This window comes from Ranitomeya imitator, chromosome 2 (assembly GCF_032444005.1).
Source record: "Ranitomeya imitator isolate aRanImi1 chromosome 2, aRanImi1.pri, whole genome shotgun sequence".
In the NCBI taxonomy this organism is placed as follows: Eukaryota; Metazoa; Chordata; class Amphibia; order Anura; family Dendrobatidae; genus Ranitomeya; species Ranitomeya imitator.
Window position 1 is genome coordinate 654,905,204 of NC_091283.1, and position 257,428 is coordinate 655,162,631.

Genomic DNA, 257,428 nt, shown 5'->3' on the forward strand with positions numbered 1-257,428 from the left:
TCTGGTTTTCTAATTTTGTAGGGAGTTTTATAAATATATATGTATAAAAAGAAAGTATATAATGTTTTTCCTCCTTAGTTCCTATTGGAATTGAGTGGGTTAATAGAGGATCTACACATTTGTTTATTGTTGACTAAGGTCCCTGTTTCTATTCACTATATCAATAAATTCACTTTGGTATTTATCACTCCATGAAGAGATTTTATATTTATATTGTTTTAGGGCTTAATTAGTTATATTTATTATTTTCAATTTCATATAATCTGGTTATTTCTAGATTAGGGGTTGTGTCTAGTTGTAGTTATGTTTTTTCTTTTTTGTGTGTATTTATTGTCATTTTTGGTTAGGTCTTAATTACTATGTATAGTAGCATTAGCTTACTGTATGGGAATTGCAGCTATAATTCTATTATATATTTTTCCCCTTGTTCTCTTTGTCCGTTACCTTTTTCCTTCACCAGCCCTCCTAATCTGTAGTGGAGTTCAAGTGCTTATAGCGTTATGTTATATGATCTCTCTCCTTCTAGTGATATGTATTTTCTAGATTGGTGGTATATGTGCTTTAAGGTCACTATCAGCACTTGCCTTAATCCTCAATACTTTCGGTTACTTACGGCCAGGTCTTCCTTTCTTTTTCCCTCCCCTCGGCGGTGAGCGCTTCCCGCACCGCCGGCATGTGCGTCCCCATGGCGACGCGTCCTGTTCGTCGCGTGTGCCGCGCCTCTCTCTCTGACGCTTCGGAGGGAGGCGTGGACGGGTGACGTGAGACGCCGATCTGTGTGGACGTCACATCCTGTTTTAGGTAACGGAAGCGCCGCGCTTATGCCGCTGTCACCTATGATCTCAAAGGTGTATATATAGGACCTCTTTATGTCTCCCATTCATACTACTTCTCCCCTACGAAGAAGCTATACGCGAAACGCGCGTCGGGTTCCTCGGGTTCTGAGCCACACAGCCAGGTTATGTATTGCCTCTACCTTTAATCTCTCCTGTATAGTTAGCACTTTGCACTTATGCACTAATCAGTCAGCTGGTTGCTCTGGCTAATATTTAGAGCAAATCCCCTTTATATACATGAAAACTCTTTATTACTTGGCACTTTATTAATTGCCTTTTTGCACAACTCTACGTTCCCATTATGGATTAATTGAGTGGCTACATAATGTAGTTTTCATTAGGACTCCCTATATAGTAGTAGAGCTTTATTGTCTATTAGCACGTTGCACTTATACATTAACTATTTAGCTGCTTACATATGGGGCATTTTTTTGATTACTATTTCGTTATCATGGATATGTATTTGAAGTGCACTTATTATTTCTTATATGGAAACATTTTCCTTTGTCACTTGGCACTTTATTATTATTAGCCTTTTTGCGCAATAATTTTTACTTGTTGTCTATTAAGGACTAGCTAATTATATATTCATTTTGTGCGTATTTTTGTGCAGTTATTGGGTCATACTGTAGTGCAGCTTTATACTCTGTTCCTTGGTTTGGGTATATATTATGTATTACTTTCTTATTGATGAATTATTTAACAATAATTAAAATAAAAAATTCCCTTACCTTGGAATAGAATATTGTGATTGTTGGAGTGGATTAAATACGTAATTTTTACTATTTATGTATTTTTAACATTTTGAGTGCAATACTCTGTGGTTTCTGTGGCTCTCTTTGTGTTGTTCCCCTTATTATTATTTATTATTATTATTTTTTGTATTGTATGTTTATATGTAATAAACTTCTGTTTTAATTTTCTACTTTGGCATTGCTTCCGTTTTTTGTTGTAGGTTTAGTTCCTTTGGGGGTCTAGTTTCCAAAATTGGGTCATTTGTGGGGGATCTCCAATGTTTAGGCACACAAGGGCTCTCCAAACGTGTCATGGTGTCCGCTAATGATTGGAGCTAATTTTCCATTTAAAAAGCCAAATGGCGTGCCTTCCCTTCCGAGCCCTGCCATGCGCCCAAACAGTGGTTTACCCCCACATATGGGGTATCAGCGTACTCAGGACAAACTGGACAACAACATTTGGGGTCCAATTTCTCCTAATACCCTTGGCAAAATAGGAAATTCCAGGCTAAAAAATCATTTTTGAGGAAAGAAAAGTTATTTTTTATTTTCATAGCTCTGCGTTCTAAACTTCTGTGAAGCACCTGGGGGTTTAAAGTGCTCAATATGCATCTAGATAAGTTCCTTGGGGGGTCTAGTTTCCAAAATGGGGTCACTTGTGGGGGAGCTCCAATGTTTAGGCACACAGGGGCTCTCCAAAGGCGACATGGTGTCCGCTAACAATTGGAGCTAATTTTCCATTCAAAAAGTCAAATGGCGCACCTTCCCTTCCGAGCCCTGCCGTGTGCCCAAACAGTGGTTTACCCCCACATATGAGGTATCAGCGTACTCAGGCCAAATTGGACAACAACTTTCGTGGTTCAGTTTCTCCTTTTACCATTGTGAAATCAAAAAAATTGTTGCTAAAAGATAATTTTTGTGACTAAAAAGTTAAATGTTCATTTTTTCCTTCCATGTTGCTTCTGCTGCTGTGAAGCACCTGAAGGGTTAATAAACTTCTTGAATGTGGTTTTGTGCACCTTGAGGGGTGCAGTTTTTAGAATGGTGTCACTTTTGGGTATATTCAGCAATATAGACCCCGTAAACTGACTTCAAATGTGAGGTGGTCCCTAAAAAAAATGGTTTTGTAAATTTCGTTGTAAAAATGAGAAATCGCTGGTCAAATTTTAACCCTTATAACTTCCTAGCAAAAAAAATATTTTGTTTCCAAAATTGTGCTGATGTAAAGTATACATGTGGGAAATGTTATTTATTAACTATTTTGTGTCACATAACTCTCTGGTTTAACAGAATAAACATTCAAATTGTGAAAATTGCGAAATTTTCAAAATTTTCGCCAAATTTCCGTTTTTATCACAAATAAACGCATAATTTATTGACCTAAATTTACCACTAACATGAAGCCCAATATGTCACGAAAAACAATCTCAGAACCGCTAGGATCCGTTGAAGCGTTCCTGAGTTATTACCTTATAAAGGGACACTGGTCAGAATTGCAAAAAACGGCCAGGTCATTAAGGTCAAAATAGGCTGGGTCATGAAGAGGTTAAAGCAAACCTGTCAGCAGTTTTGGCCGATATAAGATACGGCTACTGCCTTTCAGGGCTTATCTACAGCATTCTATAACGGGGGGGTCGGTTCGGTCCGATACGTGTGGCAGGTCCAGGTCCGGCACCTCCCATCTTCTTGTGATGCCGCCCTCCTGTTACTTCATTGCTCCCCAGCATCGTGCTCCTTCGCAGGCGTATTTATCTGCCCTGTTGAGGGCAGAGTAAAGTACTGCAGTGCACAGGCACTCTGACCTTTCTCGGCGGCATCACAAAAAGATGGGAGGACCCGAACCTGCAACATCCATCGGACCGGACCACACCGAACCGCCCCCCAGGTGAGTCTAATAAGAGTTATTTTTCTTATCTTTCAAGTCAGTCCAGGGGCTTATCTACAGCATTATAGAATGCTGTAGATAAGCCCTGAAAGGCAGTGGCTGCATCTTATATCGGCCAAAACTGCTGACAGGTTCCCTTTAATGCAAATGTTCTGGGAATGCAAGTAAACTGGGCTCATATTGGAAAAGCATGTTAGCTCTAATAAAAAGGGTGTTTGGAGTGCAACTTTAGGCAGACCCAAAGGTGTGTGTGCTGGGCTATCTGGGAGAGTCAATGGACTTTGAATCCCCCTAGACGTTGGGTTATCGCGAACATTATACCAGGCACACTAACTAATTGCATCACATTGGTTGGATGTCCAACCTCTGTCGGTCAATGCACTAAAAAACAGGATAAATTATAACATTTGGATGGAAAAGGGGTTATTTATATAAAACGAAAAGCAATAAGAAAATGTGAAAATATATGGGGACTATGGTTAAATACGCCGGGCCTACCATCTGGAGCTCTGGTGAGAGATAGGATATGGCAGCTAGTGGTTCCAGGATAGAGGGCTACAATATTTCTGGGTTTTGGATATAAAGGTAGTTAGTGGACATAGTAAATAGAAGCGACTAATGTGTGTCAGTCAAGTTTGGTTATATTGGATGTAATGCAGAATGAATATAGTTTGGTGTGTTATTGGAAGGAAGGCTGTTGTTTGTTTTTGTGTTTTATAAATATAAATCAATAAAATGGAGTTAGCGATATATGGAAAGTCATTGATACAATTAACTACATAACAGTAATGTAAAGGCTTAATCTGTAATTATGAACAAGTTCTTATTATTCTTGTTATATATGCGGTTTTATCAGTAAAAATGATCCGATTAAAAAAAAAGGAATTGAATATTACATACCAAGCCTTAGGTGTCAAACAGTGTTGACACAAACTATCAGAAGACATTTGAGCGACAATGTGGTCGTGCCAGAAAACGGTAATTAGACCTACCGGTAATTGTATTTCCAGGAATCCATCCTGACAGCACCATGGAAGACGTCCTTCTTATCCACAGTGGGACAGGAAACCGCTAGTTTAAAAGGACCCTCCCCCTACCACCCATCAGTGATTTTTCAAAGTAACACATCTGGATGGATGAAAAAAAGAGAATTACATTAGTATGGAGTGATTACAGTAGGGAGGGAAACTGATAGTGCTGTCAGGATGGATTCCTGGAAATGCAATTACCGGTAGGTAGTGTTGAGCATTCCGATACTGCAAATATCGGGTATCGGCCGATATTCGCTGTATCGGAATTCCGATGCTGAGTTCCGATACTTTTAAGATATCGAAGTTCCTATAGTGCAATGATGCACTATAATGGAGTAAGGGCGGTGACTGCGTGTCTGTGTGTGCGGGCGGGGTCTGTGCGGGCCTACCGGGGGTCTGTACGGGCTTGCCGGGGGTCTGTGCGACCTGCCAGGGGTCTGTGCAGGCATCGTCCATTGGGACTACAAGTCCCATCGGGCTATGCCTGCTAAAATGGCAGTGATTGACACATCAGCGAATGATGGGACAGTAGAAGTCCCATCATCCGGCTAATGTGTTGAATGTAAAAAAACAAAAACAAAACCATACATACTCCATACAACATGCATACTACATACAACATTATTATTATTATTCATTTTTATAGCGCCATTTATTCCATGGCGCTTTACATGTGAATGGGGCAACTATATAGTTACATAGTTAGTAAGGTTGAAGGAAGACTATAAGTCCATCTAGTTCAACCCATAGCCTAACCTAACATGCCCTAACATGTTGATCCAGAGGAAGGCAAAAAAAAAACCCCATGTGGCAAATAGTAAGCTCCACTTTGGGGAAAAAAATTCCTTCCCGACTCCACATACGGCAATCAGACTAGTTCCCTGGATCAACGTCCTATCAAGGAATCTAGTATATATATATATATACCCTGCAACATTATACTTTTCAAGAAAGGTATCCAATCACCTCTTAAATTTAAGTAATCAATCACTCATTACAACACCATACGGCAGAGAGTTCCATAGTCTCACTGCTCTTACAGTAAAGAATCTGCGTCTGTTATTATGCTTAAACCTTCTTTCCTCCAGACGTAGAGGATGCCCCCTTGTCCCTGTTTCAGGTCTATGATTAAAAAGATCATCAGAAAGGTCTTTGTACTGTCCCCTCATATATTTATACATTAACATAAGATCACCCCTTAGTCTTCGTTTTTCCAAACTAAATAGCCCCAAGTGTAATAACCTATCTTGGTATTGCAGACCCCTCAGTCCCCTAATAACCTTGGTCGCTCTTCTCTGCATCTGCTCCAGTTCAGCTATGTCTTTCTTGTACACCGGAGACCAGAACTGTGCACAGTATTCTAAGTGTGGTCGAACTAGTGACTTGTATAGAGGTAAAATTATGTTCTCCTCATGAGCATCTATGCCTCTTTTAATGCATCCCATTATTTTATTTGCCTCTGTAGCAGCTGCCTGACACTGGCCACTGAATATAAGTTTGTCATCCACCCATACACCCAGGTCTTTTTCATTGACGGTTTTGCCCAGAGTTTCAGAATTAAGCACATAATTGTACATCTTATTACTTCTACCCAAGTGCATGACCTTACATTTATCCCCATTAAAGCTCATTTGCCATTTATCAGCCCAAGCTTCTAGTTTACATAAATCATCCTGTAATATAAAATTGTCCTCCCATTTATTGATTACCCTGCAGAGTTTAGTGTCATCTGCAAATATTGAAATTCTACTCTGAATGCCCCCTACAAGGTTATTAATAAATATGTTAAAAAGAAGAGGGCCCAATACTGACCCCTGTGGTACCCCACTGCTAACCGCTACCCAGTCCGAGCGTGCTCCATTAATAACCACCCTTTGTTTCCTTTCCCTGAGCCAGCTTTCAACCCACTTACACATATTTCCCCTATCCCCATTATTCTCATTTTATGTATCAACCTTTTGTGTGTCACCGTATCAAAAGCTTTTGAAAAGTCCATATACACTACATCCACTGGGTTCCCTTGGTCCAGTCCGGAACTTACCTCTTCATAGAAACTGATCAAATTAGTCTGACATGAACGGTCCCTAGTAAACCCGTGCTGATACTGGGTCATGAGTTTATTCCTCTTCAGATACTCCAGTATAGCATCCCTTAGAATGTCCTCCAGGATTTTACCCACAGTAGAGGTTAAGCTTACTGGCCTATAATTACCGAGTTCAGTTTTTGTCCCCTTTTTGAATATTGGCACCACATTTGCTATACGCCAGTCCTGTGGTACAGACCATGTTATTATGGAGTCTTTAAAGATTAAAAATAATGGTCTATCAATGACTGTACTTAATTCCTGCAGTACTCGGGGGTGTATCCCATCCGGGCCCGGAGATTTGTCAATTTTAGTGATTTTTAGACGCAGCGGCACTTCCTGCTGGGTTAAGCAGGTGACATTTAATTGGGAATTTTTATAACTAGTCATTTTGTCTGCCATGGGATTTTGTTTTGTAAATACTGATGAAAAAAAGTCATTTAGCATATTGGCTTTTTCCTCATCCTCATCCACCATTTCACCCAGACTATTTTTAAGGGGGCCAACACTATCATTTTTTAGTTTCTTACTATTTATGTAGTTAAAGAATATTTTGGGATTATTTTTACTCTCTCTGGCAATGAGTCTCTCTGTCTCAATCTTTGCTACCTTGATTATTTGCTTTTTACAGAATTTATTAAATTTTTTTGTATTTATTTAATGTCTCCTCACTACCTACTTACTTTAATTCTCTAAATGCCTTCTTTTTGTCACTTATTGTGCCCCTTACAGCTCTATTTAGCCATATTGGTTTGCTCCTATTTCTAGTATGTTTATTCCCATACGGTATATACGGTTATGAACAGGTGATTCAGAACCACAATGGACCTAGTGGTTAAGAGCACACAAAGTGACCTGATAGTTACTAACATAGGACGAGCTCTGAGACGTGGGAACTCTGCTGACCGCAATCCCTAATCCTATCATACCACACTAGAGGTAGCCGTGGATTGCGCCTAACGCTCCCTATGCAACTCGGCACAGCCTGAGAAACTAGCTAGCCCTGAAGACAGAAAAAAAAGCCTACCTCGCCTCAGAGAAATTTCCCAAAGGAAAAGGCAGCCCCCCACATATAATGACTGTGAGTTAAGATGAAAATACAAACACAGAGATGAAATAGATTTTAGCAAAGTGAGGCCCGACTTACTGAACAGACCGAGGATAGGAAAGATAGCTTTGCGGTCAGCACAAAAACCTACAAACAACCACGCAGAGGGGGCAAAAAGACCCTCCGCACCGACTAACGGTACGGAGGTACTCCCTCTGCGTCTCAGAGCTTCCAGCAAGCAAGAAAAACCAATATAGCAAGCTGGACAGAAAATATAGCAAACAAAAGTAACACAAGCAAAACTTAGCTTATGCAGGGAAGACAGGCCACAAGAACGATCCAGGAGAGAGCAAGACCAATACTGGAACATTGACTGGAGGCCAGGAACAAAGAACTAGGTGGAGTTAAATAGAGCAGCACCTAACGACTTAACCTCGTCACCTGAGGAAGGAACCTCAGAAGCCGCAGCCCCACTCACATCCACCAGAGGAAGCTCATAGACAGAACCAGCCGAAGTACCACTTGTGACCACAGGAGGGAGCTTGACCACAGAATTCACAACAGTACTCCCCCCCTTGAGGAGGGGTCACCGAACCCTCACCAGAGCCCCCAGGCCGACCAGGATGAGCCAAATGAAAGGCACGAACCAGATCGGCAGCATGAACATCAGAGGCAAAGACCCAGGAATTATCTTCCTGACCATAACCCTTCCACTTAACCAGGTACTGGAGTTTCCGTCTCGAAATACGAGAATCCAAAATCTTCTCCACTATATACTCCAACTCCCCCTCAACCAAAACCGGGGCAGGAGGATCAACGGATGGAACCACAGGTGCCACGTATCTCCGCAACAATGACCTATGGAATACGTTATGGATGGAAAAAGAAGCTGGAAGGGTCAAACGAAAAGACACAGGATTAAGAACCTCAGAAATCCTATACGGACCAATGAAACGAGGCTTAAACTTAGGAGAGGAAACTTTCATAGGAATATAACGAGATGACAACCAAACCAAATCCCCAACACGAAGTCGGGGACCCACACAGCGCCTGCGGTTAGCGAAACGTTGAGCCTTCTCCTGAGACAATGTCAAATTGTCCACCACATGAGTCCAAATCTGCTGCAACCTATCCACCACAGTATCCACACCAGGACAGTCAGAAGACTCAACCTGCCCTGAAGAGAAACGAGGATGGAAACCAGAATTGCAGAAAAACGGCGAAACCAAAGTAGCCGAGCTGGCCCGATTATTAAGGGCGAACTCAGCCAAAGGCAAAAGGACACCAAATCATCCTGATTGGCAGAAACAAAACATCTCAGATATGTTTCCAAGGTCTGATTGGTTCGTTCAGTCTGGCCATTTGTCTGAGGATGGAAAGCCGAGGAAAAAGACAAATCAATGCCCATCCTAGCACAAAAGGCTCGCCAAAACCTCGAAACAAACTGGGAACCTCTGTCAGAAACGATGTTCTCCGGAATGCCATGTAAACGAACCACATGCTGGAAGAACAATGGCACCAAATCAGAGGGACAAGGGTACCAAATGGACCATCGTAGAGAAGCGATCACAAACAACCCAAATGACCGACATTTTTTGATAGACGGGGAGATCCGAAATAAAATCCATAGAGATATGTGTCCATGGCCTCTTCGGGACTGGCAAGGGCAAAAGCAACCCACTGGCACGAGAACAGCAGGGCTTAGCCCGAGCACAAATCCCACAGGACTGCACAAACGAACGCACATCCCGTGACAGAGATGGCCACCAAAAGGATCTAGCCACCAAATCTCTGGTACCAAAGATTCCAGGATGACCAGCCAACACCGAACAATGAACCTCAGAGATAACTCTACTCATCCATTTATCAGGGACAAACAGTTTCTCCGCTGGGCAACGGTCAGGTCTATTAGCCTGAAATTTTTGCAGCACCCGCCGCAAATCAGGGGAGATGGCAGACAAAATTACCCCCTCTTTGAGAATACCCGCCGGCTCAGACAAACCCGGAGAGTCGGGCACAAAACTCCTAGACAGGGCATCTGCCTTCACATTTTTAGAGCCCGGAAGGTACGAAACCAAAAAGTCAAAACAGGAGAAAAACAGCGACCAACGAGCCTGTCTAGGATTCAACCGTTTGGCAGACTCGAGATAAGTCAAGTTCTTGTGATCAGTCAAGACCACCACGCGATGTTTAGCTCCCTCAAGCCAATGACGCCACTCCTCGAATGCCCACTTCATGGCCAGCAACTCACGATTGCCAACATCATAATTACGCTCAGCAGGCGAAAACTTCCTGGAAAAGAAGGCGCATGGTTTCATCACCGAGCCATCAGAACTTCTTTGCGACAAAACAGCCCCTGCTCCAATCTCAGAAGCATCAACCTCGACCTGGAACGGGAGCGAAACATCTGGTTGGCACAACACAGGGACAGAAGAAAAACGACGCTTCAACTCTTGAAAAGCTTCCACAGCAGCAGAAGACCAATTGACCACATCAGCACCCTTCTTGGTTAAATCAGTCAACGGTTTAGCAATACTAGAAAATTATTGATGAAGCGACGATAAAAATTAGCAAAGCCCAGGAACTTTTGCAGACTCTTCAGAGATGTCGGCTGAGTCCAATCATAAATGGCCTGAACTTTAACAGGGTCCATCTCGATAGTAGAAGGGGAAAAAATGAAACCCAAAAATGAAACCTTCTGAACACCAAAGAGACACTTTGACCCCTTCACAAACAAAGAATTCGCACGCAGGACCTGGAACACCATTCTGTCCTGCTTCACGTGAGACTCCTAATCATCCGAGAAGACCAAAATATCATCCAAGTATACAATCAGGAATTTATCCAGGTACTCTCGGAAGATGTCATGCATAAAGGACTGAAACACTGATGGAGCATTAGAAAGCCCGAATGGCATAACCAGGCACTCAAAATGGCCCTCGGGCGTATTAAATGCTGTTTTCCATTCATCGCCCTGTTTAATATGCACAAGATTATACGCACCACGAAGATCTATCTTGGTGAACCAACTAGCCCCCTTAATCCGAGCAAACAAATCAGACAGCAGCGGCAAGGGGTACTGAAATTTGACCGTGATTTTATTTAGAAGGCGGTAATCAATACAAGGTCTCAGCAAACCATCCTTCTTGGCCACAAAAAAGAACCCTGCTCCCAATGGCGACGATGACGGGCGAATATGACCCTTCTCCAAGGATTCCTTTACGTAACTCCGCATAGCGGCGTGCTCAGGCACAGACAAATTAAACAGTCGACCTTTAGGAAACTTACTACCAGGAATCAAATCGATAGCACAATCACAATCCCTATGCGGAGGTAGGGCACTGGACTTGGGCTCATCAAATACATCCCGGTAATCCGACAAGAACTCTGGGACCTCAGAAGGGGTGGATGATGAAATAGACAGAAATGGAACATCACCATGTACCCCCTGACAACCCCAGCTGGACACAGACATTGATTTCCAATCCTATACTGGGTTATGGACTTGTAGCCATGGCAACCCCAACACGACCACATCATGCAGATTCTGCAACACCAAAAAGCGAATATCCTCCTGATGCGCAGGAGCCATGCACATGGTCAGCTGGGTCCAGTACTGAGGCTTATTCTTGGCCAAAGGCGTAGCATCAATTCCTCTCAATGGAATAGGATACTGCAAGGGCTCCAAGAAAAACCCACAGTGCCTAGCATACTCCAAGTCCATCAAATTCAGGGCAGCGCCTGAATCCACAAATGCCATGACAGAATAGGATGACAAAGAGCAGATCAAAGTAACGGACAAAAGAAATTTCGACTGTACCGTACCAATGGTGGCAGACCTAGCGAACCGCTTAGTGCGCTTAGGACAATCGGAGATAGCATGAGTGGAATCACCACAGTAAAAACACAGCCCATTCTGACGTCTGTGTTCTTGCCGTTCAGCTCTGGTCAAAGTCCTATCGCACTGCATAGGCTCAGGTCCATGCTCAGATAATACCGCCAAATGGTGCACAGTTTTACGCTCACGCAAGCGTCGACCGATCTGAATGGCCAAAGACATAGACTCATTCAGACCAGCAGGCATAGGAAATCCCACCATGACATCCTTAAGGGCTTCAGAGAGACCTTTTCTGAAAATTGCTGCCAGCGCACATTCATTCCATTGAGTGAGCACAGACCACTTCCTAAACTTCTGACAATATATCTCTACCTCATCCTGACCCTGACACAGAGCCAGCAAATTTTTCTCTGCCTGATCCACTGAATTAGGTTCATCATACAGCAATCCGAGCGCCAGAAAAAACGCATCAATATTACATAATGCAGGATCTTCTTGCGCAAGGGAAAATGCCCAGTCTTGAGGGTCGCCACGTAATAAAGAAACAATGATCTTAACTTGTTGAACTGGGTCACCAGAGGAGCGGGGTTTCAAAGCCAGAAACAGTTTACAATTATTCTTAAAGCTCAGAAACTTAGCTCTATCTCCAGAAAACAAATCAGGAATAGGAATTCTTGGTTCTAACATAGAATTCTGAACCACAAAGTCTTGAATATTTTGTACTCTTGCAGTGAGATGATCCACACAAGAAGACAGATCTTTAATGTCCATCACTACACCTGCGTCCTTAACCACCCAAATGTCTAGGGGAAAAGAAAGACAAAACACAGTACAGAGAAAAAAAAAATGGTCTCAGAACTTCTCTTTTCCCTCTATTGAGAAGCATTAGTACTTTGAGCCTCCAGTACTGTTATGAACAGGTGATTCAGAACCACAATGGACCTAGTGGTTAAGAGCACACAAAGTGACCTGATAGTTACTAACATAGGACGAGCTCTGAGACGTGGGAACTCTGCTGACCGCAATCCCTAATCCTATCATACCACACTAGAGGTAGCCGTGGATTGCGCCTAACGCTCCCTATGCAACTCGGCACAGCCTGAGAAACTAGCTAGCCCTGAAGACAGAAAAATAAGCCTACCTCGCCTCAGAGAAATTTCCCAAAGGAAAAGGCAGCCCCCCACATATAATGACTGTGAGTTAAGATGAAAATACAAACACAGAGATGAAATAGATTTTAGCAAAGTGAGGCCCGACTTACTGAATAGACCGAGGATAGGAAAGATAGCTTTGCGGTCAGCACAAAAACCTACAAACAACCACGCAGAGGGGCAAAAAGACCCTCCGCACCGACTAACGGTACAGAGGTACTCCCTCTGCGTCTCAGAGCTTCCAGCAAGCAAGAAAAACCAATATAGCAAGCTGGACAGAAAATATAGCAAACAGAAGTAACACAAGCAAAACTTAGCTTATGCAGGGCAGACAGGCCACAAGAACGATCCAGGAGAGAGCAAGACCAATACTGGAACATTGACTGGAGGCCAGGAACAAAGAACTAGGTGGAGTTAAATAGAGCAGCACCTAACGACTTAACCTCGTCACCTGAGGAAGGAACCTCAGAAGCCGCAGCCCCACTCACATCCACCAGAGGAAGCTCATAGACAGAACCAGCCGAAGTACCACTCATGACCACAGGAGGGAGCTTGACCACAGAATTCACAACAATATACTGTGCACAGGTCCTACCCAGGATGCTAATAAACGTCTCCTATTTTCTTTGTGTATTTTTGTGTCTCAGGATATCGTCTGTTGTGAATTCTGTTGTCGAGCTCCCTCCTGTGGTCGTGAATGGTACTTCGGTGAGTTCTGTCCGTGGGCTCCCTCTGGTGGCTGTGAGTGGAGCTGCTGCTTCTGAGGTTCCTTACACAGGTGACGTGGTTTATCCTTTGGTTGGCTGCTCTATTTAACTCCACTTAGATCGTTACTCCATGCCAGCTGTCAATGTTTCTGCATTGGTTCAGTTCGCTCTTGGATCTTTCTGGTGACCTGTCTACTCCAGCAGAAGCTAAGTTCCTGATAGTATCTAATTCGTTCATTGTTTTCTTGTCCAGCTGGATATCATGATTTTGTCTTGCTAGCTGGAAGCTCTGGGATGCAGAGTGGCATCTCCGCACCATTAGTCGGTGCGGAGGTCTTTTTTGCACACTCTGCGTGGTCTTTTGTAGTTTTTTGTGCTGATCGCAAAGCTACCTTTCCTATCCTCTGTCTATTTAGTAAGTCTGGCCTCCCTTTGCTGAAACCTGTTTCATTTCTGCGTTTGTGACTTTCATCTTTACTCACAGTCAATATATGTGGGGGCTGCCTTTTCTTTTGGGGAATTTCTCTGAGGCAAGGTAGGCTTTATTTTCTATCTCTAGGGCTAGCTAGCTCTTAGGCTGTGACGAGGCGCCTAGGGAGCGTCAGGAGCGCTCCACGGCTATTTCTAGTGTGTGTGATAGGATTAGGGATTGCGGTCAGCAGAGCTCCCACATCCCAGAGCTTGTCCTGTGTGAGTTTTAACTATCAGGTCATTCCGGGTGCTCCTAACCACCAGGTCATAACAATCATCCCAGATAATTGCACCAAGATCATCTCTCATCCGTTGGAAATTTGCCCTCCTGAAGTTTAGTGTCCTTGTAACCCCTCTATTACACATCTTTTTAAAGGATACATGAAAACTTATTATTTTGTGATCACTATTCCCCAAGTGACCCCCAACCCTTATATTTGCTATGCGGTCTGGCCTGTTGGTTAATATTAGGTCTAGCAGTGCCCCCCTTCTTGTTGGGTCCTGAACCAGTTGTGAAAGGTAATTGTCTCTCAGAGTTGTCAAAAAACGATTACCTTTGCTGGAACTGCAGATTTTGTTCCCCAATCTATTTCAGGGTAGTTGAAGTCCCCCATAATAATGACTTCTCCTTGAGTCGCAGCTTCATCTATTTGCTTTACGAGGATATTCTCTATTGCTTCCATTATTTTTGGAGATTTCTGAACAGACTATAGCCCTGCAAGTTTACAGCCCAGTCATGGCTCTCGTCCAGCCAAGTTTCAGATATCCCCACCATGTCATAATTATGCTCCAACAACATTAGTTCTAATTCGTCCATTTTGTTGGCGAGACTTTAGGCATTAGTATACATGCACTTGATGTTCCTCTCTGTACCTCTATTCTTTCTTAAATGATTAACTGTTCTAACCCCACCCCCCATGCCACCGCCACCCCCAACTTCCTTATTTGTGCCCAGGTCTCTGTCTGCACTATCTTCCCCTCCTATAAATTGAATACCCTCCCCCCAATCCATAGTTTAAACACTCCTCCAACCTTCTAGCCATTTTCTCCCCCAGCACAGCTGCACCTTCCCCATTGAGGTGCAGCCCGTCCCTAGCGTAGAGCCTGTAGCCAACTGAGAAGTTGGCCCAGTTCTGCAGGAACCCAAACCCCTCCTTCCTACACCAATTCTTGAGCCACTTATTAACCTCCCTAATCTCCCGTTGTCTCTCTGGCGTGGCACGTGGTACAGGCAGTATTTCGGAAAATACCACGTTGGAGGTCCTTGCTTTCAGCTTGCAGCCTAATTCCCTGAAATCATCTTTAAGGACCTTCCACCTACCTCTAACTTTGTCATTTGTGCCAATGTGCACCATGACCACTGGGTCCTCACCAGCCCCTCCCAGTAATCTGTCCACCCGATCAGCGATGTGTCGGACTCGAGCACCAGGTAGGCAGCACACCGTTCGACGATCCCTGTCTTTGTGACAGATTGCCCTATCTGTTCCCCTAATAATTGAGTCCCCCATTACCAGCACCTGTCTGGCCTGCCCTGCTCTCCTATTTCCCTCCTTACTGGAGCAGTCACTCCTCCGGCTTTCAGAGGACATGCCTGGCTGCAGCAGCGCTACCCCTGTACTGGCACCCCCCTCATCTGCCAACTTAGCAAACTAATTGGGGTGTGCCAGATCAGGACTAGCCTCCCTGGCACTCTTCCCTCTACCCCGCTTCCTAACTGTCACCCAGCTTGCTACTTCACCATCCTGCAGCTCCATCCTACCATCCCCCGCCTCATCTATCCCATTGAGCGTCTGCTCAGTGAGCAGATGACTCCTCTCCATATAGTCTATGGATCTCAGTGTTGCCAGCTGCACACTTAGATTCAGAATCTGGGTTTCCAAATGCACAATGTGCTCACATCTCGCACAGCAGTATGCACCCTCGACCGGCTGATCAAGGACTGCATACATATATAGACAAGTACAATAAACATGAGTAAAACAAGGCACACACAAATACAGGAGGAGAGAGGACCCTGCCCACGAGGGCTCACAGTCTACAGGGGATGGGTGAGGATACACTAGGTGAGGGTAGAGCTGGTCATGTGGCAGTTCAGTAGACTGGGGATCACTGCAGGTTGTAGGCTTGTCGGAAGAGGTGGGTCTTCAGGTTCCTTTTGAAGGTTTCCGTGGTAGGTGAGAGCCTGATGTGTTGGGGTAGAGAGTTTCAGAGTATAGGGGAAGCACGGGAGAAGTCTTGGATGCGATTGTGGGAGGAAGAGATGAGAGAGGAGTAGAGTAGGAGATCATGAGATGATCGAAGGTTGCATGTAGGTAGGCAACGGGAGACCATGTCACAGATGTATGGAGGAGTCAGATTGTGAATGGCTTTGTATGTCATTGTTAGTGTTTTGAACTGTAGCCTCTGAGCAATAGGAAGCCCAGTGAAGGGCCTGGCAGAGAGGAGAGGCTGAGGAATAACAGGGAGACAGGTGGATTAGTCGGGCAGCAGAGTTTAGGATGGATTGGAGAGGTGCCAGAGTGCTAGAGGGGAGGCCAGAGAGTAGGAGGTTTCAGTATTCGAGGCGGGAGATGATAAGGGCATGTACTAGTGTTTTTGTGGTTTCATGGTCAAGGAATGTACGGATCCGGGAAATGTTTTTGAGTTGGAATCGGCAAGAGGAGGCAAGGGCTTGGATATGTGGCTTGAAAGAGAGGGCAGACTCAAGGATCACCCCGAGGCACCGAGCGTGCGGAACTGGGGAAAGTGAGCAGCCATTGACATTGATGGATAGGTCGGGTGGAGGGGTAGAGTGAGGTGGGGGAAAGATGATGAATTCTGTTTTGTCCATGTTCAGTTTCAGAAAACGAGCAGAAAAGAAGGATGAAATAGCAGACAAACATTGTGGGAGTTTGGTCAGTAAAGAAGTGAGGTCGGGTTCAGCTAGGTAGATCTGTGTGTCATCAGCGTAGAGATGATATTGTAAACCGTGGGATTCTATGAGCTGTCCCAGGCCAAAGGTGTAGATGGAGAAGAGTAGGGGTCCTAGAACTGAGCCTTGGGGAACACCGACAGACAGGGGGCGAGATGAGGAGGTGCTGTGGAAGAGGGAGACACTGAATGTCCGGTCTGTTAGATATGATGAGATCCAGGATAGGGCCAAGTCTGTGATGCCAAGAGATGAGAGGATCTGTAACAGGAGGGAGTGGTCCACAGTGTTGAAGGCAGAAGACAGGTCCAGGAGGAGGAGGACAGAGTAGTGTCACTTGCTCTTGGCGGTTAGTAGGTCATTGGTCACTTTAGTTAGGGCAGTTTCAGTTGAGTGATGTGTTCGGAAGCCAGATTGTAACCGGTCAAAGAGGGAGCAGGAGGAGAGGTGGAGGACAGTTCAAGATGGACATGCTGTTCCAGTAGTTTTGAGGCATAAGGGAGAAGGGATATCGGGCGATAGCTGGACACAGAGGATGGGTCGAGGGAGGGTTTTTTGAGGATAGGTGTGATTGATGCATGTTTGAAGGATGAGGGGAAGACACCATTTGTAAGTGAGAGGTTGAAGAGTTGTGTTAGGGTTGGGATGAAGACTTTTGCAAGGGTAGGGATGAGGTGGGATGGGAGCGGGTCAAGAGTGCAAGTGGTGAGATGTGATCTTGATAGAAGGATGGAGAGCTGATCATCTGTCATGGTGGAGAAGCTGGCTTTGGAACAGGGCTGAGAAGTCAAGAGGAGGGGCATTGGGGCTGCGGGCCAAAGCTTTGTCTGATGTTATCTATCTTCTGCTTAAAGAAAGAGGCAAATTCTTCAGCTGAAATGAGAGGAGAGGGAGGAGATGCTGGGGGACGGAGTAGAGAATTGAAAGTGTTGAAGAGCTGTTTAGGGTTGTGAGACAGGGAGGATATGAGAGATGAGAAGTAAGTTTGTTTTGCGGCAGTGAGCGCGGACTTGAAGCTGGCGAGGGACTGCTTGTATGCAGTGAAGTGCTCAGCAGAATGAGATCTCTTCCATCGCCGCTCAGCGATCCTGAAAGCCCGTCTCAGTTCTTTGGCCAGGCTGGTTAGCCAGGGCTGCCTGTTGATTCTACGAGTTTTGCTATGCATGAGTGGGGCAGTCAAATCGAGTATTGCTGTTATAAAAAGAGGCAGCAGCATCTGTGTCATGAAAGGAAGCTATGTCTGTAAGACGGAGAAGGGATTCAGAGAGTGATTGTAAATTGAGGTGTTTGAGATTTCTGCGAGGGTGAGTGAGTTTGTGGAGTGGAGGTTGCGCACTAGGAGGGGAGAGAGAAGAAAATGTCAGTAGGTTGTGGTCAGACAGGGGGAGGGGTGAGTAAGTGAGATTAGTAAGGGAACAGAGGCGGGTGAAGATGAGGTCCAATGTGTGGCCATCTTTATGGGTGGCTGCAGATGACCATTGAGTGAGACCAAAGGAGACAGTGAGCGATAGAAGTTTAGAGGCGGCTGAGGTGGAAGTGTCAATGGGGATATTGAAGTCACCCATGATGATGGTGGTGATGTCGGCTGAGAGGAAATAAAGTAGCCAGGTGGTGAAGTGGTCAAGAAAGGTGGAGATGGCTGGTTCTGGGGGGTGGTAGATGACAGCCAGCTGTAGATTGGAGGGGGAGTAGATGCGGACGGAGTGCACCTCGAACAAGGGAAGTAATTAAAAATCTGTAATTTAAAAGATGGGATTTCAAAGATGGTCAGACACAACATACATACATACATCATACTACATACATACTACATATACAACATACTACATACATACATACATACAACATACTACATACATACAACATACATACAACATACATCTGAGACAACTTTTGGGAGAAAAGCTGGATCAAGTCTCAAGACCAGCCTGTCATTGAACACCTGCAAATAAGGATCCTGATAGGGCTTGAAGCTCTGCTAGCCTCTTTGCTGATGGAATTGCCACTAAAAAAATGCAGTTTTGAGTGGAAGTCTACTAATTTCCAGGCCCTCAAAGATCATACGGGTCTCTGCATACAGTCATGGCCAAAAGTATTGACACCCCTGCAATTCTGTCAGATAATACTAATTTTCTTCCTGAAGTTGATTGCAAACACAAATTATTTGGTATTATTATCTTCATTTAATTTGTCTTAAATGAAAAAAAAACACAAAAAGAATTGTCCTAAAGCCAAATTGGATATAATTCCACACCAAACATAAAAAGGGGGTGGACAAAAGTATTGGCACTGTTCGAAAAATCATGTGATGCTTCTCTAATTTGTGTAATTAACAGCACCTGTAACTTACCTGTGGCACCTAACAGGTGTTGGCAATAACTAAATCACACTTGCAGCCAGTTGACATGGATTAAAGTTGACTCAACCTCTGTCCTGTGTCCTGGTGTGTACTACATTGAGCATGTAGAAAATAAAGAAGTCCAAAGAACTGTCTGAGGACTTGAGAAACCAAATTGTGAGGAAGCATGAGCAATCTCAAGGCTACAAGTCCATCTCCAAAGACCTGGATGTTCCTGTGTCTACCGTGCGCAGTGTCATCAAGAAGTTTAAAGCCCATGGCAATGTGGCTAACCTCCCTAGATGTGGACGGAAAAGAAAAATTGATAAGAGATTTCAATGCAAGATTGTGCCGATGTTGGATAAAGAACCTCGACTAACATCCAAACAAGTTCAAGCTGCCCTCCAGTCCAAGGGTACAACAGTGTCAACCTGTACTATCCGTCGGCATCTGAATGAAAAGGGGCTGTATGATAGGAGACCCAGGAAGACCCCACTTCTTTCCCCGAGACAAAGTCAAGCTGGAGTTTACCAAAACTTACCTGAAAAAAGCCTAAAATGTTTTGGAAAAATGTTCTCTGGTCAGATGAGAAAAGTAGAGCTTTTTGGGCAAAGGCATCAACATAGAGTTTACAGGAGAAAAAAAGAGGCATTCAAAGAAAAGAACACGGTCCCTACAGCCAAACATGGCGGAGGTTCCCTGATGTTTTGGGGTTGCTTTGCTGCCTCTGGCACTGGACTGCTTGATCGTGTGCATGGCATTATGAAGTCTGAAGACTACCAACAAATTTTGCAGCATGATGTAGGGCCCAGTGTGGAAAAGCTGGGTCTCCCTCAGAGGTCATGGGTCTTCCAGCAGGACAATGACCCAAAACACACTTCAAAAAGCACTAGAAAATGGTTTGAGAGAAAGCACTGGAGACTTCTAAGGTGGCCAGCAATGAGTCCAGACCTGAATCCCATAGAACACCTGTGGAGAGATCTAAAAATAGTAGTTTGGAGAAGGCACCCTTCAAATATCAGGGACCTGGAGCAGTTTGCCAAAGAAGAATGGTCTAAAATTTCAGCAGAGCTTTGTAAGAAACTCATTGATAGTTACCGGAAGCGGTTGGTCGCAGTTATTTTGGCTAAAGGTTGTGCAACCAAGTATTAGGCTGAGGGTGCCAATACTTTTGTCTGGCCCATTTTTGGAGTTTTGTGTGAAATGATCAATGTTTTGCTTTTTGCTTCATTCTCTTTTGTGTTTTTTCATTTAAGACAAATTAAATGAAGATAAAAATACCAAATAATTTGTGTTTGCAATCATTTTCAGGAAGAAAATGAGTATTATCTGACAGAATTGCAGGGGTGTCAATACTTTTGGCCATGACTGTAGCTCGGTAAGGACTAGATAAAGGTCCCAAGGCGGGACATTTTTTCTTATTAAGGGTTTTAATCTCTGAACCGCCCTGGAGAATCGGCTTATCCAAGGGTGTGATGACAGGGAAGAGTCATATAATACACTGAGGGCTGCCACCTAAACCCTTAGAGTACTAGGCCTAAGGCCTTTCCTAAACCCTGATTGCGAAAAGTCGAGAATCTTGGGAATATCAGGGTGGACAGTATCAACTGTCACCTCTCCACAGTAACTGCAGAATCTTTTCCATATTTTCTTATAAATTGTGGAAGTCACTGGCTTTCTACTTGCTTGTAGAGTAGAGATAACCTCATCCGACAGACCTTGAGCTTTTAGGACCTGCCGCTCAGGATCCAGGCTAATAACTGAAGGGTTCCTGGTTTCTGGTGCAGAACCGGACCCTGGTGGAGTAGGTCTCTTCTTCTTGGTAGTAGAATGAGTTCCCCTTCTGACAACTTCTTTAGTAAGGGGAACCACCTCCTCTTCGGCCAGATGGGTACCACGAGAATGACCCTGGCTCTGGAATCAGTGCAAGGGGAGGGAATGCATACAACAGACCCCTGCTCGAAGGTTGTGAAGGGGCATTGATACCCGCTGGGCCTCCCAGAGGGTTCAGGGAGTAGAAGGTTCCGACTTTTACATTCTGTGTGACCGCAAATAGGTGCACATCTGGTCTTCCCCAGCGCTGGCAGTACTCGTTGAACACTTCCTTGTTCAATTCCCATTTTGCTGCAATCACCTTCTTCCTGCTCAGGAAGTCTGCGACCTGGTTTCTGGTATCCTCCAGGTGTACCGCTGAGATAGAGAACTGACTTCTCTGCCCATCTGAAGATCCGTTCTGCTAGACATTGTAGTGCTAAATGTCTTGGACCGCCCTGATGATGAAGGAAGGCTACAGTCTTCGTATTGTCTGACAGTTCCTTCACTTGTTTGTTTTTCACTAAGGACTGGGCAGAAAATAGGACATTGCAAACTGCGTGTAGTTCTCTGTAGTTTGAGGATTCTCTGCTGTCCTTCAAAATCCACTGTCCCTAGAAGTATCTTCCTTGGACATGTCCTTCCCAACCTTGCTGACTTGCGTCCGTCATGACTGAAACCTCCATAGATTGAAGCCACAAAACACCGGCCCGGAGATTCCTGGGAATAGTCCACCAATACAGGGATCTCTTGACTCGAAGGGATAGTCTTATTTCTCTGTCTAGTGAGCTCTGCTTTCTGTCCCAGGATGCGAGGACCGCCTGCTGTAACTGTCGAGAATGAAACTGGCTCCAGTTCATACATGGAATGCAGGGTGTCATTAGACCCAGGATCTTGATCGCATCCCTGATAGAGACCCGGCTCCTTGAAAATTGACAAATCTTATTCACTATGCCAGTTAGTTTCTCTTCTGGTAAAAAGAACATTCTTACTTCCGAGTCCTACATAACCCCAAAAAATGTTATTCTTGGATGGGTACTAGATCTAACTTTGACCAGTTCACGATCCACCCCAATGTCTGCAGTGTGGAGATCAAAGACTGACAGTTGATCCTGAGCTGACCTACAGAGTCTGCTACTATCAAAAAATCATCTAGGTAAGGGACAACCGTGATGCTCTGATTTCTCAGATAGTCAACCACTTCCATTAGCTAGGCCAAAAGGGAGGCAGCGAAATTGATAGTGATAGATCCTGCCCTCCTTTTCTACTGCAAATCTGAGGAACTTTTGGTGATCTGAGTAACATGGTAATATGCACTCTAAGTCTAAAGTGCACATTACCACCCCCTTTCCTAAGAGGGGAATTGTGGATCTTATCGACTCCATTTTGAACCTCTTGTATTTTAACCATTTGTTTAAGTGTCTGAGGTTTATTATCGTTCTGGATTCCCCAGATGTTTTTTTTTTTACCGAGGCCTGAGTAATGTCCCCTGTCTTCTTCTCGAGGGGGTACTGGAACAATTGCTGCTACCTCTAGGAGATCCTGAATGTCCGACCACATAGGGGAGGCTGAAACGAGACGGGAGCTGGATATGAGGAATCTTTCTGGAGGTAAAGAGTCAAACTCTATTCTGTATCCCTCAGAAATCACTTGCAGGACCAAGGACTTGTGGTAATCTCCTGCCGTCCCTCCAGGAACTCGATTAGACGCCCCCCTACTCTGGTGGCATCATTTCCTTTGGAAGCCTGAACCTGAGAAGATGGAATCTTTATTCATGACTCTGCTGTCCCCCCCTTTGGGATAGCTCCATCTTCCCTGCTTCCATTTCCCCCTGTAGCCTGTTTTCTGACTATAACAGGGTCTATGAAATGGCTGATATCTTTTGCGTTTTTCCTACTGAAACCCCTTTTTTTTATCTGAGGCTCTCTTTAACCCCTTTCTGACCTCGGACGGGATAGTACGTCAGATCCCCTGCTTTGATGCAGGGCTCCGCGGTGAGCCCGCATCAAAGCCAGGACATGTCAGCTGTTTTGAACAGCTGACATGTGCCCGTAATAGGCGCGGGCAGAATCGCGATCTGCCCGCACCTATTAACTAGTTAAATGCCGCTGTCAAAAGCAGACAGCGGCATTTAACTACCGCTTCCGGCCGGGCGGCCGGAAATGACGTCATCGCCGACCCCCGTCACATGATCGGGGGTCGGCGATGCGTCAGGATGGTAACCATAGAGGTCCTAGAGACCTCTATGGTTACTGATCACCGGTGGCTGTGAGCGCCACCCTGTGGTCGGCGCTCACAACACACCTCCATTTCTGCTACATAGCAGCGATCAGCAGATCGCTGCTATGTAGCAGAGGCGATCGAGTTGTGCCTGCTTCTAGCCTCCCATGGAGGCTATTGAAGCATGGCAAAAGTAAAAAAAAAAAGTTAAAAAAATGTGAAAAAAATAAAAAAAATATAAAAGTTTAAATCACCCCCCTTTCGCCCCAATCAAAATAAATCAATAAAAAAAATCAAATCTACACATATTTGGTATCGCCGCGCTCAGAATCGCCCGATCAATAAAAAAAAAAAAGCATTAACCTGATCGCTAAACGGCGTAGCGATAAAAAAATTTGAAACGCCAGAATTACGTTTTTTAGGTCGCCGCGACATTGCATTAAAATGCAATAACAGGCGATCAAAAGAACGTATCTGCACTAAAATGCTATCATTAAAAACGTCATCTCGGCACGCACAAAATAAGCCCTCACCCGACCCCAGATCACAAAAAATGGAGACGCTACGAGTATTGGAAAATGGCGCAATTTTTTTTTTTTTTTTATCAAAGTTTGGAATTTTTTTTCACCACTTAAATAAAAAATAACCTAGTCATGTTAGGTGTCTATGAACTCGTACTGACCTGGTGAATCATAATGGCAGGTCAGTTTTAGCATTTAGTGAACCTAGCAAAAAAGCCAAACAAAAAACAAGTGTGAGATTGCACTTTTTTTTTGCAATTTCACCGCACTTGGAATTTTTTTCCCGTTTTCTAGTACACGACATGCTAAAACCAATGATGTCGTTCAAAAGTACAACTCGTCCCGCAAAAAAATAAGCCCTCACATGGCGAAATTGACGGAAAAATAAAAAAGTTATGGCTCTGGGAAAGAGGGGAGTGAAAAACGAACACGGAAAAACGAAAAATCCCAAGGTCATGAAGGGGTTAAAATATCATCGAGGATGGGCCCAAAGACCCTTCCCCCTGAAAAAGGGATAGAGCAAAGGTTATTCTTTGCATGCATATCCCCCGACCAGTTTTTTAGCCATATAGCCCTATAGTATTTCTCTGAGGAGGAGACGCAGCCCGCCTGTCGCTGGCTTCGACCCAGAAGTAACGCGCACTGCAGCCGTAACTTGCAGCGCCTGACCCGAGATGTTCCGTAAACCTCTTCCCTCCGGGGACCTCGTGAAGAAGCAGCAGCATCTACAGACACAGCCCAGACTCCAGTACATCGCCTAGGGTCAAGAGCCCCGTCAGGAGGAAGCGACCCACACTCCAGGAGCAGTACTACACTGGGTATGCTGATGGACCCTCAGGGCGGGTGTCAGCCTGCAGAAGTCTTGAGGTGGGAAGGGAGAGGCCAAGCCCATACTCGAAAGGAAACTATATTCCGTAATTGGCAGGAGATAAAGTGTCTGGCCACTGATGAAATATTACAATTCGAGTTTTTAGTTTTTAGATGTACATCCCACATAAGTATTTTTACAAATAGAGCATTCCATTTTATATATGACATTAGATGAATTACAATATATAAATTGTTTAACGTTAAATGCTGTAGGATTGTCATTATTACTGAAGCTTTTACTATGTTCCGCTTGCTTACACGTTCTGCAATTAGAGTCTCCACTAGGGTTGAGCGACCTTGACTTTTTTAGGGTCGAGCCGGGTTTCGCGAAACCCGACTATCTCAAAAGTCGAGTGAAATCGGCCGATTATGGCGAAAAGTCGAGGATCGACCGAAACACGAAACCCAATGCAAAGCCAATGGGAATTTTTTTCTCTCTCTCTCTCGTCCGTCCCTGAACTGAAAAGCTGGTGTTACACAGTACAAATCGCTACAGCGCACAAGCGACAACATGGCGATAGGCGTCCACGCCCCTAAGACCTATGTCATCACTCTGCCTACGCCCCTTCATTGGCTGAAAAAAAATGGCGCCAAGCGCGTCATACGAAACGCGACTTTGGCGCGAAAGTCGCGTACCGCATGGCCGACCCCACACAGGGATCGGGTCGGGTTTCATGAAACCCGACTTTGCCAAAAGTCGGCGACTTTTGAAAATGAACGATCCGTTTCGCTCAACCCTAGTCTCCACATTTAAAGAAACCTTTACAATCCAGCCATGTTTTGTGTGTTTTTTTAGGGAATAATGTACTGGGAGAAATTATATTTCCAAACGAGGGTGCTTTCCTCGCAATTACATTGCACCCTGATTATAAAATCGAAAGTAATGTTTCATCTTCATATTAGAAAGGTAGAAATTTGGTAATAATATCTCTAATTTTATAAAATTGAGGACTGTATTGAAAACAGACATACAACTTTTGCCTAAATTCTTGACAATTCTCCATTTTAATTTTTTCAGATATTAATTTCTGTAGAAAGATTTTCCTCACCTCTACAATTCCTTTTTATCCTAGTAAGTTCACCAACAGGGATTGATTTAATTGCATGCCTTGGATAACTACTAGTGACATCAAGTATGGTATTTAATTAAGTCTGGTATGGCAGATACATCCCCCCCACCAAATAATGAATTGTAATACCATTAATATCTTAACTAGTGATGAGCGAGTATACTCGTTGCTCGGGTTTTCCCAAGCACACTCGGGTGATCTCCGAGTATTTGTTAGTGTTCGGAGATTTAGTTTTCCTTGCCACAGCTGCATAATTTGTGGCTACTAGACAGCTTGATTACATGAGGTGATTCCCTAGCAACTAGGCAACCCCCCCATGTACTCAGGCTGGTTAGCAGCTGTAAGTCATGCAGCTAAGTCAACAAAAACTAAATCTCTGAGCAGTCACAAATACTCAGACCACCTGAGCGTGCTCGGGAAAACCAGAGCAACGAGTACACTCGCTCATCACTAATCTTAACCCTTAAATGTCTGAGGAAAGGCTCAATAGTTTAAATAATCAGGGGTGAAATGGGGCACCACTAACAGGTAACGTTAACAATATTGAAAGAATCTCACAGATTTCTGTTAATTCAGACCGACTAATGGCAATGAAAGACAGAATCCACTGAAGCATCCTGCTTTCCAAACCTAGATGAGTCAATATTTCCTCGAGGGAAGTCCAGTTAACCCTGTGAAAAGCTTTCTTAGCATCTGTTGATAAAAGCATTAAATATTGTTGAAAAAACGTTAGCACTACTGTGGTTGGTGCACAAGTAGGTTCCCAAACCATAATGTGATATAAAGTAAACTGTGCAAACACCAGATGATGACATGAAAACAATTTATTGCAGTCCAGTTAGAGTAGTAGAAGAAATGCATACAGATGTTTTGGTTTTAAATGACCTTCTTCAATGTACTACAATGTAAACAGAAATAATCAATAAGGAAAATAAAGTATATACATCCATAGAGTATGGGTCAGAATTCAGCTTACAATGTAACTTTACAAAAGTAATCCAACATCAATCAAAATTTTGGTTATGTATGGCAAAATGTGAGTAATCACTTGAACAACGCATCACACTAGGACATTGAGCTCCAGGTAAACGGAATGGAAGGATGAGTAAATAAAAGAAAAAACTTACCAGACTGCTGAATGTTTAAATTTTTAGATAGGGTTGGCCTGTGAGGGTGAAACCGCAATACTTAAGAGTGACCTGTTGAATATACTAGCGGTAAATAGGATAAAGTCCTACCCTACGAGACCAATACCCCAGTTCCGGACTTTTTTGTAGCCAACGCAGGAGACCCTCAAGAAGAAAAGGACCAGATGAGGGAACCGACATAAGAAGGAATATGGACCTTACACAAGTGACCCGGTCCCAGGTACTTGTCCTCTAGTCATTAACCCCTTTCCGACATCGGGTGTAATAGTACGCCAATGTCAGACTTCCTCCCTTGATGTGGGCTCTGGCAGTGAGCCCACATTTTTTCCAGCACGTCAGCTGTTTTGAACTGATGACATGTGCCTCTAACAGCTGCAGGTGGAATCATGATCCACCCGTGGCTGTTAACTAGTTAACTGCAGCTGTCAAACTGTGACAGTGGCATTTAACGCGTACTTCTGTAAAGCGCGCCGGAAATCCCGCGCATCAGTGACCCCATGATTGTGGGTCACCGATGGGTTGGCATGACAACCAGAGGTCTCCAGCAGATCTCTATGGTTGTCAATGCCGGATTGCTATGAGCGCTGCCCGGTGGTCGGCGCTCATAACAAGTTATCAATTCTGCTACATACAGTCAATCTGATCATCGCAAGTATCTAGCAGAGCTGATCGAGTTATGGCAGCTTCTAGGCTCCCATGGAGACTATTAAAGCATGCCAAAAGTTATTTATTTATTTTTTTTTAAATATTAAAAAAATAAAATACAAAAGTTCAAATCACCCCCTTTTGCCCCATTCAAAATAAAATACTAAAAAAAAAAATCAAGCATACACATATTTGGTATCGCCACGTTCAGAATCGCCCAATCGATCAATGTAAAAAAAAATGAACCCGATCGCTAAACGGCGTACCCCCCAAAAAAAGTCAAAACCCCAGAATTATGTTTTTTTGGTCGCTGCAACATTGCATTAAGATGCACCAAAATTGTATCTTTAAAAATGTCAGCTCAGTGCGCAAAAAATAATCCCGCTCCCAACCCCAGATCACAAAAAATGGAGGCGTTACGGGTATCGGAATATGGCGCAATTTTTTTTTTTAAACAAATTTTGGATTTTTTTTCACCACTTAACCCCTTCCCGACCTGTGACAGCGTATGAGTCATGAAAGTCGGTGCCAATCCGACCTGTGACGCATATGCTGTGTCACAGAAAGATCGCGTCCCTGCAGATCCGGTGAAAGGGTTAACTCCCATTTCACCCGATCTGCAGGGACAGGGGGAGTGGTAGTTTAGCCCAGGGGGGCTTCACCCCCCCATGGCTACGATCGCTCTGATTGGCTGTTGAAAGTGAAACTGCCAATCAGAGCGATTTGTAATATTTCACCTAAAAAACTGGTGAAATATTACAATCCAGCCATGGCCGATGCTGCAATATCATCGGCCATGGCTGGAAACACTTATGTGCACCCACCCCACCGATCGCCCCCCCCAGCCCCCCGATCTGTGGTCCGCTCCCCTCCGTCCTGTGCTCCGCTCCCCCGTCCTCCTGTCCGCTCCCCCCGTGCTCCAATCAAACCCCCCCGCACTGCGATCCCCCCCCGTGCTCCGATCCACCCCCCATGCTCCAATCCAACCCCGTGTTCCGATCCACCCCCCCGTGCTCCGACGCCCCCCCGTGCCCTGATCTCCCCCCCCCCCCCCCCTTATACTTACCTAGCCTCCCGGGGTCCGTCCGTCTTCTTTCCTGGGCGCCGCCATCTTCCAAAATGGCGGGCGCATGTGCAGTGCGCCCGCCGAATCTGCCGGCCGGCAGATTAGTTCCAAAGTGAGTTTTGATCACTGAGATATAACCTATCTCAGTGATCAAAATAAAAAAAATAGTAAATGACCCCCCCCCCCCCTTTGTCACCCCCATAGGTAGGGACAATAAAAAAAAATAAAGAATTTTTTTTTTTTTTTGTTCCACTAATGTTGGGGTAAGAACTAGGGTTAGGGTTAGGGGTAGGGTTAGGGGTAGGGTTCAGGATGTGCACACGTATTCTGGTCCTCTGCGGATTTTTCCGCAGAGGATTTGATAAATCCGCAGGGCTAAACCGCTGTGGATTTATCACGGATTTACCACGGTTTTTCTGCGCATTTCACTGCGGTTTTACAACTGCGATTTTCTATTGGAGCAGTTGTAAAACCGCTGCGGAATCCGCAGAAAGAAGTGACATGCTGCGGAATGTAAACCGCTGCGTTTCCGTGCAGTTTTTCCGCAGCATGTGTACAGCGATTTTTGTTTCCTATAGGTTTACATTGAACTGTAAACTCATGGGAAACTGCTGCGGATCCGCAGCGTTTTCCGCAGCGTGTGCACATACCTTTAGAATTAGGCTATGTGCACACGGTGCGGATTTGGCTGCGGATTCGCAGCAGTGTTCCATGAGGTTTACAGTACCATGTAAACATATGGAAAACCAAATCCGCTGTGCCCATGGTGCAGAAAATACCACGCGGAAACGCTGCGTTGTATTTTCCGCAGCATGTCAATTCTCTGTGCGGATTCCACAGCGTTTTACACCTGTTCCTCAATAGGAATCCGCAGGTGAAATCCGCACAAAAAACACTGGCAATCCGCGGTAAATCCACAGGTAAAACGCAGTGCCTTTTACCCGCGGATTTTTCAAAAATGGTGCTGAAAAATCTCATACGAATCCGCAATGTGGGCACATAGCCTTAGGGTTAGGGTTGGAATTAGGGTTGTGGTTAGGGTTAGGGGTGTGTTGGGGTTAGGGTTGTGGTTTGGGGTGTGTTGGGGTTAGGGTTGTGGTTAGGGGTGTGTTGGGGTTAGGGTTGTGATTAGGGTTACGGCTACAGTTGGGATAAGGGTTAGGGGTGTGTTGGAGTTAGAATTGAGGGGTTTCCACTGTTTAGGCACATCAGGGGGTCTCCAAACGCAACATGGCACCACCATTGATTCCAGCCAATCTTGTATTCAAAAAGTCAAATGGTGCTCCCTCACTTCCGAGCCCCGACGTGTGCCCAAACAGTGGTTTACCCCCACACATGGGGTACCAGCATACTCAGGACAAACTGCGCAACAATTATTGGGGTCCAATTTCTCCTGTAACCCTTGGGAAAATAAAAAATTCTGGGCTAAAAAATTATTTTTGAGGAAAGAAAACGTATTTATTATTTTCACGGCTCTGCGTTATAAACTTCTGCAAAGCACTTGGGGGTTGAAAGTGCTCACCACATATCTAGATAAGTTCCTTTGGGGGTCTAGTTTCCAAAATGGGGTCACTTGTGGGGGGTTTCTACTGTTAAGGCACACCAGGGGCTCTGCAAACGCAACGTGACGCCCGCAGACCATACCATCAAAGTCTGCATTTCAAAAGTCACTACTTCCCTTCTGAGCCCCGACGTGTGCCCAAACAGTGGTTTACCCCCACACATGGGGTATCAGCGTACTCAGGAGAAACTGGACAACAACTTTTGTGGTCCAATATCTCCTGTAACCCTTGGGAAAATAAAAAATTCTGGGCTAAAATATTATTTTTGAGGAAAGAAAACGCATTTATTATTTTCACGGCTCTGCGTTATAAACTTCTGTGAAGCACTTGGGGGTTGAAAGTGCTCACCTCACATCTAGATAAGTTCCTTGGGGGGTCTAGTTTCCAAAATGGGGTCACTTGTGGGGGGTTTCTACTGTTTAGCCACATCAGGGGCTCTGCAAACGCAACGTGACGCCCGCAGAGCATTCCATCAAAGTCTGCATTTCAAAACGTCACTACTTCACTTCCGAGCCCCAGCATGTGCCTAAACAGTGGTTTACCCCCACATATGGTGTATCAGCATACTCAGGAGAAACTGGACAACAACTTTTGGGGTCAAATTGAAAAAATTGAGGCGAAAAGAAATTTTTTGTGTAAAAAAAAGTACTTTTTCATTTTTACGGATCAATTTGTGAAGCACCTGGGGGTTTAAAGGGCTCACTAGGCATCTAGATAAGTTCCTTGGGGGGTCCAGTTTCCAAAATGGGGTCACTTGTGGGGGAGCTCCAATGTTTAGGCACACAACCAGAGAGTTGTGTGACACAAAATAGTTAATAAATAACATTTCCCACATGTCAACTTTACATCAGCACAATTTTGGAAACAAAATTTTTTTTTTGCTAGGAAGTTATAAGGGTTAAAATTTGACCAGCGATTTCTCATTTTTACAATGAAATTTACAAAACCATTTTTTTTAGGGACCACCTCACATTTGAAGTCAGTTTGAGGGGTCTATATGGCTGAAAATACCCAAAAGTGATACCATTCTAAAAACTGCACCCCTCAAGGTGCTCAAAACCACATTCAAGAAGTTTATTAACCCTTCAGGTGCTTCACAGCAGCAGAAGCAACATGGAAGGAAAAAATGAACATTTAACTTTTTAGTCACAAAAATGATCTTTCAGCAACAATTTTTTTATTTTCCCAATGGTAAAAGGAGAAACTGAACCACGAAAGTTGTTGTCCAATTTGTCCTGAGTACGCTGATACCTCATATGTGGGGGTAAACCACTGTTTGGGCGCACGGCAGGGCTTGGAAGGGAAGGAGCGCCATTTGACTTTTTGAATGAAAAATTGGCTGCACTCTTTAGCGGACACCATGTCACGTTTGGAGAGCACCCGTGTGCCTAAAAATTGGAGCTCCCCCACAAGTGACCCCATTTTGGAAACTAGACGCCCCAAGGAACTTATCTAGATGCCTAGTGAGCCCTTTAAACCCCCAGGTGCTTCACAAATTGATCCGTAAAAATGAAAAAGTACTTTTTTTTCACAAAAAAATTCTTTTAGCCTCAATTTTTTCATTTTCACATGGACAACAGGATAAAATGGATCCTAAAATTTGTTGGGGAATTTCTCCTGAGTACACCGATACCTCACATGTGGGGGTAAACCACTGTTTGGGCACATGGTAAGGCTCGGAAGGGAAGGAGCGCCATTTGACTTTTTGAATGAAAAATTATCTCCATCGTTAGCGGACACCATGTCGCGTTTGGAGAGCTCCTGTGTGCCTAAACATTGGAGCTCCCCCACAAGTGACCCCATTTTGGAAACTAGAACCCCCAAGGAACTTATATAGATGCATATTGAGCACTTTAAACCCCCAGGTGCTTCACAGAAGTTTATAACGCAGAGCCATGAAAATAAAAAATAATTTTTCTTTCCTCAAAAATGATTTTTTAGCCTGGAATTTCCTATTTTGCCAAGGGTAATAGGAGAAATTGGACCCCAAATGTTGTTGTACAGTTTGTCCTGAGTATGCTGATACCCCATATGTGGGGGTAAACCACTGTTTGGGCGCACGGCAGGGCTCGGAAGGGAAGGCACGCCATTTGGCTTTTTAAATGGAAAATTAGCTCCAATCATTAGCAGACACCATGTCACGTTTGGAGAGCCCCTGTGTGCCTAAACATTGGAGATCCCCCACAAATGACCCCATTTTGGAAACTAGACCCCCAAAGGAACTAATCTAGATGTGTGGTGAGCACTTTGAACCCCCAACTGCTTCACAGAAGTTTATAAGGCAGAGCGGTGAAAATAATAAATACGTTTTCTTTCCTCAAAAATAATTATTTAGCCCAGAATGTTTTAATTTTCCCAAGGGTAACAGGAGAAATTTGACCCCAATATTTGTTGTCCAGTTTCTCCTGAGTACGGTGATACCCCATATGTGGGGGTAAACTACTGTTTGGGCACATGCCGGGGCTCGGAAGTGAAGTAGTGACGTTTTGAAATGCAGACTTTGATGGAATGCTCTGCGGGCGTCACGTTGCGTTTGCAGAGACCCTGATGTGGCTAAACAGTAGAAACCCCCCACAAGTGACCCCATTTTGGAAACTAGACCCCGAAAGGAACTTATCTAGATATGTGGTGAGCACTTTGAACCCCCAAGTGCTTCACAGACGTTTACAACGCAGAGCCGTGAAAATAAAAAATCATTTTTCTTTCCTCAAAAATGATGTTTTAGCAAGCAATTTTTTATTTTCACAAGGGTAACAGGAGAAATTGGACCCCAGTAATTGTTGCGCAGTTTGTCCTGAGTACACTGATACCCCATATGTGGGGGTAAACCACTGTTTGGGCACACGTCGGGGCTCGGAAGTGAGGGAGCACCATTTGACTTTTTGAATACAAGATTGGCTGGAATCAATGGTGGCGCCATGTTGCGTTTGGAGACCCCTGATGTGCCTAAACAGTGGAAACCCCTCAATTCTACCTCCAACACTAACCCCAACACACCCCTAACCCTAATCCCAACTGTAGCTATAACCCTAACCACAACTCTAATTCCAACCCTAAGGCTATGTGCCCACGTTGCGGATTCGTGTGAGATTTTTCCGCACCATTTTTGAAAAATCCGCAGGTAAAAGGCACTGCATTTTACCTGCGGATTCACCGCAGATTTCCAGTGTTTTTCGTGCAGATTTCACCTGCGTATTCCTATTGAGGAACAGGTGAAAAAACGCTGCGGAATCCGCACAAAGATTTAACATGCTGCAGAAAATACAACGCAGGGTTTCCGCGCGGTATTTTCCGCATTATGGGCACAGCGGATTTGGTTTTCCATAGGTTTACATGGTACTGTAAACGTGATGGAACACTGCTGCGAATCCGCAGCGGCCAATCCGCTGCGGATCCGCAGCCAAATCCGCACCGTGTGCACATAGCCTAATTCTAAAGGTATGTGCACACGCTGCGGAAAACGCTGCGGATCCGCAGCAATTTCCCATGAGTTTACAGTTCAATGTAAACCTATGGGAAACAAAAATCGCTGTACACATGCTGCAGAAAAACTGCACGGAAACGCAGCGGTTTACATTCCGCAGCATGTCACTTCTTTCTGCGGATTCCGGAGCGGTTTTACAACTGCTCCAATAGAAAACCGCAGTTGTGAAACCGCAGTGAAATGCGCAGAAAAACCGCGGTAAATCCGCAGCAGTTTAGCACTGCGGAAAATCCGCAGAGGACCAGAATACATGTGCACATATCGAAACCCTAACCCGAACTCTAGTTCTAACCCCAACCTTAGTGGAGAAAAAAAAAATTATTTTATTACTGTCCCCATCTATGGGGGTGACAAAGGGGGGGGGGGGTCATTTACTTTTTTTTAATTTTGATCACTGTGATAGGTTATATCTCAGTGATCAAAATGCACTTTGGAACGAATCTGCCGGCTGGCAGATTCGGCGGGCGGGCGCACTGCGCATGCGCCCGCCATTTTGGAAGATGGCGGCGCCCATGGAGAAGACGGACGGACCCCGGGAGGAGCGGTAAGTATGATAAGGTGGGGGGGAGCTTGGGAAGGGGGGGGGGATCGGAGCATGGGGGGGTGGATCGGAGCGCGCGGGGGGGTGTGGATCGGAGCATGAGGGGGTGGATCGGAGCATGGGGGGTTGGATCGGAGTGCAGGGGGGTTGGATCGGAGCATGGGGGGTGGGATTGGAGCACGGGGGGAGCGGAGCACAGGACAAAGGGGCGCGGGGCAGTGTGCAGGACTGATCGGCGGCTTGGGGAGGCGAACATCAGTGTTTCCAGCCATGGCCGATGATATTGCAGCATCGGCCATGGCTGGATTGTAATATTTCACCAGTTATAATAGGTGAAATATTACAAATCGCTCTGATTGGCTGTTGAAAGTGAAACTGACAATCAGAGCGATCGTAGCCACGGGGGTGGCTGTACTACCACTCCCCCTGTCCCTGCAGATCGAGTGAAATTGGAGTTAACCCTTTCACCCGATCTGCAGGGACGCGATCTTTCCATGACGCCTATGTGGCGTCAAAGGTCGGGAATGGGGTTAAAGGGACTGTCACCTGAATTTGGAGGGAACAATCTTCAGCCATAGGGGCGGGGTTTTTGGGTGTTTGATTCACCCTTTCCTTACCCGCTGGCTGCATGCTGGCTGCAATATTGAAGTTCATTCTCTGTCCTCCATAGTACACGCCTGCGCAAGGCAAGATTGCCTTGTGCAGGCATGTACTACGGAGGACAGAGAATAAACTTCAATCCAATATTGCAGCCAACATGCAGCCAGCGGGTAAGGAAAGGGTGAATCAAACACCCGAAAACCCTGCCCCTATGGCTGAAAATTGTTCCCTCCAAATTCAGGTGACAGAGTCCCTTTAAGGGGTTAATCTCTCTTCTAGGTGCCTCGGCGTTGCTGAATATTATTACAAAAAGGACTCTTATTGTCCAAGGTACAGGTGCAATATCTTTAATCTAGAGATGGATCTTCAGCGTTTTTATCACCGCCTCAGATTAAAAGTACAATTTTCTGAAGCACTGTGTGCAGACACACCATATGTAGATAACGCTAATAATACCAAACTACTCACAGCTGCTAGCCTTGGTCTGCGGACCATTAGTAACTATAGATCATCCCATGCATTAGAGACATTTATCAATTTTGTTGACAATTCCTTCCAGAACCTTTGAAGTGATATTGATAGGGGCAAGCTACACTATCCCTCAAACCTGACTCCCCTAGCTCAACAAGCCCTTAGGTCACTCCAAGACGATAGTAACTTAACGATAAAACTGAGAGACAAGGGTGGAGCCATAGTAGTGATTGATAAAGCCGATTACTTACTAGAGGTACACTGACAACTGTGACCCAACATTTCATATCCAGAAGTTAATTGCTAACGTACTGACTAGGTTTACTGAAAGACGGGTACTGGATATTAAAACCTGTGAATTTCTAACTAAGACATATCCCATTACACCTGTGTTGTACACACTTCCGAAGATTCACAATAATCTGGAACATCCATCCGGTAGACCTATTGTAGCCTCTACAGACTCCATCATCTCACCTCTCTCAATCTACTTAGAGAAGATTCTCACTACACTTATTCAACAAACACCTAATTTCCTTTTGGATACTGGAACTTTCCTTAATACCAACAGTAGTTTTGGGACTATCCCGAAGGTGGCCATCTTAGCATCCTTCGATGTGAAGGACCTGTACACATCAATACCACACTCACAGAGCATACACTAAGTACATCGGCTACTTACCTCCCTATGCCAACTGCTACATGACAATTTGAGGAACTAAGGATCTACACCAATGATCTTGGTGTGGAAGAGATTCATTGATGATATCTTCTGCATTTGGGGTGGTACACCTGAGTCCCTTGATTTATTCTTAAGAGTTCCTCAACTGGTCTTGGTTTCATGATAATGCATGATAACCAACAGGTCAATATCTTGGACACAATGGTATTGAAGGATCAAGATGGGAATCTCACTACTGATTTATACACTAAACCCACTGATCGCAGTAGCTTGTTACATTATCAAAGCTTCCACGCCGTAACTATGAAAAATTCCATCCCTAAATCCCAGTTTCAGAGGGTAAAAGAATGGTTTCTGATCAAACTCTGTATAAAAAGAATAGGGGAAATGAGATAGAAATTTAGGGACAGAGGCTACCCCACCCACATGCTAGATGAATCCTCTGTACCAGCAGTCTCTGCACGTCTGAAAGCTATGGACCGAATCCCATTTGTATACTCCTACCATTCATTTGCATACATCCTACATAGAACCATTAGGAAGCACTAGAATATTTTACAAGTATCTCATCCATGGGGCACAGTTAGCCAGGATGACTAGTGGTTGATGCCGCATTCTGCCGAGACCTCACGTCATTCAACATACAGATAGGTGATAATCTTCTGAACACTTATACTACCTATGGTCCTTACCTATATTCAGCATAATTAACCGGTGCACTACCTCACAGGTTCCTTTTACACCCCCACCTGATTGCACGCTGTATGTCCAGGATAGGCATCCTTACCTCTAATTCCACGGGTAGGACTTTATTTATCCTATTTACTGCTAGTATATTCAACAGGTCACTCTTAAGTATTGCGGTTTCACCCTCACAGGCCAACCCTCGCTGAACAGTGTACTCCTATCTAAAAAGTTAAACACTCAGCAGTCAGGTAGGTTTTTCCTCTTTTTCACCCATCCTTCCATTCCCTTTTATATTGAAGCTGTTGATGTTTACATTGTAGCACACCGAAGGTGGTCATTTAAAACCAAAACGTCTGTATGTATTTTTTCTACTACACCAAGTGGACTGCATTAAACTTATTTCACTTCATTATATGGTGTGTGCCAAGTTTCCTTTATACGATAAAAGTGTTAAAGGTGTGTTGGTTGATTTAGCTTTAAGAATTAGGTTAATGTCCTTAGTAGCATTATTGTACCTCTATGACCTGCCATAAAGCCAGCCTGATTATGGTGAACACCACTCAGTAGAAAAGGGGAGTGTCTAAACCAGTATTTCCCGAACTCCAGTCCTCACGGACCCCAACAGGTCATGTTTTCAGAATTTCCATAGTGCTGCACAAGTGAGAGAACTCCTGATACTTCCATCACCTGTGCAATACTAAGGAAATACTGAAAACATGACCTGTTGGGGTCCGTGAGGACTGGAGTTTGGGAAACACTGGTCTAAATGGTAGAAGAGTGGTTGCACGTCTCCGTCTTCATTCTCCTCGCCATCTTTACCGTAAGTATCATGAACTGTTCTTAGAAACTATTTACATAAAGCTATAATCCACCACCTCCACCAGATAATGACATTTCCATCTGTGTGCCGGTTTAAACCTGCAATTTTCCTCTACATCAGCCCTCCTTATTCCATGGCTTCTGGTGTATCCTGCCTTGCTAGGTTGTCTGATGTCCAGCATAGCCTGTTGATTAGCCTGTAGATCAGAGGACTAAGAACACAGCTGTGTTCGAAACGCGTTCAGTGCAGTGAGAGCTGCTGTGTGATTCCTTTGTTATACCACTTGTTATTGGAGTCCACATTTTAATTTTTTTCATGACAATAAAGCTATTTTGGATTTTATCAGAGACTATTTCTCTTTCCTGGAGCTGGATCTCTCTTGTTACTTTTGATTCCTTGACGTTGTTGGCTGCACGCTTGATCCTTGCTCGGATTTCTTCTTGGAATTTGGACTCCATTTGGGTGAGCTGAAGATTTTTTCCCTTTTTTACAGATCAGAAAGGCACCAATTCTCAGAACTGGGCAGATTCCATTATTTAAGCATTCCAAGATCTTACATTTTTTTCTTCCACTGCTCCTACACAATACTGATGTTAACATGCCATTCTACTTCAAGGTGGATGCCTCTGCTGTTGGGGAAGTTTTCTAACAAAAGCAAGAAATTATCCCTGTGGATTGGTTTCCAAGAAATTCTCTCCTTCCAAACGGAATTATTCCATTGTTACCATGAGTTCTTAGACATACAATTAGTTCTCGAGGAATGGCAACATATCTCCACACCAAACTACTGTCTCCTTCCCCATTAGCCTGTAGACTGTAGGCCTGTGATGGCAGTGTCCTCTCCCGCTCTATACCAGCCTGTCACAATTAGTTTGTGTTTATACATATTTTATGCTGTATGTATATGAACCCTTTTCACATGTTCAGCATCCTGGAATCAGTGGTGCCTTAAAAGTAAATAATCTAATTTAAGGTGCTAAATTTCAAGTGATCTTCTGTATCAACCACAAAAATCTAGAATATCCTGACCCCTTAATGACCAGGCCAAATTTTTAAAATCTGACCAGTGTCACTTTATGTGGATATAACTCTGGAACATTTCAACAGATCCCACTGATTTTGATATTTTTTGTGTGTGACATATTGTATTTCATAATAGTGGTAACATTTGTTTAATATGACTTTTGTAAATGATAAGGCGTTTATTTGTGAAAATATCAGAAATTTGGTAAAAATTTTGAAAATTTAGCAATTTTCAAACTTAATTCTTATGCCCTTAAATCACAACATTCTATTACACAAAATAGTTAATTATAATATTTCCCACATGTCTACTTTACATCTGCATCAGTTTTAAACTTCTTGTTGCTGTTAGTCACCATGATGAAATGCATGCTTGGCTTTTTTTTTTTTTTATGGAGTTCGCAAAATGGAATAAACAATGTTCCAGTTTTATAGAGTGGGTCGTTCCAGATGCGGCGATCCCAATGTGTACTTTTTTTTGTTTTATCACAGACACTGCGCTTGCAGTGGCAAAACTAATTTTCATGATTTGTGTGCACTGTCACTACCATCGGGAACTCACTGGGGTCCGATGGTGACCCCCTTGTAACAACTTAAATACTGCTCTCATGATTAACAGTGGTATTTAAGGGGTTAATCGGCTTTGATCAGTTGCAAAACTGACCGTCACATACAGCGGAGTACCGTGGTAATCGCCGCTGCTCAGTGGCGCTATACTCTTATTCCCCAGCGCTGTTAAAAAGCAGCGCTGAGGAATAAGTGCCCTTAACAACTGCCGTTAAAAGGCGTATTAAAAAACCCCTTCATGACCCAGCCTATTTTGACCATAATGACCTGACCAGAGTTCCTTTATGAGGTAATAACTCAGGAACGCTTCAACGGATCCTAGCGATTCGGAGATTGCTTTTTCGTGACATATTGGGCCTCATGTTAGTGGTAAATTTAGGCCAATCATTTTTGCGTCTATTTGTGGAAAAAAAAAAATCGGAAATTTGGCAAAAATTTTGAAAATTTTACAATTTTCAAATTTGGAATTTTTATTCTGTTAAACCAGAGAGTTATGTCACACAAAACTGTTAATAAATAACATTTCCCACATGTCTACTTTACATCAGCACAATTTGGGGAAAAAAATATAATTTTTAGTTAGGACGTTATAAGGTTTCAATGTCATTTTTCCAGCAAAATTTACAAAACCATTCTTTTAGGTACCACCACACATTTGAAGTCCCTTTGAGGGGCCTATATGGCAGAAACACCCAAAAGTGACACCATTCCAAAAACTGCACCCCTCAAGGTGCTCAAAACTACATTCAAGAAGATTATTAACCCTTCAGGTGCTTCACAGGAACTAAAGCAACGTGGAGGAAAAAAATGGACATTTTAATTTTTCCAACAAAAATTTTCTTTTAGCCTCAATTTTTTTATTTTCACATGGGCAACAGGAGAAAATGGATCCTAAAATTTGTTGGGCAATTTCTCCTGAGTACATCGATGCCTCATATGTGGTCATAAACCCGTTTGGTCGCATGGCAGGGCCTCGGAAGGGAAGGAGCTCGCTCTGACTTTTTGAATGGAAAATTAGCTCCAATCATTAGCGGACACTTCGTGTATGGGGAGCCCCTGTGTGCCTAAACATTGGAGCTCCCCCACGAGTGACCCCATTTTGGAAACTATACCCCCCAAGGAACTTATCTAGATGTGTGGTGAGAACTTTGAACTCCCAGGTGTTTCACTAAACTTTATAGCGCCTGGGTATGAAAAAACAAAATCATATTTCTTCCACAAACATGATCTTTTAGTCCCCAATTTGTTATTTTCCCAAGGGTATCAGGAGAATTTTGACTCCAAAAGTTGTTGTCCAATTTGTCCTAAGTATGCCGATACCCCATATTTGGGAGAAAACTACCGTATGGGCACACGTCGAGGATCGGAAGGGAAGTAGTGACGTTTTGGAACTCATTTTGTTGGAATGGTCTGCGGGCTTCATGTTGCGTTTGGAGAGCCACTCATGCGCCTTAACAATGGAAACCCCCACAAGTGACCCCATTTTGGAAACTACACCCCCCAAGGAACTTATCTAGATGTGTGGTGAGAACTTTGAACCCCCAGGTGTTTCACAACTTTATAGCGCCCAAGGCGTAAAAAAAAAAATAAAAATCATTTTTTCCCCAAAACATGATCTTTTAGTCCCCAATTTTTTTTCTCAAGGGTAACAAATTGGATCCCAAAAGTTGTTGTCCAATTTGTCCGGAGTACACTGATACCCCATATGTGGGAGAAAACTACTGTATGGGCACATATCAAGGATCAGAAGGGTAGTGACGATTTGGAACTCAAGATTTCGATGGAATGGTATGCGCGCGTCATGTCGCGTTTGGAGAGCCCCTGATGTGCCTAAACAGTGGAAACCTCCCTATTCTAAGTCCAACCCTAACCCCAACCACAACCCTATGCCTAATCCCAACCCTAATTTTATCCCCAACCCTAACTTTAGCCCAACTCTAACCCTAATGGGTAAACTGGGGCGGAGGGGGCGATCACCAGGCCAGAGGGGAGGGAGAGGAGGTCTGGGTTGGTGGAATCGGACAGCAGAGGTAGTGGAGGTCAGCGGAGGGGAGTACCGTATGTCGGTGGCAGGGCAGCATGCAGGCACGTCGCTTTTCAGCTTACAGGGACTGGATGAAGCTGGAGAGTGAGGCAGCCATACTTTACTCCGCCCCTTCACATCTGATTGGAGAGATAGTGTCACATGGACTCTAGCTCCAAATCAGATCGGGTGGGGGGAGGTGACAAATAGGTCACCAGAAGCGATCGTAGCTATGTGCTCAAGTATAAGTCCCCCTGTACCTGCAGGTCAGGTGACATTTCAGAAAACCCGTTCAACCGACCTGCAGGAACACAATCCCGCCATGACGCCACATAGGCCTCACAGGTCGGATTGGCGTTAAGGGATCGAGTCAGCCCACAGGCTGAATTCTTGCCACTAGACACATGGTTTGACTTTTTTCACCTATTGTCCTTCATAGGAAAAAACACAGGGCCATATCCAGATCATTTGGTCCTTGTGATGCCACTTTAGAGGTGGCCTCACATGTAATTGAACCTAAATGTTTTCTTGCCATCATATCAACTTCCAATTCTCCACTTACAAAACATTTTCTAATTTCTAAGGCAATCCATACCAGAGAGTCTTCTTTTGGGCACATTCTTCACTCATCATTAGTCAACAGGGGCTGGCTGGCAAATTTTGAACTGGGGGAGCACACAGCAGTGGCCCAGAAACAGCAATGCATCGTTATTGTGTTTACAGTATGAAATTCACCATTGAAGTAGGCTCAATACAGTATATCAGCCTCATCCTCACCAAAGATCTGTCTGAATCCGGAGATACCATGATGCCAGTGCTCACTGGGCGCCGACCACCACATGTCATAACACCGCAAGAGAGCTCTGGGACCACAAGTGCTGACACTTTAATTTATCGGGGACAAACATTTAGTTCAAGAAGGGGTTGTCCTAGTATTGGACAACCCCTTTAATGACTTATCTTGTATACTGGGTGTGAATCTTAGTATCTGCATCTTAAGGGGGCATGGTAAAAGTCCATAAAAAAAAAATAGCCCATCCATGAGTTTTAGGCCAGTTTAGAAAAAAAATTAATAGGTTGACAAACCTGCACCATAACTAGAAGTACAATTCTATCACTGGCCCTATGAAACAGAGAGCAAGTAACTTACCTCCCTGATTAATATCACTTTTTAATTGGTTAAACTCTATATTATGAACCTTCATGAACTAAGTACAAACCACACAGACCACATTTTTGATTCTTTTTTTCTTTTTATTGCAAAAGAAACAAAAAGGGAAAGCGAGACCGCTCCCGCAGAGAAAAATATTATCCAGGCTCTTTTTATACAATCTAGTCCCGGGTTAGGGAAGGGAGCAGCCGGCGCACACATTGCTCCATGTGTGTGCGCACACCAGCTTCTGTATATATTTATATATATTTCTGTATATATGCACAAACGGCTGCCCAGTGTGTGTGGAATTAATGCATTGCTGACTGCACTTCTGCAGACATCTTCTCAAGAGAGGGAGTGGGTACAAAACGAAAGCAACAAACCAAAATCTTAAGTTAAAAAATAAAAAAAATATATTAACTCAATTACAATTTAGCAAAAAGCAGCCGTCCCTCTCTCATACTCACACACTCTACCCCAAGCACCCAGAGAAATAAATCTTACTCACAAATTTAATGCTCAACAGGGGAAGGCATTAAATAGTAAAAAAAAAATCATTGTCAAAACATGAAGGGGAAAAACCAATCTGAGCTGCCTGCTCACTCCTCAGGTGTCTTTTCCATTAAACTGTCTGGCGAAGAGCTATTCTGTACTAAGGAGGCAAAACAAAACTGAGAAAAAACAATCAAATAAAAAAATACAAAGTCTTCCTTTTCTCTATGACAATGGAGATCCAGTCCTAAAGGTCTTGATTTCAGCCCTAGAAGTGACTGACCCCATCAAGGCTGCCACAGCTGTTTAAATACCCGTTTCAGATATAGCCCACGTCTTTGCACCATGTGATGACCCCACCACAGGCATATGAGGGCGGGATGTTAAATCGCCAATTATTGCTCCTTGTTTCAGTCGGAATGAGAGGGAGGCCAGGGAGCTGGAGACCGATGAGGAGGTGGTGATTGACATCGTGCATCCTCCAACACAATAGCATCCCCCTGCATCAAACCTCCAGCACGCACACCATCCTAGCTGATCCTTTGGATAAGCTTGTCATCTGACATACAGTACAAGGTGCTCACAGACAGGTCCGAGATGAAGCCCTCACAGGCTCCCCGTGTCACTTGTTTGCAGCCTCGAAGATCAATAAGTGCCAGGTTGGGTGCTCTTCGCAAGTACAGTAAGGACTCATCAGTTACGCCTTTACAACCTGGAAAGGAAGAAAGTATACAGTTACATAGGTTGAAAAAGACCTAGGTCCATCAAGTTCACCCTTTCCCCACCAATTACACATTTTGTCCCTAAACTATCTATAACCCGCAATGTTATGTGTATGGAGGAAATCATCCAGCCCTTGTATAAAAGCTGTTATAGTGTCTGCCATTACTGCCTCTTGTGGTCGGGCATAACACAGTCTAACTGCTCTAACTGTAAAGAACCCTTTCCTGTTTAGCTGCAGGAATCACCTTTCTTCCACCACTAGTGATGCCCTCTGGTCCTTACTATAGGCCTTGGAAGGATCAGGTAAAAGGCAAGCAGTTTGTGCTATGGTAATCTGGTTCCTAAGGACAACACTCTAAGAGGACTGGACTTGCAAAAGTTAGTGCAAATAACATATAAAGTCCTTAAAGTGGCCTAACAAGAGATTTGTAAATGTGTGACTTCTATTTCCACATTCCCACTCCGTACACACATACAATGCGAGGAAGGAAAAGTTTTCCTAGTAAAACTGTGCTCCAAATATGCAGGTAATATCATATCATTTAAGCTAATCATGAGCTGTCCTGTACTCCCCATCTTTGGGTCCACAGACATGTCTTCACTGCAGCACAGAAGTTACATGAGCTCAGCGCCTCTTAGTAGGGGGCATTCCAGCTAAACTGGCAGAGCGCACTGACTGACTGCAGCATGTCAACAGCCAATGCCAGCAGCAGCAGAAACTTGCCAGTGGTCATGGGAACAGAGGACAGCACATTTTTTGGTTTTATTTCAATTAAACTGAAAGCTGTGCCTGGGCATCAAGATTAATTGAAAGGGGACAATCCCTTTAGGCCATGTTCACACAATCCTTTTTTTCATGCGGAATTGCCGCGATTTTCCCGCTGCGGGTCCGCAGCTGTTTTCCATGCAGGGTACATTACATTGTACCCTATGGAAAACAGGAACTGCTGTGCCCACAATGCGGAAAATAAAAAAAAAGCCGCGCTGAATAGCTGCGGGAAAAAAGTACCACCATGTCACTTCTTTTTTCGGAGCCGCAGCGGTTCTGCACCCATTGACCTCCATTGTGAGGTCAAACCCGCAGTAAAACCCGCAGATGAAAAAAATATCTGCGGGTTTTACTGCGGTTTGTGGTGCAGAACCGCTGCAGCAGGAAGTGCGGGGAAGCGGGCGGAAGTGCGTGGGCAGAGTGTGGCTGCCCCCCCGTGCTCCGATCCCGTCCCCCCCGTGCTCCAATCCCACCGCCCCGTGCTCCGATGCCCCCCCCAGTGCTCCGATGCCCCCCCCGTGCCCTAATCTCCCCCCCTTATACTTACCCGGCGTCCCGGTGTCCGTCCGTCTTCTCCCTGGGCGCCGCCATCTTGCAAAATGGCGGGCGCATGCGCAGTGCGCCCGCCGAATCTGCCGGCCGGCAGATTCGTTCCAAAGTGCATTTTGATCACTGAGATATAATCTATCTCAGTGATCAAAATTAAAAAAAATAGTAAATGCCCCCCCCCCCCTTGTCACCCCCATAGGTAGGGACAATAAAAAAAAATTAAGAATTTTTTTTTTTTCCACTAAGGTTAGAATAGGGTTAGGGGTAGGGTATTTTCAGCCATTTTAACCCTAAAAAACTTCCTAGAAAACACACAGACTCTGCATAGAAAACTGCATAAAAAAAAAGGATCAAAAAACGCATCAAAAAAGGACCAAAAAAAGGACCTGCGTTTTCTGCCAAGAGCTGCAGTTTTTTAAAAAACAGTCCTGAAAAAAAAAGGATGGAAATCAGGAACGTGTGAACATACCCTTAAAGTTCATTATCACACCAAGGTCTAAAGGTACTTTCACACATAACGATATTGTTAACGATATCGTTGCTTTTTGTGACGTAGCAACGATATCGTTAAGGAAATCGTTATGTGTGACAGCGACCAACGATCAGGCCCCTGCTGGGAGATCGTTGGTCGCTGAATAAAGTCCAGAACTTTATTTTGTCGCTGGACTCCTGACATCGCTGGATCGGCGTGTGTGACACCGATCCAGCGATGTCTTCACTGGTAACCAGGGTAAACATCGGGTAACTAAGCGCAGGGCCGCGCTTAGTAACCCGATGTTTACCCTGGTTACCATCCTAAAAGTAAAAAAAAAAAAAAAAAAAAACACTACATACTTACCTACAGCCGTCTGTCCTCCAGCGCTGTGCTCTGCTCTCCTCCTGTACTGGCTGTGAGCGTCGGTCAGCCGGAAAGCAGAGCGGTGACGTCACCGCTCTGCTTTCCGGCCGCTGTGCTCAAAGACAGTACAGGAGGAGAGCAGAGCACAGCGCTGGAGGACAGACAGCTGTAGGTAAGTATGTAGTGTTTGTTTTTTTTTTACTTTTAGGATGGTAACCAGGGTAAACATCGGGTTACTAAGCGCGGCCCTGCGCTTAGTTACCCGATGTTTACCCTGGTTACTGGCATCGTTGGTCGCTGGAGAGCTGTCTGTGTGACAGCTCTCCAGCGACCAAACAGCGACGCTGCAGCGATCCGGATCGTTGTCGGTATCGCTGCAGCGTCGCTTAATGTGAAGGGGCCTTAAGTTCTGGAACTTAAACAATTGCCACAATTAAAATATAATGGGGTATTTCCATTCTCCAAAGGGGATGTCCATTACTAGGACAACCCCTTCTTAAACTAAATGGTCTGCCCCGATAAAATAAAGCCTAAAAACTCACCTCTTGTGCTGACGTCATTCCTGTGGTATTGGCACTTGCTCTCCCCAGGACTGTGATGCGGTGTTGTAACACATGATGCCGGTGCCCAATCGGCACTGGCGTTACTTTCTCCGCCCTCAGACAAACTGAACATTAAGAGGAAGCCAGGAATCAGCTGCAGCTGGACTTCCTCTTAATGTTCAGTTTGGCCGAAGGCGGAGACAGTAACGCCAGTGCTGATTGGGCGCTGGGCATCACATGCCATTCCACCACATCACAGTCCCGCGACCGCGAGTGCCGACACTGTGGGAACGGCACCGGAACGGAAGGTGAGTATGTACTTTATTTTCTCAAGGCCAAATATTTAGTTTAAAAAGTTGTTCTAGTGATGGACATCCCCTTTAAAGTAACAGTGTACAGCTAGCATTTAATGGTTGGGGGTGGTCTGACCTCTACAGGTTCTGAGAAGACCACCATGGTCCTGGCCACTTAACTGTACAGAAAAAAACCTGCAGATAACTATCCACCAGATCCTGAGAATGAGGAGGCCATAGCTAGCTTTTATATCACATACAAAAAAAAGGTTAACTTATCCATAGCTGTTTTTTGAAGCGTTTGCAATAATTCAGTGCCAAAAATTCAAATCTGAATATACCAGTAGGCTGTATGCTGGCAGGACCATCACACAACAGCTTGAGTTATTTATGTTATGAACGTTTCACCTAGAAGGACAGCATAACCTAGAATTAACCCCTTCGTGACGGAATGAATTTTGGCCTTAATGACCAGGCCAAATTTTTTAAATCTGACCATTGTCACTTTATGAGGTAATAACTCTGGAGCGCTTCAATGGATCCCGGTGATTCTGAGACTTTTTTTATGACATGTTGTACCTCATGACAGCTGTAAATTCTGTTTGATCTGAATTGCATATATTTATGAAAATATTGAAAATTTCTCAATTTTCAAAATTGTCATTTTTATGCCTTTAAATCAGATAGTTATACCACACAAAATAATTAAAACATTTTCCACATCAACTTTAAATCAGCACAATTATTGAAAAAAAAAATTGTTGGGAAGTTAAGGAATTAAAGTTGACCAGCGATTTCTAATATTTACACCAATATTTACATAACCATTTTTTTTTTAGGGACCACCTCACATTTGAATTGACTTTTGGAAAAATACCCAAAAGTGACACCATTCTAAAAACTGCACTCCTCAAGGTGCGCAAAACCACATTCAAGAAGTTTATTAACAAAAATGTAGCTTTTAGCTCCATTTTTTTTACTTTCACAAGGATAACAGGAGAAAATGGGCCCCAAAATTTGTTGTGCAATTTCTCCAATACCCATATGTGGGGGAAAACTACTGTTTGGCGCACAGCAGATCTAGGAAGCAAAACATCACAGTTTGACAATTTGAACACAAACATATCTGGAACTGAGAGTTGATGCCATGTCATGTTTGGGAGAGCCCCTGATCTGCCAAAACAGTGGGAACCTCCCACAAGTGACCCCATTTTGAAAACTACACCCCTCAAGGAATGTACCTACAGGTATAGTGAGGATTTTTAACCCAAAAGGTACTACACAGAATTTGATGACACTCAATATGACCCAATGTTATCATTTGTGTTGTGTGCAAGTGCTCGCTACTTGAGTTTGTATCGGGCTGCTCCAGTATGCACCAAGTATTGATGGTGCTCGTGCGAGCCTGATGCAAACTCGAGTAGCAAACACTATAGCGCCATTAATTCCACAGCCCTCTACATACATTATCGTCACATCAACATTTTATATATTTTTTACTTTTGAAAAAACCCTAACCCCTACCCTAACCCAACCCACTTCTAGCTCAACTCTAGCCCAACTCCAACCCTAACGCAAAGAATGAAAGAAACAAAATTATAAAATTTAAAAAAATGTAATCTGACAAAGGGGGTAACACAGGGGTAGGATAACATGCTAATTATTGGCTTTTTTATCACCGTGATAGGGTGAACCAATAGGAAAAATCCCGGGAGATCTTGGCGGGTGCACTGCACATGTGTCCTTTTTTTTTCCAGGAAAAGGAGGCATAGAGTGATGGGGGTATAGTTGAATTGTATTAAATAATGGGGTATTAAATTGTATAATTTAATTATATGTGCATCTGGTGTAATTGATATAGTGCAGTATTAGTTTGAGGGCTCATGCCCACAACCAATTTTCTTGGACGAGTACTATCCATAGTTTTCACTCATACCTACGATTTCTATGGGGCTGTCCGATTTTTTTTCCATGGCATGACATGTGACGTGTCAGATTTTGATTTTGGGAGACAGATCAAAATCAGCAATTAAAGTCTATGGGTCCATGAGTTAAAAAAAACACAAAACATTAGAGCACACTCAGATGTCATCTGAGTGCGGTTACTTACAAAAAGGAGAAACTTTTTTTTTTTCTCTTCACATCTAAAAAAAAAAAAAAAACTGATGCCACTGATCACACTCTGGTCAGAATAACTGACCATTTTTCTCAGATGTGGAGAAAACAGTTATGTCACCCTACCCTTGGGTTAAATTCAATCGTCCAAGTATCACGGTCTAAGCACAGACTGCAAAGTATGGACTGGTCACCATTAAGGAGCCAGCCAGACTGTCCTGAATTTGGGGAGCTTTCCTGCTGTCTTACTGGAGGGTAAGAGTATGTGCTGACTTCAGCTGTGCCTGATTTCTTAGAACACAGATACTGCTGAATGTAATGGAGGGTTGGGAACCATCAGATCCTCCTCTTCCATTCAGTCGATGCAGACACTGGAAATCTGGCCAGGACCCATTGATGTTTTGAGCCCGATATGAGAAAAACAAAGTACGAATGTTTTGTTGCTGCAAGGTGACATTCTCACAGGACCTCGAGTTCCTGGCAATAATGGTCATCTCTGCACAGACTGCACAGTGGAGAAGAGATCTAATGGCTAGTCATCAGAGACTAGGGGCAGGACAAGGTGTGTTGATGTGGCAAAACTGTGTACACTGTGGAGACATCACAGTGTATGTGGGGGTCATTGTTGAGACCATGAAAACGGTACTATACTGGATGAGAACACTAACTGGCTTCACTAGGAGCAATATTTCAGCGAGGGCGCATGTAGAGGAGCATGAGATTAGGGTACTGACTTGGTTGAAAATAAAAATTGCCACGCCACAGTAAACACAGGGTTACTCTGTGCATTATTGTCAGTGCCTGGACCATAAAATAGATGGCTGAATCCTGCCCAAGGCCTTAACCCCTTAACGACCGCCGATACGCCTTTTAACGGCGGCAGTTAAGGGTACTTAAACCACAGCGCCGTTAATTAAGAGCGCTGTGGAAAAAGTGAATAGCGCCCCCCAGAGTCCGATTTTCTCTGGGGACTCGGTTGCCGGTGGTAGCCAAGACCCCAGAGAACATGATTCATGGTATTTTTACCGACCCCCGAGTTGCGATCGCCGGTAATTAACAGTTTACCGGCGGTCGCAAAAAAACAAAATGCGATTTCCCATTTAACTTCTCTGTCCTCCGATGTGATCGCACATCAGAGGACAGAGAAATGGGGTCCCCGATAGCTCCCGATGGGTGCCATCTTTTTCCGGCCAAAAACTGGCATGCGCCCGCCAGCCGACACCCAGAAGATCTCTGGGGTCTCGGCTGCCGGGGGTAGCCGAGACCCCAAAGAACATGATTGGGGTCGGTTTTTACCGACCCCTGTTTTGCGATCGCCGATACTGTTTACCGGCGGCTGCAAAAAAACCCAAACCTGATGTGTTATTCTCTGATGTGATCGCACATCAGAGGACAGAGAAATAGGGGGATTCGGGGACCCTGTTATACTTACTGGTGTCCCTGGGTCCTCCTGCCCGCCGACTTCTTCATCCGGTAAGAAAATGGCGGGCGCATGCGCAGTGCGCCCGCCATGATCTGCCGGCCAGCAGCTAGAGGAGTTGGGGCTAAATTTAGGGTTAGGGCTACATTTAGGGTTCGGGTTGAGGCTAAATATAGGGTTAGGGCTAGGGTTGAGGCTAAATTTAGGGTTAGGGCTAAATTTAGGGTTAGGATTGGGGCTAAATTTAGGGTTAGGGTTGGAGCTAAATTTAGGGTTAGGGCTAGGGTTGGGGCTAAATTTAGGGTTAGGGCTAGGGTTAGGCTTTCACACTTGCGTTGGTACGGGGCCATCGCAATGCATCGGCCCGACGTACGTTGTGAAAAGTGTGCACAATGTGGGCAGCGGATGCAGTTTTTCAACACATCCGCTGCCCAGTCTATGTCCTGGGGAGGAGGGGGCGGAGTTACGGCCACGCATGCGCGGTCGGAAATGGTGGACGGGACGTACAAAAAAAGTTACATTGAACTTTTTTTGTGACGACGGTCCGCCAAAACACAACGGATCCAGTGCATGACGGACGCGATGTGGCCATCCGTCGGCAATACAAGTCTATGGGCAAAAAACGCATCCTGCGGGCACATTTCCAGGATATTTTTTTGTCCAAAACGACAGATGCCACACGACGCAAGTGTGAAGGTAGCCTTAGGGCTAGGGTTGGGGCTAAAGTTAGGGCTAGGGTTGGGATTAGGGTTTGGATTAGGGTTGGTATTAGGGTTAGGGTTGGCATTACGGTTATGTTTGGGATTAGGATTATGTTTGGGATTATAGGTTAGGGTTGGGATTAGGGTTGTATTGGGATTAGGTTTGAGGTTCGGGTTGAGATTAGGATTAGGGGTGTGTTGGATTTAGGGTTTTGATTAGGATTATGGTTAAGGTTGAGATTAGGGTTGTGTTAGGGTTGTGATTATCGTTAGAGTTGTGATTAGGATTATGGATCGGGTTGGGATTAGGGGTGTGTTGGGGTTAAGGTTGGAGTTAGAATTGGGGGGTTTCCACTGTTTAGGTACATCAGGGGGTCTCCAAACACGACAGCCAGTTTTGCGCTCAAAAAGTCAAACGGTGCTCCCTCCCTTCTGAGCTCTGCCGTGCGCCCAAACAGTGGTTTACCCCCACATATGGGGCATCAGCGTACTCGGGATAAATTGGACAACAACTTTTGGGGTCCAATTTCTCCTGTTACCCTCATGAAAATAAAAACTTGGGAGCTAAAAAATCTTTTTTGTGGAAAAAAAAATCTTTTATTTTCACAACTCTGCATTATAAACTTCTGTGAAGCACTTGGGCATTCAAAGTTCTCACCACACATCTAGATAAGTTCCTTGGGGGGTCTAGTTTCCAAAATGGGGTCACTTGTGGGGGGTTTCTACTGTTTAGGTACATCAGGGGCTCTGCAAACGCAACATAACGCCCACAGACCATTCGATCAAAGTCTGCATTCCATAACGGCGCTCCTTCCCTTCCGAGCTCTGCCGTGCGCCCAAACAGTGGTTTCCCCCCCCCCCCCACACACACACACACACATGGGGTACCAGCATACTCAGGACAAATTGGACAACAACCACATTTGGTGTCCAATTTCTCTTGTTACCCTTGTGAAAGTAAAAATTTGGGGGTGAAAAGATCATTTTTGTGGCAAAAATAGGATTTGGCTCTACATTATAAACTTCTGTGAAGCAGTTGGGGGTTCATAGTGCTCACCACACATCTAGATAAGTTCCTTTGGGGGTCTATTATGCAAAATGGGGTCACTTGTGGGGGGGTTTCTACTGTTTAGGTATATCAGGAGGTCTACAAATGCAACATGACGACCGCAGACCATTCCATCAAAGTCTGCATTCCAAACAGCGCTCATTCCCTTCCGAGCCCCGATGAGTGCCCAAACAGTGCCCCCCCCCCACCACATATGGGGTATCCGCATACTCTGGACAAACTGGTCAACAGATTTTGGGGTCCAATGTCTCCTGTTACCCTTGAGAAAATAAAAAATTACAGGCTAAAAAATCATTTTTGAGGAAAAAAAAAAGGATTTTTTATTTTCACGGCTCTACTTTATAAATTTCTGTGAAGCACTTGGGGGTTTAAAGTTCTCACCACACATCTAGATAAGTTCCTTAAGGGATCTAGTTTCCAAAATGGGGTCACTTGTGGGGGTTTCAGCTGTTTAGCCACATCAGGGGCTCTCCAAACGCGACATGGCGTCCGATCTCAATTCCAGCCAATTCTACATTGAAAAAGTAAAACGGCGCTCCTTCTCTTCCAAGCGGTGCGCCCAAACAGTTGTTTACCCCCACATATGGGTTATCGACGTACTCAGGAGAAATTGCATAACAACTTTTGTGGTCTAATTTCTCCTGTTACCCTTATGAAAATATGAATTTGTGGGCAAACAGATCATTTTTGTGTAAAAAATGCAATTTTTTTTATTTTCACGGCTCTATGTTTTAAACTTCTGTGAAGCACTTGGGGGTTCAAAGTGCTCACCACACAACTAGATAAGTTCCTTAAGGGGTCTAGTTTCCAAAATGGTGTCACTTGTGGAGCATTTCCACTGTTAGGCACATCAGGGGCTCTCTAAACGTGACATGGCGTCCGATCTCAATTCCAGCGAATTCTGCATTGAAAAAGTCAAACGGCGCTCCTTCACTTCCAAGCTCTGCGGTGCGCCCAAACAGTGGCTTACCCCCACATATGGGGTATCGGCGTAATTAGGAGAAATTTCACAACAAAATTTATGGTTAAATTTCTGTTTTTACACTTGAGAAAATAAAAAAAAAATGGTTCTGAAGTAAAATGTTTGCAAAAAAAGTTAAATGTTCATTTTTTCCTTCCACACGGTTTCAGTTCCTGTGAAGCACAAAGGGTTAATAAACTTCTTGAATGTGGTTTTGAGCACCTTGAGCGGCCCTGCGCTTAGTAACCCGATGTTTACCCTGGTTACCAGCGAAGACATCGCTGAATCGGCGTCACACACACCGATTCAGCGATGTCAGCGGGAGATCCAGCGACGAAACAAAGTTCTGGACTTTCTTCCCCGACCAGCGATATCACAGCAGGGGCCTGATCGCTGCTGCCTGTCACACTGGACGATATCGCTAGCCAGGACGCTGCAACGTCACGGATCGTTAGCGATATCGTCTAGTGTGACGGTACCTTAAGTCCGAGGTAACGGTCACAAGCTCTCAGTGCAAGTCTATGAAAGCCTCGACCTGGCTCGCATAGACTTACATTGAGTTGTGACCTCTGCTCCGCACAGCAAACAGTGGAGCAATCCAGCAGGTCACAACCTGCAGAAGACCAACTGGAGCTGTGCTAAGAAAAGATGGTAGTTCATAAGTATGAAACTAAGGGCAGGGTATTTATAATATCACCACTCGAGCACTACAATAATAATAATATAAAAAAGTTGTACTGGTGCTCTTTTTTTTTTTTTTAAACATAAATGTCACATAGTACAACTATGACTGGTGAAAGCGACAAAAAGAAGACCCAGGATCACAACTTACCTGCCAAGTGGATGTGCGTGAGAGAACCCCGTGTAGATGAGCCTACAGCCGTGAGAAGGTTGACAGACTGGTCAATCAACAAAGGGCAGTGGCTGAGGTCCAGCTTACATAGGTGAGGGCAATATCGTATGATAAGCCGAAGCGTGACATCGGAGATGTCCAGACCAGAAAGACGCAGATCTGTTAAGAAACGCAGCTTGCTTCGAGAGTCATGTCCTACAGACACCAAGAAATCAGAATTTTGGTAAACCATACGAGCAGGAGAGCAGGTAATTGGGCTCATGTGAGAAGGGCAGTAAGGCCAACAGTTACCTGGCTTCTCAGCTGGTGGGGCGAGCAAATCTCTTATCTGTGAGTCTTTAATTCCCACACCCCAGCGTAAATCCAGAGTTCTCAGGAGCGGACAGCTGGAGCTACTGAGAGCAGAGACGGCAGACCAGGAGCACCCGGCCAGGATAAGTTCTTTCAAGGCTGGGAGAAAACAGTTAATGAATACAGATCAGAGTCCGAGACATTCCAAAGAAAAGTTTTGAAGGAAAGATTTTCTTCAAAGGAAGATCCCCCTATCTCCTCTGAGACTACGTTGCCACAATGAGTATTTGATGTTGCGGAATCTCTGCATAATTTAACTAAATAAGATTATGGCTGTTTTTTTTATAGCATTTTTTTCACCTGCGTTTTTTGTCATGTGTTACAAAAACTGCTTAGTTTTTTACAAGATGTGGTATTTGACTTTGATAAAATTATTGCTCGAGTCATGTGCGGGATTACATGTATTTTAGTACATTATCACTGTGGAAACCCACTAAAAACACACAGGCATTTTTTCTCTGCAGATTGTCCTCATCTCATTAAAGTCTATGAAGAAAATCCACATACAAGATATTTTCTGCAAGAGAAATTGGCATGTTGTAGATTACAAGCACGCACTGCAGGTCAATTCCCCAACATAAAAAAGCACAGTGGGCATGAGGTTTCTGTAAGTCCCACCCACTTGTCTAGAACTGGAAGATGCAGGAACTTTGCCTTAACGCCTTTTAAACGTTGAATCAAGTGCAAATGATAAAAATCTCAAACCAATCCCCACCATGAAATACAGGGCAGAAACTGTAATAAAATGTATGCAGGTTCATTGGCTTAGTCACGTCCTTTATGGAATATGCGCAGCATGCAGAGAACAGAGGTCTGCTGCTCAACTGTTTATCTCCCATAGAAGTGAATGTAATGCCCCAGTCCCCTAAACATATGCCCTGCATGTAAATGTGGGACTTCCATCTTTCAGAAATGTAGGACGTATACCATGAATGTGCCATACACATCTCAGCTGAGAGTATCACTTTAACGCAAAATTAACAATCACTATTTGATGGCTATTTACAGTAGTAAATTAGAACTCACCCGGTAACCTGTTCACTAGCCATGTCAGCTGCTTCTTTGATACGTTTGTCCAACTAAGGTCAAGCTGCATAGGCTGCCTTTTTATGATACCACTAAGTGCCTGCGGCATAAGAGACTTGCAGCGGCTCATATCAATCCTGGACCAAAGGCGTTTATCACAACCCCTAAAAAAAAAATCAAAAAGCTTTCATCAATAAATGTTGTATGCAAAAAAAAAAAAAAGAAGAAGTTGGCTTCCGTCTGTGCTCTGAACCCTTGCTGAAGCAAGGTGTCTGCGGAACGTTATTTCAGACAGTCACTACAGAGACGTAGAACACACCAATATGACAGTACCATTATTACAATGCAAAAGCAATAGAATAGGGGGCTCATTAATTAGCAATAGCTTTTCAGTTTCCAGCTACAGACCTGTCACATTATTCCACTTTATACCCTTTCCAAAGTCAATATTTGAAATGATTAAGCCAATTTTATTTATTTATGAAGCCAATGTTTGTGTCATGGTGATAGTTAGCTGGGTACAGTTTTGAGATAGGGGATGAAAGATGAAGGTCAATAGGAAAAGTGTTGCACACAACTTAACCCCCCTAGTTTTCTCATTGCGTTTTTCTGACAGCCATATTTTTCAGGAGGTATAGATAAAAAAAAAAAAAAATTTGTCACCATTTTGATGTACATGTAATTTAGAGTTTTATGGCGACACTAGAATTTATTTTTATTTAACAAGGTTTAATATTTATTATAATGTGTATGATTAATCTACCAGTCAATAGTATAGTGACAATTTTAAAAAATAGTATCTTTAAATGTTTTACTACTTTAGAAAAAAAATTCCCTTAAGAACACTTTTTTTGGCGGTCATTTTTTTATACCTTTTCTCTTTTTCCAAAGATAGGGCTGTGGCCTGAGGACACACTGTAGTTTTCACTGGTGTATTTTTGTCTGCACACAAGTGATCACTTTTTATTCCATTTTTTGTAAAAGGATGAAGAAAAAGCAGTAACTTTTAAAAAAAATATTTAGAATAATTCACATTACGCTTATTCTGTAGCTAGATACTACTTTTGAACAATAAGGCTAAGTTCACACTGGGCATTTTCTGCAGCAAAACCTGATTTCTTGTCAGGAAAGAAGCTGTGGCAAAAACGCATTTTTCTGGTACGTTTTTTGGGCTAACTTGTGTCTCTTTGTAAACACTAAGTAAGTTGAGTTCCCCCAGAGCAAAAAAATAAATAAAAAATACTTCATGTAGAACCCATACCTCTAGGTCACAATCGGACTGGAAAAAAAAAAATCGTGCAACACTTGGACACACCGATGTGCTTTGAAAAGCCGGCAACTCAGCAGCTGTATACGGTAAAATCACAGCAGGACCCGATAGGAAAGAATATAAAGATTACATACAGTATATACACATAGAATGGATAGATAAAAAGATGTCGGTGTCATATACAATTAGTACAGTGTGTGCAGCTTACTGTACATATATTTAATTATTAAAAGATTATTTTTCTGAAAAAAATGTGGGCTCCTGCGTAATTTTCTTAACCAGAGGGAAAGCTGACAGCTGATGTTTGTAGCCTGGGAAAGAGGCAATACCCCTGGAGCTTTACAGGCTATTAATATCACCTCACAGCTGTATATGTAGCCATTACTGGCTATTAACCTTCGTCAGGCTGCATAATTTTACAACGTTAGGCTGCAGAGGTACAATTGTACCTTCATATAAATTTTATTGAAATTTGGCCAATATATTCTGGACCAAAACTGCAGAGATGTCATGAAACTCCAGCCCTCCACGGCTTTTCGAAAAAAAAAAAGTTATTGCAATTTTAAAACGGAATAGTTACAATTGTACCTACTCAGCTCGTCAAAGGTTAAATTGGGGACCCACCAAAAAAATAACGTAGAGTCCCCCTATAACTAATAACCAGCAAAGGCTAGGCAGACAGCTGTGGGCTGATATTAACAGCCTAGGAAGGGGCCATGGATATTGCCCACCTGCCCATTCTAAAAACATAGTAACATAGTTAGTAAGGCCGAAAAAAGACGTTTGTCCATCCAGTTCAGCCTATATTCCATCATAATAAATCCCCAGATCTACGTCCTTCTACAGAACCTAATTGTATGATACAATATTGTTCTGCACCAGGAAGACATCCAGGCCTCTCTTGAACCCCTCGACTGAGTTCGCCATCACCACCTCCTCAGGCAAGCAATTCCAGATTCTCACTGCCCTAACAGTAAAGAATCCTCTTCTATGTTGGTGGAAAAACCTTCTCTCCTCCAGACGCAAAGAATGCCCCCTTGTGCCCGTCACCTTCCTTGGTATAAACAGATCCTCAGCGAGATATTTGTATTGTCCCCTTATATACTTATACATGGTTATTAGATCGCCCCTCAGTCGTCTTTTTTCTAGACTAAATAATCCTAATTTCGCTAATCTATCTGGGTATTGTAGTTCTCCCATCCCCTTTATTAATTTTGTTGCCCTCCTTTGTACTCTCTCTAGTTCCATTATATCCTTCCTGAGCACCGGTGCCCAAAACTGGACACAGTACTCCATGTGCGGTCTAACTAGGGATTTGTACAGAGGAAGTATAATGCTCTCATCATGTGTATCCAAACCATCAGCTCTCAGCCGCCCCAGAAAAGGGGTATCTATAAGATGGGGGATTGATGTCACCTTTGTATTGTCAGGCAACATCAAGCCCACAGGTTAGTAACTGAGAGGCATCAATAAGACGCCCCCATTACTAACACCATAGTCATATGGTAAAAAAACACACCTAGAATAAAGTCCTTTAAGTGAAAGAAGGACAGACTCCTTTAATAAGTCTTAATTAAACCATACTTACAGCATTGCTCATTTTAGTGACACCATTGTCCCCTGCAAGAAAATTAAAATAAAAAAACCCAATATCCTTCACCTGTCCGTCGTTCTGTCCCATGCCGTGTCTGGGGGATAAACAGTTTTCAGCCTGGATGGTCGTATCTTGGCCACTTGTAAATGAGCTGCGGAGAGTGAAGCATCACTGACTAGAGGTAACATCATCGAGGTTACAAGTTCCCAGCCAGGCTGAACTGCGGTGACCTCTGTGAGATCCCCGGTAGCACCGTGACAAAGTCTCATGGTGCAGAGGTGAGTTCACCGCAGTGAAATCCTCCCAGTGAACTTGTCTCTGCACCATGAGACTTTTTCACGGTGCTAGCGAGGATCTCACTGACGTCACCGCAGCTCAGACTGGCTGGGAACGCAGCCTCAGTGACCTGTTGTAACCTCGATGGAGTCACTGCTAGTTACTGATGCTGCACTCGCAGCAGCTCATTCACTAGTGGTTCTCAGCCTGGACAGTTGCATCTTGGCACCGTCCAGGTTGAAAACGGTTTATCACCCAGACATGGAATACGGCATGGTTCAGAACAACGGACAATTGAGGGAGGGATATAGTGGTTTTTTATTTGTGTTTTCTTACAGGAGACAAGGGATTCAGAGGTACTATAGCACACTTCACAAAATAGATGCCATCATGAGAAAAGAAGATTATGTGGCAATACTGAAGCAACATCTCAAGACATCAGCCAGGAAGTTAAAGCTTGGGTGGAGAAGGGTTTTCTAAATGGACAATGACCCGAAGCATACTGCCAAAGTGGTAACAAAGTGGCTTAAGAATAACAAAGTCAATGTTTTGGAGTGGCCATCACAAAGCCCTGATCTCAATCCTATTGAAAATTTATGGGCAAAGCTGAAAAGGCAGGTGCGAGCAAGATGACCCACAAACTTGGATCGGTTGGACTATTTTTGTCAGGAGGAATGGGCCAAATTTCGACCAACTATTGTGAGAAGCTTGCGGAAGGATATCCCAAATGTCTGACCCAAGTCATTCAGTTTAAGGGCAATGGTAACAAATACGAATTAAATGTATGTAAACTTTTGACTTTGCAGGAAGTAATAAAAATGCCTAAAAACATTCTCGCTCTCTCATTATTCTGGCATTTGGTAAATAATAATTATGGTAATCCTAAATTACCTAAAATGGGAAAGGTTTATTAGGATTTCAAGTCAGATATTGAGAAAAACATGCTTTTACTTGGTGTATGTAAACTTCTAACTTCAACTGTATAGCATAAGCCATCACATAGCTGCCCCCCCTCCCCTATATTCAGTATGAGCCCACTACATACGGGAACACACTCCCATTACCGAGGCCCTCAACTCCGATCTATCAGTATTGAGTATGAGTGCCACTTATAGAAATTCCTGCACTTGCATACCTTGGCTACTATTAATGAGATTATTAATGGTTGTCGGAGGAATGTTCTGCCACTGAATGGACACGAAAATCATCAAGATCCACTGCTGGCAGCTCCCTTTGTAAATGCCAACCAATGATGTTCCCAATTGAGCACGTCTGGGACTAGTGCATTCAGCGTGACAGAGCCTTTTTTTTTTTCATTTAAGTACCGTAGCTGTACGAGGGCTTTTTTTAAATATATTTTTGAGGGATGAGTTGTATCTGTCAGTGGCACCATTTTGGAATACATATATTTTACTACCTAACGTTTATTAACTCTTTTTGGAGAGAGAAAGAAAACCCCCAGCAATTATGCAGTAGATTTTGTTTACGGTACATTTTAAATTTTCATGCAATTCACGTGCTACATAGTGCTCCTTCTGCAGGTCAGCCTGATTATGGCGACAGTAAATGTATGTAATTTATCTTTTCTTACATTTGTATATTAATGTTTTGTATATTAAAGGGAACCTGTTAGCCGATAGATGTTGCTCAAACCGTGGTCAGCATGTATCAGGCACTGTCTGTATGATCACAGCCAGGTATGTTGGTCTATGAAATGCTGCAGCGTTTCAGAGAAAAACATACTTGTAATCACCACCGGGGGTCCATAGGTGGGTCTTTGTCAGCTTCTTCCCGCCTGCTAACAGTGACTGACAAGTCTTGGCCTTTAAATGCACCATTTCAAAGAAAAATAAATAAATCCTTTATTTTTGCATTGCCATATTCTGAGAGCCTTATGTTCTATAACTTCCCATTAATGGAGCCGAGTGACCAGATGTACTTTTTAGTGATGAGCGAGCGTGCTCGGATAAGGTGTTGGGCTGACAAAGGGAATGATGCAATCTTTGCACCTTTGACAGCATGAGTACATCAGTCCAGCTCCTCCAGCGGATCACACAAGTACAAAACCTATACCGTGCAATCAGCTTGATGTATATCATGGAGCTAAAAGTGATATGCCCATGCCTGACATATCCACTGCATCGTGCACTTGGGGTTAATGACAAGTCATACTTGTAAAACACTCACCATTTGTACCAGGCCTTGCAAACTCTCATACAAATACAGAGCTCTTTCCGTGTTAGGTACTGGAAGACTGACAGCCACACATCTTTCTGCATGGACAGGTCATCTTTACGCTGCCCAGGTATCAGTCCATTCTCAGCTTCATCATCTTCATCCTCATCCTCATCTTCTTCGTCCTCATCAGGTGGCGGAGGAAGAGGTGGGCGAATGTGATGCCTGGGATTTGGTGTAATGGCTTGCAGTTTTGGGACAATAGAAGAGGAACTGAGTTCTTTTGGGGGTCGCTGAAGGGTAACAGTGAGGTAGGAGCTCCGATGCCAGGCACGATCAGCCTCTGAATGTTCTCGCCCGGTGGGGTGGTTTTCTTTTTCACGGGTTAGCTGTCGTCTCTTGACTTTATCTTCCCTGCTGGCATGTGATGCCTGTGGTGTGGTTGCTGGCGGCGTTGGAGGACCAGAAGATGGGGAAGGAGGCAGGAGGAGAAGGGGTGGTGATGGGGGACTCTGACCCAAAGGAGGCCTTAAAACTTTGGCTGATAAATGGGGGTCCTGATCACAGTTGTCCACAGCCTTTCGTTTCTGAATAATAGCAAGGAGAATAAAAGGATAATTACAAAGTACACCAGCAGTATATAACTTATATGGTATCACAGTGGCAGAGAGACATTACTCATGAGAATTTGTCCAATACAGTACAGAAATTGGATAACAATTGGGGTAAGTTCACACAGCGCGTTTTTGCAGCTTTTTTTTCTGCAGCAAAACATGATCATCTTGGCAGGAAAGAAGCTGCGTCAAAAACGCCGGTTTAGGTGTCTTTTTGGTGTGCTTTTTTTTTTCTTTGTCCATGCTAATGTCCTTGGATTTTCAGCAGCAGAAACGCAGCAAATAATGATACCTGCGTTTTTTTCAACACCCATTCAAGTCAATGGGTGAAAAAACGCAGCAAAAACGCTGAAAGAAGTGACATGCTCTATGTCCAAAAAACGCAGCAAAGCACAAAATACTGATCAAACAAAAAAACAATGTGTGTGCATGAGATTTCTGAAATCTCATAGGCTTTGCTGGTATTGTAAAAAGCAAGTGAAAACGCAGCAAAATCGCCCTGTGTAAACTTACCCTTAAACCCTTAAACAGGTTGTCCACTACATTAGCACTGATAACCTAGCCTTAGAATAGGTCATCAAAATCTCATAGGTTGGGGTCTGACCCCCAGCATTCCCACCAATCAGCTGTTATCAGTGTCGGCCAGAGGTACTCACTTAGGGAGCTGGCTGACTTCTGATAGTCGCTACCGCAGGGTACTGCACATCCACCTACTTTTGATATGAATAGGAGGTGGATGTGTAGTACCTGGCCTCGGCTACTGTCAGCAGATAGCCAGCTCAAGTGAGTACTTCTGGCCAGCGGTCGCCGCCAACAAGACTCCGACCGATCAGACATGATGACCTATCCTAAGGATAGATCATCAATGCTAAAGTAGTGGACAACCTGTTTAAAATGTTAGTATCTTATAGTTTTACAAGAAATGTTCATAAGAATATGGATAACTAAAAAACAAGTGAAATTCCTGTAAACAGGGGAACAGGTAATCTTGGCCACAATGTACAATAGTGACTGCCTTCAGTGCCTCAATAGTTATGCCTAGAACTGATTGATAGAAGTAAACAGGTGATAAAGTTGTCAAGTTGTCCACGATGTGTCAGTCTGCAGGACCTTCTACAAGGAGAAAGACTTGTAGGAACACTACAGGGAAACCAAAATCCATGATTGTAAGGAGGAAATAAAAGTCGTGAACGAGAGAAATCTAAAGGTTTTCAGTTTTTAATGCAAAATAAGAGAAAAAATAGGATATATGGAAATGGGTTTTGTACCTTTTCCATTTCTAAAATCTTGAACCCCTTAAGCTGCAGCTGGGGCAATGCATATGTGATATCAGGTGACAGGAGGTTACAGGATTTGGTTTGAAGGCTCAGATGTTTATCTTGACTATATCGTGCCACATATCACGAGGTTAAAGTGACCTATAATTTTTCCAAACTTCCGACAAGAAGAAGAAGCTTTCATTGGTGGGAGTCCAAGTACTCAGACCCTCACAGACTGCTAAAATAATGGGGCAGACGCGCTAGCCTGAGTGGTGTGACCATTAGCTTCTGTGCAACTCTGCTCAGAAAGAGAAGCTTATGTGGATCGTTAACCTATGGATATACACACATCTCAAAAGACCACTGAGGTACACTGGTGGGCACCAAGCAGTTCTAATAGTGCACAATGCACAGTATACTCACATGTGGCAAGCAAAAAAAATATATATAAATTTTCATATACTGGGCGATTGAAAACAGGATAGTACAAAAGTGAGGGCCTGTAGTTAAAGTAACATTAGTGGTAAATTGCAAATTGCTGAAAAATCAAAAACAAAAGTGGCGATATCAAAGGGAAGAAAACAATTTTGGGATTTTGGAATTTGCAAGCGTGCGGTGACGCTTTAAAAAAAAAAAAAAAAAAAAAAAAAAAAGTAAATGTGATCTGCATAGAAACTGTATTTTTCATTGGGTGAAACAAAAAGAAAGCACTTGGTTTTTATGCCATGGGAAAAGTCCAAAGGCTTTAGAAAAGACTGAACAGCATTTGAGTTGAACTGGCTGACTATTATGGTGCTACAGACCATGGTATGGTGAATGAAATTCTACCAGAACGCAGGATCGGCGGAAACAACAAGTCACTAATGTTGTGCTGGTCTGCACAATCACCAGATCTATTGCCCTGCAACTATAACATGTGGGGCTGCATCAAGGACTTCATGCATCTGAACGACCCAAGACAATGCATGACTGGAGTCCACATTCAACGATATTCTAGCAAGTGTATGGACAGAACTTGACTACCGCCTAGACATCCGCCACGTCACCAATGGAAGTCACATTTAACATCTGTATAGACAGAAATTGTGTAGATAGTGTGTCTATTCAGGTGAATAAATTTGTGCTCCGTTTTATCATTAGGATTACCGAGGTGATCATTTTGCCCCATTCTTTGTTAATCACCCAATGTATCTTTGACTACTGAAATTGGGCATATTTTTTGCTTTAAAGTGCACATATGCCGACCTCTCACCAAGTATATCCCAGCTGAGCGGTTCTGCCCCTTCATTTTAGCAAAAAATGCCAGTATACAACTTGTCAAAAATTGAAGGTGTAGATATGTCAATCTATGTGTCATTTAGAACAAATGAACCAAAGATAAATATAAAGTTCTAACTCTACACTTCATGGAGATCCCACCTTAGAACTTACATTGTGCAGCAAGACTTTTTCCTGATCTGTGCTCACCTAAAAAACAAAATAGAAGATGTATGCATGAACAAGGAATACCTGACTAAAAACAAATCGGTGAAAAGGTACAGGTTTGTTACAGCATAAAAGTTAAAACCAGAAAATAAAAGGTGTTCACAGAAGCATCAAGATCAAGTTATCTAGTACAGATGAGGACATTGCAGCAATGACATGATCTGATTTGCCAGCTGGAGGTGGCAATGTTGCCCACAAATGTACATGTACAAGAAATCAGTCACACAGCAAACATTTAAACCAAAGTACTGCTCTCTGTTATCAGCCATTCTGAATCAGTTTTCAATAGCAGCGCTCTCAAATAGGAGTACAGAACAGGAAGCCTAATGTGAATGGGGGGATACTATTCTATCCACATCTTTACAGCTCGTGAGGATATAAGTCACTGCATACACCATTACTAGGTTATCTAGTTACCGGAATTAGGGTTAGTGGTTTTTAAGCTCAAACACTCAGGATTGGATCACTTTTAAAAGGAGCAGCAACCAGGTAACAGATAAAGGGTTGATGAATCAAGACTGGTGTTTTACATGCCAGCCTTCATGAACGCTGGAGAAAGAAGTGTGCAGCTGCCGTACTCCACCACAAAACGCGTTCTCGGTGGGCCACTTCTGTGAATTATGATTCATTTCTCAGGAGTGCTCTGTGCTGCACCTCGCAATTTACCGGCGAAGCAACGCCTACTTTCAATAAGTAAGTGGAGCTGTCCAGGACGGTGTTTAAAGCCTTAATTGTCCCAAAGTTTTTGCATAATTACGAATTGTGCAAAAGATTTGTGACATCTCAAACAATTTTATGACAGAATTCTGGCAAAAACTGTTTGATGAATCGGCCCCAAAATGTTTTAGGACGTAGAGGTCAGTCCGCTCACCGTGTGCTTCCTCTGTTCGTTACATTTGGGGCATTCCCAGTAGTTGGGAAGCTCGTCACTCAGCAAGCCTTCACCGTCCATCTACGATACAGGACACAAAAGGTTAAAGCACAGGGTTCTTGGCCTGTTACTTCTAAATTATTAAAAGTGTTTAATTCCTTAGCAATTTTCCATTTTTGGGTTTTAAACACTCCCTAGAATTTAAGCGTTATTTCATTTAAGCTGATCTACCCCACTTTTAATGCTATATTTTGGCAAGGAGTTCTCTTTTCTGCTTCTATTTCACTGGGTGACCCTACAGGAGGATGCAGACGTGGCAGCCTATACCGTGTCATGGACAGAGCTGTCCAAAGCTCTCTCCCCTGAAATAACATGATACGACACCTGCTCTTGTCATTACCAGACAGCTCCCAATTCTACATTGTGTCCTATAGTGGCCTATCAGATGAAAGGGCATAATAGAACACGTCCACAGTATGCACCAGGAGGCGTTTCCCCTGCCCCTCACTACATGTATACAGCAGTCTGACAGTCATTATTAACCAATTACATTTTTTTTTTACATAAAACAAAATACTCTGCTGATAGATCTGCAAGTGTTTCTTCCTAATATACTTCCACAACAAATGGCGGTGCAAACAATGGAGGTTCACTTTTAGCCTGATAATGAGAATCTGATGATGAAGTGTCACCGAGCAGCAAACATTCATATGGCGGTTGTCTTTTCCAATATACTACACAGCAATGAAGGAGAAAAAAAATTTCTGCCAAGTCAAAGGGAACTCTAAAAAGTGGCGCGTGGCCAAACCCAAGAACCCACTGCTTCCATCTACTTCCACCCACATAACATATCAGTGACGACCCTTTCCCACCTTCCTGTAACTATCAAATTATTTCTTTTGCTTTTTTTAAATGGGCTGTCCCACCGTGGCACAGAAGTCTACAATCACTCTGTGTCTGCAGACTGCTGAATAGGGGCAGCATGCAATGTGTATGCTGTCATGATTCCCCAGCGGGCGGTCATGTGACCAAATGTCGAGATTTGCATACTCGTAGTCACGTGCCAACTCATCCAGCTTCTCTTTATTCATTTCTATGGTGAGAAGTCGAATGCATCTAGTCATCAGTCACAGAGACACAGAAGACTTTTGTATCAAGCCTGGGCTATGGCTTTTATAGATTGCCCCTCAGTGAAGAATGACTACTCACCTCTAGACAACCAGGATGGACGATCTCATTGCACATCGAGCATTCCATGAGCTTCTTCTCAAAGTCCCGGGAATCACTGGTCTGATCCACCTCTTCACATACGGCACAGGTAACAGAATGGGGCAGTCTGGGCTGGAGGACAGAGGAGGCCTCATCAGTGACCTCATTATTACAAACCCATGGGGGCTCAAATAAGTGCTTCCTACCATAATTCTATCAAGTGGCTGAAGTGTGAGGAACAGATTACACAAGGAAAGCGGAGGCCAAAATGCAGAAAGCAACGTTTATAAATGCCAGACCCTTCTAATACTTACCGCAAGGCACTGCCTTTGCATGCACGACTGCTTCATCCTGCCTGGACCTCCAAATTTCTTCATGTCCTTACAATAGTGGCAAGTCCCACACTCTGTCTGGAGACATGCTTGGCATTTCCGACACCTTACTCGTCGCCTCCTGGCACCAGAGGACGCAGTATGACCAGAGATGGCGGCCATTGGGCGAGGGGCAGAAGTGGCGTGTCGGGCTGCAGGTCGCATGATGTGAGGTTTGGTGAACTGGATCTTGGGTCGGAGGTGAACTTTATACTAAATGTAGGAGTTTAAAAGAAAAATAAAATGAATAAATAAAAATAATGCGGGAACTTGCAAAGAATTAAGAATTATGTCATGTCAAATTATTCTATTTTTAGAAATAAAGATGTAGTGGAGCAGATTTCTTTATATGATTAAATGAAGATAATCTATTGCATTACCTGCAGTTCTGAAAAAGCTGCAGATAATACTTCTTCATGTCACCATGGCTTCTGTCAAGTGATGAAATCAGCTCAGCTACAATTGTATACAAGGGGAATAGGTCTCCAGCAAGGCCTTTATATTAACATGACAACATCGTTCAGGACTCCATTGCTAGGAGTAACTTCAAATACACGATGTGCAAATGTGGTGGGCGAGTGCAGACCATGGTACTATACCATGCACGCCCCATAGGTGTCAGAATCCAAAAGACACCAGTCTGAGGGGTAGGGGGCGGAAAACTATTCATCTTGGCAATGTATTTAGGAGCAACTATTGTTTTCATTTTTATTTCATAAATCAATAATACAAGAGAAAATAAGAAACTTTGTAGCATCAGAGAAATCTGATTCTTTCTCTGGCAGAACTGATCATTCATTATCAAATGCCAAAACTGCCATCTCCTATGCAAAAGGGAAGGGTTAGGAGGAGTGCCCCCCTTCGACAATTTTGTAAATCAGTCCAGGCAGAGAAAGGTACAGGATCATTAATTATATATAGACACACACTTTTTTTTTTTTTTTAAGATTTCTCTGATAAGATATATTATAAAGTATCTTATTTGTAGGTGTGATAATTATTTATGTAATGAAAATTAAAAAGACGATTACTATTTAAGCATATTTTACAACTAATTGTTACATTTAAGCATCTATTAGATATTATCCCTGAAAACAAGCTGAAGGATGCCATCTCTGAAACAGTACTAAAGCCATGTTCACAAGCAGCGTTTTTGCTGCCTATTTTTTCCAGCCAAGATCCGCTCTCTCGGCGGTAATAAACTCTGCTCAAAAAGCCTGTTTGTTGCTTTTTTCTATTTTTATTTATTTATTTTTTTTTAATTTTTTTAGAGTTTTCAACATGCTTTTTTTTTTGGCTGCATTTTTGCATTTCTGATGGCGGATTACATGTATGTCTATTTTACATGTTTAATATAGATTTATTAACAAAAAATGCTTAAAGTAAATGTTGAGGAAAAAGTAGCGAAAAATGCTACTGCCTGATCGTTTTGTTTTCTATAATTTCTTGGTGCCTGGAAATCCCCTTTAAGCTGCCTAGTCTTTTCTCACAAGAGCAGTCTTTTCTTAATCTTGCCTGACATTGACCCATGGCAGCAGGGCAGGAGATCTTTCACTGAAAAATGTCTTTGCAGAGGTTCAACAAAGTACTGGTGGGGAGGGGGAGATTTTCTACAGTCATCTGTTGTGTGGCAGAAAACCATAATGTCTAAGGGGCAAGACTGCAGCGTTGATTCATTATGGCTGCTGAAATCTAATTAGACAGTGAATATTAAGGCTATGTGCACACGTTCAGGATTTCTCGCAGAAAATTCCTGAGAATTCCGGACATTTTCTGCAAGAAATCCACAAGAAAACCGCATGCGTTTTTGCCGCGTTTTTTTCCGAACACTTCCCAATGCATTTTGGAGTGGGAAATCCGCAAAAAAAAACCGGAAAATTAATGAACATGCTGCGGTTTTACCGTGATACGTTTTTTTCACGAAAAAAACGCATCATGTGCACAAAACATGCAGAATTCATTCTAAATGATGGGATGCTTATTGTATGCGGGTTTTTTTTGCGGTTTTATAGCGTTTTTATTGGGAAAAAACGCAAAAAAACCATACTATAGCGAAACCCATGACAAGAAAAACCACTACATCCTACTGGTGAGATCGGTCATAATGCTCAATCTATATGTAACTGCACACTTGTGATTTACTTCCTAAGGGCTCATACCCATCACCATGAAAAAAAAATGTTCCAATTTCGGTCCAGAAAAGTCTGAAGAGTGTCATGCGAGTACAATCCCGATTTTTCACATATAGCATCGGATTTATATCCAAAGGCAGTGCGATTGCTATCCGACTGCAATGCAATTTTAACATGAGCTTTTGCATAGAGCAATTCTGTCATTTACACATCGTTTTCAAAGGAAATATTCAATAAAACATATGGATAGAGAGAGACAGAGATAGAAAGAGAAAGATGAAAAGCCGGCAATTATGATTTAAAAAGAGAAAACATTGTAGTTCGTCAATAAATGGCTTCACTCAACCACTAACCATGAGTGGAGAAAATGTTTTGGCGTTATTCATATCCTCTGAAAAAAGGCCAAAAAAGCAAAAATTCTGCCGGGGTATGTAAACTTTTGAGCACAACTGTATACACATAGAATAGATATAAAGATGCCGTCACATACATGATTAGTGCAGTGTGTGTGCAGCTTACAGTACATGTATTTAACCCCTATCTGACCTCGGACGGGATAGTACGTCCGAGGTCAGATCCCCTGCTTTGATGCAGGGCTCCGCAGTGAGCCCGCATCAAAGCCGGGACATGTCAGCTGTTTTGAACAGCTGACATGTGCCCGTAATAGGCGCGGGCAGAATCGCGATCTGCCCGCACCTATTAACTAGTTAAATGCCGCTGTCAAACGCAGACAGCGGCATTTAACTACCGCTTCCAGCCGGGCGGCCGGAAATGACATCATCGCCGACCCCCGTCACATGATCGGGGGTCGGCGATGCTTGTACATTGTAACCATAGAGGTCCTAGAGACCTCTATGGTTACTGATCACCGGTGGCTGTGAGCGCCACCCTGTGGTCGGCGCTCACAGCACACCTCCATTTCTGCTACATAGCAGCGATCAGCAGATCGCTGCTATGTAGCAGAGCCGATCACGTTGTGCCTGCTTCTAGCCTCCCATGGAGGCTATTGAAGCATGGCAAAAGTAAAAAAAAAAAAGTAAAAAAAAAAAAAAATGTGAAAAAAATAAAAAAATATAAAAGTTTAAATCACCCCCCTTTCGCTCCAATCAAAATAAATCAATTAAAAAAAAATAAATCAAATCTACACATTTGGTATCACCGCGCTCAGAATCGCTCAATCAATAAAAAAAAAGCATTAACCTGATCGCTAAACGGCGTAGCAAGAAAAAAATCGAAACGCCAGAATTACGTTTTTTAGGTCGCCGCGACATTGCATTAAAATGCAATAACGGGCGATCAAAAGAACGTATCTGCACCAAAATGCTATAATTAAAAACTCGCAAAAAATAAGCCCTCAACCGACCCCAGATCACGAAAAATGGAGACGCTACGAGTATCGGAAAATGACGCAATTTTTTTTTTTTTTTTTACCAAAGTTTGGAATTTTTTTTCACCACTTAGATAAAAAATAACCTAGTCATGCTAGGTGTCTATGCACTCGTACTGACCTGGAGAATCATAATGTCAAGTCAGTTTTAGCATTTAGTGAACCTAGCAAAAAAGCCAAACAAAAAACAAGTGTGGGATTGCACTTTTTTTTGCAATTTCACCGCACTTGGAAATTTTTTCCCGTTTCCTAGTACACGACATGGTAAAACCAATGATGTCGTTCAAAAGTACAACTCGTCCCGCAAAAAATAAGCCCTCACATGGCGTAATTGACGGAAAAATAAAAAAGTTATGGCTCTGGGAAGGAGGGGAGTGAAAAACGAACACGGAAAAACGAAAAATCCCAAGGTCATGAAGGGGTTAATGATTATTTTTCTTAAAAAAAAAAAAAAAAAAAAAAAAGACGTGGGCTCCCACAATTTTCCAGAGCAGCAGAGGGACGACGGCTTGGGGCAGATATTTACAGCCTTGGACGGGGGTAATACCAATGAAGTTTCCGACTACTATCAGCTCACAACTGTATGCTTAACCTCCCCCCCCTCTTTCCCCCCCAAAAAAGACACAGGGTCCCCCCCTATAATTACCAGCAAAGGCTACAAATTTTCCCATAGCACTTGCGCTGTCAGAAAGGTAAAGAGAGTACACTGGCTGTGAACTGCCAGGACCTATCTGATGGCACCGCAAGCGTGTGAACTTTCCCACACTAGCGGTAACATCAGTGAGGTCATGTGTGTTCACCGTGAGACACTAAACAGCGGTAGCAGATGTTCCTCAGGGTCTCTGCTGGATGGCAGGCTGCATAGTCACATCATGCAACCATGCAGCCTGCCATTTAGATGTAGCAGAGCTAGACCCATCGCGGGACAAATGGATCATCATCTCAGCAGAGAGGTGAGGAATATGGTTGTTTATTTTAATTCTCTTACAGGAGACATTGGTCTTTAAAGACTCCATAAAAACAGGGTCTGTACCACAGGACTGGCGTATAGCAAATGTGGTGCCAATATTAAAAAAGGGGACAAAAACTGAACTCGGAAATTATAGGCCAGTAAGCTTAACCTCTACTGTGGGTAAAATCCTGGAGGGCATTCTAAGGGATGCTATACTGGAGTATCTGAAGAAGAATAACCTTATGAAACAATATCAGCACGGGTTTACTAGGGACCGTTCCTGTCAGACTAATCTGATCAATTTCTATGAAGAGGTAAGTTCCAGATTGGACCAAGGGAACCCAGTGGATGTAGTGTATATGGACTTTTCAAAACCTTTTGATACGGTGCCACACAAAAGGTTGATACATAAAATGAGAATAATGGGGATAGGAGAAAATATGTGTAAGTGGGTTAAGAGCTGGCTCAGGGATAGGAAACAAAGGGTGTTTATTAATGGAGCACACTCAGACTGGGTGCGGTTAGCAGTGGGGTACCAAAGGGGTCAGTATTGGGCCCTCCTTTTAACATATTTATTAATGACCTTGTAGAGGGCATACAGAGCAGAATTTCAATATTTGCAGATGACACTAAACTCTGCAGGGTAATCAATACAGAGGAGGACAATTTTATATTACAGGATGTAAACTAGAAGCTTGGGCTTATAAATGGCAAATGAGCTTTAATGGGGATAAATGTAAGGTCATGCACTTGGGTAGATGTAATAAGATGTAGAACTATGTGCTTAATTCTAAAACTCTGGGCAAAACCGTCAATGAAAAAGACCTGGGTGTATGGGTGGACGACAAACTCCTGTTCAGTGGCCAGTGTCAGGCAGCTGCTACAAAGGCAAATTAAATAATGGGATGCATTAAAAGAGGCATAGATGCTCATGAGGAGAACATAATTTTACCTCTATACAAGTCACTTGTGCGACCACACTTAGAATACTGTGCACAGTTCTGGTCTCCGGTGTATAAGAAAGACATAGCTGAACTGGAGCGGGTGCAGAGAAGAGCGACCAAGGTTATTAGAGGACTGGGGGGTCTGCAATACCAAGATAGGTTATTACACTTGGGGCTATTTAGTTTGGAAAAACGAAGACTAAGGGGTGATCTTATTTTAATGTATAAATATATGAGGGGACAGTACAAAGACCTTTCTGATGATCTTTGTAATCATAGACCTGAGACAGGGACAAGGGGGCATCCTCTGCATCTGGAGGAAAAAAGGTTTAAACATAATAACAGACGTGGATTCTTTACTGTAAGAGCAGTGAGACTATGGAACTCTCTGCCGTGTGACGCTGTAATGAGTGATTCATTACTAAAATTTAAGAGGCGACAAGATACATTTCTTGAAAAGTAGAATTTTACAGGTTATACAGGTTATATACACTAGATTCCTTGATAGGGCGTTGATCCAGGGAACTAGTCTGATTGCCATATGTGGAGTCGGGAAGGAATTTTTTTCCCCAACGTGGAACTTACGCTTTGCCACATGGGGTTTTTTTTTGCCTTCCACTGGATCAACATGTTAGGGCATGTTAGGTTAGGCTATGGGATGAACTAGATGGGCTTAAAGTCTTCATTCAACCTCAATAACTATGTTACTATGTTCAGTGGAATGGGCGATGAAGAGAGTATCGTTTAATTAAGATTGATTAAAGGAGTCTGTCTATTTCAATTAAAGGACTTTATTCTGTGTGAACGTTAATATACAATATGATCATGGGGTTAGTAATCGGGGAGTCTTAAACACCTCACCATTACCAACCTCTGGGCTTGATGTCACCTGACAATACAATGGTGACATCAACACCTAACCCCCCCTCCCCCCACACCCAACTATCACCTCTCCAGACAGTGCCAGAATTGGCATATTTTATAGATGCACTTTTTCTGGGGCAGCTAAGAGTTGATGTGTGTGTGTGTGTGTGTGTGTGTGTCTATTTATATCAGTCCACGGCTGTCTGTCACGCCCTTGTTGGTTATTAATTATAGGGGAACCCTGCGTAATTTTTGGGGGGTCCCCCATTTTAATAACCAGCAAAACCTAAGCATGCAGCTGTGGGCTGATATTAATAGCTTTGGATAATCCATGTATATTACCCCCTTCCCAGGCTATAAACATCAGCCCCCAGCCCTTCGCTTTCCTTCTTCTGGTTTGGAAACATATGGGGGAGCCCACGCCATTTTTCAGAAAAATAATCATTTATTAATACATGTAAAGTAAGCTGTACACACACTGTACTAAACATAAATGTGTCTGAAGTCTGCATATCTATTCTACGTGTATATACTGTATGTAATCTATTCTTTCGGGTCACTGATTTTACTGTACGCGGCAGATGTACAAGTGCATGCTACAAGTGTCGTGTGATTTTTTTTTTTTATCACACCCATTGATTTGCATTGGCGAGTCTTGTCCAATGTACGTGGCAATTTGCAGCATGCTGAAATTTTTTTCTCAGACCGATTTCAGCTTAAAAAAAAACAAAAAAAAAAACAAAACAAAAACAGATCTGTACCTCAGATTAATATTGGTCGGAGTGCAACACGATTTTTATTTTTTATTTTTGTCGGATTGCACTCGTTCATTTTTCTCACAGATTAGTATGAGCCCTCAGGGTAGAAGTTTATACCAATATGCTTAAAGTGAATCTGTCAGAAGGATTTTGCTACGTAAATTACAGGCATTGTCAGGTTGGCGTTGTTACACTGAATAAAATGATACCAGGTATGAAGAAATTCGCCTGGTAGTTCTTGTGTAATCCGTGTTAGAAGTTTTTAGTTAATCAGATGCCCGTGTTCGTTGGAGGGACTATGGGCAGTGTCTTCCTGCTCTAACACAGAGAAACCAAGGAAAGACCTGCCCACAGATCATCCCGGAGCATGGCATGTTCCTCAAAATAGAGAGAGACAGACTGTGCTTCAGGGTGGTTTGTGGGCAGGTCTTTCCTTGGTTTCTCTGTCTAAAGGTACCGTTACAGTTAACGATTTAGCAACGATCACGACCAGCGATACGACCTGGCTGTGATCGTTGGTAAGTCATTGTGTGGTCGCTGGAAAGCTGTCACACAGACAGCTCTCCAGCGACCAACGATGCCGAAGTCCCCGGGTAACCAGGGTAAACATCGGGTTACTAAGCGCAGGGCCGCGCTTAGTAACCCGATGTTTACCTTGATTACCATTGTAAAAGTAAAAAAAAAAACAAAAAAAAACCACTACATACTTACATTCCTGTCGCGTCCCCCAGCGTCAGCTTCCCTGCACTGTGTAAACACCGACCGGAAAGCAGAGCGGTGACGTCACCGCTGTGCTCTGCTTTACGGCCGGCCGGCGCTGACACTGGGGGACGCAGGGAAGCTGATGCTGAAGGACGTGACAGGAATTTAAGTATGTAGTGTTTTTTTTTTTACTTTTACAATGGTAACCAGGGTAAACATCGGGTTACTAAACGCGGCCCTGCACTTAGTAACCCAATGTTTACCCTGGTTACCAGTGAAGACATCGCTGAATCGGCGTCACACACGTCGATTCAGCGATGTCAGCGGGTGATCCAGCGACGAAATAAAGTCCTGATCATTCCCCAGCGACCAACGATCTCCCAGCAGGGGCCTGATCGTTGGTCGCTGTCATACATAACGATTTTGTTAACAATATCGTTGCTACGTCACAAAAAGCAACGATATCGTTAACGATATCGTTATGTGTGACGGTACCTTTACACACTGCCCATAGTCCTGCCCCGGAGAACAGGCATCTCATTAAGGCTATTTTTAAAACTTCAGGTTTTTGCCATCAGGCACAATCCGTCGAATGTTGAAAAAAAACAGATCAATCGCAGATTGTGAAAAACTGATGCGACGGATTTTTCGCCAGAGACAAAAAACGTTACTTAGTACATTTTTCCCAGATGCCGGAAATGACATTTTTTCCGGCGAAAACCGGACGACACGTAAGGTCATACGGCGCTAATACAGGTCCTTCTCAAAAAATTAGCATATAGTGTTAAATTTCATTATTTACCATAATGTAATGATTACAATTAAACTTTCATATATTATAGATTCATTATCCACGAACTGAAATTTGTCAGGTCTTTTATTGTTTTAATACTGATGATTTTGGCATACAACTCCTGATAACCCAAAAAACCTGTCTCAATAAATTAGCATATTTCACCCATCCAATGAAATAAAAGTGTTTTTTAATAACAAACAAAAAAACCATCAAATAATAATGTTCAGTTATGCACTCAATACTTGGTCGGGAATCCTTTGGCAGAAATGACTGCTTCAATGCGGCGTGGCATGGAGGCAATCAGCCTGTGACACTGCTGAGATGTTATGGAGGCCCAGGATGCTTCAATAGCGGCCTTAAGCTCATCCAGAGTGTTGGGTCTTGCGTCTCTCAACTTTCTCTTCACAATATCCCACAGATTCTCTATGGGGTTCAGGTCAGGAGAGTTGGCAGGCCAATTGAGCACAGTAATACCATGGTCAGTAAACCATTTGCCAGTGGTTTTGGCACTGAGCAGGTGCCAGGTCGTGCTGAAAAATGAAATCTTCATCTCCATAAAGCATTTCAGCCGATGGAAGCATGAAGTGCTCCAAAATCTCCTGATAGCTAGCTGCATTGACCCTGCCCTTGATGAAACACAGTGGACCAACACCAGCAGCTGACATGGCACCCCACACCATCACTGACTGTGGGTACTTGACACTGGACTTCAGGCATTTTGGCATTTCCTTCTCCCCAGTCTTCCTCCAGACTCTGGCACCTTGATTTCCGAATGACATGCAAAATTTGCTTTCATCAGAAAAAAGTACTTGGGACCACTTAGCAACAGTCCAGTGCTGCTTCTCTGTAGCCCAGGTCAGGCGCCTCTGCCGCTGTTTATGGTTCAAAAGTGGCTTTACCTGGGGAATGCGGCACCTGTAGCCCATTTCCTTCACACGCCTGTGCACGGTGGCTCTGGATGTTTCCACACCAGACTCAGTCCACTGCTTCCTCAGGTTCCCCAAGGTCTGGAATCGGTCCTTCTCCACAATCTTCCTCAGGGTCCGGTCTCCTCTTCTCGTTGTACAGCGTTTTCTGCCACATTGTTTCCTTCCAACAGACTTACCATTGAGGTGCCTTGATACAGCACTCTGGGAACAGCCTATTTGTTGAGAAATTTCTTTCTGGGTCTTACCCTCTTGCTTGAGGGTGTCAATGATGGCCTTCTTGGCATCTGTCAGGTCGCTAGTCTTACCCATGATGGGGGTTTTGAGTAATGAACCAGGCAGGGAGTTTATAAAAGCCTCAGGTATCTTTTGCATGTGTTTAGAGTTAATTAGTTGATTCAGAAGATTAGGGTAATAGGTCGTTTAGAGAACCTTTTCTTGATATGCTAATTTATTGAGACAGGTTTTTTGGGTTATCAGGAGTTGTATGCCAAAATCATCAGTATTAAAACAATAAAAGACCTGACAAATTTCAGTTGGTGGATAATGAATCTATAATATATGAAAGTTTAATTGTAATCATTACATTATGGTAAATAATGAAATTTAACACTATATGCTAATTTTTTGAGAAGGACCTGTACAAGTCTATGGGAAAAAAATGATCCGGCGGCATATTTCGCCGGATCCAGTTTATTCAAAGTTTGACGGATTGAGCCTGAAGGCAAAAGTAGATCTGTGAAAGTAGCCTAAGGGAAAACTTTTAACACTGATTACACAAGAACCACAAGATGGATTTTTTCACACCAGGTATCATTTTAATCAGTTTAACACTGCAAACCTGACAGTGCCTGTTTACTTAGCAAAATCCTGACAGCTTCGCTTAAGGCTAGGTTCACACTACGTTAGTGCAGTCCATTCAACATATCCGTTAAACGGACTGCACTAACGCAAGTGTCGGCGCTTGCACAGCGCTAGCGCAGATGGAGCTTCTGCTAGCTCCATCTGCGCTAGCAGTGACGGACCCGGAAACACTGCAGCCTGCGTCTCGGGTCCATCACTCAAATGACGGCACATCGCTAGCGCACGCCCAGTGTGGGCGTGCGCTAGAGATGCGTCCGACATTGCAATCTATGGCGGCGTTAAAGGACGTTACACCGCATTATGCCGCGGTGTAACGTAGTCCGTTAAACGTAGAGCCATAGCGCAATGTGAACCAAGCCTTAAGCAGAAAACCGGACTGGATAGTATTGGTGTCTTAGCTAATACAGAGCTGTAATTAGGTGCGGAACTATAATACAACTGCAGTGGTTGCAATCACACCCCGGCATTGGAACCTAGAGGGCCCAAAATGTCCCTTTAACCCACATATCAAGACTATTACTATTAAAGACCTGCAATAGTTGGGGGCCCTGTTTGAATTGGAGCCCCCAAGCTTCAAGTTTCGCAACAGACTATAGGACTGTCAGAGTTGTAAGGGCCCTTGTACCGTACTTCATAAAGCATTGCTCAATATTGCAGTCATGTCATAGCACTGTGTACTTACATTAGCTCATTTTGTCCTTTAAACAAGCCAATTCTTCACTTTTTCATTAGGTGTATAATATCACGTGATAAAAAAAACTGACTAGCTGAATCCTTCTAAGCTCTATGCAAAAAACGGAGCTCTCTTTTCCCTGCATGACTCATCATAACTACACTGCTCAAAAAAATAAAGGGAAACTTAAACAACAGAATATGACTCCAAGTAAATCACACTTCTGTGAAATCAAACTGTCCACTTACGAAGCAACACTGTTTGACAATCAATTTCACATGCTGTTGTGCAAATGGAATAGACAACAGATGGAAATTATTGGCAATTATCAAGACACACTCAAAGGAGGGGTTCTGCAGGTGGGGACCACAGACCACTAGTGTTGAGCATTCCGATACCGCAAGTATCGGGTATCGGCCGATATTAGCGGTATCGGAATTCCGATACCGAGTTCCGATATTTTTGTGATATCGGGAATCGGTATCGGGATTTAGATTAATGTGTAAAATAAAGAATAAAAAATATTGATATACTTACCCTCGGACGGGCCCTGGTTGTCACCGCTGCAATCGCCATGTTTTCCTTCCTATGAATGAGCTTGTTAAGTATCTTTGATGACGTCGCGGCTTGTGATTGGACGCGTGAGCGGTCACATGACCGCTCAGCGACCAATCACAAGCCGCGACGTCATCGAAGGTCATTAAAGCGCTCATTCTTAGGAAGAAAAGCATGGCGATTGCAGCGGTGACAACCTGGGCCCGTCCGAGGGTAAGTATATCAATATTTTTTATTTTTATTCTTTATTTTATTTTACACATTAATATGGATCCCAGGGCTTGAAGGAGAGTTTCCTCTCCTTCAGACCCTGGGAACCATTACAGATACCTTCCGATATTTGTGTCCCATTGACTTGTATTGGTATCGGATATCGGTATCGGCGATATCCGATATTTTTCGGATATCGGCCAATACCATCCGATACCGATACTTTCAAATATCGGACGGTATCGCTCAACACTACAGACCACATCTCAGTACCAATGCTTTGTGGCTGATGTTTTGGTCACTTTTGAATGTTGGTTGTGCTTTCACACTCGTGGTAGCATGAGACGGACTCAACAACCCACACAAATGGCTCAGGTAGTGCAGCTCATCCAGGATGGCACATCAACGCGAGCTGTGGCAAGAAGGTTTGCTGTGTCTGTCAGCGTAGTGTCCAGAGGTTGGAGGTGCTACCAGGAGACAGGCCAGTACACCAGGAGACGTGGAGGGGGCAGTGGGAGGGCAATAACCCAGCAGCAGGGCCACTACCTCAGCCTTTGTGCAAGGAGGAACAGGAGGAGCACTGCCAGAACCCTGAAAAATGACCTCCAGCAAGGCCACAAATGTGCATGTGTCTGCACAAAGGGTTAGAAACCGACTCCATGAGGATGGTCCGAGTGCCACACGTCCACAGATGGGGGTTGTGCTCACAGCCCAACATCGTGCAGGAAACTTGGCATTTGCCACAGAACACCAGGATTGGCAAATTCGCCACTGGCGCACTGTGCTCTTCACAGATTAAAGCAGGTTCACACTGAGCACATGTGACAGACGTGACAGAGTCTGGAGATGCTGTGGCGAGCAATCTGCTGCCTGCAACATCCTTCAGCATGACCGGTTTTGGCTGTGAGTCAGCAATGGTGTGGGATGGCATTTCTTTGGAGGGCCCGTAGCCTTAGGCTACTTTCACACTTGTGTCGGTACGGGCCCGTCGCTATGCGTCGGGCCGACATACCGACGCACGTTGTGAAATAAATGAACAACGGGGGCAGCGGATGCAGTTTTTCAAGGCATCCGCTGCCCATTGTAATGTCCGGGGAGGAGGGGGCGGAGTTTCGGCTGTGCCGGATGCGACGTGTGGCCATACGTCGCTAATGCGAGTCTATGGAGAAAAAACGCATCCTGCGAGCAACTTTGCAGGATGCGTTTTTTTCCCCAAAAGGACGCATTGCGACGTACGTCACACAACGCAAGTGTGAAAGTAGCCTCACTGCCATTAGCTATCGAGATGAGATCCTCAGACCCATTGTGAGACCATATGCTGGTGCGGTTGGCCCTGGGTTCCTCCTAATGCAGGACAATACCAGAACTCATGCGGCTGGAGTATGTCAGCAGTTCCTGCAAGATGAAGTCATTGAAGCTATGGATTGGTCCGCCCTTTCCCCAGACCTGAATCCGATTGAGCACATCTGGGACATCATGTCTCACACCATCCACAGTCACGTTGCACCACACAATGTCCAGTAATTGGTGGATGCTTTAGTCCAGGTCTGGGATGAGATCCCTCAGGAGACCATCTGCCGCCTCATCAGGAGCATGCCCAGGCGTTGTATGGAGGTCATACAGGCACGTGGAGGCAACACACATTTCCTTGTCTTGGGGCATTTCCACTGAACTTGGATCAGCCTGTAACTTCATTTTCCACTTTGATTTTGAGCATCATTCCAACTCCAGACCTCTGTGGGATATTAGTTGTGATTTACGTTGATAATTTTTAGATTTTATTGTTCTCAACACTAGCAGAGCAGCTGGGTCAGGAGTTGAAAAAAAAGGTGGATTTGGGCTGCCAAGGACTTTGCAGTGCAATAGAATTGTAGTTCTAATGATGAGACATGCAGGCAAAAAAGAGACATCCTGTTTCTACATAGAGCTTAGAAAGATTCAGCTAGTCAGTTTTTAATCACATGACATCATATATCTAAAGGAAAAGAGAAGAATTAGCTGGGCAAAAGAGCAAAATTAGTAACTGTAAGTACACAGTGCTATATAATATGATGACCGCAATTTATTAAGACAAACAATACTTTTATTGACAACAAAGTATTCAATTCTTAGAGGTAGTGTGTCTAGGAATATGTCTGGCAAGCGTTTAAACAGATTTTTATAGTACTGACTGACAAACTCAAATAAAAATCTATGTTCACACCATGTTTTTGCTACATAGAGATGTACATTTTTTTATTTATTTATTGCTAACTGTAAGGCTATATTCACACTTTGCGGATTTTGCTGCGGATCCGCAGCGGATTTGACCGCTGCGGATCCGCAGCAGTTTCCAATGAGTTTACATTTCAATGTAAACCTATGGGAAACAAAAAACGCTGTGCACATGCTGCAGAAAAATCCGCGCGGAAACGCTGCGGATTACATTCCGCAGCATGTCACTTCTTTTCTGCGGATTTTCAGCTGCTCCAATAGAAAACTGCAGTTGAAAATCCGCAGAAGAAAACGCAGTAAAAACCGCGATAAATCCGCAGTGAAAACGCGCTGCGGTTTTCACTGCGGATTTTGGAATTCTGCTGCGGAAAAATCCGCAGTGGAATCTGCAAAGTGTGAACATAGCCTTAAAGTCCAAAATTGAAATGCAGGTGAGGTTTTCCAAAACCACTGGATGAAAAAGTATAGAGAAAGAGGCCACCTGCCAAACAGTGAAAAAAAAAAAATGTATTCCATGCCAAAAGCACACAATGTTTTGGTGTGGTGTGTGTATAGATACATACATACACACAAGATCACAGCAAAACTACAATAATGTAATAATGGAAATAATGGGATTTATTTATACCCCTAAAATCATAACAAAAATATAATCAGTAGCGTATAAAATAAATGTTGATTAAATGTTAAAACAATGCAAGCAATGAATGATATATGCTTTCATCCTATGAAATTATCTACAATATAATTGTCTAAGGGTCACTCCCATCTGTCTGTCTTTCTGTCTGTCACGGATATTTATTGGTCGCGGCCTCTGTCTGTCATGGAAATCGAAGTCGCTGATTGGTCGTGGCTGTTTTGCCGCGACCAATCAGCGACCGGCACAGTCCGGCGGAAAAATGGCCGCTCCTTCCTCCCCGCAGTCAGTGCCCACTCCATACTCCCCTCCAGTCAGCCCTCACACAGGGTTAATGCCAGCGTTAATGGACCGCGGTGTAACGCCCTCCATTAACGCAGCTATTAACCCTGTGTGACCAACTTTTTACTATTGATGATGCGTATGCAGCATCAATAGTAAAAAGATCTAATGTTACAAATAATATATATATAAAAAAAAAAGGGTTATTCTCACCCTCCGCCGTCGCGTCTTCTCCTCGGCAGTGCAAGCGGCAGGTTCCGGGGCCAAGGATGGTATGCGAGAAGGACCTGCCGTGACGTCACGATCATGTAACCGCGACGTCATCACAGGTCCTGCACTCATACCAACCCTGGGAACGGAAGCTGCCGCGTGCACCGCACACAGGTGCCAGGACTAAAAGGAGCCCTCGGATGGTGAGTATATGTTTATTTTTTATTTAAAGTCTTTTTCAACCTGTTACATAAGTGGCTGGGCAATATACTACGTGGCTGGGCAATATACTACGTGACTGGGCAATATACTACGTGACTGGGCAATATACTACGTGGCTGGGCAATATACTACGTGGCTGGGCAATATACTACGTGGCTGGGCAATATACTACGTGGCTGGGCAATATACTACGTGGCTGGGCAATATACTACGTGGCTGGGCAATATACTACGTGGCTGGGCAATATACTACGTGGCTGGGCAATATACTACGTGACTGGGCAATATACTACGTGACTGGGCAATATACTACGTGGCTGGGCAATATACTACGTGACTGGGCAATATACTACGTGACTGGGCAATATACTACGTGGCTGGGCAATATACTACGTGGCTGGGCAATATACTACGTGGCTGGGCAATATACTACGTGGCTGGGCAATATACTACGTGGCTGGGCAATATACTACGTGGCTGGGCAATATACTACGTGGCTGGGCAATATACTACGTGACTGGGCAATATACTACGTGGCTGGGCAATATACTACGTGGCTGGGCAATATACTACGTGGCTGGGCAATATACTACGTGACTGGGCAATATACTACGTGGCTGGGCAATATACTACGTGACTGGGCAATATACTACGTGACTGGGCAATATACTACGTGGCTGGGCAATATACTACGTGGCTGGGCAATATACTACGTGGCTGGGCAATATACTACGTGGCTGGGCAATATACTACGTGGCTGGGCAATATACTACGTGGCTGAGCAATATACTACGTGGCTGGGCAATATACTACGTGGCTGGGCAATATACTACGTGGCTGGGCAATATACTACGTGACTGGGCAATATACTACGTGACTGGGCAATATACTACGTGGCTGGGCAATATACTACGTGGCTGGGCAATATACTACGTGGCTGGGCAATATACTACGTGGCTGGGCAATATACTACGTGGCTGGGCAATATACTACGTGGCTGGGCAATATACTACGTGGCTGGGCAATATACTACGTGGCTGGGCAATATACTACGTGGCTGGGCAATATACTACGTGGCTGGGCAATATACTACGTGACTGGGCAATATCCTACGTAGCTGGGCAATATACTACGTGACTGGGCAATATACTACGTGACTGGGCAATATACTACGTGGCTGGGCAATATACTACGTGGACATGCATATTCTAGAATACCCGATGCGTTAGAATCGGGCCACCATCTAGTATTATATATAAGTGTATAAAGTGTGTGAGGCATAAACACATCGCAGGTACAGAACAGGACACGGCTGATAAGCATGAACATGGTGTGAACTTAGCCCTCCTGATATTTCTCACCCCATCCATCACCTGGCCGGAGGTAATGATTAAAGGTACCTTCACACATAACGATATTGTTAACGATATCGTTGCTATTTGTGACGTAGCAACGATATCGTTAATGAAATCGTTATGTGTGACAGCGACCAACGATCAGGCCCCTGCTGGGAGATCGTTGGTCGCTGAACAAAGTCCAGAACTTTATTTCGTCGCTGGAACTCCCGTGGACATCGCTGGATCGGCGTGTGTGACACCGATCCAGCGATGTCTTCACTGGTAACCAGGGTAAACATCGGGTAACTAAGCGCAGGGCCGCGCTTAGTAACCCGATGTTTACCCTGGTTACCATGCTAAAAGTAAAAAAAAAAAAAACACTAGATACTTACCTACCGCTGTCTGTCCTCCAGCGCTGCGCTCTGCTTCTCTGCTCTCCTCCTGTACTGGCTGTGAGCCGGAAAGCAGAGCGGTGACGTCACCGCTCTGCTTTCCGGCTCACAGCCAGTACAGGAGGAGAGCAGAGCACAGCGCTGGAGGACAGACAGCGGTAGGTAAGTATCTAGTGTTTGTTTTTTTTACTTTTAGCATGGTAACCAGGGTAAACATCGGGTTACTAAGCGCGGCCCTGCGCTTAGTTACCCGATGTTTACCCTGGTTACCGGCATAGTTGGTCGCTGGAGAGCGGTGTGTGTGACAGCTCTCCAGCGACCAAACAGCGACGCTGCAGCGATCCGGATCGTTGTCGGTATCGCTGCAGCGTCGCTAAGTGTGAAGGGGCCTTAAGGCACAATCAGCAGATGTGGCTGGGGCCCTGGATAGAAGAGTGCAGACCCTCCTCCCCAGGGTCCTCCCAGGGAGCTGCAGTGGTGTTTGTTGAGGTCCAAGGCTGGATTCACACAAGGGCACAGAAGAACAAGGAGCCAGGACCAGCCAATGTTACTCTAAGGGTATGTGCACATGGTGCAGATTTAGTGCAGAACTGCAGCAGAACTGCACTGTGATTACAGTACAATGTAAATCAATGTGAAAAAAAAAAGCTGTACATATGGTGTAGAAAAATCTGCGTAGAAACGCTGCAGATTTCAAAGAAGTGCATGTCACTTCATTTGTGCAGTTCTGCAGCGTTTCTGCACCCCTCCATTATAGAAATCCACAGTGGTAAAATCTGCACAAAAAACGCATAAAAAACGCACCTGCGGATTCTGCTAGGAGCTGCAGATTTAGTGCAGAAAATTCTGCACCACGTTTCCTACGTGTGCACATAGCCTTATGGTCTGGGCAGTTGCATTGCAGAGGATGACGAATGAATGGGGAAAGCCGCTGCACAATTTAACCAATTTCAGCCTGGAAATCCGCAACCCGTGTAAATTTAGGCTGGGGATTTTGTGTGCAGTTGGGTGGATGGGATTTTGTGAAATCTCATCTACGATGCTCCTACTGCAACACACTGCAGATTTTGTGCATGGATAATCTGCGGCATAGACAGCCCTTAAAGGGGTTGTGTGATGACAGAATATTGCAGGATAGGTTATCAATGTGAGACCGGTGGGGGTCAGACATCTGGCACCTCCTGCCGATCAACCGTACAAACAGCGTGACATAATCCTTCCAGCCTCTCATACTGTGTGATTTCAGGTTTCTGAGAGAAAACAAACGTTATTAGCCTGCGTGCAATAAAGCATTAAGACCACACCCAGGCCCATGCTGTGTGACATATAAGCACATAAGTTCCGCTTATATTAAGAGCAACGAATCACATTCACAAACATGTATGTCAAAGGTTAAGGGGCTCCTCAGAGCCAAAACCATGCCAGACACAACTGGGGAACGGACTTCCCAGCACACAGCAGACTTCCTGTCCAATAATCCCACAGCTAAACCCTAGCACCAGAATCTCTCCAGTCAGAAGTGGCTGATACCAGAGAACAGCAGCTTGCAATCCATTTATAGCAAGTGTGACCATCAAATACAATGTCCCAACTGTAAAAGCTGGTCTCTTTCCAGTATACATATCTGTGAAGGCTCATCAATGGCTTCTTTATATAATCAGCCCTATGTGGCAGAAATAATGCAGACATAGCAGAGCCGAACCTGTCATTCACCTCAGTCTGTGTGTTTACATAGGACTGCAAGTCACTCCCTTGCATCATCACTTAGCAAGTTATCTAGATGAACGTCAGTGACAAATTAAGCTCTGCTACATCTGCGCGCATTACATCTGTCCTATACACGTTTGATGGTTGTCCCAAAAGACAGAATCAGGCAGAACCTGGCACATACACGTATAGAGAGAAGACAATGGCGCATGCAGAGCGGACTTACCTGCTGCCTCTTGGGCCACTGGACAATGGGGACTCCAGTGAGGGCAAGTTCAGGTGGGTCCTGTGCGTGTTCCTCCAGAAGCTTCTATCACCCTCCAGGAACAGGGAGAAAGAAAAGGAGGGGCAGGTTACACAGTGGGTACGGACATGCCCCCGACAATGCCACCCTGCATCACACACTGACCAGGCGGGCGGGGGTCGCACACACCACTCACCCCGGGTCAGCACTGACCGGCAGCACATTTCCTGCCAGCTCAGTCCGTGGGAGGGAGCCGGGCTGCAGTGCTCATGCCGCCAGCCTCACACACCGGCTCCCGCCTCCGACCGTCTGGGCAGATCCCTCCCGGCCGGCTGCACTTGCCGCTTACACACTCTTCCCAGCAGTGCTTTGCAGGAGGCGGGGAGTAGGGCACACAAAAGAGGGGGAAGGGGCGGCCGAGCCCGAGGAGGGAAGCAGACGGAGGAGGTGGGGTGGGGAGAGGCCTCCTCATTGGCCGAGGACCAGACTCTCCTCCCTCTGCACAACTGTCCTGGCTTCCCGTCTCACCCCAGGGGGAGGAAATGCGGAGCCATCCTGCAGCACACATGCCCAGAGCTGTACAGGGGGCATCCTGCAGCACACACATGCCCAGAGCTGTACAGGGGGCATCCTGCAGCACACACATGCCCAGAGCTGGAGAGGGGGGATCCTGCAGCACACATGCCCAGAGCTGGAGAGGGGGGATCCTGCAGCACACATGCCCAGAGCTGTACAGGGGGCATCCTGCAGCACACATGCCCAGAGCTGTACAGGGGGCATCCTGCAGCACACATGCCCAGAGCAGGAGAGGGGGGATCCTGCAGCACACATGCCCAGAGCTGGAGAGGGGGCATCCTGCAGCACACATGCCCAGAGCTGTACAGGGGGCATCCTGCAGCACACATGCCCAGAGCTGGAGAGGGGGGATCCTGCAGCACACATGCCCAGAGCTGTACAGGGGGGATCCTGCAGCACACATGCCCAGAGCTGTACAGGGGGATCCTGCAGCACACATGCCCAGAGCAGGAGAGGGGGGATCCTGCAGCACACATGCCCAGAGCTGTACAGGGGGCATCCTGCAGCACACATGCCCAGAGCTGGAGAGGGGGGATCCTGCAGCACACATGCCCAGAGCTGGAGAGGGGGGATCCTGCAGCACACATGCCCAGAGCTGTACAGGGGGCATCCTGCAGCACACATGCCCAGAGCTGGAGAGGGGGGATCCTGCAGCACACATGCCCAGAGCTGGAGAGGGGGGATCCTGCAGCACACATGCCCAGAGCTGTACAGGGGGCATCCTGCAGCACACATGCCCAGAGCTGTACAGGGGGCATCCTGCAGCACACATGCCCAGAGCAGGAGAGGGGGGATCCTGCAGCACACATGCCCAGAGCTGGAGAGGGGGCATCCTGCAGCACACATGCCCAGAGCTGTACAGGGGGCATCCTGCAGCACACATGCCCAGAGCTGGAGAGGGGGGATCCTGCAGCACACATGCCCAGAGCTGTACAGGGGGGATCCTGCAGCACACATGCCCAGAGCTGTACAGGGGGATCCTGCAGCACACATGCCCAGAGCAGGAGAGGGGGGATCCTGCAGCACACATGCCCAGAGCTGTACAGGGGGCATCCTGCAGCACACATGCCCAGAGCTGGAGAGGGGGGATCCTGCAGCACACATGCCCAGAGCTGGAGAGGGGGGATCCTGCAGCACACATGCCCAGAGCTGTACAGGGGGCATCCTGCAGCACACATGCCCAGAGCTGTACAGGGGGGATCCTGCAGCACACATGCCCAGAGCTGGAGAGGGGGGAACCTGCAGCACACATGCCCAGAGCTGTACAGGGGGCATCCTGCAGCACACATGCCCAGAGCTGGAGAGGGGGGATCCTGCAGCACACATGCCCAGAGCTGTACAGGGGGGATCCTGCAGCACACATGCCCAGAGCTGGAGAGGGGGGATCCTGCAGCACACATGCCCAGAGCTGGAGAGGGGGGATCCTGCAGCACACATGCCCAGAGCTGGAGAGGGGGGAACCTGCAGCACACATGCCCAGAGCTGTACAGGGGGCATCCTGCAGCACACATGCCCAGAGCAGGAGAGGGGGGATCCTGCAGCACACATGCCCAGAGCTGGAGAGGGGGGATCCTGCAGCACACATGCCCAGAGCTGTACAGGGGGCATCCTGCAGCACACATGCCCAGAGCTGGAGAGGGGGGATCCTGCAGCACACATGCCCAGAGCTGTACAGGGGGCATCCTGCAGCACACATGCCCAGAGCTGGAGAGGGGGGATCCTGCAGCACACATGCCCAGAGCTGTACAGGGGGATCCTGCAGCACACATGCCCAGAGCTGGAGAGGGGGGATCCTGCAGCACACATGCCCAGAGCTGTACAGGGGGGATCCTGCAGCACACATGCCCAGAGCTGTACAGGGGGATCCTGCAGCACACATGCCCAGAGCTGGAGAGGGGGGATCCTGCAGCACACATGCCCAGAGCTGTACAGGGGGATCCTGCAGCACACATGCCCAGAGCTGTACAGGGGGGGCATCCTGCAGCACACATGCCCAGAGCTGGAGAGGGGGGATCCTGCAGCACACATGCCCAGAGCTGTACAGGGGGGATCCTGCAGCACACATGCCCAGAGCTGGAGAGGGGGGATCCTGCAGCACACATGCCCAGAGCTGGAGAGGGGGGATCCTGCAGCACACACATGCCCAGAGCTGTACAGGGGGGATCCTGCAGCACACATGCCCAGAGCTGGAGAGGGGGGATCCTGCAGCACACATGCCCAGAGCTGGAGAGGGGGGAACCTGCAGCACACATGCCCAGAGCTGGAGAGGGGGGATCCTGCAGCACACATGCCCAGAGCTGTACAGGGGGGCATCCTGCAGCACACATGCCCAGAGCTGTACAGGGGGGAACCTGCAGCACACATGCCCAGAGCTGTACAGGGGGGATCCTGCAGCACACATGCCCAGAGCTGGAGAGGGGGGATCCTGCAGCACACATGCCCAGAGCTGGAGAGGGGGGATCCTGCAGCACACATGCCCAGAGCTGGAGAGGGGGGATCCTGCAGCACACATGCCCAGAGCTGGAGAGGGGGGATCCTGCAGCACACATGCCCAGAGCTGGGGAGGGGGGATCGTGCAGCACACATGCCCAGAGCTGGAGAGGGGGGATCATGCAGCACACATGCCCAGAGCTGGAGAGGGGGGATCCTGCAGCACACATGCCCAGAGCTGGAGAGGGGGGATCCTGCAGCACACATGCCCAGAGCTGGAGAGGGGGGATCCTGCAGCACACATGCCCAGAGCTGGAGAGGGGGGATCCTGCAGCACACATGCCCAGAGCTGGAGAGGGGGGATCCTGCAGCACACATGCCCAGAGCTGGAGAGGGGGGATCCTGCAGCACACATGCCCAGAGCTGGAGAGGGGGGATCCTGCAGCACACATGCCCAGAGCTGGAGAGGGGGGATCCTGCAGCACACATGCCCAGAGCTGGAGAGGGGGGAACCTGCAGCACACATGCCCAGAGCTGGAGAGGGGGGATCCTGCAGCACACATGCCCAGAGCTGTACAGGGGGGCATCCTGCAGCACACATGCCCAGAGCTGGAGAGGGGGGATCCTGCAGCACACATGCCCAGAGCTGTACAGGGGGGATCCTGCAGCACACATGCCCAGAGCTGTACAGGGGGGCATCCTGCAGCACACATGCCCAGAGCTGGAGAGGGGGGAACCTGCAGCACACATGCCCAGAGCTGTACAGGGGGGCATCCTGCAGCACACATGCCCAGAGCTGGAGAGGGGGGATCCTGCAGCACACACATGCCCAGAGCTGTACAGGGGGGATCCTGCAGCACACATGCCCAGAGCTGGAGAGGGGGGATCCTGCAGCACACATGCCCAGAGCTGGAGAGGGGGGAACCTGCAGCACACATGCCCAGAGCTGGAGAGGGGGGATCCTGCAGCACACATGCCCAGAGCTGTACAGGGGGGCATCCTGCAGCACACATGCCCAGAGCTGTACAGGGGGGAACCTGCAGCACACATGCCCAGAGCTGTACAGGGGGGATCCTGCAGCACACATGCCCAGAGCTGGAGAGGGGGGATCCTGCAGCACACATGCCCAGAGCTGGAGAGGGGGGATCCTGCAGCACACATGCCCAGAGCTGGAGAGGGGGGATCCTGCAGCACACATGCCCAGAGCTGGAGAGGGGGGATCCTGCAGCACACATGCCCAGAGCTGTACAGGGGGGATCCTGCAGCACACATGCCCAGAGCTGTACAGGGGGGATCCTGCAGCACACATGCCCAGAGCTGGAGAGGGGGGATCCTGCAGCACACATGCCCAGAGCTGGAGAGGGGGGATCCTGCAGCACACATGCCCAGAGCTGGAGAGGGGGGATCCTGCAGCACACATGCCCAGAGCTGGAGAGGGGGGATCCTGCAGCACACATGCCCAGAGCTGGAGAGGGGGGATCCTGCAGCACACATGCCCAGAGCTGGAGAGGGGGGATCCTGCAGCACACACATGCCCAGAGCTGTACAGGGGGGATCCTGCAGCACACATGCCCAGAGCTGGAGAGGGGGGATCCTGCAGCACACATGCCCAGAGCTGGAGAGGGGGGATCCTGCAGCACACACATGCCCAGAGCTGTACAGGGGGGATCCTGCAGCACACATGCCCAGAGCTGGAGAGGGGGGATCCTGCAGCACACATGCCCAGAGCTGGAGAGGGGGGAACCTGCAGCACACATGCCCAGAGCTGGAGAGGGGGGATCCTGCAGCACACATGCCCAGAGCTGTACAGGGGGGATCCTGCAGCACACATGCCCAGAGCTGGAGAGGGGGGATCCTGCAGCACACATGCCCAGAGCTGGAGAGGGGGGATCCTGCAGCACACATGCCCAGAGCTGGAGAGGGGGGATCCTGCAGCACACATGCCCAGAGCTGGAGAGGGGGGATCCTGCAGCACACATGCCCAGAGCTGGGGAGGGGGGATCGTGCAGCACACATGCCCAGAGCTGGAGAGGGGGGATCCTGCAGCACACATGCCCAGAGCTGGAGAGGGGGGATCCTGCAGCACACATGCCCAGAGCTGGAGAGGGGGGATCCTGCAGCACACATGCCCAGAGCTGGAGAGGGGGGATCCTGCAGCACACATGCCCAGAGCTGGAGAGGGGGGATCCTGCAGCACACATGCCCAGAGCTGGAGAGGGGGGATCCTGCAGCACACATGCCCAGAGCTGGAGAGGGGGGATCCTGCAGCACACATGCCCAGAGCTGGAGAGGGGGGATCCTGCAGCACACATGCCCAGAGCTGGAGAGGGGGGATCCTGCAGCACACATGCCCAGAGCTGGAGAGGGGGGAACCTGCAGCACACATGCCCAGAGCTGGAGAGGGGGGATCCTGCAGCACACATGCCCAGAGCTGTACAGGGGGGCATCCTGCAGCACACATGCCCAGAGCTGGAGAGGGGGGATCCTGCAGCACACATGCCCAGAGCTGTACAGGGGGGATCCTGCAGCACACATGCCCAGAGCTGTACAGGGGGGCATCCTGCAGCACACATGCCCAGAGCTGGAGAGGGGGGAACCTGCAGCACACATGCCCAGAGCTGTACAGGGGGGCATCCTGCAGCACACATGCCCAGAGCTGGAGAGGGGGGATCCTGCAGCACACACATGCCCAGAGCTGTACAGGGGGGATCCTGCAGCACACATGCCCAGAGCTGGAGAGGGGGGATCCTGCAGCACACATGCCCAGAGCTGGAGAGGGGGGAACCTGCAGCACACATGCCCAGAGCTGGAGAGGGGGGATCCTGCAGCACACATGCCCAGAGCTGTACAGGGGGGCATCCTGCAGCACACATGCCCAGAGCTGTACAGGGGGGAACCTGCAGCACACATGCCCAGAGCTGTACAGGGGGGATCCTGCAGCACACATGCCCAGAGCTGGAGAGGGGGGATCCTGCAGCACACATGCCCAGAGCTGGAGAGGGGGGATCCTGCAGCACACATGCCCAGAGCTGGAGAGGGGGGATCCTGCAGCACACATGCCCAGAGCTGGAGAGGGGGGATCCTGCAGCACACATGCCCAGAGCTGTACAGGGGGGATCCTGCAGCACACATGCCCAGAGCTGTACAGGGGGGATCCTGCAGCACACATGCCCAGAGCTGGAGAGGGGGGATCCTGCAGCACACATGCCCAGAGCTGGAGAGGGGGGATCCTGCAGCACACATGCCCAGAGCTGGAGAGGGGGGATCCTGCAGCACACATGCCCAGAGCTGGAGAGGGGGGATCCTGCAGCACACATGCCCAGAGCTGGAGAGGGGGGATCCTGCAGCACACATGCCCAGAGCTGGAGAGGGGGGATCCTGCAGCACACATGCCCAGAGCTGGAGAGGGGGGAACCTGCAGCACACATGCCCAGAGCTGTACAGGGGGGCATCCTGCAGCACACATGCCCAGAGCTGGAGAGGGGGGATCCTGCAGCACACACATGCCCAGAGCTGTACAGGGGGGATCCTGCAGCACACATGCCCAGAGCTGGAGAGGGGGGATCCTGCAGCACACATGCCCAGAGCTGGAGAGGGGGGATCCTGCAGCACACATGCCCAGAGCTGGAGAGGGGGGATCCTGCAGCACACATGCCCAGAGCTGGAGAGGGGGGATCCTGCAGCACACATGCCCAGAGCTGGAGAGGGGGGATCCTGCAGCACACATGCCCAGAGCTGTACAGGGGGGATCCTGCAGCACACATGCCCAGAGCTGTACAGGGGGATCCTGCAGCACACATGCCCAGAGCTGGAGAGGGGGGATCCTGCAGCACACATGCCCAGAGCTGTACAGGGGGGATCCTGCAGCACACATGCCCAGAGCTGGAGAGGGGGGATCCTGCAGCACACATGCCCAGAGCTGTACAGGGGGATCCTGCAGCACACATGCCCAGAGCTGGAGAGGGGGGATCCTGCAGCACACATGCCCAGAGCTGGAGAGGGGGGATCCTGCAGCACACATGCCCAGAGCTGTACAGGGGGATCCTGCAGCACACATGCCCAGAGCTGGAGAGGGGGGATCCTGCAGCACACATGCCCAGAGCTGGAGAGGGGGGATCCTGCAGCACACATGCCCAGAGCTGGAGAGGGGGGATCCTGCAGCACACATGCCCAGAGCTGGGGAGGGGGGATCGTGCAGCACACATGCCCAGAGCTGGAGAGGGGGGATCCTGCAGCACACATGCCCAGAGCTGGAGAGGGGGGATCCTGCAGCACACATGCCCAGAGCTGGAGAGGGGGGATCCTGCAGCACACATGCCCAGAGCTGTACAGGGGGGATCCTGCAGCACACATGCCCAGAGCTGTACAGGGGGATCCTGCAGCACACATGCCCAGAGCTGGAGAGGGGGGATCCTGCAGCACACATGCCCAGAGCTGTACAGGGGGGATCCTGCAGCACACATGCCCAGAGCTGGAGAGGGGGGATCCTGCAGCACACATGCCCAGAGCTGTACAGGGGGATCCTGCAGCACACATGCCCAGAGCTGGAGAGGGGGGATCCTGCAGCACACATGCCCAGAGCTGGAGAGGGGGGATCCTGCAGCACACATGCCCAGAGCTGTACAGGGGGATCCTGCAGCACACATGCCCAGAGCTGGAGAGGGGGGATCCTGCAGCACACATGCCCAGAGCTGGAGAGGGGGGATCCTGCAGCACACATGCCCAGAGCTGGAGAGGGGGGATCCTGCAGCACACATGCCCAGAGCTGGGGAGGGGGGATCGTGCAGCACACATGCCCAGAGCTGGAGAGGGGGGATCCTGCAGCACACATGCCCAGAGCTGGAGAGGGGGGATCCTGCAGCACACATGCCCAGAGCTGGAGAGGGGGGATCCTGCAGCACACATGCCCAGAGCTGTACAGGGGGGATCCTGCAGCACACATGCCCAGAGCTGGAGAGGGGGGATCCTGCAGCACACATGCCCAGAGCTGGAGAGGGGGGATCCTGCAGCACACATGCCCAGAGCTGGAGAGGGGGGATCCTGCAGCACACATGCCCAGAGCTGGAGAGGGGGGATCCTGCAGCACACATGCCCAGAGCTGGAGAGGGGGGATCCTGCAGCACACATGCCCAGAGCTGGAGAGGGGGGATCCTGCAGCACACATGCCCAGAGCTGGAGAGGGGGGATCCTGCAGCACACATGCCCAGAGCTGGAGAGGGGGGATCCTGCAGCACACATGCCCAGAGCTGGAGAGGGGGGATCCTGCAGCACACATGCCCAGAGCTGGAGAGGGGGGATCCTGCAGCACACATGCCCAGAGCTGGAGAGGGGGGATCCTGCAGCACACATGCCCAGAGCTGGAGAGTGGGGATCCTGCAGCACACATGCCCAGAGCTGGAGAGGGGGGAACCTGCAGCACACATGCCCAGAGCTGTACAGGGGGGAACCTGCAGCACACATGCCCAGAGCTGGAGAGGGGGCATCCTGCAGCACACATGCCCAGAGCTCTAGAGGGGGCCATCCTGCAGCACACATGCCCAGAGCTGGAGAGGGGGGAACCTGCAGCACACATGCCCACAGCTGGAGAGGGGGGATCCTGCAGCACACACATGCCCAGAGCTGTACAGGGGGGATCCTGCAGCACACATGCCCAGAGCTGTACAGGGGGCATCCTGCAGCACACATGCCCAGAGCTGTACAGGGGGCATCCTGCAGCACACATGCCCAGAGCTGTACAGGGGGCATCCTGCAGCACACATGCCCAGAGCTGTACAGGGGGGATCCTGCAGCACACATGCCCAGAGCTGGAGAGGGGGGATCCTGCAGCACACACATGCCCAGAGCTGTACAGGGGGGATCCTGCAGCACACATGCCCAGAGCTGTACAGGGGGCATCCTGCAGCACACATGCCCAGAGCTGTACAGGGGGCATCCTGCAGCACACATGCCCAGAGCTGTACAGGGGGCATCCTGCAGCACACATGCCCAGAGCTGTACAGGGGGGATCCTGCAGCACACATGCCCAGAGCTGTACAGGGGGGATCCTGCAGCACACATGCCCAGAGCTGTACAGGGGGGATCCTGCAGCACACATGCCCAGAGCTGGAGAGGGGGGATCCTGCAGCACACATGCCCAGAGCTGTACAGGGGGGATCCTGCAGCACACATGCCCAGAGCTGTACAGGGGGATCCTGCAGCACACATGCCCAGAGCTGGAGAGGGGGGATCCTGCAGCACACATGCCCAGAGCTGGAGAGGGGGGATCCTGCAGCACACATGCCCAGAGCTGTACAGGGGGATCCTGCAGCACACATGCCCAGAGCTGGAGAGGGGGGATCCTGCAGCACACATGCCCAGAGCTGGAGAGGGGGGATCCTGCAGCACACATGCCCAGAGCTGGAGAGGGGGGATCCTGCAGCACACATGCCCAGAGCTGGGGAGGGGGGATCGTGCAGCACACATGCCCAGAGCTGGAGAGGGGGGATCCTGCAGCACACATGCCCAGAGCTGGAGAGGGGGGATCCTGCAGCACACATGCCCAGAGCTGGAGAGGGGGGATCCTGCAGCACACATGCCCAGAGCTGTACAGGGGGGATCCTGCAGCACACATGCCCAGAGCTGGAGAGGGGGGATCCTGCAGCACACATGCCCAGAGCTGGAGAGGGGGGATCCTGCAGCACACATGCCCAGAGCTGGAGAGGGGGGATCCTGCAGCACACATGCCCAGAGCTGGAGAGGGGGGATCCTGCAGCACACATGCCCAGAGCTGGAGAGGGGGGATCCTGCAGCACACATGCCCAGAGCTGGAGAGGGGGGATCCTGCAGCACACATGCCCAGAGCTGGAGAGGGGGGATCCTGCAGCACACATGCCCAGAGCTGGAGAGGGGGGATCCTGCAGCACACATGCCCAGAGCTGGAGAGGGGGGATCCTGCAGCACACATGCCCAGAGCTGGAGAGGGGGGATCCTGCAGCACACATGCCCAGAGCTGGAGAGGGGGGATCCTGCAGCACACATGCCCAGAGCTGGAGAGTGGGGATCCTGCAGCACACATGCCCAGAGCTGGAGAGGGGGGAACCTGCAGCACACATGCCCAGAGCTGTACAGGGGGGAACCTGCAGCACACATGCCCAGAGCTGGAGAGGGGGCATCCTGCAGCACACATGCCCAGAGCTCTAGAGGGGGCCATCCTGCAGCACACATGCCCAGAGCTGGAGAGGGGGGAACCTGCAGCACACATGCCCAGAGCTCTAGAGGGGGCCATCCTGCAGCACACATGCCCAGAGCTGGAGAGGGGGCATCCTGCAGCACACATGCCCAGAGCTCTAGAGGGGGCCATCCTGCAGCACACATGCCCACAGCTGGAGAGGGGGGATCCTGCAGCACACACATGCCCAGAGCTGTACAGGGGGGATCCTGCAGCACACATGCCCAGAGCTGTACAGGGGGCATCCTGCAGCACACATGCCCAGAGCTGTACAGGGGGCATCCTGCAGCACACATGCCCAGAGCTGTACAGGGGGCATCCTGCAGCACACATGCCCAGAGCTGTACAGGGGGGATCCTGCAGCACACATGCCCAGAGCTGGAGAGGGGGGATCCTGCAGCACACACATGCCCAGAGCTGTACAGGGGGGATCCTGCAGCACACATGCCCAGAGCTGTACAGGGGGCATCCTGCAGCACACATGCCCAGAGCTGTACAGGGGGCATCCTGCAGCACACATGCCCAGAGCTGTACAGGGGGCATCCTGCAGCACACATGCCCAGAGCTGTACAGGGGGGATCCTGCAGCACACATGCCCAGAGCTGTACAGGGGGGATCCTGCAGCACACATGCCCAGAGCTGTACAGGGGGGATCCTGCAGCACACATGCCCAGAGCTGGAGAGGGGGGATCCTGCAGCACACATGCCCAGAGCTGTACAGGGGGGATCCTGCAGCACACATGCCCAGAGCTGTACAGGGGGGATTCTGCAGCACACATGCCCAGAGCTGTACAGGGGGGATCCTGCAGCACACATGCCCAGAGCTGTACAGGGGGGATCCTGCAGCACACATGCCCAGAGCTGTACAGGGGGATCCTGCAGCACACATGCCCAGAGTTGGAGAGGGGGGGGATCCTGCAGCACACATGCCCAGAGCTGTACAGGGGGATCCTGCAGCACACATGCCCAGAGCTGTACAGGGGGCATCCTGCAGCACACATGCCCAGAGCTGTACAGGGGGGATCCTGCAGCACACATGCCCAGAGCTGTACAGGGGGGATCCTGCAGCACACATGCCCAGAGCTGGAGAGGGGGGATCCTGCAGCACACATGCCCAGAGCTGTACAGGGGGCATCCTGCAGCACACATGCCCAGAGCTGTACAGGGGGGATCCTGCAGCACACATGCCCAGAGCTGTACAGGGGGGATCCTGCAGCACACATGCCCAGAGCTGGAGAGGGGGGATCCTGCAGCACACATGCCCAGAGCTGTACAGGGGGCATCCTGCAGCACACATGCCCAGAGCTGTACAGGGGGGATCCTGCAGCACACATGCCCAGAGCTGTACAGGGGGGATCCTGCAGCACACATGCCCAGAGCTGGAGAGGGGGGATCCTGCAGAACACATGCCCAGAGCTGGAGAAGGGGGATCCTGCAGCACACATGCCCAGAGCTGTACAGGGGGGATCCTGCAGCACACATGCCCAGAGCTGTACAGGGGGATCCTGCAGCACACATGCCCAGAGCTGTACAGGGGGATCCTGCAGCACACATGCCCAGAGCTGTACAGGGGGCATCCTGCAGCACACATGCCCAGAGCTGGAGAGGGGGGATCCTGCAGCACACATGCCCAGAGCTGGAGAGGGGGGATCCTGCAGCACACATGCCCAGAGCTGTACAGGGGGATCCTGCAGCACAAATGCCCACAGCTGGAGAGGGGGTATCCTGCAGCACACATGCCCAGAGCTGTACAGGGGGGATCCTGCAGCACACATGCCCAGAGCTGTACAGGGGGATCCTGCAGCACACATGCCCAGAGCTGTACAGGGGGGATCCTGCAGCACACATGCCCAGAGCTGTACAGGGGGATCCTGCAGCACACATGCCCAGAGCTGTACAGGGGGCATCCTGCAGCACACATGCCCAGAGCTATGGGGGGAGGGGGGGGGGGGATCCTGCAGCACACAAGCCCAGAGCTATGGGGGGAGGGGGGGGATCCTGCAGCACACAAGCACAGAGCTATGGGGGGAGGGGGGGGGATCCTGCAGCACACAAGCCCAGAGCTATGGGGGGAGGGGGATCCTGCAGCACACAAGCCCAGAGCTATGGGGGGAGGGAGGGGGGGGGGAAACCTGCAGCACACAGGCCCAGAGCTATGGGGGGGGGGGGGAATCCTGCAGTACACATGCCCAGAGCTGTACAGGGGGGATCCTGCAGCACAGGGGTGTCAAACTGCATTCCTCGAGGGCTGCAAACAGGTCATGTTTTCAGGATTTCCTTGCACTGCACAGGTGATAATTTAATCACCAACTCATTATTTGTGTAGGTGATTAAATTATCACCTGTGCAGTACAAGGAAATTCTGAAAACATGACCTGTTTGCAGCCCTCCAGGAATGCAGTTTGACACCCCGGCTGCAGCACACATGCCCAGAGCTGTACAGGGGGATCTTGCAGCACACATGCCCAAGGCTGTAGCAGGGGGGATCTTGCAGCACACATGCCCAGAGCTGTACAGGGGGATCCTGCAGCACACATGCCCAGAGCTGGAGAGGGGGGAACCTGCAGCACACATGCCCAGAGCTGTACAAGGGGGGATCCTGCAGCACACATGCCCAGAACTGAAGAAGGGGATCCTGCAGCACACATGCCCAGAGCTGAAGAAGGGGGATCCTGCAGCACACATGCCCAGAGCTGTACAAGGGGGGATCCTGCAGCACACATGCCCAGAGCTGTAGCGGGGGGATCCTGATGCACACATGGCCAGAGCTGTAGAGGGGGCATTCTGCAACACACATGCCCAGAGCTATAGAGGGGGGATCCCACAGCACACATACCCAGAGCTCTAGAGGGGGCCATCCTGCAGCACACATGCCCAGAGCTGTAGAGGGTGGATCCTGCAGCACACATGCCCAGAGCTGTAGAGGGGGGATCCTGCAGCACACATGCCCAGAGCTGTACAGGGGGGATCCTGAAGCACACATGCCCAGAGCTGTACAGGGGGCATCCTGCAGCACACATGCCCAGAGCTGTAGAGGGGGGAACCTGCAGCACACATGCCCAGAGCTGTGGAGGGGGGATCCTGCAGCACACATGCCGTCACACCATCAACAGAACACTACAGAAAGCACATACCACTGTCATGGAGCAACAGTGTCCAGCATCGCACATCTAACATGATATTTATAATGGCTTTTCTTGTGCTGCACCAGTTCTCTGAAATGCTCTACCCCAGGCAATGCAGTCAATTCCCAGTATCTGTAGTTTTTAGCATGCTCTAAAAACATGTAGACTGGCCTATCACATCACCATTGTTATCTGTTCTCCCTTCCTCAGAATCTGGTCCTTTCTATTACCTTTTCCACACCCTCCATGCACTCAGCAGCCCTTGTTAATTGGACATTTACACATACTAGCTGGTGACCGATTCATGCAGCGTTACATTAATTCTTTCTATATGGTTGCAAAACACTCTTTTTCGGTATTCCTTTTTATCTCCTTTCATACTGCACCCACACACAAATGATATAACATTAGAAAGGTAAACTTGCCCCCTTCAGCAAGAAAATAGCCAAACAAACCACACATCTACAATGTGATTACAAAATACATTTTAAACATTAATTTTCATAAAACTGCAGTAAGGAAAAATGACCTGCAGGTGGCACTACACTACCCCAAAGCATACTACCACAAAGCTGAAACAAATCCTAACATTTGCCTTGGGGGCTTTCCAGCTTCCCGAACCCCTTCCCCCAGCCGATTTCAGGCAGGTACATATAAAATATTTGCTACATATTTGGAAGTAGAATAAAAGTTAAACTTTACCTGTTTAAGACTTCAGCTTTAAAGGGAACCTGGCACCCCCAAAATTGAAGAGGAGTTAAGCCCACCAGCATCAGGGGCTTTCTACAGCATTCTGTAATGCTGTAGATAAACCCCCAATGTAACCTGAAAGAAGAGATAAAGGGCTTAGATTATACTCACCCAGGGGCGGTCCCGCTGCGGTCCGGGACTGATTGGCGTCGCGGTCCGGGGCCTCCTATCTTCATAGGATGACGTCCTCTTCTTGTCTTCATGCTGCGGCTCCGGCGCAGGGGTACTTTGACCTGTTGAGGGCAGAGCAAAGTACTGCAGTGCGCAGGCGCCGGGAAAGGTCAGAGAGGCCCTGCAGTAGTTTGCTCTGCAAACTACTGCACTGCAGTAGTTTGCTCTGCCTTTAACAGGGCAGACAAGGTACACCTGCGCCGAAGCCGCAGCGTGAAGACAAGAAAAGGATTTCATCGTAAGAAGATGGGAGGACCGAACCGCGACACCCATCGGACCGGACCACCCCTGGGTGAGTATAATCTAACCTCTTTTTCTCATCTTTCAAGATACATAGGGGGCTTATCTACAACATTACAGAATGCTGTAGATAAGCCCCTGATGCTAGTGGGCTTAGCTCATCTTCGATTTTGGGGTGACAGGTTCACTTTAAAACTGAAGATATAAATGCAGCCTAAAAGGGACCAGACAGGTTTTGAATAGTGATGAGCGAGTCTACTCTTTGCTTGGGTTTTCTCGAGCACGCACAGGTGGGCTCCAAGTATTTGTAACTGCTCGGAGATTTAGTTTTTGTTGACACAGCTGCATGATTTACGGCTGCTAGCCAGCCTGAGAACATGTGGGGGTTGCTAGGGAATCCCCACATGTATTCAAGCAGTCTTTACCTTGTTTAACCAGGGCCCTCATTGTTCTCATGACTTATGCGTTTAGATTAATGTGTATGGGGCCTTAAGTTGGCTGAACCCGCCAATATGGACAGGGTTCGGCTGACAGTAATGTGTATGGGGACGTCGCCCGACTGCTGTCAACTGTGCGTGTCCAATGTCAGACTGCTGATCACATGGTTTGCTCCGAGATAAGCTGCTGGCTGACATGTCACTTGAGGGCTTTCTCTGGAAGGCACAGGAGCACCTGTGTATGGGAGCGTCGTCTCAGTGGGCTGAAGGTCAAACAATCGGCAGAAACATTCAGTTGACAGCCATCCAATGCGTATGGCCAGCCTTACCCTCTAACATCGTATTTTGTTTGGATAATAATTTTTATTTACAGTACAGACCAAAAGTTTGGCCACAGCTTCTCATTTAAAGATTTTTCTGTATTTTCATGACTATGAAAATTGTACATTCACACTGAAGGCAACAAAACTATGAATTAACACATGTGGAATTCTATACTTAACAAAAGTATGAAACAACTGAAATTATGTCTTATATTCTAGGTTCTTCAAAGTAGCCACCTTTTGCTTTGATGACTGCTTTGCACACTCTTGGCATTCTCTTGATGAGCTTCAAGAGGTAGTCACCGGAAATGGTTTTCACTTCACAGGTGTGCCCTGTCAGGTTTAATAAGTGGGATTTCTTGCCTTATAAATGGGGTTGAGACCATCAGTTGTGTTGTGCAGAAGTCTGATGGATACACAGCTGATAGTCCTACTGAATAACCTGTTAGAATTTGTATTATGGCAAGAAAAAAGCAGCTAAGTAAAGAAAAACGAGTGGCCATCATTACTTTAAGAAATGAAGGTCAGTCAGTCTGAAAAATTGGGAAAACTTTGAAAGTGTCCCCAAGTGCAGTGGCAAAAACCATCAAGCGCTACAAAGAAACTGGCTCACATGAGGACCACCCCAGAAAAGGAAGACCAAGAGTCACCTCTGCTTCTGAGGATAAGTTTATCCGAGTCACCAGCCTCAGAAATTGCAGGTTAACAGCAGCTCAGACTAGAGACCAGGTCAATGCCACACAGAGTTCTAGCAGCAGACACATATCTACAACAACTGTTAAGAGGAGACTTTGTGCAGCAGGCCTTCATGGTAAAATAGCTGCTAGGAAACCACTTCTAAAGACAGGCAACAAGCAGAAGAGATTTGTTTAGGCTAAAGAACACAAGGGATGGACATTAGACCAGTGGAAATCTGTGCTTTTGTCTGAGGAGTCCAAATTTGAGATCTTTGGTTTCAACCACTGTGTCTTTGTGCGATGCAGAAAAGGTGAACGGATGGATTCTACATGCCTGGTTCCCACCGTGATGCATGGAGGAGGAGGTGTGATGGTGTGGGGGTGCTTTGCTGGTGACACGGTTGGGGATTTATTCAAAACTGAAGGCATACTGAACCAGCATGGCTACCACAGCATCTTGCAGCGGCATGCTATTCCATCCGGTTTGCCTTTAGTTGGACCATCATTTATTTTTCAACATGATAATGACCCCAAACAACACCTCCAGGCTTTGTAAGGGCTATTTGACCAAGAAGAAGAGTGATGTGGTGCTACGCCAGATGACCTGGCCTCCACAGTCACCAGACCTGAACCCAATCAAGATGGTTTGGGGTGAGCTGGACCGCAGAGTGAAGGCAAAAGGGCCATCAAGTGATAAGCATCTTTGGGAACTCTTTCAAGATTGTTGGAAGACCATTCCTGGTGACTACCTCTTGAAGCTCATCAAGAGAATGCCAAGAGTGTGCAAAGCAGTCATCAAAACAAAAGGTGGCTACTTTGAAGAACCTAGAATATAAGACATAACAAAAAAGTTTGAAACAACTGAAATTAAGTATATAATTCCACATGTGTTAATTTAGTTTTGATGCGTTCAGTGTGAATGTACAATTTTCATAGTCATGAAAATACAGAAAAATCTTTAAATGAGAAGGTGTGTCCAAACTTTTGGTCTGTACTGTACATAGTGCCAACAAATTCCGCAGCACTTTACAATTAGTGGGGACATGTACAGACAATAAATTCAGTACAAGTTAAGACAATTTAAACAGTGACATTAGGGGTGAGGTCCCTGCTCGCAAGCTTACAATCTACAAGGAAATGGGGGGACACAATAGGTGAAAAGTGCTTGTTATTTCAGGTCTGGCAATTATAATAAATAGGGATTTTCATATAAAGCTGCATGATCCGGTCATCAGCCCGTGTGTTTAAGTGCAATAGTCAAGTATCAAGTGCAGTTATCATGTGCATGGAGGGTGTGGAGTCAGATGAATAGTAGGGTGCAGATTCAGAATAATATTTGGAAGGAGGGAACAGGGCAAAGTTAGTTTACTGAGTAGTTGATGTGGTAGGCTTGTTTGAAGAGATGGGTTTTTAAAGCACGCTTGAATAGGTCTGGGCTAGGTATCAGCCTGATCGTCTGGGGAAGTGCATTCCAGAGAGCTGGCGCAGCACGAGAGAAGTCTTGGAGACGGAGGTGCGAGGTTCGGATTACGGGGGATGTTAGTTTTAGATCATTTGTAGAAAGGAAGGCACGTGTAGGGCGATAGACAGAAGAGATATAAGGCGGTGCAGAATTGTGGAGAGCTTTGTGGGTGAGAGAGATGAGTTTATACTGGACCCTTTAGCGAATGGGTAGCCAGTGTAATAACTGGCACAAGATGGAGGCATTGGTGAAGCGGCTGGACAGAAATATGACTCTGGCTGCTGCATTCAAGTTGGATTGGAGAGGGGAAAGATTGGTAAGAGGGAGACCAATCAGGAGGGAGTTGCAGTAGTCCAGACGAGAAGGAATAAGAGCGACAGTAAAGGTACCTTCACACTGAACAACTTTCCAACGAGAACGACAACGATCCGTGACGTTGCAGCGTCCTGGATAGCGATCTCGTTGTGTTTGACACGCAGCAGCGATCAGGATCCTGCTGTGACATCGCTGGTCGTCGCTGAAAGTCCAGAACTTTATTTGGTCGTCAGGTCGGCGTGATTCGTCATGTTTGACAGCAAAAGCAACGACGCCTGCAATGTTTTTTCATGGAGCAACAACCAGCGAGAACGATAAGTACGTCACTGGATCGCTCCTGCATCGTTCTGCTGTTGCCGGTGTTTGACGTCTCCTAGGGACCTAAACAGCGATGCTGCAGCGATCGGCTCGTTGTCTATATCGCTGCCGCATCGCTTAATGTGACGGTACCTTAAGTCTTAGCAGATTCAAAGGTGAGGAAAGGTCGGATTCAGGAGATGTTTTTAAGATGCAGGTGAGAAGAGCGAGTGAGTGATCGGATGTAGGGAGTAAAGGAAGTTCGGTGTTGAATATGACCCCAAGACAGCGGGTATGCTGCTTGGGAGTTATGGTTGAACACTCCAGGGTAATTTCGATGTTGGGTAGAGTGAGGTTAGTAGAAGAGAGAAACACAAGAAGTTCCATTTTGGAGAGATTTAGTTTCAGATAGAGGGAGGACATGATGTTAGAGACAGCAGACAGACAATTCCTGGTATTATGAATTAGGGTAGGGGTGATGTCAGGGGAAGAAGTGTATAATTGGGTGTCATCAGCACAGAGATGATACTGGAACCCAAATCTGCTGATTCTTTGTCCAATAGGGGCCGTGTATAGAGAGACGAGGAGGGGGCCTAGGACTGAGCCCTGCGGAACCCCGATAGTAAGGGGACGAGGAGAGGAAGAGGAGCCGGCAAAAGATACAGTGAAGGAGCGGTCAGAGAGGTAGGAGGAAAACCAGGAGAGGGCTGTGTCCTTGAGGCCTATGGAGCGGATCATAGTGAGAAGGAGCTGGTGATCAAATGCGGCAGAGAGATCCAAGAGAATCAGCAGAGAGCAATGACCTTTGGATTTAGCTGTTATTACGGTAGATCATTAGAGACTTTAGTGAGGGCAGTTTCAGTGGAGTGTAAAGAGCGGAAACCAGAATGTAAGGGGTCGAGAAGAGAGTTATCCGAGAGATAGCGGATTAGACGGGAGTGGACCAAGCGTTTCAGGAATTTAGAGATGAAGGAAAGGTTAGAGACAGGTCTGTAGTCAGCAGGGCAGTTCTGGTCCAGGGATGGCCTTTTAAGTAGAGAGTTTATGATTGCATGTTTAAATGAGGAGGGAATGATACCTGAAGAGAGAGAGAGGTTAAATATTTTAGTCAGGTGAGTGGTGACCACTGGTGAGAGAGACTGCAGGAGATGTGAAGGAATGTGGTCACTGTTGCAGGTTGTAGGCCGAGCAGAAGCGAGGAGCTTGGAAACTTCTTCTGAAACAGGCTCAAAGATGTCTAGTGAACTTGAGGTGCGAAAGGGAAGGGGATCCAGGCACTGAGGAGATTGGGCTGAGATATCCTGATGGATGTGGTTGATTTTTTCTAGTAAATAAGTGGCCAGATCCTCACCACTGAGATTGGTGATGGGGGCCTGTACTTTAGGTTTCAGTAGGGAGTTTAAGGTTTCAAAAAGTCGTTTTGGGTTGTTGGATAGTGAGGTGATGAGGGTGGTGAAGTAGGATTGTTTGGCCAGATAAAGGGCAGAGTTAAGGTACCGTCACATAACGATATCGTTAACGATATCGTTGCTTTTTGTGACGTAGCAACGATATCGTTAACGAAATCGTTATGTGTGACAGCGACCAACGATCAGGCCCCTGCTGGGAGATCGTTGGTCGCTGGGGAAAGTCCAGGACTTTATTTCGTCGCTGGATCTCCCGCAGACATCGCTGAATCGGAGTGTGTGACGCCGATTCAGCAATGCCTTGACTGGTAACCAGGGTAAACATCAGGTTACTAAGCACAGGGCCGCGCTTAGTAACCCGATGTTTACTCTGGTTACAATTGTAAATGTAAAAAAACAGACGCTACATACTTACATTCCGGTGTCTGTCCCTCGCCTTCAGCTTCCCGCACTGACTGTGAGCGCTGGCCGGCGGTAAAGCACAGCGGTTACGTCTCCGCTGTGCTTTACGGCTGGCGCTCAGTCAGTGCGGGAAGCTGAAGGCGAGGGAGTGACCAGACACTGGAATGTAAGTATGTAGTGATTGTTTTTTTACATTTACAATAGTAACCAGGGTAAACATCGGGTTACTAAGCGCGGCCCTGTCCGAGCACCGGGTATTTGTCATGTTATGTGCATGACAGCGCAGCAACCACCGCTTCTGATCAGCGGTGAAACCATTCCCACCGTTCAGAGAGCCACGGTTCCCACGCTGTCAAAAGACAATGTGAGCACTCAGCTGTGATCGGAGGTATAATGTTTACCTCCGGCCACTGGTGTCAGCTGATGGGACTACTGATCCCATCATCCGACACCTGCTGCCGCTAATAACAGTGAGAGCAGGAGCAGCGGATGGGAGTATTCAGCAGCAGCTCCAGTGCTGGGAATAAATAATAATAATAATAATAATAAAAAAAAACAACACGGCATGGGTTCCCCTGTATTTTTGATAACCAGCCAGGCAAAACTCACAGCTGGGAGCTGCCACCCTCTCTCTCTCAGTGGTAGCGGGAATCTCACAGAGGTCACGGCAGTTCAACCCGGCTGGAGGTAACCTATGAGGTCACCACTGATCTCTGAGGCTGCACTCACAGCAGTTCAATCACCAGTGGTTCTCGGCCTGGACAGTCGCATCTTGGCACCGTCCAGGTTGAAAACGGTTTATCCCCCAGACATGGATTACTGCGTGGGACAAAATGACAGACAGGTATGGTATATTGTTGTTTTTTAACTTTAGTTTTATTACAGGAGAACGAGGACTTCAGTTGAATAGGTGTTTGGTGAGTATAACTGTATTTGTTATTTTTAAATAAAGTAAAAGTCTATTTTGTTTTAATTCTAATAAAGGAATTTATTCTGGCTGTGTCTTTTTTACCATACAACTATAGAATTAATAGAGCTGCTGATGAATACTCCCTTCCGCCGCTCCTCCTCTCACTGTTATTAGCGGCAACAGGTGTTGGATGATGGGATCAGTAGTCCCATCAGCTGACACCAGTGACCGGAGGTAAACGTTATACCACCTATCACAGCTGAGCACTCTGTCTATTGACAGCGTGGGAACCGCAGCTCTCTGACCGGCGGGGATGATTTCACCGCCGTTTAGAAGCGATGTTTGCAGCGCTGTCATGCACTTGACAGCATGGCAAAGACTGGATGTTTGTCCCCCCCATTCAAGTGAATGGGGTCTGGGTTAGGGTATTGTTCTGGTACCTGAACTTTTTGCAACTGTTCGTTCAAACCTAACATCGAGGGGTCCACCCATCTCTACATATGACCACCTGCTCCCCGCACCGCAGAATCCTGACAGTATGTGATGCATACCCTTTAAAGAAATTTAACACATTTGGGGGCAAGGTTTTTTTTTCTTCTATTTATAAATGATCATTTCTTTGGCTAGAAAACGTTTGGTAATTGGGTTTCACTAATAATATTGACAATTGCCTTATATAGCTTTTGTGTTCCACTGGCTAATGCTGGCTGCTCAGTGAGTTAACTGAGAATAAGCCAGTGAGCTGTTCAATCTTCCTGCTCTTCAATTGAATTCTGTAAGCCCTTGATTTATAAATGCTTAGAAAGCTCCTCCTATTAAGCCTCATTCAGGAATCAATGATTCTTCACATACGCAGAAAAAAGTTAGACATCAGTGTTTTCCCATGCAAGTTTTATCAGTGTGTCAGAAAAAAAACACAGAAAAACATGTAAACAACATATATAAAACATATGTGAAAAAAATGATGTCTGAATGAGGAGTTAAGCAAAAATATTTGTAAGTCCCTGATGCAGTGGTCATGCGGATATTCTGTGGCAGCCAGAGCACTGAGAACTACCTACTACCATCCTATGTGATTCTCTGGACTAGTAGGCTCCACAACACATGTCATGACTCATGACTAGAGTTGAGCAACCTTGACCTTTTTAGAGTCGAGCCGGGTTTCGCGAAACCCGACTATCTCAAAAGTCGGGTCGAGTGAAATCGGCCGATTATGACGTAAAGTCGGGATCGACCGAAACACGAAACCCAATGCAAGTCAATGGGGCAGCATAGTCGGCAGTGAGTGGGGGCCAGGAAAACACCTAGAGTGCCCATTTTAATGTCAAAACCATCCATTCTTCTTAATGAAGCTTGTCAAGCGTAATTTACCTTATAATAATTGGAAGGCATTTGAAATTGGGGGTCATTTGGCTAAAGTTGTGTGGGGTAGGGCTGGTTCAAGTAATTAGTGGGCCCAGTAAATCTGGACCACGTCACGGCAGTGGAGCAGGGAGAGGTAAGTATTTCAACTTTGCAAGTGCTGTGAACCTGAGCAAGCAGGGGGGGCCCACTCGTTGGCATTGGCACTGGCACAGGGCCCCTCAAAGTACAGCGGTGTGTTTGCACGGCGGGGGCGCCTCCCACCGGCAGCAACACTTTTGCGTACTATGAGAGGCCCTGTGCCAGTGACGTCGCCAACTAGTATTCCTCCCCCCACCTGATGAAGGAACCTGCACTTTCATCTGCACCTTCCTCTTTGTCCCCGTGTAAGGTGGTATGGTATGCGGGAAGAGCAACCTGACTTTCAGCAGGGTCACAATGTTGTTGTGTAGCGTGCACGGGGAATGTTGCGTTATGGGTCAATGTACCAGCAGACTCATCTATCACTGGCTGGGCAATGGGCAGGATGAGGAGGAAACACAGATATAGGCCCAAATAATAAAGTGGGCTAAATGCAGTTCAAAATTGGTAACACAGGAATAACCAGGGGGCATTGCAGTGGAGGACAACTGGAATGAGAGGCTGACACAGAGAGTAGGCCCAAATCAGTAAGTAGTCGAAATGCAGTTCAAAATTGGCAACCGTAGTAAACAGGCGGCACAGCTTTGTTCAGTGGAGGAGAACAGCAAGGAGTGGCAGACACCGATAGTAGGCCCCAACCCAACTAGTAGGCCAAATGCAGTCTAACATTAACAACTACTTAACGAGCGCCTGAACACGGAATTTCAGGACAGGAAACCAGGAGAACAGCAAGGAGCAGCAGACACTGTTAGTAGGCCCCAAACCAACTAGTACGCCAAATGCAGTTGTTCCATTTAACCACAATTTAACGAGAGCCTGAAGATAGAAGCTCAGGAAAGGCAACCTGGAGAACACCTTGGAGTGGAACACACCATCTCTCTCCACCCCATACCCATTTTGTAGGCCTAATGCAGTGTAGTTTTCTACAACTACTAAACGAGAGTCGGAAGACCGAAGCAATGGCAAGGCAACCTGGGGAACACCTTGGAGTGTAACACACCATCTCTCTCCACCCCATACCCATTTTGTAGGCCTAATGCTGTGTAGTTTTCTACAACTACTAAACGAGAGTCGGAAGACCGAAGCAATGGCAAGGCAACCTGGGGAACACCTTGGAGTGTAACACACCATCTCTCTCCACCCGATACCCATTTTGTAGGCCTAATGCAGTGTAGTTTTCTACAACTACTAAACGAGAGTCGGAAGATCGAAGCAATGGCGAGGCAACCTGGGGAACACCTTGGAGTGTAACACACCATCTCTCTCCACCCGATACCCATTTTGTAGGCCTAATGCAGTGTAGTTTTCTACAACTACTAAACGAGAGTCGGAAGATCGAAGCAATGGCGAGGAAACCTGGAGAACACCTTGGAGTGTAACACACCATCTCTCTCCACCCCATACCCATTTTGTAGGCCTAATGCAGCCTACTTTCCGACAACTACTAAACGAGAGCATGAAGATCGAAGCTCAGGAAAGGCAACCTGGGGAACACCTTGGAGAGTAACACACCCTCTCTCTACACCACAGAAGGGCTGATTCTTAGGAAGGAAGGCTGTCGGAAAGAAGCAGGGCGCGTCCGAGGGTGATTATATTCTTATTAGGTATATACTCACCCTCGGACGCGCCCTGCTTCTTTATTTGTAATGAATGTTTATTTGCAATGTGGTTTTGACTTACTCTATTTTTTTGGTAAATAATGATTTTATTATTTTCATTGTTTTGCATCTTCTTGGCAATAATATAAAGAAGACACGACAGGACAACACTCGGTGGATGCCATATCTGTTTTAAATTGAAAAAAACTTTCAGTTAACTACTTGCAGGAGAAAGTTATTGTAGCTGGTGGCCATTTTTAGTACTGTACCAGATTTTTGTTGTATGTGTTTGTTTTTAATGTTAAAATGTCTGCATTTGATATCTCTCCAGTATTTTCTTTTTTATAAGCAAAATACTTATTTTTATATTTTCTGATGTTGGTTCAAGGGGTACACGGGCAGCAGTAGACAGGTCAGTGGAGGCCTAGTGGAAGGAGGGACCGCAGACAGGCTTTGAAGCCCTAACATAATAAATTGGGCTGGCTGTAGGCAATTTAAAATTGGTTCCAGGGGAACACGGGCAGCAGTAGACAGGTCAGTGGAGGCCTAGTGGAAGGAGGGACCGCAGACAGGCTTCGAAGCCCTAACATAATAAATTGGCCTGGCTGTAGGCAATTTACAATTGGTTCCAGGGGAACACGGGCGGCAGTAGACAGGTCAGTGGAGGCCTAGTGGAAGGAGGGACCGCAGACAGGCTTCGAAGCCCTAACATAATAAATTGGGCTGGCTGTAGGCAATTTAAAATTGGTTCCAGGGGAACACGGGCAGCAGTAGACAGGTCAGTGGAGGCCTAGTGGAAGGAGGGACCGCAGACAGGCTTCGAAGCCCTAACATAATAAATTGGGCTGGCTGTAGGCAATTTAAAATTGGTTCCAGGGGAACCCGGGCAGCAGTAGACAGGTCAGTGGAGGCCTAGTGGAAGGAGGGACCGCAGACAGGCTTCGAAGCCCTAACATAATAAATTGGGCTGGCTGTAGGCAATTTAAAATTGGTTCCAGGGGAACCCGGGCAGCAGTAGACAGGTCAGTGGAGGCCTAGTGGAAGGAGGGACCGCAGACAGGCTTCGAAGCCCTAACATAATAAATTGGGCTGGCTGTAGGCAATTTAAAATTGGTTCCAGGGGAACCCGGGCAGCAGTAGACAGGTCAGTGGAGGCCTAGTGGAAGGAGGGACCGCAGACAGGCTTCGAAGTCCTAACATAATAAATTGGGCTGGCTGTAGGCAATTTAAAATTGGTTCCAGGGGAACCCAGGCAGCAGTAGACAGGTCAGTGGAGGCCTAGTGGAAGGAGTGACCGCAGACAGGCTTCGAAGGCCTAACATAAGAAAAATGTCAATACAATGGTATTGACAGTGCCAGGCATTGAAGGATGTCAGCGCATAGACTAAACATTGGTGGAGCTGTGAGAGAAAATTTTGCAAGTGGTAGAGCACTGTTTGACCTGGGGGGGGGGGGGGGGGGGTGGACTGTCTTGTGGCCAGCGGTACAGGCCCAGGGCCCCTCATATTACAACGGTGTGTCTGACGTTGGGTGCGCACCACCACCGCCAGACACTTTATTGTACTATGAGGGACCTAGTGGCAGTGCCGTCGACCAAAAGCGGGCACACCCACCTCTTCAGACAAACAGTACTCTCACGGGTGCTGGCGCCAAGTGGCGATACCACGGCCCCGTGTGGGGACTTTGGCCATTTAGGGAGGTGTTAACATGTCGGATGCTGGACAATCAGGTGCTGCAAATTACGAGATTGGAAAAGTCGTTCAGAATAGTCCACAGGCAAGACCTTTACATAGGAAAGCTAGGTGTCAGCCGGGCAAGGTGGGGCAAAAGAATTCGAAATCCAGTTGTGGTTCATTTTAATGAAGGTTAGATCATCTACATTTTGGGTAGCCAGACGAGTCCTTTTTTCTGTTAGTATTGAACCTGCAGCACTGAATACTCTTTCTGATAGGACACTAGCTGCCGGGCAAGCAAGCTCCTGCAATGCATATTCTGCCAATTCTGGCCAGGTGTCTAATTTTGATGCCCAGTAATCAAATGGGAATGACGGTTGAGGGAGAACGTCGATAAGGGATGAAAAATAGTTAGTAACCATACTGGACAAATGTTGTCTCCTGTCACTTTGAATTGATGCTGCAGTACCTGTCCTGTCTGCGGTCATAGCAAAATCACTCCACAACCTGGTCAGAAAACCCCTCTGGCCAACGACACTTCTGATTTCTGCCCCTCTAACACCTCTGGTCTGCTGGCCCCTGCAGCTCGTGTTAGAACGATCACGGGCGCTGTGTGCAGGGAATGCCAGAAGCAAACGGTCAAAAAGAGTTGATTGTTTGGTTGCTAATATTAGTTCCAAGTTCTCATGTGGCATTATATTTTGCAATTTGCCTTTATAGCGAGGATCAAGGAGGCAGGCCAACCAGTAATCGTCATCGTTTATCATTTTTGTTATGCGTGTGTCCCTTTTGAGGATACGTAAGGCATAATCCGCCATGTGGGCCAAAGTTCCAGTTCTCAAATCTGTGGTTGTGCTTGGTTGAGGGGCAGTTTCAGGCAAATCCACGTCACTTGTGTCCCTCCAAAAACCAGAACCCGGCCTTGCCGCGCCAACAATTTCCACTGGCCCCGGAAAAGCTTCCTCATTAAAAATATAATCATCCCCATCATCCTCCTCCTCCTCTTCGCCCGCTACCTCGTCCTGTACACTGCCCTGGCCAGACAATGGCTGACTGTCAAGGCTTTCCTCTTCCTCAAGCTGCAGACGCCTGATCCTTTATGTGCGTCAAACTTTGCATCAGCAGACGCATTAGGGGGATGCTCATGCTTATTATGGCGTTGTCTGCACTAACCAGCCGTGTGCATTCCTCAAAACACTGAAGGACTTGACACATGTCTTGAATCTTCGACCACTGCACACCTGACAACTCCATGTCTGCCATCCTACTGCCTGCCCGTGTATGTGTATCCTCCCACAAAAACATAACAGCCCGCCTCTGTTCACACAGTCTCTGAAGCATGTGCAGTGTTGAGTTCCACCTTGTTGCAACGTCTATGATTAGGCGATGCTGGGGAAGGTTCAAAGAACGCTGATAGGTCTGCATACGGCTGGAGTGTACGGGCAAACGGCGGATATGTGAGCAAAGTCCACGCACTTTGAGGAGCAGGTCGGATAACCCCGGATAACTTTTCAGGAAGCACTGCACCACCAGGTTTAAGGTGTGAGCCAGGCAAGGAATGTGTTTCAGTTGGGAAATGGAGATGGCAGCCATGAAATTCCTTCCGTTATCACTCACTACCTTGCCTGCCTCAAGATCTACAGTGCCCAGCCACGACTGCGTTTCTTTCTGCAAGAACTCGGACAGAACTTCAGCGGTGTGTCTGTTGTCGCCCAAACACTTCATAGCCAATACAGCCTGCTGACGTTTGCCAGTAGCTGCCCCATAATGGGAGACCTGGTGTGCAACAGTGGCAGCTGCGGATGGAGTGGTTGTGCGACTGCGGTCTGTGGACGAGGTCTCGCTTCTGCAGGAGGACGAGGAGGAGGAGGAGGGGGTGCGAATGGCTACAGCCAACTGTTTCCTAGACCGTGGGCTAGGCAGAACTGTCCCAAACTTGCTGTCTTCTGTGGACCCTGCATCCACCACATTTACCCAGTGTGCCGTGATGGACACGTAACGTCCCTGGCCATGCCTACTGGTCCATGCATCTGTTGTCAGGTGCACCTTTGTGCTCACAGATTGCCTGAGTGCATGGACGATGCGCTCTTTAACATGCTGGTGGAGGGCTGGGATGGCTTTTCTGGAAAAAAAGTGTCGACTGGGTAGCTCGTAGCGTGGTACAGCGTAGTCCATCAGGGCTTTGAAAGCTTCGCTTTCAACTAACCGGTAGGGCATCATCTCTAACTAGATTAGTCTAGCTATGTGGGCGTTCAAACCCTGTGTACGCGGATGCGAGGCTAAGTACTTCCTTTTTCTAACCATAGTCTCATGTAGAGTGAGCTGGACTGGAGAGCTGGAGATCGTGGAACTAGCGGGGGTGCCGGTGGACATGGCAGACTGAGAGACGGTGGGAGATGGTATTGTTGCCGCCGGTGCCCTAGATGCAGTGTTTCCTACTACGAAACTGGTGATTCCCTGACCCTGACTTCTTTGGCCTGGCAAAGAAACCTGCACAGATACTGCAGGTGGTGCAGAAAATGGTGGCCCTACACTGCCGGAAGGGATGTTGCGTTGATGACTAGCTTCATTGGCCGAGGGTGCTACAACCTTAAGGGACGTTTGGTAGTTAGTCCAAGCTTGCAAATGCATGGTGGTTAAATGTCTATGCATGCAACTTGTATTGAGACTTTTCAGATTCTGCCCTCTGCTTAAGGTAGTTGAACATTTTTGACAGATGACTTTGCGCTGATCAATTGGATGTTGTTTAAAAAAATGCCAGACTGCACTCTTTCTAGCATCGGATACCTTTTCAGGCATTGCAGACTGAGCTTTAACCGGATGGCCACGCTGTCCTCCAACAGGTTTTGACTTTGCCACGCGTTTTGGGCAAGATACGGGCCCGGCAGATGGAACCTGTTGCGATGTTGATGCCTGCTGCGGCCCCTCCTCCTCCGCTTCAGAACTGCTGCCGCCTGCACCCTGTTCCCTCAATGGCTGCCAATCGGGGTCAAGAACTGGGTCATCTATTACCTCTTCTTGTAGCTCGTGTGCAACTTCGTCTGTGTCACCTTGTCGGTCGGTGGTATAGCGTTCGTGATGGGGCAACATAGTCTCATCAGGGTCTGATTCTTGATCAGCACCCTGCGAGGGCAATGTTGTGGTCTGAGTCAAAGGACCAGCATAGTAGTCTGGCTGTGGCTGTGCATCAGTGCACTCCATGTCAGATTCAACTTGTAATGGGCATGGACTGTTAACTGCTTCACTTTCTAAGCCAGGGACGGTATGTGTAAAGAGCTCCATGGAGTAACCCGTTGTGTCGCCTGCTGCATTCTTCTCTGTTGTTGTTTTTGCTGAAGCGGACAAGGAAGCGACTTGTCCCTGACCATGAACATCCACTAACGACGCGCTGCTTTTACTTTTACCAGTTTCACGAGAGGAGGCAAAAGAGCTAGAGGCTGAGTCAGCAAGATAAGCCAAAACTTGCTCTTGCTGCTCCGGCTTTAAAAGCGGTTTTCCTACTCCCAGAAAAGGGAGCGTTCGAGGCCTTGTGTAGCCAGACGACGAACCTGGCTCCACAGCTCCAGACTTAGGTGCAATATTTTTTTTCCCACGACCACCTGATGCTCCACCACTACCACTACCCTCATTACCAGCTGACAATGAACGCCCCCGGCCACGACCTCTTCCACCAGACTTCCTCATTGTTTTAAAAACGTTACCAAACTAACGGTATTTGTTGCAGTCACACAACTTACACGGTGAGCTATAACTTCAGTATGATTTAGCTACCCCTTTACAGGTGGGTGAGACCACAACGAAAATCAGGCACAATGTTACACACACTGTTGTTGGTGGCAACAAATGAGAGAGATGCCACACACGCAGGACTGTCACTGAAGCGCAAATGTAAATATTAATCTCCCACTGATTTGTGTGTTTTTTTTAAAAAGGAGACTTTAGAAAAAAAAAAATGATTTTTTAAGGAAGAATTTATAAACCAAATAAAATGAAATGATTTTTTCAGGGAGAATTTAGAAAACAAATAAAACATAAAATAGCCTTTCTAGGGCCCAGTGAGTGAGAGAGGACGCACACAGGAGTCAGGAGTGGCACACAAGCCCAGAGGCCAATATTTATCTCCCACTGATTGATTTAGTGATTTTTTCAGGTAGATTTTGGAACCCAAATCAAGCAAAAAAATTAATAGGCTTTCTATGGCCCACAATTGGAGAGAGAGAGATGGCACACCCAGGAGTCAAGACTGGCACACAAGCAGAAAGGGCAATATTAATCTCCCACTGATTTGATTATTTTTTTTTTTTTTCAGGGAGACTTTAGAAAAAAAAATACAAAAAAATGAATTTTTCAGGAAGAATTTAGAAACAAAATAAAATAAAATGATTGTTTCAGGGAGAATTTAGAAAACAAATAAAAAAAAAATAGGCTTTGTAGGGCCCACTGAGTGAGAGAGGACGCACACAGGAGTCAGGAGTGGCACACAAGCCCAGATGCCAATATTTATCTCCCACTGATTGATTTATTGATTTTTTCAGGTAGAATTTAGAACCCAAATCAGCCAAAAAAATAAATAGGCTTTCTATGGCCCACTATTTGTGAGAGAGATGGCACGCTCAGGACTGGCACACAAGCCCAGAGGCCAATATTAATCTCCCACTGATTGATTTATTGATTTTTTTCAGGTAGATTTTGGAACCCAAATCAAGCAAAAAAATAAATAGGCTTTCTATGGCCCACTGAGAGATGGCACACACAGGAGTAAGGAGTGGCACACAAGCCCTGAGGCCAATATTTTTCTCCCACTGATTGATGTAGTGATTTTTTCAGGTAGATTTTAGAACCCAAATCAAGCAAAAAAATAAATAGGCTTTCTATGGCCCACTGAGTGAGAGATGACACAGACAGGGATGGCACTCTAGCAGAAATGCCAATCTTAATCTCCCACAAAAAAAAAAAAAAAAAAAAAAAGGAACTGTCCTTCAATTACTATCTCCCTGCAGTAATCTCAGCCAGGTATGGCAGGCAGCAATAAGGAGTGGACTGATGCACAAATTAAATAAAAAGTGTGGACAAACAAACAAGATAGCTGTGCAGAAAGGAAGGAACAAGAGGATTTGTGCTTTGAAAAAAGCAGTTGGTTTGCACAGCGGCGTACACACAGCAATGCAGCTATCAGGGAGCCTTCTAGGGCAGCCCAATGAGCTACAGCGCTGAGGGGGAGGAAAAAAAAAAAAAAAAAATGTAGCTTCCACTGTCCCTGCACACCGAAGGTGGTGTTGGGCAGTGGAAATCACTACAGCACAAGCGGTTTGGTGGTTAATGGACCCTGCCTAACGCTATCCCTGCTTCTGACGAAGCGGCAGCAACCTCTCCCTAGGCTCAGATCAGCAGCAGTAACATGGCGGTCGGCGGGAACGCCCCTTTATAGCCCCTGTGACGCCGCGGACAGCAAGCCAATCACTGCAATGCCCTTCTCTAAGATGGTGGGGACCAGGACCTATGTCATCACGCTGCCCACACTCTGCGTTTACCTTCATTGGCTGAGAAATGGCGCTTTTCGCGTCATTGAAACGCGACTTTGGTGCGAAAGTCGCGTACCGCATGGCCGACCCCGCACAGGGGTTGGATCGGGTTTCATGAAACCCGACTTTGTCAAAAGTCGGCGACTTTTGAAAATGTTCGACCCGTTTCGCTCAACCCTACTCATGACATCTCAAGGGCTTACTAATTAGGAGAGGCAAATAGGGGGCTGGCAAGTGGGAGGAAGATCTTAAGGTACCGTCACACTTAGCGACGCTGCAGCGATACCGACAACGATCCGGATCGCTGCAGCGTCGCTGTTTGGTCGCTGTAGAGCTGTCACACAGACCGCTCTCCAGCGACCAACGATGCCGGTAACCAGGGTAAACATCGGGTAACTAAGCGCAGGGCCACGCTTAGTAACCCAATGTTTACCCTGGTTACCATCCTAAAAGTAAAAAAAAACAAACACTACATACTTACCTACAGCCGTCTGTCCTCCAGCGCTGTGTTCTGCACTCCTCCTGTACTGACTGTGAGCACAGCGGCCGGAAAGCAGAGCGGTGACGTCACCGCTCTGCTTTCCGGCTGACCGACGCTCACAGCCAGTACAGGAGGAGAGCAGAGCACAGCGCTGGAGGACAGACAGCGGTAGGTAAGTATGTAGTGTTTGTTTTTTTTTACTTTTAGGATGGTAACCAGGGTAAACATCGGGTTACTAAGCGCGGCCCTGCGCTTAGTTACCCGATGTTTACCCTGGTTACCAGTGAAGACATCGCTGAATCGGTGTCACACACGCCGATCCAGCGATGTCCACGGGAGATCCAGCGACGAAATAAAGTTCTGGACTTTCTTCCCCGACCAGCGACAGCACAGCAGGGGCCTGATCGCTGCTGCCTGTCACACTGGACGATATCGCTAGCGAGGACGCTGCAACGTCACGGATCGCTAGCGATATCGTCTAGTGTGACGGTACCTTTAATGCTCTGGTTCGCCAGCCACAAAGTACAAGAAAGCAGGGCTAGTTCCCAAGATAAGCTTTTGCTGAGTTTTTGATTTTGTGGATTGTTTCAGCGCAAACACAAAGTCTTAAGTGCACACATTGAGCAAATGTGGCAGGAAAAACACACAGAAAATTGACATGCTGCAGATGATTTTCTGCACCAAATCTGCAAGTACTCAACGTGTACATGACACTTCAGGTTTCTCATTCACTTTGCAGGCATCAGGATCGCTTCAGGTTTGGTTAGCAAATTTGTATGGCAAAACCCCACCAAATCTGCAACGTGTGCACACAGCCTTATTGAGCCAATAGCTGCAGAAATGAAAAAAAAAAATCTACATCATGAAAAACTCCCCTAATACTCACTGTGGGAACGCAGCCCTCCACATAAAAATGGACACAATGATGACACCAGGACCATTTTTCCCCGTACGTGTTTAAACACAGACATTTAAATGAGGCCTTAGGCTATGTGAACACATCTTTTTCAGATAGACTGTCAGGAATCTGCTGAAAAAAATGCTTCAAAGCAGCTGCCAAAAAAAAAAAAAAAACATAATGCACAGCAATGTCAAAATGATCCTGCTGTGCACATGTCCAGTCCTTTGCTACTTCTTTTAACTGCTTTGTGGTTCGATACTGTTAAGCAGTTAACAGAAGCAATGTGGTCCAACATCGGGCTGCTTCCGCTAGGCACGTGCCACTGCAGCCCAAGATCCAAAGAAGAGCCACAGTAGGAAAGAGGCAAAGCCACTTCAGGGAACAGAGGGCCGCATTCATTCTTACAGGGACTCCGCACACAATGAGTGTTCAGACCAAGCACAGGCGTCCGGTCCACCATGGCAGGGCCAATACTTACATATACCTTCCCACAAGCTTCTCCTCCCTTCTCTTCTGTGATTGACAGCTCTAGCTTCATAAAGCCAGATGAGGGTGGAGGTAGCAGGAGAACAAGCAGGCGGGAAGGTGTATATAAATGATTCGCCCCGCCGTGGTGCACCGAGCGCCTGGACTTGGTCTGAACAGTCATTCTGTGCCGACAGATTGCTTTGAAGCTGCTTCACCTAGAAAAACTTGGCAGCTCTGGCAGAGGAACGAGAATGTTGTGTGCCCACTCCCTAGGGCTACGCGCCCATGATGAGCTTTTGGGGAGTTTTTGACACTGCACAATCTCTGCACCTATTTAAATTGGGTTACTTACATTTTTTTCGTTTTGTTTTGGGTGGTTTTTTTAACTTGCATTTTTGTGTTTTTTTACACTATTTTTGTCTCTTTTTGCTGAGCCAGGCTTTAAATAAAGCTGCTTTGTTTTTTTATACTTCCTGGTATTTGGCTTTGACAAAACTTTATTCACATACTTCGGTGCGGATTTTGCTGCTTTTTTCTATGCTAATTTTCAGCTGCTTTTCACAGTACCAGCAAAGCCTATGAGATTTCAGAAATCTCATGCACACACATTGGTTTTTTGTGTGATCAGGATTTTGTGCTTTGCTGCTTTTTTTGGACATAGAGCATGCCATTTCCAGTGTTTTTCACCCACTGACTTGAATGTGTGTTAAAAAAACACAGCAAAAACGCAGGTATTTGCTGCGTTTTTGCTACTGAAAAGTCAAGGACATTAGTATGGACAAAGAGAAAAAAAAAACACCAAAAAAAAAACAAAAAAACAAACTCACTAAAATGCACCTAAACCTGCATTTTTGCTGCAGCTTCTTTCCTGCCAAGAAGATCAGGTTTTGCTGCAGAATCCATATGCTTTTTTTTTTACATGCGGATTATCCACATTAATGCACGTCTAAGGCCTTTCTCCCAGATGCGTATAAATCATCGCTCTGCATGATTGTGTGGTAAATGAGGCAGTGCTCATCTGCGAGGTTTTCCTCAGCTCTAATCAGACTAAGGAAAAATCGCAGCATGGTGTGAGTGGCGCGGATATTGGAAAACACTCCTCAGCTCTAATCAGACTAAGGAAAAATCGCAGCATGGTGTGAGTGGCGCGGATATTGGAAAACACTCCTCAGCTCTAATCAGACTAAGGAAAAATCGCAGCATGGTGTGAGTGGCGCGGATATTGGAAAACACTCCTCAGCTCTAATCAGACTAAGGAAAAATCGCAGCATGGTGTGAGTGGCGCGGATATTGGAAAACACTCCTCAGCTCTAATCAGACTAAGGAAAAATCGCAGCATGGTGTGAGTGGCGCGGATATTGGAAAACACTTGCCAATTCAAGTCTGTAAAAAAAAAATATCGGACAGCACACAGACCATGCGTATGCCTCCTGATTTTTAAGGACATATCTCAAAAGGAAACAAAATTTCATCATCCTAGTACAGTAAATTCACAGCCAAACCCATCAGAGTGGATAGAATAGCGAGATGTCCTGTACATTTACAGTGGCTTGTGAAAGTATTCATCCCCTTGGCTTTTTATCTATTTTGTTACATTACAGCCAGAGTTTACATACTTTTGCAATCTGACTTGTGTGTGATGCATCAGTACTAAATAGTCTAAGGTGGTGAAGTGAGAAAAATATAGATATAAATTACATTTAGGGGATCAAACTAACTACAAATTGGCATGTGCATATGTATTCACCGCCTCTGTGATTAAGCCCGTAAAAATTTCTGGTGAAAGCAATTAGGGTATGTGCACACGTTCCGGAATTTTCACGTCTTTTGCGCATTTTTCCGCGATAAAAACGCTATAAAAATGCATAAAAAACACATGCATATGCATCCTATCATTTAGAATGCATTCCGCAATTTTTGTGCACCTGATGCGTTTTTTTCCCGCAAAAAAAAAAACAAAAAACCGCATTCCGGAAAAAGAAGCATCATGTTCATTATTTTTGCGGATTTTTTGCCGATTTCCCATTATAGTCATTGTCTGGGAAAAACCGCAAAAAAAAAAAACCGTGCAAAAAACACGAAAAATCCGCATGCAGAATTCCTGCGGAAAACCTCAGGTTTATCTCAGGAAAATTCTGCATGCATTCCGGACGTGTGCACATAGCCTTACCGTACCGTCATAAGTCACACACTTAGGGAAAGCAAGTCCCCCTGTGTGCAATCTAAGTGTCTGTCAGTATATACACACCTTTTCTGTGAAGCAACAGAGGCTGCAAAACCATTAACCCCTTAATGATTGAGCCAATTTTAACCTCTCTGACCAGGCCAATTTTTACAATTCTGACCACTGTCACTTTATGTGGTAATAACTCAAGGACGCTTCAACGGATCCCACCGTCCCCCATTCTAACTCCAACCCTAACCCCGAGGAATGGAAAAAAGAATTAAAAAGATACATATTTTTTCTAACTATGAGAGTGACAATTGGGGATTTGATTTTCTTTTATTTTGATCACTGTCATAGGGTCTATCACAGTAATCAAAAGGAACCAATAGGAAAAATTCCTTATTGTTGCTGGGTACCGGCTGGCAGATCTCAGCGGGCGCAGTGCGCATTTTTAATCATATCAGGGGACAGAGAAATTCATTTTAAATCTGACTTTTTTGTTTTTGGTGTAACAGCGATCATGTAAAAACCGTCGATGATCACATTCTCCAGGGTCTCAACTACAACTGGTAGCTGAGACCCTGGACATTTCCCGATGCTCAGGTGCGCTATACCCTGATTTCTCAGCGCCATTAAAAAGCTGAGCAATAAGTACCCTTAACTGCCACCATTACAAGGCATATCGGTGGTCAATAAGGCGTTAAGCAAGAGGCACCACTAACCAAACAACATCATGAACATCTGGTTCCTCCTCCTCTCACCTTCCCCTTACTGTTGGGGTTCCTCAAGGATCAGTCCTAGGCCCCCTCCTCTTCTCGTTGTATACTGCCCCTATTCGACAAACAATCAGTAGATTTGGTTTCCAGTACCATCTCTATGCTGACGACACCCAATTATACACCTCTTCTCCTGTTGTCACGCCGACCTTTTTAGAAAACACCAGGGATTGTCTTACCACTGTCTCTAACATCATGTCCTCCCTCTATCTGAAACTAAACCTGTCAAAAACTGAACTCCTCGTGTTTTCTCCCTCTACTAACCTACCTTTGCCTGACATTACCATCTCCGTGTGCGGTTCCACCATTACTCCAAAGCAACATGCCCGCTGCCTTGGGGTCATCCTTGATTCTGACCTTTCATTCACCCCCCACATTCGATCACTGGCTCGCTCTTCTTACCTGCATCTCAAAAACATTTCTAGAATTCGCCCTTTTCTTACTTTCGACTCTGCAAAAACTCTTACTGTTTCACTCATTCATTCTCGTCTGGACTATTGTAACTCTCTACTAATCGGCCTCCATCTTACCAAACTCTCCCCGCTCCAATCTGTCCTGAATGCTGCTGCCAGGATCATATTCCTCACCAACCGTTACACCGATGCCTCTACCTTGTGCCAGTCATTACACTGGCTACCCATCCACTCCAGAATCCAGTACAAAACTACTACCCTCATCCACAAAGCACTCCATGGCTCTGCACCACCCTACATCTCCTCTCTGGTCTCAGTCTACCACCCTACCCGTGCCCTCTGCTCCGCTGATGACCTCAGGTTAGCATCCTCAATAATCAGAACCTCCCACTCCCGTCTCCAAGACTTTACACGTGCTGCCCGATTCTTTGGAATGCACTACCTAGGTTAATACGATTAATCCCCAATCCCCACAGTTTTAAGCGTGCCCTAAAAACTCACTTGTTCAGACTGGCCTACCGCCTCAATGCATTAACCTAACGATCCCTGTGTGGCCTATTTATATATATTAAAAAAAAAAAAACAGGTTCCTCGCATCATGTTCTAATTCACTTTATGCAGTTAATAGCCCTCTGTGTCTGTACTGCTACATACTTAGGCAGCTAACTGGTTCATGCAGCTTTACATGAACACCCGAGCCTTACACTATGGCCGGTCCGAACAACTAAAGCAATTGTTACCATCCACCTCTCGTGTCTCCCCTTTTCCTCATAGTTTGTAAGCTTGCGAGCAGGGCCCTCATTCCTCCTGGTATCTGTTTTGAACTGTATTTCTGTTATGCTGTAATGTCTATTGTCTGTACAAGTCCCCTCTATAATTTGTAAAGCGCTGCGGAATATGTTGGCGCTATATAAATAAAAATTATTATTATTATTATTATGAAGACCAAGGAGATCTCCAAACAAATCAGGGCAAAGCACAAGTCAGAGTTGGGTTATAAAAAAACAAACAAATTACATTGGAGCTTCCTGGGAACATCTTTGGAAAAATTGTTGAACGAGGGACTGTCTTTTGCTTTAATTTCTGTCTTTATGCGTTTCAGTTATCAGTTTTTGATCTACAGCAGAACTGCATGGGATTTAAAAAAAAAAAAAAAATGGTGAAAAAGGGATAGTGTGGGGATGTGGTTCTTCAAATAAAGTTTTTTTTTTCTGTGTGTGTTTTTATTTTTGGTTACTGGGTTAGTAATAGGGGTGTCTAATAGACACTTCTCAATTACTAACCCCAGGGCTTGATGGCAGCTGCGATTTTTGACAAAATCAAAGGTGTCAACAACCCCATAAACGATGACCCCGATTGCCACCGCACTAGGGCAATCAGGAACAGCCAGGCAAACCTCCAGAATTGGGGCATTTCATGTGATGCGCCAATTCTGGGGCAGCTGCCGGCTTGTATTATTAGTATGGCAAGGGCCCAGTAACCAGGTACCTTGTCCACTACTAGGACAACCCCTTCTTAAGGTATGTGCACATGTTTCGGATTTGGCTGAGGATTTATCCGCACAGAATCCGCATCTCTTGGCAGAAAACGCATGCCAAAATGGTTGCGGATTTAATGCAGAATTGATGCGGATTTCACGCGGATTACTCGCGAATTTATTGCGGATTGTCTTGCGGATTTGCATTACTCAATGTATAGTCATGGGTGCAAAAATGCTGCGTTTCTGCTCAAAGAATTGACATGCTGCGGAAAATAAACCGCTGTGTTTCTGAGCGGAATTTTCCGCAGCATGTGCACTGCGGTTTTTGTTTTCCCATAGGTTTACATAGTACTGTACACCGCATGGAAAACTGCTGTGGATTTTTCCACAAAAATTATTTTTAGCCCCCAATTTTTTATTTTTCCCAAGGGTAAAAGGAGAATTTGGACGCCAAACGTTGTTGTGCAATTAGTCCGGAGTATGGCGATACCCCATATGTGGGGGGGAACCACTGTTTGGGCGCATGGCAGAGCTCGGAAGGGAAGGAGCAGCACCGTTTCACTTTTCAACGCAGAATTGGCTGGAATTGAGATCAGACGCCATGTTGCGCTTGCAGAGCCCCTGATGTACCTAAACAGTAGAAACCCCCCACAAGTGACACCATTTTGGAAACTAGACCACCTAAGGAACTTATCTAGATGTGTGGTGTGCATTTTGAACCCCCATTTGTTTCACTAAAGTTTATAATATAGAGCCGTGAAAATAAAAAAAATAATTTTTCCACAAAAATTATCTTCTCGCCCCAATTTTTTATTTTCCCAAGGGTATCCAGATAAATTGGACCCCAAAAGTTGTTGTGCAATTTGTCCTGAGTACGCCGATACTGATAGTCACTTTGAGGAGTCTATATGCACATCTCAAGGTACTCAAAACCACATTCAAGAAGTTTACTAACCCTTCAGGTATTTCACAGGAATTTTTGGAATGTTTAAAAAAAAAAAAATGAACATTTAACTTTTTTCATAAAAAATTTATTTCAGCTCAAATTTGTTTTATTTTACCAAGGGTAACAGGAGAAATTGGACCCCAAAAGTTGTTCTCCAATTTGTCCTGAGAACGCTGATACCACATATGTGGGGGGAACCACTGTTTGGGTGCATGGCAGAGCTCGGAAGGGAAGGAGCGCCATTTTGGAACACAGACTGATGGAATGGTCTGCGGGTGTCACGTTGCTTTTGCAGAGCCTCTGATGTACCTAAACAGTAGAAACCTCCCACAAGTGACCCCATATTGGAAACTAGACCCCCAAAGGAACTTATCTAGATGTGTTGTGAGAACTTTGCACCCCCAAGTGTTTCACTAAAGTTTATAACGCAGAGCCGTAAAAATAAAAAAAAATTTTCCCACAAAAATGATTTTTTAGCCCCCAAATTTTTATTTTCCCAAAGACAACAGGAGAAATTGGACAGCAAAAGTTGTTGTCCAACTTGTTCCGAGTACGCCGATACCCCATATGTGGGGGGTAAACCACTGTTTGGGCGCACGTCGGGGCTCGGAAGGGAAGAATTGGCGTTTTGGAATGCAGACTTTAATGGAATGGGTCTGCGGGCATCACATTGCGTTTGCAGAGCCCCTGATGTGCCTAAACATGCTGGAGATGGCAGCACGGTGGCGCAGTGGTTAGCACTGCAGCCTTGCAGCGTTGGGGTCCTGGGTTCTAATCCCACCCAGGACAACATCTGCAAAGAGTTTGTATGTTCTCTCCGTGTTTGCGTGGGTTTCCTCCAGGTGCTTCGGTTTTCTCCCACATTCCAAAGACATACTGATAGGGATTCTAGATTGTGAGCCCCATTGGGGACAGTGATGATAATGTGTGCAAAAACTGTTAAGTGCTACGGAATATGTTAGGCTAGGTTCACATTGCGTTTTTAGCAGTCCGTTTAGCGCATAGCGTTACGGACTGCGCTTACGCAATGTTCCAAAAGGGATCGCGTTTGCAGATACCGCTAGCGCAGATACCTGAAAATGGCATGCGCTAGAGATCAGTTAGCACATTGCCGTCAATGGGTGCGCTAACGAATCCGTTGCATGGCGTTAATTGTGACAATTTCGCCATGTAACGGAGTCCGCTAGCTTTAACCCATTAACACAATGTGAACCTAGCCTTAGCGCTATATAAAAATAAAGATTATTATTATATTATTAAACAGTAGAAACCCCCCAATTCTAACTCCAACCCTAACCACAACACACCCTTAGGGTACGTGTCCACCTTCAGGATGGCCGGCGGTTTGGTCGGAGCGGCAAACCTGCTCTGCGCTAAGCTCCTCCCCTTCTGTGACGCGATGATGCCGGATATGCAGCGATCTTAAAAGACATGCCGCATGTCCGGAGTCGCAGGGCCGCCGGATGCGTGTTACCACGCATAGTGGAGACGGGATTTCATAAAATCCCCTCCACTATGCTGGAACATCTGGACGCTGCGTGTTTGACGCTGCGGCCCCATGCAGCATCAAACACGCAGCGTTTCCTGAACATGGAAACATACCCTTAACCCTAATCCCAACCCTAACCACCCCTTAACCCAAACACACCCCTAACCCCAACACACCTAACCCTAATCCCAACCCTAACCATAACCACACCCCTAACCCCGACACACCCCTAACCAAACCGTAATCCAAACCCTAACCCCAACCCAAACTTTAGCTACAACCCTAATGGGAAAATGGAAATGAATACATTTTTTTATTTTTCCGTAACTAAGGCGGTGATAAAGGGGGGTTTGATTTACTATTTATAGCGTGTTTTTATAGCAGGTCTTTATGTTTGGCAGCTGTCACACACTAAAAGTCACTTTTTTGTGCAAAAAATAGTTTTTGCGTCACCACATTTTGAGTGCTATAATTTTTGATTGTGTGTTATTCCACTTTTTGTTCGGCAGTATGATGATAAAGTGTATTTTTTTTTTTTTTACAGTGTTCACTGAAGGGGTTAACTAGTGGGACAATTTATAGGTCGGGTCGTTACTAAATGTGTGTACTTTTAATGTTTTTTATTTGCATAAAGAAATGTATTTATTGGAACAATATATTTTTTTCTTTATTTAGGAATTTTTAAAAAAAAACATTTTTTATACAGTGTCATTTTTTTTTTTTTTTTTTTTAACTTTTTTACATTGTCCCAGGGGGGGACATCACTTTATATTGTCAGATCGCTGATCTGACACTTTGCACATCACTGTGTCAGATCAGCGATCTGACAGGCAATGCTGGAGGCTTGCCGGCGGCCTCTCTCAGCAAGCGCTCACAAGCCACCTCCCTGCAGTACCCGGAAGGACCCCAGTGGCCATCTTGGATCCAGCGCCTGCAGGGAGGAGACCCTCGGAACAACGCGATGTTCTGAGGGTCTCAGGAAAGCACGCAGGGATCCCCCTCCCTGCGCGATGCTTCACTATGCCACCGGAATGTTGCGATCATCTTTGATCGCAGTGTTCTGGGGGTTAATGTACCGGAAGCGGTCCATGACCGCGAGCATGGCTGATCCCATATGATGTACAATCCCGTCGATGGTCATATGGGCCCAGGTCACCTCGATGGGATAGTACGTCTAATGTCAAAGGGGTTTAAAAGGGGTTGTCCTAGTAATGTATAACCCCTTTAAATAAGGTGAAACAAGCTTTAGTGCCAAATGAAAGGCACTAATGGTGAAAAATGTATTTTATGTAGGGGGCTTGTGATATTGTATACAGTCATGGCCAAAAGTATTAACACCCATGCAATTCTGTCACATAATACTCAGTTTCTTCCTGAAAATGATTGCAATCACAAATTCTTTGGTATTATTATTTTCATTTAATTTGTCTTAAATGAAAAAAAAACACAAAAAGAATTGTCCTAAAGCCAAATTGGATAAAATTACACACCAAACATAAAAAAAGGGGTGGACAAAAGTATTGGCACCGTTCGAAAAATCATGTGATGCTTCCCTAATTTGTGTAATTAACAGCACCTGTAACTTACCTGTTGCACCTAACAGGTGTTGGCAATAACTAAATCACACTTGCAGCCAGTTGACATGGATTAAAGTTGACTCAACCTCTGTCCTGTGTCCTTGTGTGTACCACATTGAGCATGGAGAAAAGAAAGAAGACCAAAGAACTGTCTAAGGACTTGAGAAACCAAATTGTGAGGAAGCATGAGCAATCTCAAGGCTACAAGTCCATCTCCAGTCCATCTCCAAAGACCTGAATGTTCCTGTGTCTACTGTGCGCAGTGTCATCAAGAAGTTTAAAGCCCATGGCACTGTGGCTAACCTCCCTAGATGTGGACGGAAAAGAAAAATTGACAAGAGATTTCAACGCAAGATTGTGCGGATGTTGGATAAAAAACCCAGACTAACATCCAAACAAGTTCAAGCTGCCCTGCAGTCCAAGGGTACGACAGTGTCAACCCGTACTATCCGTCGGTGTCTGAATGAAAAGGGACTGTATGGTAGGAGACCCAGGAAGACCCCACTTCTTACCCCGAGACATAAAAAAGCCAGGCTGGAGTTTGCCAAAACTTACCTGAAAAAGCCTAAAACATTTTGGAAGAATGTTCTCTGGTCAGATGAGACAAAGGTAGAGCTTTTTGGGCAAAAGCATCAACATAGAGTTTATAGGAGAAAAAAAGAGGCATTCAAAGAAAAGAACACAGTCCCTACAGTCAAACATGGCGGAGGTTCCCTGATGTTTTGGGGTTGCTTTGCTGCCTCTGGCACTGGACTGCTTGACCGTGTGCATGGCTTATGAAGTCTGAAGACTACCAACACATTTTGCAGCATAATGTAGGGCCCAGTGTGAGAAAGCTGGGTCTCCCTCAGAGGTCATGGGTCTTCCAGCAGGACAATGACCCAAAACACACTTCAAAAAGCATTAGAAAATGGTTTGAGAGAAAGCACTGGAGACTTCTAAGGTGGCCAGCAATGAGTTCAGACCTGAATCCCATAAAACACCTGTGGAGAGATCTAAAAATGGCAGTTTGGAGAAGGCACCCTTCAAATATCAGGGACCTGGAGCAGTTTGCCAAAGAAGAATGGTCTAAAATTCCAGCAGAGCATTGTAAGAAACTCATTGATGGTTACCGGAAGTGGTTGGTAGCAGTTATTTTGGCTAAAGGTTGTGCAACCAAGTATTAGGCTGAGGGTGCCAATACTTTTGTCTGGCCCATTTTTGGAGTTTTGTGTGAAATGATCAATGTTTTGCTTTTTGTTTCATTCTCTTTTGTGTTTTTTCATTTAAGACAAATTAAATGAAGATAATAATACCAAAGAAGTTGTGATTGCAATCATTTTCAGGAAGAAACTGAGTATTATCTGACAGAATTGCAGGGGTGTTAATACTTTTGGCCATGACTGTATCTACAGGAGGTCTGATAACTTTACTTTAAAATATGGATCCGAGAAGGAACGGGTCGGGATCATAAATGCTCTCCATCAAGGTGACCCCAAAGTCTGGGCATTTGCTCTCCAGGCAGACTGTCGCTTTGGATGGGTGAGGAAATTTTTCAGGCTCTGGGTCATGTTTTCGACGACCCTGACCGCTTTTCCCTGGCCGAGTCTACGCTACGTCAGCTTCAACAGGGAGACCGGTCAGCAGAGCAGTATTGCTCAGTTTTGGAGTTGGTCCTCAGATACTAAGAGGAATGACCCCGTGCTCCGTAGTCAACTCTGTCAAGGACTATCTGTAGGGCAAAGGATGCCTTAGATCTGTATGAGACTTCGGTTTCCCTTGATGCAGCCATGTCTCTGGCTATTGTGGACCGCCATCTTTGCCAGAAGCATAGTTACTCCAATTTGCGAGGGGCCCGGCGTCAAGGGAACCTAGGCTTTAGTCAAATAAGGAACCCATGCAGTTGGATGGGACGACTCGTTCGCATTTTTTTTTTTCTTTTTAGCAAAGTTTTGAATTTTTTTTCACCACTTAGATAAAAAATAACCTAGACATGTTTGGTGTCTATGAACTCGTAATGACCTGGAAAATCATAATGGCAGGTCAGTTTTAGCATTAATTGAAGCTAGCAAAAAAGCCAATAAAAAAACAAGTGTGGGATTGCACTTTTTTTGCAATTTCACCACACTTGGAATTTTTTTTCCCGTTTTCTAGTACAAGACATGGTAAAACATGATGTCGTTCAAAAGTACAACTCGTCCCGCAAAAAATAAGCACTCACATTACCATATTGACAGAAAAATAAAAAAGTTATGGCTCTGGGAAGGAGGGGAGCGAAAAACGAAAACACAAAAACTAAAAAGGCTGCGGCGTGAAGGGGTTTTAAATGAATATTTGAAATTAAAAAAAAAAATGTAAACAATAAAAGTACACATATTTAGTATCGCCACGTCCGTAACGACCCAACCTATAAAACTGTCCCACTAGTTAACCCCTTCAGTGAACACCATTAAAGCCACAAAAAAAATCCTTATAACGCTGAACAAAAAGTGGAATAACACGCAATCAAAAAGATGGATATAAATAACCATGGTACCGCTGAAAACGTCATCTTGTCCCGCAAAAAACAAGCTGCCATACAGCGTTATCAGCAGAAAAATAAAAAAGTTATAGCTCTTAGGCTGGAGTCACACTCAGCGTAAGACAATACGGTCCGTATATTACGGCTGTAATACGCTGAAAAGTCCCCAAAATAGTGGTCCGTAGCTCCTCCGTAGGCAGGGTGTGTCAGCGTATTTTGCGCATGGCATTCTCCGTATGTAATCCGTATGGCATCCGTACTGTGTATTTTTCTCGCAGGCTTGCAAAACCGACATACGGCTATACAAGGGATCCATGTGTAAAAAACAAACAAACAAAAAACCTTTTTGCAGGCAGGAGCAGTGCTGCATTAGCAGAGCTCCTGGCTGAAAAATATTTTAACCCCTTCAGATGGATTTACATCGTGGAACGTTACAGATCTTCGGAAGGTATCTATATTGTTGGTTTATTATTTTTACTTTGTTACAGAGCGAGGGTCTTCAGAAGGATTGAACGTAGAATAAATTATTACAACAACCTTTGTTTTTATTTCATTAAAATAATTTTTATTAATGTGTGTGTTTTTTTTTAACCCTTTACTAGTATTGGATTAATAATGGATAGGTGTCATAATTGACGCCTCTCCATTATTAATTTGGCTTAATGTCACCTTACAATAGCAAGGTGGCATTAACCCTTCATTACCCCATATCCCACCTCTACACGGGAATGGGAAGAGAGTGGCCAAGTGCCAGAATAGGCGCATCTTCCAGATGTGCATTTCTGGGGTGGCTGGGGGCAGATGTTTTTAGCCGAGGGGGGCCAATAACCATGCACCCTCTCCAGGCTATTAATATCTGCCCTCAGTCACTGGCTTTACTACTCTGGCGGAGAAAATTGCGCCGGATCCCACGCCAATTTTTTCCGCCATGTAACCCTTTAATTTAATAGCTAGAACGGCCAAATTTTGCATATACACACTACTAACATTAGTAGTGTGGAATATGCAAAAAAAAAAAATGGGGATATGAGATGGTTTACTGTATGTAAACCATGTCTCATATCATGTCGGGTTTAGGAAGGAGATAGCAAAAGCCGGTAATTGAATTACCGGCTTTAAAGCTATCTAGCGCTGTATGAAATAATAATATAAATACATATATGTGCCTCACTGACATATATATATATATATATATATATCTATTCTATGTGTACACATTTATTCTACCTATTCTATTGTAAGCTGTCAGTGTGATTTTACTGTACACGGCACTGAATTGCCGGCTTTTCTCTCTAACACCGCTGCGTATTTCTCGCAAGTCACACTGCTGGTCCGTGTGTAATCCGTATTTTTGGGGCTTCCATAGACTTTCATTGGCGTTTTTTTGCGCAATACGGTGACAGACGCAGCATGCTGCGATTTTCTACGGCCGTAGAAAGCCGTATAATACTGATCAGTAAAATACGGCAGATAGGAGCAGGGGCATAGAGAATAATTGGGACGTTTGTTAGGCGAGTTTTATGGACGTATTTTATGCGCTCATACGTCCATAAAACTCGCTAGTGTGACTCCAGCCTTAGAATAAAGGGTTGCAAAATAATTATTTTTTTTATATAAAATAGTTTTTATTGTATAAAAGCGCGAAAACATGAAAAAATGATATAAATTAGGTATCGCTGTAATCGTACTGACCCGAAGAATAAAACTGCTTTATCAATTTTACCACACGCGGAACGGTGTAAAGGCCCCCGCAAAAGGAATTCATGAATTGCTGGTTTTTGTTCATTCTGCCTCCCAAAAATCGAAATAAAAAGCGATCAAAAAGTGTCATGTGCCCGAAAATGGTACCAATAAAAGCATCAACTTGTCCCGCAAAAAAAACAAGACCTCACATGACTCTGTGGACCAAAATATGGAAAAATTATAGCTCTCAAAATGTAGAGACGCAAAAACTATTTTTTGCAATAAAAAGCGTCTTTCAGTGTGTGACGGCTGCCAATCATAAAAATCTGCTATAAAAACCCGCTATAAATAGTAAATCAAACCCCCCTTTATGACCCCCTTAGTTAGGGAAAAATAATAAAATAAAAAAAGGTATTTATTTCCATTTTCCCATTAGGGCAAGGGTTGGGGTTACGATTGGGATTAGAGTTAGGGGTGTGCTAGGGTTAAGTTTGTGGTTAGGGTTGGGATTAGGGTTAGGTGTGTGTTAGGGTTGGTGTTAGAATTGGGGGTTTCCACTGTTTAGGCACATCAGGGGCTCTCCAAATGTGACATGGTGTCTGATCTCAATTCCAGCCAATTTTGCATTGAAAAGTCAAACGGCGCTCCTTCCCCTTCCGAGCTCTGCGATGTGCCCAAACAGTGGTTTGCAAATTGCACAACAACGTTTGGGGTCCAATTTCTCCTGTTACCCTTGGGAATATAAAAAAAATGGAGGGCGAAAATATGATTTTTTTTATTTTCACGTCTCTACATTATAAACTTCTGTGAAGCACTTGGGGGATCAAAGTGCGCACCACACATCTACATAAGTTCCTTAGGGGATCTAGTTTCCAAAATGGTGTCACTTGTGGGGGGTTTCTACTGTTTAGGCACATCAGGGGCTCTCCAAACGCGACATGGCATCCGATCTCAATTCCAGCTAATTTTACATTGAAAAGTCAAACGCTCTCCTTCCCTTTCGAGCTCTGCCATGAGCCAAAAAGTGGTTTACCCCCACATATGGGGTATCAGCGTACTCAGGACAAATTGCACAACAACTTTTGGGGTCCAGTTTCTCCTGTTACCCTTGGTAAAGTAAAAAAAATTGGATCTGACGTAAATTTTTTGTGAAAAAAGTTAAAAAGGTATTAACCCCTTCCCGACCCATGACGCCACGTAGGCGTCATGAAAGTCGGTGCCAATCCGACCCATGACGCCTATGTGGCGTCATGGAAAGATCGCGTCCCTGCAGATCGGGTGAAAGGGTTAACTCCCATTTCACCCGATCTGCAGGGACAGGGGGAGTGGTAGTTTAGCCCAGGGGGGGTGGCTTCACCCCCTCGTGGCTACGATCGCTCTGATTGGCTGTTGAAAGTGAAACTGCCAATCAGAGCGATTTGTAATATTTCACCTATTATAACTGGAGAAATATTACAATCCAGCCATGGCCGATGCTGAAATATCATCGGCCATGGCTGGAAATACTAATGTGCCCCCCCCCACCGATCGCCCCCCCAGCCCCCCGATCTGGCCGGTACACTGCTCCGGCTCCCCTCCGTCCAGTGCTCCCCCCCGTGCTCTTGTCAGCTCCCCCGGTGCTCCAATCACCCCCTTGTGCTCCAATCACCCCCCCTGCACTCCGATCCACCCCCCCGGTGCTCCGTTCCACCCCCCCCCCGTGCTCCATTCCAGCCCCCCCGTGCTCCATTCCACGCCCCCCGTGCTCCGTTCCACCCCTCCCGTGCTCCGATTCCCCCCTCCATGGTCCCCCCCACCCCATCATACTTACCGATCCAGCCGGGGTCCCGTCCGTCTTCTCCCTGGGCGCCGCCATCTTCCAAAATGGCGTGCGCATGCGCATACGCAATGCCGGCCGGCAGATTCGTTCCAAAGTGCATTTTGATCACTGAGATATAACCTATCACAGTGATCAAAATAAAAAAAATAATAAATGACCAACCCCCCCCCCCCCTTTGTCACCCCCATAGGTAGGGACAATAAAAAAATAAAAAAAATTTTTCCACTAATGTTAGAATAGGGTTAGGGTTAGGGGTAGGGTTAGGGGTATGGGTAGGGTTAGGGGTAGGGGTAGGGTTTCGGTATGTGCACACGTATTCTGGTCCTCTGCGGATTTTTCCGCTGCGGATTTGATAAATCCGCAGTGCTAAACCGCTGCGGATTTATGACGGATTTACCGCGTTTTTTTCTGCGCATTTCACTGCGGTTTTACAATTGCGATTTTCTATTGGAGCAGTTGTAAAAACCGCTGCGGAATCCGCACAAAGAAGTGACATGCTGCGGAATGTAAACCGCTGCGTTTCCGTGCAGTTTTTCCGCAGCATGTGTACAGCGATTTTTGTTTCCCGTAGGTTTACATTGAACTGTAAACTCATGGGAAACTGCTGCGGATCCGCAGCGTTTTCCGCAGCGTGTGCACATACCTTTAGAATTAGGCTATGTGCACACGGTGCGGATTTGGCTGCGGATTGGCCGCTGCGGATTCGCAGCAGTGTTCCATCAGGTTTACAGTACCATGTAAACATATGAAAAACCAAATCCGCTGTGCCCATGGTGTGGAAAATACCGCACGCAAACACTGCGTTGTATTTTCCGCAGCATGTCAATTCTTTGTGCGGATTCCGCAGCGTTTTACACCTGTTCCTCAATAGGAATCCGCAGGTGAAATCCGCACAAAAAAAACACTGGAAATCCGCGGAAAATCCGCAGGTAAAACGCAGTGCCTTTTACCCGCGGATTTTTCAAAAATGGTGCGGAAATATCTCACACGAATCCGCAACGTGGGCACATAGCCTTAGGGTTAGGGTTGGAATTAGGGTTGTGGTTAGGGGTGTGATTAGGGTTATGGCTACAGTTGGGATTAGGGTTAGGGGTGTGGGGGGGTTAGTGTTGGAGTTAGAATTGAGGGGTTACCACTGTTTAGGCACATCAGGGGTCTCCAAACGCAACATGGCGCCACCATTGATTCCAGCCAATCTCGTATTCAAAAAGTCAAATGGTGCTCCCTCACTTCCGAGCCCTGACGTGTGCCCAAACAGTGGTTTACCCCCACATATGGGGTACCAGCATACTCAGGATAAACTGCGCAACAATTACTGGGGTCCAATTTCTCCTGTTACCCTTGTGAATCTAAAAAAATGCTTGCTAAAACATTATTTTTGAGGAAAGAAAAATGATTTTTTATTTTCACGGCTCTGCGTTGTAAACGTCTGTGAAGCACTTGGGGGTTCAAAGTGCTCACCACATATCTAGATAAGTTCCTTGGGGGGTCTAGTTTCTAAAATGGGGTCACTTGTGGGGGTTTCTACTGTTTAGGCACATCAGGGGCTCTGCAAACGCAATGTGACGCCCGCAGACCATTCCATCAAAGTCTGCATTTCAAAAGTCACTACTTCCCTTCTGAGCCCCGACGTGTGCCCAAACAGTGGTTTACCCCCACTCATGGGGTATCAGCGTACTTAGGAGAAACTGGACAACAACTTTTGGGGTCCAATTTCTCCTGTAACCCTTGGGAAAATAAAAAATTCTGGGCTAAATAATTGTTTTTGAGGAAAGAAAACGTATTTATTATTTTCACGGCTCTGCATTATAAACTTCTATGAAGCACTTGGGGGTTCAAAGTGCTCACCACACATCTAGATAAGTTCCTTTGGGGGTCTAGTTTCCAAAATGGGGTCACTTGTGGGGGGGTTTCTACTGTTAAGCCACATCAGGGGCTCTGCAAACGCAACGTGACGCCCACAGAGCATTCCATCAAAGTCTGCATTTCAAAACGTCACTACTTCACTTCCGAGCCCCGGCATGTGCCCAAACAGTGATTTACCCCCACATATGGGGTATCAGCGTACTCAGGAGAAACTGGACAACAACTTTTGGGGTCAAATTTCTCCTGTTACCCTTGGGAAAATAAAAAATTGCAGGCTAAAAGATCATTTTTGAGAAAAAAAAATTTTTTTATTTTCATGGCTCTGCGTTATAAACTTCTGTGAAGCACTTGGGGGTTCAAAGTCCTCACCACACATCTAGATTAGTTCCTTTGGGGGTCTAGTTTCCAAAATGGGGTCACTTGTGGGGGAGCTCCAATGTTTAGGCACACAGGGGCTCTCCAAACGCGACATGGTGTCCGCTAACAATTGGAGCTAATTTTCCATTCAAAAAGTCAAATGGCGCGCCTTCCCTTCCGAGCCCTGCCGAGTGCCCAAACAGTGGTTTACCCCCGCATATGAGGTATCGACGTACTCGGGAGAAATTGCCCAACAAATTTTATGATCCATTTTATCCTACTGCCCATGTGAAAATGAAAAAATTGAGGCGAAAAGAAATTTTTTGTGAAAAAAAAAAAAAGTACTTTTTCATTTTACAGATCAATTTGTGAAGCACCTGGGGGTTCAAAGTGCTCACTAGGCATCTAGATAAGTTCCTTGGGGGGTCTAGTTTCCAAAATGGGGTCACTTGTGGGGGAGCGCCAATGTTTAGGCACACAGGAGCTATCCAAACGCGACATGGTGTCCGCTAACGATGGAAATAATTTTTCATTCAAAAAGTCAAATGGCGCTCCTTCCCTTCCGAGCCTTACCATGTGCCCAAACAGTGGTTTACCCCCACATGTGAGGTATTGGTGTACTCAGGAGAAATTGCCCAACACATTTTAGGATCCATTTTATCCTGTTGCCCATGTGAAAATGAAAACATTGAGGCTAAAATAATTTTGTGAAAAAAAAGTACTTTTTCATTTTTACGGATCAATTTGTGAAGCACCTGGGGGTTCAAAGTGCTCACTATGCATCTAGATAAGTTCCTTGGGGCGTCTAGTTTCCAAAATGGGGTCACTTGTGGGGGAGCTCCAATTTTTAGGCACACGGGGGCTCTCCAAACGTGACATGGTGTCCACTAAAGAGTGGAGCCAATTTTTGATTCAAAAAGTCAAATGGCGCTCCTTCCCTTCCAAGCCCTGCCGTGCGCCCAAACAGTGGTTTACCCCCACATATGAGGTATCAGCGTACTCAGGACAAATTGCACAACAACTTTCGTGGTTCAGTTTCTCCTTTTACCATTGGGAAAATAAAAAAATTGTTGCTAAAAGATAATTTTTGTGACTAAAAAGTTAAATGTTCATTTTTTCCTTCCATGTTGCTTCTGCTGCTGTGAAGCACCTGAAGGGTTAATAAACTTCTTGAATGTGGTTTTGAGTACCTTGAGGGGTGCAGTTTTTAGAATGGTGTCACTTTTGGGTGTTTTCAGCCATATAGACCCCTCAAACTGACTTCAAATGTGAGGTGGTCCCTAAAAAAAATGGTTTTGTAAATTTCGTTGTAAAAATGACAAATCGCTGGTCAAATTTTAACCCTTATAACTTCCTAACAAAAAAAAATTTTGTTTCCAAAATTGTGCTGATGTAAAGTAAACATGTGGGAAATGTTATTTATTAACTATTTTGTGTCACATATCTCTCTGGTTTAACAGAATAAAAATTCAAAATGTGAAAATTGCGAAATTTTCAAAATTTTTGCCAAATTTCCGTTTTTATCACAAATAAACGCAGAATTTATTGACCTAAATTTACCACTAACATGAAGCCCAATATGTCACGAAAAAACAATCTCAGAACCGCTAGGATCCGTTGAAGCGTTCCTGAGTTATTACCTCATAAAGGGACACTGGTCAGAATTGCAAAAAACGGCAAGGTCTTTAAGGTCAAAATAGGCTGGGTCATGAAGGGGTTAACCACTGAGGACTCTCAATTCTACATTTTTTTTTAAACATTCCAAAAATTCCTGTGAAGCACCTGAAGGGTTAATAAACTTCTTGAATGTGGTTTTGAGCACCTTGAGGGGTGCAGTTTTTAGAATGGTGTGACTTTTGGGTATTTTCTATCATATAGACCCCTCAAAGTGACTTCAAGTGTGAGGTGGTCCCTAAAAATAAAAACGGTGTTGTAAAAATTAGAAATCGCTGGTCAACTTTTAACTCTTATAACTCCCTAACAAAAAAAAAAAAAAAAATTTGTTCCAAAATTGTGCTGATGTAAAGTAGACATGTGGGAAATGTTGCTTATTAAAGTATTTTGTGTGACATATCTCTGTGATTTAAGGGCAGGAAAATTCAAACTACAATTATCATTTAGTATAATATGTCATGAGAAAACAAGAAAACAATGTCAGAATCACCGGGATCCATGGAAGCGTTCCAGAGTTATAACCTCATAAAAGGACAGTGATCAGAATTGTAAAAATTGGCCTGGTCATTAACATGCAAACCACCCTTGGGTGTAAAGGGGTTAAACTTCCTTATGCAATTCCACCATCTACAGTATTATTATCTCAGCGCTGTACTACCGCACAATTGATGCCCCACACTGATTTACTCTCATAGCAACCATGATTTCCAGGCAGGATTCATCCATTGTTTGCCATTTCTCCATTAACCTTAAACCTCACTCAAATATCATTTTTTATGCACAGGAAAAACGGATTGAGTATAATTAGCTCTTCATCAGTATGTCAGCGTTTGGTCAGTGTCATTTTTTTTCAATGGATGAGGGGGAAAAAAAGTTTCCTCCTCCTATCAGTCAGGGGAAAACAGCACACAGATGGCATCTGAGTAACGGCGGTCTGATTTTTTGTTTTTCACCAGTCTCAAAGACTTTCATTGCAGAGTTTGATCAGACACTGGGATTAACATCTGACATGTCTCTGATTTTTCAAGTTCTACTCTGTCTTAAAGGGAATATGTCACCTACTTTTTCGTATGTGGCCACCGGAATCAGGGGCTTATCTACAGCACGTAACCCTCCCCCCCCCCCACCCCCCGATGTAACCTGCAAGATAAGAAAAACAAGTTAGATTATACTCACCAAGAGGCGGTCTGGGTTCAGCACCTCCAATCTTCATACGATGACATCATCTTCGTTGCTTCTGCCGCGGCTCCTGCGCAGGCGTAATTTATCTGCCCTGTTGAGGGCAGAGGAAAGTACTGCAGTGCACAGGCACCGGGAAAGGCGCCAGTGCACTGCAGTACTTTGCAGATAAAGTACGCCTGCGCAGGAGCCGCGGCAGAAGCAAGGAAGAGGACGTCATCGTATGAAGATGGGAGGTGCTGAACCCAGACCGCCCCTTGGCGAGTATAATCTAACTTGTTTTTCTTATCTTTCAGGTTACATGGGGGCTTATCTACAGCATTACAGAATACTGTAGATAAGCCCCTGATGGCAGTGGCCGAAGCTTAAGGTACCGTCACACTAGACGATATCGCTAGCGATCCGTGACGTTGCAGCGTCCTCGCTAGCGATATCGTCCAGTGTGACAGGCAGCAGCGATCAGGCCCCTGCTGTGATGTCGCTGGTCGGGGAAGAAAGTCCAGAACTTTGTTTCGTCGCTGGATCTCCCGCTGACATCGCTGAATCGGCGTGTGTGACGCAGGGCCGCGCTTAGTAACCCGATGTTTACCCTGGTTACCATCGTTAAAGTAAAAAAAAACAAACACTACATACTTACCTACCGCTATCTGTCCCCGGCGCTGTGCTTCTCTGCTCTGGCTATGAGCACAGCGGCCGGAAAGCAGAGCGGTGATGTCATCGCTGTGCTTTCCGGCTGCCCGGCGCTCACAGCCAGAGCAGAGAAGCCCAGCGCCGGGGACAGACAGCGGTAGGTAAGTATGTAGTGGTTGTTTTTTTTACTTTAACGATGGTAACCAGGGTAAACATCGGGTTACTAAGCGCGGCCCTGCGCTTAGTAACCCGATGTTTACCCTGGTTACCGGGGACCTCGGGATCGTTGGTCGCTGGAGAGCGGTCTGTGTGACAGCTCTCCAGCGACCAAACAGCGACGCCGCAGCGATCCGGATCGTTGTCGGTATCGCTGCAGCGTCGCTTAGTGTGACAGTACCATTATATACGAAAAAGTAGGTGACAGATTTCCTTAAAAAACAAACAAAACACAACACTGACATGTAAACAGCCCTGTACACTAATCACAGGTACGAGTTCTATCAATGAGTAACTGCCATATCAATGTATAGAGGTGCGTTTACACCAGAGGACCGTACTTCAGATGTGCACGTTACAATCTAATATACAAAGCTGAATGTGTATGTATGTATGTATGTATGTATGTATGTATGTATGTATGTATGTATGTATGTATGCATGCATGCATGCATGCATGGGATTGGCATCTGCACCGTCGCAGCTACAGCCACAAAATTTTGCACAGTCACACGTCTGGACCCAGAGAGCGTCACAGGTGGCGCTATAGAGTTAAGTCCTCTTTTTCTCAGAAGAGGCAATTTGTATATTATAGGCTATGTTGCATATTATAGGCTATGTTGTGAGGCGAAATTTTACCCCCGCGCATTCCAATTCACCAAACAATTTTGCCCCTATCTACATAATGGGGAAAAAGTGAAAGGAAAAGTGTTGGAGGCAAATTGACAGCTGCCAGATGTGAACAAAGGGGACTTAAAGAGTGGGAGCGATGGCGCCAAAGAGTATATACCGTACAGTTGCTAAGGTGGGGCCCCGACATGGGATACTCACCACACACGGGGATATGAACACACACACAAAATGCGCCACACACTACCACGTGCTTGAACACATATCACCCTCAGCACACATTTCATCACACATACACCAACCTCGCCACATAAAAGTCAAAACACAAGTCGCCGCGCAAAACTCGCCACATGCAAAACTAGGCTCACGCAAAACTCGCCACACGTGCAAAACTCACCTCATGGAAAATTCGCCACACGCAAAACTTGCACACGCGGAAAAATTGCCACATGCAAAAGTTGCCTCACACAAAACTTGCACATACTCAAAACGCACCACACATAAAACTCGCCACGCAAAACTCGCTGCACACAACTTATTACACTAACCTGTCACATGCAACCCGACACACAAAAAGTTGCTACACGCATGTCGCCACACGCAACTCAACACACACAACTTGACACATGACACTCGCCCTAAAACACACACAAGTCTGGTATTATCCTTCAAAAATAAAAATCTGATTAATAAGCAGACAAACTACAAGAGCAACAAATGTACCATATAGGAAATACGGCAGCTGTCAGTCACATGACCTGTCTATTATGTGTATGTGTGAGCTAATATATACTGCCAGGGGGAGGGCTTCCTGTTGGCTGGGGATTTATCAGGCTGCCAATTTAGCTTACAAATACTGAGGTAAAAATACTGACCAAATAACGTGTGAACGAGGTCTAATACAGGAGGAGATGACACAGGTATATACTATATACAGGGGAGATGACACAGATATATACTATATACAGGAGGAGAGGACACAGGTATATACTATATACAGGAGGAGATGACACACAGAGATAAACTATATACAGGAGGAGATGACATACAGGTATATACTATATACATGAGGAGATGACACACTGGTATATACTATATACAGGGGAGATGACATACAGGTACATACTATATACAGGGGAGATGACACGTATATACTATATACAGGAGGAGATGACACGTATATACTATATACAGGAGGAGATGACAGTTATATACAATATACAGGGGAGATGACACACATATATACTATATACAGGGGAGATGACACACGTATATACTATATACAGGAGATGACATACAGGTATATACTATATACAGGAGCAGATGACACAGGTATATACTATATACAGGAGGAGATGACACAGCTATATACTATATACAGGAGATGACACACATGTATACTATATACAGGAGGAGATGACATACAGGTATATACTATATAAAAGATGACATATAGGTATATAGAGGAGGAGATGACATACAGCAGGTATATACTATATACAGGGGAGATAACATACAGGTATATACTATATGTAGGAGGAGATGACACAGGTATATACTATATACAGGAGGAGATGACACCGGTATATACACTATATACAGGATGAGATGACACAGGTATATACTATATACAGGAGGAGATAACCGGTCTATACTATATACAGGAGATGACGACATACAGGTACATACTATATACAGGAGGCGATGACACAGGTATATACTATATACAGGAGGAGATGGCACACGTGTATACTATATACAGGAGGAGATGACACATATATACTATATACAGGGGAGATAACATACAGGTATATACTATATATAGGAGGAGATGACACAGGTATATACTATATACAGGAGGAGATGACACAGGTATATATATATACAGGAGGAGATGACATACAGGTATATACTATATATAGGAGAAGATGACAGGTATATACTATATACAGGAGGAGATGACACAGGTATATACTATATACAGGAGGAGATGACAGGTATATACTATAGTTAAATAAATAAGGCAGCACACTGCAGCGCTAGAACATACAAACTTGAAATATGAAATTTGAACTGTATTACTGCACTAGAAATATGAAAAATGAGAGCGTTTAGCGCATAAAAATGGCCAATTTTATGTGTACCTGGTAGCCACTTTACGGCATCTCTCTTATACCACGTCCTACGCTTGCCTTACCTCGCTGAGAATAAACGTCTACATCTGAATGGGTACATGTGAAACCTCTTCCTAGACTAAAAATTCTCTCTCTCTATGGAGGGGTATTGGACCTGCTGTAATTAAAACACCTGTGGCTAGAAGGCGGAGTGCACGATCAGAAGGCTAGAGAATACATTTCAAAAACCTGACCTGCACATCCAAACATAGACTAAGTGTGAACAGGTGCTGAACCTAGTGGCTGAAGAGGTTTCACATGTACCCATTCAGATGTAGACGTTTATTCTCAGCGAGGTAAGGCAAGCGTAGGACCTGGTATAAGAGATATGCCGTAAAGTGGCTACCAGGTACACATAAAATTGGCCATTTTTAGGCGCTAAACGCTCTCATTTTTCATATTTCTAGTGCTGTCTGTGGATGGATACCATGCTTGGCATAGGTGGCTTTCCTTCATAGGATGCTGCCCTTCCCGTGGTTGTTCCTTCCCGGGGAAAGGCCTGGCTATTCACTGCTTGCGTCGAGAAACACGTGATGGTGTCTCCGCAGCTTCTTTACATGCATCTGCATATTTCCCATAAGGGATGGGGGCAGTGTTCTGGAATCACTGCGTTGAGAAACACGTGATGGTGTCTCCGCGGTGTTAGATGTTTTGGTCTCCCCGAGGCCAATCATCTGTGCCTTTATAGCCTTTTTACTAGGCACTGCTCCTAATAGCCAGATTCCTACTCCACACTGATGAGGGGCAAAAACCCCGAAACAGCTGTCTGTGGATGGATACCATGCTTGGCATAGGTGGCTTTCCTTCATAGGATGCTGCCCTTCCCGTGGTTGTTCCTTCCCGGGGAAAGGCCTGGCTATTCACTGCTTGCGTCGAGAAACACGTGATGGTGTCTCCGCAGCTTCTTTACATGCATCTGCATATTTCCCATAAGGGATGGGGGCAGTGTTCTGGAATCACTGCGTTGAGAAACACGTGATGGTGTCTCCGCGGTGTTGGATGTTTTGGTCTCCCCGAGGCCAATCATCTGTGCCTTTATAGGTATATACTATATACAGGAGATGACACACGTGTATACTATATACAGGAGGAGATGACACAGGTATATAGAGGAGGAGATGACATACAGCAGGTATATACTATATACAGGGGAGATGACATACAGGTATATACTATATACATGAGGTGACATACAGGTGTATACGCCGATTCAGCGATGTCTTCACTGGTAACCAGGGTAAACATCGGGTTACTAAGCGCAGGGACGCGCTTAGTAACCCGATGTTTACCCTGGTTACCAGCGTAAAAGTAAAAAAAAAAAAAAAACACTACATACTTACCTTCCACTGTCTGTCCCCGGCGCTGTGCTTCTCTGCACTGGCTGTGAGCGCCGGCCAGCCGGAAAGCAGAGCACAGCGGTGACGTCACCGCTCTGCTTTCCAGCCGCTGTGCTCACAGTCAGTGCAGGAAAGCACAGCGCCGGGGACAGACAGCGGAAGGTAAGTATGTAGTGTTTTTTTTACTTTTACGATGGTAACCAGCGTAAACATCAGGTTACTAAGCGCGGCCCTGCGCTTAGTAACCCGATGTTTACCCTGGTTACCGGCATCGTTGGTCGCTGGAGAGCTGTCTGTGTGACAGCTCTCCAGCGACCAAACAGCGACGCTGCAGCGATCGACATCGTTGTCGGTATCGCTGCAGGGTCGCTTAGTGTGAAGGTACCTTTAGGCACAATCTAATAGACACAATCTAATAGGCTATAATCCATGGCAGACCTGGAGGTCATCCTTCAGTCCCCTGCAGCCATAGCAGTCACCTCCCAGCTATCAGTGCAGGGAGTCTATGGAGTGATAAGAGGGAGCCATCTCTTTCTGTCTCAGTACGTAATTGCTGTGGTCAACACTGGCAGCACTCAAGTCCCTATGCTACATCTCTGCTAGTAGGGAGAACTGAATGCTGTGGCGCAACATTCACCTGGAAATCTGGATCACTGAATGAATCACTGCCTTTTCATGCCCTAATGCAGTGTTCCCCAACTCCGGTCCTCAAGAGCCACCAACAGGTCATGTTTTGAGGATTTCCTTAGTATTGCACAGGTCATTGAATGCTTGCCTGTCCAGGTGATGCAATTATCACCTGTGCGATACTAAGGAAATCCTGAAAACATGACCTGTTGGTGGCTCTTGAGGGCCGGACTTGGGGAACACTGCCCTAATGCAGGAGTGGAGAATCTCCAGCCTGTGGACTGTTTACGGACAGATACCGTATATACTCGTGTATAAGCAGAGTTTTTCAGCACATTTTTTTGTGCTGAAAAAAGCTCTCTTTGTCTTATACACGAGTCATTGTCCCAGAAAGACGGCCAGGGAGCAGTGGGTCACAGAGGCAGGAGCCAGCGGCTGAAACTGTGCACGTTGCTAAAGAGAAATGAATATTCACTGTGCTGGCAGTGAATATTCATTTCTCTTATAATGCGCACAGTCACAGCCGCAGCCTACATACCTTCCGGTGCCAGTCTTCCGGCCGAGCGATCACGTGTCCCCTGCTAATTAAGGTATTGAATATTCATCCCTCTCCACTTCCATAGGTTCGGAGAGAATATTCATTATTTTAATGAGCGGGGACACATGATCGCTCGGCCGGAAGAGCTGCTGGCGCCCGAACGAGATGTAGCGACTAGCGAGGGCACCCCATGCATACAAGGATAGGGGATAAGGACGGGGAGCCGTGCATACAAGGACGGGGAGCCGTGCATACAAGGGATAGGGATGAGGGAACAATGCATACCCGGTTTATTCTAGAGTCAATAGCTTTCCCAGTTTTTCGTGGCAAAATTAGGTGCCTCGGCTTATACTCGGGTCGACTTATACTCGAGTATATACGGTATGATTTCTCCGGTCCCCGAGAAGGTTCCCAGGGACTGTAGTGCTTGGGCCAACAGCTGGCAAACCACCAGCCCTGTAATTGCTACTGACACTCTGTGCACACAGCATTTACTACAGAAAACTGTGGAACGTGGAATAAAACATTATGTCTCTGCGCTCCAGTCTCGCTCGTCCCACCGACAACAATAGCGACGACAGCCCCTGCCCCTCCTGTGTTGTAAATGCTCCCCATTCCCTCATGTGATACATACGCCCCCAGCCCCCCGTATGATGCATGTGCCTCCGACATCATCAATACCACCTAACAGTACAGCTGCACCAAAGAGAAACAGCTCCAGCCATCATATTGCGTTGATATGAGTTAATTAAATTTTTGACCAGATTATAGAATGATAAATTTCAAGCTGAATTTTGTACATCCCTAGAGTGATGGTCTAAAGATCCAAATGGGCCAGGTCAGAAAACTGGTTTCCCACCCCTGCCCTAATGGAAAGTCACACTCTCCAAAAAAATGTGAAAAGCCAATGCAGTGGTTTACAAGGGATGTTGTGCAATTATGGGAAAATATCCCTATTTTTTTTTTTAAAGATATACAAGGCACCATAGAGATCTTTGCAGAAATCCAATCTTTATTCTAAAATATTTAAAACATCAGAGCAACATTTTGGCCAAAAGGCCTTTCTCAAGCCTAAAATCCAATCAGGCCATTTGGCAAGAAACGTTGGTCTGTTTTTGTCTCCTCACTGCTGTGATGTTTTGGAATAAAGATTGGATTTTTACAAGGATCTCTACGGTGCATCAGATATCTTTGGATTTGCTGCTGTTTTTAGATCTAGTGGAAGGTACGGCTATGTAGCATATACTCATATGCTCATCAATGGTGCATGGGAATTCTATACTGAACTAAAAAATTTTATTTTTATTTTTTTGTAATTTAAAGTTTTTCACAGTGAAGTTCTACACAAAAAAATCCCATTACAAGGATTTGTATTTTTACCATGCAGCAAAAGAATGAAATGCAAAATCCACAAGCCATATATTTCCCTATAACAGGTGAAGAAGATAAAAACCATGTGCTACAGTTGTACTTGCCATATAGCTAAACCTCAAAACTACATGCAGATTTACCAAGCTGCAAAAAAATAGGGATTTTTGTGTACTCACCGTAAAATCCTTTTCGCCGAGCAATTCATTGGGGGACACAGACCGTGAGTGTATGCTGCTGCCACTAAGAGGCTGACACTAAGTGATACAAAGAAAGTTAGCTCCTCCCCTGCAGTATACACCCTCCTGCTGGCTCTCAGCTAAGGCTACTTTCACACTTGCATCTGTACGGGCCCGTCGCAGTGCGTCGGGCCGACGCATACTGTGAAATAAAATCACAACGGGGGCAGCGGATGCAGTTTTACAACGCATCCGCTGCCCCGTTGTAAGCTCCGGGGAGGAGGGGGCAGAGTTCTGGAAAAAGCGGAACCGACGGACAAAAAAACGTTGCATGCAACGTTTTTTTGTCCCGTCGGACTGCAAAAACACGTCGCATCCGACGCACGACAGATGCAACGTGTGGCAATGCGTCGCTAATTAAAGTCAATGGAGAAAAAACGCATCCTGCAGGCAACTTTGCAGGATGCGTTTTTTTTCTCCAAAACGACTCATTGTGACGTGCGTCGAACGACGCTAGTGTGAAAGTAGCCTAACCAGTTTGGTGCAAAAGCAGTAGGAGATCAATAACAATATATGAGCGTATAGCATGAGCTAATAACAGGGTGGGAGCTGTGTCCCCCAATGAATGGCTCGGAGAAAATGATTTTACGGTGAGTACACAAAAATCCCTATTTCTCAATCGCCTCATTGGTGGACACCATGGGCGTACACACCGCATGTGCAGCTGCACAGGGGCCCAGGAGGACAGGGGGCCCGATCAGCTGCTCAAATATCTTACTCTCTCATAGAGCCAGCGGCTGCATCTACACTAAGAGGAGAGGAAGGGGCCGTACCTGAGTCTTTTGCTGTCAGAGAGGGGCCTCTTCCTCTCCTCTGAGTTGATGCTGCCTCTGGCTCTTTAATATGATGAAGGAGCCCGGAATCCTTGGACACGCCCCCAGCTTCCCTTCCTGGTGCAGGCAGGAAAAGGCCTGGTAAGTATGGCTGATCTCAGCCAGTCCTGTCTCTTGCCTCCTCCTCACTGCCTCTGACTGCTGCTGGGAACAGCCTCTGAGCAGTCAGTACATCTGTCACCTCTGCTGCTTCCTGAGCAGTTCTGACAACTGAACTGCTTGATCAATATTCACATGAGCAATCACATCAATCCCCCTGTAGCTACTTCCACCTCCTGAACTGAGGGGGGCTTTATTGGAAAACCGCTGCACTGGCCCATTCAGATTCAGGAGCCACAGTGTGAATGCTGCCTGAGTGGCCAGTGCAGCCATTCTTCAGTAAAGACCCTTCAGTACAGGGGTGGTAAGTGGCTACGGGGGGGAGGGGAGGTTGATGTGATGGCCGATGCTCACATGGGTCAGACACCTGACAGAACTTCTCAGGAGGAAGAAGTCTCAGATCCACTGACTGCGGGGAGTACACTCTGCAGCTATCAGAGGTAGAGAAGAGGCAGGAGGACTAGCGAGAGCTGGAGATCTGGCCAGTAAGTGCTGATGGAGGACTGAAGACCCCCAGGATGAAGCTGCTGGAGATGGAAGAATGCACATGCCAGAGGGACGGCATGTTTAAGTAACAAAATGTGTACAGACTTACTATCACCTATGTGTATTACCATACTTCTGTGCACCCGTTTGTAAAAGTCTATATATAAATATCTATCTATATATATCTATATATATATATATATAATTGTTTAAGGGGTAATTCCTTCTGTCTGTCTGTAACTTCCGTAACGGAAATCCCGATATTGGGGCGGGAGTTAAACAACGCTTCACTTTTTGCTATTGATGCTGCCTATGCACCATCAATAGTAAAAACGTATAATGTTAAAAATAATTAAAAAAAAAAAACAAAACAAAAAAAAAAAACAAAACACATTATATTATCATTATATTATCACCTTCCGGCATCCGCGCCAGCCTTTCCCGCTCCTCGCGCTCCGGTACCAAGAATGCATTGCGGCAATGAGCCGAGATCACGTGGTGGTCTCACGAGATGATGACGTAGCGGTCTCGCGAGACCGCTACATGATCACAGATTATTGCCGCAAAGCATTACTGGGAGCGGAGCGACGCGAGGGGCATCGCTAAAGCCCTGCGCTGGATCCGGGAGCCGCCGGAGGGTGAGTATATAACTTTTTTATTTTAATTTTTTTTTTTTTTAACAGGAATATGGTGCACACATTGCTATATACTACGTGGCTGTGTTATATACTACGTGGCTGTGTTATATACTACGTGGCTGTGTTATATACTACGTGGCTGTGTTATATACTACGTGGCTGTGTTATATACTACGTGGCTGTGTTATATACTACGTGGCTGTGTTATATACTACGTGGCTGTGTTATATACTACGTGGCTGTGTTATATACTACGTGGCTGTGTTATATACTACGTGGCTGTGTTATATACTACGTGGCTGTGTTATATACTACGTGGCTGTGTTATATACTACGTGGCTGTGTTATATACTACGTGGCTGTGTTATATACTACGTGGCTGTGTTATATACTACGTGGCTGTGTTATATACTACGTGGCTGTGTTATATACTACGTGGCTGTGTTATATACTACGTGGCTGTGTTATATACTACGTGGCTGTGTTATATACTACGTGGCTGTGTTATATACTACGTGGCTGTGTTATATACTACGTGGCTGTGTTATATACTACGTGGCTGTGTTATATACTACGTGGGCGGTGTTATATACTACGTGAGCTGTGTTATATACTACGTGGGCTGTGTTATATACTACGTGGGCTGTGTTATATACTGTGTGGGCTATGTTATACACTACGTCGCTGTGCTAATATACTGCTTAGACTGTTATATAGTACGTGGGCTGTGTTATATACTACATTGCTGTGCTAATATACTGTGTAGGCTGTGCTACATACTACGTGGCTGTGCTATATACCACGTCGCACTACATACATATTCTAGAATACCCGATGCGTTAGAATCGGGCCACCATCTAGTGTATGTATATGTACCTATGCACAGTGCTCATATGTATCTGTGGGACACACAAAGATAATCACAGTACACTATATATATGTATATATATATTTTTGATGTGTGTGTATTAGAACCTGAGTGTACAGTAGGTGTGTGTTTGTGTGTGTGTGTGTATATATATATACACATATATACACACACAGAGAGAGAGAGAGAGAGAGAGAGAGAGAGAGAGAGAGAGAGAGAGAGAGAGAGAGAGAGAGAGAGAGAGAGAGAGAGAGAGAGAGAGAGAGATTGATTGATTCAAAGAAGTTTTATTGGCAGGACCAAATACACATCAGTTTTGCCAAAGCAAGTGTATAAAGGCAATAGGGATAGGGACTGTGGGGATGTTGGGTAGGAGCTGTTGGGTAGGAGCTGTAGGGAAGGTGGATGGGGGCAGATCCATTGTGGGGGCTATAGTCCATGGCATGGGGGAGGTGGATGGGGGCAGATCCATTGTGGGGGCTATAGTATAGACTGTATACACATACAGTCATGGCCAAAAGTATTGACACCCCTTCAATTCTGTCAGATAATACTCAGTTTCTTCCTGAAAATGATTGCAATCACAAATTCTTTGGTGTTATTATCTTCATTGAATTTGTCTTAAATGAAAAAACACAAAAGAGAATGAAGCAAAAAGCAAAACATTGATCATTTCACACAAAACTCCAAAAATGGGCCAGACAAAAGTATTGGCACCCTCAGCCTAATGCTTGGTTGCACAACCTTTAGCCAAAATAACTGCGACCAACCGCTTCCGGTAACCATCAATGAGTTTCTTACAATGCTCTGCTAGAATTTTAGACCATTCTTTGGCAAACTGCTCCAGGTCACTGATATTTGAAGGGTGCCTTCTCCAAACTGCCATTTTTAGATCTATCCACAGGTGTTCTATGGGATTCAGGTCTGGACTCATTGCTGGCCACCTTAGAAGTCTCCAGTGCTTTCTCTCAAACCATTTTCTAGTGCTTTTTGAAGTGTGTTTTGGGTCATTGTCCTGCTGGAAGACCCATGACCTCTGAGGGAGACCCAGCTTTCTCACACTGGGCCCTACATTATGCTGCAAAATTTGTTGGTAGTCTTCAGACTTCATAATGCCATGCACACGGTCAAGCAGTCCAGTGCCAGAGGCAGCAAAGCAACCCCAAAAGATCAGGGAACCTCCGCCATGTTTGACTGTAGGGACCGTGTTCTTTTCTTTGAATGCCTCTTTTCTTCTCCTGAAAACTCTATGTTGATGCCTTTGCCCAAAAAGCTCTACTTTTGTCTCATCTGACCAGAGAACATTCTTCCAAAACGTTTTAGGCTTTTTCAGGTAAGTTTTGGCAAACTCCAGCCTGGCTTTTTTATGTCTCGGGGTAAGAAGTGGGGTCTTCCTGGGTCTCCTACCATACAGTCCCTTTTCATTCAGATGCCGACGGAGAGTACGGGTTGACACTGTTGTACCCTCGGACCGCAGGGCAGCTTGAACTTGTTTGGATGTTAGTCTGGGTTTTTTATCCAACATCCGCACAATCTTGCGTTGAAATCTCGTCAATTTTTCTTTTCCGTCCACATCTAGGGAGGTTAGCTACAGTGCCATGGGCTTTAAACTTCTTCATGACACTGCGCACGGTAGACACAGGAACATTCAGGTCTTTGGAGATGGACTTGTAGCCTTGAGTTTGCTCATGCTTCCTCACAATTTGGTTTCTCAAGTCCTCAGACAGTTCTTTGGTCTTCTTTCTTTTCTCCATGCTCAATGTGGTACACACAAGAACACAGGACAGAGGTTGAGTCAACTTTAATCCATGTCAGCTGGCTGAAAGTGTGATTTAGTTATTGCCAACACCTGTTAGGTGCCACAGGTAAGTTACAGGTGCTGTTAATTACACAAATTAGAGAAGCATCACATGATTTTTCGAACGGTGCCAATACTTTTGTCCACCCCTTTTTTTATGTTTGGTGTGGAATTATATACAATTTGGCTTTAGGACAATTCTTTTTGTGTTTTTTCATTTAAGACAAATTAAATGAAGATAATAATACCAAATAATTTGTGATTGCAATCATTTTCAGGAAGAAACTGAGTATTATCTGACAGAATTGCAGGGGTGTTAATACTTTTGGCCATGACTGTATACACTGTATATGCTACATATAATGCACACATACACACACAGTCATGGCCAAAAGTGTTTCCATGTATCGATGTGTACTTTGGTTATCTATGCATGTATGTACAATATATATATATATTAGTACCTGAGACACAGTAGGTAGTAAGTGTAAAGGTAAATATCACTTAAAGAGAACATGTCAGCAGTTTTGGCCGCTATAAGATAGGGACACCACCTTTCAGGGTTTATCTACAGAATTCTGTAATGCTGTAGATAAGCCCCCTATCCGACCTGAAAGATAAGAAAAATAAGTTTTATTATACTCACCTGGGGGGCAGTCCGGTCCGATGGGTGTCGAAGGTCAGGGTCCGGGGCTTCCCATGTTCTTGCGATGCCGTCCTCCTGTTGCTTCATGGCTCCCCGGAATTGCGCTCCTGCACAGGTGTACTTATCTGTCCTGTTGAGGGCAGAGCAAAGTACTGCAGTGCGCAGGTGCTGGGCCTCTCTGACCTTTCCTGGCATCTGCGCACTGCAGTACTATGCGCAGATAAGTACGACTGTGCAGGAGCGCAATGCTGGGGAGCCATGATGCAAGCAGGACGGCGGCGACCATAAGAAGATGGGAGGCACCGGACCCAGAGCTGTGACACTCATCGGACCGGACCGCCCCCGGGTGAGTATAATAAAACTTATTTTTCTTCTCTTGCAGGTCGGATCGGAGGCTTATATACAGCATTATAGAATGCTGTAGATGAGCCCTGAAAAGTGATGGCTGTATCTTATATCTGCCAAACCTGGTGACAGGTTCCCTTTAACGGGGCATTCCTGGGGCCAGACAAATTGCCAATGCAGCTGCACCGGGCCCAGAAGTGGAGTGCAGCCACTGACACCAGCGAATATTTCAGCTCGATCTGCATCCTTGGATGCACATTCAGCTGACATATATTGCAGCACCGGTGATCCGCCAGTTCCGCTGCAGTACACGCCGCTGACCAATTTGCATCCAGCATCTGACCTTGGTGTGTCCATGACTGGGGGACATATGGCAGTGATGACAAGTCAGCTGGCGGCTCTTGCGCCGGTTGCAGAAGAGGACGCAGTGTGGCGTGGGAGCGGAGAAAGGTGAGTACAATCGGGTTTTTTTTTTCATGTGTTGCAGAAGAACAAGACAAATTATCAGAGAAACGGGCATGTAGCGCTATTCCTGACATGGTGTCCTTTCCTCCCTCCATGCAGGGACATCAGCTTACTCCCCGGCCCATGGCACTGCCTCCAGCATGCTCCTGCCTTCTACCTCCACTATGCACGCTGCACTCTGTCCCGATGGCGTGCCAAGGGTGCATGTGTGCGCACTCCCCTGTTCTAAAAGGGGCAGCACGTTTACATGGTAAATGCTCAGCTGTGAAGCATTTAGTTAAAAGTGTGTTCACTTGCAACGTGTCTCCCAGCCAAAAGCGTGGAGACATCCTGTATAAAAAGCACCCTCCCCAGTAGGGAGGTGCTTGAGCAATCCCTATAGTTAGAGTATGTTAGGTGGTTGGTGTGTATGCAACTGTATGTTGCCAGGGTCCCCCATCCCTAGTTTGATATAGTATCCCATACCCTGTGTACTGTTATTAGTGCTCACTTCCTGTGACTGCTTCGGCGGTGTCCGTATCCTGAAATCACATCTGCGGTACCGGTACCCTCCCGTCCCTTATTACGAAACATCCTCTCTATGTATGGTGCCGTCCTTTATTATATAGCGTCTAGTGATGAGGGAATATACTCGTTACTCGAGATTTCTTGAGCATGCTCTGTGGTCCGCCAAGTATTTTTTTTAGAGCTCGGAGATTTAGTTTTCTTCGCCGCAGCTGAATGTTTTACATCTGTTAGCCAGCATAAGTACATATGGGGGTTGCCTGGTTGCTAGGGAGACCCCCGAGCGTGCTCGAGAAATCTCGAGTAATGAGTATATTCGCTCATCACTAATGGCGTCCTGTTATGTGGAGCGCCGTCCATTATTACACAGTATCATCTCTTGTCATCTACAGCACCGTCCCTTACATTGAGTATTCTCATTATTTTTGTTATTCACAGCGTCTTCTCTTTATTGCATGGTGTCCTCTCCTGTAAAATGACTGCTGAGGGAGCAGCATCTGACCAGAAGACAAGTCCATCAGCTGCATCCATCACAAAAGAAGCTTTCCGATGCTCCATCAGCCAGTTTATATCGAATAGGAGTGGATGATATGTAATAAAGAACAGGGAGGTAAAATAACAAAAATAATGAGAATCTGATATGTAAGGGACGGTGCTGTACATAACAAGAGGGAACTATATAATAAGGGACGGTGCTATACATAAAGAGAGAGCACTGTGTAATAAGGGGCGGCAATATATATGAGAGGAGACTGTAAAAAAAAATATGTATATCTGTAGCTTGGTCGCGATGAAAGGGGGGGGGCCAGATACATTTCTTGCACAGGGGCCCTAAGCTGTCTGTATCCGCCCCTGGGGGACACAGACCGTGGGACGTCCCAAAGCAGTCCCTGGGTGGGGACAACATCAGATCAGGCCCTGTGTAACCGCTACTTACAAGTGTGCCACCGCGGCCTGCAGAGTCCACCTGCCCAGACTCACATTTGTGGAAGTATAGGAATTATGGTGCTTCAAGAATGCATGCGGACTGGACGAATCCGACGCCTGGTGCCGATAGACAGGGAGATAGGCTGACATCTAGCACGGATCTAGCACGGAAAGACTACTGAATTGTTAAAAGAATTCACCATGTTATCACGACCGATGAAACGGCTAATCCTTCCTGAAAATGTCAGGAAGTCTTCCTCTACCGTCAGAAGCCCAAATAAAGCGTCCAACCGTCAGAACGATGCCGTCTTCGAGACGTACCTACTCAGAGCACTCACTTCGTCCAGAATATGGGGAACTCATTCCATTTTGTGGACTGGTGCCAAAAGAGATGAGGGAAGAACTATGCCCTCATAACAGTGGTAATACAGTACCACGTTGGTAACAAGCGATGGGGATGGCCTGAGGATAACCTTGCCTTGAAGGTAATAAGGGAAAAAAGTCTGAAAGAGCAGAGCAGCTAGCTCCGAAGACTCGTCAGAGTGAGGATATCGCAGAGGAAAAAAGGGCGACTTTCCCTGATAGTAAAGTCTGCCCAGATGAAAAGGTCTACTGTAAGGCTCCTAGGACTATAAAGGTCCCAATGATCTAACGGTATGCGATAGGGAAGAACTACGTGTGAAAAACTCCCTGTAAGAAAGTCCCTACTTGCAGTTTTGCTGCGTAAGGCGGGAAGATACTAGTTCCACAAACAAAAACTGACGTGGTCAGTGCGGATCTCGGAGGATCACTGGGGCCCCTTTCGGCTTCCGAAAGGCTTTCGGAAGTAGTGGAAGGGGAGTTATGGAAACTGGTACCACGGCAGAACCAGAGCATGGAGTGCGATGGCTCTTGGATCTCGAGGCCAAACCACGAACTCGAGCACATTGGCATTCAGTCTGGACGTCATCCAACCTACAACTGGAGAGCTCCAGTGAAGGCAGATCTGATGGAAGACTTCGGGGTGGAGTTCCCACTGACTTGAGGTGGAACCCTGATGGCTGAATTTGTTTGCTGTCCAGAGTTCTACTACTGGGATATATACTGCCGAGATCACCAAATGATAGATCTCGGCCCATCAGAGAATGTGAGGTACCTCGGTCATGGCGCCTGACCGTGGGTACCTGCTAGATGATTGACGTATGGCACCGCCGAGGCATTATCCAATTGAATTCAGATAGGGTGACCAGCCAGAAGGCCGTTAACCTGCTGTAGGACTACCGTTCGGATCTCCAGAGCAATGATAGGGAGAAGACTGGCAATGGTAGTTACTAATAACAATTGAACCAGGAGAAAGGCCCTGGATTAAGAAGGAGCTCGGAGACTATTGTCTGAAAGTCTGTTTGACTTGCTGAAAACGAGCGGAGCGAAGGAAACCGCTTTCATTGTCGTCACCATTTTTCCTAAGAACCCTCCTAGCAAATCGAATGAGAAGAGGGGGTGAGTAATCAAAAATTTTCAGATCCCTCCTTGCGCGAGCACCCTATTGAAGGGCCATGACCATGTCTCGAGGGAGAATTACCATCCTTCTAGAAGTGTGCAGGATCATCCTCAAAAAGGATATCTGCTGGGCTGGAAATGAGGAGAACTTGTCTAAGTGTAGCTGCCAGGCCAGGGAGAGGGTATCGCAAGTGATATAGACGACTCAGCGTAGTCCTGGAAAGGCGGCTAGACAGTCGACCAAACAGGGCAGGACGAGCACGCCTCTAGGGTGCAAGAGAAACAGGACATCTGCCATGACCCGTTGAACACTCTGGGTGCGAAAGCAAGGCCGAAGGACAAGGTTGTGACTTGAAAATTCTGTTGACGAGAGGAAAGGCGAAGGAATTTTTGAAGAGGGTAAGCATCCCGAATGTCGATGGATGCCGGAAACCGCACCTTTTTCTGTAGAAGTAATGGCTGAACGGAGGAACTCCATCCGAAGAAGGAGGACCATGTCAAAGGTTGTTAGAAGTTTGAGGTCCAGGGTCGGTCTTACTTTTCGTTCCCCTTTTTGGAACCAAGATCCCTTAGATCTAAAGTGTGCTGGACTATCCTTATACAATCCATTGTCAGTCTCCCGCTCACAAGATTTGATTGGCCAGTTGTTACTGGTGTGAATCAAGGTAGTTAAGGTCTCCAGCCAGGAGACCATTGCTCTAGCAATCCATGCGGCGGCTAGGGAGGATAGAGCGCTGAACCCGAAGCGGCAAGACAGAACAAACCAGATTTGCTATCTGACAGTCCGTGGTATTTTTATTTGATGACCCATCGGGTAGGGATACTGGTAGGCATACCACAGGAGATTCTACCCGGTTAATCTTCCCCGTGGCCGAGTGTGCAGCTGCATCAAGGTCATAGTCTCTTGCCATCGCCGCTCTCTTTTGACGGTGCAGAGATAAAAATTATGAACCCTCGATCCATCAACCTCTTAACAGGGAAGTGGAGAGGAATTGTCCACCTTCTTGCATCATCCGCTAAATAGTGGTGATGCAGAGGGGGGTGCTCGTATGCCAAAAAGGGTGCCTCTGTACATCCACAGAGTTCAGGTCAGGTTGTCTGACGTTAGGCCTGGGTGCAGAAGAGAAAACATGGAGACGACACTCCGTGTGCTTGTCTGTTGATGGTGAGGAGATCGGTGGCCTTTAAAGGACCCGTCGCCCTTAAAAATCAGGCCAGGCATGGCATCCAACGTAGAGGCTTCTGTCCAGTGAATCGCTTATCCAAACTCAATGGCAAATGCTCTACGAGGGAGTTTAGTCTCCTTATGAGGGACACTGCGTAGTCTAAAGCAGCACCAGAGTCTTCGTCAATGTACCGAGATTGGTTACTCTTCTCTGAAGTTCTGGCCAGTTCAGGCAATATCCAATCCATATCCAGAGCCTTGTTGTCATCAAGTCATTGGTGAGGGAGCAGGAAACTAGATGCCTGTATGTTTCTAGACGCCTGTACGTTTCTAGAATACTTGCGGCCCCTGCTAGCCGACAGCTCCCATGTAGGATAGGGACCATGTATATCGGTCCTGCGAGCATTCAGAGCCACAGAGCGTACACGGAGGAATTCAATCTCTTGGTCAGAGAACCATGCATTGCGGTCAGTGACGAAGTCCACTGAGGGGAACTAGAGGATAAGCTGGGGTCGGGGGCGGAAGGCTCCTCGAATTGATCATGCGCCCTTAAGACCAGGGAATACCGGTTTTTACGTACCGGTAATAGGATTTTACAGAGTCCACGACAGCACCCACAACGAGAGAGAGGGGATCCGCCCACCTTCCGGACAGGAACCTACAGGTTAAAAAGGGGCGGTCCCCCTCGCCCTCCAGTTTGTGTTCCAGAGTACAAGGGATACCGCCAATGAATCAGTACATGATAATATTATCTTAAACAATACTAAATACCACCACCTCTAAAGAGTGATCTTTAAGGCACACCTTCCAACAGAGTGCAGGAATAAGTAACTAAATACAGGGGGGGGAATGTATGGGTGCTGTCGTGGACTCTGTAAAATCCTATTACCGGTACGTAAAAACCGGTTTTCCTATCGCCACGACAGCACCCACAACGAGAGACTTTCAAAGACTATTTAACTGGGAGGGACTACAGCACTAAGTACTGAACGGCCAAATTGTAAGCTGGAATTAGCTGATAGATCAAGGCGATAGTGCTTATAAAAGGTGGAAGGTGATGACCAAGTTGCCGCCTTACATATCATTTCAATGGGGACATCTGCCTTCTCCGCCCAGGATGATGCCATGGCCCGAGTGGAGTGCGCCCTGATGCCTTCTGGTGGTGTTACTCCCCTGGCAGAATAGGCAAGACATATCGCTTGTCTAATCCATCTAGCGATAGAGTTCTTCGTGACCCCAGAACCTATTTTCTGATTCTGGAAAGAAACAAACAGAGCCTTACTCTGTCTCCAGCTTTGTGTCCTGTCCAGGTATTCTAATACCGCCCTCTTTACATCTAGAGTATGATATTTTTTCTCCTCTTCTGAACCTGGATTTTCATAGAAAGATGGTAACTAAATCTCCTGACTTCTATGAAATTTAGTTGCTACTTTTGGCAAATATGCAGGATCGGGTTTTAGGACAATCTTATCCTGGAGAATTATTAGATAGGGAGGATCTACTGATAACGCATGTATATCACTGACCCTCCTGGCAGATGTTAAGGCTAAGAGTAGAGCTGTTTTTAAGGTTAAATTTTTTATAGAAATAGAGTCTAATGGCTCGAATGGAGGTTCAGTCAATGCCTCAAGTACCAAATTTAAATCCCAAGGGGGTATTCTTACAATATGGATTGGGTTCGAACGCTGACATGCCTTAATAAACCTAGCAACCCATCTATTACCAGCTATATCACTGTTATACAGAGCCCCCAAGGCTGAAACATGAACTCTCAGAGTGTTGACTGCTAAACCCAATTCCCAGCCTTTCTGAAGGAATTCTAGAATAGCTGAAATCGGAGCCTTATCTCCTAATGGTTGCTGATGAAACACAAGGAATTTTTTCCAAATTTTTGTATAGATCTTTGTAGTAATCTCCTTTCTGCTTTTCAATAAGGTAGTAATTAAAGCATTGGAGAACCCCCTCTCCTTCAGAAGCTCCCTCTCAAGTTCCAAGCCGTTAAGTGAAGAGTCTCCAAATTTGGATGACGAAACGGACCTTGAGAAAGGAGCTCCGGAACCACTGGCAACACCCAGGGATCCGTCACTGACATCGTTCTGAGGAGAGAGAACCAAGGCCTCCTGGGCCAGAAGGGGGCGATTAGGATCACTCTGGCTCCTTCTTCCCGAATCTTCCTGAGAACTATCGGAATCAGGCACATAGGAGGAAAGGCATAAGCCAGCTGGAAGTCCCAACGGACACGAAGGGAATCCACTATGAATGGTTGGTCTGCCATGTGTAAGGATGCGAACCTCCTGACCTTCCTGTTCTTTCTCGTAGCAAATAGGTCTATTATCGGCAAACCCCACAGATCGACTATTTGATCGAATACCTGTTGGTCTAGGGACCACTCTCCCTGACGAAGGGAATGGCGACTGAGATAGTCCGCCTCTATATTGAGTTCTCCTTTTATATGAACTGCCGACAGGGATTGTAAGTGATTCTCGGCCAGAGACAATATCTGTGCTGTAGTGGTCATTAGGGATCGAGATCTTGTCCCCCCCTGATGATTGATATAGGCTACCACAGTCATATTGTCTGTTTGTATCTGTACATGTGCATTCCTCAGGGATGGTAGTAAGCAAAGAAGAGCCTGTTTGACTGCCACAAGCTCTCTTAGATTTGAGGAATACTGGGATTCTTGAATCGACCATTGCCCTTGGGTCAGAATGTCCTCCATATGGGCTCCCCAACCAAACGGACTGGCATCTGTTGTAATTACATTGTTCGGAGTGATGGTCCAGAGAACCCCTTTTGACAGATGTGCCAGATCGAGCCACCATCTTAGATTGTGAAGAGTGGCGGGTGATAGATCGAATTTTCTGCTCAGAGCACCATGAAGATCTTTCTCCGCTTGAAGAACCTCGTATTGAAGCATTCGAGTGTGAACCTGAGCCCATCTCACTGCCGATATACACGCAGTTAATGATCCTAGTAGAGACATTGCGTCTCTTAAACTTAAGTTTGGAATTTTCCTTACAGCCCTGATTCTTTGGATAATCTTCTGCTTCTTCTCTTCTGGTAGGAAGGATGACTGGTCTTCTGAGTCTAGCAGAACTCCTAGAAAGATCTGACGTCTTGTGGGTTCTAGTTTTGATTTTTCCCAGTTGACAATCCACCCGAGTTCCTGTAGGGATGATATTATGGCATTTACCCTACATGTACACTAAGCAATTGAATTTCCGATTATCAAAAAATCATCTAGATAGGGCACTACAAGGGTTTCCTTTTCCCTAATATGGGCCATTACTTCCGAGATAACTTTAGTAAAAATTCTAGGTGCCATGGATAGGCCAAAGGGCATTGCCAAATATTGGAAATGTTTAATCTGATGGTTTACCCATACTGCCATCCTGAGGAATTGCTGGTGATTTCTGTGAACTGGAAGATGGTAGTACGCATCTTTTAGATCCAAGACCGACATGTAGCACCTAGGAAACAAAAGCTTAGTTGTTGACTTAATGGATTCCATCTTAAAAGCGTGGTACTGAAGATATCTATTCAATTTACGTAAATTTATGATAGTCCTAAAGGACCCATCAGGTTTAGAGATTAAGAATAGCGGAGAATAAAAGCCCGTCTTCTCCTGATGTTTTGGTACTTCTTCAATAACCCGCTTTGTAAGCAATTGTTGGATCTCTAATTCTAAGGCCTGTTGTTGGGCCGGCGTGTCCAGTGATGTTATCACAAAATGATTTGGTGGAGTTCTCAAAAATTCTAATTTTAATCCTGACTCAACCACCCCCATTATCCAGGCACTAGAAGTAATCTTTTCCCATTTTTCTGAGAAGAACTTTAGTCTTCCCCCTACTGGTAGATCAGTATTATCTGTAATTACGTCTACGTCTTGAGAAAGATGGAGGGTTCTTATAGTATCCACCTTTCTTCTTTTGATCCGATGTTTCCCAGTCGCGATTATTTCCCTGCTGGTCTGACTGGAATCTTCTGAAGGGCATGCGTCTCCGGAAGGCATTCCTAAAAGTGGGATTAAATGTTTTAGGGAATCCCTTTTTTCTGTCTTCTGCCTTTGCCAGGATGTCATCCAGCACCGGGCCGAATAGGTACTCACCCCTACATGGAATGGAGCACAATTTAGCTTTTGCCTGAGCATCCCACTTCCAGGTCTTCAGCCAAAGTGCCCGTCGGGCTGCGTTTGAGAGACCCGCCGATCTTGCAGCCAATTTCAGGGAATCAATCGATGCATCCGCTAGATAAGCCGCTCCTTCCCTGATCTGAGACAGGGAGTTTAACAATTTATCCCTGGGTACTTTTGCTTTAAGCTGCTCCTCCAGCTGAGTTACCCAGACCATAACTGATCTTGCCGTACAGGTGCCTGCGATTGCGGGCTTAAAGGCTCCAGATGATGCTTCCCACACCTTCTTAAGGAGCATGTCAGCCTTCCTGTCTGAAGGATCTTTAAGGAGTCCTACATCCTCCAATGGTAGCGAGCCTGTTTTCGAGGTAGAGGCTACTGCCGCATCTATTTTTGGGATCTTCATCCACTGGGATAAGGTGTCATCTTCAAAGGGGTACCTTCTTTTTGCGGCCGAAGGTAAGAACCCTTTATCCAGTTTGTCCCACTCCCGTTTGACCAGATCTTTAATGGTCTCTACTACCGGGAAAGCTTTGCGACTTCTCTGGCTCAGCCCTGCGAACATGATTTCCTGGGTTGTCTTAGGCTCTTTACTCTCAGCTACACCCATCGTCGCACGGACTGCCTTAATTAAAGCCTCCATATTATCTGTGGCAAAGCAAGGCCTTCCTTCCTCATCTGAGGAGGATGGTGATGAACTCTCCGAGCACTCGCCCTCTTGCAATGAAGGGCTGGAATCGGATACCATATCCATACTAATTTTCTCATGCCGTTTAGATTTAAGAGAAGATTTTATCTCTTCCCTGATTACTTCCCTCAAATCCGATACACGAAGTGGGGCCTCTTCCTCTAACGTGCGGCATATACACGTCTGACATAATCTCTTTACATAGGTGTCAGGTAGTGGTTCCATGCATAATGCACACTGCTTATGTTTGGATTTTGAGACCTTCTTCCCCTACAATAAAACATAGTATAGAAGACAATTGTATCAGCCAGTGGCTCAGATATAACACTCACCACTGCTGATGAAATTAGAGTACCGGTTTCTGAGGGGGTGAGGTGCGATGTGGCGTGCCAGGATCCTGCTGCCCGCGTGCCACATCTCCACTCTGAGATCTGCTGCTGCTCCTTTGCTGCTCTCCTTTTCGGTGTTCGGCGTCTCCTGTGGAAGACATATCGCCGCACACCACTCACCAAGCGCTGCCTTCTTTTCAAAGGTCCCGCGCTCCTCCTCCCGGCCTCCTCCGGAAGTCATTAGCTCACTTCCGGGTCATAAGCGCCGACCTGCTCCCGCAGTGTCGCGCGCGTGTGGACGACCCAGGGCGGCGTGCCTTCCCCTGGGAACGCCACCTCAGCGTTCAGCTGCTCCTTGCCAGACGAGGGGGGAAGCTGGACACAGAACTTCCCCCGACGCTGCTTCCGGGCCCCCGACTCTGCCGTTCTCACCTGGACACCGCACAGAGGCTTAGCGGACCCGGGTAGGTGAAACGACCTGTAGGCTCCCGCCGTCCGGACAGGAACCCAAAACTGGAGGGCGAGGGGGACCGCCCCTTTTTAACCTGTAGGTTCCTGTCCGGAAGGTGGGCGGATCCCCTCTCTCTCGTTGTGGGTGCTGTCGTGGCGATAGGAAAACTGGTCTTACGCCTTTAAGACCAGGGAATACTGGTCATGTGCCTTTAAGAACAGAAAATACCGGAAACACGCCTTTAAGACCAGAGAATACTGGTCGTGTGCCTTTAAGACCAGGGAATACTGGTCATGTGCCTTTAAGAACAGAATACGGGAAACGTGCCTTTAACCCCTTTCTGCCATTAGACGTACTATTGCGTCCATGTGGGGTGGGCTTTACTTCCCAAGGACGCAATAGTACGTCATATGCGATCGGCAGCGCTCACGGGGGGAGCGCCGCCGATCGCGGCCGGGTGTCAGCTGTTTATCGCAGCTGACATCCGGCACTATGTGCCAGGAGCAGTCACGGACCGCCCCCGGCACATTAACCCCCGGCACACCGCGATCAAAGATGATCGCGATGTGCCGGCGGTACAGGGAAGCACCGCGCAGGGAGGGGGCTCCCTGCGGGCTTCCCTGAGCCCCCCGCAGCAACGCGATGTGATCGCGTTGCTGCGAGGGTCTCACCTCCCTCCCTGCTCCCTCCAGCCCCGGATCCAAGATGGCCGCGGATCCGGGTCCTGCAGGGAGGGAGGTGGCTTCACAGAGCCTGCTCAGAGCAGGCACTGTGAAGCCTGCAGCGCTGCATATCAGATCAGTGATCTGACAGAGTGCTGTGCAAACTGTCAGATCACTGATCTGTGATGTCCCCCCTGGGACAAAGTAAAAAAGTAAAAAAAAAAAATTTCAAATGTGTAAAAAAAAAATAAAAAAAAATATTCCAAAATAATGAAAAAAAATAATAAAAATATTATTCCCATAAATACATTTCTTTATCTAAATAAAAAAAAAAAAACAATAAAAGTACACATATTTAGTATCGCCGCGTCCGTAACGGCCCGACCTATAAAACTGGCCCACTAGTTAACCCCTTCAGTAAACACCGTAAGAAAAAAAAAAAAAAAACGAGGCAAAAAACAACGCTTGATAATCATACCGCCGAACAAAAAGTGGAATAACACGCGATCAAAAAGACAGATATAACTAACCATGGTACCGCTGAAAACGTCATCTTGTCCCGCAAAAAACGAGCCGCCATACAGCATCATCAGCAAAAAAATAAAAAAGTTATAGTCCTGAGAATAAAGCGATGCAAAAATAATTATTTTTTCTATAAAATAGTTTTTATCGTATAAAAGCGCCAAAACATAAAAAAATGATATAAATGAGGTGTCGCTGTAATCGTACTGACCCGAAGAATAAAACTGCTTCATCAATTTTACCAAACGCGGAACGGTATAAACGCCTCCCCCAAAAGAAATTCATGAATAGCTGGTTTTTGGTCATTCTGCCTCACAAAAATCGGAATAAAAAGCGATCAAAAAATGTCACGTGCCCGAAATTGTTACCAATAAAAACATCAACTCGTCCCGCAAAAACCAAGACCTCACATGACTCTGTGGACCAGAATATAGAAAAATTATAGCTCTCAAAATGTGGTAACGCAAAAAATATTTTTTGCAATAAAAAGCGTCTTTCAGTGAGTGACGGCTGCCAATCATAAAAATCCGCTAAAAAACCCGCTATAAAAGTAAATCAAACCCCCCTTCATCACCCCCTTAGTTAGGGAAAAATTAAAAAAATGTATTTATTTCCATTTTCCCATTAGGGCTAGGGTTAGGGCTAGGGTTAGGGCTAGGGTTAGGGCTAGGGTTAGGGCTAGGGCTAGGGTTAGGGCTAGGGTTAGGGCTAGGGCTAGGGCTAGGGTTAGGGTTAGGGCTAGGGTTAGGGCTAGGGTTAGGGCTAGGGCTACAGTTTGGGTTGGGGCTAAAGTTACAGTTAGGGTTTAGATTACATTTACGGTTGGGAATAGGGTTGGGATTAGGGTTAGGGGTGTGTCAGGGTTAGAGGTGTGGTTAGGGTTACTGTTGGGATTAGGGTTAGGGATGTGTTTGGATTAGGGTTTCAGTTATAATTGGGGGGTTTCCACTGTTTAGGCACATCAGGGGCTCTCCAAACGCGACATGGCGTCCGATCTCAATTCCAGCCAATTCTGCGTTGAAAAAGTAAAACAGTGCTTCTTCCCTTCCGAGCTCTCCCGTGTGCCCAAACAGGGGTTTACCCCAACATATGGGGTATCAGCGTACTCAGGACAAATAGGACAACAACTTTTGGGGTCCAATTTCTCCTGCTACCCTTGGGAAAATACAAAACTCGGGGCTAAAACATTTTTTGTGGGAAAAAAAAAGATTTTTTATTTTCACGGCTCTGCGTTATAAACTGTAGTGAAACACTTGGGGGTTCAAAGTTCTCACAACACATCTAGATTAGTTCCCTGGGGGGTCTAGTTTCCAATATGGGGTCACTTGTGGGGGGTTTCTACTGTTTAGGTACATTAGGGGTTCTGCAAACGCAATGTGACGTCTGCAGACCATTCCATCTAAGTCTGCATTCCAAATGGCGCTCCTTCCCTTCCGAGCTCTGCCATGCGCTCAAACGTTGGTTTCCCCCAACATACGGGGTATCAGCGTACTCAGGACAAATTGGACAACAACTTTTGGGGTCGAATTTCTCCTCTTACCCTCGGGAAAATACAAAACTGGGGGCTAAAAAATAATTTTGGGGGGAAAGATTTTTTTTTTTAATTTTCACGGCTCTGCGTTACAAACTGTAGTGAAACACTTGGGGGTTCAAAGCTATCACAACACATCTAGATGAGTTCCTTAGGGGGTCTAGTTTCCAAAATGGTGTCAATTGTGGGAGGTTTCTACTGTTTAGGTACATTAGGGGCTCTGCAAATGCAATGTGACACCTGCAGACCATTCCATCTAAGTCCTCATTCCAAATGGAGCTCCTTCCCTTCCGAGCCCTCCCATGCGCCCAAACAGTGGTTCCCCCCCACATATGGGGTATCAGCGCACTCAGGACAAATTGGACAACAAATTGTGGGGTCGAATTTCTCCTTTTACCCTCGGAAAAATACAAAACTGGGGGCTAAAAAATAATTTTTGTGGGAAAAAATTTTTGTTTTATTTTTACGGCTCTCCATTATAAACTTCTGTGAAGCCCTTGGTGGGTCAAAGCGCTCAGCACACATCTAGATAAGTTCCTAAGGGGGTCTACTTTCCAAAATGGTGTCACTTGTGGGGGGTTTCTACTGTTTAGGTACATTAGGGGCTCTGCAAACGCAATGTGACACCTGCAGACCATTCCATCTAAGTCTGCATTCAAATGGCACTCCTTCCCTTCTGAGCCCTCCCATGTGCCCAAACAGTGGTTCCCCCCACATATGGTGTATCATCGCACTCAGGACAAATTGGGCAACAAATTTTGGGGTCCAATTTCTCCTGTTACCCTCAGGAAAATACAAAACTGGGGGCTAAAAAAATAATTTTTGTGGGAAAAAAATTTTGTTTTATTTTTACGGCTCTGCATTATAAACTTCTGTGAAGCACTTGGTGGGTCAAAGTGCTCACCACACCTCTAGATAAGTTCCTTAGGGGGTCTACTTTCCAAAATGGTGTCATTTGTGGGGGGTTTCAATGTTTAGGCACATCAGTGGCTCTTCAAACGCAACATGGCGTCCCATCTCAATTCCTGTCAATTTTGCTTTGAAAAGTCAAACGGCGCTCCTTCCCTTCCGAGCTCTCCCATCCACCCAAACAGTGGTTTACCCCCACATATGGGGTATCCGCGTACTCAGGACAAATTGTACAACAACTTTTGGGGTCCAATTTCTTCTCTTACCCTTGGGAAAATAAAAAATTGGGGGCGAAAAGATAATTTTTGTGAAAAATTATGATTTTTTATTTTTACGGTTCTACATTATAAACTTCTGTGAAGCACTTGTTGGGTCAAAGTGCTCACCACACCTCTAGATAAGTTCCTTAGGGGGTCTACTTTCCAAAATGGTGTCATTTGTGGGGGGTTTCAATGTTTAGGCACATCAGTGGCTCTTCAAACGCAACATGGCGTCCCATCTCAATTCCTGTCAATTTTGCTTTGAAAAGTCAAACGGCGCTCCTTCCCTTCCGAGCTCTCCCATCCACCCAAACAGTGGTTTACCCCCACATATGGGGTATCCGCGTACTCAGGACAAATTGTACAACAACTTTTGGGGTCCAATTTCTTCTCTTACCCTTGGGAAAATAAAAAATTGGGGGCGAAAAGATAATTTTTGTGAAAAATTATGATTTTTTATTTTTACGGTTCTACATTATAAACTTCTGTGAAGCACTTGTTGGGTCAAAGTGCTCACCACACCTCTAGATAAGTTCCTTAGGGGGTCTACTTTCCAAAATGGTGTCACTTGTGGGGGGTTTCAATGTTTAGCCACATCAGGGGCTCTCCAAACGAAACATGGCGTCCCATCTCAATTCCAGTCAATTTTGCATTGAAAAGTCAAATGGCACTCCTTCGCTTCCGAGCTGTGCCATGCGCCCAAACAGTGGTTTACCCCCACATGTGGGGTATTGGCATACTCAGGACAAATTGTACAACAATGTTTGGGGTCCATTTTCTCCTGTTACCCTTGGTAAAATAAAACAAATTGGAGCTGAATTACATTTTTTGTGAAAAAAAGTTAAATGTTCATTTTTATTTAAACATTCAAAAAATTCCTGTGAAGCACCAGAAGGGTTAATAAACTTCTTGAATATGGTTTTGAGCACCTTGAGGGGTGTAGTTTTTAGAATGGTGTCACACTTGGGTATTTTCTATCATATAGACCCCTCAAAATGACTTCAAATGAGATGTGGTCCCTAAAATAAAATGGTGTTGTAGAAATGAGAAATTGCTGGTCAACTTTTAACCCTTATAACTCCCTAACAAAAAAAAATTTTGGTTCCAAAATTGTGCTGATGTAAAGTAGACATGTGGGAAATGTTACTTATTAAGTATTTTGTGTGACATATCTCTGTGATTTAATTGCATAAAAATTCAAAGTTGGAAAATTGCGAAATTTTCATAATTTTCGCCAAATTTCCGTTTTTTTCACAAATAAACGCAGGTACTATCAAATAATTTTTACCATTGTCATGAAGTACAATATGTCACGAGAAAACAATGTCAGAATCACCAGGATCCATTGAAGCGTTCCAGAGTTATAACCTCATAAAGGGACAGTGGTCAGAATTGTAAAAATTGGCCCGGTCATTAACGTGCAAACCACCCTTGGGGGTAAAGGGGTTAAAGACCAGAGAGTACTGGTCATGTGCCTTTAAGGGACTGGTCAGGTACTTCCTTACCCGGGTACTAGAGTCGATGTGCCCCTTTAATGCAAAAAAAGTCACCCCAGTGTGAGCTGGCTGGGTGGACAAAGATGGCCACCGGGAGTTGCAAAGTTGATAAAATCTCACAGAGAGCGAGAAGCGCCAAATCGGGGGGCGGAGCCACGGACACGATGTTGACTAGGCCCAAGCTGGGGCCTAAATTTCTGTAGCCGGCGGGGTCTTGTGCCTTTAAGAACAGAGAATACGGAAAACGCGCCATTAAGACCAGAGAATACTGGTCATATGCCTTTAAGACCAGGGAATACTGGACATGTGCCTTTAAGAACAGAGAATACTGGTCGTGTGCCTTTAAGACCAGGGAACTGGTTGTGTGCCTTTAAGACCAGGGAATACTGGTTGATAAAATCTCACAGAGAGCGAGAAGCGCCAAATCGGGGGGCGGAGCCACGGACACGATGTTGAATAGGCCCAAGCTGGGGCCTAAATTTCTGTAGCCAGCGGGCGACACCAGCGGAGCGTTCCAGGCGAGACTTCCAGGATGCGACCTACGTATCGGCCGAAGCCGGGGGCTAAATTTTTGCAGCCGGCCGGAGCGTTACCTCAGAGAGGTGGGCCACAGGGAAGTGGCTGAGGCTGCCTGTCAGCATGTGCATATCCCTCTGAAGATGGATCCACTCACCATTGATGCGCGTCCCGGCATGGAGCCGCCGCGGATGTGGGTTTCAGCGCTGTTCTGTGCAGCGTGGACGGTGCAGGGATAAACCGCAATCCATCATCCGTTTGTTAGGGAGGTGGAGAGGAACCGTCCGCCTCCTTGTGCCATCCGCTTTCACAGTGGTGGACAGTGGGGGCTGCTCGGACGCCATAGAGAGGGGCCTCTGTACAGCCACGGAGTTCAGTCCGGGTGGACAGGGCCAGTTGTCCGGCATTAGGCCTGGCTCCAGGAGAGGATACATGGAGGCGACACTCCATGTGGTCGCCTGCTGCTGGTGTGGGGAGATCGGGACCATGAAGGAACCGTCGCCCCTGAAGTGAGCTCAGGCATGGCTTCCCACGTCGCAGGAGAGGGTACGGGGAGGTATACTCGCCGTGCTCGCCTGTTGATGGTTCGGGGGAGATCGGAACCTTGAAAGGAACCGTCGCCCCCTTCACTCCGTTAATTAAAAAATAAAAATTTACAGAAAAGTAAACAATAAAATAAAAACGTTGGGGTCTAAAACAGACCTGTGTGCCTCCTACAGACACTAAGCAAGAACTGGTTAGCTGAGAGCCAGCAGGAGGGTGTATACTGCAGGGGAGGAGCTGAGAGCCAGCAGGAGGGGGTATACTGCAGGGGAGGAGCCGAGAGCCAGCAGGAGGGTGTATACTGCAGGGGAGGAGCCGAGAGCCAGCAGGAGGGTGTATACTGCAGGGGAGGAGCCGAGAGCCAGCAGGAGGGTGTATACTGCAGGGGAGGAGCTGAGAGCCAGCAGGAGGGTGTATACTGCAGGGGAGGAGCTGAGAGACGGCAGGAGGGTGTATACTGCAGGGGAGGAGCTGAGAGCCAGCAGGAGGGTGCATACTGCAGGGGAGGAGCTGAGAGACGGCAGGAGGGTGTATACTGCAGGGGAGGAGCTGAGAGCCGGCAGGAGGGTGTATACTGCAGGGGAGGAGCTGAGAGCCAGCAGAAGGGTGTATACTGCAGGGGAGGAGCCGAGAGCCAGCAGAAGGGTGTATACTGCAGGGGAGGAGCTGAGAGCCAGCAGGAGGGTGTATACTGCAGGGGAGGAGCTGAGAGCCAGCAGGAGGGTGCATACTGCAGGGGAGGAGCTGAGAGACGGCAGGAGGGTGCATACTGCAGGGGAGGAGCTGAGAGACGGCAGGAGGGTGCATACTGCAGGGGAGGAGCTGAGAGACGGCAGGAGGGTGCATACTGCAGGGGAGGAGCTGAGAGACGGCAGGAGGGTGCATACTGCAGGGGAGGAGCTGAGAGACGGCAGGAGGGTGCATACTGCAGGGGAGGAGCTGAGAGACGGCAGGAGGGTGCATACTGCAGGGGAGGAGCTGAGAGACGGCAGGAGGGTGCATGCTGCAGGGGAGGAGCTGAGAGACGGCAGGAAGGTGCATGCTGCAGGGGAGGAGCTGAGAGACGGCAGGAGGGTGCATGCTGCAGGGGAGGAGCTGAGAGACGGCAGGAAGGTGCATGCTGCAGGGGAGGAGCTGAGAGACGGCAGGAAGGTGCATGCTGCAGGGGAGGAGCTGAGAGACGGCAGGAGGGTGCATACTGCAGGGGAGGAGCTGAGAGACAGCAGGAGGGTGCATACTGCAGGGGAGGAGCTGAGAGACGGCAGGAGGGTGCATACTGCAGGGGAGGAGCTGAGAGACGGCAGGAAGGTGCATGCTGCAGGGGAGGAGCTGAGAGACGGCAGGAAGGTGCATGCTGCAGGGGAGGAGCTGAGAGACGGCAGGAAGGTGCATACTGCAGGGGAGGAGCTGAGAGACGGCAGGAAGGTGCATGCTGCAGGGGAGGAGCTGAGACGGCAGGAAGGTGCATGCTGCAGGGGAGGAGCTGAGACGGCAGGAAGGTGCATACTGCAGGGGAGGAGCTGAGAGACGGCAGGAAGGTGCATACTGCAGGGGAGGAGAGAACTTTCTTTGTATCACTTAGTGTCAGCCTCCTAGTGACAGCAGCATACACCCACGGGCTGTGGTCCACAATGAGGCGAAGGAGAAAAATGCTGTGTGACAAGTCTCCTACTTAATAACCCTTTAAAGGAAACCTGTCACCCTGTTTTTGCGATATGAGATAAAAATATTGTTCAATAGGGCCTGAGCTCTGCTTTACAAGAGTGCCTTTATTATCCCGATTCCCCACCTTTGCAGAGAAAATACTGAAGTAATCTCGTCGCTTTCTGCTGTCAATCACCCCGGTCTGGTCCTTCCGTCCCAGAGCCATAACTTTTTTATTTTTCCGTCAATATGGTCATCTGAGGGCTTATTTTTTGCGGGACGAGTTGTACTCTTGAAAGACACCACTGGTTTTACCATGTCGTGTACTAGAAAATGGGAAAAAAAATTCCAAGTGCGATGAAATTGCAAAAAAAAAAGTGCAATCCCACACTTGTTTTTTGTTTGGATTTTTTGCTAGGTTCACTCAATGCTAAAACTAACCTGCCATTATGATTCTCCAGGTCATTACGAGTTCATAGACACCAATCATGTCGAAGGTTCTTTTTTATCTAAGCGGTGAAAAAAAATTCCAAACTTTGCTTTAAAAAAAAAAAAAAAGAAATTGCCCAATTTTCTGTTACCCATAGTGTCTCCATTTTTCGTGATCTGGGGTTGGGTGCAGAGCTGACGTTTTTAATGACACCATTATGGTGCAGATACGTTCTTTTGATCGCCCGTTATTACATTTTAATGCAATGTTGTGAGCTCCAAAATAACGTAATTCTGGCGTTTTGACTTTCTCGCTACACTTTTTAGCGATCAGGTTAATCCTTTTTCTTATTGATAGATCGGGCGATTCTGAAAGCGGAGATACCAAATATGTGTAGGTTTGATTTTTATTGTTCTATTTTGAATGGGGTGAAAGGTGGGTGATTTAATCTTTTATATATTTTGTTATACTTTAAAAAAAAAAAAAAAGTTTTTGAATTTTGGCATGCCTCAATAGTCTCCATTTGAAGCTAGAAGCTGCCATAACTCGATCGCCTCTGCTACATAGAGGCGATGCTCAGATCACCTCTATGAAGTAGAATTACAGCATTGCATTGAGCGCTGACCACAGGGTGGCGCTCATAGCAATCTGGCATCGACAACCATAGAGGTCTCAAGGGGGTCACCAATGCACGCATTTCCGGCTGGATTCCCTTGTTAACCCCTTCATGACCTTGGGATTTTCCGTTTTTCCGTGTTCGTTTTTCGCTCCCCTCCTTCCCAGAGCCATAACTTTTTTATTTTTCCGTCAATTTGGCCATGTGAGGGCTTATTTTTTGCGGGACGAGTTGTACTTTTGAACAACATCATTGGTTTTACCATGTCGTGTACTAGAAAACGGGGAAAAAATTCCAAGTGCGGTGAAATTGCAAAAAAAAAGTGCAATCCCACACTTGTTTTTGCTTGGCTTTTTTGCTAGGTTCACTAAATGCTAAAACTGACCTGCCATTATGATTATGATTCTCCAGGTCATTACGAGTTCATAGACATCAAACATGTCTAGGTTATTTTTTATCTAAGTGGTGAAAAAAAATTCCAAACTTTGCTAAAAGAAAAAAAAAAATTTGTGCCATTTTCCGATACTCGTAGCGTCTCCAATTTTCGTGATCTGGGGGTCGGTTGAGGGCTTATTTTTTGCGTGCCAAGATGACGTTTTTAATGATAGCATTTTGGTGCAGATACGTTCTTTTGATCGCCCGTTATTGCATTTTAATTCAATGTCGCGGCAACCAAAAAAACGTAATTCTGGCGTTTTGAATTTTTTTTCTTGCTACACTGTTTAGCCATCAGGTTAATGCTTTATTTTTATTGATAGATCGGGCGATTCTGAACGCGGCGATACCAAATATGTGTAGGTTCGATTTTTTTATTGATTTATTTTGAATGGGGCGAAAGGGGGGTGATTTAAACTTTTTTTTTTTTTCACATTTTCTTTTTAGTTTTTTTTTTTTTTTTTTTTTACTTTTGCCATGCTTTAATAGCCTCCATGGGAGGCTAGAAGCAGGCACAACGCGATGGCCTCTGCTACATAGCAGCGATCTTATGTTCGCTGCTATGTAGCAGAAAATCAGGTGTGCTGTGAGCGCCGACCACAGGGTGGCGCTCACAGCTACCGGCGATCAGTAACCATAGAGGTCTCAAGGACCTCTATGGTTACTATTCAGAAGCATCGTCGACCTCCGATCATGTGACGGGGGTCGGCGATGCGATCATTTCCGGCCGCTCGGCCGGAAGCGGTAGTTAAATGCCGCTGTCTGCGTTTAACAGCGGCATTTAACTAGTTAATAGGCGCGGGCACATCACGATTATGCCCGCGCCTATTACGGGCACATGTCAGCTGTTCAAAACAGCTGACATGTCCCGGCTTTGATGCGGGCTCACCGCCGGAGCCCGCATCAAAGCGGGGCTTCTGACCTCGGACGTACTATCCTGTCCGAGGTCAGAAAGGGGTTAAATGCCGCTGTCACGAGTTTAACAGCGACATTTAACTAGTTAGTAGGCGCGGGCGGATCACGATTCCACCAGCGCCTATTGTGGGCATATGTCAGCTGTTCAAAACAGCTGACATGTGGCGGCTTTGATCTGGGTTCACCAGGGGTTCTGCCATCGGACGTACTATTCCGTCCGATGGCAGAAAGGGGTTAAATACTTTTCATTTTCCATACTAGAAGATCAGTGATAAAACACGGATGGTAAAACTTTACCCCTTCGTGACGGAGCAAATTTTGACCTTCTTAATGACCAGGCCACATTTTTTAAATCTAACTAGTGTTACATATTGTACTTCATAATAAGGGTAAAATGTCTTCAGTATGACTTGCATATATTTATGAAAATATAAAAATTTTTATAAAATTTTGTGATTTTCCAACTGAATTTTTATGCAATAAATCAAAATTGTTATACCACACAAAATAACTAAATAAGATTTCTCACGTCTATTTTACATCTGCACAATTTTTAAAACATTTTTTGTTGTTAAAAGTCGACCAACATTTCTCAATTTTCCAACAAAATTCACAAAACTATTTTTTTTAGGGTCTATATGACGGAAAATACCCAAAAGTGACAACATTTCAAAAACTGCACCTCTCAGAGACCTCAAAACAACAGTCAAGAAGGTTTATTAACCCTACAGGTTCTCCACAGGAATTAATGGAATGTGAAAGGAAAAAATGAACATTTTACTTTTTTGACAAAAATTTTGTTTTAGCCCCAAATTTTTTACTTTCCCAAGGGTAACAGGAGAAATGGACCCCAATTTTTTGTGCAATTTCTCCCGAGTATGCCAAAACCCCATATGTGGGGGAAAACTACTGTTTGTGTACACAGCAGGGCTCAGAAGGGAAGCAGCACTATTTGACTTTTTGAACGCAAAAATGACTGGAACCAAAAGTGGACGCCATGTCGTGTTTCGATAGCCCCTGATGTGACTAAACAGTGGAAATCCCATGCACACGACCCTATTTTGGAAACTACATCCCTCAAAAAATGTATCCAGGGGTACAGTAAGGTTTTGTAACCCAAAGGTACTACACAGAAATTGATAATATTAGGTAGTTATATTGAATATGTCGTTATTAGTGTTGAGTGCAAGTGCTCGATACTCGAGTTTGCATCAGGATGCTCGGGTATGCACCAAGTACTGCAGGTGTACGACCCCGATGCAAACTCAAGTAGCGAGCACTTGCACTCAACACAGTCATATCACATAACACTAGCCCAACCCTAGCCTTAACAATAAAGAATGAAAAAATCAAAAAAATCTGACTAATGGGAAGACGCAAGGGGGTGACATACTAATTTTATTGGCTTTTGATCACTGTAATGGGGTCTATGATCAATATGAACCAGTAAGAAAAATCCCTGCTGTTGCCGGCCAGAAGATCTCAGCGAGCGCACTGCACATGTGCCCACCATTTTTATTTTCCCCATGAAGTGTTGGTGGAGGGCCAGTGACAGAGCTGGAGGGACACGGGATGGTGGAGGTACCGGTGGATGACTTGGTGACTTCATTTCTCTCTCATCTGACCTGTATATCAGAAGAGAGAGATGTTTTGAATAGCAGGCACACTTTTTTTTTACGTGATCGTCGTTATTCATTGAATAATGGCAATCACATGATCGGAGACTGGAAAAAAAGGCCCTGATTTTTTTTCTCCAGGGTCTCAGCTACACCTGGTAGCAGAAGTGACTGAGAATTTCCGACGCTGGAAGGTACTATACCCTTATTCCTGATAGTTAAAAACGGCAGTGAGGGAATAATGCCCCTTAATGGCCGCCATTTTAATGCGTATCGGCAGTTGTTAAGGTGTTAAAACACTTGACCAAACAAGGATGACACTCGGATCTAAAACACTGATGACACTAGAACCAGTTTTTACATATGTGAAAACTAAAAGGAATTCTGCATGAAACCTTATAATGGAATGGTCTTTCAGATATCCGCTCACATGCTACAATCATTGTGCTTGACAGTCTAATTTGTATGGGGCACCAGCATGATTTCGGACTGCCAATTGCATTGCTCTCTCGGAGGCAAGCCGCTGGCAGACACGACTGTCTGTGGCACTCACACACAGAATACAAGAGTGCTCACTATTGTGCCCACAAGATCACAGTAGTTTATATGTATTGTACTGGCTGCCAAGAACATACTCAGAACTATTGCCATGTTTTTTATGCATTAACAGTATAATTGGTAAGGGCAATGCCACTGCACTCCTGATCACCCACTGTTCAGGGACACTGCAACACAACTCCACTGAAGCTTAGCTAGCAATTAGGATTATTGGGGGTCAGCATATGAAGTTACCATATTTCTCAGTGGGACACCGAAATAAGACAGTCACAGAGGGAGTGCATAAGCTCTCACTTGCTATATTACCGTTTCTACAATAATCACGGAGCCAACCACTGCCCTTTAGTGGACAGCTTTAAGCCCACTTCCTTTGGTCAAAACAGACACCAAGTAAAAGTTAAAACTGCTGCATTCTGACCTCCTCCAAATGTCAGTTACATCTTATGGAAGTGAGAGTGAAGCAGCGCAACAATGGAACAGATTGACTACAGGGCTTACGTGACATAACATCAAGTGATCCACGGTGCCAATGTCATAGGAATGGTGTCGGCATTGGAGGAGAGTACAGACTGTTACTTTATAATTGGGAATATAACAGTTGAGAAGTGGTTGTATGAGGACAAGCCCTTTAACGATTGGAAAGAAAACATTAAAGATCAATCTAGACCTGCCCCACAGCTTCTCTTTTATTAAAAAGCTTTCTTACAACATTAGCCAAAAACACGCTGTAAAATATGCAAAAGTTCAGCACTCAGCTGTGCACGAAAATGAGCTTTGTAATCCACAGCAAAGAGTTTTGGGAACGTTGCTGGGTACTGAACATATGTCAATGTTAAAAAAAATCCCACAACACTGTTATATGCTAAAATACATAGTGTATTAAAAGTCTGGGTTTCATTGGGAAAAAAAAGTCTTTAAACACCCCCCAAAAAAAACATTTTAGAACACACTCACCTTGATGTCTGCGATTAGTGCATCTGGGTCATGAATGCCATCAGGAAGGCACTTCTTGTGTGGAGGAAGAGATTCAAGCTTCTTAACAAGGCAATGTAAACCTTCAATCTCAAACCATGTCAAGCAATGGGGCATACTTGGAGGTGAGGGTGGTGTAGGCAGAGATGGCGGCGGTGTAAGAGGCCTGTGTGCTGCAGGTATTCTGGACATAAGAAGCCTCTCCTCATGCCGCTGCCGTGATCTTTCCCTCTGTCGTCGTTCCCGTTCTCTCCGCCTTTGTATCTCTCTCTCCACCCTTCTTCTTTCTCGCTCTTTTTTACTCAAACCTTCTTCCTCCTCCCAGTCTTGATCTGAAGAGTCATCATACTCGGATGATGAGGATGAGGAGGGCGAGGAAGAGGAATTTGAAGAAGATGTTGATGATGATGATGATGAAGACGAAGAAGAAGATGATGACGGTGTTTCTGGTCTTCTCCGACCATTTAGCTCCAAATCTGAGGATAGAAAGAAATAAAACAAAATTAACTAAAATGAGGTTAATAAAGATTGGTGCCAACGCAGGCAAAATGCTGGAGCCTTCTAGGGTCAAACAAAAACTTTCTTATGCATCAATAAAACACAACTGAATAAGTGTGACTGCAGTTTTTTACATGAATTACCTGGCCCCTGGCATTTACCCAGTCCTGTACAAGGTCAAGTCTGTGACCTAGACTAGGTCTAATAGCCCCACACATTCAGGTGAGCTTTGCATGCCATTCTAGTGAGCACTGGGCCCCAGTGTTGGGTCCCCCAGCAATTGGATATTTATCACTTACCGTGTGTACAGCCAATAAAAGTCAATTGCATGGAAAACCCTTTTAGGCTATGTGCACACGTTCAGGATTTCTTGCAGAAAATTCCAGAGAATTCCGGACATTTTCTGCAAGAAATCCGCAAGAAAACCGCATGCGTTTTTGCCACGATTTTGCCGCGGTTTTGATGCTGTTTTTTCCGGACACTTCCCAATGCATTTTGGAGTGGGAAATCCGCAAAAAAAACGGAAAATTAATGAACATGCTGCGTTTTTTGCCGCCATGCGTTTTTTTCCGCGAAAATCATGTGCACAAAACATGCGGAATTCATTCTAAATGATGGGATGCTTATTGTATGCGTTTTTTTGCGGTTTTATAGCGTTTTTATCGGTAAAAACCGCGAAAAAACCACAACGTGTGCACACAGCTTTAATGGTGTCTTCCCACAATAGTTTTTGGAAAAAGGTCACTAGAGTTTGCAATGCACTTGGAGTCTAAAATAGAAGTCTATCCAGCAAGAAGCAGAAGTGTAAGTGGTTCATTGATTTTTAAGAAAAAGAGTGGGCAGCAAAAGAAAGAGTGGACAGGCGAGAAAAAGGGACCATCTATGTAGTCTTTCAGCAATAAGGGTCTCACCTATACTCAGTGACTCCCTCTGGAAGTCCTTGGTGAGATGAGATCTCCTTGTCATGCAGTAAATATATCGCTCCAAAACGTACCAGCACATCTCATAATAAAAAGGGTATCGAAACTTTGTGGGAACCTGAAGAGATATGTAGAAATAATAAATAAAAAAACACAAGAGATGATGTTAGTTTTTAACAAATTGGTCCCATTGGCGGGATAAGTTGCACATTTTTCTTAGACTCACCCGTGTTCTGTCTTCAATGCTATAGATGCGCAGTTGCATTGGGATATTGAAACTGTGTAGGAAATTGCCGCCAAAAACTAGAGTATCCTGAGGAGTATACACGGCATGGATCCAACCTATAAAAACACAACATATGCTTATATACAGTGGGCTTATAACAAAGGAGAAAGAACAGCGACCATCAGTAAGGTCAGCAGAAGCACAGACAGGTGAGTGCACTAGGCTAACACTGGTTTCTACGGTATGATCACATTCTTCTGGATATGTAGGTGTCATCTAAAATTATTTCATTTTAAAGACTCTACAAATATGACCATGCGGACAAGGACAGATCAAAAAGTGAAATATATATACCTTATAATAATATTGACAAGGCTTTGCCACGTATGACCCAAAGGTTATCAATACTCTCAGCAACACCTCTGCTAGTCCTCAAACCTCTGCTTCATTGCAGGTCTAGATCATGAGGCTATCGAAAATGACTATTAAAACACAAGGCCATGTAATGGCTGTGTGTGACCATGCAGAGAGATGGTCTGATCATACCACAGCTCCTGGGTGGGGGAGGGGGAAGCAAAAGAGTATACAGATATTACAGCATGGGATTGCAGCTGATTCTTTCTGTGAGACAAAACATTTCACTGCCTGTTTTTAAACAATATTTTATCTCAAAGAAAGAATAGATTTGTTCCCTGCTGTCCTGTCTGTATACTCTTTTGCTTCCCCCTCCCCCGCCCAGGAGCTGTGGCATGATCAGACCATGTCCCTGCACGGTCAGACACAGCCATTACACAGTACAGTGCAGGGGCACATTTATAAGATTATCTCGGCACAGGAACATATAATATATATATACATATATATATACATATATATATATATATATATATATATATATATATATATATATATATATATATATATATATATATATATATATATATTTTTTTTTTACACAAATTGTGGAAGTTATTATTTTAAGATCCATTGGTTAAAATGAACTTGGTTCATGAGATAACCACTTTAAACCTTTCACCAAATGCATTATACAATGCAGCACTACAATAAATAGGGAAATTACTAGTTTCCTATGAAGTCACATGCAAATACCGAGATGGTAGTGAGCAGGCCTTGAGTAAGCCCCACAACGTCATGGCATGTCATCAGCATCCAGGAGCCATCTGAACCATTTAACTGTCAGTGATTGACATAGGCCTCAAATGGGTAAGCAGCAGCGATCAGAACTTGCTCCAATCATAGCTGTTAGAGGCAGGTACCTTCTGTATAACACAGCTAGCACCTGCCTAGAATGGAGAGAGATCTACTCCTGAGCCGCTCCATACACCTGTACCCTAATATATACGGTGTATATACGTCAGGTTGAGAGAAATGGGTAAGTAACATCTAATCAATTACCTAATTATACATGGATAAATGCATTGTATTAGATATTGTACACAAGTATGAGAAAGAACATGGTGCACCATCTATCTACTGATAGTACCTGAAGGGATAACAAACGTGTAGCCTTGCTTTAGTTCAACTCGCTGGCAGTCTGCCACTCGGTCCCCTAAGAAAATGTCTCCTTGTTTCCCAGAAAGCAGCCAATTCTCATACATTTCCAAATTCTGATCTGTAGGTGGTATCAGCCAGAAAACCTACAGGAAACAAGCAACAGGAAGTGTTCACACACTGGTAATCATCAATTTACATATAGTTCCCATATGGACAGTTCCCATACACCTCAGTTCTATCTGCTACCTACAGCTTTGTCAGTGGCTATACAAGACATATAGACAGTTCCCATACACCTCAGTTCTCTCTGCTACCTAAAGCCTAGTCAGTGGCTATACAAGACATATGGACAGTTCCCATACACCTCAGTTCTCTCTGCTACCTATAGCTTTGTCAGTGGCTATACAAGACATATGGACAGTTCCCATACACCTCAGTTCTATCTGCTACCTATAGCTTAGTCAGAGGCTATACAAGACATATGGACAGTTCCCATACACCTCAGTTCTATCTGCTACCTATAGCTTAGTCAGAGGCTATACAAGTCATATGGACAGTTCCCATACACCTCAGTTCTCTCTGCTACCTATAGCTTAGTCAGTGGCTATACAAGACATATGGACAGTTCCCATACACCTCCGTTCTCTCTGCTACCTATAGCTTTGTCAGTGGCTATACAAGTCATATGGACAGTTCCCATACACCTCAGTTCTATCTGCTACCTATAGCTTAGTCAGTGGCCATACAAGACATATGGACAGTTCCCATACACCTCAGTTCTCTCTGCTACCTATAGCTTTGTCAGTGGCTATACAAGACATATGGACAGTTCCCATACACCTCAGTTCTCTCTGCTACCTATAGCTTAGTCAGAGGCTATACAAGACATATGGACAGTTCCCATACACCTCAGTTCTATCTGCTACCTATAGCTTAGTCAGAGGCTATACAAGTCATATGGACAGTTCCCATACACCTCAGTTCTCTCTGCTACCTATAGCTTAGTCAGTGGCCATACAAGACATATGGACAGTTCCCATACACCTCAGTTCTCTCTGCTACCTATAGCTTTGTCAGTGGCTATACAAGACATATGGACAGTTCCCATACACCTCAGTTCTCTCTGCTACCTAAAGCTTAGTCAGAGGCTATACAAGTCATATGGACAGTTCCCATACACCTCAGTTCTATCTGCTACCTATAGCTTTGTCAGTGGCTATACAAGACATATGGACAGTTCCCATACACCTCAGTTCTATCTGCTACCTATAGCTTAGTCAGTGGTAATACAAGTCATATGGACAGTTCCCATAAACCTCAGTTCTCTCTGCTACCTAAAGCTTAGTCAGTGGTAATACAAGTCATATGGACAGTTCCCATACACCTCAGTTCTCTCTGCTACCTATAGCTTAGTCAGTGGTAATACAAGTCATATGGACAGTTCCCATACACCTCAGTTCTATCTGCTACCTATAGCTTTGTCAGTGGCTATACAAGACATGTGGACAGTTCCCATACACCTCAGTTCTATCTGCTACCTAAAGCTTAGCCAGAGGCTATACAAGTCATATGGACAGTTGCCATACACCTCAGTTCTCTCTGCTACCTATAGCTTAGTCAGTGGTAATACAAGTCATATGGACAGTTCCCATACACCTCAGTTCTATCTGCTACCTATAGCTTTGTCAGTGGCTATACAAGTCATATGGACAGTTCCCATACACCTCAGTTCTATCTGCTCCCTAAAGCTTAGTCAGAGGCTATACAAGTCATATGGACAGTTGCCATACACCTCAGTTCTCTCTGCTACCTAAAGCTTAGTCAGAAGCTATACAAGTCATATGGACAGTTCCCATACACCTCAGTTCTCTCTGCTACCTAAAGCTTAGTCAGAGGCTATACAAGTCATATGGACAGTTCCCATACACCTCAGTTCTATCTGCTACCTATAGCTTTGTCAGTGGCTATACAAGACATATGGACAGTTCCCATACACCTCAGTTCTCTCTGCTACCTAAAGTATAGTCAGAGGCTATACAAGTCATATGGACAGTTCCCATACACCTCAGTTCTCTCTGCTACCTAAAGCTTAGTCAGTGGTAATACAAGACATATGGACAGTTCCCATACACCTCAGTTCTCTCTGCTACCTAAAGCTTAGTCAGAGGCTATACAAGTCATATGGACAGTTCCCATACACCTCAGTTCTTTCTGCTACCTAAAGCTTAGTCAGTGGTAATACATGTCATATGGACAGTTCCCATACACCTCAGTTCTATCTGCTACCTAAAGCTTAGTCAGAGGCTATACAAGACATATGGACATACGCTCATATCCTTACTGCTCATATGCATGTCCTATTCTCTCTGGGATATACCAGGTATGTAATTAATAATATATCTACACATACAAGATCAACTCTGAAAAACTGAGCACTGTGTAAAATGTAAAGAAAAGAAGAATGTAATGATTTGGAAATTGTATTACCATAGTTTATTCACAACAGAACATAGGACACAGATCATAAGGTGAAATTACATTTTTTACATTTTATTTTTAAAAAATTACCGTAACTTTTTTGGCGGCCACAAATCTTAAAAATGTTGGGAAAAGCTAAACAAAAAGCTGGAAAAGTAATTGGTATTAATGAAAAACAACTCAGAGGGTCAATTTCAACTGAGTCACATGACTGTATATAAAGAGCATGGTTGAGAGGTAGTCTGAGAAGCAAACATGTTCAGAGGTTCACCAATCTGTGAACAACTGCATCAAAAAATTGTGGAACAGTTTCACTAAAAAGTTAGACAACGTAAAATTACAAAGAACGAGTGTCCCCAACAGTAGATAATATCATGAAAAGATTCAGAGATTCTGGAGAACTACACGTGCAAAATAGGGATTTTTGTGTACTCACCGTAAAATCCTTTTCTCCGAGCCATTCATTGGGGGACACAGACCATGGGTGTATGCTGCTGCCACCAGGAGGCTGACACTAAGTAATACAAAGAAAAAGTTAGCTCCTCCCCTGCAGTATACACCCTCCTGCTGGCTCCCAGCTAACCAGTTCGGTGCAAAAGCAGTAGGAGATCAATAACGACATATAAGCATAAAGCATGTCACATTATATATAAGAGTATAACATATCAAAAGATAAAAACAAAGCGTAAGCTAATAACAGGGTGGGAGCTGTGTCCCCCAATGAATGGCTCGGAGAAAAGGATTTTACGGTGAGTACACAAAAATCCCTATTTCTCCTTCGCCTCATTGGGGGACACAGACCATGGGACGTCCCAAAGCAGTCCCTGGGTGGGGACAACATCACTTCAGGCCGTGTAGCCGCTACTTACAAGTGCGCTACCGCGGCCTGCAAAGTCCACCTGCCCAGACTCACATCTGTGGAAGTGAGTGAATTATAGTGCTTCAAGAATGCATGCGGCCTGGAGGAATTCGCAAGCCTGCGGTCGTGCTTGCCGACGTCTGGTGCCTAGAGCCCTCAGACAGGGAGATAGGCTGGCATCTAGCGCGAAAGGACTCCTGGATGGAGAAAAGAATCCACCAGGCTAACGTGCCCGAAGAAAAACGGCTAAACCCTTCCTGCGACCGTCAGGAAGCCTACTTACCATCGAAAAACCCGAGTAAAATGTCCAACCTTTGGAAGGACGTCGTCCTCGATACGTACCCACTCGGAGCACTCGCTTCTTCCAGATTATGGAGAACCCATTCCGCTTTGTGGACTAGAGCCGAAGGAGATGAGAGGACGATGCCCCTGCAACAGTGGAGATATAATACCCCTTGGCAACGAGGGAAGGGGATGGCTAGAGGGCAACCTTGCCTTGAAGGTAATAAGGAAAAAAGATAAAGAACAGAGCGTCGAGATCTGAAGACTCATCAGGAGGACAAGAACGCAGAGAAGGAAGGGGAGAGACCCTCCCTGATAGAAAAGTCTATCCGGATCAGAAAAGGAGTCCACTGTAAGATGCCCAGGACCATTAAGGTCCCACAGATTTAACGGTACGCGGTAGGGAAGAACTACAGGTTGGGGCCTGCAAGAAAGACCATATTTCCAGCTTGAGACAATAAGCCGGAAAAATACTAGTACCGCAAGCGAGAAAAAAACCTGACATGGTCAGTGCGGGTCTCCCGGGATCACTGGGGCCCTACCCGCTTCCGAAAAGGATTCAGACGTAGTGGAAGAGGGGTTATGGAAATTGGTACCATGGAAGAATAGATCATGCACTGCAATGGTCTTGGATCGCGAGGCCAAACCATGAACTGGAGTACATTGGCGTTCAGTTTGGACGCCATCCGAACTACCTCTGGAGTACTCCAGTGAAGGCAGGTCCGATGGAAGATTTCCGAGTGAAGTTCCCACTCACTTGAGGAAAAGCCCGGACGGCTGAATATGTCTGCCGCCCAGTGTTCTACTCCAGGGAATGTACTGTTGAGATCACCGAAGATAGAACTCGGCCCATCAGAGAGTGCGAGGTACCTTAGCCATGGCGCTTGACTGAGGGTACTTGCTAGATGGCTAACTTGGGGCACAGCCGAGGCATTATCCAACTGAAGACCCGCCAGAAGGCAGAGGGCCTGCTGAAGGAATAGCCGTACCGTTTGGATCTACAGAGAGATGATCGGGAGAAGAAAACTGGCAATGGTATCTCCCAATAGCCCTTGGGCCAGGAGAAGGCTCTGGAAGAGAAAGGAGCTCAGAGACTACCCTTTGAGAGCCTGATTGACTTGCAGAAAACGAGCGCAGCGAAGGAAACTGCTTCCGTAGATGTCCTTTCCCTCAGAACCCTCCTAGCGAATTGAAAGAACCGAGGGAATGAGAGATCGAGTGCGCAAGCTCCCTGCAGAAGGGCCACGACCTAGACCCGAGAGAGAATAACCATCCTTCTTGGGCAGGATCATCCTCAAAGAGGATCTGCTTGGCTGAGAATGAGGGAAAAAAAAAAAAAAAAACTTGTCTAAGTTTAGCTGCTAGCCCAATAGAGAGGTAATTGCAAGTGATATGGACGACTCAGCGTAGTCCTAGGAGAGCGGCTACAAAGTCGACCAAATAGGGCTGGACGACCATGCTTCTAAGGTGCAAGAAGAACATGACAACCGCCATGACCCTTGCGACCACTCTGGTGTGGTAGCCAGGCAGAAGGGCCAGGTCGTGAAAATACTGTTCGCGAATGGAAAGGCGAAGAGATTATAGTAGAGAGGAGAAATAGGTATGTGAGGGTAAGAATCCCGAATGACGATGGATGCCAGAAAACAACCACGTTTCTCTGTTGAAGAAGTGGCTGAGCGGAGGAACTCCATCCGAAAAAAGAAAGGGCCCTGTCAAAGGTTGTTAGAAGTTTGGGGTCCAGGAATGGAGATACTTTTCATTCCCTCCATTTTGGAACCAAGATCCCTTAGATCTAGACTGTCCTGGCCAATGCTTCCACTGCTGGTTGAGCCTGAAGAAGAGATACGATCCCTTGCTAGTCTCCCGCTCAGAAGATTTGATTGGCCAGCTATACTGTGGAACGAAGTAGATAAGGTCTGGGACCCGGAGACTTTCATTCTCTCCCTTTGGTCAAGCAACCCATATGGCGGCTAAGGAAGGGTAGAGCGCTGAACCCGAAACCACAAGACGGAACGAACTAGATTTGCTATCCGACCGTCTGTGGAATCTTAATTGATGATACACCGGCCAGGATACTGGTAGGAATACCGCAAGAAATTCTGCCCGGCGAGTCTGCCAAGTGACAGAATGCGGGACTGTAACCAGCAGGTCTCTGCCATCGTCGTGCAGAGAAGAAAATAAGGAAAAACCTCGATCCACCATCTTCTTAACAGGGAAGTGGAGAGGAATCGTCCACTTTCTTGCATCTGATACAAAGGGGGGAAAAACCTCCCTGTTGGGACGCCACAAATGTGGACGCCACATCCCCAGAATTGAGGTTTCCGAGTGGACAGGGCAGGTTGTGGCGATAGACCTGGATGCAGAAGAAGATACATGGAGGCGACACTCCGTGTGCTCGTCTGTTGAAGGTGTGGGGGGAAATCGGAGCCAGGGACCCGTCACCCATAAAATTCCGACCAGGTATGGTATCCTACTTAGAGGTCTTCCAGTGCATCACCGTCAAATGTTGATGGAGATTTTCTAGAACCTGTACGTTTTTCTAGAATACTTGCGGCCCCTGCTAGCCGACGGCTCCCATTGTAGGAGAGGGAGCATGTGAGTGCTCCAGAGCTCAGTTAGGGTGACCAGCTTAGGATAGATGATGTGCCCTTAAGACCAGTAAATACTGGTCATGCGCCTTTAAGGCTAGGGGTTACTGGCCATGAGCCTTTAAGACCAGGGAATACTGGTCTTGTGCCTTTTGTAAGATGACATACTGTTCATGTGCCTTTAAAAGCAGGGCATGCTGAAATCCAGGAGATAATGGTCATGTGCCTATAAAACCAGGGTATGCTGGTCATTTGCGTTTAAGACCAGGGCGTACTGGTCCTGAGCCTTTAAGTCCAGGGCATAATGGTCACGTGCCTTAAAGACCAGGGCATACTGGTCGTGTGCCTTTAAAAGCCAGGGCATACTGGACATGAGCCTTTAAGACCAGGGCATACTGGTCATGTGCCTTGAAAACCAGGACGTACTAGACATGTGCCTTTAAGACCAGGGCATACTGGTTATTGCGTTTAAGACCAGGGGATACTGGTCACGTGCCTTTAAGACCAGGGCATACTGGTCATGTGCCTTGAAAACCAGGACGTACTAGTCATGTGCCTTTAAGACCAGGGCATACTGGTTATTGCGTTTAAGACCAGGGGATACTGGTCACGTGCCTTAAAGACCAGGGCATACTGGTCATGGCCTTGAAAAACCAGGACGTACTAGTCATGTGCCTTTAAGACCAGGGCATACTGGTTATAGCGTTTGAGACCAGGGGATACTGGTCACATGCCTTTAAGACCAGGGCATACTGGTCATGTGCCTTTAAGACCAGGAAATACTGGTCACGTGCCTTTAAGACAAGGGCATACTGGTCATGTGCCTTTAAGACCAGGGTATACTGGACACGTGTCTTTAAGACCAGGGGATACTGGTCACGAGTCTATAAGACCAGGGCATGCTGGTCACGTGCCTTTAAGACCAGGAATACTGGTCATGAAAGGAATGTTGGAACAAGTGCCTTAAAGACCAGCAAAGCTGGTAATGTGCCTTTAAGAACAAGTATGCTGGTCATGCTCCTTTAAGACCAGGGATGCTGGTCATGTGCCTTTAAGACGAGGGCATACTTGCCATGTGCCTTTAAGACCAGTGCCTACTGGCCCTGCGCCTTTAAGACCAGGGCATACTGGCCCGATTAAGTACTAAGGAAAAGGAGACCGGCTTCTGGCAGAGCAGAGAATGCTGGGGATGTGACCCTTTTAAAACTAGGGGACCCTTAAGACCAGGGAATGCTGGTCCTGGGTTTAATAAAAAGGCATGGAAAGCTGGGGATGCACCTATGGGCCCAGCGACTACCGGGCAGAGTATTAAATACCAGGGAATGAGTCAACATTGAACGAGTCACCAGGGAATGAGTCACCAGGGAATGAGTCACCAGGGAATGAGTCATGAGAGCTTCATTGCTGGGAACTCACAGCTCTCTGTTTGCAAGCCTGCACACTGTACTATACATTCTGTAGTGTGCAGGAGCACCAGAGATTGCAGCCTTAAGTATATAAAAAAAAAACAGGGAAAGCTAGTCCCTTAATGCTGCCGGGATGCGTGCCGGGATGCGTGCCGGGGGGGGCGGGGGGGGGGGGGGGGGGAGATATTGGGGCGATTCACCTTACTCAGGTTCTGAGTCCCCCGTCTGGAATAGCGCTGACTTCAGCGCTGAAAAACCGCCGGCCGCAGCCCCCTCCAGAAGAAATAGTGACCGCAATGGAGGAGGAAGAAGATGGCCGCCGAGATCTCGCGGTGGGCGGGGCTTCCCGGGATGCGGCCTAAACAGGGCCGAAGCCGGGGACTAAATTGATGGCTTCAGCCGGCGCGCACCCGCAGACTGAGGAGAAAAGTGCCGCGAAGCTCTGTGGGGACCCAGTCGCTATGGAGCCCTCCTCTGACCGCCGGAAAACCCAAATCTCACGGAGCACTTACCCCAATATGGAGGGGGCTGCAGGTAGGAACTGTGCCCGGGTAGATAGGACGGTGCAGGGTTGGGGAGCCTCCATCCACCATCCCTGCAGAAGAGGGGTGGAGAGGAACCGTCTGGCTCCTTCCATCATCCGCTTTTTCAGTGGTGATGCAGTGGGGGCTGCTCGGACGCCACGCTGGAAGGTGCCTCTGTACAGCCGAGGGTAAAACCTGGTGGACAGGGCTGAATGTCCGGCAATAGGCCTGGCTGCAGAAGAGGATACTGAAGGTGAAACTCCAGTGCCCGTCTGATAAGGGAGGGGGGAGATCGGTGCCCTTGAAGGGGTCCGTCGCCCCTAAAATCAGCTCAGGCAGTGGCTTCCCACGTCGCAGGAGAGGATACGGAGAGGTAAAACTCCCGTGCTCGCCTGTTGATGGTTCGAGGAGATCGGAACATGAAAGAATCCGTCGCCCCATTCGACCGTAGTAAAAAGTAAAAAACGGTAAAAAAAAGTTCTTTGGGTCTGAATAGCAGACCCGTCCGTGTGCCTCCTACGGACACTAAGCAAGAACTGGTTAGCTGGGAGCCAGCAGGAGGGTGTATACTGCAGGGGAGGAGCTAACTTTTTCTTTGTATTACTTAGTGTCAGCCTCCTGGTGGCAGCAGCATACACCCATGGTCTGTGTCCCCCAATGAGGCGAAGGAGAAAGGAACAATATGGTCAATAATCGATGCTTGTGATCTACGGGCCCTCACATTGTTTTGCATTAAAAACAGTAGGACTCGGTCATGCAAATCATTACATGGAATCATGTGTCAATTTTTGTGGTAATTTACGATATACAGTTGTGGCCAAAAGTATTGACACCCCTGCAATTCTGTCAGATAATACTCAGTTTCTTGCTGAAAATGATTGCAATCACAAATTCTTTGGTATTTTTAGCTTCATTTAATTTGTCTTAAATGAAAAAACACAAAAGAGAATGAAGAAAAAAGCAAAACATTGATCATTTCACACAAAACTCCAAAAATGGGCCAGGCAAAAGCATTGGCACCCTCAGCCTAATACTTGGTTGCACAACCTTTAGCCAAAATAACTGCGACCAACCGCTTCCGGTAACCATCAATGAGTTTCTTACAATGCTCTGCTGGAATTTTAGACCATTCTTCTTTGGCAAACTGCTCCAGGTCGCTGATATTTGAAGGGTGCCTTCTCGAAACTGCCATTTTTGGATCTCTCCACAGGTCTTCTATGGGATTCAGGTCTGGACTCATTGCTGGCCACCTTAGAAGTCTACAGTGCTTTCTCTCAAACCATTTTCTAGTGCTTTTTGAAGTGTGTTTTGGGTCATTGTCCTGCTGGAAGACCCATGACCTCTGAGGGACACCAAGATTTCTCACACTAAGCCCTACATTAGGCCGGTTTCACACGTCAGTGTCTCCGGTACGTGAGGTGACAGTTCCCTCACGTACCGGAGCCACTGACACACGTAGACATATAAAAATCAATGCATCTGTTCAGATGTCATTGATTTTTTGCGGACCGTGTCTCCGTGTGCCAAACACGGAGACATGTCAGTGTTCGTGGGAGCGCACGTATTACACGGACCCATTAAAGTTAATGGGTCCATGTAAAACACGTACCGCACACGGACGTTGTCCGTGTGTCGTGCAGGAGACAGCGCTACATTAAGCGCTGTCCCCCCCACTGGTGCTGAAGCCGCGATTCATATCTTCCCTGCAGCAGCGTTTGCTGCAGAGAAGATATGAATAAGTGTGTTTAAAATAAAGATCTATGTGCCCCCCCGCCCTCCCACCCCGTGTGCCCCCTGCCCCCCCGCTGTTCTGAAAATACTCACCCTGCTCGCTCCCTCGCCGGCGCTGCTTCCTCTCCTGGCCGCATCTTCTCCTGTATGCGGTCACGTGGGGCCGCTCATTTACAGTAATGAATATGCGGCTCCACCATATTCATGACTGTAATCGGCGGCCCCACGTGACCGCATACAGGAGAAGCTGCGGCCAGAACAGGAAGAAGCAACAGCCAAGGAGGGAGCCGGGTAAGTATTTTCAGAACAGCGGGGGGTCGCACAGGGGGTGGGAGGGCGATGGGAAGATAGATCTTTATTTAAACACTATTATTCATATCTTCTCTGCAGCAAACGCTGCTGCAGGGAAGATATGAATCGTGGCTTCAGCACCAGATGCTGGTACGTGTGGTACCTAGCACGGTGCGTGTGGTACCCAGTGGGCACACGGGCGGCACACGTGTGCCACACTGATGTGCCACAGAAATGTAGGGGCACACGGACACGGATAATTCCGGTACCGATTTTTTCCGGTACTGGAATTATCTGGACGTGTGAAACCGGCCTTATGATGCAAAATTTGTTGGTAGTCTTCAGACTTCATAATGCCATTCACACGATCAAGCAGTCCAGTGCCAGATGCATAAAAGCAACCCCAAAACATCAGGGAACCTCCGCCATGTTTGACTGTAGGGACCGTGTTCTTTTCTTTGAATGTCTCTTTTTTCTCCTGTAAACTCTATGTTGATGTCTTTGCCCAAAAAGCTCTACTTTTGTCTCATCTAACCAGAGAAAATTCTTCCAAAACGTTTTTGGCTTTTTCAGGTAAGTTTTGGCAAACTCCAACCTGGCTTTTTTATGTCTCGGGGTAAGAAGTGGGTCTTCCTGGGTCTCCTACCATACAGTCTCTTTTCATTCAGATGCCGATGGATAATACGGGTTGACACTGATGTACCCTCGGAATGCAGGGCAGCTTGAACTTGTTTGGATGTTAGTCGAGGCTCTTTATCCAACATCCGCACAATCTTGCGTTGAAGTCTCTTGTCAATTTTTCTTTTCCGTCCACATCTAGGGAGGTTAGCCACAGTGCCATGGGCTTTGAACTTCTTGATGACACTGCGCACGGTAGACACAGGAACATTCAGGTCTTTGGAGATGGACTTGTAGCCTTGAGATTGCTCATGCTTCCTCACAATTTGGTTTCTCAAGTCTTCAGACAGTTCTGTGGTCTTCTTTCATTTCTCCATGCTCCATGTGGTACACACAAGGACACAGGACAGAGGTTGAGTCAACTTTAATCCATGTCAACTGGCTGCAAGTGTGATTTAGTTATTGCCCAACACCTGTTAGGTGCCACAGGTAAGTTACAGGTGCTGTTAATTACACAAATTAGAGAAGCATCACAATTTTTCGAACAGTGCCAATAATACTTTTGTCCACCCCCTTTTTATGTTTGGTGTGGAATTATACCCAATTTGGCTTTGGGACAATTATTTTTGTGTTTTTTCATTTAAGACAAACTAAATGAAGATAATAGCAAAGAATTTGTGTTTGCAATCATTTTCAGGAAGAAACTGCGTATTATCTGACAGAATTGCAGGGGTGTCAATACTTTTGGCCACAACTGTATACTCGAGTATAAGCTGACCCGAGTATAAGCGGACCCCCTAATTTTGCCACAAAAAACTGGGAAAACTTAATGATTCGAGTATAAGCCTAGGGTGGAAAATGCAGTAGCTACCAGTAAATGTCAAAAGTAAAAATAGATACCAATAAAAGTAAAATTAATTGAGACATCAGTAGGTTAAGTGTTTTTGAATATCCATATTGAATCAGGAGCCCCATATAATGCTCCATTAAGTTTATGATGGCCCCATAAGATGCTCCATATTAAAATATGCCCCATATAATCCTACATAAAGGTTAATAATGGCCCCATAAGATGCTCCATAAAGATACAGTATTTTCCCCATATAGTGCTGCACAAACCTTGATTAAGGCCCCATAAGATGCTCCATACAGGCACTTGCCCCATATAGTGCTCCACAAACGTTAATTATGGCCCCATAAGATGCTCCATGAAGATATATGCCCCATATTATTCTGCACAAACGTTAATGCACCATAAGATACTTCATACAGACATTTGCCCCATACAATGCTGCACAAACGTTAATTATGGCCCCATAAGATGCTCCATAAAGATATTTGCGCTATATAGTGCTGCACAAATGTTGATTACGGCCCCATAAGATGCTCCATAAAGATATTTGCCCCATATAATCCTGCACAAACGTTAATTATGGCCTCATAAGATGCTCCATACAGACACTTGCACCATTTGCTGTTGCTGCGATAAAAAAAAAAAAAAAAAAAAAAATCACACTCCTCTCCGTCGCTTAGGCCCCCGGCACTTTCAATATTCACCTGACTTCGTTCCGGCGCCGCTCCATCTTCAGTGTCTTCTGCATTGACGTTCAGGCAGAGGGTGCGCACTAACCACGTCACCGCGCCCTCTGACCGGAGCGTGTGGTAATAACTCTGGAACGCTTCAACAGATCCCACTGATTCTGAGAATGTTTTCTCGTGATATATAGTACTGTATTTTGCGGATTATAAAGTTTTTAAGGGTTAAAAAGTTGACCTGCAATTTCTTATTTTTCCAACAAAATTTTTTTTTTTTAAGGGACCACAGTTGAAGTGACTGAGGGGCCTATATGACAGAACATACCCAAAAGTGACACCATTCTAAAAACTGCAGCCTTCAAGGTGCTCAAAACCACATTCAATTAGTTTATTAATCCTTCAGGTGCTTCACAGGAATAAAAGGAATGAGGAAGTAAAAAATTAACATTTAACTTTTTTCACAAAAATTTAAATTTAGACCCAAATTGTTTTACTTACGCAAGAGTAACATGAAATAATGGACCCCACAATTTGTTGAGCAATTTCTCCTGAGTACGCTGAAACCCAATACGTGGGAGAAAACCACTGTTTGGGCACACGGCAGCACTCGGAAGGGAAGGAGCACCATTTTACTTGAATGTAAAATTTGCTGTAATAATTAGTGGACACCATGTCGCGTTTGGAGCGCCCTTGATGTTCCAAAACAGTGGAAAGCCCCAACAAGTGACACCATTTTGGAAACTAGACACCTCACGGAACTTATCTAGATGTGTGATGAGCACCATGAACCACCAGGTGCTTCACAGAAGTTGAGAACGTTGAGGAATGAAAATAATTTTTTTTTTTTTAGCCCCAAATGTTCTGCTATTATTACAACAATAACAGGAGAAAATGTACCATAAAATTTGTTATGCAATTTCTCCTAAGAGACAAATTATGAAGGAAAACTACTGTTTGTGTGCATGGCAGGGCACAGAAAGGAAGAGCGCCGTTTGACTTTTTGAATGCTAAAATTTGCTGAAATAATTAACGGACGCCATGTTGAGTTTGGACAGCCCTTGTGGAAACCCCCACAAGTGACCCCATTTATGAAACTAGACCCCTCACTGAACTTATCTAGATGTGTGGTGAGTACCATGCTTCATAGAAATTTATAATGTTGAGCGGCAAAAAAAAAAAAAAAATTATTTTCCTTACAAAATTTTTTAGTTTTTTATCCCCAAATTTTTTATTTTCAAAAGAGTAACAGGAAAAAATGGACCCCAAAACGCAAATACACCATATGTGGGGGGAAACTACTGTTTGGGTGCACGGCAGGGCTCAGAATGGATGGAGTGACATTTAGGCTATGTGCACACGATGCGGATTTTGCTGCGAGTCCGCAGCAGTTTCCCATGAGTTTACAGTACAATGTAAACCTATGGGAAACCGTAAACGCTGTGCCCATGTTGCGGAAAAAACTGCGTGGAAAAGCAGATGTTTACATTCCGCAGCATGTCAATTCTTTGCGCGGAATCCGCAGCGGTTTTACACCTGCTCCATAATATAAAACCGCAGTGGAATCCGCACAAAAACCGTGGTAAATCCGCTATTTTTGCCCTGCGGATTTATCAAATCAGCTGCGGAAAAATCCGCAGTGGACCATTCTACGTGTGCACATACCCTTAGGAATGCAGATTTTGATGGAATGCTCTGCAAGTGTCATGTAGCGTTTGGAGAGCCCCTGATGTGCCTAAAGAGTGGAAACCCCCACAAGTGACACCCTCAAGGAATTTATCTAGATGCGTGGTGAGCACCTTGAAACCCCAGGTGCTTCACAGATGTTAGTAAAGTTGAGCCATTAACCCCCCCCCACACACACACATATATATATGTTCTTTTAGTCCCTTTTTTTTAAAAAAAAGATTAACAGGGGAAAATGGACTACAAAATTTGCTGTGTCATTTCTCCTGAGTACACCAATACCCCAAAAGTAGCCAAAAACTACTTTTTGAAGCCCAGTTCAAAGCTCAGAAAGGGAAAAAGCACCACATTGCCATTCAGATTTTGCTGGACTGGTTTGAGGGTGAACTATCACATTGGTAGAGCCCCTGAGGTGCCAGAATAGCAGAATCCCCCACCATAAATGACCCCATTTTTACAAACTACATCAATGAATTCATCTACGGGTGAAGTGATCATATTGACCACACGTGTGTCACAGAATTGTATAAAATTGGGCAGTTAAGAAAAATTAATTTACATTTTTACCACCAAAAAGTTGTTTTATCCCCAGATTTTACATTTTCACACTGAGTAAAGGGTAAAAATGGCACCACAATTTGTCCCACAATTTCTGCTGAATGTGGAAATACCCCTTAATTGGCTGTGCAGTGCTGCTTAGCCATATGGCGAGACTCTGGAGGGACAGAGTGCTATTTGCCTCCTGGAGTGCAGATTTGGCTAGAATAGTTTGCAGACTCCATATACAGAGCTCCCAAGTGCTAGAAGAACAGAATTTCTCTCCCTCAAGTGACCCCATTTTGGAAATTATACCCCTTTAGGAATTTATCTACAGGTGTAGTGACATTTTTGACTCCATGGGTGTTTTTCAGAAACAAGCAGCAGTGGATGTTGCCGAGTGAAAATTGCAAACTGCCATTGCTGTGCCCGCACATTGCAGTCATCAGTACGTTGTAGTCACAAGTACCTGGTAGTGCCCAGCTTATGCTACTGGAGACACGCACTGGTAAAATTAGACGGGCTGTCATCACTACAGAAATACCAAACATGTGGACGCTAAATGTGGTTTAGGCACACTGTGGCGCTCAGAAGGGAGGGGGCATTTGGATTTGGGAGTGCAGAATTTGCTGAATTTCTTCGGGGCGCGAGGAGCTGTACCGCTTTTCTAGAGATTCTATACTACAAGTAACCTGGAAGCCTCCTATATTTCCATTAACAGATGATGGCGCTGAGTGGGGCTTTTTTGTGGATTGATTTGAAGCTTTTCTAGGAAACTTTTTACATAACATTTGAGATCACATTTATCCAGGAAGCTCAGGTCCACACAGTCATTGGCGTCACTTTCTTCACTGTTGTCATATAGCACACCATCCTCGGTGCCATCTAAGGCAGTATTAATCCCACATTTTTTGAATGGCCGTATAACAGTTTCATCCTCCATTGACTGCCATAATGTTTCCACCCACTCACAAACTTGAGTGATAGTAGGCCTCCTCATTCAGCCAGTTGATGTCAGATCATGATTACCAGCAGCCATCCATTTGTTCCATTCTTCTTGCATGAAGACTTTAAATAGTTTATTGATGGAAACATCAAGGGGTTGCAGCTCGCTGGTAAGCCCCCTGGGACTACAGCTAGTTTGGTCTTCACCTCTTTAAAAGACTTTTTTGTGGTTTCACCGATATGTCCTCTAAACTGGTCAAGTACTAACAGGGCAGGATTTTTTTTGTTTGTTTTTTTTTTTTAAAAAGCCCCCCCCCCCCCCCCAGGACTTTTGGACCAAACTTTGTCAACCCACATTCTCATTCCATTCTCTTCCATCCTTTCTCATGAACGTGCGCGATGACTCCTTGTGGGATTGCCTCTTTTGGCATCTTTTTTTCTTTTGAAGATTAATATTGGTGGCAATTTCGTTCCACCGGCACAGCAGGACAACACAACAGTGTAATGGTTTTTTTTTCCATGTCCTGCGGTTTTTACGGTTATGGATTTGGCACTCTTTACATCTACAGTCCTGTTAAAAGGCACATCAAAAGTTAGCAGGACTTCATCCATTGACATTTTTATTTGTGCCATTTTCGGGCACATGACATTGTTTTATTGCTTTCTGTTCCGATTTTTGGGAGGCAGAATGAACAAAAACCAGCAATTCAGGAATTATTTTTTTTATCCACGTGTGAATTATTGCTAATGCAGCTTTATTTTTTGGTCAGTATGATTACAGCGATACCCCATTTATATTTTTATGTTTTGGCGCTTTTACACAAAAACTATTTTATAGAAAAAAATATTTTGCATCCCTTTAATCTGAGAGCTATAACTTTTTTTGTTACGCTGAAGGAGCTTGTGTGGCAACTTGTTTTGTTTTTGCGAGACAAGATGATGTTTTCAGACACCATTTTTATTCAGATTGGTCTTTTTGACCGTGTTTTATTACACTTTATGTTCGGCAGTATGATGATAAAAAAACATGGCAAAAAAACTATGTTTTTGAATGGTGTTTACTGAAGGGGTTAACTAGTGGGACAGCTTTATAGGTCGGGTCGTTCCAGCCAAGGCGATACCAAATGTGTACTTTAAAAAAAAAAAAATGTATTCATTGAATTTTTTTTAGTTTTGTTCATTTTATGATTTTATTTATTTTTTTTTTTTTACATTGTCCCAGGATGAGAGACATCAACTGTATAGTGCACGGCAGAGCATTAGATCAGCTTCTGGACATGCCAGGAGGAGGCTTGAGAGCACGAGCTGAAAAGTCACCATCTCTGGGTGATCCTGCGGCCATCTTTAGGCCCGGGGTCACCATGGAGACCATCAACATAACACAATTGTATTTCGCTGTGCCAATGGGAGCACAGAGGGAGCTCTCTCCCCCTGGAATGCCCCGCAATGTCACTGTCATTATTGACAGCATCAAGGGGCTACATTGGTGCTAGTACTGATTGTGGGCATCACTGCAGGGTATCAGGTCCCACATAGAGCCGACACCAGCACTGGGTCGTAGCGGTGCTCATCATGCGCCCACAGCTCCGTATTTGTACGGCGGTTTTCCGAGAACGCAGCTCCAACAGTATATGGCGCATGTTGGGATGGCGTTAAATAGATTCAGGCAAAATGGAAAATTGTTCTGTGATCAGATAAACCAAAATGTAAAATGCTTAATGGAAACCACGGATGCCATGTCCTGCGAACTCAGGACTAGAGGGACCATCCAACTTATCACCGCACACTATCAGCATCTCGGATTGAATGGGGTTACATTAGTGGCAATGGCATGAGCAGCTTACACATCTTCAGAAGGGACCATCTATGCTGACATTATATAGAGGTTTAAGAACAACAAATGCTCCATCCAGGCAATGTCCATTTCAGGGAATGCCTTGTATATGTCAGAAAGACAATGCTAAACCGCATACTGCATCCATCACAACTGTATGAACAAGAGTTAAGGTAATGAAGTGTTCGGTCGCCTGCAGTCCAGACCTCTCACCTAAAGAATGCATTTGGAGAATTATGAAACGAAAGATGCGTCAAAAAAGACCCTGGACTGAGCTGGAATCCTACATCATACAAGAATACAACAAAAGGGACAACATTCCTCTCCCAAAACTCCAGCAACTGTCTTCCCAAACAATTACAGACTGTTGTAAAAAGATGGGATTCTAAAAAATAATCCTGTTCCAACAACTTAAAGTAATGATGGCCACTCGTTTTTCTTTACTTAGAATTTATATTATGGCAAGAAAAAAGCAGCTAACAGTCTATTCAGTAGGACTATCAGCTGTGTATCCACCAGACTTCGGCTCAACACAACTGATGGTCCCAACCCCATTTTTAAGGGTATGTGCACACGTTGCAGTGATTTACAGAACAATGTAAATCAATGGCAAAATAAAAATGCTGTGCTAATGGTGCAGAAAATTCTGCACAGAAAACGCAGCAGATTGAAAAAAGGAGCATGTCAATTCTTTGTGCAGAACTGCTGCGTTTCTGCATCCATTCCATAATAGAAATCTGCAGGGGTAAAAAAAGGAAGAAATCTGCAACGTGTGCACAGACCAAAAAAAAGGTGCAGATTCTGACCTGCGTTTTCTGCAAAGAAATTTAGAATCTGCACAGAAAATTCCACAATCAAATCTGCAACGTGTGCACATAGCCTTAGGCAAGAAATCCCACTTATTAAACACGACAGGGGATATCTGTGAAGTGAAAACCATTTCTGGCGACTACCTCTTGAAGCTCATCAAGAGAATGCCAAGAGTGTGCAAAGCAGTCATCAAAGCAAAGCTACTTTGAAGAACCTAGAATATAAGACATAATTTCAGTTGTTTCACACTTTTTTGTTAAGTATATAATTCCACATGTGTTAATTCATAGTTTAGATGCCTTCAGTGTGAATGTACAATTTTCATAGTCATATGAAAAAAATCTTTACATGAAAAGGTGTGTCCAAACTTTTGGTCTGTACTGTATGTCTAACTTTTACCTTCTGATCTGTGCTCTATGTTCTGTCGTGGATAAAATATGTTAATAAGAAATTTCCAAAGTCATTGCATTGTTGTTTTCTTTACTGTTTACACAGTGACCCAACGTTTTTGGAAATGGGGTTAATGGGGGTTTGGAAATGTATATATAAACTCGCTTATATAGTGCCATTCATTTCCACAACACTTTACAAACATCAAAACCGCTGTCCCCATTGGGGCTCACAAATGACACTCCTTATCAGCATGTCTTAGGAATGCGAATACCTGGAGGAAACCCACACAAATAAGGGGAGAGCATACACACTCACTGCAGAATTTGAACCCAGGATCCCAGCGCTTCAAAAGCAACAGTGATAACCACGGAGCCACCATGCTGCCACATATATAAACACACATATTACAATAAAATATATACTGTATATGTGTCTTGTAATGTAATATGTGTGTTTATATATGTGGTAGTATGGTGACTCAGTGGTTAATCTAAAAATTTGTACATTGTTTTTCGGTTCAGTGACTAACTCAATTCTTACTTTTCAATGTGGGTGTATTCATTTATTCTGAGCAGTACGTGTGTGTGTGTAACACACACATACACCTCAGAATAAATGAGTACACCCACTGAACAAAATAACAATTTACAAAATGACGACAAGGCTGAATTTTATACGACACTTTTTAACCTACATCAAGAAAGTGAGGTTATAATATATAACTTTCACAAAATCTTCACTTTTACTGAAATTAGTTGATGCAAAAAATGAAAATCGTACATCAAAAACTACATCTACTATTTTGTATGACCTCCAGCACCAAATCTACAGTCATGGCCAAAAGTTTTGAGAATGAAACCAAAATTATATTTTCATATGATCTGCTGCCCTCTGGTTTTTATTAGTGTTTGTCTGATGTTTATATCACATACAGAAATATAATTGCAATCATATTGAGTACCAATAGGTTATATTGACAGTTAGAATGAGTTAATGCAGCAAGTCAATATTTGCAGTGTTGACCCTTCTTCTTCAAGACCTCTGCAATTCTCCCTGGCATGCTCTCAATCAACTTCTGGACCAAATCCTGACTGATAGCAGTCCATTCTTGCATAATCAGTGCTTGCATTTTGCCAGAATTTGTTGGTTTTTGTTTGTCCACCCGTCTTTTGATGATTGACCACAAGTTCTCAATGGGATTAAGATCTGGGGAGTTTCCAGGCCATGGACCCAAAATCTCTATGTTTTGTTCCATGAGCCATTTAGTTATCACCTTTGCTTTATGGCAAGGTGCTCCATCATGCTGGAAAAGGCATTGTTGGGCGCCAAACTGCTCTTGGACGGTTGGGAGAAGTTGCTCTTGGAGGACATTCTGGTACCATTCTTTATTCATGGCTGTGTTTTTAGGCAAGACTGAGTGAGCCGATTCCCTTGGCTGAGAAGCAACCCCACACATGAATGGTTTCAGGATGCTTTACAGTTGGCATGAGACAAGACTGGTGGTAGCGCTCACCTCTTTTTCTCCGAATAAGCTGTTTTCCAGATGTCCCAAACAATCGAAAAGGGGATTCATCAGAGAAAATGACTTTGCCCCAGTCCTCAGCAGTCCACTCCCTGTACCTTTTGCAGAATATCAGTTGGTCCCTGATGTTTTTTCTGGAGAGAAGTGGCTTCTTTGCTGTCCTCCTTGAAACCAGGCCTTGCTCAAAGAGTCTCCGCCTCACAGTGTGTGCAGAAGCATTCACACCAGCCTGCTGCCATTCCTGAGCAAGCTCGGCACTGCTGGTAGTCCGATCCCACAGCTGAAACAGTTTTAAGATACAGTCCTGGCGCTTGCTGGTCTTTCTTGGGCACCTGGAGCCTTTTTGACAACAATGGAAGCTCTCTCCTTGAAGTTCTTGATGATGCGATAGATTGCTGACTGAGGTGCAATCTTTGTAGCTGCGATACTCTTCCCTGTTAGGCCATTTTTGTGCAGTGCAATGATGGCTGCACGTGTTTCTTTAGAGATAACCATGGTTAACTGAAGAGAAACAATGATACCAAGCACCAGCCTCCTTTTAAAGTGTCCACTGATGTCATTCTTACTTAATCATGACTGATTTATCGCCAGCCCTGTCCTCATCAACACCCACACCTGTGTTAATGGATCAATCACTAAAACTATGTTAGCTGCTCCTTTTAAGGCAGGACTGCAATGATGTTGAAATGTGTTTTGGGGGTTAAAGTTCATTTTCTGCGCAAATATTGACTTTGTAAGTACAGTAATTGCTGTTAAGCTGATCACTCAGACATTCAGGAGTATATGCAAATTGCCATTAGAAAAAATGAAGCAGTAGACTTTGGAAAAATTAATATTTGTCTCATTCTCAAAATTTTTGTCCATGACTGTAGGGAAGGAATGAAGAAGGCGGTGGCAAATTGCAACATTTATCTTTTTCCTTCTCCAAAAACTCTTTAATTTTTAAACCTGGACTGAGAGTGATGCTCAACTTCTCTTCAGAATTCCCCATAGGTGGGTCCTGGCAAATTGTAAGTGGCTTTTTATGTGCATGGGCTTCAGGAGAAGTTTTCTTCATGGATGACACCCATGCATGCCATTCCTCTGCAGAGTACGCTATAACGTGTCAAGGGACAAATTCAACCTGGTTTGGCTTCTACTCTACTTCTACGGCTAACTGCAGTGAAACCTGCATTTCAATTTTTTTTCAATACTTCTCATAAGCCAACGCTCCTGTTTAGGTGTCAACTTTGTCCTTTAAGTCTCTGTGAAATGGTTCCGGTTACATCTTTTTTTTTTTAAAATTTTATATCCCTTATGCTACAGTATTCAGACTGATAAGTAAAGTTTTGCTGATCTTTTTGTAGCCTTTACCCTTGTTGTGTAAATAAATTACTTTCTTTCTTGGGTCGTGACATTGCCCACAGGATGCACTGGGAAAGGGTTTTCTTCCTTCTTTACCGCCCTTTTATGAGTCAACTGTGTGCTGGACCTCTGTCTAATGAATAATGAGGGTATGTGCAGACGTTCAGTACTAGGCAGCACTTGCCCGCTGTGTCCAAAGTGCTACCGGCCTTTTGAACACAGGTGACTCCGCATTTGCTCATTGAACCGTGCGAAATCACTGCGCCCAATATATTGCACTGGTGATATTTATCTTGCAGAGACCAACGTCTCCGCAAGAGAAATCGACATGCTGAGGTCTGGAAAGATGCACCGCATGTCCAACTCTGCAGGGAAGCCGGGGGTACCGATGCACGCAAAGAGGGCATGAGATTTTTGGAAATCCCATCCACTATCCTGTAACATCTGGTAGCTGCAGGTTGGACGCTGCGGATATATGCAGCATCCAACCCGCAGTGTTTACTAACTGTGGGAACATACCCTTAGGCCGGGTTCACACTGTGTCTAGGCAGTCCGTTAGACGGACTACGCTACACCGTGGCATAAACGCGGTGTAACAAAGTCCGTTACGGCCGCCATTGACAGCAATGTCGGACGCATCGCTAGCGCACGCCCACAATGGGCGTGCGCTAGGGATGTGCAGACATTGAGTGACGGACCCAGAGAAACGGGCTGCAGCGTTTCCGCGTCCGTCACTGCTAGCGCAGATAGTAGCAGCTAGCATCTGCTAGCTCTAACGCAGTGTGAACTTAGTCTAAAACATACCTGTGGTAGAATTCTTGTTAAGGAAACACTGCTATCAAAGTTTTCGTCCTCTTAATATAATGGTAGTCATCATATTATATAGGACTGTGTACTTACAATCATTTTGCCTTTCTACCCAGTTAATTATTCTGTTTTACCTGCTCTATGTAGAAACAGTAAGTAACTTGTCCTTGCATTTATCCTCTTAAAGGGAACCTGTCATGTCATTTTTAGCTATTAAACTGACCCCAGTGAGTCGTTAGTGAACTAATGTACATCACTAAGGCTGATTTCACACTTGCATTGGGCTGAGATGCGGAGGGCTACGTAGTTCCTCCGTTAAGCCCCGCCCGCTGCCGCGCTTCTTTCTTCAGCTTCGCCTACATAGGCATGTGTCCTGCGTACCTATCTTTAGCATTAGGCACGTAGGCCATACGAATGTATCTGGATTCCTCCGCATGCTTCGCTTTGACGCTGCGCCAAATGCAAAATGCTGCATTTTGTTGCAGTTGGTGCAGCATCAAAACGACGCATGCGGAGGCATCCGCATACATTCGCATGGCCTGCGATCCCAATGCTAAAGATAGGTTCGCAGGACGCATGCCGACGGAGGCGGAGCTGAATGGAAGAGGTGCAGCAGTCGGCGGGACTTAACGGAGGAACTACGCAGCCCTCCGCAGCTCTGCCCAATGCAAATGTGAAACCAGCCTAACATGGTTTTCTCAAAGAAAAGCTCCCAGTATTATATTTAAAAAACACTTTATATCATTAAGGGATTGCCTCATATACCTTTTGTATTAGTCAACGGGGTGGTGCTTTTTACTGTTTCAGTCAATGTCCTGTTCAAATTATACACGCACACAACATTGTAATTGATGACCGTGACTGACCTGACATCACCGCAACCAACTAGCAAATCCTGCGCATGCGGGCTGCCCATCCACTCCCTGGGCATGCGCACTGACTCTGGGTGTACAGCCCCAGTGTCATATCAAATGCACATGCTCTGAAGCACAGAATGAAGGAGACAGTGGTGCGTATAAGAATAAGATAAGAATGAACTGTAGAAGGGCAAAATAAGCCATTGTAAGTACACAGTGCTATAAAATAAGAGGACGGCAATATATTAAGAGGATAAATATTTTGATGGGAGTGGTTCTTTAATTACAATTTTGTGGCCTAAAGTTTAGATTTGCTCATAAGGCTTTCATTGGGGTGTACTCATTTCTGTCTCGTGGTTTTGAATTAGTTAGAAAAATGGCTCTTTTGGTTGAGCGGAATATAAAATCTTATATATAATAAGTGACTCACATTTGTGGGAGTTTTTTATAGCACGTGCTATTCCATAAGAAATGTTAATTAAGAGAGAAAATTAAAGGTTAACTGATAAATGTATTTGCTGTGTACTCATTTATGCTCTTAATGTTGAGCACACATATATATATATATATATATACACATATACATATACACTAGCTATTGAACCCGTTCTACGACCGGGTGGCGAGCATTTATATTAGTATATGGTCTCCATCCTGTCATGTGCTGCACCATCCTGCATCCCCGTCCTGACATGTGCTGCTCCCATCCTGCGTCCCGTCCTGTCATGTGCTGCTCCGTCCTGCGCCCCCGTCCTGTCATGTGCTGCTCCCATCCTGCGCCCCCATTCTGTCATGGGCTGTTCCCATCCTGCGCCCCCATCCTGTCATGTGCTGCTCCCATCCTGCGTCCCCATCCTGTCATGTGCTGCTCCATCCTGCGTCCCCATCCTGTCATGTGCTCCCATCCTGCACCCCCATCCTGTCATGTGCTGCTCCCATCGTGCACCCCCATCCTGTCATGTGCTGCTCCCATCGTGCACCCCCATCCTGTCATGTGCTGCTCCCATGGTGCGCAACCATTCTGTCATGTGCTGTTGCCATCCTGTGCCCCCATTCTGTTGTAATGTGCTGCACCCATTCTGCCTGTTCCTGTTTCCATTCTGCCATATGTTGCTCCCATCTTTCTCTCTCTCTGGCTCTACTGCCCGAGTGCGGGTGGCTGTGCTGGGGTGGCTGTGCTGGGGGGCGGCTGTGCGTGGCTGTGCTGGGGGGCGGCTGTGCGTGGCTGTGCTGGGGGGCGGCTGTGCGTGGCTGTGCTGGGGGGCGGCTGTGCGTGGCTGTGCTGGGGGGCGGCTGTGCGTGGCTGTGCTGGGGGGCGGCTGTGCGTGGCTGTGCTGGGGGGCGGCTGTGCGTGGCTGTGCTGGGGCGGCTGTGCTGGCTGTAGCTGTGCTGTGGCGGCTGTGCGTGGCTGTGCTGGGGCGGCTGTGCGTGGCTGTGCTGTGGCGGCTGTGCGTGGCTGTGCTGGGGGGGGGGCGGCTGTGCGTGGCTGTGCTGGGGGGCGGCTGTGCGTGGCTGTGCTGGGGGGCGGCTGTGCTGGGGCGGCTGTGCTGGCTGTAGCTGTGCTGTGGCGGCTGTGCGTGGCTGTGGCGGCTGTGCTGGACATGTAAAACACGTACCGCACACGGACGTTGTCCGTGTGCAGTCCGTGTGCCGTGCAGGAGACAGCGCTACATTAAGCGCTGTCCCCCTCACTGGTGCTGAAGCCGCGATTCATATGTTCCCTGCAGCAGCGTTTGCTGCAGGGAACATATGAATATTAGTGTTTAAAATGCAGATGCAGATCCAGGTCCCCACCCCCACCCCCGGGGTGTGCGTGGCTGTGCTGGGGCGGCTGTGCGTGGCTGTGCTGGGGGCGGCTGTGCTGGGGGCGGCTGTGCGTGGCTGTGCTGGGGCGGCTGTGCGTGGCTGTGGCTGTGCTGGGGGCGGCTGTGCTGGGGCGGCTGTGGCTGTGCTGGAGGCGGCTGTGCGTGGCTGTGCTGGGGGCGGCTGTAGCTGTGCTGGGGCGGCAGTGCGTGTCTGTGGCGGTGCTGGGGGCGGCTGTGCTGGGGTGGCTGTGCTGGGGGCGGCTGTGCTGGGGCGGCTGTGCGTGGCTGTAGCTGTGCTGGGGCGGCAGTGCGTGGCTGTGGCGGTGCTGTGCGTGGCTGTGCTGGGGGCGGCTGTGCGTGGCTGTGCTGGGGTGGCTGTGCTGGGGCGGCTGTGCGTGGCTGTAGCTGTGCTGGGGCGGCAGTGCGTGGCTGTGGCGGTGCTGGGGGCGGCTGTGCTGGGGGCGGCTGTGCTGGGGGCGGCTGTGCGTGGCTGTGCTGGGGTGGCTGTGCTGGGGCGGCTGTGCGTGGCTGTAGCTGTGCTGGGGCGGCAGTGCGTGGCTGTGGCGGTGCTGGGGGCGGCTGTGCGTGGCTGTGGCGGTGCTGGGGGCGGCTGTGCGTGGCTGTGCTGGGGGCGGCTGTGCGTGGCTGTGCTGGGGTGGCTGTGCTGGGGCGGCTGTAGCTGTGCGTGGCTGTGCTGGGGGCGGCTGTGCTGGACGTGTAAAACACGTACCGCACACGGACATTGTCCGTGTGCAGTCCGTGTGCCGTGCAGGAGAAAACGCTACATTAAGCGCTGTCCCCCTCACTGGTGCTGAAGCCGCGATTCATATGTTCCCTGCAGCAGCGTTTGCTGCAGGGAACATATGAATATTAGTGTTTAAAACGCAGATCCAGGTCCCCCACCCCCACCCCCGGGGTGTGCGTGGCTGTGCTGGGGTGGCTGTGCGTGTCTGTGCTGGGGGCGGCTGTGCGTGGCTGTGCTGGAGGCGGCCGTGCTGGGGGCGGCTGTGCGTGGCTGTGCTGGGGCGGCTGTGCGTGGCTGTGGCTGTGCTGGGGGCGGCTGTGCGTGGCTGTGGCTGTGCTGGGGGCGGCTGTGCGTGGCTGTGCGTGGCTGTGCTGGGGGCGGCTGTGCGTGGCTGTGGCTGTGCTGGGGTGGCTGTGCGTGGCTGTGCTGGGGGCGGCTGTGCGTGGCTGTGCTGGGGGCGGCTGTGCGTGGCTGTGCTGGGGGGCGGCTGTGCGTGGCTGTAGCTGTGCTGGGGCGGCTGTGCGTGGCTGTGGCGGTGCTGGGGGCGGCTGTGCGTGGTTGTGCGGGGGCGGCTGTGCGTGGCTGTAGCTGTGCTGGGGTGGCTGTGCGTGGCTGTGCTGGGGGCGGCTGTGCGTGGCTGTGCTGGAGGCGGCTGTGCGTGGCTGTGGCTGTGCTGGGGGCGGCTGTGCGTGGCTGTGCTGGAGGCGGCTGTGCGTGGCTGTGCTGGGGGCGGCTGTGCTGGGGTGGCTGTGCGTGGCTGTGCTGGGGGCGGCTGTGCGTGGCTGTGCTGGGGGGCGGCTGTGCGTGGCTGTAGCTGTGCTGGGGCGGCTGTGCGTGGCTGTGGCGGTGCTGGGGGCGGCTGTGCGTGGCTGTGCTTGGGGCGGCTGTGCGTGGTTGTGCGGGGGCGGCTGTGCGTGGCTGTGGCTGTGCTGGGGGCGGCTGTGCTGGACGTGTAAAACACGTACCGCACACGGACATTGTCCGTGTGCAGTCCGTGTGCCGTGCAGGAGACAACGCTACATTAAGCGCTGTCCCCCTCACTGGTGCTGAAGCCGCGATTCATATGTTCCCTGCAGCAGCGTTTGCTAGGTGAGGACTTTAATCACAGTGGGGGGGGGAGGGGGGGGGCACACGGGAGGGGGCGCGCACAGGGGGTGGGAGGGGGGGTTGAGCCACCACGGCCGGTATATTGTGGGGGGGATAATGAAGTTCGGCTGCGTCACTCTGGTCCAGACTGCGCAGGTGCGGTGCGTCGCGCTTGCGCAGTCTATAAAGGCTTCGGACAGAGTGACGCTCCCACCGTTATACATACACACACACACACACACACATATACACACACACATACACATACATACATACATACATACATACATACATACATATATATATATATATATATATTTATTTAATCTCTGCAGAAACTAAGTTTGCAATACATCTCAAGTATGTGGGCAAGAGCAAAACCCCCAAAATTACAGGGCTTGGCTGCTATCAATGGGATGATGAATTGTTGTCTGAAGAATACACGTTTGTAGATAGAGATACATACACACACAGGTAAGAAAGATGGAAAACGCTTTAATACATTAAAAAAAAACTGACCTTGCCTCCTCGAAGAATGTGATACCATACTGATGTCCCTCCAAAGTCCACATGGAAATCTGTGTAACAGCCTCTTACACTCATCAGACAATACCTAGAATACGCAAAACCAAGTTATAAAGCTGTATAGTTTATAGGCTGCAACAAAATACCAGCAAGAGCGGAGGTCCTCAAAGACATAGGAAACCTATTCCCTCTGCGCCGATTTTTTATGGCTTCAAAATTGGGAAAATAATTAAGTTAAAAAAATATATATATATGAATATTTTTGAATATACACAGAACTGGTCAAAAGTTTGGACACTCCAGCACATTCAATGGTATTCTCCTTGCTCTAGTTGGGATTTGCACACTGTAGATTCAGACTGGTTTTTGCAAAGTCACCCCAAAAAAAAAAAAAAAAAAAAAAAAAAAAACACACACACAAGTAAACATGGGTGAAAAAATGAAAATAAAACAACTCACACATATGAAACAGAGCAAAGTGCATGATAAACCTTAGCTTCCTCAAGGTGACCCCTCCTCCCTTCCAGTGACATTCTCTTAAGCAGCTTTATCAGATATCACCTGGAATGGCTTCACGCAGTCTTGAAGAAGTTCCCAGTGGTGCTGAGAACTTGTTCGCTGCTTTGCCTTCACAATAAGATCAACCTGGTTTAAGGTTAGGTGATCATAGAGGCCATGTCATCTAACGGAAGCCCTCAAGCTCTCTCTTTCTTGGTCACACAGTCCTTACATAGAGTGGAAATGTGTTTTGGGTATTCGTCTTATTGCCACACAAATGACGGACCATCCAAGTGCAAACCAGATGGGGTATTGTACTTGCAGAATTATGTGGTATCCATGCTGGGTAACTGGGCTTTGAATTTTTAAATAATCACCGACCGTGTCACCAGCATATCGCCAACATTCCTCCTCCTAGAAACTACAAGACAAGCCCAACACATGTAGAAATCAGCAGGACACCTTTTCGGTTTCACAAAGACAGTTGGTACCAAAAGTCTCAAATTTTGACTTGCCAGTTATGTTTCCTTCTTGTTTGCAGCCTTCTGCAGTGGCCTCTTTTTAGCAATTCAACCATAAAGACCTGGATTTCACAGTGTCCTCTGCACAGTTGAAGTTGAGATGTGTAAACTACGTCATATTTGTGCATCATTTATGAGGGCTGTAATGTGCGATGCATTCAATTTGCAGTATCTGAGCCTGGTCATTTATCTTCTGAAGCAGAGGCAATTCTTGATCTTCCCTTCCTGGAGGGATCCTCATAAGAGACAGTTTCGTCACATTGATTGACGGTTTTCATGACTGCAATTGTGAATGCCTTCAATGTTCTAGCAACTGTTCCAGATTAACCGACCTTCATGTCTTAAAGTAATGATGGATTGTCATTTTTCATTACTTAGTTGAGTGGTTCTTGCCATATTCTGGCTTGGAACAGTTGTGGAAAAGGGCTCAACACTTCCAGGACCTGTGTATCAACACTGCCTCTGCAATACACATTTGATTGTCGCCAAAACCTTTCTGAAGGCCGGTGATTGTACAAATGCATACCTGTTCACTGGAAGCCATTTTAGGTGGCAACCTGATAAAGCTGCTTGACAGATTGGCATGGAGGTGTGTAAAGCTGTTACAGTAAAAGTGGGTACTAAGAAGAATGTAAGCTGAATACATTCTGATAGGTTTCATTCGTTCCTTTACTCCTTGTTTCCATGTGTTCCTTTGTTTGCTGCCTTTAGTCGATCTACAAGGTGCACATTTCCAAAATTCAAATAAGAGCAAGGAGCAAACCATTGCATGAACCGGTGTGTACAGTAATTGTATGCTACACATATTAGGTACCTATTTAATGGTAGTAACCTGGAGAAATCACTGAACAGAGGACATGGTGTGAAGCAAGAACAGTAAAAACAACCAATGTGTATACGTATATATACACACCTATACGAGATCACCAACCAATTTTGGTTGTTTGTCTAAAGAAGTTTTTACTGTACTAGTAATAGGAGTGCATTAACTATGAAACTGTTATTTATTAGAGAAGTGGTTTTGGCTCCATTGCTTGCAGAGGTGTGCTGTAAATATTGTGTGTATCAGCTTAGCCAAGAACGCCTGTGGCATATCATGGCCTCCATGTCCTGGTTGTAGAACAACAGGGGTGACTTACACAAGGGGTGACTTACACAACGGGTGGTATCCTTTGATACACACCACCAGGAGTTCAGGCCCAGCAGCAGAGAGAACTTACAACTGCTTTAAAAAGTAACCCGACAACAGGATTTATACTAAAAAAAAAAAAAGTTAGAGTGCTGTATCAGCCTCCTAATGGCATCTGTGTTTTTGTATTTGCTGTTTAAGCTTTCACCTCTATCCTCGGACTAGTCCTGGAGAACTGTCACTCATCTCTACTCCTCCCTGCAGTGAGACTGATAAACCAGCCTGTGCAAAGAGAAAAGGGAGAACAAGTCTTCCTTCTGGTCCTCCTTTCTAATCAGTGATGGAGGCGGGTTACACAGATTATGCTGACTAGCCTGCATGCGAGACCAAGTCCTCTAGTAATAAATCTCCTGCTAATAAAACATTCATTGTATTGAGACTACAGCACAGAGCCTAATAAATGACACATCTCTGGAATCAGGCTCTCTGCCTCTACATTATGTTGTTCTCAGATTAAATAGCTAAAACCTGCGAGATTCCTTTTAAGGAGCCACTGCCTCGCAAAGTTGTTTCTGCACCAAGCACCAGCCTCTTCGGCTTGATTGATATCTCCCAATGAGCATTCAATCAATCAAACTAAAGATGATGATGCTGAGTGGGGAAACCACATTGTTGACCTTGCCCCAAAATTATGGGCAGCACGGTGGCTCAGTGGTTAGCACTGCAGCCTTGCAGCGCTGGGGTCCTGGGTTCTAATCCCACCCAGGACAACATCTGCAAAGAGTTTGTATGTTCTCTCTCCGTGTTTGCGTGGGTTTCCTCCGGGCACTCCGGTTTCCTCCCACATTCTAAAGACATACTGATAGGAATTCTAGATTGTGAGCCCAACGGGGACAGTGATGATAATGTGTGCAAACTGTAAAGCGCTGCGGAATATGTTGGCGCTATATAAAAATAAAGATTATTATTATTAATTAATTCTTTTTAAATTTTGACACCTTTTGTACAAAGAGAAGTCAATCATGTACACTGCACGTCACTCACTACATGCAAAAATGGAATATAACTCACTTCTGCACTTTGGGGTACTGCATTTCCTGAATGGAGTTTGTGGATTCAGTCTGCCGTTCTTTCAGGTGTCTGGGCCAGATATTGTCCACCCAGTCTATTTGATCTACCTGTTACATGACACAATAAGGAAACAACACTTTTGACAACCACACAATCTTAATTGCACGACGCATTAAAATTAAAAGAATAGTCTGGAGAAATCACGATCAGTTAGATTTGCGATATGCTGCTCACCGTGGCTGGTCTTTGAACCAAGTACTCCAGCTTGGTATGGCTGAATTCCAGGCTTATCACATTGTACAGTTTCTCCCGCTCTTCTTGAGGAGTTTCATAGTACTTTGCCCACTGTGCCATGGTCATTTCAATTCCTTTTTGTGTGCCAACATCCATAACATCCACAATACGCTTGCTCCCTGGAAAAGAACGTGTTATTACATGTCAAGTAGAGAACGATTACAAATGTCCTAGAGATAGTGGGTTGACTGCAAAACTATTTACTGCTAACCAGGCTCTTAGGTTTTCTCCTGCACATGCACACTGCAATACTGTGCTCTGCAGTCAACAGGGCAGAGAAGTACGCCTGCGCAGGAGAGCAACGGGGAATGATGTAGGAGATATCATCCACACGAAGCAAGAAAAAGGACGCCATGACAAGAAGTGAAGAGGCACCAGAACAAGACAACAATGCCCACAGGACCAGACCGCCCCGTAGGTGAGTATTATAAAATGTCTTTCTTGTCTTGCAGGTCAAGTTGGGAGAAATCTACTATATAATTATCTAAGGGTCACTTCCGTCTTTCCGTCTGTTCTTCTGTCACGGATATTCATTGGTCGCGGCCTGTCTGTCAAGGAATCCAAGTCGCTGATTGGTCGTGGCAAAACGCCCACGACCATTGTCACGACCAATCAGCGACGGCCACAGTCCGGCGGCAACATGGCCGCTCCTTCCTCCCCGCAGTCAGTGCCCGCTCCATACTCCCCTCCAGTCAGCGCTCACACAGGGTTAATGCCAGCGTTACCAGAGCGCGGTGTAAAGCACTCCGGTTACGCAGCTATTAACCCTGTGTGACCAACTTTTTACGATTGATGCTGCGTATTATCTAATGTTAAAAAAAAATAATAAGAAAAAAAAAGGTTATTCTCACCCTTCAACGTGCGTCCTCTCCTCGGCAGTGCAAGCGGCAGGTTCCGGTTCCAAAGATGGTATGCGAGAAGGACCATCCATGACGTCACGGTCATGTGACCGCGACGTCATCACAGGTCCTGCACTCATACCAACCCTAGACCCGGAAGCTGCCGCATGCACCGCACACAAGTGCCAGAGGCCCTCGGAAGGTGAGTATATGTTTATTTTTTATTTTTTAACCTGTTACATACGTGGCTGGGCAATATACTACGTGGCTGGGCAATATACTACGTGGCTGGGCAATATACTACGTGGCTGGGCAATATACTACGTGGCTGGGCAATATACTACGTGGCTGGGCAATATACTACGTGGCTGGGCAATATACTACGTGGACATGCATATTCTAGAATACTCGATACGTTAGAATCAGGCCACCATCTATTGTTGTATATCAGGGCAGAAAAGTACTGGCCTTATCTCATATGGGACAAACCTGGTTACAGGTTTCCTTTAAATCAGCCAATCAAAAGGGACATTTTGGCAGCTAAAATATCAATCCACTAATGATAACCATGTTCATCATTTTGCAGATCTGCAAATAGAACTCAACAGTGCAAGAAGTGCCTTCCGCAAGAGATGGCCATTTGTCCGTTGGACTTACCTTTAAGATAGCAGTGACAAAACTTCCATAGGTGTATGGTGGGGTGGGGGAGTAAAGATTTACAGAGAATGTGTCACATCAAATAATGCTATTAACCTGCAGCTATGGGGTTAATCTTCAGGTTAATAACATTATAAAGGTGTCCGTCCACAGATGCAACAGATTCCCTTAAATAATAAGCATTAGATATAATAAATTTACTAACCTACAAACAACTTGACATCATTCACACTGAAGGTGGGGTCTGGCATTCTAGAAAAAAAAGGAAAAATATTAGCTTCACTAGACACAGGAAACCTTCACTGGACACAGGAAACACCCCAAGTCTCATTATAAACACACCTAGTAAAGATCTACCAAACATGGCGACCATAAAAAATCTACTTGCCTGATGCCAAGCCCATCAGAGCTTTTAAATATCAGAGGGTCCCTGAGCCCACCCTGCTGAACGAATTGCATGTTGAAGTCTGGAAGAATAAGATGGATGCTAATAAGTAACCTAAGGGGCAAGGGGTAATGAGGTAAAAAACAAATTCTGCTCTGTACTGCTCAAGCTTTCACCTCTGCCTTCCATGTAGATGATGAAGTTGGAGTTGTACTTAGGGCTGCGCAGTTTTTCTTCCAAGTCAAATGTTCGCTTTCCCTCGATCTCCTCATCGGAAATTCCATCATCTTCATACTTTCTACGGAGAGTGCGTCTCTGAAATGTCAAATCACAGATATCTAACCTTAGCTGCTTCTCAGACATACAGTATAACAAATATCCATAAATCAAAGAAAGTGATAAAATAACAGCTGTAAAGAAAATGCCATTCCGGCTACATGGTAATTTCTGGCCTCTGTGGTGATGGAGGCACAGGTTACAGCTGGCACATAGGAGTAGTCGCTAGGTCATCACTGTAGGACAGCTAAAAGACCAGTGGGATCACTGGAGGGGTTGATGCATCCACCACATCAGTAAAAGTTATTTCACCCCATTCCCTGCTTTGTGGCCAATACCATATCACTGCAAAAGGAGAGAAGGAGAGTGCCACATACCAGTCTACGGCTGTAACGAGCTTGCTCGTCCTCCATCTCTCAAAATCTCCCCCCCAGCACAGGGAGAGCACTGGACTTTCCAGCAGAATCAGTGACCTGTAAACACAAGTGCAATAAACAGTCACAATTGTAAAGAATGACACTCGGTAATAGGTGCACAATATGACCCAACTGATCAGATCCACCACGTACTTCACAATACACTGCGTGCAGAATTAGCCTGCGCCGGAGCTGTGGCTGAAGATCAGAAGAGGACGTCTTGTAATGAAGATGGGAGGCGCCACAGCGGACCAGAGACACCCGTTTGACCGGACCAGCAGCGGGACCGCCCCTGGGTGAGTATAATATAACGTCTTTTTCTCCTCTTTCAGGTAACATCGGGGGCTTATCTACAGCATTACAGAATGCTGTAGATAAGCCCCTGATGCCGGTGGGCTTACCTCACCCGCGATTTTCGGGGTGACAGGTTCCCTTTAAAACAAAATTCTAAAGCATATTTTCATATAAAAGCATGTTTTTTTTCCACAGTTATTCCTCTTAGAGACGGGAGTTACTTTTTTCTTGTCGAATGGGCGTAACTATAATATCTGGCCGCTCTGATTGGACAAAGTCTGAATGAACAGGGACACAACCTCAACTGGTAACACCCATTTGTCAATGTATTCGTAACCTGCTAGGAGAAATCAGAGTAATGGCACAATGCAGAATTATGGGAAAAGAGGACTCGGAATTGTTTTTTCATGGTCCTGAGAACTAACAAGTCCTCTACAAATGTTAGAGTGTAATCAATGAGTTCAACACCCAGAGTCATTGCCAGGAGAGCACTGATATCTGTTCTTCAAGAGAAAATGGTTAAAATCTAAAAGGGGCTGAATAATCATGTGGTCACTGAAGTGGAGAAATATGCCATAACGCTGGGTGGGGCACACATGTTCTCTGCCTAGTTTTACCAGTGCACTACAGCCTACAAGCTACCATTCCAACATGTCCAGACACTTCTTATAAGAGCCACCAATAACAATTACTGGCACCAGTTCCACAAATGCTTTTACATAAGCATGTGCTTTGTTATCCCATAGGAAGTCATAAAAGTGGGAGAGAATGAATGCAATGTACTCGGCCCATAATGTCTGACGCAGGAGCAGAGGTTAGAGAGAGGAGTGACTGAAAGCCAGCAACACAACAGTGAGATGCACACTATAATCCACAACAATGACAAAGGCACATAGTAGTGCTTGAAAGTTTGTGAACCCTTCAGAATTACCGTATCCGTATTTCTGCACCTATTTGACCTAAAACTACATCAGCTTTTCATACAAGTCCTTCAATTAGAGCTAAATCAAACCAATGAATCAAAACTGAAATACTTTGTAATTTGTTTTAATTAAGAAGACCATCAAGTGTGAGTGGGAGACCTGTTTTATTTTAAGGGACTGTCAACACAGAAAGACTGCTGAAACCAAGTACAGGTGGTGAATACACCACGGTGGGGCCAATCATTTATATACACCTTCCCCGCTATCTCCATCCTTCTCTGGCCCCATGAAGCCAGAGCTGTCAGTCAAAGAAGATCAGGGAGGAGATAGGGGGAGAACAAGCAGGTGGGAAGGTGTATGTAAATGTTTGGTCCCGCTGTGAAGCACCAAGCAGCAGGACTGATCTTAAGCAGTCATTCTGTAAAGAACAGAGATCTATAAGTCATGACAAAACGAGGTTGTATTAGTGTACCACGGCACAAACAAGAGTTTTCTAAAGACCTTAGACGAGTGATTGATGCTCATCAGGCTGGAAAAATGTACAAAACCATCTCTAAATAGTCAGAATTCAATATATCTATCAAAGTTTGAATCACTCCCTATTCCCTTATTAAAATGAAATACATTAAATTACACATACATGTGGTAACTGCACATATGTAAGTATCCAATCTACCAAAATATAAAGTTAGTTAACCCTATCAGTAAACTCTTAGGCTATGTGCACACGTTCAGGAATTCATGCAGAAAATTCCTGAGAATTTCGGACATTTTCTGCATGAAATCCGCAATAAAACCGCATGCGTTTTTGCCGCGGTTTTGCCGCGTTTTTGATGCGTTTTTGCCGCGGTTTTTTCCGGACACTTTCCAATGCATTTTGGAGTGGGAAATCCGCAAAAAAACGCAAAAAGATAGAGCATGTCCGGATTTTGTGCGGTATGCGTTTTTTTTTTGCGGAAAAAACCGCATCATGTGCACAAAACATGCGGAATTCATTCTAAATGATGGGATGCTTATTGTATGCGTTTTTTTGCGGTTTTATAGCGTTTTTATCGGGAAAAACCGCGAAAAAACCGCGAAAAAACGCAACGTGTGAACACAGCCTAAAATGACAACAAAAAAAAACACGCCAGAACTACTTTTTTTTCGACTGCAACGACACCTGAAAAAAGTGTAGTAAAAGGTAAACAAAACATCACATCTATCCCAAAATACTATCAAGAATGAAAACACTGGCTCAGGATGCAAAAGATAGAAAACTAAAGTTTTGGCTCTTGGAAAAGGGGAGGAAAAAAAGATCAAAAATGGAAAAATCGTCATGTTGAGAAGGAGTTAAACACTTAGCAAGTTGACTTATGTCACAGATCTTTCCCACTGACAAAGTCAAACTCTGTAACAAAACCCAATTGTAGATCTCGAGGAAAATCCAGAAATTCAGAAAAAAGAAGGACCAAAACTGTAAAACAAAAAAGCACTAAAATCAGCTCCTCAGACAGCACTCCCATGGCCTCCAGTTAAGACAGGCTGGGTAAGCTGGTGAAGTACTCAGACCAGCGGGGAATCAGTGTTATCACAGGCTTTGCTGCAGCAGATTTCTCTATGGAAACTTCCTGTACACTGGAACATACCCTGAATGGACAGGCACTGAATCCTTGTGCACATTAGTAATGATTGTTGTTAGTTGCTTAAAAATGAGTTGCCAAGGTCTCAGTAGACCTTTCCATTATATGGGGTTACAGAAAAAGAGAGACACTGTCACCAAAGAACGGCTCATACTTCCAGTGATCATTGATGAATATGGTAATTCACCAGTTATCAAAGGGTCGATAAATTTGTACCCGGAAACTACTGGCTATGTGCGCACCTTGCATATTTGATACGTTTTCACTGCATTTTTTTCCCCGCACTTAAATGATCCAAAAATGCAATGGAATCCTTATGCAAGGAAATTCAATGACAATCCTGAAGTGCTGTGCACATGATCAGTAAATTTCTGGCCATATTTGCAGTGCGTTTTCTTCTGCAGCATGTCAATTTTCTTTGCGTTTCAGCCTGCGTTTTTGACCCATTGAATGCACAGGAAAAACGCATGCAAAAGCGCAGCATATTTTTCTGCAGTGTTTTTGCTGCCAAGAGATGCAGAAATTTCTGCAAGCAAATACACAACCTGGGCACATAGCCTTAAGGTACAGTCACATTTAGCGACGCTGCAGCGATCTAGACAACGATCCCGATCGCTGCAGCGTCGCTGTGTGGTCACACAGACAGCTCTCCAGCGACCAACTATGCAAAGTCCACTGGTAACCAGGGTAAACATCGGGTTACTAAGCGCAGGGCCGCGCTTAGTAACCCGATGTTTACCCTGGTTACCAGTGCTAATGTAAAAAAAAAGCAAACACTACATACTTACATTCCAGTGTCTGTCCCCCGGCCTCAGCTTTCCTGCACTGACTGTCAGCGCCGGCTGGCTGTAAAGCACAGCGGTGACATCACCGCTGTAATCTGCTTTACGGCTGGCCGGCGCTGACAGTGCAGGGAAGCAGAACGCCGAGGGACGCGACAGACACCGGAATGTAAGTATGTAGTGTTTGGTTTTTTTTACATTTACACTGGTAACCAGGGTAAATATCGGGTCACAAAGCGCGGCCCTGCGCTTAGTAACCCGATGTTTACCCTGCTTACCAGTGAAGACATCGCTGAATCGGCGTCACACACGATATCTGCGGGAGATCCAGTGACGAAATAAAGTTCTGGCCTTTCTGCTCCGACCAACGATGGCACAGCAGGATCCAGATCGCAGCTGCATGTCAAACACAACGATATCTCTATCCAGGACGCTGCAATGTCACGGATCGCTAGTGATATCGTTGCGAACTTGGTCAGTGTGAAGGTACCTTTAGGCTGTGTGCACATGTTGCTAATTTTTCGCGTTTTTTCGTGATAAAAATGCTATAAAACCGCAAAAAAAAGCATACAATATGCATCCCATCATTTAGAATGAATTCTGCTATTTTTGTGCACATGATGCATTTAAAGGGGCTACCAGGTACACATAAAATTGGCCATTTTTATGCGCTAAAAGCTCTCATTTTTCATATTTCTAGTGCAGTAATGCAGTTCAAATTTCGTGTTTTCAAGTTTGCATGTTTTGGCGCTGCAGTGTGCTGCCCTTTTTACTTAACTATATACGAGTTGGCGACTCTGGGTTCAGCACCTGTTCACACTTGGTGCTGAACCCAGATGTGGATGTGCAGGTCAGGTTTTTGAAATGTATTCTTTAGCCTTCTGATCGTGCACTCCGCCTCCTAGCTTCAGGTGTTTTTATTACAGCAGGTCCAATACCCCTCCACAGAGAGAGAGAATTTTAGTCTAGGAAGAGGTTTCACATGTACCCATTCAGATGGAGACGTTTATTCTCAGCGAGGTAAGGCAAGTTTAGAACCTGGTATAAGAGAGATGCCGTAAAGGGGCTACCAGGTACACATGATGCATTTTTGCCGCGAAAAAAACGCATCACGGTAAAAAACGCAGCATATTCATTAATTTTGCGTTTTTTTGCTGATTTCCCACTATAAAATGCATTGGAAAATGTCCGGAAAAAAACGCACCAAAAACACACCAAAAACGCAGTAAAAACGCACCAAAAACGCATGCAGATTTCTTGCAGAAAATTTCAGGTTTTTCTCAGGAATTTTCTGCAAGAAATCCTGAACGTGTGCACATAGCCTTACAGTCAATAGTTTTAATGCAAATTAATGCTGTTTTTGTTGCATAACCCCTTCACCCCACAGACCATTTCCATTTTTGTATTTCTGTTTTTCCCAGAGCTATCACTTTTTTATTTTTCCCATCAACATGGCCATGTGAGGGCAAGTTGTGCCTTTGAACAATACCAATGGTTTTACCATATCATGTACTGGAATACGGGGAAAAAAAATCCAAAGAGTGGTGAAATTGCAAAAAAAGTGCAATCCCAAAACACTGTTGTTTTTTTTGTTTGTTTGTTTGTTTTTTACCATATTCACCATATGCTAAAACTGACCTGCCATTATGATTTTCCAGGTCATTGCGAGTTCATAGACACCAAACATGTCTAGGGTCTTTTTAATTTAAGAGGTGAAAAAAAAAATCCAAAGCTTGTTAAATAAATATAAAAATTACGTCATTTTCCAAGACCAGTAGCGTTTCCATTGTTGATGAGGGCTTATTTTTTGCGTACCGAGCTGATAATTTTATTGACAACATTTTGGTGCAGATGCGTTCTTTTGATCGCCCATTATCGCATTTTTATGCAATGTTGCGGCGACCAAAAAAACTAAGTTCTGGCGTTTTGACTCTTTCGCTTGCCTTTTACCGATTGGATTAATTCTTTTTATATCTTGATAGATCGGGCGATTCTGAATGCGGCAATACCAAATATGTGTAATTTTTTTTATTTTATTTTGAATGGGGCGAAAGGAGAGTGATTTGAACTTTTGTTGTTTTTATAATATTTTTAAAAACATTTTTTTTCACTTGCTTCTAGACTAGAAGCTGCAGTTGTCCGATCGCCTCTGCTACAAACAGGTGATGATCAGATCGCCTGTGTATAGCAGAAATGATCACTTGCTATGAGCGCCGACCAATGGCTGGGCGGTGCTCATAGCAATCCAGCAATGACAATCACAGGGGTCTGCTGCAGACCCTGTGTTGCCATGCCAACCCATCACCGACCTGGAGTCATTTGACACGGGCGCCAACGGGCGGGAATAGTGACACGCTACCGGCGTGATCACATTGAATGCTGCTGTCAAAGATTGACAGTGGCATTTAACAAGTTAACAGCCACGGGTAGATTGCAATTCCACCTGCGGCTGTGCCATCTATTCAAAACAGCTGACGTGCCTGGAAAGAGCCCACATCAAAAGAGAGAAACAAGACATGCACAGTATGTATATGGCACATGTCGTGAAAAGGTTAATAAGCACTGCGAATGTCCAAAGGCAGAGAAAAAGCCTGACATCAATTGAGGAGCTGAATATCATGCTTTACCATTGCTTCTGGATACTCACAGTGCGCCTCTGACGCGACAACTGCAGAGGCACAAGCACTTGTAGGCGAGAAAGTAGTTCACATGCGGAGATTTGCAGAGAGCAGGCGCTCTTGAAAATCACATCACCCACAGAAGCGTGATAACATGCTGAGTTGGACCACAAGCCTGGGGAAACAAACGTCCATCAACTAGTCAAAAGGTTATTTTCCTATAAGGCTAAGTTCACACTTGCGTTGTGCAGTCCGTTCAACACATCTGTTAAACGGACTGCACTAGCGCAAGTGCCGACGTTTGCACTGCTCTAGCGCAGATGGAGCATCTGCTAGCTCCATCTGCGCTAGCAGTGACGGACCCAGAAACGCTGCAGCCCGCGTCCCGGGTCCATCACTCAATGACGGCACATCGCTAGCACACGCCCATTTATGGTGCGGATTCTGCCTCTCCTGGCAGAAAACGCACCTGCGGATTTGTCGCGTTTTTTGTGCAGTTCCGCAGCGTTTTTGCTACGTTTTTTACCCTGCGGTTTTCTATAATGGAATGGGTACAAAAACACTGCAGATTCACAAAAAAGAAGTGACATGCTACTTCTGCTATGTGCACAAGTTCAGGATTTGTTGTAGAAATTTCCTGAGAAAATCCTGAAATTTTCTGCAAGAAATCTGCATACGCTTTTTGCGCGTTTATACCGCGTTTTTGGTGGCGTTTTTTTTGCGGATTTTTCCGGACATTTCCCAATGCATTATATAGTGGGAAATCCGCAAAAATCCGCAAAATTAATGAACATGCTGCGTTTTTTACCACGGAAAAAAACGCATCATGTGCACAAAAATTGCAGAATTCATAAAAAAATGATGGGATGCATAATGTATGCTTTTTTTTTTGCAGTTTTATAGCATTTTTATCGGAAAAAAACGCAAAAATCAGCAACGTGTGCATACAGCTTAAACCGCAGCGGATTTTCCGCAAAGTGTGCACAGCTTTTTTTTTTCTCGTTGATTTACATTGTACTGTAAATCAATTGCGGATCTGCAGCGTTTCTGCACCTCAAAAAACGCTGCGGATCTGCAGAGAATCCGCAACGTGTGCACATACCCTTAGTGAAAGGAAGTCCACCTGTGTGCAATCTAAGCGTCACATGGTCTGTCAGCATAGATTCCAAAGATCCAAAGCTGAATTTTTACCATTTGCATTTCTGGAATGATAAAGGCCTATTATGGCTGAAACGTTGCATTGTCTACCTAATTTTTGTACCCTGGTCATGCAATTTTAACCCCTTGACCCCCAAGGGTGGTTTGCACGTTAATGACCAGACCAATTCTTACAATGTGGGGGTAAACCACTGTTTGGGCGCATGGGAGAGCTCGGAAGAAAAGTAGCGCCGTTTAACTTTTCAATGCAAAATTGACAGGAATTGAGATGGGATGCCATGTTGCGTTTGGAGAGCCAATGATGTGCCTAAACATTGAAACCCCCCACAAGTGACACCATTTTGGAAAGTAGACCCCCTAAGGAACTCATCTAGATGTGTTGTGAGAGCTTTGAACCCCCAAGTGTTTCACTACAGTTTATAACACAGAGCTGTGAAAATAAAAAATCATTATTTTCCCACAAAAATTATTTTTAGCCCCCAGTTTTGTATTTTCCCACGGGTAACAGGAGAAATTGGACCCCAAAAGTTGTTGTCCAATTTGTCCTGAGTACACTGATACCCCATATGTTGGGATAAACCCCTGTTTGGGCACACGGGAGAGCTCAGAAGGGAAGGAGCACTGTTTTACTTTTTCAACGCAGAATTGGCTGTAATTGAGATCGGTGATCTGACAATCAGCGATCTGACTTACAGCAGTGCAGGCTTACCAAGCGCCTGCTCTGAGCAGGCACTTGGTAAGCCACCTCCCTCCCTATAGGACCCGGATGCCGCGGCCATTTTGGATCCGGGCCTGCAGCGAGGAAGGAGGTAGGAGACACTCGGAGCAACGCGATCACATCGCGTTGCTGCGGGGGTCTCAGGGAAGCCCGAAGAGCCCCCTCCCTGCGCGATGCTTCCCTACACCGCCGGCACACCACGATCATGTTTGATCGCAGTGTGCCGGGGGGTTAATGTGCCGAGGGCGGTCCGTGTCCGCTCCTGGCACATAGTGCCGGATGTCAGCTGCGATAGGCAGCTGACACCCGACCGCGATCCCCCCGTGAGCGCGGCCGATCGCGTATGACGTACTATCCCGACGGTGGTCATACGGGCCCACCCCACCTCGACGGGATAGTACGTCATATGTCAGAAAGGGGTTAAGGATGGAATAAAATCTACGTTTTAACCCTGTATATTTTTAGGTGCCTTGGATTTTTCTGGGTACTCCGGTTTCCTCCCACATTCCAAAGACATACTGATAGGGAATTTAGATTGTGAGCCCCATCGGGCACAGCGTGATAATGTGGGTAAACTAAAAAGCACTGCGGAATATGTTGGTGCTATATAAATAAAGAGATAATTATTATTATATAGTCATTACAGAGAGATCTATTTCATGTGTTTATTTCTGTTAATGATGAAAATTATGGCTTACAGCCAACGAAAACCCAAAAGTCATTATCTCATAAATTAGAATACTTTATAACACCAGCTTGAAAAATGATTTTAAAATCTGAAATGTTGGGCTATTGAAAAGTATATTCAGTAAATACACTCAAAACTTGGTCGGTGATCCTTATACATCAATTACTGCATCAATGCAGCGTGGCATGGAGGCGATCAGCCTGTGGCACTGCTGAGATTATAGAAGCCCAGGTTGCTTTGATAGCAGCCTTCAGCTCGTTTGCATTGTTGGGTCTGGTGTCTCATCTTCCTCTTGACAATACCGGATAGATTCTCTATGGAGTTAGGGTCAGGTGAGTTTGCTGGCCAATCAAGCACAGTGATGAACTCTTCAGTGTGGGAAAATCAGCTGGCATTTTCCCACGCTGAAGAGTTCATTTGAGTTCAGGCCACCAGGGAGCGTAGATTCAGTGACGTCACCGCTAGTCACTGAAGCTTCACTCCCAGCATTTCATTCAGTCCCCAGTCATTTACAGCCAGGAGCAGTCGCATTAGCAGCGCTCCCGGTTGTAAAATGTAAATTCCCATAGATATGGATTACTGCGTGGGACTGACTGTACGCCGGACAGGTATGGGATATTGTTGGCTTTTTATTTTTACATTTTTTCCAGATTGAGGGCTTCGCTTGGAATGGCAGACTAATAAAGATGGAAAAAATGTGTTTATTGTTTTATTTCATTAAAAGACTTTTTTCTTACTGTGTGCTGTTTGATTAACCCTTTAACTATAGGATTAGGAATGGAGAGGTGTCTTGACACCTCTCCATTACTAAGCCGGCTTAACCCCTTCAAGTCGCGGCCCTTTTTCGTTTTTGCGTTTTCGTTTTTCACTTCCCTCCTTCTCAGAGCCATAACTTTTTTATTTCTCCGTCAATATGGTCATGTGAGGGCTTATTTTTTGCGGGACGAGTTGTACTTTTGAACAACACCATTGGTTTTACCATGTCTTTTACTAGAAAACGGGGAAAAAATTCCAAGTGCAGTGAAATTGCAAAAAAAGTGCAATCCCACACTTATTTTTTGTTTGGCTTTTTTGCTAGGTTCATTAAATGCTAAAACTGACCTGACATTGTGATTCTCTAGGTCATTACGAGTTCATAGACAGCTAACATGTCTAGGTTATTTTTTATCCAAGTGGTGAAAAAAAATTCAAAACTTAAAAAAAAAAAAAAAAAAAAAAAAAGTGACATTTTCCGATACCTGAAGCGTCTTCATTTTTCGTGATCTCAGGTCGGGTGAGGGTTTATTTTTTGCGTGCCGAACTGACATTTTTAATGATACCATTTCGGTGCAGATACGTTCTTTTGATCACCCGTTATTGCATTTTAACGCAATGTTGCGGCGACCAAAAAAACGTAATTCTGGCGTTTCAGATTTTTTTTCTTGCTACACTGTTTAGCGATCAGGTTAATGCTCTTTTTTTTTTTTATTAATAGATCGGGCGATTCTGAACGCGGCAATACCAAATACGTGTATGTTTGTTTTTTTTTTGTTTTATTTAGGATGGGGCGAAAGGGGGGTGATTTAAACTTTTATATTTTTTATATTTTTTTTCAGTTTTAAAAACATTTTTTTTTACTTGTGCCATGCTTCAATAGCCTCCATGGGAGGCTAGAAGCTGGCATAGCCTGATTGGCTCTGCTACATAGCAGCGATCATCAGATCGCTGCTATGTAGCTGAAATGCAGGTGTGCTGTGAGCGCCGACCACAAGGACCTCTATGGTTACCATCCTGATGCATCGCCGACCCCCGATCATGTGACGGGGGTCGGCGATGACATCATTTCCGGCCGCCCGGATGGACAGCGTTTGACAGCGGCATTTAACAGGTTAGTAGCGGCGGGTGAATAGCGATTTCACCCGCCGCTATTGCGCCCACATGTCGGCTATACAAAACAGCTGACATGTCGCGACTGATGTGGGCTCACCGCCGGAGCCCACATCAAAGGGGGTGACACGGCATGCACAGTAATAGTACGGCACATGTCGTGAAAGGGTTAATGTCACCTTACAATAGGAAGGTGACATTAACACCTCATTACCTCACTTGCCACCACTACAGGGCAAGTGGGAAGAATTGGGAAAAGCTCCAGAATTGGTGCATCTAATAGATGCGCCTTTTCTGGGCAGTTGTGGGCTGCTTTTTTTAGGCTGGTGGGGGCATAACCATGGCCCCTTACCAGCCTGAGAATAGCAGCCCAAACCTGTAAGTTTTGCCGGGGTGGGTGTAAAATATAGGGGAGACCCCATGTCTTTTTTTTCATTCATTCTCACCTGCTCGCCAGTCGAGCAGAGGAGAACACAGGACAATCGGCTTCAGCACCACACGCAGGGGAACAGTGCTTACAGTAGGACACACATCTCCGGTACAGTGTTTACTGCTACCGGAAATATTAGGATATGTGAAACCGGCCTAAGGGACCTTTTTAAATGCTTAGGAAGCCTTTGCGGGTGTTTTTTGCTAATTATTCTGATTGAGATAATGACTTTTGGGTTTTCATTGGCTGTAAGCCATAATCATCAACATTAACAGAAATAAACACTTGAAATACATCACTCTATTTATAATGACTATAATTGTATAATGACTCACAAAATTAGAATACTATTAAAAAGTTACAAATTTAATATGAGTTTCACTTTTGTATTGATACAGGAAATATATCTTGGTACCGTGTTAGCCAGTAGATAGAAAAATATTTATAACTATTGGTGGCCCGATTCTAACGCATCGGGTATTCTAGAATATGTATTTATGTATGTATATGGCAGCCACATAGTATATAGCACAGGCCACGTAATACATAGGAGCCATGTAGTATATAGCAGACAAATAATACGTGGCCTGTGCTATATACTGTGTGGCTGCTATATCCATACATATTGTAGAATACCCGATGCGTTAATACAGGCCTCACAATCTATAACAGTGGCCACGCAGTATATAAAACACAGCCACGTACTATATAATACAGCCCACGCAGTACATAACAGCCCATGCAGTATATAGCAGCCACGTAGTATATAACACAGCCACGCAGTATATAACACTGCCCATGTAGTATATAGCAGCCACGTGGTATGTAACAGCCCACGTAGTATACAGCAGCCACGTGGTATGTAACAGCCCACGTAGTATACAGCAGTGTGGGCACCATATCCCTGTTAAAAAAATAATTAAAATAAAAAATAGTTATATACTCACCCGGCGGGATCCACCGAAGCTCCGGCGATACACGCGCGGCTGACGCCATCTTCCGTTACCGGCGATGCATTACGAAATTACCCTGATGACTTAGCGGTCTCGCGAGACCGCTAAGTCTTCTGGGTAATTTCGCAATGCATCGCCGGTAACGGAAGATGGCGGCAGGCACGAGCGGATCGTCGGACAACGGAGGGCGAGTATAGCAGGTTTTTTGTTTTTTATTATTTTTAACATTAGATCTTTTTACTATTGATGACGCATAGGCAGCATCAATAGTAAAAGGTTGGGGACCCACAGGGTTAATAGCAGCAGTTACGGAGTGTGTTACCCGCGGCATAACGCGGTCCGTTACCGCCGGCATTAACCCTGTATGAGCGGTGACTGGAGGGGAGTATGCGGGCGCCGGGTACTGACTGCGGGGATGAAGGAGCGGCCATTTTCTTCCGGACTGTGCCTGTCGCTGATTGGTCGCGGCAAAGCAGCCACGACCAATCAGCGTCTTGGATTTCCATGACAGACAGAGGCCGCGACCAATGAATATCTGTGACAGACAGACAGAAAGACAGACAGAAAGAAGTGACCCTTAGACAATTAGGGTATGTTTCCACAAGCAGTAAACGCTGCGTGTTTGACGCTGCATAGAGACGCAGCGTCAAACACGCAGCGTCCAGATGTTACAGCATAGTGGAGGGGATTGAATGAAATCCCGTCTCCACTATGAGTGGTAACACGCACATGGCGGCCCTGCGACTCCGGACATGCGGCACGTCTTTTAAGATCGCAGCATGTTTGTATACCTTGCGGCGACGCTGCGTCGCCGCAAGGTATAACACAGGGCCCTATGTGTGGGGTGCGATGATCCCGGATGTGTGCTATGAACACATCTGGCATCATCGCGTCCCAGAAGGGGGCGGAGCTTAGCGCAGAGCGGGTTTGCCGCTCCGACTAAACCACCGGCCATCCTGAAGGTGGATACATACCCTAATATAGTAGATTGAGAGTCCTCAGTGGTTGATACCTTTTAATGGCTAACTGAAAAGATGGTAACAAATTGCAAGCTTTCGAGACTACATAGGTCTCTTTATCAGGCAAAGACTAAAACATATTCTGAAGAATCACATATTTATGCACAACATAGCACAGAAGAAAAAAAAAAACCCATGGATAAGACAGGTGACATGAAGCAGAATTACCATGAGTGATAAACAGTTATGTCCATAAATGTTGGACCAGTTCTTAGGTAAGGAATGTTTTATTGTCCTCTGATTGGGGTCTGGTTCTGTTGTGATGACCCCTCAGTCTGAGGGGCAAGTTCCTTAGTTGATGTAAAAAGACATAAATCCATGCAACACATTCATTACTGCATTAAGACTGTCGGTGCTGCACAGCAGGTCCCAGGGCACCGCACAGCAGGTCGGACAGCGCCGCACAGCAGGTCCCAGGGCGCCGCCGCACACCAGGTCGGACGGCGGCGCACACCAGGTCCCAGGGCGCCGCACACCAGGTCCCAGGGCGCCGCACACCAGGTCCCAGGGCGCCGCACACCAGGTCCCAGGGCGCCGCACACCAGGTCAGACAGCGCCACACAGCTGGGACCATAGAGCCAGACACCAGGTCCGACAACGCCACACAGCTGGTACCATAGAGTCAGACACCAGATCGCCGCACAGCAGGTCGGACAGTGCCGCACACCAGGTTCTTTACATGAACTGATACACAGCAGGTCCCAGGGCGCCGCACACCAGGTCAGACAGCGCCACACAGCTGGTACCATAGAGCCAGACACCAGGTCCCAGGGCGCCGCACACCAGGTCCCAGGGCGCCGCACACCAGGTCCCAGGGCGCCGCACACCAGGTCCCAGGGCGCCGCACACCAGGTCCCAGGGCGCCGCACACCAGGTCGGACGGCGCCGCACACCAGGTCCCAGGGCGCCGCACACCAGGTCCCAGGGCGCCGCACACCAGGTCCCAGGGCGCCGCACACCAGGTCAGACAGCGCCACACAGCTGGTACCATAGAGCCAGACACCAGGTCCGACAACGCCACACAGCTGGTACCATAGAGTCAGACACCAGATCCCCGCACAGCAGGTCGGACAGTGCCGCACACCAGGTTCTTTACATGAACTGATACACACCAGGTCCCAGGGCGCCGCACACCAGGTCAGACAGCGCCACACAGCTGGGACCATAGAGCCAGACACCAGGTCCGACAACGCCACACAGCTGGTACCATAGAGTCAGACACCAGATCGCCGCACAGCAGGTCGGACAGTGCCGCACACCAGGTTCTTTACATGAACTGATACACAGCAGGTCCCAGGGCGCCGCACACCAGGTCAGACAGCGCCACACAGCTGGTACCATAGAGCCAGACACCAGGTCCCAGGGCGCCGCACACCAGGTCCCAGGGCGCCGCACACCAGGTCCCAGGGCGCCGCACACCAGGTCCCAGGGCGCCGCACACCAGGTCCCAGGGCGCCGCACACCAGGTCCCAGGGCGCCGCACACCAGGTCGGACGGCGCCGCACACCAGGTCCCAGGGCGCCGCACACCAGGTCCCAGGGCGCCGCACACCAGGTCCCAGGGCGCCGCACACCAGGTCAGACAGCGCCACACAGCTGGTACCATAGAGCCAGACACCAGGTCCGACAACGCCACACAGCTGGTACCATAGAGTCAGACACCAGATCCCCGCACAGCAGGTCGGACAGTGCCGCACACCAGGTTCTTTACATGAACTGATACACACCAGGTCCCAGGGCGCCGCACACCAGGTCAGACAGCGCCACACAGCTGGGACCATAGAGCCAGACACCAGGTCCGACAACGCCACACAGCTGGTACCATAGAGTCAGACACCAGATCGCCGCACAGCAGGTCGGACAGTGCCGCACACCAGGTTCTTTACATGAACTGATACACAGCAGGTCCCAGGGCGCCGCACACCAGGTCAGACAGCGCCACACAGCTGGTACCATAGAGCCAGACACCAGGTCCCAGGGCGCCGCACACCAGGTCCCAGGGCGCCGCACACCAGGTCCCAGGGCGCCGCACACCAGGTCCCAGGGCGCCGCACACCAGGTCCCAGGGCGCCGCACACCAGGTCCCAGGGCGCCGCACACCAGGTCCCAGGGCGCCGCACACCAGGTCCCAGGGCGCCGCACACCAGGTCCCAGGGCGCCGCACACCAGGTCGGACGGCGCCGCACACCAGGTCCCAGGGCGCCGCACACCAGGTCGGACGGCGCCGCACACCAGGTCGGACGGCGCCGCACACCAGGTCCCAGGGCGCCGCACACCAGGTCAGACAGCGCCACACAGCTGGGACCATAGAGCCAGACACCAGGTCCGACAACGCCACACAGCTGGTACCATAGAGTCAGACACCAGATCCCCGCACAGCAGGTCGGACAGTGCCGCACACCAGGTTCTTTACATGAACTGATACACACCAGGTCCCAGGGCGCCGCACACCAGGTCAGACAGCGCCACACAGCTGGTACCATAGAGCCAGACACCAGGTCCCAGGGCGCCGCACACCAGGTCCCGGGGCGCCGCACACCAGGTCCCAGGGCGCCGCACACCAGGTCCCAGGGCGCCGCACACCAGGTCCCAGGGCGCCGCACACCAGGTCCCGGGGCGCCGCACACCAGGTCCCAGGGCGCCGCACAGCAGGTCCCAGGGCGCCGCACACCAGGTCCCGGGGCGCCGCACACCAGGTCCCAGGGCGCCGCACACCAGGTCCCGGGGCGCCGCACACCAGGTCCCAGGGCGCCGCACAGCAGGTCCCAGGGCGCCGCACACCAGGTCCCAGGGCGCCGCACACCAGGTCCCAGGGCGCCGCACACCAGGTCCCAGGGCGCCGCACACCAGGTCCCAGGGCGCCGCACAGCAGGTCCCAGGGCGCCGCACAGCTGGTACCATAGAGCCAGACACCAGGTCCCAGGGCGCCGCACAGCTGGTACCATAGAGCCAGACACCAGGTCCCGCAGCAGGTCGGACACCAGGTCGCCGCACAGCTGGCCTCACTGTAACCAGGCACATGAGGAAGCGGAGACTCGTACTGACAGCCAGGGACACCCCGGCCCCGTGTTCCCGTGGGCGGCGGAGCCTCACTGCTCCCACACCGCTGAGAGAGGCTTCGGTGCTCGCCCCCCACTCACCATGCCTGTCAGCCCGGCAGTCCCATTCCTTTCCAGGCTTTGTTGTTCTTAATACAGCTAGACGTCAACCCGATTCCAGAACTCACCGCCCCTCCCACTCTTCCCCTTCGTGCAAGTTACGTCACCGAGTCGCGTAGCTGACGTCACGCAGCCTCCTCGGGAAGTCTTTGCCTCAGCTGCACTCAGGAGAGAGCAGGGCGACGAACGCCTCAGGCGCCATTTTGGACCGAACCAGAAGTGACGCGCCCGGCGGTGTGTAAGGTGGATCCAGCCGCTCGGGAAAGTGAGTGGCCAGGCAGGCAGGCAGATACAGAGCTAAGAGCTGATTGGCTGCGGGTCAGTAACAGTCTCGCTGATAGGTGCTTTGTGGAAGCCACGCCCAGAGACCTGAGGCTGGAAAGCCAATTGGAGCCTTGATGAAAAGAGTGTATTGGGGCGTGGCGGGCGTAAAACCCGTCAGCCATGTAAACTCAGGGCAGCCATTGGCCAGAGTGCAATGCAGCGAATGAAGGGTAAATCAGTCTGGCTTGTCGTGACGTCGCTTACAAATGACGTTTTGATTGGCTACAACTTGTAACTACTGAAATGCGTAAATGAAAGATTATATTATACATCTTGCGCGGATACACTTCAGTCATTATACGTGCTCGGTTTTGGATGCACCGCGAAGTGGCTGCCCGTATGTAAAATGGCGACTGGTGGAGCTACTTCCGGTCACAAGGTCGCATTCGGAAGATGTTCGGGGCCTCACGTGTACAATGGTGTATGTTGACGCTATGATTGGCTCATGAGTTCCACGTGATGTAAGCACCACCCCCTCAAATATTATAAATAGAGGTCATTTGAGGCTGCGAACTAGTCCGGCTCTTTTTTTTTTAAAACTAGGAATATATTTTCCACAGTCATGGTTCCGGGTCTTCACCTGTACAGTGAGAGCCTCATTATACAGCTGTATAAGTATCTAGTGAAGCAGTACGGACTGTCAGCATTGCGGTTTCCTCAGATTGTTGGCTCTTGTGATTGTCGTCTGAGGCTGCCGTCACACTAGCAGTATTTGGTCAGTATTTTACCTCAGTATTTGTAACCAAAACCAGGAGTGGGTGATAAATACAGAAGTGGTGCATATGTTTCTATTATACTTTTCCTCTATTTGTTCCAATCCTGGTTTTGGCTTACAAATACTGATGTAAAATACTGACCAAATACTGCTAGTGTGACGGCAGCCTTAACCTGTATGACTTTCTAATATGTGGCGTTTTTTGTACATGTCCTTTGTGAATTAGGCCGGTTTCACATTTGCGGTTGTGTCCGCAGCGTTTCTTCTGCATATATCCGCATGCGTTGTGTATTCCTATAATTAACATTAGGAACGCATACATCTGCGATCGTTTGCTTTTGGCCGTGTTTGACGACGCATGCGTCGTTTCGTCATCTGCGGTTTTGCGCGGAAATGCAACATGTAGTAATTTTTAGAGGCGTCAATTTGCCGCCTAGAAACGTATGCGGTCGATTGCGTAAGGAATGCGCCAAAAAAACGCATTGCTGTCTATGTAGACGCATGCGTTTACAAGCACATGCGTTTGCTTGCGTTCGTGAACGCATGCGTTGCACCAGAGAAAAACATGTCTAGACACTGATAAGCCACCCCCCACATACAAGGTGATAAAGGGAGGGAGTGGACAGTTGCAGGTCACAACGCAGCAGACGGAGAAGCTTTCCAGATGCAGCAGAGCAGACACAGGAAGGAATCTACACTCAGAACAATGTGAGTATATCCTAGCCAATGCCTTCATTTTCTATTTTCCGTCTCTACATGTCCTAATTTCTTCCATTTCTTTCTTTTTGCATGCATCAGAATGTCTTCTTCTGATGAGGAGCAACGTCCTGGGCCTTCTGAAGCCAAACATGTCAGTGACGTGAGTACTCACCTCCTCAGATTGGTAAGTATTTACTGTCAAATCTACACATATGACAATTTTTTGTTTTTCATTTTTTTTAGAGCACTTCTACTGCGGCAGAGACTGGGCAGGAGCAGCGGAGTCACGGTCGGGTGGCAAGGCGGCAGCGGGTACGTTTACAAGGCTGACTGCTGTATCCTCACTGTTTTGTTCTTTAATCTTCTTTTCTGTACTTTACTCTTTCTTTTTAATTCTCTTCTGGACTCCTTTTTTACCTTGACTTTCCTTATTCATGCCAGTTCTCAGCCTGTGTTTTCTTTCTTTTCCTTATGTTAATGTATCCAACATTAATGTCTTTATTTAATTTTTAGGTTCCAGAACGGGATGAAGACCTAATAGAAAATGACCTCCTCATCTCCCTGGTCCAGGAGCGAGTCCCGTTGTGGGACACCCGGGATCCACTGCACTCAAACAACGTAACGATCCGGCGTCTATGGAATGAGGTGGCCAAAGCGATGTGGGATGGCTGGGACAACGCCCAGACTCAGGTCCGGAATGCAATTTGGTAAGTATTGCACTGCAGTGGGAAGCAGCAGAGACCTTGGCCGTGCTCACTAAACTGTGTGTGATGAAAGAAACTCTCAGGAGTTTCTCTCATCACACACAGTTGTGTGAGCACGGGCAAAAGTCTATTTTCTGACCCTTTTTTTTGTTTTGTTTTGTTTTTTTTAACAGTGGCCAAAGTCAAAACACGTTGGCATTCGATGAAGGACCGCTTCAACAAGGACCTGCGTCAAGAGAGCCGTGTTCCCAGTGGTTCAGGAGCAAGGATCCGAAAATATAAATACCATCGTGTTCTGGCATTTATAAGACCGGTCCTTGCCCAGAGAACGTAAGTATTTATCCCGTGCATTAGGTTGTGTTGTATTGCCAAAATCTGTATGTTTCTATTCCACAGGAGTTGTCGTCTGTTTAATTTTTGGTATTAATTTCTTTTTTCCTTTTTTCACAGCACATGGAGCACTACTGTTAGCTCAGGTTCTGGAGCGGTCCTTCATCAAACAGCCACGGACCCGTCCCAGCCATCCAGCAGCGCTGCAGCAAGTGGGCCTGCCGCACAAACTGGAGACCAGGAAGCTGGTCCATCAGGTCTTCCCCTTTCCCAGTCCTCTGCCACTGCCCCTTTTTTTGGGGGCTCCTCCCAGCAGCGGCAGAGGGCATCGGACAGGTCCCTCATGCCCCAGTTTTTGCACTTGAGCTCGGTTTTTCACGAAGGACTCAAGGCTTTGGGTGACCGAATGGATATTTCCCTTACCCACATGAATACACGTATCCAGGAGGTCACCAAAAGCCTTGACCAAGTAAAAGCCGACCTCCAGAGGCCAGCACATCATTTTATTAACCAAATTGAGCAGGGCATGTCCGAACACCTTACTCCTGACCTCCAGTTTAGTGTCATGCAGGCCTGCAATGCTGCTTACGTGCAGGCTATGCAGCAGAGTCGGTATTTTCAACAGACAGTGGTGGCATATCCACCTGTGCCTTCACTGTCACGATTAACCTCAATGCCGACCTCTGCTGCATAACACTGCATGGCCATCACTATTCCTAGCACTGCCGGACACCAGTACAGCACCACCACCATGCCGAGTGCTGTTGGACAGCCCACTGCCACCAACATGACAACCACTGCTCCTGCTTGGACCTCCACTGACATCACGATGCAGCAGAACCCTGGCATGGCCTTCCGTACCGCCACCACCACGATGCAGCAGGACCCTGGCATGGCCTTCCGTACCGCCGCCACCACCACGATGCAGCAGGACCCTGGCAAGGCCTTCCGCTCTACAAGCACTATGGAATCTGGCATGGCTGCATGCTCTACGAGCACTATGGACTCTGGCATGGCTGCACGCTCTACGAGCACTATGGACTCTGGCATGGCTGAACGCTCTACGAGCACTATGGACTCTGGCACAGCTGCATGCTCTATGAGCACTATGGACTCTGGCACGGCTGCACGCTCTACGAGCACTATGGACTCTGGCACAGTGCAGCCGGACCCTAACAGGTCACCCACCATGACACGACAAATGAGTCCTCCGAGATTTCCCAGAACCCGGCAATCACAGAAAGGAAAAAAAAAAACAGCCAGCTCTTAGTATTCCTTCCCCTTCACCTCCCAGTGTGTCTGTAATGTCAGGTTTGTCTCACCCATCCAGTGCGTCTCAAGCCTCTCATGTGTCAAGCCCTATCCCCGAACTACCAAACCCCTCAAGTTTTATTGCCCCTTCTCCTGCCACCCCTGCGTCGTCCACTGTTAGCCAGGCCTCACTGCCACAACACCCAGACCCCTCTAAATGGGGGTGGGTCAATTAAAAAACCTGGCCCAAAAAGATTGTAAAGGGCAAAGGGTGGGAGGGACAACGGGGCCGATAGCAAAAACCCTACACGTCCCTACAAATATTCCCTGCCTGTCTGCGGAGGTTGGCACCCTCTTGGACGCAATATGGCGCCCCCGCTCACCGTCGACTCACCCTTAAGGCCCTATAAGTCCCTCTACATGTATAAAGATACTATACCACAAACAACACCCAATACATGGCCTAACCAAACTCGGGACCAAAAAAAAGAGAAAAAACACCAGGTAGTGATTCACCAGTAAAGACAAACGGTCTGACCGTACCAATCCCTAATGCTAAAGTATAACGCCTGAAACTAAGGCTAATACACCCTAAGGAGTGTGGTAACTGTTCGTTCTGTGATTATGTAACACCATGTAAGAGCTTTAAGAGTGCACAGAATGGGAGAAACTTCTTCTGTAGAGACTTTGCTAATTGCAAAACCATTGGTGTGGTCTATATGGCTACGTGTACATGCCCAAAGAATTATATAGGGAAGACCAAAAGGGAGTTGAGAAGGAGGATCGGGGAACACTTGGGAGATATCAAAAATAACAGAGATACCCCCGTAGCACGGCATGTTTGGGAGGTACACCAGGGTGACAGCAAGACTCTCTCATTCTGTGTTCTGGAAGTAATAAAACAGAATGGTAGGAGAGGTGATTGGGATAGGGTCATCCTGCAAAAGGAAACACAATGGATATTTAGGATGGATTCAGTAGCCCCAGGAGGACTTAACGAGCGGCTTACTTTTGGTTGTTTTGTGTGAATTGTTTTCGTCAGGTTTGTCTTCGCTCCCCTTTTCCCCTGATTTAAAATAATACAGCGCTGCAGACCTAGTAGATGGCCTGCAGGAATGTTCATAAGAGTATAGGAATGTGGTGCACAATGTGCATACTCTTTATCATCTACGTTTAATGGACTTAGGGTAGTGTGGTTGCGGGTTTTTGGTCTCTGCTGACTATAGTTCACCGCATACTTATACATGTACACTATATATTGAGTGTATTTTTCAGAATTTAAATATCATATGGAGGTGATATATGCATAAAAATACATCTATATGTATTGTTATTTTTATACAATTAGTGTACATGGTTAACAAACTATTTGTATGTGGTGCTTTTATAAGTTATACATGGAAACCACGTGTTGTGTGGTGGGTAGTACAGCATCACATGCCAATATTTTTTGTAAACGCCATATCTTCTTTTTTTTTTTTTTTTTTTTTTTTTTTCTTAAGTACATGTAAGGGCCGCCAGGTTTTAAGGGATCGCCAATAGGTGTCCATAATAGTATACTTGGGCCATGTGTATGTGACGGTGCAGCTGTGATTACATGTAAGGGGTCCTTTAAATATAACCAATGGCGCAATCACTACGCTTCTAGGGCGCAAAATGTGCCAGCTATAATGTTTAACATGTGTGGTTTAATGTCCCTGTGTAACCCCGGTATAGTTGTCCTCCGTTGCTGTGGCTCCAGTATGGGTGTCCCTTATACAGCTGGGTGGGTATGAATATCGCACCCAGCTGTATGCAAAGGTGTTTATGGCATTATTTACATTAGCCTTAAGTCGGCGTCGATGCGCTTTTGCTGTTTGTCCAGGGATGAGATGCCGGACAGAAACATTGCGCCCAGGCACATGCGCTGTTGGAGCGGGGTGGACATGAATATGAACATGAATATTTTTTTTTTTTTTTTTCTTTAAGCGGCGAACACAGGTGGTAATTAGCCCCTTAACCCTTTGTCCCTATTGGGGAGGGGGGGAGGAGACTATTTAATGGCGTTTTAGTCAGTGTTTCCTTGACCTGCAACCAGGCACAACATGTATCTCTGATGTGATCTATTCACACAGTATCTCTTTTTCCCATATGCCTCCTGAGGAACCACATCATGGGGGGGAAACGCGTAGAGGCGAGACCTGAACACAGATAAGTGTTTCAGGCCTTTTAAGTTTATAAGTTTATATGGTTTTCACCAGTTGTGTGTTTTTTTTTTTTTTTTTTTTGTTTTTTTTTTTTTTTTTTCCCCGCAACCATTGTATTTGCATACGAGTACTTTACCAACTGTGATCATAATATAGTTGTATTCGTTAAGCTGTTATATACATCTTTCCTATTGCCGTGCAAGCATTGGTTTAAGTATTGTTGCTATTTGCTTTATCTTTAGGGTCTGACCGAGCTATAGGGACCTATTTATCTGGGTCACTAGTATAGCCCCTAAGGCACCACCCGTATTTAGTATCCCGATATATCTTCTTTTAGGGATTCAGCCAGGGTTAATAGGGGCAGCCGCCGAGGAGCGGGGGCGCCATTTGCGTTCAAGAGGGTGCCAACCTCCGCTGACAGGTAGGGAGACTCGGTTAGGGACTCCTTAGGGTGTATTAGCCTTAGTTTCAGGCGTTATACTTTAGCATTAGGGATTGGTACGGTCAGACCGTTTGTCTTTACTGGTGAATCACTACCTGGTGTTTTTTCTTTTTTTTTGGTCCCGAGTTTGGTTAGGCCATGTATTGGGTGTTGTTTGTGGTATAGTATCTTTATACATGTAGAGGGACTTATAGGGCCTTAAGGGTGAGTCGACGGTGAGCGGGGGCGCCATATTGCGTCCAAGAGGGTGCCAACCTCCGCAGACAGGCAGGGAATATTTGTAGGGACGTGTAGGGTTTTTGCTATCGGCCCCGTTGTCCCTCCCACCCTTTGCCCTTTACAATCTTTTTGGGCCAGGTTTTTTAATTGACCCACCCCCATTTAGAGGGGTCTGGGTGTTGTGTCAGTCTTTTATCCTTATTTTGTTTAATAAAGTTTATTGGATAGATTAGTTTTCTTTGTTTTTCTTGGTTTAATACTAATTTTGGATTATCAGATATTATACTTTTTCCAGGCCTCACTGCTTCACACCCCCTGTTTACATCACTCTACTCCAAGCAGGCGCAGTTAGTTTGTGTAAAAAAAATAATAATATTGTTTTGCCCCCAATTGTGTGGTTTATTGTGTCTTTCGCCGCCAACACACACCGTGCGCCAAACACTTAATTTTTTGGCCACATAGCTCCAGTAGTTAGCAAATAAATGACTGCAGCTTTGTGTGTCTTTAGTATAGAGATATGAGGTGGGCCAAAAAAATAATTCATGTATTATCTCCATAATCTCTTCCTTTAGTCTGTGACTAGTGTTGCAGACTGAAGAGAAACTGGCGGGAATACAATGCAGAACTATACTCAACAGGTCAGGTGTCCAAAAACTCATTAGTTAGGACACCTGACCTGGTGAGTAGAGAATTGCCTTGTATAACCTCCATTTTCTCTTCTGTGTACGTAATCTATTTCGCACAAAGTGATGGGACGATGGCGGTCATACATGTCATATCTATGCTCACCTGGACATGTGTCAGAAATAGTGAATTCATGAGGCTGTTATTTGTGCATCATGAATTCATTATTTCTGACACCTGACTTGATGAGTAAAGATCTGTTTTGTATGACAGCCATTGTCTCTTCAGTCTGTCATAGCATAGCAGAACAGAATCAGGACGCAATGACGTCAACAACCTTATCACTAAAGCAACATGGCTGCCGTCACAATAGCAGTATGTGGTCAGTGTTTTATATCAGTATTTGTAAGCCAAAACAAGGAGTGAAACAATTAGAGGTAAATTATAATATTAACATAACTAGCACCTCTGCCTTTATCACCCACTCCTGGTTTTGGATTGCAAATACTGATATTAAATACAGACGAAATACTGCTAGTTTGAGGACAGCCTAGGTGTCACGATCCATGTTTGGATCTGTGGCAGATCTGGTTTCCCTCTGATTTAAACCTTTTTTCCTTTCTGGTCATTGGGGGTTAATGCAGTTTTCCCCCTCCCCCTCGTGGCCGCTGGTGTTATTGCATTGCATTGCTGCTGGGTCAGCTGATGTTTGTGACCACTCCCACCATCCTTTATAAGGTCACCTGGTGCATCAGCTGACTGTTGGTTATACAGTTCCTTTCAGGAGACCAACCTCGCAGTAGCAGCTCCCTGGTGTCAGCCAAGTCTGGTGTTTGGAGCTCAGTTGCTGTACTATCTTTGTTGTGGACTCTGCAGCGGCGTGCACAAGCTAAGTTCTGAGTTTGTTACATTGTAGTTTGTGCATTCACCTTTTGGTATCGTGTTCCCCTCACTCTTATATTGTTTTTTTTCTGTTTATTTGCTTTGTATGAGGAGCGCCCCCAGACACAGGGCCGCGGGTTACTCGGTACCGGTCGTCTGCTGGCTCAGTTCTGGGGATGTCACGGTGGCTGGACCCGGTCCGTGACCCTGCTAAGGGGCGTCCAATGAAAGGTGATGGTGCGTGGTGCAAGGTGTGAGGAATAACGAAGACACAGAATTACAGTCTCTTTACTTTTTACTGAAGTTTTCAGGGTCCGCAATCCAGAGCACAGTTAACAGGGCTGTCTGAGACCGGCCGGTCCGAAGGCACATCCAGAGTTCTCTTTGCAGGTGGAAATCAGTGCCTACCACTAGCGCCTGTGTGTTGTAGTGCTTCCCTGCTGAGCATTCGGGATAGTCCTCACAACTTCTATTCTCGTTCTTTCTAGATCTTTCTCTCTCCGTCCCCCAGGTGTGTTATGGCCAGGACACACCTTTATGACGGGAAGGCCTGGAGTTATTCTGGGACCCAAGTGTCGCCTCTCTCCCACGATTGCCTCCTATGTCCTTCTTAGGTGATGTATGGTAGACAGCCAACCTGTAATTAACTGTCCTGCCGCTGTTTGAAGTAATGCGTGGAGACTGTTACTTCCTCGGTGCTCCGGCCACCGGCTATGCGCCTCAGTAGGATGTTGCCGTTCTTGCGGCACGACTCCTACTGGCTCTCCTTTGTACATGATCTCTTTTCTCACTGTCCACAATATCCTTCGCTTCGTGTCCTTTCTTTAGATACCGCTGCAAGATAGTGCAGGCGCGGTTCCGTAACAATCTGTCCTTTCGGCTAGGTACCTGCCAGATTTCCCAGTTCTGACAGGTCCTCCCTGGAGCTCTCCCAGGCTGCGTTCTCACTAACTTCCTGTCCAACCCCTAGTTTTACCAGTGTGAGGAGTGACCTAATAAATAGGCCTTTTGCTCCCCCTAGTGGCCGGAGTGTGAAGTGTAATGTGTGCTGTGATACCTGGTCAGAAGAACTCCTTTAGTGCCATCAGACGTACCATCACTCCCCTTAGTGGCAGAGCGACATTACTGCAATGACCAGATCTCTGGGGCGCTACACATGCTGTTTACACTGTTCATCCCCTTCGGTGGGGGTTGGGGGTTTAGTTCATGGTGTAACAGGAGACAGGGACAGGTCGGTGACTTGGGCCTCCCTACCTTCAAGGGTACCCCCAAGTTAAGGAAAGACAGGGCTTCCCCTAGCCTGAGGGGCAGTTCAGGGGCCCAGATTCCTCATCTCCTGTCTTTCTATTTTTGTCCCGTGACACTAGGTTTGTAGAGGAAATACATAGGAGACACGGTCAAGACAACAAAAAATAAAGTTTATTAATGAGAAATATTATTAACATTTAAGAAAATTACTGGTACAGATATAAAATTACAACAAGACATTTACACAACATTGTCCTGCCATGACACATGTCCAATATCAGAATCAAAAAAGGCAGCAAATTGATCCTGCATGTGACCAACTTCAGCAGTTGACCGCAGCAGGTGATGATGGTAATCGGGCAGTGGATGTGCAGTGGATGTGCAACTGGTTCATCCAGTTCAATGTTGGGTCGCTCCTTAGCCATTATGTAATTGTGCAGAACCACACAGGCTTTGACCACCTCGTCGACTGTGTCCATTTTTAGATTAATGGCTGATGCAAGAATGCGCCATTTTGAGACTAGAATGCCAAAGGTACACTCTACTGTTCTTCGGGCCCTGGTCAGTCTGTAGTTAAAGATCCTTTTAGTGTGGTTCAAGTCCCGACTGGAATATGGCTTCAGTAGGTTTTCACACATCTGAAAGGCCTCATCCCCAACCATAACAAATGGCATTGCTGGACCTTGAGTGTTGGGAAGAGGTCGTGGCCGTGGAAAATTAAAATTTTTGCCATACACATGGTGGCCCATATCTGAGTTCTTAAAAGTCTGGGAATCGTTGCCATGGACAAAAGCTCCAATGTCCACGGCGATGAAGCGACAGTCTGCATCGGCTATTGCCATGAGCACAACAGAAAAATATTTTTTGTAATTGAAGTACTCTGATCCTGTTCTGGCTGGTTTTATAATGCGGATGTGCTTTCCATCAGACAGGGTGGAAATTCCAAGCCGGTATTGGAAGTGTAGGGATGATAAACTCTCTCCGGTTGCCAGAAATCTGTAAGAAAAAAAAATTTTAAATCTATTCTATTTCTGGGGTGGTTATGCTAAAGACAGAAAGGAAAATACCCCAAAAATACATGTCAGAACACCCAAAATTTGGACTGTCATTGGTTTGAATTTGGAACGTACCTTAATGTAACCAGCAGACGTTCCTCTGGTGGAATCGCTCTACGGAGCTGGGTGTCCTGTCTCCGTATGGTTCCTTGGACATGAGCAAGCAAATCCCGGAACATGTCTTGCGACATCCTTGTATATTCATGGAATTTCTCCAGGTTTACATTAAGCTCGCCATACAGCGTGTGATAGGCTCCACGTCTCTCACGTAATTCAATAATGGGGTGTCTCCAAAAACGCTTACGCCGTCTCCTTCTCAATCTTTTGCGATTTCTGTTTTGCTCCCAAGAAAATGCAGAGGCAAGAAACAGCTTGATGCTTAAATCCAGGTTGAAATAAATAGCTCTCCATGCGGAGATCCATTATGACACAGCATACAGGAGCAAAATCTGAAGATTTCAGCTGTTCAAGGGTCTATATATAGAGATCCCATAATACACGCCCTATGTAGTCCCATTGGAGCTGTCTGGTTATCTAGATTTTTCTCCTGTTAAATTTTTCACCCTGTGCACCAAAAACGCAAACGCAGAAAAAAAACGCATAGAAACAAGTACAAACGCGTCGCTGTTTAACCGCATGCGTTCCCTGCATGCGTCTAAAATAACACCGCGCTTGTACGTCTTTCTATGCATTTTTCCTACACTTGCGGATGCGGATTAAACGCTGCGGATCCTACCGCAAATGTGAAACTAGCCTAAGTGCTGTGATATGTTTTTGCGAAGTATAAGATTATAATTTCTAAAAATAAAGGCATATTGTAAGCACTGTGCTAACACACACTGTACGCTCAGAATACAGGACGTCACTCGGCCTAAAATACCCATTGGGTATCTGATGGAGACTATCCTCTTCCTCTGGAAGGTCCTGTTCTCGACTTCCACCTCTTTTAAGGAGGGTAGGGAATACATTCTGCGATGTGAATCAAGGAGGATTCCTTGAAACACCTTCTGAGTATATAAGTCAGACTTCTCACAGTTGATACGCCAACCTAGGGCCTTTTAGTGTCTCGATCGATTGGGCAAGCTGCTGCCTGAGGAGGATGGTTGAGTCTGCAACTAACAGGATGTCTTCCAGATATGGAATTCTAATTCTCCTATTCCTCGAGAGTGCTGCCACCTCCAGCATTATCTTTGTAAAGATACGTGGTGCTGAGGAAAGGCCAAATGGTAGACACCTGAACTGGAAATGATGGACTATCCCTTGATGCTCCAGCACAAACCTCAGAAACTGCTGGTGGTTGGGCACATGGTAGTAGGCGTCACTTAACCCCTTCATGACCTTGGGATTTTTCGTTTTTCCGTGTTCGTTTTTCAATCCCCTCCTTCCCAGAGCCATAACTTTTTTATTTTTTGTCAATTTGGCCATGTGAGGGCTTATTTTTTTGCAGGACGAGTTGTACTTTTGAACGACATCATTGGTTTTAGCATGTCGTGTACTAGAAAACGGGAAAAAAATTCCAAATGCGGTGAAATTGCAAAAAAAGTGCAGTCCCACACTTGTTTTTTGTTTGGCTTTTTTGCTAGGTTCACTAAATGCTAAAACTGACCTGACATTATGATTCCCCAGGTCACTGCGAGTTCATAGACACCTAACATGACTAGGTTATTTTTTGCCTAAGTGGTGAAAAAAAAAATTCCAAACTTTGCTAAAAAAAAAAAAATTGCGCCATTTTCCGATACTCGTAGCGTCTCCATTTTTCATGATCTGGGGTCAGTTGCGGGCTTATTTTTTGCGTGCCGAGCTGACATTTTTAATGATAGCATTTTGGTGCAGATACGTTCTTTTGATCGCCCGTTATTGCATTTTAATGCAATGTCGCGGCGACCAAAAAAGCGTAATTCTGGCGTTTCAATTTTTTTTTTCTCACTACGCCGTTTAGCGATCAGGTTAATGCTTTTTTTTAATTGATAGATCAGGCGATTCTGAACGCGGTGATACCAAATATGTGTAGATTTGTTTTTTTTTTGTTTTTTTTTATTTATTTTGATTGGGGCGAAAGGGGGGTGATTTAAACTTTTATATATTTTTTTTTTCACATTTTTTTTAACTTTTTTTTTTTTTACTTTTGCCATGCTTCAATAGCCTCCATGGGAGGCTAGAAGCTGACACAACGCGATCGCCTCTGTTCGCTGCTATGTAGCAGAAAATCAGGTGTGCTGTGAGCGCCGACCACAGAGTGGCGCTCACAGCTACCGGCGATCAGTAACCATAGAGGTCTCAAGGACCTCTATGGTTAAAATGTACAAGCATCGCCGACCTTTGATCATGTGACGGGGTCGGCGATGCCGTCATTTCCGGCCGCCCGGCCGGATGCGGTAGTTAAATCCCGCTGTCTGCGTTTGACAGCGGCATTTAACTAGTTAATAGGCGCGGGCAGATCGCGATTCTGCCCGCGCCTATTACGGGCACATGTCAGCTGTTCAAAACAGCTGACATGTCCCGGCTTTGACGCGGGCTCACCGCCGGAGCCCGCATCAAAGCGGGGCTTCTGACCTCGGACGTACTATCCCGTCCGAGGTCAGAAAGGTCTTTCACAGCTTGTGTCCAGCTATTTACATTAATACCAATACCATGGTAATAACTATGTGAATATATGTCTCTTTGGTGCCATTTTCCCTGTAACGTGCTCTACCAGTACTTATAGTCCCTCTTTAGGCATAATACTTCATATGCGCCTATTCTGACTTCTGTTTATTAATTATGATGGCATAGTCAATTTATTACTATTTCCCCTTTTTCCTGTCAATTTATATCATGTTGCTTAAAACGGCTACAGTTATTCTTCTTGTTAATTTTATATTCTGGTATACTTACTGTAATTTTTTTTTGTAGTTTTGATGAAGGCCTTTGGGCTGAAACGTCAAATTAATTTTTGCAACAAAGTTGACACTGTGTGAAATCTTTTTGCATCACAATCTGGAGTGCCAAATTCTTTTACTGATTTTAGGAGATCCCCGCTTTCCCCTCAGTCTTTTTTTTGTTGCAGGATGGCATTGAGGTTTAACCCCTTCCCGACCTTTGACGCATACGCTGCGTCATGAAAGTCGGTGCCATTCCGACCCATGACGCAGCATATGCGTCATGGAAAGATCGCGTCCCTGCAGGCCGGGTGAAAGGGTTAACTCCCATTTCACCCGATCTGCAGGGACAGGGGGAGTGGTAGTTTAGCCCAGGGGGGGTGGCTTCACCCCCTCGTGGCTACGATCGCTCTGATTGGCTGTTGAAAGTGAAACTGCCAATCAGAGCGATTTGTAATATTTCACCTAAAAAACTGGTGAAATATTACAATCCAGCCATGGCCGATGCTGCAATATCATCGGCCATGGCTGGAAACACTTATGTGCACCCACCCCACCCCTCCGATCGCCCCCCCAGCCCCCCGATCTGTGGTCCGCTCCCCTCGGTCCTGTGCTCCGCTCCCCCGTCCTCCTGTCCGCTTCCCCCGTGCACCAATCACACCCCCCGCGCTCCAATCAAACCCCCCCGCACTCCGGTCCCCCCCCCCCGCACACAGCGACCCCCCCCCCCCCGTGCTCCGATCCACCCCCCCCGCACAGCGATCCCTCACCCCGTGCTCCAATCCTCCCCGTGCTCCAATCCTCCCTCCCGTGTTCTGATCCACCCCCCCCATGCTCCGATCCACCCCCCCCGTGCTCCGACGCCCCCCCCGTGCCCTGATCTCCCCCCCCCCCCCTTATACTTACCTGGCCGCCCGAGGTCCGTCCGTCTTCTTTCCTGGGCGCCGCCATCTTCCAAAATGGCGGGCGCATGTGCAGTGCGCCCGCCGAATCTGCCGGCCGGCAGATTCGTTCCAGAGTGAATTTTGATCACTGAGATAGGTTATATCTCAGTGATCAAAATAAAAAAAATAGTAAATGACCCCCCCCTTTGTCACCCCCATAGATAGGGACAATAAAAAAAGAAAGAATTTTTTTTTTTTTTTCACTAAGGTTGGGGTAAGAACTAGGGTTAGGGGTAGGGTTAGGGTTAGGGGTAGGGTTAGGGCTAGGGTTAGGGCTAGGGTTAGGGTTTCGGTATGTGCACACATATTCTGGTCCTATGCGGATTTTTCCGCAGCGGATTTGAAAAATCCACAGTGCTAAACCGCTGCGGATTTATGGTGGATTTACCGCGGTTTTTCTGCGCATTTCACTGCGGTTTTACAACTGCGATTTTCTATTGGAGCAGTTGTAAAACCGCTGCGGAATCCGCAGAAAGAAGTGACATGCTGCGGAATGTAAACCGCTGCGTTTCCGTGCAGTTTTTCCGCAGCATGTGTACAGCGATTTTTGGTTCCCATAGGTTCATATTGAACTGTAAACTCATGGGAAACTGCTGCGGATCCGCAGCATTTTCTGCAGCGTGTGCACATACCTTTAGAATTATGCCATGTGCACACGGTGCGGATTTGGCTGCGGATTCGCAGCAGTGTTCCATCAGGTTTACAGTACCATGTAAACATATGGAAAACCAAATCCGCTGTGCCCATGGTGCGGAAAATACCGCGCGGGAACGCTGCGTTGTATTTTCCGCAGCATGCCAATTCTTTGTGCGGATTCCGCGGCGTTTTACACCTGTTCCTCAATAGGAATCCGCAGGTGAAATCCGCACAAAAAACACTGGAAATCCGCGGAAAATCCGCAGGTAAAACGTAGTGCCTTTTACCCGCGGATTTTTCAAAAATGGTGCTGAAAAATCTCATACGAATCCGCAACGTTGGCACATAGCCTTAGGGTTGGGTTGGAATTAGGGTTGTGGTTAGGGTTAGGGGTGTGTTGGGGTTAGGGTTGTGGTTAGGGGTGTGTTGGGGTTAGGGTTGTGATTAGGGTTATGGCTACAGTTGGGATTAGGGTTAGGGGTGTGTTGGGGTTAGTGTTGGAGGTAGAATTGAGGGGTTTCCACTGTTTAGGCACTTCAGGGGGTCTCCAAACGCAACATGACGCCACCATTGATTCCAGCCAATCTTGTATTCAAAAATTCAAATGGTGCTCCCTCACTTCCGAACCCCGACGTGTGCCCAAACAGTGGTTTACCCCACATATGGGGTACCAGCATACTCAGGACAAACTGCGCAACAATTACTGGGGTCCAATTTCTCCTGTTACCCTTGAGAAAATAAAAAATTGCTTGCTAAAACATCATTTTTGAGGAAAGAAAAATGATTTTTTATTTTCACGGCTCTGCGTTGTAAACGTCTGTGAAGCACTTGGGGGTTCAAAGTGCTCACCACATATCTAGATAAGTTCCTTGGGGGGTCTAGTTTCCAAAATGGGGTCACTTGTGGGGGGTTTCTACTGTTTAGGCACACCAGGGGCTCTGCAAACGCAACGTGACGCCCGCAGACCATTCCATCAAAGTCTGCATTTCAAAAGTCACTACTTCCCTTCTGAGCCCCCACGTGTGCCCAAACAGTGGTTTACCCCCACACATGGGGTATCAGCGTACTCAGGAGAAACTGGACAACAACTTTTGTGGTCCAATTTCTCCTGTAACCCTTGGGAAAATAAAAAATTGCGGGCTAAAATTCATTTTTGAGAAAATAATTTTTTTATTTTATTTTCATGGCTCTGCGTTATAAACTTCTGTGAAGCACTTGAGGGTTCAAAGTGCTCACTACACATCTAGATTAGTTCCTTTGGGGGTCTAGTTTCCAAAATGGGGTAATTTGTGGGGGATCTCCAATGTTTAGGCACACAGGGGCTCTCCAAACGCGACATGGTGTCCGCTAATGATTGGAGATAATTTTCCATTTAAAAAGCCAAATGGCGTGCCTTCCCTTCTGAGCCCTGCCGTGCGCCCAAACAGTGGTTTACCCCCACATATGGGGTATCTGCATACTCAGGACAAACTGGACAACAACATTTGTGGTCCAATTTCTCCTATTACCATTGGCAAAATAGGAAATTCCAGGCTAAAAAATCATTTTTGAGAAAAGAAAAATTATTTTTTATTTTCATGGCTCTGCATTATAAACTTCTGTGAAGCACCTGGGGGTTTAAAGTGCTCAGTATGCATCTAGGTAAGTTCCTTGGGGGGTCTAGTTTCCAAAATGGGGTCACTTGTGGGGGAGCTCCATTGCATAGGCACACAGGGTCTCTCCAAGCGCGACATGGTGTCCGCTAACGATGGAGATAATTTTTCATTCAAAAAGTCAAATGGCGCTCCTTCCCTTCCGAGCCTTACCATGTGCCCAAACAGTGGTTTACCCCCACATGTGAAGTATCGGTGTACTCAGGAGAAATTGCCAAACAAATTTTAGGATCCATTTTATCCTGTTGTCCATGTGAAAATGAAAAAATTGAGGCTAAAAAACTTTTTTTGTGAAAAAAAAGTACTTTTTCATTTTTACGGATCAATTTGTGAAGAATCTGGGGGTTTAAAGGGCTCACTATGCATCTAGATAAGTTCCTTGGGGCGTCTAGTTTCCAAAATGGGGTCACTTGTGGGGGAGCTCCAATTTTTAGGCACACGGGGGCTCTCCAAATGTGACATGGTGTCCGCTAAAGAGTGCAGCCAATTTTTCATTCAAAAAGTCAAATGGCGCTCCTTCCCTTCCAAGCCCTGCCGTGCGCCCAAACAGTGGTTTACCCCCACATATGAGGTATCAGCGTACTCAGGACAAATTGGACAACAACTTACGTGGTTCAGTTTCTCCTTTTACCATTGGGAAAATAAAAAAATTGTTGCTGAAAAATCATTTTTGTGACTAAAAAGTTAAATGTTCATTTTTTCCTTCCATGTTGCTTCTGCTGCTGTGAAGCACCTGAAGGGTTAATAAACTTCTTGAATGTGGTTTTGTGCACCTTGAGGGGTGCAGTTTTTGGAATGGTGTCACTTTTGGGTATTTTCAGCCATATAGACCCCTCAAACTGACTTCAAATGTGAGGTGGTCCCTAAAAAAAATGGTTTTGTAAATTTCGTTGTAAAAATGAGAAATCGCTGGTCAAATTTTAACCCTTATAACTTCCTAGCAAAAAAAAATTTTGTTTCCAAAATTGTGCTGATGTAAAGTAGACGTGTGGGAAATGTTATTTATTAACTATTTTGTGTCACATAACTCTCTGGTTTAACAGAATAAAAATTCAAAATGTGAAAATTGCGAAATTTTCAAAATTTTCGCCAAATTTCCGTTTTTATTACAAATAAACACAGAATTTATTGACCTAAATTTACCACTAACATGAAGCCCAATATGTCACGAAAAAACAATCTCAGAACCGCTAGGATCCATTGAAGCGTTCCTGAGTTATTACCTCATGAAGGGACACTGGTCAGAATTGCAAAAAACGGCAAGGTCTTTAAGGTCAAAATAGGCTGGGTCATGAAGGGGTTAATGATGCAAAATTGTTGAGGGGGGTTTTGGGAAAAATCTATTTGGTAAGCTTTCCCTATGGTTCGCAGGATCCATTGGTTGTTTGTGATAATCTGTCATTGCATCAGGAAATCCTGCAGTCTTCCCCCCACCTGTCTTGCATCAGGGTCTTTCTGATGGGCCTGAAGAAAACTGGGTGGACCTACCCCTAACTCCTTTGGAGTAACTCCACCTTCCAGTCCTTCCTTTCCCCTCGTAGTCCTGTTTGTGGGATTGATTTGTGATATGTGGCCTATGAAAGGAATGATATCTTTTTGATTTTTCCTCCAGGAACCCTTTTGTATCGTCAGAGGCCCTTTCTAAGAGGCCTGAAAATGGAATTGAACAGAGTTTGCTTTTTGAATGGGTATCCCCTGATCATGTCTTGAGCCAGATGGCCTTTTGCGGAGTTAGACAATACATTACTCCAAGCTGCAAACCTTACAGACTCAGCTGAGGCATCTGCCATAAACTGTGTTGCCATCTTTTTACCTGGGTTGTCAACGCCTCAATCAACATGCACATAGACCTGGCTATGGAGGTGGCAGCTTTATTAGCTTTTATGATGGCCGCTGAGGATTTCCAACTTTTTTCAAGTAGGCCATCTGCCTTTCTGTCCATAGCATCCTGAAGGTAGGAGGAATCCTCAAAAGGTATTAAGGTATTTTTTTGCCACTTTGGCAATGCCAATGTCTGCATTTGGAATTTCCTTCCAAATTTTAACTTCCTCCGAGTCAAATGGAAGCAGAGCCTTAAAATCTCTAGGAATAGCCAGACATTTCAATGTGTCTTCCCACTTCTGCAGGATCATTGCTCTTATGTGTTTGACTGGGAACTCTGTTCCTCTGTGTTCTCAGCCCTCCAAACATCGCGGCCTGTATTGTATGTGACACCTGAGTCTCGTCAACCTTCATGGTTGCCCATAAAGGATAAAGTGCCTGGCAGTTATACAATGGCAGTTGGACAGGGCAGGAGACAGGTAAGGTGCATAAGTTTATCATAGAAACATGCTTCTTGGTCAGTCATACTACATTATGCATTGACCATATCAATCTGCTGCTTATTTGTTTTTACTTCTGCTTTCTCACAACTCGCCCACCGTTTAATACATTCTGTGCACTCTCTCCATATCCACCCCTCCCTTCTCCCCTCCCATATATAACCCTGAGGCTCTACTGACATTTCTTACCCACTCTAAACCATCCAATACCTCCATGCAGCACTCAAAACGTTCATACAAATCATCCCACCACCTGCTCTGTTTTTTCTCCTTTTACTAGTTGCAGCCGACTTCTCCCCCAACCCTGGGCCTCCCTCCACCAGCATACTTTACTCTCCTCCACCTGCATATAGAAACCCTGCTAATCTTATTAACATTCAGTGCATGCCTTCTCCTATTGCTTTCCAATGTGCTCTCTGAAATGCACGGTCTGTGTGTAACAAACTAACTTACATTCACGATTTCTTCCTCTCTAATTCCCTTAACCTTCTGGCTATTACAGAAACCTGGATCCAGCATTCAGACACCACTGCCGCTGCCGCTCTCTCGTTTGGTGGGCTGAAATTTTCACATACCGCCAGACCTGAGAACAGACAGGGTGGAGGTGTTGGTTTGCTCCTTTCATCACAATGTGCTTTCCAGGTCATCCCCCCGATTCCCTCACTCACATTTCCTTCCTTTGAAGTCCACGCAGTCAGACTCTTTAAGCCCTTCTCCTTGCGAGTGGCGGTTGTTTATCGCCCTCCAGGCTCCTCCCGCCAGTTTCTAGACCACTTTGCCACCTGGCTTACTCACTTTCTATCCTGTGACATCCCCACCCTCATCCTGGGAGACTTTAACATCCCCATCAATGATCCCTTCTCCCAATCTGCCTCTCATCTTCTTTCTCTAACTTCTTCATTCGGCCTCTCACAGTTTACTAATTCTCCTACGCATGAGGACGGGAATACTCTGGACCTGGTTTTCTCCCATCCCGGCTCGCTGCACGACTTTACTATCTCCCACTCTCAGACCACAACCTTCTTTCCTTCTCTGTCAAGAATTGTCTCCTCACCCGGGACACCCCCACTTACCACACTTATCGGAATACACGTGCCATTAATACCCAGTGGCTTATGGACAATCTCCACACATCTTTAGCCCCCATCTCCACCCTCTCCTGTCTAGACTTGGCATTGTCACACTTCAATAATACACTGAAGAATGCCTAGATGAAGCAGCACCTTCTACACGCAAAAAGACCCGACACAGACAATGGTGGCCCTGGCACACAATGCAAACATGCTTGTTCAGCGCTGCTCAAGGTGTGCAGAGCGGCAGTAAAGAAAATCTCTCTTAGCAGAGGACTTCATCCACTATAAGTTCATGCTCAAAACCTATAACTCTGCCGTTCCATCTTGCCAAACAATCCTACTTCACCAGCCTCATCACCTCACTATCCAACAACCCAAAATGTATTTTTGAAACCTTAAACTCCTTCCTGAAACCTAAAGTACAGGCCCCCATCACCAACATCAGCAGTGAGGATCTGGCCACTTATTTCCTAGAAAAAAATCAACCACATCCATCAGGATATCTCAGCCCAATCTCCTCAGTGCCTGGATCCCCTTCCCTGCCGCACCTCAAGCTCACTAGACATCTTTGAGCCTGTTTCAGAAGAAGTTTCCAAGCTCCTTGCTTCTGCTCAGCCCACAACCTGCAACAGTGACCTCATTCCTTCACATCTCCTGCAGTCTCTCTCACCAGTGGTCACCACTCACCTGACTAAAATATTTAACCTCTCTCTTTCTTCAGGTATCTTTCCCTCGTCATTTAAACATGCAATCATAACCCCTCTACTTAAAAAGCTATCCCTGGACCAGAACTGCCCTGCTAACTACAGACCTGTCTCTAACCTTTCCTTTGTCTCTAAACTCCTGGAACACTTGGTCCACTCCCGTCTAATCCGCTATCTCTCAGATAACTCTCTTTTCGACCCCTTACAATCTGGTTTCTGCTCTTTACACGCCACTGAAACTGCCCTCACTAAAGTCTCTAATGATCTAATAACTGCTAAATCCAAAGGTCATTGCTCCCTGCTGATTCTCCTGGATCTCTCTGCCGCATTTGACACTGTGGATCACCAGGTCCTCCTCACTATGCTTCGCTCTATAGGCCTCTCCTGGTTCTCCTCCTACCGCTCCTTCACTGTATCTTTTGCTGGCTCCTCTTCTCTCTCCCTTACTATCGGGGTTCCGCTGGGCTCAGTCCTAAGCCCCCTCCTCTTCTCTCTATACACTGCCCCTATTGGACAAACAATCAGCAGATTTGGGTTCCAGTATCCTCTCTATGCTGACGACACCAAATTGTACACTTCTTCCCCTGGCATCACCCCTACCCCAATTCAAAATACCAAGGATTGTCTGTCTGCTGTCTTTAACATCATGTCCCCCTCTATCTGAAACTAAATCTCTCCAAAACGGAACTTCTTGTGTTTCTCCCCTGTACTAACGTCACTCTACCTAACATCGAAATAACCCTGGAGGGTTCAACCATAACTCCCAAGCACCATGCCCGCTGTCTTGGGGTCATATTTGACACCAAACTTTCCTTTACTCCCTATATCCGATCACTCACTCGCTCTTGTCACCTGCATCTTAAAAACATCTCCAGAATCCGACCTTTTCTCACCTTTGAAACTGCTAAGACTCTTACTGTCGCTCATATTCATTCTCGTCTGGACTATTGCAACTCTCTTCTGATAGGTCTCCCTCTAACCAAACTTTCTCCTCTCCAATATATCTTGAATGCGGCAGCCGCTTCACCGATGCCTCCATTTGTGCCAGTCATTACACTGGCTACCCATTCGCTACAGGGTCCAGTATAAACTCATCTCTCTCACCCACAAAGCTCTCCACAGTTCTGCACCGCCCTATATCTCCTCTCTCATCTCTGTCTATCGCCCTACACGTGCCCTCCGTTCTACAAATGACCTAAGACTAACATACCCTGTAATCTGAACCTCGCACCTCCGTCTCCAAGACTTCTCTCGTACTTCGCCAGTTCTTTGGAATGTACTTCCCCAGACGATCATACTGATACCTAGCCCCAACCTATTCAAGCGTGCTTTGAAAACCCATCTCTTCACACAAGCCAAAAAAGATCAAAAATGAAGATATTTTATCAAATACCCCCACCATGCTCAAACCCCAAAGTGGGGGAGCTGCCCAGGGAGATATTTAATTACTATTTGTCACAACGGACACTCCTCAGAATAGCATACAACAAAAGAGCAAATGGAGTTCAAGTCCATAGATAAATGTCTTTTATTTCACAAAAGTAACAACCATAATAGAAAACATACACAAACAATGGTGTTCTCAAGTAAACCATATATAAATAATTGCAAGGAAGGTGAATGGTAGCAGAAGATGGAAAACAGACACCTAGTGGGGTAACCTAATGCCCAGTTATTATCTTTTAAAGTGCATAGTGCTGTAAACATAAAGGGCCAAGGACAAAGAAGTGTGAGGTTCTCATATATAAATCTGTCAAGCTGATATAAGTAATATAAGTGGTATCAGCCCTGCGCCCAGACTGAGTGACCAAAATAAGGTCAGTAATAAACCAGCCAGATAAAGGGAACCGCTATAAATCAGTCAAAAATGATCCTTACCCAGATGAGAGGCAGCTAGGATAACCCACTAGGTGGCCCCAACGCGCGTTTCGCGTCAGCTTCGTCAGGGGGCGATGTTGCTACGTGTCCAGAATGTGCCTTATATAGTACCTATCTCTAATGAACCCCCTTTCCACCTGATGCGGCGCATGTCGCCGCTCGCCCGACCGGAAGTTGCATCGTCGGCGGCATCCAAGATGGCGCCGCGGTCAGTTCCGTCGCTGACGTCACTGAACCGCACGTGTCATCAGACGGCGCCGCCCACAATGCTCCGTACCGAAGACGTCAGCAGACATGCGCACAGTGGAACTGTGCTGTGATGTGGGAGGTAATGTACTACAAAGGGGGCGGAAAGAACGGCCAAGTAAACGCCGGAGCCAAGATAGCCTCAGTTAGAAGAAAAAGCCAAAGAAATTAACACTTGAGCGGGCGTGCATCTCCCAGTGTACCTATAGGTGTGCAGATAAAGTGAATGTTAGAGCAAGCGCACTAAAAAAGGTCTCCTTATGACAAGACAGGCCTATATATATACAAAAATTGCAAATGACAGTGAACAGTGTTTGAAGGCCAAAAAATGGCATATTAACATTAGTACAATATATTAGCACATACTTAACAATGTACATGTTTAAGCCCACTTATATCTTAAAGAGCAATATCTACAATAAATAAAATAAAATGTACAAAAGTGCATATGATGATAAAAAATACAAAATATATGTATAATCATTTGTTCATCATTCCATAGGTGCCGTGATTTGAAGGGCATCAGAAGGAGCACATGTAAACCGTCCAAGAATACATAGAAAAATTGTTTTCTCCACTGAAGCAGAAGAAACTCCGCTGGATAATAAGCCGTGTGACATGGTAAGTATATGTAAACTAAAGAGGCAAAGAAGAATGAAAAAGTTAGAAGTAATGAAAAAATAAAAAATCAAACTAAAAACGAACAACACCAAAAACTGAATTACATATAAAAAATAAAAATTAAAAAATACAAGAGACAAATATTATAAAAAGGAGCTAAAACTAAGCTGCTCATTGAGACCCGCTGGAGCAAGTGTGTGTAATACTGCGATCCAGCGGCATTCTCGTTGGGCTAGCTTTTGTTTGGCATCACCACCTCTTATGCCAGTATGAATCTTCTCAATACCCCAAATTTTAAGATCTTTGGGATTGCACTTATGATGTTTTCGGAAATGTTTAGGAATGGGTTTTAAACTCTCAATATCAACCACCTCACTAGCTGCTTTGATGTCACGCACGTGTTCGCGAACCCGAACACGTAACTCTCTAGATGTTAATCCGATATATATGACACGTACAAGTCGCGTAGTACACGACATAGGTTGTACTACATGTAATCTGTTCTTTGATCTTGAACTCACGTAAACCGTCAGAAGAGGTGAAGGTAGAACATCTATCCATATTCCTACAGGCAAGGCAATCTCCGCAAGGAAAGAAGCCGTTTTTCTGTTTCCCTACTTTAAATCGATTCTGGGTTTTTGCCACGTAGTGACTGTGTACTAATATGTCCTTGATGTTGTTACTCCTACGTGCTGTCATAAGAGGTCGTGTTGATAGGTGTCTGTTTTCCATCTTCTGCTACCATTCACCTTCCTTGCAATTATTTATATATGGTTTACTTGAGAACACCATTGTTTGTGTATGTTTTCTATTATGGTTGTTACTTTTGTGAAATTAAAGACATTTATCTATGGACTTGAACTCCATTTGCTCTTTTGTTGTATGCCATCTCTTCACACAAGCCTACCACATCAACTACTCAGTAAACTAACTTTGTCCTGTTCCCTCCTTCCAAATATTATTCTGAATCTGCGCCCTACTATTCATCTGCCTCCACACCCTCCATGCACATGATAACTGCACTTGATGCTTGACTATTGCACTTAAACAAACGGGCTGATGACCGGATCATGCAGCTTTATATGAAAATCCCTTTTTATTATAATTGCCAGACCTGAAATAACAAGCACTTTTCACCTATTGTGTTCCCCCATTTCCTTGTAGATTGTAAGCTTGCGAGCAGGGACCTCACTCCTAATTTCACTGTTTAAATTGTCTTAACTTGTATTGAATTTATTGTCTGTACATGTCCCCGCTTAATTGTAAACTGCTGCGGAATATGTTGGCGCTATATAAATAAAAATGTTTATTATATTACTATTATACCGCTCTGAACAGGTCATCCGTATTTTCAGACAAGAAGGAATATTTGAGAACATCAGAGACAGTTTTAGTCGACAACCCCAGAGCCCTTCCTCCCAACTACCCAGCCCTCCACTCCCAAAACCAACTTCTCCACTATTACAGATCGACTCTCCACTCTACTATCAAGATCGCATCTCACCACCTGTGCACTGGACCCGATCCCTTCCCACTGCATCCCAAACCTCGCCAGTCTTCATCCCAACCCTAAACCATCTCTTCAAACTATCACTAACAACCGGTGTTTTCCCCTTAAGCTTTAAACATGCCTCAATCACACCTATCCACAAAAAGCACTTTCTTACCCCCATCCTCTGTATCTAGCTATCGCCCTATATCACTTCTCCCCTATGCCTCAAAACTACTGGAACAACATGTCCATCTTGAACTGTCCTCCCATCTATCTTCCTGCTCCCTCTTCGACCGCTTACAATCAGGCTTCCGGTCACACCACTCCACTGAAACCGCCCTAACTAAGGTCACCAATGACCTATTAACCACCAAGAGCAAGCGACACTACTCTACACTCGTCCTCCTGGACATGTCCTCTGCCATTGACACAGTGGACCATTCCCTGTTGCTGCGGACCCTCTCATCCCTTGGCATCACAGACTTGTCCCTATCCTGGATCTCGTCATACCTAACTGACCAGACATTCTGTGTCTCCCACTCACACACCACCTCCTATCTGTCGGAGTCCCGCAAGGCTCAGTTCTAGGACCCCTGCTCTTCTCCATTTACACTTTTGGCCTGGGACAGCTCATAGAATCTCATGGTTTTCAGTATCATCTCTATGCTGACCACACACAGATCTACATCTCTGGACCAGATATCACCACCCTACGAACCTGAATCCCTCAATGTCTATCCGCTATTTCATCCTTCTTCTCCACTAGATTTCTAAAACTTAACATGGACAAAACAGAATTCATCGTCTTTCCCCCCCCCCCCCAAACGAAACTATCCATTACAGTAAACGGCTGCCCACTCTCCCCAGTCCCACAAGCTCGCTGTCTCGGGGTAATCCTTGACACTGATCTCCTTCAAACCGCATATCCAAGCCCTTTCCACTTCCTGCCGCCTTCAACTCAAAAATATTTCACGGATCCGTACATTGCTAAACCAAGAATCTGCAAAAACCCTAGTCCATGCCCTCATCATCTCCCGCCTCGACTACTGTAACCTCCTGCTCTGTGGCCTCCCCTCTAACACTCTCGCACCCCTCCAATCTATTCTAAACTCAGCTGCCCGACTAATCCATCTGTCCCCTCGCTATTCCCCGGCCTCTCCCCTCTGTCAATACCTTCACTGGCTCCCCATTACCCAGAGACTCCAGTACAAAAGCCTAACCATGACATACAAAGCCATCCACAACCTGTCTCCTCCATACATCTGTGACCTTGTCTCCCGGTACTTTCCTGGACGTAACCTCCGATCCTCACGTGATCTCCTTCTCTACTCCCCTCTTCCCACAATCGCATACAAGATTTCTCTTGCGCATCACCCCTACTCTGGAACTCTCTAGTGCAACATATCAGACTCTCACCTACCATCGAAACCTTCAAAAAAGAACCTGAAGACCTGCCTCTTCAGCAAGCCTACAACCTGCAGTAACCACCGATCGACCAAACCAGTGCACGACCAGCTCTACCCTCACCCATCCCTTGCAGATTGTGATTCCGCGCGGGAAGGGTCCTCTCTCCTCCTGTACCATTTGTGACTTGTATTGTTCAAGATTATTGTACTTGTTTTTATTATGATTCCCATAGTCCAAATTCAGACAGGCTGAAGTCACTTCAATCATTCAATAAATAACATATCCATTTGTGAAAAATATCTCAAAGGAAAAACTTCATTTTCCCCACTTCGTTTTTCCTTTGTGATATTTTTCACAAATGGATGTTATTTATTGTTTTTATGTTTACCCCTCCTCGCATGTAAAGCGCCATGGAATAAATGGCGCTATAATAATAAATATTTCTTCTCTGCTGAGGGTATTCGGAGAGTACTTTCCTCTTCTCCCTCCATGTTCTTATCCAAGCAGCATATGCTCCTCAGAAGATTCCTCCATCTCCCTTCTCTTGTGACGGCAAGTACTCTGAGCTGGTTCAGATGGTACTAGATTAGCGACAGTACTTTGGACCTGTTGGGCTATCCATGCATATGTTCTGACAGTGAACTAGCCGCGACACATGCAGCTGTGGCGCTGGACAGCTGATCAGCAGGAGCGATGAAGGTATCCGGGTTCCTTCTGCAGCTTATTCTGTAAGCACTATTTCCAAATAAGAGGGACCCAAACAGATTTGCTCAACTCTAGCCAGGAACTGTTCCGCTGGTGCTTCTGATCATGCAGGAATCCATTATTCAGATAGTGCATTCAAACCCAGTGTGGCAGCACCCTTTCATAGGGTCTTACCTTATCCAGGTGTGCTTCATACCCCCACCCCGCCATAGCTTTTTTTTTTTTCTGTGCTGCTGGCACTTCCCCTCGCAGCTAGAAATGCATTCCATGCTGGAACGCGCACATCAAAAGGCGTCCCCGCCAGAAGTACGTTTTAAAGCTGAAACACGCGACCAGAAGTCCTGGCCACTGCGGCAGCATGGCTTCGAGAGCCCTCCGCAGATGGAAGCGGCAGAAGTCGGGAGCTCCGTCCTGCTCCACCGACTAGCTGAGGCAGGGGTGTCAAACTGCATTCCTCGAGGGCTGCAAACTGGTCATGTTTTCAGGATTTCCTTGTACTGCACAGGTGATAATTTAATCACCAACTCATTATTTGTGTAGGTGATTAAATTATCACCTGTGCAGTACAAGGAAATCCTGAAAACATGACCCGTTTGCAGCCCTCTAGGAATGCAGTTTGACACCCCTGAGCTGAGGGACCCCCGCCCAGTGAGGTATCAGCCTGGAGCCTTTTGACAGCGGGATGGGAAGAGCTCAAGGCCCGTCCAATCCCTATGAGCTCCAAAGTAAGTTCTTCCTCTGTCCTGCACTCCATCTCAGTGCTCTGTCCTGCTAGGGACAGGATACACTGAAGGTGAGGTGGGGGCTTTTAACCTCTCAGGTGTTTCCTGTCCCTAGACCTGCTACTCAGCCCCAAAGTAATATCTGACAGAGAACTATATATAGGCTGTATTTCCCAGGATGTCGCTCATGACAGCACTTCAAGAGGTAGACCCTCTAGGGCAGTGTTCCCCAAGTCCGGTCCTCAAGAGCCACCAACAGGTCATGTTTTCAGGATTTCCTCAGTATTGCACAGGTGATAATTGCATCACCTGGACAGGCAAGCATTCAATGACCTGTGCAATACTAAGGAAATCCTCAAAACATGACCTGTTGGTGGCTCTTGAGGACCAGAGTTGGGGAACACTGCCCTAGAGGGTCTACCTCTTGAAGTGCTGTCATGAGCGACATCCTGGGAAATACAGCCTATATATAGTTCTCTGTCAGATATTACTTTGGGGCTGAGTAGCAGGTCTTCTGGTGATGTGCTATGTTAGGCATGACGCCGCAATTACAAGTCTCCCACAACTATTACTATAGGCCTGTCGCAACACGCCCCCAAGCCCCCCCCCCCCCCCACCGATATTCAGAACTGGACTACAGTGGCAGAGTGTCTTTCTTCGAAGACAAGAGTTTCCATCTGGAAGTGATAAATGTGCCACCTCTCAGCCTCTGGTATAGACTTCCTGTCTGCTCTTCCTCAGATAACGCACTTCAATTACCTGCTCACAGCACAGGTGTGTGTGTGTGGGGGTTGGTTTTGTTTGTTTTTTTTGAGTGCCAGCTCTTGTTTTTTAATTCATGACAAAGCCATGCCTCAATCCTCAATGAGGGTGAAATGGCCCATCTCGAGAGCTAGCTTTATGAATTTCTCTAATTTTACCATTAGATCGATGATGGACTTCAAAGCTTCGTCTCACTATAGAATCCTGTTTCGCTTGTGGCATAGTGTTTGGTAAAGTTAACGCACCTTTACATACAACACTTCAGTCTCGTCATCTTTTTTTCCCATTCCGCCACTGAAATGAGACATGCAACTTTTGTGCAATGTTCTATGGCTAAAAATGACTAACACTATTTGCATACATAGTGCCCACTCCGACATGTAAAAATTGGCCAAAAGCCTTAATAAGTTCCTCAAATATGTACTGTGCCTAGGGTTTAAGAGGTTGTTACCTTAAAAGGGGTTGTCCAGTCCAAATTGATAAGGCTGCAGTCTCTGTGACGGCTGACTTTGGAATCCCCCAGTGCACGCACTGTGCGCTGCAGGGATTCGTCAGTTTCTGATTCTGGATCAGAGTGTATGTATGAGTTCTACATACTTCCTGCCAGAGTCCATCTAGTGGGTGTGGCCTCGCTCCATACACTTGTATTGAGCGAGACTGCACCCCATCTAGTTACGCGGCCATCCAGTGGGCAAGGCAGACTAGTGGGAGCAGCCTGGCTTCATGCAAGTGTATACAAGCTAGAACACGCCCACTGGCCAGGAGTATGTATAACTTATACATACCCTCCAGTCCCAGATCAGAAACCAGTAAATTCCCAGTGTGTGCGTGCTTGGGTGATTCATAAGTCTGCAGTCACACAGAGTGTCTGCAGACATTGATTTGGACCAGACAACCCCTGTAAACCTTAATCAACAGACCCAGGTTTTTTTGCTTTTTTTTTTTTTTTAAATAGACACTGCAATTCACTCACCATCCCTGGGCCCACTACTGCTCCCAGACTCTGATATTGGCTGGTGCAGTGATGTCACATTGCAGTGTCGCACCCGATTGGCGGCCCTGCCTGTGTAGACCGAATGCCCCATGCAGAGCCGCTGAGCTCACGGACTGATGTTGCATCGAGAGCTCGGCAGTCAAATACCAGGAGCAGCGGAGACGACTCAGCGGTGGACCAGAGAGGAGGA

At 46.1% G+C, this 257,428-nt stretch overlaps 1 protein-coding gene across 14 annotated transcripts; it reads right to left on the bottom strand.

Moving 5' to 3' along the window:
• Positions 1 to 42,075: 42,075 nt before the first annotated feature.
• KDM2A (lysine demethylase 2A) lies at positions 42,076 to 227,782 on the bottom strand. 14 transcript variants are annotated; one of them, XM_069752929.1, is made up of 22 exons: positions 227,613 to 227,782; positions 211,278 to 211,373; positions 210,801 to 210,939; positions 210,628 to 210,706; positions 210,445 to 210,491; positions 208,684 to 208,862; positions 208,450 to 208,556; positions 205,225 to 205,318; positions 178,014 to 178,167; positions 176,510 to 176,625; positions 176,275 to 176,401; positions 174,848 to 175,341; positions 84,811 to 84,894; positions 65,765 to 66,034; positions 65,451 to 65,582; positions 64,242 to 64,322; positions 63,317 to 63,352; positions 60,025 to 60,599; positions 54,698 to 54,861; positions 53,612 to 53,770; positions 53,300 to 53,515; positions 42,076 to 43,199 (listed from the first exon to the last, which is right to left on the bottom strand). In XM_069752929.1, exons 2-22 carry the CDS (start codon positions 211,311 to 211,313, stop codon positions 43,018 to 43,020), a joined length of 3,471 nt encoding a protein of 1,156 aa, XP_069609030.1. In that variant the 5' UTR covers positions 211,314 to 211,373; positions 227,613 to 227,782; the 3' UTR covers positions 42,076 to 43,017. The 14 variants fall into 14 exon arrangements, with proteins under 14 accessions (XP_069609030.1, XP_069609026.1, XP_069609031.1 ...); XM_069752925.1 differs by having other exon boundaries at positions 63,305 to 63,352; XM_069752930.1 differs by having other exon boundaries at positions 227,652 to 227,780.
• Between the last annotated feature and the right edge of the window lie 29,646 nt (positions 227,783 to 257,428).

Excerpts from the sequence above, each read along its gene's own strand:
- KDM2A (XM_069752925.1), bottom strand. The coding sequence starts at position 211,313 with ATGGAGGACGAGCAAGCTCGTTACAGCCGTAGACTG. Across the intron at positions 53,516-53,611 it reads CCCACCAGCTGAGAAGCCAG|GACATGACTCTCGAAGCAAG; the intron begins GTAACTGTTGGC and ends TGGTGTCTGTAG. Across the intron at positions 43,200-53,299 it reads CACGCACATCCACTTGGCAG|GTTGTAAAGGCGTAACTGAT; the intron begins GTAAGTTGTGAT and ends CTTCCTTTCCAG.